General features: G+C 42.3%; 16 protein-coding genes, 2 long non-coding RNA genes and 1 pseudogene across 31 annotated transcripts; 9 read left to right on the top strand and 10 right to left on the bottom strand.

The window, feature by feature from the left end:
- Positions 1-1,286: 1,286 nt before the first annotated feature.
- LOC109902086 (uncharacterized) lies at positions 1,287-10,597 on the top strand. The gene is made up of 4 exons (XM_020498172.2): positions 1,287-1,444; positions 9,436-9,798; positions 9,915-10,187; positions 10,399-10,597. Exons 1-4 carry the CDS (start codon positions 1,369-1,371, stop codon positions 10,503-10,505), a joined length of 819 nt encoding a protein of 272 aa, XP_020353761.1. The 5' UTR covers positions 1,287-1,368; the 3' UTR covers positions 10,506-10,597.
- A 25,539-nt stretch (positions 10,598-36,136) lies between these two features.
- On the top strand, positions 36,137-43,524 carry LOC109903769 (sodium channel subunit beta-1-like). Its single transcript, XM_031801970.1, has 3 exons — positions 36,137-36,477; positions 39,363-39,600; positions 43,379-43,524. Exons 1-3 carry the CDS (start codon positions 36,271-36,273, stop codon positions 43,522-43,524), a joined length of 591 nt encoding a protein of 196 aa, XP_031657830.1. The 5' UTR covers positions 36,137-36,270.
- Positions 43,525-47,666: 4,142 nt separating this feature from the next.
- Positions 47,667-83,386, bottom strand: LOC109909218 (protein Aster-A). 5 transcript variants are annotated; one of them, XM_031790515.1, is made up of 23 exons: positions 83,145-83,386; positions 82,913-83,011; positions 82,425-82,615; positions 78,409-79,479; positions 70,433-70,649; positions 68,529-68,549; positions 66,009-66,093; positions 65,767-65,870; positions 65,387-65,482; positions 60,736-60,816; positions 60,028-60,146; positions 59,378-59,687; positions 58,660-58,816; positions 57,720-57,866; positions 56,066-56,187; positions 55,508-55,650; positions 55,100-55,203; positions 53,775-53,993; positions 53,379-53,457; positions 52,206-52,217; positions 51,757-51,864; positions 50,699-50,819; positions 47,667-50,547 (listed from the first exon to the last, which is right to left on the bottom strand). In XM_031790515.1, the coding sequence occupies exons 4-23, from the start codon at positions 78,879-78,881 to the stop codon at positions 50,446-50,448; spliced, it is 2,820 nt and encodes a 939-aa protein (XP_031646375.1). In that variant the 5' UTR covers positions 78,882-79,479; positions 82,425-82,615; positions 82,913-83,011; positions 83,145-83,386; the 3' UTR covers positions 47,667-50,445. The 5 variants fall into 5 exon arrangements, with proteins under 5 accessions (XP_031646375.1, XP_031646378.1, XP_031646391.1 ...); XM_031790518.1 differs by lacking the exon at positions 52,206-52,217 and having other exon boundaries at positions 83,145-83,384; XM_031790531.1 differs by lacking the exons at positions 78,409-79,479; positions 82,425-82,615; positions 82,913-83,011; positions 83,145-83,386 and adding an exon at positions 81,122-81,763.
- Positions 83,387-91,694: 8,308 nt separating this feature from the next.
- On the top strand, positions 91,695-105,908 carry LOC109909381 (uncharacterized). Its single transcript, XR_002257755.2, has 5 exons — positions 91,695-92,122; positions 92,435-92,651; positions 92,928-93,009; positions 102,876-102,930; positions 103,149-105,908. It is a non-coding gene; the product is annotated as an uncharacterized LOC109909381 (long non-coding RNA).
- A 1,996-nt stretch (positions 105,909-107,904) lies between these two features.
- LOC109909331 (dnaJ homolog subfamily C member 28-like) lies at positions 107,905-110,235 on the bottom strand (annotated as a pseudogene).
- A 1,907-nt stretch (positions 110,236-112,142) lies between these two features.
- Positions 112,143-114,005, bottom strand: LOC109909364 (apoptosis-associated speck-like protein containing a CARD). The gene is made up of 3 exons (XM_020508435.2): positions 113,599-114,005; positions 113,135-113,203; positions 112,143-112,543 (listed from the first exon to the last, which is right to left on the bottom strand). Exons 1-3 carry the CDS (start codon positions 113,861-113,863, stop codon positions 112,281-112,283), a joined length of 597 nt encoding a protein of 198 aa, XP_020364024.1. The 5' UTR covers positions 113,864-114,005; the 3' UTR covers positions 112,143-112,280.
- Positions 114,006-114,164: 159 nt separating this feature from the next.
- Positions 114,165-124,331, bottom strand: LOC109909313 (protein C-ets-2-like). Of its 2 annotated transcripts, none has more exons than XM_020508392.2 (8): positions 118,084-124,331; positions 117,790-117,871; positions 116,785-116,901; positions 116,538-116,612; positions 116,193-116,393; positions 115,654-115,926; positions 115,278-115,396; positions 114,165-115,137 (listed from the first exon to the last, which is right to left on the bottom strand). In XM_020508392.2, exons 2-8 carry the CDS (start codon positions 117,869-117,871, stop codon positions 114,856-114,858), a joined length of 1,149 nt encoding a protein of 382 aa, XP_020363981.1. In that variant the 5' UTR covers positions 118,084-124,331; the 3' UTR covers positions 114,165-114,855. The 2 variants fall into 2 exon arrangements, with proteins under 2 accessions (XP_020363981.1, XP_020363986.1); XM_020508397.2 differs by having other exon boundaries at positions 116,785-116,868; positions 118,084-120,419.
- On the top strand, positions 120,505-133,061 carry LOC109909270 (Friend leukemia integration 1 transcription factor). Of its 6 annotated transcripts, none has more exons than XM_020508367.2 (10): positions 120,505-120,592; positions 126,080-126,285; positions 126,776-126,945; positions 128,331-128,534; positions 128,650-128,724; positions 130,451-130,522; positions 130,741-130,803; positions 130,937-130,984; positions 131,310-131,393; positions 131,960-133,061. In XM_020508367.2, the coding sequence occupies exons 2-10, from the start codon at positions 126,146-126,148 to the stop codon at positions 132,481-132,483; spliced, it is 1,380 nt and encodes a 459-aa protein (XP_020363956.1). In that variant the 5' UTR covers positions 120,505-120,592; positions 126,080-126,145; the 3' UTR covers positions 132,484-133,061. The 6 variants fall into 6 exon arrangements, with proteins under 6 accessions (XP_020363956.1, XP_031646446.1, XP_020363932.1 ...); XM_020508343.2 differs by having other exon boundaries at positions 120,522-120,716; XM_020508359.2 differs by lacking the exon at positions 120,505-120,592 and adding an exon at positions 120,848-121,277.
- Positions 133,062-133,128: 67 nt separating this feature from the next.
- On the bottom strand, positions 133,129-136,226 carry zp3d.2 (zona pellucida glycoprotein 3d tandem duplicate 2). The gene is made up of 8 exons (XM_020508387.2): positions 135,502-136,226; positions 135,300-135,415; positions 135,020-135,120; positions 134,728-134,902; positions 134,230-134,341; positions 133,855-133,967; positions 133,652-133,725; positions 133,129-133,428 (listed from the first exon to the last, which is right to left on the bottom strand). The coding sequence occupies exons 1-8, from the start codon at positions 135,955-135,957 to the stop codon at positions 133,199-133,201; spliced, it is 1,377 nt and encodes a 458-aa protein (XP_020363976.1). The 5' UTR covers positions 135,958-136,226; the 3' UTR covers positions 133,129-133,198.
- A 4,666-nt stretch (positions 136,227-140,892) lies between these two features.
- tektl1 (tektin like 1) lies at positions 140,893-144,180 on the bottom strand. The gene is made up of 8 exons (XM_020508376.2): positions 143,800-144,180; positions 143,300-143,584; positions 143,006-143,110; positions 142,592-142,757; positions 142,075-142,241; positions 141,906-142,001; positions 141,590-141,703; positions 140,893-141,410 (listed from the first exon to the last, which is right to left on the bottom strand). Exons 1-8 carry the CDS (start codon positions 144,061-144,063, stop codon positions 141,213-141,215), a joined length of 1,395 nt encoding a protein of 464 aa, XP_020363965.1. The 5' UTR covers positions 144,064-144,180; the 3' UTR covers positions 140,893-141,212.
- Positions 144,181-144,611: 431 nt separating this feature from the next.
- LOC109909243 (probable myosin heavy chain ECU04_1000) lies at positions 144,612-166,104 on the bottom strand. 3 transcript variants are annotated; one of them, XM_020508323.2, is made up of 11 exons: positions 165,983-166,104; positions 164,762-164,988; positions 163,675-164,678; positions 163,126-163,278; positions 161,555-161,632; positions 159,190-159,306; positions 157,705-157,854; positions 157,320-157,487; positions 146,314-146,505; positions 145,898-146,077; positions 144,612-145,789 (listed from the first exon to the last, which is right to left on the bottom strand). In XM_020508323.2, exons 2-11 carry the CDS (start codon positions 164,931-164,933, stop codon positions 145,688-145,690), a joined length of 2,316 nt encoding a protein of 771 aa, XP_020363912.1. In that variant the 5' UTR covers positions 164,934-164,988; positions 165,983-166,104; the 3' UTR covers positions 144,612-145,687. The 3 variants fall into 3 exon arrangements, with proteins under 3 accessions (XP_020363912.1, XP_031646409.1, XP_031646400.1); XM_031790549.1 differs by having other exon boundaries at positions 163,126-164,678; positions 164,757-164,988; positions 165,983-166,009; XM_031790540.1 differs by lacking the exon at positions 165,983-166,104 and having other exon boundaries at positions 164,757-164,853.
- Positions 166,105-166,491: 387 nt separating this feature from the next.
- Positions 166,492-172,600, bottom strand: LOC109909354 (lysosomal thioesterase PPT2-A). Its single transcript, XM_020508420.2, has 8 exons — positions 171,999-172,600; positions 168,435-168,588; positions 168,247-168,342; positions 167,898-168,005; positions 167,677-167,760; positions 167,248-167,332; positions 167,032-167,086; positions 166,492-166,933 (listed from the first exon to the last, which is right to left on the bottom strand). The coding sequence occupies exons 1-8, from the start codon at positions 172,152-172,154 to the stop codon at positions 166,790-166,792; spliced, it is 882 nt and encodes a 293-aa protein (XP_020364009.1). The 5' UTR covers positions 172,155-172,600; the 3' UTR covers positions 166,492-166,789.
- Positions 172,601-172,619: 19 nt separating this feature from the next.
- Positions 172,620-189,934, top strand: dhx16 (DEAH (Asp-Glu-Ala-His) box polypeptide 16). Of its 2 annotated transcripts, none has more exons than XM_031790502.1 (21): positions 172,620-172,950; positions 173,727-173,930; positions 174,034-174,266; positions 174,610-174,790; positions 174,902-174,958; positions 175,115-175,369; positions 175,539-175,775; positions 176,045-176,236; positions 176,503-176,613; positions 176,728-176,843; positions 176,992-177,202; positions 177,601-177,699; positions 178,368-178,520; positions 182,617-182,757; positions 182,911-183,073; positions 183,302-183,420; positions 185,321-185,388; positions 185,615-185,777; positions 186,488-186,649; positions 187,777-187,950; positions 189,137-189,934. In XM_031790502.1, exons 2-21 carry the CDS (start codon positions 173,733-173,735, stop codon positions 189,263-189,265), a joined length of 3,162 nt encoding a protein of 1,053 aa, XP_031646362.1. In that variant the 5' UTR covers positions 172,620-172,950; positions 173,727-173,732; the 3' UTR covers positions 189,266-189,934. The 2 variants fall into 2 exon arrangements, with proteins under 2 accessions (XP_031646362.1, XP_031646365.1); XM_031790505.1 differs by having other exon boundaries at positions 172,690-172,950; positions 174,613-174,790.
- A 1,358-nt stretch (positions 189,935-191,292) lies between these two features.
- On the top strand, positions 191,293-196,335 carry rnf183 (ring finger protein 183). The gene is made up of 2 exons (XM_020508412.2): positions 191,293-191,506; positions 193,746-196,335. Exon 2 carries the CDS (start codon positions 193,851-193,853, stop codon positions 194,769-194,771), a length of 921 nt encoding a protein of 306 aa, XP_020364001.1. The 5' UTR covers positions 191,293-191,506; positions 193,746-193,850; the 3' UTR covers positions 194,772-196,335.
- Positions 196,336-201,382: 5,047 nt separating this feature from the next.
- Positions 201,383-204,380, top strand: mgat1a (alpha-1,3-mannosyl-glycoprotein 2-beta-N-acetylglucosaminyltransferase a). The gene is made up of 3 exons (XM_020508248.2): positions 201,383-201,637; positions 201,984-202,913; positions 203,056-204,380. Exons 2-3 carry the CDS (start codon positions 202,293-202,295, stop codon positions 203,752-203,754), a joined length of 1,320 nt encoding a protein of 439 aa, XP_020363837.1. The 5' UTR covers positions 201,383-201,637; positions 201,984-202,292; the 3' UTR covers positions 203,755-204,380.
- A 378-nt stretch (positions 204,381-204,758) lies between these two features.
- On the top strand, positions 204,759-215,046 carry LOC109909200 (SH3 domain-binding protein 5-like). Its single transcript, XM_020508234.2, has 6 exons — positions 204,759-205,805; positions 206,219-206,281; positions 206,485-206,613; positions 206,843-207,007; positions 209,225-209,398; positions 212,854-215,046. The coding sequence occupies exons 1-6, from the start codon at positions 205,557-205,559 to the stop codon at positions 213,427-213,429; spliced, it is 1,356 nt and encodes a 451-aa protein (XP_020363823.1). The 5' UTR covers positions 204,759-205,556; the 3' UTR covers positions 213,430-215,046.
- A 108-nt stretch (positions 215,047-215,154) lies between these two features.
- On the top strand, positions 215,155-260,489 carry LOC109909189 (gamma-aminobutyric acid type B receptor subunit 1-like). The gene is made up of 24 exons (XM_031790487.1): positions 215,155-216,052; positions 219,335-219,421; positions 219,676-219,740; positions 220,290-220,428; positions 224,960-225,145; positions 228,968-228,985; positions 233,424-233,584; positions 240,043-240,177; positions 241,927-242,097; positions 242,837-242,938; positions 243,219-243,284; positions 243,634-243,825; positions 244,474-244,719; positions 245,103-245,166; positions 245,943-246,020; positions 251,153-251,303; positions 251,795-251,927; positions 252,204-252,320; positions 253,696-253,803; positions 254,945-255,038; positions 255,680-255,807; positions 257,025-257,153; positions 257,452-257,595; positions 258,035-260,489. The coding sequence occupies exons 2-24, from the start codon at positions 219,343-219,345 to the stop codon at positions 258,323-258,325; spliced, it is 2,997 nt and encodes a 998-aa protein (XP_031646347.1). The 5' UTR covers positions 215,155-216,052; positions 219,335-219,342; the 3' UTR covers positions 258,326-260,489.
- Positions 256,652-258,090, bottom strand: LOC116353619 (uncharacterized). The gene is made up of 2 exons (XR_004203103.1): positions 257,986-258,090; positions 256,652-257,553 (listed from the first exon to the last, which is right to left on the bottom strand). It is a non-coding gene; the product is annotated as an uncharacterized LOC116353619 (long non-coding RNA).
- Positions 260,490-261,729: 1,240 nt separating the features above from the next.
- LOC109902079 (tumor necrosis factor-like) lies at positions 261,730-263,894 on the bottom strand. Its single transcript, XM_020498151.2, has 4 exons — positions 263,487-263,894; positions 263,349-263,397; positions 263,061-263,120; positions 261,730-262,671 (listed from the first exon to the last, which is right to left on the bottom strand). The coding sequence occupies exons 1-4, from the start codon at positions 263,703-263,705 to the stop codon at positions 262,232-262,234; spliced, it is 768 nt and encodes a 255-aa protein (XP_020353740.1). The 5' UTR covers positions 263,706-263,894; the 3' UTR covers positions 261,730-262,231.
- Positions 263,895-272,178: the final 8,284 nt, after the last annotated feature.

The raw sequence follows: 272,178 nt of genomic DNA, 5'->3' as shown, positions 1-272,178 counted from the left end.
TTTAACTTTGAGCAAGGCACACCTGTTAATTGAAATGCATTCCAGGTGACTACTTCATGAAGCTGGTTGAGAGAATGCCAAGAGTGTGCAAAGCTGTAATGAAGGCAAAGGGTGGCTACTTTGAAGAATCTCAAATATAAAATATATTTGGATTTGTTTAACACTTTTTTTGGTTACTACGTGATTCCATATGCGTTACTTCATAGTTTGATATCTTCACTATTATACTACAATGTGTAAAAATAAAAAATAAACAGGAATGAATAGGTGTGTCCAAGCTTTTGACTGGTACTATATAATAATATATATACATACACTCCGGACATTGTTGGTCCTAATATTTACATTTTGTAATTCCATTGTTTTACTTTTAGATTTGTGTGTATTATTGTGAATTGTTAGATATTACTGCGCTGTTGGAGCCAGGAACACAAACATTTAGCTACATCCGCGTTTGCTAAATATGTGTATATAACCAATAACATTTGATTTGACATTGATGGATGCCGTTGATTATTGTCAAGTAAAAGTTGAGTATGTGCTATGCTATCAGCTGCAGTGATTATGACAAAGTATGGCAAAATGTAGAAATGTTAGAAAGCACTAGTCATTACCGGTCATTTTGATTAACTCACATACACGCTTTTTTGGGAAGATGGGAAAATGGAGACTTAAACCAGTAGGGGGCTGTGTCTCTATGGAGGACAGAGACAGGAGAAATAGAACACAGTATAGTCATACTGTAAATACATACAAAGACTTTGTGGAGGCTAACCTGTTTTTATAGGTCTATAGTGAGCTTTAAGATTGTCTCACTTTGGTCTGAAATGCAGAGGGCAGAACAGTCCGCCCCAATACATTGTGTTTCAGGTTGGTGTATGTCCCATTGTGGTGTATGTGAGTGCACAGGCAGCGCAACTGAGGAAATTTCCATTTTGAAGTGGTCAATTTTCTTCTACTACTTCTATGAGTTGGTAGATAAACTGAAAGGGTGCATACTGCCACCTAGTTTTTACATCTCAGGTGTCCTCTGGAAACAAAGTTCACTATTAGGTGTAACTCTCTGAGGTTGCCTTAATGGTCAATTTCACTCAAAAACTATATATTTTTGGGACTGTATCAACAGTGGGTTAAATAGTTTTTGAGTGAAATGTCCCTTCAATCCTCTGACTGGAAAGATATCAGTGAGTCACAGATCAGCCCAACTCTTTCAGTGGGTGTGTTTCCTATGACGTTCTCTACAATAGATTACGAAACTTAACCATACAGACAGAGACAGGAAATTATCATTTTCAGCACAGCTTGTATTATCACTTTTGTCTGTGCTGATTAAAGTCTAATCAGGTAATTATTGTGGTAAAAAGGAAGATGTCAAAGGTTTTGATGACCTCAAATTCAAAGAGAGATTTGTGGAACATTTTAAGTATTGCCCTCATCGCTGCAGGTAAGATTTTTGAAGCTCCTTAAACTTTTACCACCTTTTAAATGTTTTGGAAAAATGGATTAAAGGTCCAATGCAGCTGTTTTTTTAACCTCAATATTAAATCATTTCTGGGTAACAATTAAGTAACTGACTTTTTTCAATCAAAATGTTATATATTTTTTTCAAAAAGTAACTCAATAACTTTGCTAGGAGTGGACTGAGTAGGAGGGGAGAACTGAAACCTAGCTGTTATTGGCAGAGGTTTGGATCTCTCTTTCTTATTAGTCTATTAACTAATTGACCGAATGGTGATGTCACCAGGCAGGCCAAAACTCCATCTGACCAAGACATTTTCAAGCAGCTCTTACACTAAAAGGGCATTATCATCATTTTCACAGTATTATTCCTACTTCATAGTGTGGAAATGTATATGAAACCATGTTTTTGACTGCACCTTTTAATGTTTTAAATAATTCTGACTCCTTAATTATTACTAAACCATTATAAGCACATAGCCCCAAACTGTATATTAAGAATAAACTATGTTAAGTCTGTCACAAATAAATATCATGGCTCGTTTCAGGTACAGTCACATCTGAAAATATTGGCACCCTTGATAAAGATCAGCAAAAAAAAGACTATCAAATAAATAATACAAATACTGAGCTACAGTGCCTTGCGAAAGTATTCGGCCCCCTTGAACTTTGCGACCTTTTGCCACATTTCAGGCTTCAAACATAAAGATATAAAACTGTATTTTTTTGTGAAGAATCAACAACAAGTGGGACACAATCATGAAGTGGAACGACATTTATTGGATATTTCAAACTTTTTTAACAAATCAAAAACTGAAGAATTGGGCGTGCAAAATTATTCAGCCCCCTTAAGTTAATACTTTGTAGCGCCACCTTTTGCTGCGATTACAGCTTTAAGTCGCTTGGGGTATGTCTCTATCAGTTTTGCACATCGAGAGACTGAAATTTCTTCCCATTCCTCCTTGCAAAACAGCTCAAGCTCAGTGAGGTTGGATGGAGAGCATTTGTGAACAGCAGTTTTCAGTTCTTTCCACAGATTCTCGATTGGATTCAGGTCTGGACTTTGACTTGGCCATTCTAACACCTGGATATGTTTATTTTTGAACCATTCCATTGTAGATTTTGCTTTATGTTTTGGATCATTGTCTTGTTGGAAGACAAATCTCCGTCCCAGTCTCAGGTCTTTTGCAGACTCCATCAGGTTTTCTTCCAGAATGGTCCTGTATTTGGCTCCATCCATCTTCCCATCAATTTTAACCATCTTCCCTGTCCCTGCTGAAGAAAAGCAGGCCCAAACCATGATGCTGCCACCACCATGTTTGACAGTGCGGATGGTGTGTTCAGGGTGAAGAGTTGTGTTGCTTTTACGCCAAACATAACGTTTTGCATTGATGCCAAAAAGTTCAATTTTGGTTTCATCTGACCAGAGCACCTTCTTCCACATGTTTGGTGTGTCTCCCAGGTGGCTTGTGGCAAACTTTAAACAACACTTTTTATGGATATCTTTAAGAAATGGCTTTCTTCTTGCAACTCTTCCATAAAGGCCAGATTTGTGCAATATACGACTGATTGTTGTCCTATGGACAGAGTCTCCCACCTCAGCTGTAGATCTCTGCAGTTCATCCTGAGTGATCATGGGCCTCTTGGCTGCATCTCTGATCAGTCTTCTCCTCGTATGAGCTGAAAGTTTAGAGGGACGGCCAGGTCTTGGTAGATTTGCAGTGGTCTGATACTCCTTCCATTTCAATATTATCGCTTGCACAGTGCTCCTTGGGATGTTTAAAGCTTGGGAAATCTTTTTGTATCCAAATCCGGCTTTAAACTTCTTCACAACAGTATCTCGGACCTGCCTGCTGTGTTCCTTGTTCTTCATGATGCTCTCTGCGCTTTTAACGGACCTCTGAGACTATCACAGTGCAGGTGCATTTATACGGAGACTTGATTACACACAGGTGGATTGTATTTATCATCATTAGTCATTTAGGTCAACATTGGATCATTCGGAGATCCTCACTGAACTTCTGGAGAGAGTTTGCTGCACTGAAAGTAAAGGGGCTGAATAATTTTGCACGCCCAATTTTTCAGTTTTTGATTTGTTAAAAAAGTTTGAAATATCCAATAAATGTCGTTCCACTTCATGATTGTGTCCCACTTGTTGTTGATTCTTCACAAAAAAATACAGTTTTATATCTTTATGTTTGAAGCCTGAAATGTGGCAAAAGGTCGCAAAGTTCAAGGGGGCCGAATACTTTCGCAAGGCACTGTATATACACTGAGTATACAAAACATTAAGAACATGACATATACTGACCAGGTGAAAGCTATGATCCCTGTTTGATGTCACTTGTTAACTCCACTTCAATCAGTGTACATTAAGGGGAGGAAACAGGTTAAAGAAGGATTTTTAAGCCTTGAGACAATTCAAACCAAATTTAAAATCAATTCAAATTTTATTTGTCACATGAAATGCTAACTTACAAGCCCTTAACCAACAATGCAGTTCAAGAAATAGAGGTAAGAAAATATTTGCTAGATAAACTAAAGTAAAACATTTAATAAAGTAACACAATAAGATTACATAACAATAACGAGGCTATATAAAATGGGTACCGGTACTGAGTCAATGCGCAAGGGTACAGGTTAGTCAAGGTAATTCATACATGTAGGTAGGGGTAAAGTGACTATGCATTGATAATAAACAGCGAGTAGCAGCAGTGTAAAAACAAGGGCGGGGGGGGGGTTCATGTAAATAGTCCAGGTGGCCATTTGATTAATTGTTCGGCAGTCTTATGGCTTGGGAGTAGAAGCTGTTAAGTAGCCTTTTGGACCGCTTGGCTTAGAGAGAAGTCTAAGCCTTGGTGACTGGAGATTGACATTTTTGGCATTTTCCTCTGACACCGCCTAGTATATAGGTCCTGGAGGGCAGGAAGCTTGGTCCCAGTGATGTATTGGGCCGTACGCACTACCCTTTGTAGCGCCTTACGGATGCCAAGCATTTGCCATACCAGGCGGTGATGTACTCTCGATGGTGCAGCTGTAGAACGTTTTTAAGATCTGGGGACCCATGCCAAATATTTTCAGTCTCCTGAAGGGGAAAAGGTGTTGTCGTGCCCTCTTCACGACTGTCTCGGTGTGTTTGGACCATGATAGTTTGTTGGTGATGTGGACACCAAAGAACTTGAAACCCCTGACTCGCTCCACTATAGCCCTGTCAATACTAATGGGGGCCTGTTCGGCCCTCCTTTTCTTGTAGTCCATGATCATCTCCTTTGTCTTGTTCACATTGAGGGAGAGGTTGTTGTCTTGGCACTACACTGCCAGGTAGCTGACCTCCTCCTTTTAGGATGTCTCAGCGTTGTGTCGTCAGAAAACGTAATGATGGTGTTGAAGTCGTGCTTGGCCGTGAGTGAACAGGGAGTACAGGAGGGGACTAAACACGCACCCCTGAGGGTCCCCGGTAGTGAGGATCAGCGTGGCAGATGTGTTGTTGCCCACCCTTACCACCTGGGGGCGGCCCGTAAGGAAGTTCAGGATCCAGTTGCAGATGGAGGTGTTTAGTCCCGGGTCCTTAACTTCGTGATGAGCTTTGGGCACTATGGTGTTGAACGCTGAGCTGTATTCAATGAACAGCATTCTCACATACATGTTCCTTTTGTTCAGGTGGGAAAGGGCAGTGTGGAGTGCGATTGAGATTGTGTCATCTGTGAATCTGTTGGGGCGGTATGCGAATTGGAGTGGGTCTAGCGTTTCTGTGGGTTAGGGTTTTTCTAACTCTCTGTGGTCACTAAAGATCCAATGGCACTTTTCGTACGGGTAGGGGTGTTAACCCTGGTGTCCTGGCTTAAATTCTCAATCTGGCCCTCATACCATCATGGTCACCTAACAATCCCCAGTTTACAATTGGCTCATAAATGGGAATGTGTTCTCAGTCAACTTACCTGGTAAAATACAAAAATGTAAGGAGTGCTACGGGCAGTAGTGATTTAGGCAGGTTACCTTTGCATTCTTGTGCACAGGGACTATGGTGGTCTGCTTGCAATATGTAGCTATTACAGACTGTCAGGGAGAGGTTGAGAATATCGGTGAAGACCGTTGGTCTGCGCATGCTTTGAGGACACACCCTGGTAATCTGTCTTCCCCTTCAGTCTTGTGAATGTTGACCTGTTTTAAGGTCTTGCTCACGTCGGCTACGGAAAGTGTGATCACACAGTTGTCTGGAACAGCTGGTGCTCTCATACATGCTTCAGTGTTGCTTGCCTCAAAGCGAACACAGAAGGCATTTAGCTCATCTGGTAGGCTTGCGTCACTAGGCAGCTTGCGTCTGGGTTACCCTTTGTAGTTCGTAATAGTTTGCAAGCCCTGCCACATCCAACTAGCGCCGGTGTAGTAGGATTCAATCTTAATCCTGTATCGAATCTTTGCTTGTGTGATGGTTCGTCTGAGGGCATAGCGGGATTTCTTGTAGGCGTCTGGATTAGTGTCCCACTCCTTGATAATCGGCAGCTCTAGCCTTTAGCTCGAATCGGATGTTGCCTGTAATCCATGGCTTCTGGTTGGAATATGTACGTATGGTCACTGTGGGGACAACGTCCTCAATGCACTTATTGATGAAGCCGGTGACTGAGGTGGTATGCTCCTCAATGCCATTGGATGAATCATGGAACATATTCCTGTCTGTACTAGCAAAACAGTCCGGTAGGGTAGCATCGGCATCATCAATGGCATCCGTGCAACTCAATATTAGGAAGGTGTTCCTAATGTTTGGTATACTCAGTGTATATAGTGGTCCTTTGCTCAGTTGGTAGAGCATGGCGCTTATAACTCCAGCGTATTGTGTTTGATTCCCGGGAACACCCATAAAATGTATGCACGCATGACTGTAAGTTGCTTTGTATAAAGCATCTGCTAAATAGCGTAATTATTATATTGTATGCTCCTAAAAAAATGTAATTGTTATTTTATAGTAATACAATTTCTCAGAGAAAGAGATTTTGTTTACCAAAATGTTATCTATATTAACATCAGACTTTAAAACATAATTGATCTCAGTTTAAAGTGAATTGGACAGCGTTTTAACTACTTTGCAAACTATATACGAAGGAGAAGTGTCACGCTGTATGATGCAAATGGTGGGCACATTAGATACTGACTGGTTTTCTGATCCATGGGAAAAAGGCATATGTGACCAACAAATGATTGTTGTTCACAAAATCTCAGAATATCTGCATTCCCAGTCATGTGAAATCCATAGATTAGGGCCTAATGAATGTATTGACTGATTTCTATATAAAATCTTTGAAATTGTTGTATGTCACGTTTATATTTTTGTTCAGTATAATTCACCAATACATTTCTTGGTAGTCCAAAAAATATTGCTATCAGGTTGTAAATCACAACTGGCTTGGTACATTGTTTGCTGCCTCCAAATGTTCGGGATGCACTGTTTCAGTTTCAATTACTCAAATCTTTTGAACAAAAACGGACAACTGTAATTAAGGCTGGGAATGTCAATATAATCAAACGAGGAAGGGCAATGAAGTCAGTCAAAAGGTGGCTAATAGGCTAGCGCACGTGTCAAACAAGGCCCACAGGCTGAATAGGACACACAAACGAGTATGAGTGAGTTAACAGTTGAGTTATCTACTTTATGAAATGACTGCCAGATGCGGATGCATTGGTAAATTCACAGCGCAGCGTGCAGAGGGAAAGTTTACAGACACATGCCACAATCCTAGCTAGGCTACTTGTCATGTTCGTCGTAAAGAGGAGACCAAGGCACAGCGCGATGAGAATACATTCCTCTTTATTAAACGACGAATACTTAAACTAACAAAACAACCATGATGCTATAAACACTAGTGCTGACACAGGCAACTATACATAGACAATAACCCACAAAACCAACATGGAAAATGTCAACCTAAATAGGATCCCCAATCAGAGACAATGATAAACAGCTGTCTCTGATTGGGAACCAATTCAGGCCATAGACCTACATTTACCTAGACATACCAAAACCCCATAGATATACAAAAAACCCTAGACAGGGTAAAACACATACCACCCTAATCACACCCTGACCTAACCAAAATAATAAAGAAAAACAAAGATAACTAAGGTCAGGGTGTGACACTACTAAAATGTTGCAGTCTGGTTTCTTGGTTTTTAAAGCTTGATATTGAATACCTAAAAAACAAAACACCATGCAAAGTTGTATCATGTAGGCCTATTACAGCAACATTTGAGCAGTAACCTAGGCTGGCTACTAAACTACAATACATTGAGTGCACCATACAGAAATGCTGCATTATAGCAAAACACTATACGCACAAATTATTTTACACGACTTTTTTTTAGATAGTTTTTATTACTTGTTAAAACTTGTTATGGCTGCAATCCCAATACCGGGATCGATATGACAACTACCAGTGAAAATAGAGGGCGCCAAATTCAAACCACAGAAATCTCATAATTACAATTCCTAAAACATACATGTGTCTTATATCATTTTAAAGGTAATCTTGTTGTTAATCCCACCAAAGTGTCCGATTTCAAATAGGCCTTTCAGCGAAAGTACTACAAACGATTATGTTAGGTCTCCACTAAACCACAATAAGCACGGCCATTTTCCAGCGAAATATAGCATTCACAAAAAGCAGAAATAAAGATAAAATTAATCACTAACCTTGAATTATCTTCATCAGATGACACTCATAGGACTTCATGTTACACAATACATGCATGTTTTGTTTGATAAAGTTCATATTTATATAAATAAATCTGGAGTTTACATTGGTTTATTAGATTCACTAGTTCCAAAAACATCAAGTGATTTTGCTTAGCCACATCGTTTCAACAGAAATACTCATCATAAATGTAGATGATAATACAAGTTATACACATGGAATTATAGATATACCTCTCCTTAATGCAACCGCTGTGTCAGATTTTTTAAAAAGTTTACGGAAAAAGCAACACATGCAATAATCTGAGACAGCGCTCAGAACAGAAGAAAATTAGCCGCCATGTTGGAGTCAACAGAAACCATAAAATACATGATAAATGTTTCCTTTGATGAACTTCATCAGAATGCAGTCCTAGCAATCCCAGGTCCACAATAAATGCTTGATTTGTTAGAAAATGTCCGTTATTTGTCCAATTAGCTTCTTTGGTTAGCGCGTTTGGTAAACAATTCCAAAGTCACATAGCGCGTCCACAATAACGTGACGAAATGTCCAAAAGTTCCGTAACAGTCAGTAGAAACATGTCAAACGATGTACTGAATCAATCTTTAGAATGTTGTTTACATATATCTTGAATAACGTTCCAACCGGAGAATTAGAATGACTTCAGATGACCGGTGGAACGCAGGTCCTTCCCCTGTGAACGCGCATAGTGAATGCATGGTCAACTCGTGTCAGTGGTGACTATTTCCTGTCTCATTTGACCCCCCTTCACATTAGTCACCAGACAAAGTTCTATTGACATCTAGTGGAAGGCGTAGGAAGTGACAACTCATATCTCGCTGTAATTTCAATGAGAGCTTGGTTGAAAATCTGACACCCCCAGAAAAAAACGAACAATAAGTGGAATTTCAGGTTTTTGCCTGCTATATGAGTTCTGTTATACTCACAGACATAATTCAAACAATTTTAGAAACTTCAGAGTGTTTTCTATCCAATACTAATATTAAAATATTAGCAACTATGACTGTGGAGCAGGCCGTTGAATACGGGCACCTCTGTGCACCTTTCATCCAAGCTTCTCAATACTGCCCCTGCAGCCATAAGAAGTTAAATAAAATATTTTTCTCTGAGAAATTGTATTAGCATGACATAATATAATTTCCCATTTTTTTGGAGCATACAATAAATCTCAATATTTGTATGAACATTTATTCTTTTTTGCTCATCTTTATCAAGGCTTCCAATAATTTCAGACTCATCATAGAGCCTCCATATACACTTTCTTTCTCAGGAGCCTGGGCCCAGACAGTTACCCAGAAACCTGATGAGGTTGTGTATAAACTGGCTCAGAATGCCTCAATGGACTGCCAGTTCATCCACACTCCAGACCAGCAGGTGGCAAATAATCCCATTCTCTACTGGCATAAAATTACAAGTTTGACCCAAATGACAAGACTGTGGCCTGACCCAGAGTCACCGTACAAGGGTCGTGTGGAGGTTCTGGACAGTGACCGCAACTCACCGAACAGATCTGTACTTCTGAAGAATGTCCAGTGGGAGGATAGCAGTGGAAAGTATGAGTGTAAACTGTCTTATAGGGCCGCCAAACAAGATAAGAGGACGAAAGGGAGCGGCGTTAAGCTGTTCATACATGGTAATGATACAATTTCTATGCTTTTGTCATGTTGTCCACTAATTGCCGCTTTTCATTTCCTATACCAGACCATGTTATGATACAAATGTGTGTGTCTTTCTGTGTGTCTAAAACAGATTCGATGTTCTTTGGGCTTGACCCTGAGAATAAGACCCAACTCATGTGTGCTGTGAATGTTTCCCGGGATGATGGGTTTTTCTTATCCTTGCTACAAGACGGATCTAAAGTATTCCAAAAGACCATTGATCCTCTTCACCCTAGCATGTCACTGTCTGTTACCCTGTCTGTGATCCTCCCCTTGGAGAAGGGAAAGAATTATGAGTGTCAAATCCACCTGGGCTCCACTATGATAATGAGCCAGCCCTTCGAACAGCCGCTTGAGACGCCAGGTAGTGTTTTCTCATTACGTACACAGACCTTACAGTTACAGTGTGTCACATCTACTGAAGACTGCCAAGTCGACTTATATCCAGGTTTATCATACAGTATACAGCGATTTGGGTCGGTGCATAGCAATGAAATGTAGCTCTCTCTCCGTATCTGCAATACCACTCAATGACTGACGCCACCCCTGTCTGTTCCTCTTGTGTTTTTCAACAGTAGAGAAGGTGCTTCCTGAACCAGTTTTCCTGTTCGTGGCCATCCTCCTGGTCCCCATCACCGTGCTTCTGACTCTGCTCACAGCCCTTCTTGTTCTAAGCAGATAAGACAGGAGATAGTAAGACTGACAATGCCAGATATACAGTGCATTCAGAACGTTTTTATTTTATTTCACCTTTATTTAACCAGGTAGGCTAGTTGAGAACAAGTTCTCATTTGCATCTGTGACCTGGCCAAGATAAAGCATAGCAATTCGACACATAAAACAACACAGAGTTACGCATGGAATAAACAAAACATACAGTAAATAATACAGTATAAATAAATAAAAGAAAAAGTCTATATACAGTGAGTGCAAATGAGGTAAGATAAAGGAGTTAAGGTAATAAATAGGCCATGGTGGCGAAGTAATTACAATATATAAATTAAACACTGGAATGGTAGATGTGCAGAAGATGAATGTGCAAGTAGTGATACTGGGGCGCAAAGGAGCAAGATAAATAAATAAATACAGTATGGGGATGAGGTAGATAGATGGGCTGTTTACAGATGGGCTATGTACAGGTGCAGTGATCTGTAAGCTGCTCTGACATCTGGTGCTAAAGCAAGTGAGGGAGATGTGAGTCTCCAGCTTCAGTGATTTTTGCAGTTCATTCCAGTCATTAACAACAGAGAACTGGAAGGAAAGGTGACCAAAGGAGGAATTGGCTTTGGGGGTGACCAGTGAGATATACCTGCTGGAGCGCATGCTACGAGTGGGTGCTGCTATGGTGACCAGTGAGCTGAGATAAGGTGGGGCTTTACCTAGCAGAGACTTGTAGATGACCTGTAGCCAGTGTGTTTGGCGACGAGTATGAAGCGAGGGCCAACCTACAAGCGTACAGGTCGCAGTGGTGGGTAGTATATGGGGCTTTGGTGACAAAACAGATGGCACTGTGATGGACTGCATCCAATTTGTTGAGTAGGGTGTTGGAGGCTATTTTATAGATGACATTGCCAAAGTCGAGGATCGGTAGGATGGTCAGTTTTACGAGGGTATGTTTGGCAGCATGAGTGAAGGATGCTTTGTTGCGACATAGGAAGCCAATTCTAGATTTAATTTTGGATTGGTGAAAGTGAAAACAGTTTTTTTGGTGCAAATGTATTAAAAATAAAAAAAACTGAATATTGCATTTACATAAGAATTCAGACCCTTTACTCAGTACTTTGTTGAGCACCTTTGGCAATGATTTGGCAGCGATTACAGCCTCGAGTCTTCTAGGGTATGAAGCTACAAACTTAGGGAGTTTCTCCCATTCTTCTCTGCAGACCCTCTCAAGCTCTGTCAGGTTAGATGGGGAGCGTCACTGCTCAGCTATTTTCAGGTCTCTCCAGAGAAGTTTGTTCGGGTTCAAGTCCGGGCTCTGGCTGGGCAACTCAAGGACATTCAGAGACTTGTCCCGAAGCCACTCCTGCATTATCTTGGCTGTGTGATTAGGGTCATTGTCTTGTTGGAAGGTGAACCTTCAACCCAGTCTGAGGTCCTGAGCAATCTGGAGCAGGTTTTCATCAAGGATCTCTCTGTACTTTGTTCTATTCATCTTTCCCTTGATCCTGACTAGTCTCCCAGTCCCTGCCGCTGGAAAACTTCCCCACAGAATGATGCTGCCAGCACCATGCTTCCCCTTAGGGATGGTGCCAGGTTTCCTCCAGACGTGACGCTTGGCATTCAGGCCAAAGAGTTCAATCTTGGTTTCATCAGACCACAGAATCTTGTTTCTCATGGTCTGAGAGTCCTTTAGATGCCTTTTGGAAAACTCCAAGCGGGCTGTCATGTGTCTTTTACTGAGAAGTGGCTTTTGTCTTGCCACTCTACCATAAAGGCCTGAAGGTTCTTCCTTCTGGAAGGTTCTCCCATCTCCACAGAGGAACTCTGTCAGAGTGACCATCAGGTTCTTGGTCACATCTCTGACCAAGGCTCTTCTCCCCCGATTGCTTGGTTTGGCCGAGTGGCCAGCTCTAGGAGAAGTCTTGGTGGGTCCAAATTTCTTCAATTTAATAATGATGGAGGCCACTGTGTTCTTGGGGACCTTCAATGCTGCAGACATGTTTTGGTACCCTTCCCCAGATCTGTGGCTCGAAACAGTCCTGTCTTGGAGCTCTACGGACAATTATTTTGAACTAATGGCTTGGTTTTTGCTCTGACATGCACTATCAACTGTGGGACTTTATATGGACAGGTGTGTGCCTTTCCAAATCATGTCCAATCAATTGAATTTACCACAGGTGGAGTCCAATCAAGTTGTAGAAACATCTCAAGGATGATCAATGGAAACAGGATGCACCTGAGCTCAATTTCGAGTCTCAGAGCAACGGGTTTGAATACTTATGTACATTTTTAAATACATTTGCAAAAAAAAACTTTTGTTCACTGTCATTATGGGGTATTGTGTGTAGACTGATGAGTACATTTCTTTATTAAATCCATTTTAGAATAAGGCTGTGACGTAACAAAATGTGGAAAATATCAAGGAGTCTGAATACTTTCCGAATGCACTGGAGTTGCTTACCAAGAAGATATTAAATGTTTCCGAGTAGCCTAGTTAAAGTTTTAACTTAAATGGACATGAAAATCTATGGCAAGACTTGAAAATGACTGGCTAGCAATGATCAACACCCAACTTGATAGATCTTTAAGAATAACATTTAAAAAATGTGCAAATATTGTACAATCCAGGTGTGCAAAGCTCTTAAAGACTTACCCAATTAGACTCACAGCTGTAATCACTACCAAAGGTGATTCTAACATTTATTGACACATGGGTTGAATAGCTATGTAATCAAGATATTAGTATTTTATTTTTCATAACATTTAACATTTGTTAAATTTGTTAAATGTTAGAAACAGAAAAAGATAGACAGAATTAGCATTACAGATCATACAGTCTCATTAAAAGTTAGAATGCAGCATGTGTTGATTGGATAACTATTTGATCTACTGTATGTTGGAGGCAGCTACATCATCATCTTGACACTGGCAGCCAGTGGGAACAAGCTATGAGCTTGCTAGATGTTGTATACTGACAACACTGACACTCAATATATTTTGTTCAATTCTCAGCCATATTCACAATTTCAATGTTTTAAATTAGTATATTTTACTGTTAGCTTATGACATACAATTGAAGTCGGAAGTTTACATGCACCTTAGCCAAATACATTTAAACTCAGTTTTTCACAATTACTGACATTTAATCCTAGTAAAAGGGCAGAAATTTGACTAACTAAACTGTTGGAAAGGTGGCATCCTATGACAGTGTCAAGTTGAAAGTCACTAAGCTCTTCAGTAAGGCCATTCTTCTGCCAATGTTTGGCTATGTAGATTGCATGGCTGTGTACTCGATTTTATACACCTGTCAGCAACGGGTGTGGCTGAATTTTTTAATTTTTTTATTGCAGTTTGACACATTCAACGAAACAATTTCCATCTGCAACAACCAAATGACTCAGAAGTCTCACAACCTATAACACCACCTCTCAGGTTTCCAAATAATGTGTTGGCTTTTTTCCACAGCAAGTTATAGTGTAACGTGTAACTTAGGTGTTTTGATGAACTACACTTGTGTGATTTGTAAGAAAGACAATGTATGTTTATTGTCATGTGCTACACTTGACAGGATTTCAATTGTTGCGCAACTCCTTTATTTTGAAAGATAAATGTAAAAATTTTCAAACCCAAATGAACAATACAATAGACAGACACACACAAACATCGATGACATCACACGTGCTCAGACCGACGTGTTCCCACTGTTTCAATTTCCAGTGCTTGTAAGACTATACCAGTGGTCACCAACCGGTCGATCGCGATCAACTGGTCAATCTCCAAGGCATTCCTAATCGATCGCCAAACATTTCTGTAAAAAACAACAACTATAAAGCCTTGTTTCTATTTTGTTTTATTCGTCTTGGGCTGTGAAGGTACAAACTCTGCCTTCCCAGCGGGCCCAGAGAGCAAATCAAGTGCCCAATAGGCCTACCACTGGCCAATCGGATGGCTCAAATTACTGTGTCGGCAGTAACGTAGCAGGCATAAAAGAAAGCTACAGCAAAGTTGATACTGTGAGATTTCAAAACATTCAAAACCATGACTATATCAGAAGGCCTGCCATATAGTTTATGTTATACTCACATTATTTTAACAGTTTTGGAAAATTTAGAGTGCTTTCTATCCAAATCTACTACATCTATTATATGCATATCCTAGCTTCTGGGCCTGAGTAACAGGCAGTTTACTTTGGGAACGCTTCTCATCCAGACGTCAAAATACTGCCCGCAAGCCATAAGAAGAAATGTTTTTCAACAGAATCCACGGAATGAATACATCCCTGATCAGGCATAAACAGAGTTCACTCTCATAACAGCCACGTTGTAGTCCTTCTATTCCCTTCGCTTGTGGACTTCAATGCACAACAAATCAGCTGTATGTGACCAGGTGAGAGAACCTGTCCAAGCCAAACCTTTACAAACAGCCTACATAGTTGTCACCATATTAGCTAAAGTAATGTCATAGGCAGCATAGCTAATATAACTAATGTGTTAATAAACCCGCTAGAATCATGCAGTAATGTTACAGTGTATAGTCAGTAAGCAGTTACACCGGTGGCATTAAATTGATAATACCAAAAGCTTACCTTGACTTGGAAGAGTTTCAGTGTTGAGTTGGAAAGTCATAGCATTACCTCTGTTTGAGCAGGGTGTTTCAGTAGGCTAAACTAGCTAGCTGTATTTGTTAGCTAAGTAAGTGAAACTAAGTGAATTTGACATTTTTTTGAAAAAAATAGATTTTTTCAAAACTGTTCAACTATTGTCAACTACTCACCACATTTTATGCATTGCAGTGCTAGCTAGCTGCAGCTTGTGCTTTCAATACTATATTAATTCTCTGATCCTTTGATTGGGTGGACAACATGTCAGTTCATGCTGCAAAAGCTCTGATAAGCTGAAGGACATCCTCCGGAAGTTGTCATAATTACTGTGTAAGTCTATGGAAGGGGGTGAGAACCATGAGCTTCCTAGATTTTGTATTGAAGTCAATGTTCCAAGAGGAGGATGGAAGCTAGCTGACCTCTCGCTACACTATGGTGCTACCCTACAGAGTTCTGTTGAGGCTACTGTAGACCTTCTTTGCAAAATAGTGAGTTTTAATCACTTATTTGGTGACGTGATTATATTTAGTATAGTTTTATCTAAAAAGGTTAACTTACAATTTTTTTTTTAATGAAATTCACTGAGGATGGTCCTCTCCTTCCTCCTCTGAGAAGCCTCCACTGTTCCACTTAGCTCTACAACAAGCAGTGCAGCTGTAATGAATGAGTAGGAAAGTGTATCTATAGGCTTGCGTTGTTGTTATTATTAGTGGCTTGGGTCATTTCTAAATGTTTCACTTTCTCAGTTCATAGGAGTAACAACATGAATTTGTGCATGAGGAAGAAATAATGTGGTGCGACTCGATTTTCCCAATCAGCTGGAAGATGGTGTCCCATTTTGTCAATGGAGGAAAGGGAGAGAAGGAATGTTGAGAGGCGGACCCTCATTCTCTTCTCTTCCGTCCTCTGAGACTGACCATCAGATGCAAGCACCATCAGCCCAGTAAAATAAAAATACAAAGAAACTATTTAAATGTATGCTCACTCAGCTGTGCCTCACAAGTAATACAACAACGGAACTATTACCGGTGTGATCATCATATAGCCTACCTCAAATTAAAAATGTCATGAACAACAATGCATTGGCAAGGCAATTCAAACAAAGCCAATATATGATGATAATGTATTGGGCCTATAGCTTACTGAACAAACCTCATTGCTACGGTACTGTTTTTTATTGGTTAATGTTGCATAGGCTCACGAATTGCAGTGTTATGTTTCTCTATGTAGCCCATATTTTTTCAATATTTAAATAATGTGTTTTATTCATCCACTGTCTTAACGATGGAGGCTCATTTGATTTCCAATTTTTAAGCAAATGTTTATTTAAAAGGATTGACGAGAAAAGTACAGTCCAACCCATTGGGTATCTCACCGAGCACTCTCATATGCCATGTCTTGAAATATGCGTATAGACGTATTAAAAGTACATTTATATTGTAAATCTTCTGACAGCGAACCTTCTAATTCCACCCAAAACTTTTGGACTTTATAGCACTCCCACAAGCCATGAATCATTGAGTCACTGTTAGTTTTACACTTAAGACATGACTCTGCCATTGTGCTATCGAATTTGTGATTTTTTTCTTTTCACGTACATTAGTTTATACTGGAATAAGCATTAATTTTTGTTTACTGTAATTTAATGTCTTGTGCCAATATCAGTTATTTTTAGGGCTTGGTTCTAATAATTTATATATTTTTTCTAAGAGAATGTCAGTTATATAGGCTTTCTGCAAGGTTTTGTATATCTTACCTATTATATGAGTATCCTTTTCTGACTCAAATAAAATTCCCTCAACATTGCTCTCGAAATGTCATTTATATAAGACTTTTAAATTGGTCAGTCCAAAATTGCTTTTTAATTCTGTCATGGAAATCATTGTATTCCATATTACAAATGTACAGTTTCTATGCCTTTAATTTTCCATGTGTGCCAATTTATTGGTGAATTCTGAAAAGCTAACCAAAGATTGTTACATCGAGGTGTGTTATTGGTTCTTGTAGAAAACGCTTCATTTTCTTCCATATTGTTATATTGTTCGTAGCTATGAAGTTGTTAATGTTCTTAGATTCATCCTTTCAAAACAGACACGTGAAAGGATTCTGGGGATGAACACGTGCAGCTTCAATATGTACCCATTGTTCCTCTTTAGTGTATTTAACTATGTCACAAGTAAAGGCGAGTTGATACAATTCCAAGTCTGGAAGGCTAAAACAACCCTCAGACTTCAGGACATGTAAAACTTTCCTATTTATTCTATGAGTTGTATTTGCCTATAATAAGTCTGTAATTGCCAAGTATCCTTTTTTAAAGAGTGTCTTCGGTGGGGTGATTGGTATTACCAAAAACAAATATAAAAATGTTGGTAGCCATGCCATTCTAAATAGGTTTATTCTACCTGTAAGATTTATGGGTAGATTGCTCCATTTTAATTTCATCTGCTTTCATATTGTTGAGTAATGGGATAAAGTTACCTTTTTAAATATTTGTTGTTGCTCTTTAAGCATCCTAAGTGTTTATTATTTTTGTGGTCCACTTAGAGGATTGCTGTGGAGTATGAGTCCTGTCTAATGCTTTCTGTAAGAGGTTCAAATGCCAGTGCAAACAGGAGAGGGGAGAGAGGACATCCCAGTCTCATTCCCCTTTCTAAAGACATTTCATCAGATGTATTATTTGTGTATATTTCTGCTTTAGGATATTTATATAATATTTTTATTAAATGTAGTATTTCAGCTGGAAAGTTCAAGGCTTCCAAAGTTTGAATAGAAAAAGCCAACTTTGTCAAATCACTTGCACAACTCATATGCCAAAGTTAAATTGAAAGGGGTGAATTATTCACAGACAAAAAAAGAACAGTTTCCATTCTATTAAAAAACAGGTGGTGTGTTTCGTATAAAGTTCTCTAGATTACGTAGCATAACCATACAATAGATACAGGACATTATACCTATAGACTCATAAAATTATCCAGAGACCTGATCCTGAGACCTGATGAGATTGTAAAACTGGCTCAGAATATCACATTGAACTATTACTTCATTCACATTCCAGACTAGCAAGTAGCAACGAGTCCCATTCTCTACTGGCATAAAATTACAAGTTTGACCCAAATGACAAGACTGTGGCCTCAACCAGAGTCACCGTACAAGGATCGTGTGAATGTTCTGGACAGTGATCGCAACTCACCAAATCTGTACTTCTGAAGAATGTCCAGTGGGAGGATAGCAGTGGAAAGTATGAGTGTAAACTGTCTTATAGGGCCGCCAAACAAGATAAGAGGACGAAAGGGAGCGGTGTTAAGCTGTTGATACATAGTAATGATACAATTTCTATGCTTTTGTCATGTTGTCCACTAAAGTGCCGTTTTTAAATTCCTATACCAGACCATGTTATGATACAAATGTGTGTTTGTGTGTGTGTGTGCGTGTCATTCTATATGTCTAATCCAAATTCCATGAGAATAAGACCCAAATCATGTGTGCTGTGAATGTTTCCTGGGACTATCAGTTTGTCTTATCCTTGCTACAAGACGGACACACCATTCATCCTCTTCACCCCAACATGCCACTGTCTGTTACCTTGTCTGTGATCCTCCCCTTGGAGAAGGGAAAGAATTATGAGTGTCAAATCCACCTGGGCTCCACTATGATAATGAGCCAGCCCTTCGAACAGCCACTTGAGACGCCAGGTAGTGTTTTCTCATTACGTACACAGACCTTACAGTTACAGTGTGTCACATCTACTGAGGACATCTAGTCCTATGCAGGTCAGACGGTAAGACTGACGGCTCCATTGGCTCATTCTACAACACATTGAAAGCCATTCATGAAAGCGGTGGATGTTATTATCTGTATTATTTTTTATTTGATCAAATCAAGTTTTTCACCACATTCGTGTGAGGATAGATTTTTGTTATAAAATTAACTTTACTGCGTGACGAGGGGAATTCTAACTCTTTTGCTTCCTCACTGTTGTTTCCACATCCATGTTTCAGTATCTTTTTTCTTATGCTCAAACGGGGGAAAAAACATGGAAGTTCTAAAAGTGGGAATTTGTGCTCCTACAGTTGAAGTCGGAAGTTTACATACACTTAGGTTGGAGTCATTAAAACTTGTTTTTCAACCACTCCACAAATTCCTTGTTAACAAACTATAGTTTTGGCAAGTCGTTAGGACATTTACTTTGTGCAAGGCCATAGGTCATTTTTCCAACAATTGTTTACAGATTATTTCACTCATTGTATCACAATTCCAGTGTGTCAGACGTTTACATACACTAATAGAAAGAGGAGGAAGGGAAACACTACTAAGGTCCATTTGCTGTCATCTAGTGGACATTTTGCTCAATTGCCCTCAACCATGTTTAGACGGTTGTTGTTCATGTTTTGCTGGGTTCTAGTGTACCATGGAATATATTGCTTTCTTATTCTTGATACTTCTCCCAGTCATATTTAAGGTTAGAACTACCTTTCTAAAGTGTTCTGATACCTCTAGCTTGGAGTTGTATTTTTCTGATAACATAGCTACAGTAGTACATGAGTATAAACACCATGGGACCAGAGGACATTTCTCCAAAAAGTACGATCTTGGTCCCCATGTGCAGTTGCAAACCGTAGTCTGGCTTTTTTATGGCGGTTTTGGAGCAGTGGCTTCTTCCTTGCTGAGCGGCCTTTCAGGTTATGTCGATATAGGACTCATTTTACTATGGATATAGATACTTTTGTACCTGTTTCCTCCAGCATCTTCACAAGGTCCTTTGCTGCTGTTCTGGGATTGATTTTCACTTTTCGCACCAAAGTACGTTCATCTCTAGGAGACAGAACGCGTCTCCTTCCTGAGCGGTATCACGGCTGCGTGCTCCCATGGTGTTTATACTTGCATACTATTGTTTGTATAGATGAACATGGTACCTTCAGGTGTTTGGAAATTGCTCCCAAGGATGAACCAGACTTGTGGAGTTCTACACAAAAAAAATTCATTAGATTTTCCCATGATGTCAAGCAAAGAGGCACTGAGTTTGAAGGTAGACCTTGGAATACATCCACAGGTACACCTCCAATTGACTCAAATTATGTCAATTAGCCTATCAGAAGCTTCTAAAGCCATGACATCATTTTCTGGAATTTTCCAAGCTGTTTAAAGGCACAGTCAACTTAGTTTATGTAAACTGGAATTGTGATACAGTGAATTATAAGTTAAATAATCTGTCTGTCAACAATTGTTGGAAAGATTCCTTGTGTCATGCACAAAGTTGATGTCCTAACCGACTTGCCAAAACGATAGTTTGTTCACAAGAAATTTGTGAAGTGGTTGAAAAATGAGTTTTAATGACTCCAACCTAAGTGTATGTAAACCTCCGACTTCAACTGTATGTGTCTTTAATATGGTCATACATTTGACAGTAAGTTATTAAATGCAGCTCAGTTTCTACCTCATTTTGTGGGCAGTGTGCACATAGACTGTGTCTCCTCTTGAGAGCCAGGTCTGCCTACAGCGGCCGTTCTCCATAGCAAGGCTATGCTCACTGAGTCACATAGTCAATTCTTTCCTTAAGTTTGGGTCAGTCACGGTGGTCAGGTATTCTGCCACTGTGTCCTCTCTGTTTAGGGTCAAAAAGCATTCTAGTTTGCTACGTTTTTTTGTTAATGTGTCAAGTAATAATCTTTATGTTTTCTCACGATATGGTTGGGTCTAATTGTGTTGCTGTCCTTAAGGTCTGTTTATGAACAGAGCCCCGGGACCAGCTTGCTTGGGGGACTCTTCTCCAGGGTCATCTCTCTGTAGGTGATGGCTTTGTTATGAAGGTTTGGGAATCGCTTCCTTTTTTTTAGGTGGTTGTAGTGGCCTAATTCTGCTCTGCATGCATTATTTAGTGTTGTACATTGTACACAGAGGAAATTGTTACAGAATTCTGCATGCAGAGTCTAAATTTGATGTTTGTCCGATTTTGTGAACAACCATAAATGGCAATGGGTTCTCTAACTGATTCAAGTATTTTTAACCAGACAACATAATTGATATGTTGAATTTTATGTTCCTTTTGATTGCATAGAAGGCCCTTCTTGCCTCGTCTCTCAGCACGTTCACAGCTTTGTGGAAGTTACCTGTGGCGCAGGTGTTTAGGCCGAGGTATGTATAGTTTTTGTGTGCTCTAGTGCAGTAGTTCCCAAACTTCTTATAGTCCCTTACCCCTTCAAAACATTCATCCTCCAGCTCCGTACCCCCTCTAGCACCAGGGGCAGCGCACTGAAAAGTAGTTTGTTGCCATCATTGTAAGCCTGCCACACACACACTATACAGTATATTTATTCAACACAACCATGAGGTGAGTTTTTGTCACAACCCGGCTCATGGGAAGTGACAAAGAGCTCTTATAGGACCAGGGCACAAATAATAACAATCAATAATCTAAATAATCTTTATTTAGCCATTTTACATATAAAACTTATATGTTCATCAAAATTGTGAATAACAAAATTGTGAATGACAACTAATGACACCTTTCTCTGATTGAGAACCATACTAGGCCGAAACATACAAATCCCCAAATCATAGAAAAACAAACATAGACTGCCCACCCCAACTCACACCCTGACCATACTAAATAAATACAAAACAAAGGAAATAAAGGTCAGAACGTGACACTCAGTCCTCTCTTTTTATACCACAGCCCTCTCTTTATATATCTCAGCCCTGTCTTTTTATATCTCAGCCCTCTCTTTTTATACCTCAGCCCTCTCTTTAAATATCTCAGCCCTCTCTTTTTCTATATAGGCTTTCTTTTTTCCTATCTTAGACTACTTTTTTCTTCAACTGTTCCTCATTATCCTCCAACCACCATTTCTCTTCCTGGATCTAGTGCATCTACACTCATGCATGGTCTTGAAGTTTATCCCTTATTTCTGACCATATCCTTCCACTCTTTCTCTCTTTTCTTTCTCCATTTCTCTGTCATCTCTTCTTCTCTGTCCATCTTCAACTTCCAAATCCAAACTTTGCTCTCTCAATCCTTTCATTATCCAGTCTCAACTCTTACTCTTCTTCTTCGTTCCTCTTTCTGTCTTCTCTTCCCCTCCTACTATTTCTCCTTGAAACATGCCTTTCCATTTCTCTCTCCATCTTCTCTCTCCTTTTCCTTCTGTCTTTCCTTCCACGCTCCCTGAATGTCCCTCTGCTCTCTCTTTACCGCCATCTCTGTTTTCCCCCGCCTGTCCCTCTAGGTCTCCTTTTGGCCATGCCCATAGTCTCCCCTCTCATATCGTGCCTAACTCAATTTCTCTGTCCATTCTATTCATTCTGTCCACCTTGGACTTGCTTTCCACCTTATACTTTTGTGTGATCAATCCACTGACCTCATATAAACTGCTTGGCGTAAGCAAAAAATGTCATCTCTGTCTTATCCAAAGAATGCAATTTATTGTTGTCATGGTAATGGTGATTGTCTCAAGTTCAAGAATTACCAAGTAAATGCCAATATTCTGAATGATGTAGCCATACTGTGCCACTTATACGGCTTTCATATATAATTACGGGATTTTGCCTGTATAAATAAATGGGCAATGTTTATATAATGACCCCCTTACCAACAGGCCCACTTTTACCACATTCTTGCCTGCATACAACTTTTACACCTCTCTGTACATGCCGGCATGCCGGGGACAAGTGTTAGTAGTGGTGTGCGGATGTGGGTGGGTGTTTATTTGAATAAATCCCATTATTCATTTGTTTAGGCATGTCCTAAGAAGCGTTAATCGACTAATAAAATGCATTTTCAAAAGAAGAGAATAGCATATTTTGAGTTTAATTAGGTTTGTGTTTCAGGTGCTGCCATGCGCCATCTACATGAAATCAATAGTTTGTTATTTTGTTAATTAAACAGACAAGACACACCTACCCGATCACATTCAACACACATATTCACCGAGTTTATAAAACATTTCCGTGCATTTTTCATGACATAGACTGACCAGGTGAATCCAGGTGAAAGCTATAATCCCTTAAGGATCAGACCCTTTTATTCAAGTTTTGCATAAAATGACATACCCAAATATAACTGCCTGTAGCTCAGGACCTGATGGAAGGAAATGCATATTCTTGCTACCATTTGAAAGGAAACACCTTGAAGTTTGTGGAAATGTGAAATGAGTATATGAGAATATAACACATTAGATCTGGTAAAAGATACTACAAAAGAAGAATACATGCACGGGCTCAAGCTGTAGAACCCAGTTCATACATTTGAATATAAAATGGATTTTATCAAACAAAACGGTGTTACATTTTATCTCTGGGACCCTCAGGATGACAAATCAGAGCCAGATTACTTAATGTAAGCACATCATTTACCTTCAAAGGTGAATGTATCAAACCAGTTGCCTTGATAAAAGTGTTTTGTTTTGTTGTGCACTCTCCTTATAAACAATAGCATGGTATTGTTTCACTGCAATAGCTACTCTATATGCATATCCTTGCTTCAGGTCCTGAGCTACAGGCAGTTAGATTAGGGTATATCATTTTATGCAAAAATTGACCAAAGGGTCTGATCCTCAAGTTAAAAGCATAGTGCTTGCCAAACCCGCCTCAGCGTTATGCTACGGCGCCGTTTCATAGGCCTATAGGCTCGGATTTGCCCATTTTACACTTCTAATAGGCCTATACAGTATGTTCAAGAAACATACGTGGGTTTTGCATGGGATGGAAACAATACATGAAATAATCGATGCCATCACATCCACATACCTCTCCTATCATCCCTCTCCATTCCACTGCTGCAATACACTACTCCTCCCCTCCTCCCATTCACCTCCCTCCCCAACCTCTCTTTGCGCTCCCTGTCCCAAAGAGTGATATAGCCTAGATAGCCTTGCGAAGGCCATGTCATTTCGCAGGCTCATCCGTTTTTTCCCCTCGGCGCTCTGGTCACCTATTCAATAGCAAATTATGTTGAAAAATAGCCGGTTCGTATGCCTACTGTGGATACTATTTGAAAGTGCCTAGAATGAGAATCTTCGCGTATTTTTGCTGAACTGTGCCACGCTTTCCGCGCAGCGGCAGGTTTCTCTCAAAGGCACCGAATTGCCTGGAAGGCAACAGTCGACACAAAACCTTGGAGTAAACGCAATGGAGAATTTAATCTAAAGAGGGACCATACGGGGACCATACCATTTCCCCATACCACACATGGGGAAAGACACAAAGGAATAAGAGGGACCATACGTAAGGACAGATATTGCTCATAAACGCAGCATATCTTTTTCAAATGTGAAGTGGCCAGATGTGGAGAAAATCACGAATTTAAATCGGTTTTTAATTAGGCATTTTTATTTATTAATTCGGTGGGTTTGTATAGTCATATCCAAAAATATATCGGAATGTAGCTTAGTATGGTATCTATACGACCACTGCTATAATAACAAATGGTACAAAGTTAGATCGGTCAATAGGCCTGCTGTAAAGTTATTTATACATGCCTTCTTGGCCACAATCACTCTTAATTGTTTTCTATGGAATAACCTGTTATCCTGACCTGTAGGGACCAGTGTTACCAACAACAAAACAATAATAATAAAAACATGCACCGGTTTATTGCTATGAACAAGAACAATAATGTAAATAGGGATACTGCAAGTTCTCTGGATAAGCGCATCTGCTAAATGACTCAAATATAAATGTAAAACATCAATTATCATAAGTGTTGTGGAAGGATTTGTTGATGGACCTGCATCTTTATTTTTTGCAAATATAACACTTTTTTACATTGAATAGTGCATTACATCACCCAAACTCATTACACAATTATCTGTCTTCCATGATATGCACAAATTCCATCAGACACACTAATGTTGTTTTCTACTTTCTGAGCCTAAACTCAACATGTCTTCCTGAAAAATCTCATCGCAAAGAATCACTGACCATATCAGCTGCTAGTCCATTTACCACATGTTGCTTTTTTCTGTGTGCAGTCACATTGCCAACCATTGCGTCCAGATTATAAATAGTTGAATAAAAGCTTTAAATGAACAACCAGGTTTACTGAAACCTGAGGCGCAGGGCATTATTTCTTCATCATTGGTAACGGGAGTGTGGAGACTGTGGACTCTGTACAGGCTGCACATGCACGAGTCTGATTTAGTACGGAGGCCGGTGAGGTAAGGAGGAGGCTGTATATTCCTGACACTAACGGGGCACTGACAAGGACGTAGCCTAGAGCTGACCCCTCCCCCCCCCCCCCCCCCCCTCCTCCCCCCACAGAGGGATGCCCCCCCAGGCCGAGCAGCAGCTGAAGAGGAGGACAAAAAGGTTACTCTGACTGCGCCTCACCAGAAGAGGTCCTGCCTCAGATCTCCTCTCTCAGACTGGTTGGGACGCTCCAGTTGTGTTTTGTCACTTTTCTCTTGAGTTTTCTTTCACTCATCCTCACCGGAGTGAGAGAGTGAAGACCTTTTGAAGACCCAGAGGTTTTTACTGTGGGAGCACATTTATTTGGAGTAGCTGCTAATAGACGGAGACCTACAGTCTTGCTTTGTCTTTCCCTGTCTGTGGGGTGTGTGTGTGTGAGAGTGCTTGTGGGTTGGCACCGGTGAGAGCGTCTCCCTTCCCAAAGCCAGGATGTCTGCAGTTCAGCTGCTGCTGGTCCCGCTGGCGCTGTGGGTTCTGCAAGGTGAGTGGGCAGTGGGTGGTTGTCACGGCCACAGTCCAGTCTTCACTCTTTGTTTGTTCTTATAGGGGCCAAGAAGCATAGAGGCCCAGTACTGTGGGATGATCAGAGTGGCCGTGCTGTGTGCATGGTCAGCTTTTGAGAGGAGAAGGGTGTGTGAATCTTTGTTGGTTTAGCCTTAGTTACAGGGACTCTGACTGTTATAGTAACACTGATTGTTAAATAATAGAGATACAGTATATTGAATGTCCTGTGCACTGTTTAACCAAGTGTTCCTTCCCATTGACTGCAATAAACAAGACCCGTGTGTACTTCTCTGTATATATGTGTGTGTGTGTGTATGTGTTTCCCTCATTTTGCCGGAATGCTCACTAAAAGCTTAAACCAGCTGTTCTTGTTTTCAGAGCGAATAACGCGATGAGATGAGGCCATGCGTTGGAGTTAAAATGGAGGGCTCATTAGCGGCAGCATGGAACAGTCTAGAACAGTGTAGATTAGTACCTGTACTCACTGTTGCTTAATCTGCCACACAACCCCGCTGTGTCTACCCCCCTAGCATCGGGGAGAACAGAATGGACTGTGCTGTGAGGTGTGCTTCACTATGGTATGCATACAACAATTCTATTACAGTATGCACAAATGCGTTCTGAATCCATATTACATGTACAGTGCTGTGAAAAAATAATTTGCCCCCTTTCAAATTCTCTCCGTTTGCATATTTTTGATACTGAATGTTATCAGATCTTCGACCAAAACCTAATATTAAATAAAGGGAACCTGAGAGAACAAATGACACAACAATTATATACTTATATAATTTATTTCATAAACAAATTATGCCACACCCATTGCTGACAGTCGGAAGTTTATATAAACTAGTTTTAATGACTCCAACCTAAGTGTTTCAACCACTCCACAAATTACTTGTTAACAACTATAGTTTTGGCAAGTCAGTTAGGATATCTACTTCATGCATGACACAAGTAATTTTTACAACAATTGTTACAGACAGATTATTTCAATTATAATGCACTGTATCACAATTCCAGTGGGAGTTTACATACACTAAGTTGACTGTGCCTTTAAACAGCTTGGAAAATTCCAGAAAAATGATGTCATGTCTTTAGAAGCTTCTGATAGGGTAATTTACATCACTTGGGTCAATTGGAGGTGTACCTGTGGATATATTTCAAGGCCGACCTTCAAACTCAGTGCCTCTTTGCTTGACATCATGGGAAAATCAAAAGAATTCAGCCAAGACCTCAAAAAGAAAATTGTAGACCTCCACAAGTCTGGTTCATCCTTGGGAGAAATTTCCAAATGCCTGAAGGTACCACGTTCATCTGTACAAGCAATAGTACGCAAGTATAAACACCATGGGACCACGCAGCCGTTATACCACTCAAGAAGGAGACGCGTTCTGTCTCCAAGAGATGAACGTACTTTGGTGCAAAAAGTGCAAATCAATCCCAGAACAACAGCAAAGGACCTTGTGAAGATGCTGGAGGAAACAGGTACAAAAGTATCTATATCCACAGTAAAACGAGTCCTATATTGACATAACCTGAAAGGCCGCTCAGCAAGAAAGAAGCCACTGCTCCAAAACTGCCATAAAAAAGCCAGGCTACGGTTTGCAACTGCACATGGGGACAAAAATCGTACCTTTTGGAGAAATGTCCTCTGGTCTGATGAAACAAAAATAGAACTGTTTGGCCATAATGACCATCGTTATGTTTGGAGGAAAAAGGGGGAGGCTTGCAAGCCAAAGAACACCATCCCAAACGTGAAGTGGGTGTGGCAGCATCATGTTGTGGGGGTGCTTTGCTGCAGAAGGGACTGGTGCACTTCACAAAATAGATGGCATCATGAGGTAGGAAAATTATGGGGATATATTGAAGCAACATTTCAAGACATCAGTCACGAAGTGAAAGCTTGGTCCCAAATGAGTCTTCCAAATGGACAATGACCCCAAGCATACTTCCAAAGTTGTGGCAAAATGTCTTAAGGACAACAAAGTCAAGGTATTGGAGTGGCCATCACAAAGCCCTAACCTCAATCCCATAGAACATTTGTGGGCAGAACTGAAAAAGTGTGTGCAAGCAAGGAAGCCTACAAACCTGACTCAGTTACACCAGCTCTGTCAGGAGGAATGGGGCAAAATTCACCCAACTTATTGTGGAAGGCTACCCGAAACATTTGACCCAAGTTAAACAATTTAAAGCCAATGCTACCAAATACTAATTGAGTGCATGTAAACTTCTGACCCACTGGGAATGTGATGAAAGAAATAAAAGCTGAAAGAAATCGTGGTGGTGATCTTAACTGACCTAAGACAGGGAATTTTTACTAGGATCAAATGTCAGGAATTGTGAAAAACTGAGGTGTATGTAAACTCCCGACTTCAAATGTGTATAAGATTGAGCACACAGCCATGCAATCCCCATAAACAACCATTGACAGTAGAATGGCCTTACTGAAGAGCCCAGTGACTTTCAAAGTGGCACCGTCATAGGATGCCACCTTTCCAACAAGTCAGTTCGTCAAATGTATGCCCTGCTAGAGCTGCCCCGGTCAATTGTAAATGCTGTTATTGTGAAGTGGAAATGTCTAGGAGCAACAACGTCTCAGCCACGAAGTGGTAAGCCACACAAGCTCACAGAACGAGTGCTGAAGTGTGCAGCGCGTTTAAACCGTCTATCCTCGGTTGCAACTACAGAGTTCCAAACTGCTTCTGGAAGCAACGTCAGCACAAGAACTGTTCATCAGGATCTTCATGAAATGGGTTTCCATGGCCGAGCAGCTGCACACAAGCCTAAGATCACCATGCGCAATGCGAAGCGTCGGCTGGAGTGGTGTAAAGTTCATCGCCACTGGACTCTGGAGCAGTGGAAACGCGTTCTCTGGAGTGAATCAAGCTTCACCATCTGGCAATCCGAGTTTGGGGAGTGCCCTTTCCTGTTTCAGCATGACAATTCCCCCGTGTATGAAGCGAGATCCATACAGAAATGGTTTGTCAAGATCGGTGTGGAAGAACTTGACCGACCTGCACAGAGCCCTAACCTCAACTCCATCGCACACAGTTGGGATGAATTGGAATGTAGACTGCGAGCCAGGTCTAATTGCCCAACATCAGCGCTCAACCTCACTAATGCTCTTGTGGCTGAATGGAAGCAAGTCCCTGCAGCAATGTTCCAACATCTAGGGGAAAGCCTTCCCAGAAGAGTGGAGTTATAGCAGCTAAGGGCGGACCAACTCCATATTAAGGCTGATGGTTTTGGAATGAGATGTTCGACGAGCAGGTTTCCACATACTTTTGGTCATGTAGTGTATCTGTTTGGGCTTCTTGTAGTCAATTTGCTGTCTTCAAATTATTTGTAATAACGGTCCCATCCCCCGACCATTTGCTGAAGAACAAAATTGTCACCATGCGGAATCTAGATAATGATCCCAACTCTGTGTGAAAAACCTGCATGTTTCTAGTTGAATGGATGTACACACATTGCCTGGCTACCCAAACTCCTTGCTCCGGCCAAATGCTACACCACGACCACGGACGTTAGTTTCTTCTCCGCAATTAGTCTGGATCTGAGTACCTCCCAGACGATTTCTAGAACGCTAATGAATTCTTACCATTCTGATGTGGGTAAAGCAGCATTTGGAGAATTCGTCATTGGCTTTGTTACTCGGATTGGTTAGAGATGATCCAATCGCTGATGACTTTTGTACACCACCCCTTATTTTGACGTCACCACAAACGACTTCAATGATTGCAGTCAGACTGAAGTGTGTAGTGAACAGAACAGCGGAAGAATTCAGAGGCGTCAGGTAATTACGCACACGTGGCCCTAACTATTACAGAGTGGTGGTGAAAGCACAAATCAGACAGAAGGTTTTCTGATGCATGGTCTGATCTATGAGAGTACAGTGTATACTGTATGTGTGTATTTATGTATAAGTACGTGCTGTGTGGTTTTGCTTCCGTGTCGCATGCTTTGTTTATGCTGAGGCTCTGAATACAAAAAAGGAAGCATTTCCTTAAATGGGAGATTTAGGGGGAGCTTATCTCCCCCAGCCAAACTCTGTCCCCCTCTCACCCTGCCCCTGTAAACGAAACAACCGCTGCCACCACTTGTTGTCCCAAATGTAGGACACACAGTATGCCCCACCATGTCCCCATCTAAACCTGCCCCCGTTAGTAGTACCCTCAGGACACACAGTTTACCCTCGCTGGCAGCACTACAGCCAAATCTCTTAAAATGATGTCAGTGCAGCAAAAGAATGGGGGGGTGGAGAGAATGGAGAGTTGCTGCACAAAGAGAGCTGCAGAGTGATGGAGGACAATGAGACCAGGTTGAAAAAAATAGTTTTTGAGAAAAAGGGAGGGGGGGAAGGAAGAGAGAGAGAGAGAGAGAGAAGGAGGAGGAGGAGGAGGAAGAGAGAGGTTGGGGTGGAGGTATGAGTGTTATAAAGCATCCTGTCTGTCTGCTGGACCGGCCAAGTGAGGGCAGCCCAAAGAGAGACAGGGTCTGGTGTGCTGTGCACATCTGTACCCATTCAGGGAGAGAAGATGAGAGAGGACAGACAGGGAGACAGACAATGGGTGATGATAAGGACAGACAGACAGAATCCTCAAATAAGTCTGGTCTTCAAATATATGAGAGTGAGACAGGTAGATGAGAGTTGGACAGGCAGATGAGAGTTGGACAAGCAGATGATTGAGACAAGTACATGGGAGTGAGACAAGAAGACCAAAATGGGCCGACCTCGTTTTTCCCCAATATGACAAAACTGTATTATTAATACAAAACTGTATTATTCGACCATGCTGGTCATTTATGAACATTGAACATCTTGACCATGTTCTGTTATAATCTCCACCCGGCACAGCCAGAAGAGGACTGGCCACCCCACATAGCCTGGTTCCTCTCTAGGTTTCTTCCTAGGTATTGGCCTTTCTAGGGAGTTTTTCCTAGCCACCGTGCTTCTCCACCTGCATTGCTTGCTGTTTGGGGTTTTAGGCTGGGTTTCTGTACAGCACTTTGAGATATCAGCTGATGTACGAAGGGCTATATAAATACATTTGATTTGATTTGATTTGATTTGTATACTACCTTGCCTCGTTTGTCCTTGCTGTTGACAAGTGTAAAACATAAAAGACATATCAACTCTAAAGACGGGCAGCCTTGAGGAATCCTCGCTGTTAGAGAGACCAGCACAGGCCCATAGACCCATATCCTGTCAAATGGACGAGCAGGAATTGCTAGAGGACGAGGTTAATGTTAGTGGAATACTGGAAGTGGCAAGCCTCTCCAAACATCTCAAGCACTTTGGATGAGATCAATTAAATAGTTCATAGCTTCAATTAAGATTAACGTAATTTCTTCACTTGCCCATTTCAAATAGCCCTCCCAAAGGCTATCCTGATTGATGGACTGAAATTGTGTGTGCTAACATCTGGGATAGGAAGACTGAAAATGGAAATGCAGCAGCCATTTCACTGATAAGATCATTCATATACTTGCAGTTGTGATCTGGTTAAAGCTTCTCCTAGGTGTTCAGAATAGCCTCAAAATAAAATAAATTATTCAAATCTGTAAATTTGATGGAAGGTGTAATCTACCCATTTAATATAATCCGCTAATCTGGACCATGACTAAATGTTCTAATTGAGCACACACACACACACACACACACACTTGATAGATAAACTGATTGTTGGTCATAGAGCCTCTATTCTTGGCGCTCTGTTCCTAGTCAGTCTAGACAGGCAGGCACCACTGATGCGGGGTCCTCCGTAAGAGGGGACATGGCCGCTTCTCTCCCTCTCTCTCTCTGCGTCTGCCCATGAGTCAAAGCAGTTCAGCCTCAGGTTGAAGCAGTTTACACACACAAAAATCTCCACACACACACACACACACACACACACACACACACACACACACACAGCCAGTGTATTGGGCCTGGAGACATGGAGAGGGGAGGATAGTGCTCCAAAGTCATTTCCTGATGGGTGTCTCACGACAACACACACACATCTGAGTGTGTGTGTGTCAGAGACCGAGACAGAGTGAGATAGGCAGCACGAGAGAGATATGGAGTTGAGCAAGGGCAGACAAGGATAAATGATCACTAGTGGGTTTGGTATCCATTAAGCAGGGAGGTAGTGATTTACGGGAGAGCAATTAGTTCATCAATATACTTTAGTCTGTTACAAAGTTGGATAAATGGCCCTACTAGATAGATATTAGACAATAAACACTGCAGGCTGTGTCCCAATCGACAAGATGCTGCCTTTTGAGCATTTAAAGGCAGGATGGTGTTTCTATAGATGTGTCTTTTAGGGCATGTGACATGCTCTCTTTGCCTGAACTGATAGAAGTCCCCAGACTACACTTCAATGTACAGTACTATGGACAACTCCTTCCCTGGAGATTCTAATTCAAATATAGAAAAAGCCTAGGGGAGTGTCAATAGGCCATTTTCAGCACAGATCCAAGAATTCTTCAGGCATCCTCAAATGCAGTCACTTCACTAGCTGCCAGCGACACTGGTCTAGATGTGTCAATTCCTCTGAGAAAATGAATGCAACAAACAGTACATTACACTTATTTGTTCCTATGGAAAGTTCCTTTCTTGGTTAGTGTCCAGGGACATGTCATGGATGTGTGCTATTTCCCCAGGCCGAGGGTGTGTATGCATCTCCACTGTGAATGGGTGATAACCTTGTCATGGAAACTGACGTGATCTGCTTCCCTTCTGTCTCTCTCCCTCTTTCCTTCGTTCAATAGATCCCTCTTACATTCTCTCAATTTATCTCTCTCCCTCCTTCACTCTACTGTAGATCACTCTCTTTTGTATGTTCTCTCTGCTTTTTCCTTCTATCTCCTCTCTGGCTCAGAGAATGACCTCCATCCATCCTCTTGCAATCCCTTCCGTTCCTAACAGTTGATTTACCAACATCAGTCTGTAGGGACTGACAGATAGACAGCCTTTTCAGGGACTGAACTATAACTCACCATTTTGTATTGTTGCATTCAGACTGAGGGCATTCAGTAAATTGATATCAACGGCTAATCCCCGCACTGGCTCCTCCTAATCTAATCTGCAGTTTCTGGAATATTAGTTGCATAAGGCAAATCTCTGCCCAACTGTCAACAGATTACGCAACGGATTTGGATATTGTGCTCTGTGTCTGTCACATTACCGGAAATTAGTTTGCAGAAGGTTGATGATACAGTTGAAGTCGGAAGTTTACATACACTTAGGTTGAAGTCATTAAAACTCGTTTTTCAACCACAAATGTCTTGTTAACAAACTATATTTTGGGCAAGTCGGTTAGGACATCTACTTTGTGCATGACACAAATCATTTTTCCAACAATTGTTACAGACAGATTATTTCACTTATAACTCACAATTCCCGTGGGTCAGAAGTTTACATACACTAAGTTGACTGTGCCTTTAAACAGCATGGAAAATTCCAGAAAATGATGTCATGGCTTTAGAAGCTTCTGATAGGCTAATAGACATAATTTGAGTCAATTGGAGGTGTACCTGTGGATGTATTTCAAGGCCTACCTTCAAACTCACTGCCTCTTTGCTTGACATCTTGGGAAAAACAAATGAAATCAGCCAAGACCTCAGAATTTTTCTTTTAGACCTCGACAAGTCTGGTTCATTCTTGGGAGCAATTTCCAAATGCCTGAAGGTACCACGTTCATCTGTACAAACAATAGTACGCAAGTATAAACACGATGGGATCTGTCATACCGCTCAGGAAGGAGACGCGTTCTGTCTCCTAGAGATTAACATACTTTGGTGTGAAAAGTGCAAATCAATCCCAGAACAATAGTAAAGGACCTTGTGAAGATGCTGGAGGAAACCGGTACAAAAGTATCTATATCCACAGTAAAACGTGTCCTATATCGACATAACCCGAAAGGCCACTCAGCAAGGAAGAAGCCACTGCTCCAAAACCGCCATAAAAAAGCCAGACTACGGTTTGCAACTGCACACGGGGACAAAGATCGTACTTTTTGGAGAAAGGTCCTCTGGTCTGATGAAACAAAAATAGAACTGTTTGGCCATAATGACCATCATTATGTATGGAGGGAAAAGGGGGAGGCTTGCAAGCTGAAGAACACCATCCCAACCGTGAAGCACGGGGGTGGCAGCATCATGTTGTGGGGGTGCTTTGCTGCAGGAGGGACTGGTGCACTTCACAAAATAGATGGCATCATGAGGTAGGAAAATTATGTGGATATATTGACGCAAGTGAAAGCTTGGTCGCTAATGAGTCTTCCAAATGGACAATGACCCCAAGCATACTTCCAAAGTTGTGACAAAGTGGCTTAAGGACAACAAACTCAAGGTATTGGAGTGGCCATCTCAAAGCCCTGACCTCAAGCCTATAGAACTGAAAAAGCATGTGCGAGCAAGGAGGCCTACAAACCTGACTCAGCTACACCAGCTCTGTCAGGAGGAATGGGGCAAGGCTACCCAAAATGTTTGACCCAAAAACCATTTAAAGGCAATGCTACCAAATACTAATTGAGTGTATGTAAACTTCTGACCCACTGGGAATGTGATGAAAGAAATAAAAGCTGAAATAAATCACTCTCCACTATTATTCTGACATTTCACATTCTTAAAATAAAGTGGTGATCCTAACTGACCTAAAACAGGGAATTTTTACTAGGATTAAATGTCAGGAATTGTGAAAAACTGAGTTTAAATGTACTTGGCTAAGGTGTATGTAAACTTCCGACTTCAACTGTAGGTCACTGAGTCTGCACTTTGTTTGGATGAGTCTACCCACTCTGCGTGTTCTGTTCCTCTCCTGCCCTCTCCTCTTGCTGTCTCTGCTATCAACAGCCGGCAGCAGCATCCACTCCTCCCCACTGTGCCTCTCTCCTCTCCTCTCTTCACTCCTCTTCAAACAACGGCCTGCCACTGTTTGTGTGTCAGCATTATTTCCAGTCTTGTGACCTCCCCCATCCCCCTTCCAACTCTCTAATTTGCTGGATGATATGGTGGTCGTGTGAAGTGTTATGGGTCCTCATGTCTGTGTTTCTTCCAGGTCCTTTCCTTTCTGAGCAGTCAAATCTTGCCATCCCAGTCCCCTTTCTACATGTCTGTCTGCATGGGCTGTCTCCCGATCCCCCCCCCGTGTAGAAGTAGCTGATGTGATTAAACTGTTGTGATGTTAACTTTCTCTCATCCTCCCCCTCTCCTCTGCAGTGAATTAGCAGGAATTACACCTGTGCCCTCCTCTGCCTCTCCTAGAAATGGCTGTTAACTCTCTCTCTCTCTCTTTCTCTCTTTCCTCCCACCTTCTTTTCCTCCCTCTTTCCTTCCCCTTTCTCTGCAGTATTCTCTAGCACTGTCTCTCTCTCTCTGTCTTCATCTGTATCAGCATTCAGTGTTGCAATATTTCTTTCAGAGAGTTCTCACGTTGGTGCATATCAGGTACTGTAGTATATTATGAATGGTGACTATGAAATTCAACCAAACTATGCATTGGTTTATTTTTCAAGTCACTTTTCATCTGCCAGCCTGTGCAATGTGTATCCTGTCCCCTCATCTCATTACGGTTGAACAAATCACATCGCCAGAGGTCAAAGCTGAAAATAGCCCGAGATCATGGGTTGAGAGCGATGCAGGTGCAGATGCCTTTGTGGAAACTGCAGGGTGCAGTGTGAGAAAGAAACACTTGCAGTTACAGGTGTGTTGCTCTCGGCTGATGTACAGTATGTGACATTATGGCATATATAGACTTATGCGTCTATATATGCAAGTAGCTTACTTATATATACCTCGCCGACAGGCTGCAAGGAGACTAGCATCGCTCACTGCAATCTGTTTATTTCCCCTCAATTTGTACATCCAGGTCACCCTTAGCCATTGTAGCTTGTTTGGCTAATTCGTCAATAGACTATATGAATCTGAAAACCCCCCCACAATTAACCAAAACGACAACCAAACGTATATCGAAATTATGAGTGGAAATAAATAAAAAATGCAAGAATTTATGCTCTGATATTGAAAAAAAGACAAGCATGCTATGAGCGATAGGAGCAAGCACGCAGAACAAAAACTCTTACTTATATCATTACCATATCATTATCACATTATCTGCCAATTCAATTGACAAGCATTAGGAGACAGTTTGCCTGCAACGTATTGAGATAATACCACTAGAGCGTTGGTCTTGTGTCAGCCTGTTCTCAAGCCATGGATCAATGAACAAGGATCATCACCCATGATGGCTCTCAGGCTTACTTCAGATTTAATCGTACACTGCACCCCATTTTAAGTAAACGTGGTTATAGTGACCAACCGTTTATAGTGATCAAATTATCGTGCTGCACAGATGTGACCACTGTAAAAGAGGAGTGCACTCCCACTGGGCATGGACGTCAATTCAACGTCTATGCCACGTTGGGTCAACGTCATTTCAATGAAATGACGTGGAAACAACGTTGATTCACCCAGTGTGCCCAGTGGGCTGTAAAGCCAAATATCTATGGCTAACTGTATGTTTGTTGTACTTTCTCTCGCCTCAGCGTCTCTATGCCATGGAGCCTGTGTGGAGGTGGACTCTGACACTGACGCAGTGGTCAGCGAAGGCTTTAAGCTGGGCTGTATCTCCTGTAAGATGAGAGGCGAGGTGCCCGCCGAGGCCACTGTTGAATGGTCCTTCATGCCCAAAGGGGAGAGCGAGTTCACAAAAGTGAGTAGACACGGATCAATAGGGACAGTAGTGGGATATATCCCAATAATCTCTCCTCCTCGCAAAATGTGCACCTGTTCACTTCCCGTCATTGATTTAAAAGGAAATGACTGGTAGAATAAGTATGGGGACTCCCACTAGCCTGACTGCAGTGCTTTTACATTTGTGGGAAGTAGTGAATGAGTGCACACTTCAGGGGAAAATACTTATTGTTGAGACACACCTTTGATTCTCCACATTTCTCCTAAACTAAAAAACACTATTGGTTGACCTAGCTAACTATGGCTAGGCTACTCGTGATGTACTGCTTGTTTGTTTTTTGCTTTTGACACAGCTTTGAGATGATGAAAACCGCTATGAAGAACATAATAAAGAAATAATTAAACTGTGCACTCGCGCACTCACCGACATGAATTTAAAGGATTGGATTGGTGTTAACATTGGCTAGAGGGCGTTTCCACAGCCATTAAATCCATGACAGGGAGTGTGCAAGTGCACAATAAGTGATCCCTCCCAGCAGAGTTTAAAAAGTATCCCCATTCATTCTGTGGGGATCGACCCCACGGAGAGTCAGTGAGGTAGCTAAGCAGGTTGACTTTTCTGTTGTATCAGCAACAAAGACAGGCCTTTTAGTTTCAATTTGGAAACAAGGTTTCATACGCAATTCATGAATGTTAGAGCCCCACTGAACACAATGACTACCAAGTCATCACACCAATGGGTGCTGTACAATGGAGACACATCAAGATCGATCATTTTAACTCATTCACTAAAAAGACAAAACACATCAATCAAAACAAGCATGGTTACATTTCATACGCAATTTCTATGTCAGCAAAACAAGTACTCTCTTCTCCAGTGAAATGGGAGCTATCATTTATCATGAGAAAGAGCATCACAGCCATGCATTTTTCACGACAGGCTCTTTTCCTCAGTGTCAGATGTAAACATACACAACTTTCCCTACAAGGAAGGAGTCTGTTCCAACATCAATACAGGGTAGCCATTAGCTATTAAATCCCCCCAGCACATAACAGCATACATGAGGAGAGAGATCCCATTAGCTCTGTTTGTTTCTAAACAGCTAATGCATCAGGAAGTGATGCAGGCAGGCCGTGACTAAGACGGCCTCAACAAGGGCTCCTGCTGGGAGTGGCCGCAGCCAGTTGCCTGGTTTGACACTACAATATTTGGAAACTGTGAAACAAAAGTTTGGATGTTAAGTGGTGAATCCGTTTTAGACCAGTGTGCATAACTAAAACAATCTCTTATTGATAGCAATGCATGATTTACAAGAGTTTTTGTGCATACATATCCATACAAGTTAGGATTCAGCCCGCAGTTACTACAACATGCTGAGCATAATGCTGAAAGCATATACTCAAAAACAATAAAGGCCCTAAACTATTATGCATCAATAGCCGCTAGTAGGGGCCTCGTATTCCATCCAGTAACTTCAAACAAAAGAAAGCTCAGATTGATCTCGTGAAACCGAACCCCAAGGAGAGGTCAGGGCTGGAGGACAAGAGCAGAGTGACCGGGGTTAGACCTCTGACCATGCTATTCAGCCTGTTGTTTCATAGGGGTCAAGGGGCAGAGTCAGAAGACCTTTAGGTCTGTAGACCAGTCACTTCACCTGTCACTGTAGGTGGTCTTGTGTGGCTCATTTGGTAAGAGTGTGGCACTAGTAACCTCAGGGTTGTTGTTCGATTCCTTCTGGGGTCACATATTCTAAAATGTATGCATTGTCTCATACAAATCTCTTTGGATTAAAATGTATACACTAAATGACATATTATTATTATTATATTGTTTTACTGTAAAAATAAGAATCCCTGTTATAGACATGCATGCTGGACCAGGAAAAACACTGCACATGATACTTATACTCGTTGATGTAAATTACTTAAGTAAAAATACTTGATGTTTTTTTTACTCCTGACACCTAAAAGTACTCGTTACATTTTTTGAATGCTTAACAGGACAGGAAAATTGTCTAATTCACACTCTCATCAGGATAACATCTCTGCCTCTGATCTGGCAGACTCACTAAACATATGCTTAGTTTGTAAATTATGTATGAGGGTTGGAGAGTGCCCCTGGCTAGCCGTACACTTTAATAAAATAAGAAAATGGTGGAGTCTGGTTTGTTTAATATAAGGAATTTGAAATCATTTATACATTTTCTTTTGATACTTAAGTATATTTAAAAGCAAATACATTCAGACTTTTACTCAAGTAGGATTTTACTGGGTGACTTTCACATTTACTTGAGTTATTTTCTCTTAAGGTATCTTTACTTTTACTCAAGTGTGAGAATTGTGTGCTTTTTTCAACACTGCTTATACTGTACTTACCAAACTGCTTTAGAAATGACTTAATCTTTTTTTGAAATCACTCCATAATAAAATCATAACAGAACCAAAGTACCTGATTGAGCACTTAGTCCAGAGATATGAGCCCTTGTTAACCCAGAGATACGAGCCCTTGTTGATGCAGAACATTGGTGCTTTGATTAAAGTGCTGCACAGATTTCATCCAGTAATGTAAAAATCCTAATATGATCTGCCCAGCATGAGTGTGTTGGCTCACCAAACCCTGTCTCATATAACCTAGAATCGAAACAAAATAATCTTGTCCAAGCCAGAATAGCAGGATCCTCGATGTACACCCCTGGACAGGATGCTAGTCTATTGCAAGGCCTTTCCCCAAATGCAGTCTTTGGTATGACATGACCAAGGTTCAAACGGCCTACCTTCCAATCTCAGGGCATACGCTCTAACCACAAGGCCAATCCAAACTGATATGCTCCATTTAACGGGGAAACAGCATATTAGTTTGGATTGCAAGCTCACACCCCCCCATCCCATTGTGTTCTCCGATAGATCTACAGCTACGAGGATCTAATGAGCGACATCCCGGACGAGCGCTTCTACGAGCGTCTGGACTGGAACGGCAGCAAGAAGACCAAGGACCTGCAGGACGGCTCCATCTACATCCTGAACGTGACGTGGAACGACACGGGCACCTACCGCTGCATCTTCAACCGCACCCTCACCTTCACCTCCTACGGGTTCCACACTGACGTCACCAAGATCGTCCACCTCAACGTGGTGCCAAGACGTAAGGCTTTGGCTTTAGGGTTCACAGGGTTAGGTCTAGGTCTAGACACAAACAAACACACACACAAACAGTATAGTAGACACACACCCTCATCTGGGGATAGGGGAGAGGGAGAGCGGAGGGGAGGGTGGAAGAGAGGGAAATACTGTAGTACACTCAGATCACCCTTGTGAAAGTAGTGCCATGACATAGGCGTACTTACACCCTGCATGGAGAGGGTGAAGAGTTGGAGGGGAGAGAGGGTGGTGGGGTAGCGGGGTAGAGGGAGGGAAGGAAGGAAGGGAAGAGAGGACAGGAGTTGACCGACACTCAATGTCCATGCCTGAATTGACAAAAGTGGCAATATTGTCCAAGCGGATGATGAACAAGGTGCATGAGTTATATGATTTTGATTTAGGGTCAGGGTTAGATGGCCCATGTTGGACCATGTTCCAAAATGGCAGCATTGATATCAAAATCAAGGACATATGACAGAGGGGCGAACAGGAAACAGTCATACATCTCATTATCTACACAGCTGTTGATGGATGGTAAGTAGTAGCCCCGTCACAGAAGCGGCCACAGCTGTCATTAAGTCTCATAACTTACAATCCAAAGGCTCAGCCACAGCCACGCCAATGATTATCCAACAGATCACTGTCAATGACAGCTGACCATTAAGTAGATACTGTATCAAAAAAGACATACAGTAGAGACATAGATACAGTGCCTTCATGTATTGTATTGTATGTATTCACACCCCTTGTGTTTTTTTGGCCCTGGCCTACACACAATACCCCATAATGTCAAAATAGAATCATGTTTTTTTTTAAACTTTTTTTTAAATATACAAAAATGAAAAGCTGAAATGTTTTGAGTTAATAAGTATTCAACCCCTTTTTTATGGCAAGTTATGCCCTAAATAAGTTCAATAAACATTTGCTTACTAAGTCATGTAATACATTTCATGGACTCACTCTGTGTGCAAAAATAGTATTTAACATTTTTATTTAACCAGGTAGGCCAGTGGAGAACAAGGTCTCATTTACAACTGCGACCTGGCCAAGATAAAGCAAAGCAGTGACAAAAAACAACAGAGTTACACATAGGATAAACAAAAGTACAGTCGATAACACAATAGAAAAATCTATATACTGTGTGTGCAAATGGAGTAAGGAGGTAAGGCAATAAATAGGCAATAGTAGCAAAGTAATTACAATTTAGCAAATTATCACTGAAGTAATAGATGTGCAAGTAGAAATACTGGTGTGTAAACGAGCAAAAAAGTAAATAAAACAATATGGGGATGAGGTGGTTGGGTGGGTTATTTACAGATGGGCTGTGTACAGGTGCAGAGATCGGTAAGCTGCTCTGACAGCTGATGCTTAAAGTTAGTGAGGGAGATAGAAGTCTCCAACTTCTGCAATACGTTCCAGTCATTGGCAGCAGAACTGGAAGGAAAGGCAGCCAAAGTGGGTGTTGGCTTTGGGGATGACCAGTGAGATATACCTTCTGGAGCGAGTGCTACAGGTGGGTGTTGTTATGGTGACTAGTGAGCTAAGATAAGGCGGGGCTTCACCTAGCAAAGACTTATAGATGACCTGGAGCCAGTGGGTCTGGCAACGAATATGTAGCGAGGGCCAGCCAACGAGAGCATACAGGTCACAGTGGTGGGTGGTATATGGGGCTTTGGTGACAAAACGGATGGCATGGTGATTTTGTAAATGACATCGCCGAAGTCGAGGATCGGTAGGATAGTCAGTTTTACGAGGGTATGTTTGGCAGCGTGAGTGAAGGAGGCTTTGTTGCGAAATAGGAAGCCGATTCTAGATTTAATTTGGATTGGAGATGTTTAATATGAGTCTGGAAGGAGAGTTTACAGCCTAGCCAGACACCTAGGTATTTGTAGCTGTCCACATATTCTAAGTCAGAACCGTTCAGAGTAGTGATGCTAGTCGGGCGGGCGGGTGCAGGCAGCAATCTGTTGAAGAGCATGCATTTAGTTTTACTAGCATTTAAGAACAGAGTCCACGGAAGGAGAGTTGTATGGCATTGAAGCTCGTTTGGAGGTTTGTTAACAGTGTCCAAAGAAGGGCCAGATGTATACCGAATGGTGTCATCTGCGTAGATGTGTATCAAGGAATCATCTGCAGCAAGAGCGACATTATTTTTGATTAATTACCACATCTCTGTATGCCACATAGAGATAATTGTAAGGCCCCTCAGTTGAGCAGTGAATTTCACACACAAATTCAACCACAAAGACCAGGGTGGTTTTCCAATGCCTCGCAAAGAAGGGCACCTATTGAAGGGAAAAAAGCAGACATTGAATATCCCTTTGAGCATGGTGAAGTTATTAATTACACCCTGGATGGTGTATCCCAGTCACTACAAAGATACAGGCGCCCTTTCTAACTCAGTTGCCAGAGAGGAAGGAAACCGCTCAGGGATTTCACCATGAGGCCAATAGTGACTTTAAAACAGTTAGAGTTTAATGGCTGTGATAGGAAAAAACTGAGGGATGGATCAACAACATTGTTACTCCATAATACTAACCTAAATTCAGAGTGAAAAGAAGGAAGCCTGTACAGTATAACAAATATTCCAAAACATGCATCCTGTTTGCGATAAGGCACGAAAGTAAAACTGACAAAAAATGTAGCAAAGGAATGAACCTTTTTATGTCCTGAATAGAATTATGTTTGGGGCAAATCCAACACAACACATCACTGAGTACCACTCTTCATATTTAAGCATAGTGGTGGCTGCATCATGTTATGGGTATGATTATCCCCGGAAAGGACTAACAATTTTTTTTCTCGGATAAACAGAAACGTAATAGAGCTAAAAAAGAATTCCCTTTTCAGCAGGACAATAACCTAAAACAAGGCCAAATATACACTGTAGTTGCTTACCAAGACGTCATTGAATATTCCTGTTGGGGCGTGGTCACATTTTTTACTTAAATCGGCTTGAAAATCTATAGCAATACTTGAAAATGGCTTTCTAGCAATGATCAACAACCAATTTGACAGAGCTTGAAGAATTTAAAAAATATTAATGGGAAATGATTGTACATTCCAGGTGTGCAAAGCTCTTAGAGACTTCCCCAGAAAGACTCACAGCTGTAACCGCTGCCAAAGGTGTATTGACTCAGGGGTGTGAATACATATGGACATGTAAATTAGCCATTTCTGTATTTCATTTTCAATAAATTTGCAAACAGTTCTAAAAACAAGTTTTCACTTTGTCATTATCGTGTATTGTGTCAATGGGTGAGACATTTAAAAAGATAAATGTAATCCAAATTTGAATTCAGGCTGTAACACAACAAAATGTGGAATAAGTCAAGGGGCATGAATACTTTTCTGAAGGCACTGTACACACACAGAGACCTACTGTACTGCTTTAATGGACCTGCATTCGGATTAAGGATTTTTCTCAAGAGAGGAGCGGTCAAAGACTTCCAAGAGCTAAATTGCTTTCATAATCCTACGTAATATTTTAAAAGCTCCCACAAAAGGTCGATGCAGTGTCTCTAGAGTATTGGGTTTAGCAGCAAGCTTAGTCAACTCACCCACAACTTGAAGTCATTCCAACAGTTTTAGTTGAGATGAATGTTGACCTTGAAAAACTGGTCCATTTCCAGTGAAACACTGAACCCTTGTGGATGTCTGGGGATAATTGGTTCATCATGTTTTATGAGGCATCAGAAATTCAGGAACCTGTATATTTTCATTGAAATAGCTTCTAATTAATTAAGGCGGTCTCCTTCTTAACTCCTAATCTCTTTCTCTAGTGACCAGGGGGATAGCGTCCATCTTGTCCGAGGTGATGATGTATGTCACCATCGTTGGGCTGCAGGTATGGCTGGTGGTGGAGATGATTTACTGCTACAGGAAGATATCAGCGCAAGGCGAGGAAGCATTGAGAGAGAGCGCGTAAGTAAACACACACACACTGGTCCAATTCATCACAGACACACATCACACACACACACACGAGCACACACTTACACACTTTTTCCTTCCTCTGAAAATATTTTCTTGCTATGTAATTTCCTAGCCAAAACTGTTACTTTCTAACTGCCTCTCTCTATACTCTTTCCAACTGCCTCTCTCTATACTCTTTCCAACTGCCTCTCTCTATACTCTTTCCAACTGCCTCTCTCTATACTCTTTCCAACTGCCTCTCTCTATACTCTTTCCAACTGCCTCTCTCTATACTCTTTCCAACTGCCTCTCTCTATACTCTTTCCAACTGCCTCTCTCTATACTCTTTCCAACTGCCTCTCTCTATACTCTTTCCAACTGCCTCTCTCTATACTCTTTCCAACTGCCTCTCTCTATACTCTTTCCAACTGCCTCTCTCTATACTCTTTCCAACTGCCTCTCTCTATACTCTTTCCAACTGCCTCTCTCTATACTCTTTCCAACTGCCTCTCTCTATACTCTTTCCAACTGCCTCTCTCTATACTCTTTCCAACTGCCTCTCTGCCCCCCTCTCCTATTCCTCACTCTCAGGGCGGATTACTTAGCTATAGCTTCGGAGAGTAAAGAAAATTGTGCAATGGTGGCAGTGACCGAATAGCACTGGTAGGTTTCCCCTCCTACTAATCCATAACTGGACTCTTGGCTGTTCATTGTCTGTTCTTTCCTTTCCTCTTGTTCTGTCACTGATGGGAAGGAACTCATATCAGCACCCAGAACCAAATCATCAACATTTGAATGTTAAAGGAGAAGTTCAGGATTTTACAACTTGATATTAGATGGTTTCTCACCGTAAAATATAACTTCTCCTTTAATAGTGGATTCATGGCATCTATGTTGTCTTAAAAGTTTTGTTTTCATTTCAGGTTAAATAATGGCTCGAAACGACAAATAGCTCTCGATAGCCCTTCAACACTTCACCCCTTCTTCCAGACTTCCATTATGACACCATCTCATTACCCCATCCAGGAGGAGCAGCCAAGAGGCTTGTCCAGAGAACAGATGGATGACAGCCGATGGAAAAAAAAGACATTACTGTATTTAAATGCAAATATACAGCATGAGTGTACTATCGAGCAGTACTATAATATCAAAGAGAGTTGTATATACAGTACGTATCCTTAATTATGCAATCCAAATCTTCATTGTAATACTCCTACATTATATTAAGTTAGTTCATACATAGTAGTGATACATCATAACCATTGGCATTAATATGTTTCTAAAGGTCAATTTCAGGATTCTAAAGTGTGCTTGTATCAAAGCAATTAGAGATCAGAACTCAACTGCAATCTTACTTGGCTTCAGTAGCGGGTCTTGATCAGACCTTCAATGGCTATTATGCGCAGATCCAGACTAGCCTACCGGTATATTCAAAAGCATCCCAGTAAAACCTTAAGAAAGTTATGCATTCAGGTTAATGAAATGAGTACCCTGGGGAGTAGTAGCCTAACACACGGTTGACTAGCTGGGAGTAATGGATTGTACACATCCAGAGCAACTATTTCTGTTTGACAACATCTGTCTACCTGTTAAAAGGTTAAAGCATTAATGTTCTAGTAATGTTACCAATAGGATAACTCTCTCAAGCTCAAAAAGTACATTAGGATCAGGGCAAATTCACTATTCAGTGGCTAGAGTAGGACTCATGCCTGTACATACTGTAAATCGAGAAGGACTGTAGCTAACTATTTATCAATGCAATGGAATTATTTTCACATAACCGGTAGGTCTTATTGAGATGTTCGCGAGAGAAACGGACGGTTGTGATTAGATGGACATTCATTTGGACATCAGCTTGTGAGGGTTGCTTATGTCAGACGACTTAAGGTAATGAACATGGTCAATTCCTCAAAGCTATAATTATCCACCAATGTATCCTTCTAGAAAGTGTCACATTATAGCAGTGCCATTTTTAAATGTTGAGACGATCATTCTACCGTTGTGACTGGAAACCTCCACACATTATACATATATTTATTGCAGTATAATTTGCATTCTCTCCATATTTCATTAATGCTTCATTTGCAAGAATTTCCTGACCATATTTACAACAACCAAGGGCATGTGATATTAGCTACCATTTTACTACCGTGGGAAACTACCACAATTTGCCCAGTGTGTCTGGAGCAGGAATGTCTGTGACTGCTCGAAGACCTGAAATGGTTTAAACAAGACGCTAAACTGGTTTAAAACAAGTTATTTAATGAAGCTACCCAATGTGAGCAGAAACTATACTATATACATAGTGTTGGCTTAGTGCTCATATCGATCAGTCCCTATGGAGCAGAGTACAGTGAGCTGCTATTGAAAACTGACATCCCTGTCCTTCCTATTTGGCAGTCAATTCTGAATTATACCTCCAGGGGCAGCAGAACACTGCCTAATGTGGACTGCCATGTTGCATGCATACTTTCTTGTGGAATGTCATTGGGATCTGGGTTTGCTACATTTGAAGTACAGAAAAGTGAAAGAATAATAGGATTGTTATCGCATGATAACTGCAACGCGTGAACAAATGATCATTCATTAGAATTCATGTTCAAGATTTTGAATTATTCAAAATTCCTTAACAAAAAACAAAAAACCTCACGCCGATTTGGTCAGGTTAGAGTTTCTATTCACCTTTCACAGAACTTCAACATTAAATAGCGGAATATATGTTGGAAAAAACAACAGGCTTAAAACAGGGAATAATCTACTTCTGCTGTAATTCAAAATGTTCACTGAAGAGAGCTTTTCCAGTTCAGAAATGTTGCTTGTCAAAACAGTCAGCTTTATACCATAATACAATTGTCATGTGAGAATGGAGTAGGCTTTATGTCTGGTTGATTAAATCTAAACAATCTCTACCGTGTCAGATTTGTATATTTGGGGAAATGTTTGTGGGAACTTTTCAGTCCCCTTCGCACGCAGAGAGAGACAGCGTGTAATGATATCATCTAAAGAGCATAGGAGCTACTGAAGTGTGGGACAGAAATGGCCTGTTGTACTGGCATGCAGTCACATGTTGTATGGCTGTCAATGTGCTGTGGCTAACCTCATGATACAGTACCTGACTGGAAACTGGTGATGTCACAGTGATGTAACATTTCCAGGAAATTGACGGGCTCACTGGGAGTCAGGAGGGTCAGATAGCAGATAGTGTAGTCTGTTGACCATGGCGTCAACCATGACAGACTTCAGCAGTGGTCAAACACAAACGTTCCCTTATGACCTTTTAAAACCGCTCTTATTTAAATGACAATTCCCAAATATACTTTAACATAATGGACAAGGTGCCTGAGGGTGGCCTTTCAGTTAAGGGCGCTGCACATATACGTTCTCCCCCCATTCTAGCTTTGACTCGACTGATAGCTACGTTGAGGAAAAAAAGTGTACTTTCTATGCCTCTATGTGGCTGTCCCACCTAGCTATCTGAAGACAAATGCACTAAGTTGCTCTGGATAAGAGCATCTGCTAAATGACTAAAATGTTAATTGTACGTATCCTGGCAACTACACCGCATCTCCCTTCTCTAAGTCGCCCCTTTATTAACAGAGAAGGTATGAAATTAACACAAAAACAAAAAAAACAGGAGAGTTCAAGTTCTTCTTTTTAAAAAAAACAACAAGGTTTGAAGTTCCCCATTAACTAACGTGTCCTCTGAAGCGCAGTTGGTACAGCATGGCGCTTGCATTGCCGGAACAGTGTGTTCGATTCCTGGGACCACTCGTAGGTATAACAAATGACTGCGTTGCTTTCGGTGAAAGCATCTACTAAATGACAGATATTATTATGATATATTATCTAATACGGTAAGCAGTATGACCACCCTTCAACCTAGAAAGATAGCAGGCCAGATCAATTCCTGTGACAATGTCCTGTGACATAGATTGCAACAGTGTCTCCTGCTCCTTGGTAATGATGTAGGCCAGTAGGTCAACTGTGTTTGTAGGTCAATCAACAGTATCGATCTACATGGACTTTGTCTGCAGTCGCTGTGATTGGCAGACATCTAAAAATCAATGAAATGCTTTGCCTCAACAGGTCAAAGCAACAGAGAAGTTTGAATTTGGACAAGTTGGGAAGTCAGAAAGATGACATAATTACACCGACTGTTTTGAAAGACCTTTTAGTTCAACTTTTTATGAAAATGCTTAAAATGACACACACACTTTTAAAAAATAAGACTCCGATGAGTTGTTGCATATTTTAGAGCTTTTCATTTCTCTCCAGGGCATTGTGTACAATCAAATCTTTTACAGTACATTTGCACCCCGCGACCCCCCCCCCCCCAACCCTAATAAATATAGTACATCCTTTGATCACTCACTGTTTGGCCGTGCACAGCAAGGCTCACACACTTGCACAGGCGAGAGACTGAAGGAGAGAGGGGGGCAGGGAGCACAACGAGGAAAGAGAGAGAGGAAGAGTGAAAGACAATAGGAAGGGGGATGAATAGGAAAACAATGAGGAAAAGAGAAATGGTTTATGATAGACAGTGAGGGGGGAATCAGATGGGGGGGGGCAGAAAATAAAATGAGATGACCTTACGACAAACAAAAACAAGAAAACAGGATAGACTACAAAATGAAGATATAAAATGAAAATGAATAACATATCAATTTGAACTCACAAACACAGTACTGCAATAGATTCCCTTGATCTTTTTCCGGGCCTAGACTTCTGGTTGGTCCTTTTTTAAATCCAGTCCAGTTTACACTAGAAAGTCACTAGTTTATTGCATCTCTCTGTTTACCTGGTCTACGGCGTCTGCGTCCCAAAACGGCACATCCTTTCCTATGTAGTGCACCACACTATAAAGGGAATGGGGTGCTATTTGGTACGCAGACTGGTCTACAGAGTAGCCGGTAACCCTGAAACACTTCAAGTCCGATCCAAATAATACAATTAGAAGTTGACCGAGTGCGGAAAAACAAACAAAGTCATAATCATACTAATCTTAATAATACCAAATGTAACAGTGACGATGTGACGATGAGGACACTTCTTTCTAATACATAGACTTCTCCGTCTTCTTCTCCAACTCCAGATCTTTGCTTGCTCGTCTCATTTTGCCCTAAACACACTTTAGTGACATACTACTTTTTACACATTCAAAAGGTAGTATAAATCAACAAATATCATTATTGCTATGACCAGGAAATATAAAATATTAACTTTATAGCTCTTTCTTGGTCCGTGCTGAAGTATTAACACAGAGCATATAGAAGGGGAAAAGAATTCACTCGCTTTGAGAGCGGGACAGGACTTTTCGAAATCAAAGTCGTGTAAAATAAATACTGTAATGGTCTGGCGCACACAATCATCCTTCGCTCTCTCTCTCAATTCCCAAAACGACCCAGTCACCCTCAAAAAGACAGCTAATGATAAACATGAGCTCGTAGAGGGTTTAGGAGTCTTTTTGTATTATTCACGTCTGGTTTTGAAATGACTCTCCCAGAGGACGGACTGCCTTTGTCAGAGATCAAGCCTTTAAGATGGAAGCTGCTGATCCCAGATGGATGGAGAGAAAGAGAGAAAGGAAGAACGACTAAATGGTTGGATTACAGAAAGTCTCATGTATCTATCCCCTCTCTCGTCCCGCTCTCCTCATGTGTCCCTCATTTCCGGAGGCTCAAGGGGGACTTAGCTGAGCGGACCCCTCACACCGAGGCACATAAGTCCCCTTGGCTGGCTTCAGCTGGGAACAGAGCCATAGCTGTTTCTCAGGGCTGGGAAAGCTCCCAATTTGCATCCATTTTGAAACACAAAGTTAATCCAGGTTGGCCCATTTTGAGAAATGCAGTCTCACCAAGTCAAGACAATCCATTTTGAAATGCGTTGGACCCGAGTCTATCCATTTGAAATGCGTTGGACCCGAGTCTATCCATTTGAAATGCGTTGGACCCGAGTCTATCCATTTGAAATGCGTTGGACCCGAGTCTATCCATTTGAAATGCGTTGGACCCGAGTCTATCCATTTGAAATGCGTTGGACCCGAGTCTATCCATTTGAAATGCGTTGGACCCGAGTCTATCCATTTGAAGTGCGTTGGACCCGAGTCTATCCATTTGAAATGCGTTGGACCCGAGTCTATCCATTTGAAGTGCGTTGGACCCAGAGTCTATCCATTTGAAATGCGTTGGACCCGAGTCTATCCATTTGAAATGCGTTGGACCCGAGTCTATCCATTTGAAATGCGTTGGACCCGAGTCTATCCATTTGAAATGTGTTGGACCCGAGTCTATCCATTTGAAATGCATTGGACCCGAGTCTGTCCATTTGAAATGCATTGGACCCGAGTCTGTCCATTTGAAATGCAGCAGCAGGGCTGCATATGCTGAAATGCAGTCGATGATCTGTCTTGAAAATGTCTCTTGGCTGCTCAGGCAGGGGAGATGGTTCAGGGAGAGCAGCATGGTTGGTTGCATGTGAGGAGCGGATGGTACTATACAAATTGGCCAGCCTTTAGCCCTGACTGTGGGAGATATGGTAATGTAATGACTATGTTATTGCTGTAGTCCTGAAGACATTCCCAGTCTAACTGTCTGGACGTGAGAGGTGGTGGTGACTATGGAAGGTGGAACTTGGACTGAGGTGTGGGGAATTATGGGTAGTGTAGTCCCCCCAAAGGTCTCTCACCCCCCAACCCCATTGCAGGTTGCTCAAACTGAGGCGTGGGGAGTTATGGGTAGTGAAGGTCCCCTTACAGGTAATTCCCACTCCCCCCACATCTCTTCCTGTCTGTTTTGAGTAGAGAAGCAGGAGTGGAGCTTCGGGGTCGGGTGAGAGTGAGTCACTCTCCCTGATTGGCCCAGCCGGACCCTCCCCCTCTGGCTACCTCCCCCGTGGTCTATTCATACCCACTTGAGGGCTGGTGATGGCTGGAGGATCAGTGCTCAGTGAGAGACTCTGAAGTGGGGTTCGAGGGGGGATCCTGCTGGACTTCTGGAGTGACGACGCCACGGTGGAGCTTTTCCAACGACTGTTTCATCTGAGGGAGAGAGAGAAGACAGAGGAGGAGGCTAATGTCATTACAACAGCCATGATGACTCACTCATGAATAACAGTGAAGCCGTTTGTAAGCCTTGTGTACGCTTTGTAAATGACGTGCGCACATAGAAAGTAAACACACACACACACACCTGGTCTAGCAGAGTGACTGAGGATTGGAGGATCTGTTGCCATTTGCCCAGCTGGGCCTGGTGGAACTGTCTCTGGAGCTGCAACACCTGGGCCCACTCTCCTGCAGACTGGGGTAGAGGACTGGATGGAGAGAAGAGAGGAGAAGAATGAGAGGGAGGGAGAGAGAGAGAGAGCAAGTGAAGAGGAGTTAGTTCACATGCTAGAAATGCTCTACTCTACTCAACAAATTGGATGCAGTCTATCACAGTGCCATCCGTTTAGTCACCACAGCCCCATACACTACCCACCATTGCGACCTGTACGCTCTCGTTGGTTGGCCCTCGCTTCATACTCACTGCCAAACCCACTGGCTACAGGTCATCTACAAGACTCTGCTAGGTTAAGCCCCGCCTTAGCTCAGCTCACTGGTCACCATAGTAGCACGCGCTCCAGTAGGTATATCTTACTGGTCACCCCCAAAGCCAATTCCTCCTTTGGTCGTCTTTCCTTCCAGTTCTCTGCTACCAATGACTGGAACGAACTGCAAAAATCTCTGAAGCTGGAGACTCATATCTCCCTCACTAGCGTTAAGCACCAGCTGTCAGAGCAACTCACAGATCACTGCACCTGTACATAGCCCATCTGTAAACAGCCCATCTACCTCATCCCCATACTGTATTTATTTATTTATCTTGCTCCTTTGCACCCCAGTATCTCAACTTGCACATTCATCTTCTGCACATCTACCATTCCAGTGTTTAATGGCTATATAGTAATTACTTCGCCACCATGGCCTATTTATTGCCTTAACTCTCGTATCTTACCTCATTTGCACTGACTGTACATAGACTTTTTGTTTTCTTTGTTCTACTGTATTATTGACTGTATGTTTTTTTTTATTCCAATGCGTAACTCTGTGTTGTTGTACTGTGTCGAATTGCTACGCTTTATCTTGGCCAGGTCGCAGTTGCAAATGAGAACTTGTTCTCAACTAGCTGGTTAAATAAAAAGGTGAAATAAACCTCTGATGGGTAAGTAGTAATGACTATAATATAAAGATGTATCCTGGCTTGGTTACCTGTCAGACAGAGAGAAGGAGTGCCACGTCTCCAGTGTGTGTGCAGCTCTCTCCAGAGAATACAACTTGTAAAACAAGAGCATGTTGAGGGCCACCAACACCACCAGACTAGAGGAGAGAGAGAAAGAGAGAGAGAGAGAGAGAGAGAGAAAGAAAAGAGAAGAGAGTTGAGAGAACCAAAAAAAGCAGAGAAAGAGAGGTGGTAAATGTATTGACATAAGTATGGGCCAAAAACAGAGGGAGCGAGACTAGGTTATGAATAAAAGGGGACAACATTCAGGAATGAGAACTCCAGAAGGAATGGGAAAAGTGGTTGTACAACTCAAACTGTATACACACACACACACGTTTTTGGAGAACAAATCAATCATACTACATCAAATGACAGAGCAGACTTCACAACACTGAACATGTCATTCGGCAAGACATTGACGATTATTATACGGTACCTGACACAGATCCTATGTACATGTAGCGAGAGAAAGAGAGAGAGAAAGAGAGAAAGAGAGGCAGCGGGAGGCTGTTAGTAAGCAGAGGAGATATTCATTTCATTGAAACCCTCCCCACAAACACTTTGACGACATGGATTACAGAAAAAGACAAAAACAAGCATTCAGACATTTGTACACTAGTGGAACTCACATACTGTGGTGGTTACGGTAATGCTACAGGGATGAGAGGCCCCGAAAACACTTTCACAATCACTCACAAACAGTCCAATCCCAACTTGAGTTAAGTGTAGGTTATGTATTGACGTCAAATGGGAGAATTGTGTGAAATGTGTGTACCGTAATTTCTGGACTATTAAGCGTACCTGAATATAAGCCACACCCACTGAATTATTAAAAAAAATATGTAATTTGTACATAAATAAGCCGCACGTCTATAAGCCGCAGGTGCCTACCGGTACATTGAAACAAATTAACTTTACACAGCCTTTAAACGAAACACGGCTTGTAACAAATATTTAAAAAATAGCAGTAAACAGTAGCCTACCAAGAAAGTCATTGGTCACTATCTTCCTCCTCCTGTGCACTGAAACCACTGAAGTCATCTCATTCGGTGTCGGAGTTGAATAGCCTCAGAATTGCTTCATCCGATGTTGGATCGCTGCCCTCTTCAACACGCAGCAGTCCAGCCTTTCGAAACCCGTTGATGATAGTGGATTTTTTGACAATGCTCCACGCTGTCAGCAGCTCTCTTTCCTTTTCCAACAGATCGATCGCCTTCAACTTGAAAGCTGCATCATATGCATTTCTCCGTGTCTTTGCCATGATGAGGGTGACAAAATGACTACCGTAATCAGAATGATGGGAAGTTTGAGAGCGCTCGATTTACGTCACATTATGTGACGGTGCTCAGTTTTTTGTGAAAGTGGGAAAAATCCATAAATTAGCCGTGTATAAACCGCAAGGTTCAAAGCGTGGGAAAAAAGTAGCGGCTTATAGTCCGGAGATTACGGTACCTCAAGTATGGATTCATCCTAAAGCTCTCTGATAAGCTCATAAACTGGACAAGATCAGGCAATTGATCATTCCCTTGGTTTACTCCTACTAAGGGACAGGGGAAACGATCAACAATCAGAGTTTCTTTTCACGGCACGCCGAGAGGTCGGTACTCACATGAAGCTGACTATGAGCAGTATGGTAGAGATGCTGCTGCCTCCGCCACGCCACCGCTCTCCGTACTTGTACTGACCACCTGGTCAAAAGGGAAACAAGTGACTTATTGCCAGAAGAGCCTGGATGCAGTTCCAAATCACACCACCAGATGTCAGTGTATAATGCAAAGCAGAGCACCACTGGCATCTGACATTTAGTTGTATGAATTATCATAAACCTGGAGACATAAGTTTGATTGACAAGAGGTGAACATTGAACTCTCTTCTTGACAATCTTTTATATGGGTCTTATTTATTAGGCATCAAACGGAAGAATATTTACTGAAAAAGGGAGGGACTACGTTTCAGTGTGCCCTAATCAATATGAGCTGACACCACCACGACCCTGTTGACTCACCCGCTTCTCTCCGTTCCTCTCCCATCCCTCTGTCCCCACGCTCTCCACCTCCCGCACCCCCTCCCTCTCTCTCCCGGTCCCCCGGGCGCCGGGAGCAGGTGCGTTTGCGTCGCCGCAGGGCCGGGGGTGTCTTGGCAGAGTCTGCCCCCACCACATCCCCAGAGGTCACCACTGACACCTCAGACTGGAGCAGAGTCTCCAGCTTACACACCTCACTCTCTGATAGGGAGGGAGAGAGACAGAGAAAGAAGGAGGGAGCGAGAGAGAGGGGGGAGCGATAGACAGAGAGAGAGAGGGAGGGAGAGAGAGAGAGAGACAGAGGGACAGAGAGAGAGAGGGAGGGAGACAGAGAGAGGGAGGGATAGACAGAGAGGGGGGGAGAGAGGGATGGACAGAGAGAGGGATAGACAGAGAGACAGAGAGGGAGGGAGAGAGAGAGAGGGAGGGATAGAGAGAGACAGGGAGGGAGAGAGAGACAGAGGGAGAGAGACAGAGACAGAGAGGGAGGGAGAGAGAGACAGAGGGGGAGAGAGAGACAGAGAGGGAGGGAGAGAGACAGAGAGGGAGGGAGAGAGACAGAGAGGGAGGGAGAGAGACAGAGAGGGAGGGAGAGAGACAGAGAGGGAGGGAGAGAGACAGAGAGGGAGGGAGGGAGAGAGACAGAGAGGGAGGGAGAGACAGAGAGGGAGGGAGAGAGACAGAGAGGGAGGGAGGGAGAGACAGAGAGGGAGGGAGAGACAGAGAGGGAGGGAGAGACAGAGAAGGGAGGGAGAGACAGAGAAGGGAGGGAGAGACAGAGAAGGGAGGGAGAGACAGAGAGGGAGGGAGAGACAGAGAGGGAGGGAGAGACAGAGAGGGAGGGAGAGACAGAGAGGGAGGGAGAGACAGAGAGGGAGGGAGAGACAGAGAGGGACGGAGAGACAGAGAGGGACGGAGAGACAGAGAGGGACGGAGAGACAGAGAGGGACGGAGAGACAGAGAGGGAGGGAGAGACAGAGAGGGAGACAGAGAGGGAGACAGAGAGGGAGACAGAGAGGGAGACAGAGAGGGAGACAGAGAGGGAGACAGAGAGGGAGGGAGGGAGGGAGGGAGGGAGGGAGGGAGGGAGGGAGGGAGGGAGGGAGGGAGGGAGGGAGGGAGGGAGGGAGGGAGGGAGGGAGGGAGGGAGGGAGGGAGGGAGGGAGGGAGGGAGGGAGGGAGGGAGGGAGGGACAGAGAGGGAGGGAGGGAGAGACATAACCAGAAAGAGAGGTGGTAAGCAATAAGAACACAGACACTGCTTTATCCTGAGTAGGAGAACAAGACCACAATGTAAGTCAGTCTCACCCATGTGTCTGTAGTACTCCTCGATGCCACTCCAGGTGTTCTTCTCGATGAGCGCCTTCACCAGGCTCCACGGCTGCTTCTTGTAGCAGATATCTGACGACACCCTGCAGACACACAGGCAGATACAACTCACGAGTCCATCACACTGTAACCAGTAACATCAGGTTGAGTTCACTGCACCTTTAGAACAGTTTAAAAAGAACCCTTCATCCATATCGGGTGTATTTTATGTGAAGTAAGAACATAAACTCTCGGTTTCTAAGGCAGTGAGTTCACCTGATACACACAACATTTAGTAGGTGAGCACTCAAAAAGTCGATTCAAACAACTAAAACCCCCCCGATATCTGATCTGCTCAGGCAACTCATACACAAACTACTAGTCAAAAGCTGGTGGAAGTAGGTATACCGGAGTCTGCTCTTGTTCTTGTTGATGGAGGTGAGGCAGTAGCGGTGCACGGTGTAGAAGTAGTCCTGGTAGGGGATGCCCGAGGTAATCACCTCCGAGTCCACCACGTAACACTCGCCCGGGGCACTGTTCTTATACAGTGTCTGGAGGGAGCGAGGGAAAGTGGTTAGCGTGAGTGAATGACCTAGGAGGTGTGTCCCAATCCTCAGAAGGCAAGTCAAGTCTTGTTCTCCAACTCAGTGGAGACTCCGACTCTCAACGTTTCCTGTGCCGTGCCCTAGAATTCATAGTTTTTTTTGTTTGTTGGCGAACCGGATATTCAAACCAGAACATGGAGGACAATGGAGGCTGGTGTCACTTTAAAAACGGGAGGACAGGTTCATTGTAATGGCTGGAATGAAATGAATAGAACGGCATCAAACACATCAAATCCATATGTTTGACCCGGTTCCATTCATTTCAAACGAGCCTGTCGTCTGATTTAACACGACACCAGCCTCCACTCATGTCGACCAAATGTTGTTTAAACTATGAAATCCAACGTGCTGACTGACTGACCTGCGTCTCCACTACGGGGGCGGTCTTGGGGCCCAAGGGGTTGTTGATGGCGATGGTGTAACTCAGGATCCGGTTGGTGTTCCCACTGCTGCCGTCCTGCTGCCACTCACGAACTGACAGGTCTGACGGAGGGACAGAGAGAGAGAGAGGGAGGACGAGGAAAAGAATGAGGGAGGGAGTGTATGTGTGAGAGAGAGAGAGAGACGTTAAGTGAGAGAAATAGAAAGTAGGACTGAGAGAGGACAGAATGAGAGGAAGGCAGAGGGAGAAAAGTGAGAGGGACACAGCACCGCTTCACAGAGGGAAACGCACTAATTAAAGCCACACAGTGTCCTCAAAGCTGGCAGGGGCACAAACCAGGGAGGCCAACAACCAACCAACTCCACCCCTCTATGGCAGCATCTAATAAATGACAACTTTAGGGGACTGTGCTAAGAACAAGGAATACGCAGAGCCCTGTACTGCTTCTCTCAAAACAGACAATAGCATATGAGGTGTTGAAGAGGAGAGAGAGAGAGATGGAGGAAGGTTAACACAGCGTAAACAAATACTGTGGACTGCTCATTAGAGCTACAATACACTGGCCTATGTCTGAGAAGAGAGAACGGAATGGGGGGGGGGGGGGGGGGGGCTGACTATCCCAAATGGAACCCTATTATTCACGTAGGGAATAGGCCATGGTGCCAATATTTGGGACAGCTCCTGTCTAAGCACTAGGACGACAATAAGAATCATTCCATCCCCATACATGACACCAGCCATACTGTGTGGCGCAGCAGAGACGTCCTGCAGACGAGCACCAGCGCATCAGGAGATAGACGGTGGAGTGGAAGGGGTGGCAACGAGCATCTCGCGCACTAATACTCCCAGACCGCGTCCCAAATGGCACCCCATTCCCTACCTATTTCACTACGTTGGACCAGTCCAATGTAGCGCACTACATAGGGAATAGGGTGCCCATCTTGGACAGAGCTCTAAAGCTTACTGTACAAGCCCTGGCGGAGTAGACTTTAGGAAGGGCCGATCAGCCACATAGAATGAACTAAACATTTTTCATCCTATCGTGTTGTAGCCTACAGTGGGGCAAAAAGGTATTTAGTCAGCCACCAGTTGTGCAAGTTCTCCAACTTAAAAAGTTGAGAGAGGCCTGTAATTTATCATAGGTACACTTTAACTATGACAGACAAAATGAGAAGAAAAAAAATCCTGAAAATCACATTGTAGGATTTTTTATGAATTTGCAAATGATGGTGGAAAATAAGTATTTGGTCACCTACAAACAAGCAAGATTTTTAAGTGGGAGAACTTGCACAATTGGTGGCTGACTAAATACTTTTTTGCCCCACTGTATCCATGTTTCTAGGCAGACTATCACTAGTACTGGGAAACAGTGGTGTGTACTGGAATGTACTCTACGAACAATATTTATACTTTAAGAGATTTAAGGAGATATTTGGAAAGGTAATGAAAACAGAATGAGCAGAGGGATCAAGAGGAAGAAAAACGAGAGCGTTGCCAATGCCAACCACGTGTAAGATCAACAAAATGTGTGTGTGTGTGTCTCTGCGCGTGTATGTGAAGAGCAGGTGCGCTAGTGTGCACACATGGGTGCGTGCGGTTCCTGAGCGTGTGCGCGCACTTGCGCTGTACGGACCTGTGAAGTGGCGCTGGGAGAAGAGATGCTGGATGAAGTGTGTGTCTGCGGAGAAGAGCAGGTCGTGCAACTTGTCCACGCTCATGCGCACCACCATGTTGATGTGCAGCCGGCCAGCCAGGTCCGCACAGAACGACTCCACCTCGTCTGGACGGGGACAGAGTTACACACCAGTCACAACTATAGTAACGCACCCGTTAGCAGAGATACCACAGTTGAGATAGACTATCATCAGAATTTCTATGATATTTAAAAACCATTTGTTTGTATATATCCCCCAGGATTCGTCGCAATAATGGAGGGATAATGTGCTTTTTGTTGACGGGACACAGTTTAACACCGTTCTGTTTGAGCAGAAGAGAAGTGTAAGAGTCCTCACTTTAGGTTGCTAGTAAAGTAACACTAGTACAGTTTAGACTTCTGGAACGTGAACCTGGCACTTTAAAATCGGTCAAGTCAGTCACTAAAACATCCTTATTTTCAGAAAAGTGAATGCAGACGTCTCAAGTTTCTCTGGAGTTTTTTCCTTTAATGCAGCAAGTCACAGTCTGTTCTCAGGAGAGTCAATGACTAATGTAATGTAGGTCCTACTAGACTACTAGTATGGGATCAATAGGAAGGGTGTGTATGCAGCAGTTTCAACTGGCTCTCTTCTGCATCTGCATGGATCGGAGAAGAAAGGAGAGCTGAAAGCAGCAGGGTGGAAATTGTTTTTACCTGTCCCGTTGTTTCAGATTAGTTGGAATGAAGGAAAGGAGATGAGGAGAGAAAACCACCTTACGGTTTGTTAGAATTTGACCTCTGTAAAAACTGTCTACAATCCCATCTTTCCCTCTCAAATCTCCCATGTCTGCATCAGATGAAAATGTATTTTCTATGTTTGCCGAAATGTAAAATGTTTTCCCATGAAACTATGCTCCAGTGGGCTCCAAGAACTCACCCTCTTCCTGTGTGTCTGAGGAGTTGCTGGGGTCGGTGGGCAGCTCGTCGTCGTTGGTGAGCTGGTCCAATGAGGAGAGGTTTCCCAGGCTGGTGGCAGACAGGGGCACCATATGATTGGCCGACTCCAACAAGCTGTCCCCGCCCTCCTCCACATACTAGGAAATGGCATGTGAGGGGAGAGAAAAGGGTGGTTAGTTACCACCCGCCGTGAGGTCATTAAGGCAGAAACACACACACACACACACATGACTGATGAGCCTTAGCGGACAGATATGACCTCAAAGCCTCTACTCTGCCCGGGTCAGACAACAACACTGGCTCTTTTAGGCATAGCATGCGATGCGTCCCAAATAACACCCTATTCCCTATATAGTGCACGACCTTTGACCAGGGGGGTCATGGTACCCTATTCCCTGTAGTACACTATAAAGGGAAGAGGGTGCCATTTGGAACACACCCATTAGCATTACATCCGAGACGGATGGCCGTTTAGAGCCAACAAGCGTCTCTTTGATCTACTGGGGTATGACTGGGGTATATTTATCCTATCAAGATAAACAATGGAACAGTCATAATTATAAACTATCTCTATAGCCAGTTCAAAGTTAAACCCCCCCCTAACTAACGATGCCCTTAGCTTAGGGTGAAACGTATCAAAACGCTGTCTAATGAATATGACCCTGTATTTCCCTGGCATGAAATCAAACAAAACTCACGAAAGAGGCAGCAGCCGAGACGGGGGCGGACAAGGAGGCGGTGTGTGTGGAGTGTGTGGTTGAGGGCAGGGAGATCTGGGAGCTGGGCGGGCTGGGGTCCGGGGGGTCCAGGGAGGTTCTGCCGGGGATGTCTATGGGCAGACAGGTGGATGAGGAGGGGGGAGATGAGCCCAGACCACCACTGGCTAGGAGGGGGCCACTGGGGAACAAGGCTGCCATGGAGGAGGGGGGCGAGCTACCAAGAGAAGCTATGGCCCCCAAGGAGCTGAGGTCCAACAGGTCAGAGACAGAGACTGACTCATCCACTGGCCTGAGATGTGGGGGGTTGGAAGGAGAGGTTGAATGATAGAGACAGAAAGAGAGAGACAGAGAGAGATGAAGGGGACAGAAAAAGGGCAGTATGGGGGGGGGGGGGGATTAGACAGAATGAAGGAAGACATAGGAGGAAAAGGAGGAAGAACAGCATGATTAAAAATTCACAATCAGGTAGTAGCTTTTAATTGAAGGGATCGATAATCCAGAGGAGTTGAAGTTCATCAAAGCTAATGGACGACAGTTCTAATTTAATGGACAATGCCAAACTAAATGGTTGCACGCGCGCACGTCAACAGAATCTCTCTCACACACACACAGCGAACATGTACACTCACAGTAGACCGTTAATGTGCTCGCCGGTGGGGGAGACATAGTCATCGTCTTCACTGGTGAGGCCCAGCTCAGTGCCGTAACACTGATGGACGATGTGCCACAGCTCCTTTGGGGACAGAGGCTGAGAGGAAACAGACATTAACCTTCTCAATGTCTCACTAACTTCTTGGAATTTCCTCTTGTAGGACATTAAAACGTCAATCAGTAATTCAATCAATCAGTAACCGATAGTTTTGTTCAGTGTTAGATGCATTTTGGGTCCTGTTACATTTTGTTATGTTATATTTCATCACTGAATAGTCATATTATCCAATAAAAAGTTTTCAGCTGTGCTAACATAATTGCAAAAGGGTTTTCTAATGATCAATTAGCCTTTTAAAATGATAAACTTGGATTAGCTAACACAACGTGCCATTGGAACACAGGAGTGATGGTTGCTGATAATGGGCCTCTGTACGCCTATGTAGATATTCCATTAAAATAAATCAGCCGTTTCCAGCTACAATAGTCATTTACAACATTAACAATGTCTACACTGTATTTCTGATCAATTAGATGTTATTTTAATGGACAAAAAACATGCTTTTCTTTAAAAAACAAGGACATTTCTAAGTGACCCTAAACTTTTGAACAGTAGTATATTCCCAATTCACTTCACACTGGCAGGAGTGTGAGAGCTGGAGATAGGAGGAGGGAGAGGAGGTGGGTACCTTGTCCATCAGTGCGTTCTGCCACAGTCTGAAAATCATCATGTAGCTGCGATCCCTCGCCCCGAAAGACGTGAAGAAGTGCTGGATGAAACGACCGAGAGAGAGCAAGCACAGAGGAAAACAAATTGAGTGAATGATGGAATGACGGCTAGTGGTCATTGCTATTGATTCGGCTTTGGCTTGTCAAAAACAATGACAGAAATAGCCTATTTTGCCATGATAAAATATATTTGTCAAGCATTGGGAGCATCTAAGCCAGTGGTTCTCAACTGGTTTTGCCTGGGGACCCAAATTTGACAGTGACAATTGAGACGCGACCCAATATTATGGAAGGTTGATGATTCCATTTTGTAATGTTGTATTGCAGCTTCCTTCTTGGGTAGGCTTCACTTACTAAATAGACTCTGTCTCAATTGTGGTAGTAAAGAAAGTCATTACACAGCCATATTAACTGATAAAACATGTACCAATTGAAGAGAATAAGACATTTTAATTAAGCGACCAGTTCAGGAGTGGGGTGTAATAAATTATCACACAGAACACGACATCATAAACAAACAGTCTAATAATGTTAAATGAACAGTAACACATACCAGTGTTTACGATAAAAAACTAATCATTAGGAATTCTTAATCAATTACAAATGTCAATAGTTTCACAACCTTGACATTTTAGTTTAAAGGTGTACATTTTTAACTAGATCCAATAAAAGGTCATATGAATGTCAGAATTAATTAACATAGGTTCATGAGTTATTGTTCACTGTGTGTGTCCTATCAGTGGGAAAGCTGGGGGTGTTTAGTTTGATACGTTTATGTATTATTGAAGTCTGGGGTGCTGGTTGACAGGGCAACTCGGAGGTCATGCTGGCTGTCCAGTTTGTTTCTGCTTTTAGTTTTCAGCACGGCCATAGCAGAGAAGCCACTTTCACACAGATAGGTAGTGCTGAACGGCAGCATGATTCTGATTGCATGACAGGCGAGAGCAGGATATTCTCCCACTACGCTGCACCAGAACTGTGGCAGTGTCATTTCCGGGAAGCGCATGCTCAGTCTATGATCAAATGACAGTTCCACCAGCTGATCCTCTTCGTTGCTTGGCAACGCCTCCCATCTCCACTTATCCAGTCGTCTTGTCTCCTGTTCTCCTCTGGGAATTAGTCGCAAAACTTTCCCTGCAGCTTGACAAGATGCTGTCTAATGTTTTTTTTTCAGTGTGTCGCCGTGCGCTTTGTTGATCAGATTATGAATCTCTAAATCAGCATTAGGAAACATGTCAATACTCACGTTAGAAACATGATTTGCCCAAACGGTAAGCTTCATCTTGAAGGCATCCATTTCGTCCCTCTGTAGAAATCGATTGTGCCCCCTCCATTGCATTGACACATTGAGAGAATTCAAACGATCACAAATATCCACCAGGTAGGCAACCTGTGCGAGTCATTCCGCACGATCGAAATGTTCGGCCAGAGGTGACTTCTTTTCCGAAGGAAACGCAGCAATCTCCGCTCGGAGTTCATAAAAGCGACCCAACACTTTACCCCTGGAAAGCCAGCAGACCTCTGCACGATAAAGCACCTGCTGGTACTCGCTCCTCATATGGTACTCGCTCCTCATATCCACACAGAAAGCCTGGAAACACCTGCTTTTTGTGGAACTCTTTTTGATATAGTTGACACACTTGATCACATCCTGAAGAGTGGTGTGGAGCTCAGGCACCATGTCCTTCGCTGCCAATGCCTCCCTGTGTAGAAAGCAGTGGTTCCACGTCGCACTTTGTGCTCTCTCCAGGATCCGCTTTACTATCCTGGAGTGCTTTCCCATCATGGCAGCTGCCTCATTGTGTTAAAGACAGGCTTTGCAGTGTTGGTGGTGGGAAAATCACCACTTATTATCCCAGACGTGTCTGACATAGACCATTAGAATCGCATGGTGAGCTACATCTGTAGATTCATCAAGCTGCTGTGCGTAATGGCCATTTGCACTGATGTGCTCTGATGTTAGGCACGTTATGTCCTCAGACATGTCCTGGATTCTCCTCATGGTGTCATTGGATAGGGGTATAGTTTTAAGTTTGTTGGCGGCTGACTTTCCCAAGATTTCAGTTCACATATCAATCGCAGCAGGGAGTATGAGATCCTCTGCGCTGGTGTGGGATTTTTGCACTTAGCAATGCGCTGGGCCACAAGGTATGATGCAAAGTGCCTTTTCTTCAATGAATCTTGTGAGGCCTCCAGATATTGACATTTTACTCATTTTAAGTCAGCTGTCTTATCTTTGTGTCTTGGATGCTTGGTGTCCAGATCCCTTTTCATTTGAGGGGTTTTATGCTGTCGTTCGCTAACAGCTCATTGCATAGGACGCACTGCGTCCACACTCACTGTCTTATATGTGAAACCATATTTGACAAACTCGGGGTCGTGTTTTCTCCTCTCAACAGGGACCGGATTGTCTGCCTTATTGTTGACATTGGAAGCAGCAGTAGATGAAGAGGGAGCGGCACGTTTTAAAAACTTTAAATGACAGTTAACTATCCACATGTGCAACGCCTGTAGAACACAACTGCGTAGTTAGCTGTCAATCAAGCTAGCTGTCAGAAGATCTGATTGGACGTGTCACATTTAAAATAAAATAGTGTTGAGGAATTACATTTATATTGGTTTAGTGTGTCGAGAAATCTCTCATTTCATTGGATCAGTGTGTGTGTTTGGGGCAAGAACGTTATTGTATTGGTCAGTGAGTGAGTGCAGAGTGAAAACCCGAACATAGCTAGCCATTTGACCACTGCAATCGCACGGCACGTGTAAATTCAGCAACAGTAAGCGCTGCAGCGGTATCCTTTCAAAGTACACTTCCCACGACGTCGCCCCCCCCAGTTGACAATCACTGATCTAAACAATATATATACACACATACTGTCTACTAGAGGTCGACAGATTAATCGGAATGGCCGATTTAATTCAACCCGATTTAAAGTTTTCATAACAATCGGAAATCTGTATTTTTGGACACCGATTTGGCTGATCTTTTGTTTTTTAACACCTTTATTTAACTAGGCAAGTCAGTTAAGAACACATTCTCATTTTCAATGACGGCCTAGGAATAGTTCAGGGGCAGAACGACAGATTTTTACCTTGTCAGCTCGGGGATTCAATCTTGCAACCTACAGTTAACTAGTCCAACGCTCAAACCACCTGCCTCTCATTGCACTCCACGAGAAGCCTGCCTGTTACGCGAATGCAGTAAGAAGCCAAGGTAAGTTGCTAGCTAGCATTAAGCTTATCCTATTAAAAAAAATCATAACTAGTTAACTACACATGGTTGATGATATTACTAGTTTATCTAAAGTGTCCTGCGTTGCATATAATCGATGAGGTGGCATTCGTGGAAAAAGGACTGTCGTTGCTCCAACGTGTACCTAACCATAAACACCAATGCCTTTCTTAAAATCAATACACCGAAGTATATATTTTTAAACCTGCATATTTAGCTAAAAGAAATCCAGGTTAGCAGGCAATATTAACCAGGTGAAATTGTGTCACTTCTCTTGCGTTCTTTGCAGGCAGAGTCAGGGTATATGCGAAAATAATAAACGTTTTGTTTTCTAAATTATAGTTTCCGGATTCTACCATATTAATGTCCAAAGGCTCGTATTTCTGTGTGTTATTATGTTATAATTAAGTCTATGATTTGATATTTGATCGAGCAGTCTGACTGAGCGGTGGTAGGCAGCAGCAGGCTCGTAAGCATTCATTCAAACTGCACTTTTGTGCGTTTTGCCAGCAGCTCTTCGCTGTGCTTCAAGCATTGAGCTGTTTATGACTTAAAGCCTATCAACTCCCGAGATTAGACTGGTGTAACCGATGTGAAATGGCTAGCTAGTTAGCAGGGAGCGTGCTAATAGCGTTTCAAACGTCACTCGCTCTGAGACTTGGAGTGGTTGTTCCCCTTGCTCTGCATGGGTAACGCTGCTTCGAGGGTGGCTTTTATCGATGTGTTCCTGGTTCGAGCCCAGGGAGGAGCGAGGAGAGGGACGGAAGCTATACTGTTACACTGGCAATACTAAAGTGCCTATAAGAACATCCAATAGTCAAAGGTATATGGAATACATATGGTATAGAGAGAAATAGTCCTATAAATAACTACAACCTAAAACCTCTTACCTTGGAAAATTAAAGTCTCATGTTAAAAGGAACTACCAGCTTTCATATGTTCTCATGTTCTGAGCAAGGAACTGAAACATTAGCTTTCTTACATGGCACATATTGCACTTTTACTTTCTTCTCCAAAACTTTGTTTTTGCATTATTTAAACCAAATTGAACATGCTTCATTATTTATTTGAGGCTAAATAGATTTTTATTGATGTTATTATATTACGCTAAAATAAGTGTTCATTCAGTAATTGTTGTATTTGTCATTATTACATATAGTTTTTAAAGAATTGCCCGTTTAATCGGTATTGGCTTTTTTTGGTCCTCCAATAATCGGTATCGAAAAAGCATAATCGGTCAACCTCTACTGTCTACAACAATCTATAATAAAAGTTATTTTCCTTTACATGTCATTGATACACCTGTTACCTACTGTTCTTCCACTACTCTGAACCGCCATAGTAGGCTGTGTGACTGAATATCGAGCCCCTTGGCTCACCTTGTCGTGGTCAGTGCTGATCTGAATGGCATTGGGGATGACCTTGGCAGTCTTCTCCTTGGTCAGGGTGGTCACATCTTTCAGCAGGATTGTGATCTGAACAGAACAGGAGGGTTAGTGTTTGTGTGTGTGTGGGGGGGTTTGTTCTATCCTTGTGGGGACCTAAAATTCCCCAAAGGATAGTAAAACTTGGAAAATTCCACATCCCCATGAGGATGAAGGCTATTTAAAGCTCAGATGTTAGGTTTAGGGTTGCAATTAGGGTAAGGAGTTACATTTAGGGTTTGGGTTTAGAATTTTATTTTATTTTATTGGGATTCAAATTTAGCTCCCGACGAAGATAGAAGAACAAAACGTGTGTGTGCGTGTCTATAACTTACAGTGGTTTCCCAGCGGAAGATATTGCTATAGAAGCAGAGCCAGTTCTCTGACAGATAGAGTCTCCCCTGGAGTAGGATGTCTTTCTGCAGCGCACATGAGTAGTCTGGGGAGGAGAGGAAGAGGAGGTTGGAGGAGAGACATCAGGCTGACAAAGCAACAGTGTCGGCCCTTCACTTCCACAGTGTCAGCACAGAGATGCAATCTCGCACACAAAGTACGTGTGTGTGTGTGTACCACTCACCCACTATGAGGCGTTCTGTGTCTGGCAGCTTCTTGAAGAGTTTACGGAAATCCTCATTGCGCTGTTTATAAGTGGGACTGAGAACCTGAGAGAGAAAGATTACTTTGTTGCTGTTCTATGCTTTATTAAATATAATCTTGCAGAACCAGTCGTGTCTATGAATATTGTATATACAGTGGGGAGAACAAGTATTTGATACACTGCCGATTTTGCAGGTTTTCCTACTTACAAAGCATGTAGAGGTCTGTAATTTTTATCATAGGTACACTTCAACTGTGAGAGAATGAATCTAAAGCAAAAATCCAGAAAATCACATTGTATGATTTTTAAGTAATTAATTTGCATTTTATTGCAGGACATAAGCATTTGATCACCTACCAACCAGTAAGAATTCCGACTCTCACAGACCTGTTAGTTTTTATTTAAGAATCCCTCCTGTTCTCCACTCATTACCTGTATTAACTGCACCTGTTTGAACTCGTTACCTGTATAAAAGACACCTGTCCACACACTCAATCAAACAGACTCCAACCTCTCCATAATGGCCAAGACCAGTGAGCTGTGTAAGGACATCAGGGTTAAAATTGTAGACCTGCACAAGGCTGGGATGGGCTACAGGACAATAGGCAAGCAGCTTGGTGAGAAGGCAACAACTGTTGGCGCAATTATTGGAAAATGGAAGAAGTTTAAGATGACGGTCAATCACCCTTGGTCTGGGGCTCCATGCAAGATCTCACCTCGTGGGGCATCAATGATCATGAGGAAGGTGAGGGATCAGCCCAGAACAACACGGCAGGACCTGGTCAATGACCTGAAGAGAGCTGGGACCACAGTCTCAAAGAAAACCTTTAGTAGCACACTACGCCATCATGGATTAAAATCCTGCAGCGCACGCAAGGTCCCCCTGCTCAAGCCAGCGCATGTCCAGGCCCGTCTGAAGTTTGCCAATGACCATCTGGATGATCCAGAGGTGGAATGGGAGAAGGTCATGTGGTCTGATGAGACAAAAATAGAGCTTTCTGGTCTAAACTCCACTCGCCATGTTTGGAGGAAGAAGGAGGATGAGTACAACCCCAAGAGCACCATCCCAACCGTGAAGCATGGAGGTGGAAACATCATTCTTTGGGGATGCTTTTCTGCAAAGGGGACAGGACGACTGCACCGTATTGAGGGGAGGATGGATGGGGCCATGTATCGCGATATCTTGGTCAACAACCTCCTTCCCTCAGTAAGAGCATTGAAGATGGGTCGTGGCTGGGTCTTCCAGCATGACAACGACCCGAAACACACAGCCAGGGCAACTAAGGAGCGGCTCCGTAAGAAGCATCTCAAGGTCCTGGAGTGGCCTAGCCAGTCTCCAGACCTGAACCCAATAGAAAATCTTTGGAGGGAGCTGAAAGTCCGTATTGCCCAGCGACAGCCCCGAAACCTGAAGGATCTGGAGGTCTGTATAGAGGAGTGGGCCAAAATCCCTGCTGCAGTGTGTGCAAACCTGGTCAAGAACTACAGGAAACGTATGATCTCTGTAATTGCAAACAAATGTTTCTGTACCAAATATTAAGTTCTTCTTTTCTGATGTATCAAATACTTATGTCATGCAATAAAATTAATTACTTAAAAATCATCCAATGTGATTTTCTGGAATTTTGCTTTAGATTCCGTCTCTCACAGTTGAAGTGTACCTATAATAAAAAATTACAGACCTCTACATGCTTTGTAAGTAGGAAAACCTGCAAAATCGGCAGTGTATCAAATACTTGTTCTCCCCACTGTACATTGTTACTGTCCAAATACTTTTGGAACTCAATGTGTTGTTTTGGCTCTGTACTCCAGCACTTTGGATTTGAAATCATACAATGACTGAGGTTAAAACGTGGACTGACTTGTCAGCTTTAATTTGAGGGTATCTTCATCCATATCGGGTGAACCCCCCCCCCAAAAAATTGAAAATAGACCCCCCCTTATTTTAGGGAACCAAAAGTATTTGGACAAATTCACTAATAGGTGTATTAAAGTAGTCAAAAGTGCAGTATTGGTTCCCATATTCCTAGCACGCAATAACAACATCAAGCTTGTGACTCACAACAAGACTGCTGACAATCTGCACTTTAACCTCCTAGTCAGTCATTGTATCATTTCAAAATTATATGAGCCAAAACACCAAAAAATGTGTCACTGTCCAAATACCTTTGGACCCCACTGTACATCTGCCATGTGAGATTACATCAGATACTATGTCCCTGAGGTAAAAACAACAGACTGAGAAGGTAAATGAGAAGAACACTAAGGTGAATGCACAGTTAAATCACCTAAAGTTCAAAGCTTAGTGAAATGGTTAAACGAGGGGGTGGCAATTTAACAGAAACCGCTTTCGGCATCGATTGGTGCCATTTCACTGTAAAGTGCTATTTCATACTGTACTGTGCACTCCACCGAGGAAACACTGTAGCTACCGTCAGCAGAATAAAGTGCACTGGAGTGTGAACCCTTAATGAACAGTTCCTTAAAGTGCATACTTACATTGTACCAGCTCTGCATTTTCTGCAAGGGAAAGAAAGAACAGCACACAATCAGTGATGAACAGCATCCAAAAGGCACCTCCATCCTTAAACAGTAAATGTAGAGTCTTATCTATTTTGACATTCATGTAGTTGGGGAATAGGTTAAAATGGGACACTGCGGAAAAACTAGCCATTAGGCCTGTACGACGTTCCTTGATGTTCTGGTCATTTATCAAGCTTGCTGTGTGCGTTTCTATCATCTCTGACTGTTATGTGTGTAAAAAGGTCTAATAAAGCTGTTTTTATCTTAATATTAAATAATTTTTGTGGTTGTGTAAAAATGAAGTACCTTACTGTGATTAAAAACAATCAAAATGGTCAAAAATAAACAAAAAAGCTTCTTAGCAAAAAGCTATTCCTTAAGCAAGATTTTTGCTAAGACTGTCTGGGAGTGGGGAGGGAAAAACTGAAAACTAGCTGTTATTGTTAGGTTTGGAACTCCATCCCACCAAATAAGGTTGAAATGCCAGGTGGTATTTTCAAACAGCTCTTACACTAAAATGACATTATCATCATTTTCTAAATGTCACAATATTTTTCCAAAACTCATGTTTTTGACTGCACTGGGCCTTTAACGTTTGGCTTGTAGCCCATGATTCATGCATTGACAATCTGCCCACAGTCAATCTATTCCAAATCCATTTAACACTGGCCGTGTCCAAAATCTGGCTCGTCTACTACTTAAGGCTTCCGCCTGCTTCCCAGCCGAAACAGTTCGCAAGAGTTCCTGCATATATTATGACAACATTCTGTGACGTTTTTTGTTCGTTTTGGAATTCGTGAGTTATTTTTCGGGGGACTTCGTCTGGTCGGGCACACAACATTTTTTCTGAAGGCAAGGCGAAATTCGTATCCCAAGTCTACGCCCCTTCGCCGGTGATTGGTCAACAGTAGGGATTCTTCAATAAAGTCAGTCATTCAATGACATTTGGTGCACATTTTTTCATTAAGAAATACTGCACCAAACATTTTAGTTAGACGTCAAAGTGTGCGACAGATCTCCTCTGCAAAGAGAAAAAATGTATTACAGATTTCTTGAGTTATTTTAGATTAATTCAGACTACTTTGAGGAAGTTTATACTGGCTATGGTGTGTCAAAATGGACAAACAGTACTATTGCAGCTTTTTCTAGTTTTTCCAGCAAGCACCCTCGTTCGGTTTGACGAGTTCCGCTAGGCGCCAGCTGAACTAAAGCATGCTGACGCCATTACTTAAACTGTGTACTAATCGTACCACATACTATATAGAACGTACTGATTCATGAAAACAAAATGCAGTAAGCAACAAATATCAGCATACTAGGCATCCTACGGAGAATGTATCATCTAATGGCAATTGCTTTTACTCCCTTCATTCATTCAATTTTGGTGCAGCGCGTCCCATCAGCAGTTGTCACACACACGTGGGTCTCGAAAGACTATTCTCTTCCACGCGTGTTCAGCGAATTCTATTTGATTAAATGTCGAAATGAGTATGACATCCTGACATTTAAAGCACCACATTTCACATACTATTAAAAAAAGTTTCTTTTTTCACCTACCCAAAATGGCTACTATTTACAACACAAGTATGGGTATTCTCACACGACCAATGACTACTGACTGCCTGGCTGTGCCCCTGTGTTGTCATGTGTGTCCTTATCTCTACATTAAGCAGGGCTGTGTTCAGCAGGGCACATCGTTGTGGAACGTTCAGATAGAAATATAGTATAGAAATACACAAATGCCTCTGACATGTAGACAAAGGTATCACGTCATGACATTTCTATCTGCAACACGCCACCTCCTTTTCCAACTGAATATGGCCCCGGTATATTGTTGACATAACAAAATGAGAGAGTGGCATGAGACGGGGCACCCTTACCTTGGCATTGCGGCTGAAATGGCGCGAGGCGATTGGGTAAGCGGAGGCGGAGGAGGAGAGCAGGGGGCTGTCCGAACCCCTCCTTTCCCCGCTGCGCTCCCCTGGGCCACCCTCCGCGTCGCTGGTCCTGCTTCCACCCCCACCACTAACCCCCAGCACCCGGCGGCGCAGAGAGGGGGAGCTGCCAGGGGTGCTGCGCGGAGAGTTACTGGCAGTACTGAAGAGAGAGACAGAAGAGGAGAGATTAGTGGTAGGCTAAGGGAAAGAGTACAGACATTCATATTCATGTCATCCTCAAGATTTCACAGTGGCCAAAGATGTAAGTAGTTAAGGCCATCTGGCCATGCTGGAAAGGATGGAAGTACTGTGCTTTTATATTTAGCTAAAAACACACTAAATCAACAACCACTAACTCTAACCTTTCTCCCAACTGATTGGTGGCGATTACAGCGGTCAGACACTGTCCATTACTATATAGCCTAGATATACTACCTGTGGTATGCACTGGTATGAACCTTGTGGATCCTTCCTCTACCATCAACATAAATGGAAAAAAAGCACTGCTTGGTAATAGTACAGTAGGTCGTGGCTGTTTCTCAATTGATCTTATTTCCAAGGCACTGGAGCAAGAATGAATATGCCTAAATGAGAAATGCATTAGGGCAGAAAATATTCAATGGAGATTTTTATTAAGAGCACTTTTATCAAGTTAGCATGGTTGTGTAAGCATACTACACACCTGTTGTCTTCCCTCTAGTGAAAGCAGACATTATGAACTCAAAGACAAGGTCAAACCTATATTGCTGTCATAATATGTGCATCTCATGTTCAGAGTTCAGGTCATGGCCCCGTAAAAATGGTTATATTGATGCCATCATAAACGTTTCCATGGTTGCAGCCTTGCGCTTCATTTGCAGTTCGGTGAAAACTAACAACCGCCTTCTGTTTTGACTCTCAGAAACATATCGTACTAACGAGCTATTAATACACAAAAACAAACAGTCGATTTCAACAGACACTACGGTCTACTTGTGTGAGCTCATTTGATCATTTTGTTCATCTCGAACAATAACTAATACCCCACACACAGACACGGAGTAATCACTCCACTGTATACAGCCACAAGCATTTATACACTACCATCAACCTCTAAATCAAATTGGTCACCCCTTCCTCTCTCTCGCTCTCTTCCGGCAACTTCTGTTTCTCTTTTCTTTTCTCAGTGTGTCCCCCCCCCCCCAGTGTTTTTTCTATCCATAGCCCCAGCTCAGTCAGCTTCCCCTTCTCCCTTGCAGCCTCCCTTCCCTTTCCTCGGCCCTGTCCTCCAACTCTTCTCTCATTACTGCCAAAGTGCATTGAAACAACACTGGTCCAATTGCCGGTTGTCATGGTGACCGGGGGGTGGGGGGGCGACTAGGGGTTAATATCAGCATTATCGCCAAGGTAACAACCCCCTTGTGAAGAAGAAACCCAATAGTAGCTGTGATTTTGAATAATGAAATCATAGGAATGAGCCAACACTTGGGGTGATGCCTGCTCAAAAGCACTTTATCCATGTACAGTACAGTTTGCGGAAACTCGGTCCTGGGGCCCACCCTGGGTGCACATTTTGGTTTTTGCCCTAGCACTACACAGCTAATTCAAATAACCACATCATCAAGCGTTGATTATTTGAATCAGCAGTGTAGGGTTGGGGGGGGGGGGGACTCTGCAGTACAGGTGGGTGAGGATTCAGTAACGTCATTGCAACTAAATTGTGTGCACGGTCAAAGTACAGTAGGACTAATTATATCCGCATACAGGCCTACCCACCTACTCTAATAGGCTTGTTGTTGTGTTCAGTCTGGAACAGTGTCCCATAGAGATCCTATTAAATTACTAGAGGAGATATGTAATTGAACACAAAGTTCCAGAATGGAAAATGGCAGCCATATTGGTCAGGGAGAATTCCAAACCAGTCTAATTGGAATTAATTGCAGTAGAGGTATAATCCTAATTTTCCTTATGCAGGAAAATAAAAAGGTATGTGATATCAGAAATTGTGTGAGAATTATTGTCAATCTAAAATATTGTCATATAATTATAGTTTAAAAGTTTTATGCACATTTTTGGTATAAATAGCCTATAAAATATATACAAACAGACCATAAAATGTAGAAATGTGTGTTTTCCTGAGAGTGATATTATATGATACAATATCAGTAGGCCGACTTGTTACATTTACAACTTGTCTAAATCCTATCATCAACTGATTTCAGACCGTGTATGGCTGTGGATATGTTACAATATTGGCAGTTGACTTGACAAATGAATGGAATCATTCCTCTAAAAAAAGCTGACTGGCTGGCTAGCTAACATACAGTGCAGATCAACTCTTCAAATTCCTTATTTTAAATAATATCTTATCACGGAAATGGCAAGCCATGGTTGACTCAACTCCCTGACCAAAATAGTTTAAGTTTATCCTATCATAAAGAAGGTTCATGTCCTTTCTAGTATTCTAATTATATGGGGTGTGACCCTTCAAAATGTCACTGGTGTGAACAAACCGGACAGTATCGTGCTCGTGTCAATCTGTCAGTGAGTTTACAAACTAAATCACACATCATGCAATGTAGAGATGCAAACGACTGTCAAATATTGCATATATTTTGTTTTGAGCCGTTTTTAGAAAATTACTTTCATCCAAGCACAGCCTACTGTACGCTAGCACCATTCATAGCGCCTGTCAGACAACAGAATGTAAACAACGACATGGTTAGAATGTAACTCCGTGAAATCGCACTGTCTAGGGAAGTATGAGTTATACAAGCACAATAACAGATGCTGTCAGAAATTAGCCAAATTAGGTCGCGGATTTCAGACCGCTATAGACGCACAAGTACAGCAGACACGGGTGCCCGAAATGGCCATTCGAATCAAACGACGTTCATTTCCTTTCTACCAGCCCATCATTCAATAGGCAATAACTGACCCTCCCAGTTTCCAAACCACATGGATACGAGTGTAGCCTATACCTTTATGAAATGCATTTCAATACGAGGACAAACAGGCGAAATATTTCCATTTGGAGGGCAGACAACTCCATTACGTAAACAATCATTTTGCCACTTACTCCAACATGTCATGAGGTGTTTTAAATTTGGATGTGATGTCCACACGCTGCTTCATAGTATCACTAGGGCACCGGTCCTGTGTGCACTGCGCCGAGCCAGCCGACGCTACACTGTCCATCCCGATGTCTGTTTTGTCGGATATAAAAACGCACAGGAGTCCCCGAATAGAAACGAGCACTTCATGTGCGACCTGTTTCACTTCCCCATCACCAACATCCTTCCCTCGCATCCAGGCAGGTAGCGCGACCTCAACCAGTCTCCTATTCCGTGTCTGGGCAAACTAGCGTTGACAAACTGCGCCCATAAGTAATCCGTACTGAACACACAGGCAGCAGAGAGAGGGGGAGGTGGAGGCACAAGAGAGGCCATGCACGGATGTACAGTAGCAGTGCACTCTTAGAAAAAAAAATAACTAGGTGCCATCTAGAACCTAAAAGGGTTCTTCAGAGAACCCTTTTAGGTATAACTATTTTGGTTCCATGTAGAACCCTTCCCACAGAGGATTCTACATGGAACCCAAAAGAGTTTTACCTGGACAGCCAAAGAACCCTTTTGGAACCCTTTTTTTCCTAAGAGTGTAGAGTTGAACTGGGAGATTCAAATAAAATAGGTTTTTAGAGGACTTATTTATTATTGTTATTTTAAAATCAATAAAGACAGTACTGGGAAAGGTTATGAAAGAGTAAATGCAGACATGAATTAGGGCCAGTTTTAGACAGATTATATATAGGCCTAACATGGTGTAATAAAATATCAAAGCCATTTGCTAACATGGTTTATCACACTGACTGTAATTATCCCACACTAAACAGTGCTGCCCGCAGTGTCCACCTGACCGAAGCCCACCCAGTCGTTCAACCCACAATCGCTCTGTCCATCTCTGGATTAGAGACCCACTGAGTAGGATACATCATAATCCATGCTGTGTAGATCCCTCCTTCTCTTGCTCACTCCCTCCCTCTCTCTTAATCTGCTTTTCTGAGGTACAGGAGTGCCTACTGTAATCTCTTCCATTCATAGGGCAGGCGGGGATGAAGAAGGGAGCAAGAGAAAGAACATGTTTAGACAGAGAGAGAAAAATAAAGAGTGGAGGGGGCAAAGAAGAATCTGGTCCCTAGCACATTCAACAGAAAGTCACTTATTACCAAAGAGCAGTGGTTGCACAACGGCAGTGGGGAGAGATCAATGTTCTTTGGGCTAATTAGTTGAGTGGTGTTTTAGGCCTGTGCTCAGCACATTTTCAGGTGAGGCCCCGTTCCAAACTATCTAGCAGAATAAATGTCTGAGGCAGCCTTCTGCTGAGTGGGAGACCTGAACCAAAACTCAATTAGTCAAAGTTAATCCAAACATAAATATGATGAACTGGGGGCGACGCCTCAAACATAGGCTACAGAGAGACAATGGCTTGGCCTGTAGACAATTGATCTGCAGTTGTTTTTGTGTGTCAGTGGATTATCACATGGGATTATGTGGCCAGCAGAGAGGTGAATTGGAGGGGGGGTGGGGGGGGCAACGCCAATTACTCAATTAGATATCCATCTGCCAAGCAGGTCAGGCCTAAACAGACAGGGAGATGTATCAGCTAGTAGTTTTCCCTTCACCTCAGTTAACTTAACCCCAGTCTGCAAGTAATGTTTGACGACTTGTTCACAAAAAACAGCCCAAGGGTAAAGAACATATGCCTAACCTACTTTTTAAATGTGATGCTTTTAGTTATTCAGCACCAAGTGTGCATTCAACAGTGGTGGAGCTGGAGAAAATATGAACCCCTCCCCCACGCACCATATTACGGTCATCCATCCTCTGTTACCTAACAGATTATGGAGGAATGTTACAAGTCATGTTTGTCTTACATTAACACTTTGTTAAACCGCCAAAGGAAGTGCAATCTTTAAGATGTTTACTGATTTCATGACTGGTGTTGAGACCTGATAGCCAACAGTTCTGTGTTAGGCTATTTACTAGGCCATTTACTAGCCTTATATTGGAAGATGTTGCCGCGCCGTCGCTCAGACTATCGCCACAATTCTGCTACTGCTTAGACAGTTGTGCAGTCAGTGTTGCGCAAGTGACTGAGGTTTCATCACCACGGAAAAGTGCTTTTAAACCACTGAGGAATCCAACTTGGTCTCTGATAGATAAAACACACAACACAGCTGTCCCCAACCAACAAAGTGTTGGAGTCAGCCAAAAGGAGCCTATAGACTATGTAGCCTCTCTGAGGTTTAAGGTAGAGGTAATATCACATTAGGATAAATATTAGCCTTAGTCTACTAACTACCAAGTCTCTACAATAGAATGACTGGGAGATGTGGCTACACAGCCTCTTGTAGGAACATGCCTCGCATAACATATCTCGCATTTCTCCACGTCAGACTGTTTCGCACACGAGTTGTTGGCCTCTGATTCAAATCAACTGCCGCCCCCACTAAACACCCCAGAATACTTGACTGTATTAAAACTCATTATTTGCATTAGAATCCTTCCATGTTCTTCCAATGCAAATCGTTATTCAGATCCCCATGGAAATTAGCCGTCTGTTGAGACCACCACAGCGGCCACGCAGAAGTCATTAGCCTAACCATAACTAAAACGCCTTCATTGGCCTTAATCATCCGTTCCCGTCAGGGTGTGGCTGTCAAATGGTCAATGATTCTCATCTACACTGTGGGTTTATTTCATGCAACAGGACAAAAACAATGGTAACCAAAGACATGAAATGAACTGGCTAGTGTTTTAATGATATAAGAATACTGTGCCTCATTGTATTAATGCGTCCAGGCTAAATGGGAATGAGTCCAAATAGTCTCAGGCCTAATAATTTCACGTGTCCTCTCAAACATCAGAGACGACCGGCTAGTGTTACAAAACACCGGAATGAAAGAGAAAATGCCTGGATTTCACAACAACTTGATCAATGAAGTGTTGATGACACGATTACTTTATCATTCATAGCCATGGCCTTTTCTGTTTTATATATGAATACCACCAGCACTCCCATTTCTCACTGTATTACCTGCATGATGCTCTGACTGCATCTAGAAAAGGATTCACTCAGAACCTAATGTATTGTCAAACAGTGGTATATCATTTGACAATGGCAACATTCAGATAACAACAGGAGTAGGAGATGTGCATAGATCAGTATGAGGTGTGTACTGTAGTTAAACAAAGCCCTTGCTTTTAGATGATGCATGTAGCCTAAACAAACAACACTCGTGTGTTTGCAGTGAACGGGTGTTGTTCATACTAACAATAGGGGTGCACTGTTTTCATTTAGGCCTGCACACTTGCATTTTATTTTTTCCTATAGTGCACTGTAACATTTCGGGTTTCAGTCTTACGAACTCCCAACTGTAAATCCTTCATTTTTAAAACTAGAATCCTTGGTTGCTACATCAATTTTTTAAACTTAATTTCTGAATGAATGATTCAATGATCAATGAAATCATTGATTAAGCATTGAATTAATTATATATAGCCATTGATTCTTGACGATGACAATTTAATGAGCTTAGTTCATCTGGCGTACCACATTTTTTATACTGTAAACAATGTAAAAGCAAAAACGATTATTTTGACAGCATTGATGGTCAGTCCTTATATCCATAGCTCGGTCTATGAATTTGAAAGTGGTTACATTTATCCAGGCTCATATCCCTTCTCTATTTTGGTAAAAAGCTGCGGGGTGACCGCTTTGTTATCGTTTCAACGAATTAATATAGATTTAACCACCTTACATAGAAAATACAGGCAGTATCATTAAGGAGCTGTAAAATAATGTCAGAGGTCTATCTAAGTAATGTGTTTCATTAAACAAAACAAAAACTGGGTCAATAAAACTGGTTGGTAAATGAACAGGACAAGGGCACAGCTGTTCATTTGGAGCGGAGAGAGGAACACCCTCTGCCTGCCTGGATGGCCCTTTAATAGGCCCACCGAGGACACTGCTGGCAATGCAGCACCCCCTCCCATTGGACGGAGGTGACATCATCAGACGAAGCGTGGGCTCCTATTGGCTGGCGGTGATGTCTAAGCAGGATGAGCGGCGCACACAAACCCACCTCCCTGCTCCTTGTGACTGACCAAGTAGAGGTATCTCTCTCTCTCTCTCTCTCTCTCTCTCAGCTACAACAGATAGACCTCTCGTTTTCCCTAACATTTCATTTAGCCTACTCTCTTTTCAGCCTCATGCCTTTGTCTTCATATGCTTATTTCTCTCCCTCAAAATGTTACAATTTCTCTAGAATAGAATTTAAGATGCAGGCTTACTTCAATTATGGCGAAGTAGCACCTTTAATATTGTGACATGGGCTAATGGTTTTGTTCTCTGAAATACTATAAGAGCATGATAAACATGTTCCTCTGCCTGCCTGACCATATCAAACTGTGATATAACCCAGCTTGGAGTTCACCAGGACTTTAACAGCATAATCTGCCCTCTGTGGTTTTAGTGCTTAACCAATAAGCCCGGTCTGCTGTGCCTTTTCCAAATAGTTGGCTTGTGGTGTGCCATTACAGAAAACTCCACTCCGGTTGCTGTCAAACAACAGTGACATCTTTTATCTGTGACAACATAGTCTCCTCATCTTATCTAATGTAATATCAGTGAAGTATGTAGCATGTGAATGATCATTTAGCCTAATGCTTAGACATAAAATGCACTAAGTGCCTTAAGTTAGTTTCCTGATTCAGTACATGACAAGGCCATGAACCAAAGTCCTGCAGCTAGCAGATAACTGAGCCCATCCCTAGAAGGGAGGGCCTTGAGGGGGTTCTGAAGTGAGTCTGCAGGGAACCTGAGGCCTCTGGCTGCCTGCCTGTCCTAGAGAGAAGAGAGAGAGAGAGCAGAGCACTGACCTGCAGCTGTCCCCGTCAGACTCCCTGCTGAGCAGACTCCTGAGGGACCAGCGTGAACGCCGGCCGGGAGACGAGCTACGTGACCAGGAGGTGCGAGACGACGGGGGTAGCAAGAGGTCCGAGGAAGGGCCCAGGACCGCGTCCTCCACGTTGGGTGGCAAGAGGGGTGAAGGGAGACGTGAGGGGCTTCTTTGAGCAGCGCTCCCCTTCACCCTCCCGTCCTCCTCAGTGCCGTCCCACCGGGGTTTGAGTGACTCCTCTTGTTCTCCATCGCTCCTCTTCTTGGTCCAGGCTCTGCTCCGGGGGGGGCGGGAGCACCGGTGGCGGCGGGGAGGCCGGGGGCTGGGAGAGCGAGACCAGGCATCGGTGTCTGAGGACGGGGGGAGGATGTTCAGCGTGGGGATGGGGACGAGCTGCGTCATGGAGCCGCTGCTTTCTGGTCCGGTGGTGGCCAGCACAGACATGGTCATCATTCTCAGAGCTTCTTCAGACCAATTGTTTTACTTCAAAACACCCAGATGAATGATGCAGACACAAGTCAGGATGTTGAGGAAGTCGGTCTGAGATCCGATCACAGCTTTTTGGTACAAATCAATTGTGGACTGGTCCTAGACCAGCTAGGCTAACATTTGTGAATGTACCTCATGTTTCCAGTGACATCCAGATGGTGCAGTATGAAAGATCCCATTATGGAAGGCAGGTTTTATTCTCCATGGTAATGTAGAGCATGACACTAGGTTACAGCCGTTTAGCTTCACCCGCTAATTTTTGTCAATAATGTCGCAACCAGGGTGGGGCCCTCATTTAATTTAATACAATGCAATCTTCTCTTTTCCAACTCTCCACCTCATGCTCTGTGCGTAGGGCTTCTTTGCATCTTTTTGTCAGTCTGTAGTTTTGTTCCTCACTTCCTCCTCTTCTTCTGCAACTCTCCCTCTATCCAATGTCCCCGTCTCTCCTTCGATGCGCCTGCTCTCCCTTTTACCTTGAGCCAAGTTCACAGGGCGTGCAGTTTCACAGTTGAACTTGCAGTGAGAGAGATAACGATCTATGTCCGGCTGTAGCAGGGGGCTGAGAAGAGAGACTGTAGTATTGGCTAACAGTCTAATTCTGCCTTAATAAACAGAAAAAAACTAACATGGTAGAAAATCAGTTTTCTGGACAAAAGATGATCCCAGTTACTTTGATACATGTTGCTGTCTATTTCTATTGGTTTTGTGATCTGACCTCAAATGGTATCAGGAAGTACAGCATGACACAGATGGCTTGTGAATTATTGATCATCAGAGAGACAGATCGATGGAAGTTATGTATTCCGTGTCCAATATCAGTGGTGTCTGATTGCTTTTGATGCATTGTTTGGTTGGAAATTGCTGTTAGACAGATTTTGCTGGTTTGCTCCCTTCTGGTATTAAGTCAGTAAAAGTGATTATAGCGCGCACTTGGGAGTCAAATGGAGAGATTATTTCTATTCAAGCACTTTTAAAAAACAAAAAACATATACAATGCGTACAACAATCCTTTATCTCATCTCCAAGATCAGCTCAAACACCCCAACATCTCCCCTCCTTCAAATCTCAAGGTCCAGCTCAACCACATGAACATCCCCTCTTTTCATTCTTAAAGCTGCAATATGTAACTTTTTGGGCGACCAGACAGAAATCACATAGGATGTCTAAGAAACGGTAGATCTGTTCTGTGTGTGCTATTTCTATGCTTCCCGTTTTACTTTCGGTTTTGTATACCAGCTTCAAAACAGCTGAAAATACAACATTTTTGATAATGGAAAAAAAATATTTCACAGAGGTTTAGATGGTACAATGATTCTCTACACTATAAATCGCTTGTTTTGTCACAAACTGAAATGAGACAACCTGGAAATGGTGGAGCGATTTTAATCGACATAGCCAAATCAACTATCTCAGCCAGTCAGTCATGGCCAGCACTGATGATGCCGAACATACATTATATTGTCAGACATACATAATGTGTGTGTATATATATGTCTAGCTGCTTTTGACCAATTCAATGCAGGCACCTGTTGCCCCACAGTGTATTTGCTCATCTGTTTGCGCAAGATAAATCTTGGCATGCTCTTGTTTGCTCAGAGTAATCAATGGTAATACTCGTGTGACCCTCTCCATCTTTACTTCATACACAGCCATATCTTGTAAACTAGCAATAAACACACCAGAGACTCAGGTGGGCATTAAACAGAAAGGACTTCCCCAAATCATGCTTCCGTAGGTGCAATACTAACGTGGCTCCAGTCTTAAAAGTCATGATGACAAATTCATGGATAAAATAGAATCGTGGCATTGATGACAACAATTCTGTTCAGGCAGGGCCAAGAAGTTACTGGGTAACAGTTGGGTTGCTAATATTCACAACTTCAAACGGGTTTCAATACAGTAACGGTATCCAGTCTGTATTCAATTACAGTCTGTCTAGTTAGCTAACTAGTCTTTGGTCGGTACAATAAAAATACATTAGTATTGTAACTAGTTAGCTAAAATTAGCCTAGCTAACTGGCTTGCCAAGCTTTCATTATCTTCAGAGCCTCTGAGGAAGTTGCCAACAACGTGCTTCTATATTTGATTTGCTTGTTGTTTGGGGGTTTAGGCATCTGCTGATGCAAAAAGGGCTTTGTAAATACATTTGATTGATTGCACAACACAAATTTTAAACGGTTAACCGTTGCATTCAGTCCTACCTCCCATTTGATGAATTTCCCCCATTTCGATTATCTTGCTCGGCTTCGAAGACAAGCCGAGCGACAGTGCGAGGAGCGATATTAAAATCCACTTTTTCACAGGATCCCATTAGCAGCATCCTTTTGAGAAGTAAAACCCTCCACTCCTGCTGCCAACACAGCAGGCAGCTCGCCGACAGAGACCTGACTGACAAGATAGCTAACGTTAGTTAGCTAACCAAACTTCCTGGCTAAATATTCACGTAGCTAGCTACTGGTGGAACATAGAAGCAGTCAGTGTATTGTTTATTCTGACATTTGCCTAGTTGAAGCGAGCTAACTGTTGGCTAGCTAACAACAACACCCTTAACTAGTTATACTAACGCCGTCGCAAGCCAGCTAGCTAAACACCGGGTAACGCGGTTCGTTGTCTGCTAGCTGATGGTCTGACGTTAACTGGCTTGCTAACGCTACCTACATTGCTTTCTGGTATTTCTTGTGCTTTTATCTTGTTGGCTTAAACATCGATAATGAGTCTTATATGGGAAACTTTAATGTTTCCCATTTTTGTGTCAAGCACTTAAGTTGTTGGCTAAATAACTTCTGCAAGACAGAAATCGATCGAACCCGAAAAACGGAATCTCAACAGAGCCAAACAAAAACTTTGAAGAGGGGGGCATCAACAGTCATATATATTGATATATTTCCTGACTACTTCTAAAATGTAACATTATGTTCCGAAGCAACAAACATATCTAACTGTGGGTTGATGTTTCTCTAAATGCTTTAAAATATTGCTAAAATTGTTACATAATACCTTTGAATTATAACCCAAACCTCAAAACTTGTGGTACAGTCTGGTTATAAGAACGCTGGAGGACAAATAACGGGTTCTCATGATGATGGGAAGCACTTTAAGCGAATCAGACGAAGCTATATCCTAGTAGGGAGGGCTTAAAACTGTGAAACTTTATTCAGCCACAGGTGACTGAATCAACACCATCTCAACGATCAACACTAGAATACAAATTGCATTGGAAGCGCCCACAACAATCTGTCAATCTGTAATGCCTCTCAATTAATGACTTAATACCATGGGAGTCCAATAATGCATATAGAAATGTATAGAAGGGCAGGAATAGACTTGTTGCGCCCTCTTGTGATTCAAATATGTGCAGTCACAATGATGTTACGCAAAATGATGGATTTAACCACGCTTGAAACTTCACACAGGAAAAGTACAACTAAATACACAAATATTTAAATTACTATGAAACAACCTTGGTATTATGGATTAATATATGTTTATTAGTCCGGATCTCACCTTTATGAGGTAGGTCACACTGGCCCACCATTGCTGCAACGATTGCGTGTGTGTGCTGCTATCGGCTAGTCTCTCTGAGCTGTAACTGATTCATTTCGGGCGAAGCTGAGAGATACTTTATCCATATAGTCGAATACTTCGCGGCTGCAGGCGCCTGGGCGAAGGACAGGTTACCTTGTTCTGGAAGAAGACTGAAAGCAAGAAGGGGATATTGACAAGGAACAAGAGCATTTGGTTGCACCACTTGGACATTAAATCAGAGAGACAACAGACACAATACAGTTACCTATTTTATACTAATAATACATAATAATAACAATAATAATTAATAATAATCATTTTAGTAGCCGAAAATGATATAAAGGTATATTTCGTTTACTATGAAAGAGTCATATGCTCTCTCGCTCACCCTCGTTTCTGTGGAGGCCTATATTATATAAGTACATGTGTAACTAGGCTATAACGTGACAAGTAAGTCATGCTGTTACCTCAAAAACTTGTGATAGACGTTTTTGAAGAATTAGACTGCTCAGTCTAAAGTTTGTCTACGTCATGATTGATACTTCAGGGACAGGTGGGCTACAGGGCTGTATGTAAAATGCATAGAAAGATCAAATCAATAGTCTAATCAATAAAATACGTTGGTATGTTTGTTTGCTATATTTAATATGATATATAAAACAAATTAAACAAATGTATCACACTATTATATGTCCATACCTGAATAATGTTGCTGCTCCTCTCACAGGTGGTTATTAGTTTCACTCAAGCTTCAGTTTATCAGCCTATTTCACAAGACAATTATCCCGGAGAATAGCCAATACTGGTCGCAATTACTTAGCATTTTCAGAATTCCCTGTTTGGTTAAAAATTTTGCGCTTCGTGGTAATTACATCCTATTATAAACACTTGGACAGCTCCAGTTCCATGGTGCCAACGACTCAACGAGAATCTGAGTTTATGCCTGCGCCAACCACTTCACGTCACAGAGAGATGTGTTGCTGAACGCTTCCCTTCGCAGAATGGGGAGCTAGAAACCCGATCTGGGCTAAAAATAAAAAAACACCAGCATGTGTGGTTTGGAATAAATAGAGGGGAGGTGTGTGTGTCCTATGCAGGAGTGGTGAAAGCAACATAACAAATGGACCCCCCCCCCCCCTACATCAACAGGCATCAGTTTCATACACAACTGTAACTGTGTTTATCATGAGTCAATATTTGTGTTAAAGCGTTAAAGTTGTCAACCCTCAAGGCCTAAGTATACCTGTGTGTGTGTGTGTGTGTGTGTGTGTGTGTGTGTGTGTGTGTGTGTGTGTGTGTGTGTGTGTGTGTGTGTGTGTGTGTGTGTGTGTGTGTGGTTACGTCACATGAGAATGTCCTAGACATACAAACAAGACCTAGACATTCCCTGACAGAGATTAATTGCATCTCTTGTTATTGCGCATATCAAATTACTGTACATCAGTAGAGCACATTTCATTAACCGGCTGAGATTTCACCACATAACAAATACATTTGAAAACATGTGAGGTAGACATGTGTACATACAGACAAGGTAAAGAGGTGATGAACGGCATGTTATTAGATCCTCGTAGGCTATCTGTTCCTTGTGTCTTTTTGTCATTACGTTGTCCTTCAGTCATCTGTTTGGTTGACCTTGCCTTCTATTGCAATAGCCTTGTGTTTCCAAGTAATTTGGCATTGAATGAGCTTCAGAATCCTGATAAAAAGATATCTGAGGACATCTGATACATCTTGTTGATGCTGAGTCAACCCTTCCTGTGCATCAGACTGACAGTTGAAAAAAAGTTAGCTTTGCCAAGGGAGTTATTAGAAATAGAATAGAATACAATAGAATATAATAACTTCATTTTCCATCCCACTTCTGACACGAATAGGAAAGGCCAACAATGACAAATACATTAATGGATTGTTTGATATACTGGAACATTATAGAGTTGTGCATCATGTGTGTCCTATAAGCAAACTATACACAGACACACATTTGAATACACATACGCATGTCTGTATCTTGCCTCATTTGCTTAACAAATTTGATATTATTTCACCTTTCCTGGTCAGTGATATTAAACTGAATACTTTTTTTTCTCTACATTTAGAGTGTGGACAACATGTTTATCAAAATAATCATCCTTCATAACCAAACTGTTAATTGGACAATGTGCATTACAACTGCAATTTTATTATTGCCTATAGGGTCCATCTATTATCCGAGATTAAAACCATCATTGACAGGCCATTCAATCAAAACATTAGGCCTCTGAAAGAATCCAAACAAATAAAAATGTAATTGATGGATAAAATAAGAATCGTTTGCTCGTTAAATACCTCATAAGGATCAAACCCTTTTTTTCAATTTTCGCACAAAATAACATACACAAATCTAACTGCCTATAGCTCGGGACCTGAAGCAAGGCTATGCTAATTCTGGATACGATTTGAAAGGGAACAATTTGAAGTTTGTGGGAATGTGAAATTAATTTAGAATTAATTGAGAATATAAAACATTAGATCCGGTAAAAGATAATACCAAGAAAAAAACATGTATTTTTGTACCATCATCTTTGAAATTAATTTAAGCTTCCTGCCCATATCAGATACTGTCACGAACCGTGCCGAAGACGGTGCCTCTTCCTGTTCGGGCGGTGCTTGGCGGTCGTCGTCGCCGGCCTATTAGCTGCCATCGATTCCCTTTCCGTTTGTTTTTGGTTATTGGGTAATTGGGTACACCTGTTTTGTATTAGGGTTTGTTTGTAGGGTATTTAAGGGCACTAGGCCCGCTGGGTATTTGTGCGGGCTTGTTTGTGTTACTCTGTGTTTGATGGTGTGAGTTATTCGTATATTTATTCTCCGGACTATTTTGTCCTGTTGTTTGGACCGGCAACTTATTATACGCCCTGTGTGTTGGCGTGACTGTTTTGTTGCGCTGGGGAATACATTTGAAAGAAAGACTGAACCCTGCTCTCTGCGCCTGATTCCACCCACCACCACTCCTAGTTGATCGTAACAGAAGCCCGCACCCTCAGAAATGGAATCAGCAGGAGCAGCGACCACCCCTCTCCCCACTATGGAGGAGCGCGTCCACCACCACACAGTGGTCCTCCATCGGATTGGTACCGCGATGGACCAGATGATGGAGAGGATGGATCGATGGGAGAGGAGTGGCCTACCGACGTCTACCCCAGCTCCCCCACTGCCGACATCACCTACTCCACCTACGTCGTCCTCTGGGTCCGGCGCACTGCGTCTCTCCCCCCCGAGGGAGTACGATGGAGCGGCGGCTGGGTGCCAGGGATTTTTGCTCCAGCTAGAGCTCTACCTGGCTACCGTGCGTCCGGCTCCCTTGGGTGAGGAGAGTGTGAGCCTCCTCGTCTCCTGTTTAACGGGCAGGGCCCTGGACTGGGCTAACGCGGTCTGGAACAGTCCAGACTCGGCTCGGGACAACTACCTGGAGTTCACCCGCCGTTTCCGAGCTGTGTTCGATCATCCACCAGAGGGTAAAGCAGCGGGTGAGCGACTGTTCCACCTCAGACAGGAGACGAGGAGCGCACAGGACTTCGCGTTGGAGTTTAGGACCCTAGCTGCTGGTGCTGGGTGGAATGACAGGGCCCTGATGAACCATTACCGGTGTAGTCTCCGGGAGGACGTCCGCCGGGAGCTAGCTTGCAGGGACACAACTCTCTCCCTGGATGAACTAATAGACATGTCTATTTGATTGGACAACCTGCTAGCTGCCCGCGGGCGTTCAGAAGGCATCCTGTTAATTCCACCTTCCAGCTCTCCCACTCCCACTCCGATGGAGTTGGGAGGAGCTGCATCTAGGGGGATCAGAGGGGGCTCCTCCTGCTCCTATTGTGGACGGAGAGGACACACTTCGGACCGGTGTTGGAGGAGTCCCTCTGGGAGTCGAGAGGGTCGGCGGAACACTCCTCGGCCACCCCAGGTGAGTAAGCACCAAACTCACCCAGAGCTCCCTGTTGGTCACATGTTTTTGTAAAAAAAAAATCCTGTGTTTTCCCCCTCTCTTCAGCATAAGGCGCTAGTCGATTCAGGCGCAGCTGGGAGTTTTATGGATCGTGGACTTGCCCGTAAATTGGGTATTCCGACCCACCTGTCCCCGTGCACTCCTTAGATAGCCGACCGTTAGGGTCAGGGTTGGTCAGGGAGGCCACGATTCCGCTGGACATGGTAACACAGGGGAATCATAGGGAGAGGATCAGTTTCTACCTTATTGATTCACCTGGGTTTCCGGTGGTGTTGGGGGTTCCCTGGCTGGCTATTCACAATCCCCTTATTTCCTGGAAACAGGGGGCTCTTAAGGGGTGGTCAGACGAGTGTTCAGAGAGGTGTATAGGAGTTTCCATCAGTGCCACGACGGTGGAGAGTCCAGACCAGGTTTCCACCGTGCGACCAAATTACCACCCCATCGACGGTGGGATTGCGTGATAAACCTCCAGGAGAACGCTGCACTTCCCCGGAGTCATGTGTACCCGCTGTCACAGGAGGAGACGCTGGCTTTGGAAACATATGTCACGGAAGCTCTGAGACAGGGGTACATTCGGCCCTCCATGTCACCCGTCTCCTCAAGTTTCTTTTTTGTGAGGAAAAAGGAGGGAGGTCTGCGTCCGTGCATTGATTATCGAGGTCTCAATTCGATCACAGTGGGTTTTAGTTATCCGCTACCTCTCATCGCTACGGCGGTGGAATCATTCCACGGAGCGCGTTTCTTCACAAAACTGGACCTCAGGAGCGCGTATAATCTGGTGCGTATTCGGGGAGGAGACGAGTGGAAAACAGCGTTTAGTACCACATCAGGCCACTATGAGTACCTCGTCATGCCGTATGGGTTGAAGAATGCTCCAGCCTTCTTCCAATCCTTTGTAGATGAGATTCTCAGGGACTTGCACGGGCAGGGTGTGGTAGTATATATTGATGACATCTTGATTTATTCTACCACATGCGCCGCGCATGTTTCCCTGGTGCGCAGGGTTCTTGGGCGACTGCTGGAGCATGACCTATACGTCAAGGCTGAGAAATGTGTGTTCTCCAAACCAGCCGTTTCCTTCCTGGGTTATCGCATTTCCAGCTCGGGGATGATGATGGAGTGTGACCGCGTTAACGCCGTGCGTAATTGGCCGACTCCGACCACGGTAAAGGAGGTGCAGCGATTTTTAGGGTTTGCCAATTACTACCGGAGGTTTATCCGGGGTTTTGGCCAAGTAGCGGCGCCCATTACCTCACTGCTGAAGGGGGGGCCGGTGCGTCTGCAGTGGTCAGCAGAGGCTGATGGAGCCTTCAACCAGTCGAAGGCACTGTTCACTGGGGCTCCCGTGTTGGCGCATCCGGACCCTTCGTTAGCATTCATAGTGGAGGTGGATGCGTCCGAGGCTGGGGTTGGAGCCGTGCTGTCTCAGCGCTCGGGTACGCCACCGAAGCTCCGTCCCTGCGCTTTCTTTTCTAAGAAGCTGGGTCCGGCGGAGCGGAACTATGATGTGGGGGACCGGGAGTTACTAGCTATGGTAAAAGCCCTGAAGGTGTGGAGACACTGGCTAGAGGGGGCTAAACACCCTTTTCTCATCTGGACTGACCACCGTAATCTGGAGTATATTCGAGCAGCGAGGAGACTGAATCCGCGTCAGGCTAGGTGGGCCATGTTCTTTACACGTTTTAGATTTACGGTCTCTTACAGACCAGGTTCCCTCAACACTAAGGCCGACGCGCTGTCCCGTCTCTATGACACCGAGGACCGGTCCATCGAACCCACTCCCATCCTTCCAGCCTCTCGGCTGGTGGCCCCAGTGGTATGGGAGGTGGACGCGGACATCGAGCGGGCGTTGAGGGTTGAACCTGCGCCTACACAGTGTCCGACTGGTAGAAGTTACGTATCGCTTGGTGTCCGTGATAAGTTGATTCGGTGGGCTCACACACTACCGTCTGCGGGTCATCCGGGGATTGATAGGACAGTGCGGGGTCTTAGGGGGAAATACTGGTGGCCCAGACGGGATGTGAGGGATGTGAGGCTCTATGTCTCTTCCTGTTCGGTATGCGCCCAGAGTAAGGCTCCTAGGCACCTTCCTAGAGGGAAGTTACAGCCCCTCCCGGTTCCACAACGGCCATGGTCCCATCTCTCGGTAGATTTCCTTACTGATCTTCCCACATCTCAGGGGAACACTACCGTTCTGGTCGTTGTGGATCGGTTCTCTAAGTCCTGCCGTCTCCTCCCATTGCCTGGTCTCCCTACGGCCCTACAGACTGCAGAGGCTCTATTTACCCACGTCTTCCGGCACTATGGGGTTCCAGAGGATATCGTCTCCGATCGGGGTCCCCAGTTCACGTCTCGGGTTTGGAAGGCATTTATGGAGCGTCTGGGGATCTCGGTCAGCCTTACCTCTGGTTATCACCCCGAAAGTAATGGGCAGGTAGAGAGAGTAAACCAGGAAGTGGGCAGGTTTCTGAGGTCGTATTACCAGGACCGGCCAGGAGAATGGGCGAGGTACGTCCCGTGGGCAGAGTTAGCCCAGAACTCTCTTCGGCATTCGTCCACGAATATGTCGCCATTCGAATGCGTACTGGGCTACCAGCCGGTCCTGGCTCCGTGGCATCAGAGTCAGACCGAGGCTCCTGCGGTGGAGGAGTGGGTACAGCGCTCTAGAGAGACCTGGCGGGCAGTCCAGGATTCTCTCAGGCAGGCCAGTGAACGGCAGAAGAGAGACGCTGACCGCCACCGCAGCGAGGCCCCGGTGTTCGCACCAGGGGACAGGGTCTGGCTCTCGAGCCGAAACCTGCCCCTCCGCCTGCCCTGCCAGAAGCTGGGGCTGCAGTGTGTGGGGCCATTTAATGTCCTGAGGAGGATAAACGAGGTGTGTTATAGATTGCAACTTCCCTCTTATTATCGTATTAACCTCTCGTTTCATGTGTCTCTCCTCAGGCCGGTGGTAGCTGGTCCCCTACAAGACATTGAGGTACCGGAGGTCCCTCCACCCCCTCTGGACATCGAGGGGTCCCCGGCGTACACAGTACGAGCTATTCTGGACTCGAGACGCCGGGTGAGGGGCCTGCAGTACCTCGTGGACTGGGAGGGGTACGGTCCGGAGGAGAGGTGCTGGGTACCGGGGAGGGACATTTTAGATCCTTCCCTCTTGAGGGATTTCCATCGCCTCCACCCGGATCGCCCTACGCCTCGTCCTCTGGGTCGTCCTCGAGGCCGGGGTCGGCGCGCTGCGGGAGCCGCGCGTCAGGGGGGGGGGGGGGGGGTACTGTCACGAACCGTGCCGAAGACGGTGCCTCTTCCTGTTCGGGCGGTGCTCGGCGGTCGTCGTCGCCGGCCTATTAGCTGCCATCGATTCCCTTTCCGTTTGTTTTTGGTTATTGGTTAATTGGGTACACCTGTTTTGTATTAGGGTTTGTTTGTAGGGTATTTAAGGGCACTAGGCCCGCTGGGTATTTGTATGTCTGTATGTCTATGTCCTGGGAAATGTTTTTGTTACTTACCTTAGTTACATCATGTTAATCACATTAGCCTACCTGAGCATTAAAACAAAGCTTAAATGGTGCGTGCAAAAAAAAACAGCACCATATGGTAATCAGTTGGGTATGATTTGCATTAAAAGGTTTGGATGACTTGGCTATCATGCAATAGTACAGTTGTGGCCAAAAGTTTTGGGAATGACACAAATATGCATTTTCACAAAGTCTGCTGCCTCAGTTTGTATGATGGAAATTTGCATATACTCCAGACTGTTATGAAGAGTGATCAGATGAATTACAATTAATTGCAAAGTTCCTCTTTGCCATGCAAATGAACTGCCACAAAAGGACCAGCTGACATTATGTTTCTTTCGTTAACACAGGTGTGAGTGTTGACGAGGACAAGGCTGGAGATCACTCTGTCATGCTGATTGAGTTCGAATAACAGACTGGAAGCTTCAAAAGGAGGGTCGTGCTTCGAATCATTGTTCTTCCTCTGTCAGCCATGGTTACCTGCACGAAAACACATGCCGTCATCATTGCTTTGCACAAAAAGGGCTTCACAGGCAAGGATATTGCTGCCAGTAAGATTGCACCTAAATCAACCATTTATTGGATCAACAAGAACTTCAAAGAGAGCGGTTAAATTGTTGTGAAGATGGCTTCAGGGAGCCCAACAAAGTCCAGCAAGCACCAGGACAGTCTCCTAAAGTTGATTCAGCTGCGGGATCTGGGCACCACCAGTACAGAGATTGCTCAGGAATGGCAGCAGGCAGGTGTGAGTGCATCTGCACACACAGTGAGGCGAAGACTTTTGGAGGATGGCCTGGTGTCAAGAAGGGCAGCAAAGAAGCCACTTCTCTCCAGGTAAAACATCAGGGACAGACTGATATTCCTCAAAAGGTACAGGGATTGGACTGCTGAGGACTGGGGTGAAGTCTATTTCTCTGATGAATCCCCTTTCCGATTGTTTGGGACATCCGGAAAAAAATCTTGTCCGGAGAAGACAAGGTGAGCATTACCATCAGTCCTGTGTCATGCCAACAGTAAAGCATCCTGAGACCATTCATGTGTGGGGTTGCTTCTCAGCCAAGAGAGTGGGCTCACTCACAATTTTGCATAAGAACACAGCCATGAATTAAGAATGGTACCAACACATCCTCCGAGAGCAACTTCTCCCAACCATCCAGGAACAGTTTGGTGATGAACAATGCCTTTTCCAGCACATTGCCATAAGGCAAATGTGATAACTAAGTGGCTCAGGGAAAAAAACATCAATATTTTGGGTCCATGGCCAGGAAACACCCCAGACCTTAATCCCATTGAGAACTTGTGGTCAATCCTTAAGAGACGGGTGGGCAAACAAAAACCCACAAATTCTGACAAACTCCAAGCATTGATTATGCAAGAATGGGCTGCCAGCAGTCAGGATGTGGCCCAGAAGTTAATTGACAGCATGCAGGGCGGATTGCAGAGGTCTTGAAAAATAAGGGTCAACACTGCAAATATGGACTCTTTGCCTCAACGTCATGTAATTGTCAATAAAATCCTTTGACACTTATGAAATGCTTGTAATTATACTTCAGTATTCCATAGTGACATCTGACAAAAAATATCTAAAGACACTGAAGCAGCAAACTTTGTGAAAATTAATATTTGTGTCATTCTCAAAACTTTTGGCCATGACTGTACAATGATTTCAACTTCTTATCTTTCGCCTTGGCGGCTAAAACTGTTGGACATTCAAGACAGGCATGAATTCACACGGTCTAAAAATAGCATTGTAAATATGAACTCATACTGTGTAGACTAGAGTGTAGGCTGAAAACGGCATCGATAGCTTCTGTATTTTTATCATTTGCGTAGTTTGAAGCAAATGAATAGGTAATGGACACCGATTAATTGATAGAGATCATACATGAACTTCATTCCGTTTTTATCTGAACAGTTATCAATTGGAAATGTCAAACCAACTCTGATTAAGCAGAGATCAGAACTTGCCAGAAGAAGGTTGAGAAAGTCTTGATTAACAATGGCGAAGTTAACAACATAGCAACCTATTGGAAATTAGTTCACTCCGTTTCATGTCAGAAGAAACTCGTGGGGAGTAAAGCAAGAAAAAAAAAAGGTGCATTTTATTCTATTAATTTGCTGGCAAGAGTTCTGGAAGAAAAATGATAAAGCAGTTATAGCCACTCCTGGTCTTTGTGGTAAGTTTTCCCTTAAAACATTTGAGACCAAAAAGATAACAGATCAGCCTGCATAACATATTATAAGGTTATGGCCTAATGCAAAAGTCAAGTATGTACTGTTGTTATAATATGATATGTAGCCTACAAAAATTGCAATATTAGCTTGGTTATTATATTATACATGATTATAATTATCAATTCAATGTATTGTTCCTGATCATGTTAGTGATGTTGTTATTTATAACCCCATTGATATTGGGCGAGGACTTCGTATTCATGTCAAACTGCTGTCTAATTCCTTGCTCTTCTCTCTTCTGACCCCAACTCCAGCTCCTCTTACTCTGCCTCTGGCACCATGATCCCCTGGTTACCCGAGTGCTACATTGTCATGGGGGCTGTGCCGAGGTGGACTCCATGACAGAGGCGGTGGCCGGGGAGAGCTTCCTCATGGACTGAATCTCCTGTAAGAGGAGAGAGGAGGTCCAGGCCCATACCACGGTTGACTGGCACTTCAGAGCCACAGGAGAGGAGGAGTACATCCGCATAAGTAGGCCTACTACATAGTACTAGCTGTACTATATATTGTATATTATTTAGTGTGTATTATGTAAGTGTATAATGTTTTTGTAAAGTGTAATGAGACTTGTTAAATGCACTGTAAATAAAATGTGACTTGACTACCAAGACAGTAGAAAGGCTAAACATGACAATATGGAACAATTTGGTATAGAGGAATGAATGTGTAATACCATGGTTGAAATATTACATAATTTATACTCTGGGAGCGTATAAACACTGTGTGGGTGTTCTACTTTCTTTTTAGAGACTTCACTATGACCACCCACATCCCAACACCCTCCATGAGGACTTTAATGACCGGCTGGAGTGGCAGGGAACAATGAGGAGTAAGGACGTACAGATAGGAGCCGTCTTCATTCACAATGTCACGTTTAACGACACGGGCACCTACCACTGCACCTTCCAGTGCACCGTCTACCTCAAATCAAATCACATTTTATTTGTCACATACTCGTGGTTAGCAGATGTTAATGCGAGTGTAGCGAAATGCTTGTGCTCCTCATTCCAACCATGCAGTAATATCTAACAAGTAATCTAACCAAACAATTTCACAACAACTACCTTATACACACAAGTGTAAAAGAACAAATAAGAATATGTGCAGAAAAATATCTGAATGAGCGATGGCCGAACGGCATAGGCAAGATGCAGTAGATGGTATAGAGTACAGTATATACAGTGGGGCAAAAAAGTATTTAGTCAGCCACCAATTGTGCAAGTTCTCCCACTTAAAAAGATGAGAGAGGCCAGTAATTTAGGTACACTTCAACTATGACAGACAAAATTTTTAAAAAATCTCCAGAAATCACATTGTAGGATTTTTAATTAATTAATTTGCAAATTATGGTGGAAAATAAGTATTTGGTCACCTACAAACAAGCAAGATGTCTGGCTCTCACAGACCTGTAACTTCTTCTTTAAGTGGGAGAACTTGTACAATTGGTGGCTGACTAAATACTTTTTTGCCCCACTGTACATATGAGATGAGTAATGTAGGGTATGTAAACATTATTAGAGAGATTAAAGTAGACGGCACGCGTCAAAGTGATTGATTGATGACCCTGCGTCATGATGATGTGTGCATGTCTAAATATGGGGCTCCGCACTCGTCCCTCCTGTTCCTGTGGTCACGTGTTAGAGGGTGTGTGTTATTTTATATCTATATGGCATCCTTTGAAGTAGTCATGGTGATTGATGTCTAGGGGCCTGGTTGAACTGGGGGGGTTTGAGTGTTTGAACTTTTGGAACATGTATGTCCCCCACCCCCAGTTTTATTGCCCTTACGGTTGCTATCTATGAAGCAGGAATGTGTGTGTGTGTGTGTGTGTGTGTGTGTGTGTGTGTGTGTGTGTGTGGGTGTTAGAAACAAGGAATGTGTGTGTGTGTTAGAAACAAGGTCCCTTGGCATTGTGTCCATTTCAGGCTTTAAACAACAATTAAACAGCCATTTAAATAATATTTCTCAGTCTAGTTTCCTGTCTAGTTCTCTTTATATGTACAGGCACAGAGCTTCCAGATGGCTCCAGCTTAAGGATTTTCAGTGCATGTACACATGGGGAGATTAGAACCCCAAAGAAAAGATCCTAAAGGTAATTTCAGGTTTATCATGACAGCCACTTTATGAAAGGCCTTTACTTATGGCTAAACAGCTTCTACACAGCTTATTAATTAATGCTGTGGGATGAAATTAGGTGTTTCTAGGAGGGCTTAAACAAATCTACAGTGAAACAAACATATACACTTTACACACATATTTACTGACATTTAAAAAGACCACAGTAACATGACAGAATTTGTGCAAATGCGACAAAATCTGCTAGTGGATATTAAATGTACAACAGTAGTATTAGGTAACAAGCAATACGTGTTAAACATGTGGCACAGGCAATCATGACATCCTCTTTATGAAAGGCCTTTAACTATGGCTAAACAGTTTTCTACACATCTTATTAATTAATGATGTGGGCATACCCAGAATTTACAGGCAGGAACGATTGATCTACACATGGCGGGAAAACTTACGGAGTTTTGATGGAGCAGGCAAGCGTCTTTGAGTTGATGAATTCGAAAAGGATAATGGTCGGGGCTAACCGGACCCTCTATCTGAAAGAAATAATAAACATTTTGGAATTATAACATGAGTTAAAATGTAGGTACTAAATATTTTGAATTAAATCACTGGTTTTAAAAATGTATCTCACGCTTTAACGATAGGGGAAGAGGTCATTTCATATTTCGGCCAACACATCAAGATCTAACAGGGTTGAGTGGGGATTCATAGTACAACAGGAGGCTTCTGTAACCTGCAATACGTGTTAAATATGTTTTACATATATCCACGACTGAATGGTTTCACAAACTACATTTAAAGGTTTTGTCAGAAAGTTGTAACAGGCCTCATTCAAAAGTCTAGAGATGAACCTAGAGACACCAAACACATCACCGCTTAGAGCAGCTTGGAGATTATTAGCCATGTAAGTAGGGAGCAAAAGAGCGGATTTAACCAACTCTGTACAAACCCCGACACGGGGTATGATAACTCTGACGCGTACGTCTAATGATTATTGTAGATGTTTACAACTGAGGGAGTTGACAGTAGGTCAATGAGATGTATAAAGGCAAATTGACATAACGGACCTCAAAGACCAACAGCCTACTTAATAATATAGAATGCAGAGGTGTGTACTGAAAATGTAACCATTATAAAAATACAAAAAATACAAAAAATGTATCGAAACACCCCCTAGTTAGGGACAGAACGGGGACAGAACGTGGAGCATATACTTTAACACTATGTTACCACAGCTTTAGCGCAAACACACAGGCCCGAATATTTCGCTGCCAGGACAGATTAAAAAAGAGATGTGAATAAGTGAATCCCTCCTAATGGCTATTTCTGAAGGCTACTGGACATAAGTTATTGGGAAGCGACTGTTAGACGTAGATTCTCAGAAGCAAACTGCGCCCTGTCCTTTACGTAGCCCTTCACGATCACACATTTTTTAGGCGTAAATCCAAATAATCACATACCCAAGAATATTTATATATTAAAAAAAGAAAAGTGTGCACTCTGAACGACTTCGTAAGACAACAGGCAGCAGTCCCAGAACAGATAACATAGTCTGTGAAGCCCTCCTAATGGATATTTCGGGAGCTGAGTAAGTGAAGAATATATTTTAAGTTTTGTTTGAATATTATCGTGATATTATTGTAATATTAAACACGAGTTAATTGTGTTTTAAACAGTGGGGACAACGATGTATTTATTTATTTTATTTTATTTTATTAGGTATGATGGACATCGGACACATAGGGTGACATGGATGCATTAGGGACTCTGAACGACATCGGAGGAATCAAATCAAATCAAATGTATTTATATAGCCCTTCGTACATCAGCTGATATCTCAAAGTGCTGTACAGAAACCCAGCCTAAAACCCCAAACAGCAAGCAATGCATGTGTAGAAGCACGGTGGCTAGGAAAAACTCCCTAGAAAGGCCAATACCTAGGAAGAAACCTAGAGAGGAACCAGGCTATGTGGGGTGGCCAGTCCTCTTCTGGCTGTGCCGGGTGGAGATTATAACAGAACATGGCCAAGATGTTCAAATGTTCATAAATGACCAGCATGGTCGAATAATAATAAGGCAGAACAGTTGAAACTGGAGCAGCAGCGCAGTCAGGTGGAAGTTGAAACTGGAGCAGCAGCATGGCCAGGTGGACTGGGGACAGCAAGGAGTCATCATGTCAGGTAGTCCTGGGGCATGGTCCTAGGGCTCAGGTCAGTTGAAACTGGAACAGCAGCATGGCCAGGTGGACTGGGGACAGCAAGGAGTCATCATGTCAGGTAGTCCTGGGGCATGGTCCTAGGGCTCAGGTCCTCCGAGAGAGAGAAAGAAAGAGAGAAACAGACAGTATTATGTATTTTTGTATGAAAGGTCTTACGAACGTTGGAACATCTACAACTATTGAAGATGCAAAAAGGGGTTTTCAGAAATACATTGGGTTTGCAGATATGTATTATTATAAAAATAATATAACATTATTATCATAATCTAAAACACTTTAAAGGAGCTCTATTTCAAACATGCAAGGATATATATATATATATATATATATATATATATATATATATATATATATATATATATGATTACCCACTTTAAAACTGTTGCTGCAATATCACTTCTCAATGTGTGTACATTTCAAGCTTTCAACAGCAATAAACCAACCAGCTCAATAATGTTTCTCAGACTTACACACTGTTGAGTTTTCCTAGTTAGTAAAGAAACAACCACTAAGCAAAAACACAAAAAGTTGTAATATAATATGCATACAAGTCATTCTATACGGAAAACAGGTACATTTTGATTGATCAAGAATTCCCAATAGGTTTGTGTCACGCCCGGACCATAGTTTGCTAGGTATGTTTATAGGTTTTGTTTGGTATGGGTGTGATCTGAGTGGGCATTCGATGCTGTATGTCTAGTTTGTATTTTTCTGTGTTGGGCCTGATATGGTTTTCCCCATCAGAGGCCGGTGTTAGTCGTTGTCTCTGATGGGGAACCATATTTAGGTAGCCTGTGTTGTCATTGTTGGGTGATTGTCTATGTTAGGTGCTTGTGTCAGCACATTTGATATATAGCGTCACGGTCGTTGTTCATTTATTGGCTTGTTCAGTTTACTTTGTGTTTTCGTCATCCATTAAAACGATGCATTCACACCACGCAACGCTTTGGTCCGCTTCTTATTAACCATGACGATCGTGACAGCTTGATCTGATCCTCAACCCTATTATGACAGCATATAATGCACAGTCATATGCAAAACCATAAAACTCTGACAATAAAACAATGAAAACCTTAACACGACTACACGCATTGCCATTATTTTAGTTAACAGCCACCCATGGTGGAATTTGGTACTTTTTTCTTTGTACGTGCACCAAGCCGCCTAGGGGGGTGACAACCGTATTCACAATGAGAAATATAGTCTAATAAAACAAATGTCTGCATAATGAAAGACATGAAAACTGTATCCAACAATGTATTTCGATCAGTTTTAAACGGGGATATTGTCAGTAAGGTCACGGAGACTAACAATAGTTATTGTGGGAGGTTTAGGGTTAAAATATATGGGAAGGATCAGGAATGTTAGAGATTTGGTCACTGGGGGCGATTTTGAAAGAGGGAGATTAGAACCACAAAGTAATAGGGTGGTAAGAGATCCTAAAGGTAATTTCATATTTCGGTTTAGGTGTTATTAACTTTAGGGAAAACAATATTCAAACTATGTGGATTATTCAAGATCTAACAGGGATGAGTGGGGATTCATAGTACAACAGGAGTCTTCTGTAACATGCAATACGTGTTAAATATGTTTTACATACATCCATGATTGAATGGTTTCACAAACTCCCTTTAAAGGTTTTGTAAGAAAGTTGTAACAGGCCTCATTCACCAGTTTAGAGATGAACCTAGAGACACCAAAAACATCAACGTTTAGAGCAGCTTGGAGATTATTACCCAACATAGTCTAGAACCAGTAAGAACATAGATTGAATGATCGGCTTTGTGCTATTGAGCAAGAGGCCTGACCCATTTCTATGTAAGAAGCCACACTTTTTATATTCAGCTTCTGAATTAACTAACTCATAAATATGTTTTTAAGTCAGCTTAACGTATATACAAGTACAACATACTAGGTACATACACTTCAATCATTAGAATATAATTTGCATAATGTAGTTCAGATAGAGCACGATCAGCAGGGCGGGCGATAGAGTACACAACTGTATCAACGGCTTGAATTTCTGACAAAATATTATCGATGTATACAATATATTTGTTTATTAGACCTACCAACATAGAAGACAATAGTGTATATCATTGGTAACTGTTACGGCTTTCTTCGTTGAAGGAGAGTCGGACCAAAATGCAGCGTGGTTAATTCGATACATGTTTAATGAAGACAAAACACGATCAATACAAAAACAATAAACAGAACGTGAAAACCTATACAGCCTATTTGGTGAAATACAAAACACTGAGACAGGAACAATCACCCACCAACACACAGTGAAACCCAGGCTACCTAAATATGGTTCCCAATCAGAGACAACGAGAATCACCTGACTCTGATTGAGAACCTCCGCAGCCATAGACTATGCTAGACACCCCTACTCAGCCACAATCCCAATACCTACTAAAACCCCCAATACCACAACACAACACAAAATAACCCCATGTCACACCCTGGCCTGACCAAATAAATATATAAACACAAAATACTAAGACCAGGGCTTGACAGTAACTCCCGTTTTCATGGTTAATTGATAGGTGTTCCATTCTGTGGACTGAGAATCCAAAATATTTTGCACAACATATACGATTTATTAGACCTACCAACATAGAACACAATAGTGTATATCATGGGTAACGCCCGTTTTCATGGTTAATTGATAGGTGTTCCATTCTGTGGACTGAGAATCTGTCCTGGCCGCTAAATATTCGGGGCTGTGGGTTTGCGCTAAAGCTGTGGTAACATAGTGTTAAAGTATATGCTCCACGTTCTGTCCCCGTTCTGTCCCTAACTAGGGGGTGTTTCGATACATTTTTTTATTTTTTTAATGTTTTATAATGGTTACATGTTCAGTACACACCCCTGCATTCTATATTATTAAGTAGGCTGTTGGTCTTTGAGGTCCGTTATGTCAATTTGCCTTTATACATCTCATTGACCTACTGTCAACTCCCTCAGTTGTAAACATCTACAATAATCATTAGACGTACGCGTCAGAGTTATCATACCCCGTGTCGGGGTTTGTACAGAGTTGGTTAAATCCGCTCTTTTGCTCCCCACTTACATGGCTAATAATCTCCAAGCTGCTCTAAACGGTGATGTTTTGGTGTCTCTAGGTTCATCTCTAGACTTTTGAATGAGGCCTGTTACAACTTTCTGACAAAACCTTTAAATGTAGTTTGTGAAACCATTCAGTCGTGGATATATGTAAAACATATTTAACACGTATTGCAGGTTACAGAAGCCTCCTGTTGTACTATGAATCCCCACTCAACCCTGTTAGATCTTGATGTGTTGGCCGAAATATGAAATGACCTCTTCCCCTATCGTTAAAGCGTGAGATACATTTTTAAACCCAGTGATTTAATTCAAAATATTTAGTACCTACATTTTAACACATGTTATAATTCTAAAATGTTTACTATTTCTTACAGATAGAAGGTCCGGTTAGCCCCGACCATTATCCGTTTCGAATTCATCAACTCAAAGACGCTTGCCTGCTCCATCAAAACTCCGTAAATTTTCCCGCCATGTGTAGATCAATCGTTCCTGCCTGTAAATTCTGGGTATGCCCACATCATTAATTAATGAGATGTGTAGAAAACTGTTTAGCCATAGTTAAAGGCTTTTCATAAAGAGGCTGTCATGATTGCCTGTGCCACATGTTTAACACTCTTCTTCCGAAGAGGAGAGGCGAAAAGGATCAGAGGACCAATATGCGGCGTGGTAAGTGTCCATGGTTCTTTTAATACGTAAGGTACACATGAACAACTGATTACAAAAACAAGAAACGTGTGAAACCCTAAACAGCCCTATCTGGTGCAAAACACAGAGACAGGAACAATCACCCACAAACACACAGTGACACCCAGGCTACCTAAGTATGATTCTCAATCAGAGACAACTAATGACACCTGCCTCTGATTGAGAACCATACTAGGCCGAAACATAGAAATCCCCAAATCATAGAAAAACAAACATAGACTGCCCACCCAACTCACGCCCTGACCATACTAAATAAATACAAAACAAAGGAAATAAAGGTCAGAACGTGACAAGAATACTACTGTTGTACATTTAATATCCCCTAGCAGATTTCGTTGCATTTGCACAAATTCTGTCATGTTACTGTGGTCTTTTTAAAAGTCAATAAATATGTGTGTAAAGTGTACATGTCTGTTTCACTGTAGATTTGTTTAAGCCCTCCTAGAAACACCTAATTTCATCCCACAGCATTAATTAATAAGCTGTGTAGAAGCTGTTTAGCCATAAGTAAAGGCCTTTCATAAAGAGGCTGTCATGATAAACCTGAAATTACCTTTAGGATCTTTTCTTTGGGGTTCTAATCTCCCCATGTGTACATGCACTGAAAATCCTTAAGCTGGAGCCATCTGGAAGCTCTGTGCCTGTACATATAAAGAGAACTAGACAGGAAACTAGGCTGAGAAATATTATTTAAATGGCTGTTTAATTGTTGTTTAAAGCCTGAAATGGACACAATGCCAAGGGACCTTGTTTCTAACACACATACATAACACACATACACACACACACACACACACACACACACACACACACACACACACACACACACACACACACACACACACACACACATTCCTTGTTTCTAACACCCACACACACACACACACACACACACACACACACACACACACACACACACATTCCTGCTTCATAGATAGCAACCATAAGGGCAATAAAACTGGGGGTGGGGGACATACATGTTCTAAAAGTTCAAACACTCAAACCCCCCCAGTTCAACCAGGCCCCTAGACATCAATCACCATGACTACTTCAAAGGATGCCATATAGATATAAAATAACACACACCCTCTAACACGTGACCACAGGAACAGGAGGGACGGGGCGGAGCCCCATATTTAGACCTGCACACGTCATCATGACGCAGGGTCATCAATCAATCACTTTGACGCGTGCCGTCTACTTTAATCTCTCTATTATATAAAGTGGCATTGTGTAAAGTGGCTAGTGATACATTTTTTACATCAATTTTAGAGATGAGTCAGTATGTTGGCAGCAGCCACTCAATATTAGTGATGGCTGTTTAACAGTCTGATGGCCTTGAGATAGAAGCTGTTTTTCAGTCTCTCGGTCCCCGCTTTGATGCACCTGTACTGACCTCGCCTTCTGTATGATAACGGGGTAAACAGGCAGTGGCTCGGGTGGTTGTTGTCCCTGAAGATCTTTTTGGCCTTCCTGTGACATCAAGTGGTGTAGGTGTCCTGGAGGGCAGGTAGTTTGCCCCCGGTGAAGCGTTGTGCAGACCTCACTACCCTCTGGAGAGCCTTACGGTTGTGGGCAGAGCAGTTGCCGTACCAGGCGGTGATACAGCCCGACAGGATGCTCTCGATTGTGCATCTGTAAAGGTTTGGTGTTTTTTTCACCCTCCTTAGGGTGAATAGGTGTTGCTGTGCCTTCTTCGCCACGCTGTCTGTGTGGGTGGACCATTTCAGTTTGTCCGTGATGTGTACGCTGAGGTACTTAACACTTTCCACCTTCTCCACTACTGTTCCATCCATGTGGATAGGGGGCTGCTCCCTCTGCTGTTTCCTGAAGTCCACGATCATACCTCCCATTGGATAATGAATATATCACAGGGGAAAAGGAGGTGGAGCTTGCTTTTAAGTCAATCTCTCTTTAATGGTCTTTGTTGTGTATGTGACAAAGTCCTGAAGTTCTTCCCTTTAGTTTTTCAGTCAATCTGACCAATCTGACTCTTTTCCCTCTTAGTAAAAAAAATGTATCTTATGTAACACACATTTATGTGACAATAGGATGAATCCCAAAATACTGTTAAATATCCACATTTCCTTTTCTTACTTCCTCATCCCTACCAATTTAAAAATGAGGCCATTAACCAGCAACTTAAAATAATTCAGATTCACCTTGAACTCTACATGTGCTCTATAGAAATTAAATGAATGTATACAGTAAAGTACACATGATCTCTGCATAGCGCTCCCTTCTCCTCTTCCTATCCAATCGGTGGTGTCAGAGATCATGATGTACGTGCTGATCATGGTATCTGCAGCTGTGGATGTTTGTGGTGCTGATCCACTGCGACAACAAGATCTGGGCTGAACACGAGGCGTGGGACGCACGCAAAACCTTGAGGGCCCAAGAACTGGCCCTAATAAACGAGTGAGAGCCAGTCTTAACAATCTGCTAATGTATACTTCATACTGTGCAAATGTACACACCACAGAGATTATTTGTGAATTAAAGGTATTCTCCATTCTACTCTATACCAGACACTAACTTCACTTTCTATGTCATGTTTTCTCTCTCTTCATCCCTCTGTCTCTTTTACTTCCTGACCATTAACTCAGTCTATCTTTTGACATTTACAGACCTTTAGACTCAAAGGACAATTGTGATGGAGTGCTTCTGGAGTGACTTGTTATGGTGAGTTTGTTTTGAAATCCTCTCACATGATTGAAAGTGTGATTTTATAGGCTTGATTGTACCATAGATTTAACTGTAGACCGCTGACTGTAGAGAATAAGTTGAATTACTTTCACTATACTAAATTAGAACACATTTTACTGCAATCAAAAGCTTTTTTGCATTGCTTTTCTTAAAGCAGATGTTCGATCTTGATGTATTTTGTTTGTATCTAACAGGTAAACATCAAAGGTGGAGAACTCTGTCACAAGCAATTGATGTTGAGTGAGAGGTTGTTTTCCTGACACCACACTCTGAGCGCCCTAACCTCCTCCCTGTAGGCTCTCGTCGTTGTTGGTAATCAAGCCCACTACTGTTGTGTCGTCTGCAAACTTGATGATTGAGTTGGAGGCGTGCATGGCCACGCAGTCATGAGTGAACAGGGAGTACAGGAGGGGGCTAAGCACGCACCCTTGTGGGACCCCAGTGTTGAGGATCAGCAAAGTAGAAATGTTGTTTCCTACCTTCACCACCTGGGAGCGGACCATCAGAAAGTTCAGGACCCAATTGCACAGGGCGGGGTTGAGACCCAGGTCCTCAAGCTTAATGATGAGCTGTAGTCGATGAACAGCATTCTTACATAGGTATTCCTCTTGTCCAGATGGGATAGGGCAGTGTGCAGTGTGACGGTGATTGCATTGTCTGTGGACCTATTGGGGCGGTATGCAAATTTAAGTGGGTCTAGGGTGGCAGGTAAGGTGGTGATGAGATCCTTGACTTCACTTCACTTCATGATGACAGAAGTGAGAGCTACAGGCAATATTCATTTAGTTCAGTTATCTTTGCCTTTTTGGGTACAGGAACAATGGTGGCCATCTTGAAGCATTTGGGGACAGCAGACTGGGATATGGAGAGATTGAATATGTCCGTAAACAAACAAGCCAGCTGGTCTGCGCATTCTCTGAGGACGCGGCTAGAGATGCCGCCTGGACCGTCAACCTTGCGAGGGTTAACACGTTTAAATGTCTTAATCACGTCGGCCATGGAGAGGGAGGGCCCGCAGTCCTTGGCAGCGTGTCGCATTGGTGACACTGTATTATCCTCAAAGCAGGCAAAGAAGGTGTTTAGTTTGTCTGGAAGCAAGACGTTGGTGTCTGTGACCCTGCCACATATGTCTTGTGTCTGAGCCTTTGAAATTGCGATTCCACTTTGTTCCTATACCGACATTTTGCTTGTTAAATTGCCTAGGGAATAAGTACACTGTTTATATTCGGCCATATTCCCAGTCATCTTTCCATGGTTAAATGCAGTGGTTCGCGCCTTCAGTTTTGCGCGAATGCCGCCATCCATTCATGGTTTCTGGTTAGGGTCGGTTTAATAGTCACAGTGGGTACAACATGTTCAAATCACTTACACGGAACCATAACCGGCTGCGTGCGTGCTCCATCGTGCGCTATCGTGCATGAATTTATTTTGTCCCCCTACACCAAACGCGATCACGACACGCAGGTTAAAATATCAAAACAAACTCTGAACCAATTACATTAATTTGGAGACAGGTCGAAAAGCATTAAACATGTATTTAGCTAGTTAGCTTGCACTTGCTAGCTAATTTGTCCTATTTAGCTAGATTGCTGTTGCTAGCTAATTTGTCCTGGGATATAAACATTGAGTTGGTATTTTACCTGAACTGTACAAGGTCCTCTACTCCGACAAATTAATCCACACATAAAACGGCCAACCGAATCATTTCTAGTCATCTCTCCTCCTTCCAGGCTTTTTCATCGTTGAACTTATATGGTGATCGCATCTAAACTTTCATATTATTAATTACCACGACTACCGGCAAAACAGTTTGTCTTTCAATCACCCACGTGGGAATAACCAATGAGAAGATGGCACGTGGATACCTGCTTCTATAAACCAATGAGGAGATGGGAGAGGCAGGACTTTCAGCGCAATCTGCATCAGAAATAGGAATGACTTCTATTTTAGCCCTTGCCATCGCAGACGCTCGTTGGCGCGTGAGCAGTGTGGGTGCAATAATTGAATAACATAAATTTCGAAATTTATTTTGCGATGCTCGCAACGTGTCCGGTCTGGTCAGCATGTTAGGATTGAGGTCAGGGCTTTGTGATGGCCACTCCAATACCTTGACTTTGTTGTCCTTAAGCCATTTTGCCACAACTTTTGAAGTATGCTTGGGGTCATTGTCCATTTGGAAGACCCATTTGCGACCAAGCTTTAACTTCATGACTGATGTATCCTGCTCCATGTTGAAAGAAATTGCAAGTGTTGACACGCACCCTTTTATATGGTGACCACTTGTGGTTAACACTATGTGAAATCAATTAGCAATAATGACAATAACATTTTTAAATAAACTGCCTTTTTGATGATCTTTTTTGAGTCATGTAGTTAGAGTTGTGAAATTTCATCACATACTTGTGAAAATAGTACCAAAGCGATGAAAAAAAACTATTTGACATGATCAACCGATACTTTCGCTTGCCTAAGCATGTTTTAGGAATGTAATGACTGTTGTTTTGCAGGTGGGAGTGTTGAGTGTGATCGTCTAGACCTGCCACTATATTTCTTCGTAGTGTTTGTAAGCAGAATTTGAACTGTCATATATGGAGCAAGGCAAAATCTAATCAAATGTGCTCACTAACTCGGGACTTTTCCTTTTGTGTATGAAGGATGTTGTCACGCCCTGACCATAGAGAGCTTTTTATTCTCTATGTTGGTTAGGTCTGGGTGTGACTAGGGTGGGTCATCTAGGTATTTATATGTCTATGTTGGCCTGTTATGGGTCCCAATCAGAGGCAGCTGTTTATCGTTGTCTCTGATTGGGGTTCATATTTAGGCAGCCATTTCCCCTTTGTGCCTTGTGGGATCTTGTTTTTGTGTGGCTGCCTGTGAGCAGTCCAGTACGGTTCGTTTGTGCTTGTTTTGTTTGGTGAGGTGAGTTTCTATTTATTAAAATATGTGGAACTCTACGCACGCTGCGCCTTGGTCCATTCCTTATGACGAACGTGACAGATATATCTGTCTTGAACATTTGCAACATAGCCAGTGGTCCTCTGTCACAAACTAATCCAAAATGACCAGCAGGTGGCAAACTCTGCTATCGGAGGAGAATTTAGACCACACAACGTTGCAGTCAGTAAGGATAAATTATCCAGTTATTCCAGAGGTCACAGAAAAACATACAATGGGATTATAGGATATTGCTTTTGTATAGGCTTACACCAAACATCTAAAGGCACAGTCAAACAATATTTTATCTGCAAATTATGAGATTATCCCAAGGACTCCTTAGGTGCAGAATGCCTGGAGTCTACTAACTGGGATATGTTTATCATGCAGAATGGAGTTTTGACACAATTATATGTTGTTCATTCCGTCTGCAATGCTGAATGTTCACTCCACCGCTTAGGCCCCTGAAGGTGAGTCTCCAGGTAACACATGCATGCACGCATGCCCACACATGGAAAAGCAGTAGGATAGCTAGGACGTTTGGAGGTAATTTGTGATTTGCTCCTGTTGTAAACGTAATCTCGCCACTCTCCCTCCTGTCTGAATGCTGCTTTGTTCTACAGCCTAGCTCCATCTCAACCACGCATGAACATACACTGACTATACAGATATGACAATACAGACGTGACCACAAACTGACCATACACCTTACAGCACTGAAGCATGTTGACCAGGTGATCATAGCTATGGAGACAACTGTAACAGAGTTATTACCACACAGGTTTAACAGTACTGAAGTGTCCGGAACTGAACCACGATGTCCTGCGGTCATAAGAGTAAATCACACAGCACCACTACCATACCATGGGGAGGTTCTGACCTTTACCTCTGACCTGACATCTATGTCTCAATAAACGTGTTGACGTGGTTAAGGCTCTTTGTCTGCCACAGTGTGTGTGTATGTGTGGGAGCGAGAGAGAGAGAGAGAAGTCTTGGAGAGGAAGAGTAGGTGGAACCAGATTACCTTACAGTTTATACCCTTATGAGATATGATGACCTCGAAATCAACAGAGTACTCTATTTAAAAGGTCACCATCATCATCTTCTACTGGCGCCTTTGTGAGCAACAATAGCTTGAGCTTCCAAAGGTATTTGCACTCTTCATTTGACATATTTCTTCTATGATTGCTAATTTGTCCTACACTTATGTCTCAGATGTGTAACACCAAGTTCTCTCAGGCAGGTCAACAGAAACTGAAGCAGAAGCCATACGAGTAACTAAAAGCTACAATTACATTGATCTACAGCAAGAGAACAGAGAAGTGAGGTCCACAGCATTCGTGTGTGTGTTCATGTCGAATTGGCTGTGGTGTGTCTGTGTTAGACTTTCTACAATGTGTGTTTTTATGTGTGCCTCATTGGGCGAGTGTACTGACCAAGACTCTCCTCCCTTATCAGTTGACAGAGCAGCAGTACCCTTCCACAGCAGAGGTCAGCAATGCTGCACTTAAACGGCACAGAGCTGCAGACTCTCCTGCTATCCTTCCTACAGCAATGTCTGAATGGCACAGGTTTACTGGTCCCAGTACTCTCTCAGAACTACACTACCCAGCAGGCCATTCTCCCAGTGGGCGGAGCTATGCCTAAGGCTCAAACTCAGGGATTTGTGTACGTTCTACTGATGGTAGGTATGTTTAGTTTCTTCACGTTTGGTATCATGCTGAGCTACATCCGCTCCAAGAAGCTAGAGAGCTCCCACGATCCGTATCACCAGTACATTGCCCACGACTGGACCAAAGGACTCACCCTCCCACGGGCCGTCACACAGGCACTGCACGGGGCAGACACACGTATTGGAGACAACGGGAAGAAGCCCATGGTCATTTTCAACCCTGCTGCCATTGGAGCAGCTCCCAGGATAGATTGGGATGGATCGTGAGGAGATAATAGTGTTGATGTTCTCAATCCTAATATAACATATTATAGTCACGATGACAAGTGAGAAAGAGATTGAGTTACAGTACCTATTTTATTGCAATGCAATCATGGGCAGAATCTACCGCACACCCATTATCGACTAGTGAAGTTGCGGGAGGCAAAATGCAAAACTGGAAAAAGTCACCGAACACTTCCACTCATAGTAGTTTAGCATTCGGTCAATCGACTCTTGATGAAGGTCGACTAACCCGAAAGCTTACCTCCTATTTCAATATTTTTTCACCTGACTGGAAGTGTACGAAAAAATCTTCAGAGGTTTCTGTTTCCCTGTATTTGAGTACGTAGTTTCAGTCAACTGCTCATTCATAACGAACATCGAGTATTCTATGCTTTCATTCCTTCATTCAGCAAAGAAGCCAATCAATGTAATTAGAATCACTTAGCTTATAAACATAGACAAAAAGTATTTCATTAAATTGATTATTGTAGTCTAATACCATTACCATTGTGTCCTCAGGTCCAGACACTGACACGGTGTAGCATTAATGTAAAGCACAGTTGAGTTACAGTAAGGTCACGTAACCGTGTTGTGGTAGTGGCTTGTTCTAGTTTTCTGTGTGTTATAACACGCTACTGTAATCAACCCAATGTAGCAAAAACACTCCAAATGGCATAATAGACAAATGATTCAACACCTCCGTCTTATCCTCTTCAAAGTGTGTTGACACCTGTGTAAATGGATTATAGATAAAAGTTTGATTTGAAATATCCTTTTTTATCTAATTTTGCCTTCATGGTCCATTGTTCATTTGAGTAAATGCTGCATCCATGCCAGCAGGCCACCTTGCTAAGATGTGTTTTAATCTTATCTTCTACCGATCCCTTCTCTTTCTCTTCTCTGCTTCTCCCACTCTCTCACTCTCCCTCTTCCTCTCCTGTCTGCCTTGAATGGCTGCTTTCTCTGCGTGGTCGATCTCGTGCTCCAAACTGAAGTGGGTCATTTGCATGGTAAGCATGGGCGCAAATCCGGTTGAAGTTATCCAACATCTAACTTGAGTTTCTTAAGGTCCTCCGCCACCGCCCCACACAGTTGCTGCCACTGGGCATGCTCCCTGGGACCCGTGGGGTCGGTGAGCCGCGCCCAGCTCTACAGCAGTCTATCTCGGATCGGAGCGATGTCCTCTCTGATGTCATGCTGCATGACAATCCAGGGTGGCTGGTAGCCGTTGTCGATGAGGATGTGGTTGAGGGTAATTAGGTCATCGTACTGGTTGTGCTCAAACTTGTTGAGGGGCTTCCCGGCGTCACTCAAGTTGCGGAAGTCTCCCCGGGACATGGATTCCTGAATGAGGTCTTCCACCAGCCTCTCCACTGCCTGCGTGACCTTGATCTGCCGGCTGAGCTGGCGGGCGTCGCACTCCACCAGCGCCCCCTCGGCTGCAGCCGCTGTCTCAAGCTCCTTCTGGAGGTCTCAAGCTCCTTCTGGAGGTAGTCGAGGACCTGCTCCACTGCCCAATCCACTTGGAACTGCCGGTATTGGTGTTCGCGCTGGCTAGGCATCCCTGAGCCCACGCCCTCATAGCTCAGGTCGTGGCAGTGCTGAGGAGCCACATCTTTCACCTTCTCCTTATCTTCCACCAAACCCCCACAGCTCTGAAGCCGGGACTGGTGCGCCAGCAGACCCGCGCAAACAGTACCTCGTCTGCCGTAGCAACGGATGATACAGCGTGGCCATGCGCAGGTAGGCTTCTTTCACCTGCGCAGGGCTACTCTCACCCTCATCCAGAAGCTCAAGCTGTAGCAGCTGGTAGCTCTCCCGAAGGCTGCAGCTCACACAGGGACCAGAACTCAGTTTGCGGAGAAGGAACCGGGGGGCCAGGGGGAGCAGCATTAATCCCCACCGTAAATCAACAGCTGTATGGCGTAACTCATCTCTGCTGGTGACACACAGAGGCACACACCTGCCCAACAGTGACAAGAAACACGATGATGCCTGTTGTACTTGTTCCCACACTTAATTGTTAGCATGGGGATGTAAAACATGCATTTGAAAAGGTCACAGGATGCTTTTGATCCATTGTTTACATTTTGTTGGTAGCGGTCTAGCCTGAAATCCAGAACCTCTTTTGCTAACATGCCCCTCCTTGTACTCCATGTCATTGCCAGGGATTGGTAAGGAGTGGAATGATATTATAAACAGATTGGTGGTACCCACGCTGGTAGTAGTCCACTTTTTGATGGAATTATGCACTTCTTCATTTGACACGTACTGTCACATGCATTAAAGATACAGCATGTAACCTCACAGATATGTAATCGGTGACTACAGTAACTATGCCCGTGTTATGAAAGAACACCAGTAGCTAGCTGTCATCTTTATTACCCCGGTAGCTAGAAGCTAAATCGTGCTGAACTTCACGGCTAACTGCATCGTTCTTCGCGAGTTTTGGGTAAACAAAGTATCTAGCTAATGTTGGATTCTGTATTTTACATTATAGCCATTAGCATATATATGATTAAATATTATCTGATGTTGGTTGTGTGAGGTGTCTGCATTTGTGCACTGGAGCATCATTATGAGATTAAACAACTGCTTGCTACTTGCCTGTTTGTGTGTGACAAGAACTGAGTAACATGGTGTGACCTGCATGTTGCAAAACTGTAGATAACAGCCCAGCAGATGCTTTGTGTTTGTATGTAACAATATTGAGAACATGGTATGACTTGCTGTATCTTACAAAGTTGTGATAGGGAGGGGTGGTCATCACGAGGTTTAACTGAAATGGAAAAATACTGAACAACACAATAGCAGGAACTGAGCAACTGTTATAACTAGGGGGTGATACCAGAACAGTAGGAATCTATACATCGACGGAGGGAGGACTCCAAGAAGCGCCAAGAGGCGGGGACCCGCCTGAGCGCTTGCGATAGGCTGGGCAAGTTTAAACCACGCCCAGCCTCTACTGTGATAGGCCAACAGACGGGTTGGGACAATGTCTATCACAGTATAAGAACACTGTTTACATACATCTTGTCAGTTCTCTGTTCTGCCCTGCGTGGCATTACAGTGAGCCCGTATATACGAAAGTTGCATTTGCCATTTATTACTTAGCTAATATAAAATACATAGTATATGTTTTTTAAACTACAGATAGACACTGAAGACAAAAAGCTAATGTGAACAAATGTGGCTTTTGAATATGCTAGCAGCATGGTCTGTTGATTTTGTTTTATTACGTTTTATTTCTAATACATTGAGTTGACTGTTCAATATTAATTTGTTTTGTTTAAACGAAGCATTGTCACACAAGCCTACTAGATGACATTTTGTGCAAGTGGCCTGCATTTTTAAACAGATGATGTGTGTTATGGGTGTAAGATGGCACAGTGATGCCATCTGTTGGTAAATGTTCATTACTGCTTGAGATACCCGGATGTAATTGTGACGTACCTGAACAAGACTGGTTACTCGCATCAAAGCCTCTGTCTCGTCATTTAACATTCAAACAATGTGTCCTCCCCAAAAAGAAAAAAGACACTGTATTGTACATGCAACTAAAGGCAGAATTCATTGGAACGTTTAAAAACAGGCTAATGCCGCGTTTATGTGTTGGTCGGAACTAGGAAAAGGCATTTACGACTTGGAACGTTTAAAAACTGGCTAATGCTGCGTTTGTGTGTTGGTCGGAACTAGGAAATGGCATTTCCGACTTGCTAACTTGTTGAATGCAGCACGTGTATAACTACAACCAGCAAGGAAGTCGGAAATGTCAATTTCCTAGTTCAGACTAGCTCAACCTAACCTGTTCGTAAGTCGAAAATGCAGTTTCCTTTTTCCAACTAGCACATGAACGCGGCATTATGCCATTTACGTTTACAGACAGCCATATATGGATGTTAGCCTATAATCACTAGCTAGCAACCAAAATAAACCAAACAGAAGACTGATGCAAACAAAGCAGAAAGAACGAAACGGAGGGACCTACCTGAATGTGTCCAATGGAAACTCTAATGAGACTAAAAAATACACTCCTGGTTACCAGTCTGTTTGTGCCATCGTCATGCCAGTCCTTGCCGCAACTTATGCAAAGAATAACAACTAATTGACCAGACAGAACAAACAGGTCTGGGACCAGGCTGTCAATGGCTCTCTTACGTTAAGCAGACGTTAATTGTTCACTAATTTGTATAGGTTGCATAACACTATGTTACTACATGTATTCCTATGTTTTCTATTGTTGAGTTTTTAAAAAGCTGGATGATCAGAATTCACCACACAGTATATGCTAATGAAAAGAAAAACACAGAGGCCAATATAAAATGTATTAATTTATTGCAAACTTTGGAGACAATTCATTTGCCCAATTTAAGAATGTACTGTAAAACAGAGGGCATTATTATCATCACATTTTTGTCGCTTGCCTTAAAAAAAAAGTGAATGGCCCCTATCTCCATTATTCCCCCTTCAGGTCACTGATTAGGAATGGCTCCAGCTCCATCAGGATATCTAAGAATATATCTTTGCCTTTAGGCCCACATGCTTTCAGAGGGCCATCGTAGAGCTCCCTCATCCTGTTCTGGGTGGTTCTGTTAGCCTTCACGTCACTGTAGGTGTTTGGGGTGATGATTCCCCTCTCCAGGAGTCTATCCAGTAGGGGTTCCACCTGGCTCACTCTGTCGATCAGGGCCGTCCGGTGATGGTCCACAAAGTGTTTATCTGAGGTAGAGACAGGACATGGCTTGGGACTTTTGGCAGGGATGTTAATGTTGCGTGTGTGTGTGTGCGTGCGTGTAGGGTGTGAAAATTCGAGGATAGGTGTGAGGCACTTTTTCTAATTCATACAGGATTAAATAGGCTATGGGGAGTGAAAAAATGCTGTTGAAGATTCTAGAGGGCAGCAGTAGCACCTACAGAATGTTGGAGAAGAAATTAAAAGGAAGGACTTTTGTGATTGTTCATCAAGATAAATACTTTGGGTATTGAATGTTTCCCCATAAACCATCACTAATTACAGTAAACATACGCTACCATTCAAAAGTTTGGGGTCACTTAGAAATGTCCTTGTTTATGAAAGGAAAGCAAATTTCTTGTCCATTAAAATAACAACAAATTGATCATAAATACAGTGTAGACATTGTTAATGTTGTAATTGATTATTGTAGCTTGAAACTGCTGATTTGTAATGGAATACATCGGAGTACAGAGGCCCATTTCTAAGTGACCCCAAACTTTTGAACGGTAGTGTACATTTTAATAACGTCATCCTATTTGAGACATTAGGCTATATAACACCTGGTTAGGGCTTACCTTGGTTCATCTTCGTTGGTCCAGTTGCACTTTCCATTCTATCACCAGATGTTACGCAAGATCCCGGAGCTGTAAAATAGACTTCATGAGACGCCACCAATCGAATAAAAATATTGAATAGTAGGCCTAAAGATAAATCAGCAAGCAATCTAAATGTGTTTATTGCAGAATGTATTAGGCCTACCTTTAGTTGAAAATGAATATATACTACTGTATGCTATCATTCTGGTCAGAAGAGCAAAATAGAATGCTCGCATAAGTGAAAGTAAAACTGTCAACTTCCTTATAGTTTTCCATCCCTACGTTATGGACATTTCAATGTAATTTATTTAGGCCCTAGATCAAATAAAGTTTTGTTCTAGCCTACTTTTGGGTTAACTGAAGTGTTTTTAAACCTTTCAAATATATGAAATTAAATATTTTTAAATGTCCAATGGACGGGCCTCCTACTTTATTCGACTTACATTTCTTGAATTCCATCAGTTCCTTTGCGACATCTTGGCAGTTAATTGCAGTCAAGACCTCTATAGCCACATTCACAGCCCCGTCTTCAGTGAAGGTACGAGTCAGAATGTCAACCAAGTCCACTGGGTCCGCTTTTTCAACAATGCCCCTGCGAACTTTTGGCTCCTGCTCGCGGTCACAGAGTTTACGTCTGAACTTCTTCAATTCAGTCTCTCCCAAGTCATCCAGGACTCCAATTAATATATCGCCAACGGTTTTCGACATTTTTTATGCCAAACTGTAATTTAAACAAGGTTTTGTAACATTAGGCTCCGTGCCTTCTATTCTGTTGTCTAATAGGCTACTGACTGTATTATCTTCAAGATACTGTACAATTCGCACCGTCACACGTCATAAGCCGAGGGGAGGTCCAACAGCAGACTCCAGCCGAAACAAAACAGCCTAATCCATTCCATTTTTACAAAAATGTCATATAGAATTTATCTTAACGAATCTATTATATTATTTGTATATATTTTTGCCTGCTCATTTTAGTTTTATACCTTTCGAAATAATACAGAAAATGTCAATAGTATTTTCAGGTTATGTACAGTTTATTTACAATCATTTTACAAACATTGTTCCCTAAATCATGTAAATCACACATTATATTCAACAGAACAAGCATTGTCCCTCTTAGCTTTATTTTGTCAGCAATAAAAGAGGTAGATATGTAAGAGTATAAAAATAGACAGATCCTCACAGTCAAAGTTAATGTCAAACATTGTTCAACAGCATGGGTGCTAAGCAGGGGTGTCATGCACCCATTATTTTAGAGGGGGCAAGAAGTACTTGAGGATGGAGGAGGATTGTTCATCACTAACCATGTCATTACCATAAAGAACATCAGTATTGGAGACAGCTGGGCTTACCGTTTCATTGAGCTCTTATTCTGCTGATGTTAATAGGAGGTAAGTCATACACTAAAACCTAATCAAATTGAAGGCTACTACATACTTTTTAGTAGTGCTGCAGCAACCTCAATACGCCTACTTCCCACAGCTATGGCTCCTACTGTATCACTTGGTAATAAAAGTGTTACACCGAACATTGTCTAATGTTGCAGATAGAAATCCCATGAATAGAGCCGATGTTATTCCTTTTCTACATGTCAAAGAGGCATGCTTGTGCTACATAGCATATTTCTAGTGATGTAGCCATAACACTATCAAGAGACAATAGCACCAATGAGAACCAGTGCTGCTGGTACACTCCCTCTACTGCGACGCCCATGCTTCGCTGGACACTGGTGATGATACTGGTGCCCCCTGGCCTTGCCAGGAGGACTCTGTCCCCGTGGGTAAAATGTTCAGGCTGGCCAGGACCTCCTGTGCCGTCTTTCCCAGCATCCCCTGCACGTCCAAGACGAAGCGGTAGACGTAGCGCTTGCCCGTCGTTTTGTGGATGATGTTCTTGTGGTAGTAGTAGCGCAGGCCACGGCTCAGCTTCTCGTAGTTCATCTTGGGCTTGTTCTTACACTGGCCCCAGCGCTTGGCCACCTGGATGAAACACAAAGGGGGTGATTGTTAAAAAATAACCACTAACACATGATAGCATATTCCCATTGCTCAATCCTATGCTGGTTTCCAACTCCTCGTGCGAGTGGTTAAAATCTCTCACAATCAGTAGAGAAACTCACCTCTGCTGGGTCGGACATCTTGAACTCCCAACCGTCTCCTGTCCAGCAGATGAAGGTACAGCAGGCGGAGTCTAGAAGCAGCTCCAGTAAGAACTGCCACAATTGGATGGGCCCTGATCCTGAATAGAGAGAAAATGCATATGAAAAAAATCTGAATTGTATTATCTTTAGCCCTAGACTGCAAACAAAAGTTGTTTTTGCCTGCTACTCTTAAGATATACTATGAATTTGTTTCAATTTAAAAGAAGACACAGTAATGAAAAAAGCACATTCTCGTGCAAACCCACAATCAGGCTCACACACTACCCACACACACTACCCACGCTCACACACACACACTTGTATAACAGTAGTAATGATAAGAGACTAGTCTCACCTGGATAAACTGACATTCCCATCACTTGTCCTCTTTCCCTCTCGTGTCTTTGAGAGTGTGTACTTTTGCGTTTGGCCACACGGGGGCAGTATTGCACTGAAGGCTGCTGTGGTCCAGGGGTTGAGGAACAAGATGGAGGGTGGTGAGGGGGCAGCAGGGATGCGCTGTAGCTGGGAGAGGGGTAGTCTGGCCAGAAGGAGGGTGACGTCTTCTGTGCTTCTGAGTCGTACAGTTGTTCACCTGAGTTACGGGTGTAGCTTTGTTCAGCTTCACCTATGGAAGAGGAGGAGTTAGACATTGCATATATTATCCATGTATACATAGCCTATGGATTTTTCTGTGTGGTTATTTTTACAAGTTAAATAAACAAAGAAGAGCTGGTAATAACAGACAGCTTGAAAAATGATTTGAATTAGACATTACACAGCCTACAAAAAAACAACTGCCAATGTGTTTCTAAACACAAATATGCCTAATGGTCATGCATTGGTTAATTTCATTTTTTTTGCATTATGTCTCAAATGTGTGGTCTTTCTTACTGAGGTGGTCCAGGCTGACAGTGCTGGGGGACCCGCTCTGGCTCGTTCCTTTTCCAGGGAGGAAGGAGTTGCTGGTGCTGGCATCCTCCATGCCCGGGCTGAACTGTCCACTCTGGGCTGGAGAACACAGGGGCACAAGGCTGTGGTACGTCTGGGTGGAATCCTGGAACCCCGCTTGAGACTGGTCCAAAGTCAGCCCATCTAGTAATGGACAGAGAGAGAAAAAGGAATGAACAATCGTGAATAATATTCATTCATTTCTAATACTACAACAGGTGTTGATAATAGAATCATTCTCAAAATGATAGAAACATATGGATTGGAGAACAGGGGACTGACACTCACCACTTGGGTATGATGCCCAACAGTTAAACTCTGGGTATGAATCCAGGTTGAACAGGACAGAGTCACTGGAGGTTACTGGGAAAAAAAAGAATGAAAGACGTCAACAATAAAACACGTGAGCAACATTGGAAGTTAGTCAATGGTCACTGACAGGCCTCTCTCGTGATTTTTTCCCCCAGAATGCTTATCAGAGTGGTCAAATAAAGTGGTTGTTAAACAGCCTCTAGAAGAGTCTTCATATGCATACCTTTGTTGTCATACGGACATGGATTCTTCTGGAGCTCTCCATAACTCTCTGGATACTGCTGCTGCTGCCCGGGTCCTTTACTGTCTAATAGAAAAGACAGGTCTTCATCACTGTAGTCTGGAGGTCACGGAGATAGAAGAGAAGGATCGGGATGAGTCAAAAGACATAAAGATCTAAACAGAACTCAAAATGGAATAGAAATAGAATTGGTTTAGAATGTAATAAGTTATATTGATATGAAGGGGTTACAAGCTTCTCTAAAAACTGTCTAACTGCTATTCTTGAAGCAATAATAATGTTATACTACTATTACTCATTATTCTTATTTACGTTTAATAATAGTAACAATAACACATCAAAAGATCTATTTAACAAGTATTCTGAGGCACCCAGAACAAAATCTCAACCATACCCATTTTAGTTGAATGGAGGGAGAAAGGGAAACAGAGGGAAAGAGGAGAAAACGCCAGTGGAGGGAGCGTGACAGAGTAGTGATGAAGGGGGAGGAGAGGGGCTCTAAATCTGTTGGAGAAGGAAGTCTGGAGGAAAGGATTAGGGAAAGAGAGCGGGAGGGTCTTTAACCCGACCACCCTGTCTCGCTCTACCTCCCTCAGTCAGACTGACATTCCTACAAACAGTGCATGGACACACACCCCAGCACCCCTTTTCCTGACACAGCCCTCGGTTGGGTAGAAGAAGCAGATGTCAAGGTCTCACTTTGAGTTTCTGACAGGGCTGATGAGATACTAACAATGCAAAAAAACATTTCCGTTGTCCTTCAACTACTACACAGAGCTACAGGAAACATAGCTCAAAATCTTATCATAGAAACATGTGGACACTGAAAGTTATTTTCAGAGTGTACAATGATAACTAATAAAGTTGATGATTAATCATAATTCTAGTGGCGTTGGTGGCAGTTATTTGCTTTGGGGTGTAGTTCAATCTGAACTGATGCATTGATCAGTGTTTATCAATAAGTGATCCAACGAGAACATGACATACCATATGATGCAAAGTCCAAACCAGCAGGGACTTCCTGTGTCCTGAAATCTTCCATATAATATCCAGCTTGGTACATATCCATCTGTGTGGAAAAAGTGGAATACATATGTCATGCCCATTTTATTGTGGAACATCTTTTTCATACAATTTTACATCTTTGTATAACATATATATATAATCGGATTTCTTTAAAATGGTCTCTGAAAATGTAAATATATATTGCATTCTTAATCATTTTAAGTGTTCTTGCAGGCTGCATACATAAACTTAAATTCGCAGGAGGCAAAATCCTACCTTTATTTTAGAGTCTCTGGTGTCTATGTTTCTCTCGTTGGATTTCAGGATGGTATCCCAGTACGTATTTGACGGGAACAGTTGCTTCCACTTGGAGTTCAGAGTTACAGTTGTGTTGTCTCCCTCTGCCCGGCCCAGTCCCGTTATAAAGCAGCGGAGCTTTGAGGGGCGTGCCTGCTCCCCGGTGCAAAGGAATGTGTCCTCTTGCTTCGTGACTCCCCGGTCCCAAAAAACTGCTGTTTAACTGGCCGTGACGTCAGCCACGACTCACGAACACAGATTTGGCAGCCAGACACACACCCATTCACAAAAATGTATCATTAAATGGTCAATTGAGCGCCCAAAATCTAATTAACATTGCATGCCCAATTGGCTATCTTACTCCCATGATAAATTGACAACCCATTCATGATCATATAATGTATGGAGAGTTTATTAGTATATTCATAGATATATTTTATAGGAATACAACTTGATCTACAAATTATTTTATTTAAATTAGGCCAATATAAAACTAGCCAATGTACTGAGAAAATGTTTTCCCCCAATTAGGTCAATAGCGACCTAATAGGCTACACCAAAACGCCTGTATGCCTATCAATTGGCTATTGACTTGTTCATTAAAAAAATCTATGGAAATCATTACCTTTTTCTATTCTTGGCAACATCGACTAAGCATAAACCCATGCCAGCCAGGGCGGAGGACAGATAGGGTGTTTTAAAAATCTGAACTTGCAAGTTGCTTATAATGAGGTGGGAGGCCATGAGCATATCTTTAGAAGCCATTCGACAGAACAATAGCCCGTAAACTACATGCTGAAGCTCTGAAATCACGGTGTGAGTGGCCTGAGCAGATAAGGCCCACACAAGCGCCTTGTATAAACAAACACCGCAATTTTCCCCAGCAGAGAAAAAAATACATCTGGAAAAGTGAGCTGCCAAGTCGTGCACGGTGTGGGAGACAACACGAATCGTGATTAGGACCCCCCCGTCTCCAAACAAGGACACAAGGGGTTTCGAGTTACACAACCTCCTGGCCGGCCTAATGATGAAGAGTCCATCATCAAGTCAACTGGTTTACCAACTGAATGACACAATGAAAAACTCCAGAATATTACAAAGCTGAACAATGCTATAACCTTAATCAAAATGTCTCATAGATTACCTTAATACATAAAAATGGGCCTAAACATTGTTCAGTGGACTGAAGGGACAGTTCAAATATATTTCGTTATTTCCTTCCACAAATGAGGAAACATTTAAATGTATAAGACAGAAAATGCATACTAAATCTAGGCATACTAGTAGGCTATTAATGCTGTGCCTTGTAAAGGGCTTGGGATCATCTCAGCTGGGATATTTATTTAGTTGAATTTATTTTGACATAAAAGGCCAAAGAAAGTTTCGATTTTCTGAACATATTATGGTGATAGACAAACTAAAGTAGGTTACTCCATGCATGCGTTAAAGCCAGATTGAGACATAAGCAATGTGTGGTAGCTTTCATGATAAACCCATGGAAATTGATCATTAAAAGACACTTTTCTAATGAAGTACAGAAACTCACATCTTCTATTGTCTAACTTTGCACACTATTAAATAATAAAACAATGTTTTATGAATTTGTTTAAAGTCACCTTTTACATTCAACCTCACGGAAGTGCATTTGGGTCTATCATATTATAGCCATATCTATAGTCACCATCTATAGGCCGACTTGCAGACTAAGAAAGTAAAGGTCTTAAAATATGCCCTTTCCTACATTGACGATAGATGGTTATTTGTCAGAGAACGTTTGATGATTCGTTTGCTAAGGGGAACACGGTCTTACTTTGTAACCTACTTTGTGATGAGGTTCTTTTTATCACAGTGTGCAAGTTTGCGGTCAGAGATTTTTTTTTGACATCAGTTGCAATTTCCGGAGTCATATTTAGAAAAAACTACAGGAAGGGTATACAATGTTCATTACCACTATGGTTATTATGGTGAGGCTATTCAAGTTTAAGTTTAGAAAGTTGCAAGCAACAGGCTTTTGAATGACAAGCGAATGTATTCATCTCAACAATGCCCAATAACAAATTAGAAATAGGCCTACATTCATTTGTAAATTACATGTTGCTTGGAACACACATTATGTAATGTGTTTGTGCACCTCAAAATGCATAATATTTCTCAAAACATTGCTGAATGATAACACTCGGAGCAAAGCCTATAGAAGCCCAAACATATCTGCACCTTTATTGCTCTATGTCCAATCATCAGCCTCATCAACTTTTAGGCACAGTCAGATTAGGAAGATTGTCATCGTTGATTTGTAGGGTAATCAGCAGGTTTGTGTGTGCAATGTTCTAAGAAATTAAAAAGGACTTCGTTTCACCAGTAGGGACCCAGCCCTAATGCGTTGTTAGAGTGACTTCACTTCCCAATTTAGAGTGAGAGAGAGAGAAAAAAGCTGCCATCCGGTTATGGACTAAGCAAGAATTGTTGCTGCAATGGTTTGCGCCAAAGGGTAAATGCGCTTGTGTATGGGTTGATGCGATTCAGTCAGGCTATCCAGACTAGTTATAACGTGTTTAAATGACTAAATGAGAATCAACGACTGAGTGACTGCTACAATGGACTGTACGATAAAGGTAGGCGATTGAACTGGTTTTTATGTCGCTTGTGAAAACGATACGCAGCCACCCACTGAGTTGTTTAGCACGTCTCTGTTTGCTGAGTGAGAGAGGCAAAGCGGTGATGCGAGGTCCCCACTCTTTCCTTCTTGTACAAAAGTTCCTCTTCCTTCCCGTTCGTGGTTGTATGTCGGCTCTTTAATAACACAAGTAACCACTACATCTTTACACACCGATAAAAACGAAATGGTGTCCAGCACTGCACGCGTAAAAAGGGGCGCGCAAAACTCGCTATTTTAATTGTTTCGTTTAATCAAGTTTAATGCAGACGTTTCTGGGTTAAAAGCACATATGCTAGTTTAAAGAAAGTTCAAGGTGATTTAAAAATAAGTGATGTACCTGTCCCAATTGATGATAAAGACGACACCTTTGAGGCACATTACACAGCATACAAGCAATCTTGATCAGTACAAGTTTATTGGAGCGCGCTCGTGGCAGGTGTCTTGGCGCCATGGAACGTATTTGGAGTAGAAGGCTACTTTCCATAGAGTTGGAGGATCGAAATCCATGAGATGACTGGTATTTCATATTTTACATTTCTTTCGACATTAAATCATAATTACCACAACATATGAATAACTGTTAGGATTATTTTATCCAATTAACAAAAGAACTTCAGGAAATGACTCTTCTTTAATCGAATTATTAAAATGGGGGTAATGTAGGGACGATCTCAAGCTTATCGAAATTGATGAGAATAACTAGGCTACTAGATTTGGAATGAATAAAATATTGACTTATCTAATGGTTCTGAAACGCATTTTTGTCATGAAGGTGGGGCAAAAACCCTGACCAAGACAACCGAACAGCATCAATTACAAATATAAGGTATTGAGGTATTCCTTGTTATAGCAATACCGATTATTATTTTAACTTAAGAGTGAATTTAACCAAACAGTTAACGAATAGTTCGACAAAATATGTAGCGCCCGATTAAATAGCGTGTCCTGTAAAGCAACAAGGACCTTCAACTTTGAGAAAAAAAGGCACTAACACAACTAATGGAAATTCTGCCAAGGTTATAAACATCACGATCAATTCAGCCTATTTGCAGAACGAAACACATCAATTGAGGCTAATAATGAAACGAAATAAACGATTTAACATGTTTTGAAATTGGTTCCATGTTGATGATATTTTGAAGTAGCTAAGGCATTGGAATAAGCCATTTACATTAACATGTTATTAAACTTGATTAAAATGTATACGTTTTGGACCAACAACTTTAGCCTACTTTCACGCATTGCAGGTGTCCACTGAAATCAAATCACTTCCAGAAACGTACAACGAAATGATTATTACTTTTCTTCATACCCTATAGCTATTACAACATATAGGACTAACATACTTAGGCTACTATTCAGATAATCTGAGGGAGGGAATAAATAGGCTACTTCTGGTTACTGAAAATGGATGTTAATACAGTGACATAGAGAGCGTAATTTTGGAGCACGCACGTACACACACACACACACACACACTTTTAAAACGTAAATATGATGGCCCATCTACTGAAACATGGATATTTTCTAAAACATCCAGATAAAGTCAGTTGTTTTTGTCACAAAGTTATTTAAAGAATATAGAGGCCTGAACTGCAAACAGGAGCGCTTGTCAGGTGTCGTTATCTGAGCTCTGCAGGCTTCCTGTCTCAAACCTCAGACTTTCCGCACACATTTCCGCTCCATCCACACGAAAAAGGCAACAGAGTCTTTGCAAAACAGAATCAAGTCACTGGATGTGTCGAGGCACTGCAATGTTTTAGATGTGAATACATTAACTCTGAATATAACTAAGACGACCGTGCTCATACTCCATGTGTATCCTTTATTAGTGGCAGCTACAGTACATGCTTTATGTTCCTACTGTCTAAAAGCCATGTAACAGAAGCTATGATGTCGCCATATCAAAAGTTGTGAAAACCACATGTTTTTGCATGTTGAAGGAGCAGCTGCTGCAGGCCTTTGCAAAATCAGCTCGATTCAACCTCTACTTCTGCTTTCTTGGCTTCTACACCATATTGAGGACAGAGTTGGTCACATGTTACATGGATCACCGTAGTGAATTAGTGATCAACTGCATACAATAAGCAAAACAAACAGTTTCTTGATATATGGCTATGGTTTCAATGGGCAGTTATTTATTCATTTAAATTGTGATAAACAATAGCATAATGAACTTTCTTTTAGATGTACAGTTTTTATTCATTGACTTTTTAAAATCATAGACGATTGAATATTTAGCGGAGTCAATCTTTTCTTGTTTGGCAATGAACATTCACCTTGGTAGACACACTCTTTGCAATGCGAGGCCTCTGTGGAAAGGCACCATAAGCACAGATCAAAGCTAAAATACATTCACAACATGAATCAACTTCAGCAATGATATGGAACAAAAGTTAATCTAACCATAGTTATGCATTGCAGTCTACAAGCCTTTGATTTAGATTAGTAATCAGTATCTCTTGTGAATCAAAGATATACAGTTGAAGTCGGAAGTTTACATATACCTTAGCCAAATACATTTAAACTCAGTTTTTCACAATTCCTGACATTTAATCTCTAGGAGACAGAACGCGTCTCCTTCCAGAGCGGTATGACGGCTACGTTGGCCAATGGTGTTTATACTTGCGTGCTATTGTTTGTACAGATGAATGTGGTACCTTCAGATGTTTGGAAATTGCTCCCAAGGATGAACCAGACTTGTGGAGGTCTACCATTGTCTACCATTGTTTTCCTGAGTTCTTGGCTGATTTCTTTTGATTTCCCCATGATGTCAAGCAAAGAGGCACTGAGTTTGACGTTAGGCCTTGAAATACATCCACAGGTACACCTTCAATTGACGCAAATTATGACAATTAGCCTTCTATAGCCATGACATTTTCTGTAATTTTCCCAAGCTGTTTAAAGGCACAGTCAATTTAGTGTATGTAACCTTCTGACCCACTGGAATTGTGATAGATTATTTCACTTATAATTCACTGTGTCTGTAAACAATTGTTGGAAAAATTACTTGTGTCCTAACCAACTTGCCAAAACTATAGTTTGTTAACAATACATTTGTGGAGTGGTTGGAAAACTAGTTTTGTAAACTTCCGACTTCAACTGTATCTAGGAACTGTAAGAGAGATTAGGTGGGAAGCAGGTGTTGGACAAGTAAATATTTGTTTGCTTTTGCACTGTGTTTGAGTTCCAATAGAGGTTATTAAGCTAGAGTTCTGTTGTGAATTTAAGGATGTTTCACAACAGTTGGTAGTATGGTTGTGGTACAAGGATGTGTCACTATTGGTGAACTGTGTGAGCACCACCCTATGCGGATGATTCATAAGATGATTATCTGATGTGCTGCTAACCATCAACCATTTAAGAAGCTGAACCTGAGACAACAGACTTCTAACTTACAGTCCTACATGTTCTGCCTGTGTATGGTTCTGTTGGCTTTTGTATTTTGTTCAACAGCCCGTTTTATGGCAGTATCTAGTATTAGCCTTAGGTGGGCCTAGTACATTCGGTACAAACCTTTCAATAGATAGAAATGGCCTAAGTGTGATAATGCACAAATATAATGAACCAAAAAAAGAATTTCACTTTGACAGCAGAACTGACAGAACTTTAAAATGTGTGTATGCCGTGTGTGCAGACAAAATTGTTTTCAAAACTATTTTGTGTCCCTCAGCAACAGGGCCTAGCATCTATGAAACTCATTGAACAGGAAGTCAGTTGTGGCATTGGCAGTCAGGCCACATTCGGTATATTTGTGTCAGTTTGCAAGCTATAGAGGGAGAGGGAGTGGGGGGGGGGGGAGAAAGGTGTATGAGCTTGGGGCTGTGAATGCACAAACACGCCATTGAATCAATGAATGAACCTAATGAAAGATAAGAAGTTCAACAATTGATCACTCCAATGCATAACATTACAATATGAGAATGGTGCTCATGACACTTTCCATGAATCATTGCTGCTCAGCCTCAACCTCTTCTCAGCTCAGCCCTTAGTTTCACTTCTGCTGTCAGGACCTCTGCACAACATGAGAAGAGGAGGGAGACAGACAGGGAGAAGAAAGAGAGAAGCGAGAGGAAAGAGACAAAGAAAGGAGAGAGAGAGGGTAACGGTCAGGGAGGAAAGTGTGGTAGACCTGTGATGTGTTGTTCCTCTACCACTGAAAACAAACATCACATGTACTAACATTTCAGTATTGTAGTACTGAAATAATGTCAGTTTGATATATTAATGTCATTCAATTAAGCTTCAATGTTGCTATAGCTAACAGTCCTGTCACTGTTAGTCTAACGAAGGAAATGCCACTAAATGTGTACAATGCATGAAACACTTTACAATGCTCAGGTAACACAATGGAAGTGTGGCACTTTGAACTTCAATCAAGGTTGTGTATTCTGGATGTCCGACGTACCCAATCCTCCCCTACCTTCATCAACCCTAGGTTGTTTTCCAGTTTAAAAATGAGCCACATCTTTACACAGTGGCCCCCCTCTGTTTCCTTTCCCTTGGCCTGTGCCAAAAGGTTTCTCTGCACATGGGGGCCAGATTTCCTGTGGGCCACCGAAAAAGCCCGGCACTGACGTACGAGCCACAAAGACAATAGTGAAGTCCTCTAAACACACACGCACTTAGACCTACACATATATACTTACCCACACAAAGACTCAAAAACAAGGCCTATCCTTACCCACTGTATAGACACAACACTCCCTCGCAGACAAACACACACACACACACACACACACACACACACACACACACACACACACACACACACACACACACACACACACAGTGCCATCTTGAAGAATGGTTTGGAGTTTGGGGGCCATTGTCAGCGTTAAACACAGGAAGCAGCACAAAGAAAGCGTCTCAAATCTTGATCTGACTCCACCAAGCTCCCCCCCACCATCACCCCAATCCCAACGAATTAAAACTGTGACAAAGATCACGGAAGCTCTCATTTCTCCAAACGTCGATGCCAGTGTTCCGCAAGTAACTGCAATCAAACATTACGATAAAGCTAAATTGATCAATAATGACAGTGATTTATAAACTTCATGCCACAATCCTCTATTTTCCATGTCACCAATCACATATTCTAAAGACATCTGGAATATGACAAAGTTAGAAACGTGAATTAATCCTTCCTCAATAGAACAAGACTCATTAGGGTATAACATTTCATCATGCGTGTTCCATTCAACGTAGTGTGGAAAAACCTCAGAGGTGTGAGCAGTTTCCTGGCTACCATCATCACATGACTGGTTGTGGCCCATACTTACCGTAACCGCTGACTCCACTGTTTGTCCATGCCGGCAGGAAGCACTGTCCGTGGTGAGCGAGGACCAGTCCATTTTCGAGTCGCCCTTCCCTGCCGCCACGACCATGCACATGAAGGGCGAGATGACGTCACCGGGAAGCTTCAGCCAGGCCTCCGAAGAGAGCCAAGAACCCACCGAGCCGGAGTGGGCCGGGCCGGGAGCACAGAACCCTGGGAAGAGAGGAGAGCACATCAACGGAACCAGGTGAGGGAGGGTGCATCACAATTAGCAGTCTTTGAGAGAAGTTATACTACTTATTTAGTGTTTTATTTACCACATTCCCACTTATTTAGTGTTATATATACCACATTCCCACTTAGTGTTATATATACCACATTCCCACTTATTTAGTGTTATATATACCACATTCCCACTTATTTAGTGTTATATATACCACATTCCCACTTATTTAGTGTTATATATACACACACCACATTCCCACTTATTTAGTGTTATATATACCACATTCCCACTTATTTAGTGTTATATATATACCACATTTCCACTTATTTAGTGTTATATATACACACCACATTCCCACTTATTTAGTGTCATATATAACACATTCCCACTTATTTAGTGTTTTATATTTTTTTACATTCAAGAGAGTTTACTGTCACCATAATAAATACTGCAACAGGATCACACAGAATCATACCAGAATATTACTCATCTCCCCATTCTCTCTCAACAGTCGTGAGTCCCCTGTGGACTGCAGTGTGACCAAACGCTCCAGACACATGAGCAGCAACGAAGGGGGTCAGCTGGCCTACCAGGCCTCATACCCTGAGCCCCGCGCCAGCCCCCAGACCGCCACCACGCCCAACAGCACCACAGAGGAGAAGAGAGTCATAGTGCCCGCAGGTGAGGTGCCAACACACTCAGCGGAGGGGTGCCCAGATCCTAAGGCACACAAGGATCTGCGAAGAGAATAGGCTAGGATGGTGTTCCCATCATATTGCCTTCACTTGTTAAATGATCTTCCATCATTTGGGAGTCAGCCATTAAGAGCAGATTTTAGGGACTGGGAAGGGAGCACATTTATGGAATGGAATCCAGCCAGTGAGTCATTGTTGGGAGATTCCACCTAAGATGACATTCCAAACATGAGACATTAAATCTATACAATTAATAGACAAGACTACAAGGTTTGATTCTTAGCCTGAGTCACACAGGCCAAGCTATTCTAGTGGCCTTGATAATACGGATATTACATCACAGCTGTGTTAAACAAGGACAATGAAGACCCTAGGGCAGGGCCCCATCCCCCCCCCAAATTCTGAACACAAAAACAACATTGATAATTGTATTTTTTATTTTGGGACATACATTTTTTTATAAAAACATCAGCAAATCAGCTACAAGTGATTTACATTTTGGAAATCTGTTAAAAGTATTCCCACACATAATAGATAAGATTCAAAAATGTAAGCAAGGTTTGAAATTATGTTTTAATCAAATATCCGTTTGGGCATCGAGGTCAATTTGCAGTCAACAAATGATTTGTAATTATGTTCCAGCCCCTTGACCATCCGCTCAAGAAAAAGAAAAGTTGATGATGGTCAGGACCCACTTCTGGGACACTGGATGAAAACGCTTTCAGTGTAAACTTAAACCAAATAGAAAGTATGTAGAAAACATAAAGGACCTATTTATTTCTCAATAATAGCCTATAATCTTTGAATGTTAACAATAAACTAAATAAAAGCTAGACAATCAGCCCCCATTGATTTTGTAATGTTTGAGCATAAGAACACAGCATTAGCCATGTCAAAATGCATAGAATTGTAGGAAATGTAGGAGATTAGCTATAAAACTGCAACATTTTCTCTCCGCTGCCAAGATATGTTTTACTTATTATTTGGTCTGTGTCTCTTTTTTTTCACCACTCAACCCTTATGGTGGGTCTCGACTCAAAAAGGACAACTCAATTGGTGGGTCACAAAGCAAACAGTTTGGGAACCCCTGCCCTAGGGTACAGATAGAGGCTAGGCGTCTACAAACTGTCTGATATTTTGGGGTATTCATGAGGTTCATACGTCATTTTTTGGGTTCTTACTGTACATTTAAAAACACCTTAAGTTTCATTTGAGGAGAAGAAAGCATTTACATTGAACTAGTTTTTTTTACTCAAAAGAGTAACTTCTCAACTTGATGAGATGATGGGTCTGTGAGTTACAACAACCTCCTGTTACCACGACCAATCTCTCTTCCTTCTCTCCCTGTCCTCCTCTTCCTCCTGGTCCCAGACCCTGAGGTGTGGACCCAGGACCATGTGCGCCAGTGGCTGGACTGGGCCATCAAGGAGTACAGCCTGGAGGAGGTGGACATCAGGCACTTCCACACACTGGAGGGCAAGGCCCTCTGCAAGATGACCAAGGAGGATATGATGCGCCTCACGTCCGCCTACAACACTGACATCCTGCTCGGCCACCTCAATTACCTCCGACAAAGTAAGGATTACGGCCTGGGACTCGTAGAAACTTTTCATATGACTATTTTCATACTCCACGAGGACATAATTGATCCATGTATCCATTTTGTAACCTTCTTTGAATCTCTTTTTAGGCAGCCCTACTTTCTCCTACCCCACAACTCCAACCAACAACACACAGCAACAACCCAGACTACAGGTTAAATCAGGTAAGACAATTAACTTCACAACTCATTACCAAGAACACAGTGACAGTGTAAAATCCTTAAACTGCATGCATAAAGAACCTGGAGCTAGCGAGCATTGAGATAAACAGCCTTAAAATGAGAAGGGGATTAAAATGGAGGGGTTTTGTGGCAGGAATAATTTATTCAAACCTCTGAGGCAGATCAAATACTTCAAAATTAAGTGTTGAGTTGCCTTTTCAGATTACATAGTTTAGAGCGCTTTAAAGTCTTTTGCCCTGAGTTGATAACTATTTGACGAGTCCACGTCTCAAGTCAGTTTCAGATAGGAAACAGCTGCACCGGCAGACCGGCAGAGAAATGGGCGAGTATGGGTCCCACTTTGGGACACAATTGACAATCTAGTGGCAACAGAGGTGGCCCGGGCAAAAGGACACTCACCCCAAGGAATACTGGACCATCTTCAGCTCTCCGTTTTCTTCTGGCTGCCTCAAATCACTCTTTTAAGTCTCAGATTTTGGGCTTCCTTCCATAGACTGTAAAAAAAATATGGACGAAGCCATCGATGACGATACCCCATTGTTTTCTATGGGAATGCTCAGTGGTGCATTTGATGATCAGGGAGTATCTTGCTACATGGGAGGAATTTTTGGAAACATTGCATGCGCAGTTTGAGCTACTCTGGGAAATTACATTGCAGGCTAGGTCAGTGTTGAACCCTCTCATGTAGTATGTCAAGTTGAAGGCCCTCCGAGGTACCGCAGGCTGACATTACAACTAAATTATCCTTATAACTTAGTCTGTCCAAGTACTCTGACGTGCAACTGGTGAAATAGAAGCAATTATTGATACCATGATTGTGTTTGGAAAAAAATCCTTCCGTCTATGGCTGCTGGGTAAATACACTTGATTTCAATCACTTTTGATTTGAATGAAACATTCCAGACATATTTGCCCATTGTAGAAGTTCTCACTAAGTTACTTTTTGGACCCAAATGCAAAAACATTCAAGAGATAAAAGGTGCTCAAAGTTGACCTATTTTACAAACCCCACCATACCGAGACAGTTATGTCTTCATCACTGGAACAGATAAACAGTTGAGCTTGCTATCATTTAAAAGCTTACAAACAGTGTTGTCAAACTATTTTATACTTTCTTGAAAATAAAAATGTAATTTCACCTGAAACAAATCAATAAAACGCTGAAACTCAGATTTGTTTCATATTCAAATATAGGTCCATTCTATTTCTATGATTGACACCCACCCTGTATTCAAGAGCATGTTGTGTCTCAACCAATGGCGGGCACAACACAAAAACCTCAGATGATGTAAAGTAGGGTCTAATCTACAACACATGCATATATGAAGAAAGAGTTTACACGTTTTTAAATAATTAACGTTAAAAAGGTCTAAAAGTAAATTAATTAAAAAAAATCTCATAATTGATTTGAAAAACCTTTTAACTGATATCATATTCAACTGTTTATACTTTCCGGTGATGTAGACATGGATGTCTCATGGTATGGTATGCAAAAATGGGTCAACTTTGAGCACCTTTATCTCCTAAATGTTTTGGTATTCAAGTCCAAAATGTAACCTTCTGACATGTACAAACATTATGGAAGGTTTTGTTTAAATCAAAAGGGATGCTGTCAAAAAGTGATGGAATTCAAATGGATTCACCCTGCTACCCGTCTGAACTTTCTTCCTGTGGATGCCTCGTCTCACCCTCCGTTCTTTTTGAGCAGAGAACAGCTATGAGGAGATAGGCAGAAGGAACAGCTGGTCATCGAACCCCATGCTGCCTGCAGTAACCAAAGGTACAATAACCGACGTCACATCTCATTCTCAGTGCTTTACATTTCTTGTGAGCACTAAGGCAGATTCATACTTATAGTTGTATCAGATTAGTTCTAGAAATTATTAATACGGTGTTTCACAGTGGAGGCAGAATAAATTCATTAAGTCAAGAATTTTGTAGTTCAAGATGGAATAATAATGAGAGAAAACTGATAAATACATAATGTTTATGATTTAGGTTCTCCCATGGAGCACCAACACAGCACCAGAGTCACAGAGCCTCCGCCGAGAATTGTGCAAGGTGTGCATCTGTACTGCTTTCTCGTTTCCTGACCCTAGTTTGTTGTAATACTGGTATAACCGTTGTACCATAGTCAAGCCAACAATGTCTTAACAGAACAATCTAACCTTTCCAACCCTTAATTTCCTTGCAGACCCATACCAAGCATTAGGTCCCATCAGCAGTCGTCTAGCCAACCCAGGTGAGAGCATATCCCATAATGCACCATGTTAAACTGGTGAACCAAAAAGGTGGTGACAAATGTGGCCTTTACACTGTCTGCTTTGGTGTCATGAACTGTAACACTCCAAAATAGATTGAATAGGAGAACAGAGGGCAGAGGTATTCCTTAAAAAGAGAACAATTAAGTCGTACCTCCCCGGGATGGCACATTGACAAAAATGTCCACCTAGACGATAGCATTATACATTCGCCCTCAGCAAAACTAGGCTGAAACATTTTAATTATTGTCTCCCGTTAACCAGAATGACCCTGTTTGACAGAATTAATTCTGTATCTCCTCACAGAAGGCCAGGCCCTCCACTCCAAGAAACGAACAGGCAAACACAGTTCATACAGGCTGCCTGACCCCAGCGCTCACAGGCCTGTGGGTAGGTTTCTGCCTGGTCCACCCACGTTCTGTCTCTCTCCATGACACACAGTGAAAAAGGTCACATTTGCTGAAGTAGTTCAAACTTGAAAGTGTATTTAGAATCCTGGTGGTATCTCTTATGCAAGTTATATTCTCAGACACAGACACCCATGGGACATAGATTGATATGACAACAGCAAAATAGTCCACGAGAAGGAGATATCAATGGTGCATGTGAATAAATGTAATTGTATCAAATTGCCAGTTGGCAACCTATCCCTTAAGGGATTCATTGACAAATAAAAATGACAATGATTCACAGTGATAATTCTTACGGTGTTCTGTGCAGTGCACATCACATAAAGAATTAAATGGAAATCAATACACAATAGTAGATAAGGATATTCAAGCAAAAAAACGACTTACAAATACAGAAAAATGGTGTGTATGGATAAAACTATACTAATCTATAAACAATCCTACCCTTAAGAGAAGCATTTCAGAAACAGATCTTACTCGCTTTAACAGAATCCAGCCCTTTGATGCATCCATTCCCCTCACCCCCTGTCCCGTTTCTCTTCCAAGGCTCTGGACAGATCCAGCTGTGGCAGTTCCTGCTGGAGTTGCTGTCGGACAGCAACAACTCCAGCATCATCACCTGGGAGGGCAACAATGGCGAGTTCAAGATGACTGACCCAGACGAGGTGGCCAAGCGTTGGGGCGAGCGCAAGAGCAAACCCAACATGAACTATGACAAGCTGAGCCGCGCCCTGCGCTACTATTACGACAAGAACATCATGACCAAGGTGCACGGCAAGCGCTACGCCTACAAGTTTGACTTCCAGGGCATCTCACAGGCCCACCAGAGCCACGGCGGAGAAGGGGGCATTGTGAAGTACCAGACTGAGGTATCTTATGCCCAGCCCTACCACAGCCACCAGCCAAAAATTAACTTCATGAACACGCATGCCGCCCCTATGCCCGTGTCCCCTGGGAACTTTTTCGGGCCGTCTACAACTTACTGGAACTCAACAACCAGCCCCATGTATCCGGGGTCTCCCATGCCAAGGCACCCGGGGACTCACTCCCACCTAAGCTCATACTATTGAGGTATGGGTGTCTTGCACTAGACTGGATGGCAGAGCTTCCTGAAACAGACTGATAAAGATAACATCCACAATGTATCTGGTCTTTAACATCTAAGTTACATTGTAACGCTATGCGAGTTGTTAGTACAGAATGTAAAATGGACAATAACGCTCACGTCAAATCTTCAAGCAGAGGCACCATAAGATAGGCAAAAGTAAGAGGGTAAACAATGTGAAGAAGCATTGATGACGAGTAGAGACCAAGAGATAGCCATGAAGGTTCTGCCTTTTTGAATTTCTCAACTATGGAGGCTGAGAATTTGTTCATATTATAGCCTGTGATTCAGTTGTTTGAAAACCACGTTTTTCAATTAGGTAAGTATTTTGTTTAAAAATGTCATTGAGGTCATTGAAGGACTTTAAGGGGAAAGTCACTGAGTGTGGGAAGTGCTAAAACTGTTATGAGGTCTTGATCACAATTACTATATTCATCGATCTAACATTTGTAAAAGTATCATTGTACAGAATGTGTCATACAATTGTAGCAATAAAACATTTACCCCTGTAGTAATGCTAATAAAAGGAACTTGTATATTTGAGTTGATCTCCTTTCTTTTCTCCAAACCATTGAAGATTTTAACTTACAAAAAGATTAACTAGATGGTGTATCAGTAATTTGTTTTATTGCCAAAATGAATTATCGACATGAACATCGGGCAGTGACCACACTTGCTGTCTATTTGTCCACACCAAAGAACTCTTCGAATATTCTGTGTGGTTCAGAGACCTGCTCCACTTCCACAACAGCAAATCCCTTCACAGGCCTCTCTTTAAGTCTCTCCACCTGCCTCACACCTAACTGCCCCGCCACAACGGTCTCGGGCTGTGAGGTTGTGGTCAACTCCTGGGCAGGCTTTGTGCTGTATTCCACCGACCACGACTTGCTGGTGACCATCTTGGTGGTAGCTAGAGTACACAGAGCGAGTTAGATGCCAAACATCCTCACCGACAGACTGAATAAATGGATACTTATTGATGGTGACAGGCTAAGCCTTGTGTAAATGTTTGAAAATGTACATATCATAATGAGGCCATCTTTACAAATGCAAAAAAAGTACTCGACCAAAACCATCTCACAAAACCCAACAGTAATTCAATGCAAAGATACACTTGTAGGCACAGTACTCACCAGAGGGGACAGCAGAGCTACATGTGGACTCACAACAGGAGCAGACTGAAGAAGCTCCATAAAGCTCCTTCCATCTGATAGGACCAGACCAAGATGTGTCAGAGCAACATGAGTCTTTTTTCTATTATTCATGGTTTTCTATCATCTTTTGCAGGGCCTATATGGATAAAGTATCAGACAGCTTCAGTATTATCAGGGCTTACCCTCCTGCTGCGGAATCGTAAGTGCAGGCCTTCGCAGTTGAAGAGGGGACAGACCTCCCCACAGACATAGCACAGTACATGTAGAGCTGCTGTGGCTGAAGCGGCGGCTTGAGCTGATTCAAATGTGGCACAGAATCTACAGTTTGCATACTTATGTACATACTTCTTCCAATGCAATGTAGTGTCAGAGGACCTCAGTCAAATGAATTGCATAGACAAGGGAAAGAAAAATATTAAGCTCAGTAGTTATAATGCTTGATGGAGGCCATGTATTGCATAGGAAATCTAATGAGGTCATAGCACTCAAGTTCAACTACTGGTCAGTTGACTATAGTTACTGTTGCATATTACGAACGGAGTGCATCCTTAACATACCTGCCCTGCTGTCATTCCCTGAAACAGAAAGGCTTCCATGGTAAACCTCACAACATTCCTTTTATATGGGATGAATCTGGAGCCACTGTTGTTTTTGCTCTCAACCATGCACCTGAGCAGAAAATAGTTTACTGTTAAATCCAAGAAGTTCCTTGAAAAAAACGAAAAAGGTCAATCTCCAATTGCTACATTCATTTTTGGATTAATAAATTATATATTATATGTACCCATATATTCTTGAAGAATATAACTGTGGTACAACATCCGAAACCAAAACTATCATTTTGATGTCATAGATGGGCAGTACTTGCATCTATTGCTCGCTCTATGAATTTGAGAGTGGTTACATTTCTCAAGCCCCATCCCTCAGATTTTTGCCAAAACATGGGCAGGGGTTTTCTTTGTTATTGTTTCAGCTACCGATTGCCTCTTTAAAAGCAAAGTACTGTGCAAATGATACTGATAGAAGTGATCTGGCATACTGTATGTCTACATTACCCAAAATTGTCAATGACAGTGAACTGAGGCGTAGAGGAGTGTGACTGCTTAATGGTCACATTACATGAGTGGACATAGAGACGTCCATCTTTAGACATGGAAGGCACTTCAACCTGAAAGTACATGGGCTTTCCCATAGAGTACCCATCGGATGGGGCAAGTCTCTCCCATTGAGCTGAGGGAGAGAGAATGAGTAGTCAGATCTTTCGATTACCTGAGGGCTCATTTAAGTACATTTTATAACATGAGGACTACTCATTTACTGTAGATCAATTACTCATCTATACCCTACCATTACGTGCAGTGAGCATGGAACGGGTTCTGTTCTTCATTGGTTTAGAGACCTTGTGTACCACGTTCAGCATGTAGCCTATTTTGTAGGAGTAATGATATCTGGAAAGAAATAAGCAAATGTAAATAATTGGCATTGACTATAAATCAACTTTTAAAATGTTGTGCCAACCTGCTATCATTTATGTCCTTTTCTTTGTATGGAATGATAACTCCTCCAGTGACATGAACTCAAGGTAAACATCAATCCATCACAAAATAGTGTAAATACTGCAAGTCACCTGTTGAAGTGGCAGACAACTCGCAATGTGAATGGCGCAGCTCGTCTGATAGGCCCTTGGAGCTTCGGGGGATCATATCGGAGAGTGTTGGAGTAGGCCACACGATTATTTACTAACTGTTTATTGAAAATAAGAAGACCTATGTCAATATCAGCAAGTTATTTCTGGGAAATGTAGGCCTATGAATGCTGACAAACCTTACCGAGCGCTTGCTCCCACAGAGGCCGAGGTCGTATTCGAAGATGAGGGAAACTTTTGTAGATTTATTGGCTTGGCATGTTCCGAGTGTCAGTTGAGACAGTGAACTCCCGGTGCCCAAAATGTTTTTCTTTACCTGCACGAACATCTTGTTGATGTTACAAAGTGTTATCACTTCGCGGGCTTGACTTTTTGTACCAGAGGGCTTCTGTGTTGGGTACACCGGGACCAGTATTTTCCTAACTTTATCCGGTAATTGTTCGTGTCCAGTTCCACGGACTGGAGAGAAATGCTCCTTGTCTACCAGCGGCACCCTTGAGTGCTGGAACACAGGTAGTTCGAGGTAAGATGGTGAGTCTTCGGCGAATACCTTCACAGAAGACTGGCGTGCATTTGAGCCTCCCTCTGCTCTTAGAGAATGCAAAAGAAACAAAAACGCCAAGTTGAAAATATAAAACATATCTATATTCCTGTACCAAAATGGTACAATAACTCGAGCAAAATCAGGCCCTGCGTCAATACATATCCATAGGTATGCTGCGTTCAAATACTAGTCGGAACTAGGAAGTTCAGACATTTCCGACTTGCTAATTCGTTGATCACCGCACGTGTACAACCAGTTGGCTAGTCGAATTTTTCCGAGTTTCCTAGTTCCAACTAGAATGTGAACGCGCAATATTCCTTGTAGAATGAGCCAGAATCAAAAACAGCTGTTGGAGATCTAGTCGCACAACGCTCGTGCCACCGAGGACATTTGAACTGCAGGGAAAATATTAGATACATTGGATTAAAATATTATAATAGATGATTATGCCTGCCTATTAGTTTTGATAGACTAGACAAAAATACAAATAGACAATTATAGATTATATCCAGACAAGTTATTATCCATACAGTGAATGCTTTGTATGTTGTTAGCTCTCATTTTCAACTTTCATGACTGATAAATGTGGGATATTGTTAATTATATGCCTAGGTCTAAAGAAGTGTTAAGCACATTATTTTTTACATTACTTGAGCAAAAACCATGTGTGTGTTTGCTCATCTCTAGAAAATGGTCAGTTCAATGGAAAATATCTTTAATGTACAAGAAGCACACATATTTGTGTTAAACACCTGGGCCACATTCAACAGAATACAACGTGTTGGAAAGGACAGATAGAAATACGGTATGTATAACAAACATGCCTCTCCGACAATTAGAACAAGGAATCATGCCAGCTCTATTCATCACATTTATATCTGAAACGTTTCGACGACGCAAGCCAACTGAATGTGGTCATGGTTTCCTTATGAATTTAGCAGCAGTGGCATTATATTTAAAGATGGGTAAATCACAGTGAGAGTGAATGAGAGGAGAGTTAGAGCAGAGCCAGTCCAGTAGAAGGCAGAGGGGGCTGTGGCTCCATTACACAGGTGGGTGGAACAGCATTCATTGGTAAAGGTGAAGTTGAGGCCCATGGCTTACTTCTCACCAGTCAGGCCACACAGGGCGGAGAGGACACAGCTCTTCTCATACAGCGTCACACTGAATTCTCCTGTAGATTAAAGGTGTTTATGGCTGAGTTCGGTTTACATTAATGGTGTTATTTGTACAAATCTAATTTATTTATATAGCCCTTCGTACATCAGCTGATATCTCAAAGTGCTGTACAGAAACCCAGCCTAAAACCCCAAACAGCAAGCAATGCAGGTGTTGAAGCACGTTGGCTAGGGAAAACTACCTAGGAAGAAACCTAGAGAGGACTGGGTGGCCAGTCCTCTTCTGGCTGTGCCAGGTGGAGATTATAACAGACCATGGCCAAGATGTTCAAATGTTCATAAATTACCAGCATTGTCAAATAATAGGTCTGGGACAGGTAGCACGTCCAGGTGAACAGGTCAGGATTCCATAGCCAAAGGCAGAACAGTTGAAACTGAAGCAGCAGCACGGCCAGGTGGACTGGGGACAGCAAGGAGTCATCATGCCAGGTAGTCCTGAGGCATGGTCCTATGGCTCAGGTCCTCCGAGAGAGAGAAAGAAAGAGAGAATTAGAGAGAGCATACTTAAATTCACACAGGACACCGGATAAGACAGGAGAAGTACTCCAGATATAACAAACGGACCCTAGCCCCCCGACACATAAACTACTGCAGCATAAATACTGGAGGCTGAGACAGGAGGGGTCAGGAGACACTGTGGCCCCATCCGATGATACCCACGGACAGGGCCAAACAGGAAGGATAGAACCCCACCCACTTTGCCAAAGCATAGCCCCCACACAACTAGAGGGATAGCTTCAACCACCAACTTACCATCCTGAGACAAGGCCGAGTATAGCCCACAAAGATCTCCACCACGGCACAACCCAAGGGGGGCGCCAACCCAGACAGGAAGATCACATCAGTGACTCAACCCACTCAAGTGACGCACCCCTCCTAGGGACGGTATGAAATAGCACCAGTAAGCCAGTGACTCAGCCCCTGTAATAGGGTTAGAGGCAGAGAATCACAGTGGAAAGAGGGGAACCGGCCAGGCAGCAAGGGTGGTTCGTTGCTCCAGAGCCTTTCCGTTCACCTTCACACTCCTGGGCCAGACTACACTCAATCATATGACCCACTGAAGAGATGAGTCTTCAGTAAAGACTTAAAGGTTGAGACCGAGTTTGAGTCTCTCACATGGGTAGGCAGACCATTCCATAAAAATGGAGCTCTATAGGAGAAAGCCCTGCCTCCAGCTGTTTGCTTAGAAAATCTAGGGACAATTAGGAGGTCTGCGTCTTGTGACCGTAGCGTACGTGTAGGTATGTACGGCAGGACCAAATCAGAGAGATAGGTAGGAGCAAGCCCATGCAATGCTTTGTAGGTTAGCAGTAAAACCTTGAACTCAGCCCTTGCCTTGACAGGAAGCCAGTGTAGGGAGGCTAGCACTGGAGTAATATGATCAATATTTGTTGGTTCTAGTCAGGATTCTAGCAGCCGTATTTAGCACTAACTGAAGTTTATTTAGTGCTTTATCCGGGTAGCCGAAAAGTAGAGCATTGCAGTAGTCTAACCTAGAAGTAACAAAAGCATGGATTAATTTTTCTGCATCATTTTTGGACAGAAAGTTTCTGATTTTTGCAATGTTACGTAGATGGAAAAAAGCTGTCTTTGAAACAGTCTTGATATGTTCGTCAAAAGAGAGATCAGGGTCCAGAGTAATGCCGAGGTCCTTCACAGTTTTATTTGAGACGACTGTACAACCATTAAGAGTAATTGTCAGATTCAACAGAAGATCTCTTGGTCCTAAAATGGAACCTTGAGGAACACCAAAATTTACAGTTGATTTGTCAGAGGACAAACCATTCACAGAGACAAACTGAGATCTTTCTGACAGATAAGATCTAAACCAGGCCAGAATTTGTCCGTGTAGACCAATTTGGGTTTCCAATCTCTCCAAAAAAATGTGGTGATCGATGGTATCAAAAGCAGCACTAAGGTCTAGGAGCACGAGAACAGATGCAGAGCCTCGGTCTGATGCCATTAAAAGGTCATTTACCACCTTCACAAGTCCAGTCTCAGTGCTATGATGTGGTCTAAAACCAGACTGAAGCATTTCGTATACATTGTTTGTCTTCAGGAAGGGAGTGAGTTGATGCGCAACAGCCTTTTCAAAAAGTTTTGAGAGGAATGGAAGACTCGATATAGGCCGATAGTTTTTTATATTTTCTGGGTCAAGGTTTGCCTTTTTCAAGAGAGGCTTTATTACTGCCACTTTTAGTGAGTTTGGTACACATCCGGTGTATAGAGAGCCAATTATTATGTTCAACATAGGAGGGCCAAGCACAGGAAGCAGCTCTTTCAGTAGTTTAGTTGGAATAGGGTCCAGTATGCAGCTTGAAGGTTTAGAGCCATGATTATTTTCATCATTGTGTCAAGAGATATAGTACTAAAACACTTGAGTGTCTCTCTTGATCCTAGGTCCTGGCAGAGTTGTGCAGACTCAGGACAACTGAGCTTTACACACTCAGGTGGACATACTCAAGCAGAAACATGCGGGCACACAAACACAATCTATGTATCTAAAGGAGCTCTCACCGTGCTCCCCCACATCTTTGCTGGACAGACATAGCTGACCTGGAGGACACTTCTGAGGGAACTTGATACAGTCCAGTGGGGAGATGGCAGGGAAGACACAGGTGAAGCAAAACAGAGGAACTGAAAGAGAAAGATATTGATTACACTAAGAACAAAGTAAAATGAAAGTTTGGCGCAGGGACTGAAGGATAGTAGAGATTTTTGATTGATAATCTTCACTGACAATATTACCTAAGGAAGGAGCTACAGTCTTATGATGGAAATGGGTGGGAGTGGCTTAAACAATGCTGTTAATGTAATAATGCACAAGTCAATATACAAAGCTAAACATCAATTAGCTTCTCCCATAAACACTACATGCATGCACACACAAACACAGTATATGATACATTGCAATATAAGCATTCAATTTCTAACTCCTTTCTCTTCCACTTACCCAGATGGCATAGAAGCTGCAACATCACTTGTTTTTTTTGTCTCTCTCCAAACGAAGACAATATCCTGTATTCCCTTTGATTTGACTGCTTTCCCAGCTCCTCAAGACCTTTCTGTCTTCTCATTATCTAGATCATCTAAACAACAATAACTTGTTGCAACCTTCTCTTATCCAGTCAAATGTGTTGATGTAGTCCTTTTGGGGGATGAGTCTGTACAAACTTATGGTATTATGCCAGTACTTTTAGTCTTCTCTCTCTTCATGCATCGTCTGCTCAGTTCTGAAGATAGTATCTAGGAAAACGAGAGGCTACCTTAATTATCTCCCCACCCCAACACATCTGATTCAATGAGGACATTATCCGCCCAGTGATAAGACTGAAGTCACTCCTCCGCCATGGCTGATTGTAAAGTGTACACTGGAATCTGCACAAATACTAAAGTAGAAACAAACTATCTGAGTATTCAGTTAAATAGTGAGTATTGCAAGGAAGATACAGAAATGTATTGCCGAAATCTATAGTACTGCTTTGACGTGTATAGAGGACCTTTATACAAGTATTCTGTAACCACTCACTAAAGAAGAGGCTTATTGAATCATCCCATAGTTTAGAGGCAGGACTGTCAAGTGACTTGCCGTCTTATGACTCGGACTGAAGAGGAGGGTGCGATGGAGATTGGACTTTAACAGTATACTTATATTCACAGGTGACGTTGAGCATAAACAGTACAGCAAACTGTTTGTGATTCTAATGCAGTCTATGCTGAACATATTAAATTTGCAATATAGATGCCAAGCTGTACAAAATGGCAGTATGACAAGGAGATCAAGTACATGCCAATGAAACCCATGCACATTTCTGCTCTAAGGGACTCCCAAACAATAAGCAATGGGGCTGAGTTTGCAGTGAAATACTGTTTGTTTATTTCAAGTACACATTAATGGTGTAATGCAGAAATGTGGTTAATCGAGGTCTGGGATGCCACACATGACTAGGTTAAAAAACACACCTTCCTAATATCTTGTTTAAATGGTCCCCTTGTCAGCACATTGGTCCATCTTTCACTTCATATCCAGGAGAAAACACACATGCCGTTTGTATACAACCATAGATTCGGGCTCTTCTCTTTCATTGATTCCTCTCATCTACTTCTCAAAATGCATTGGAGGAGAAGAAACATTGTGGAAAGATGAATTGAGTCATGCACTACATAATGAGTTTAGTACAACCCCTGTTGGAGGAAAGTGGGCATTGCTCGTCTGTCGACGAGCTGCCGCCGCAGCCTGATCACAGCAGAGTCCACCTGCTCTGCAGCCCTCTTGCCGTGCAGGTTGGCCACCAGCTGCAGACACGTGCCCTGCAGCCTGGAGAGCTCCTCTTCAGAGGACAGCAGGCAGTGTCTCAACACAGAACTACCCTGAGAAAAAACACAAGACTCAGAGGGCTGAATTCAAACATGAGAGCAAGCACTTAACTCGACAATTGCATAAATCATGCATTGATGTCAATGGAAGACTTACACAGAAATGTGAGTCTACTACAGTAAAGTCTACTACAGTCATTCATGTTCATTTTTAGAGGAAGGTCATTAGTTACCTGTATGAGATGAGCAGCCTCAGGTAACTGGGTCCCAGGGTGTCTATGGTAAACTTTTACTATAGGCCTGTTCAGTTTCTCTCTGGAAAGTATATCCCCGCTGTACTCAGGGCCCTGGAAAACACATGACAACATAGGAAGATAGGGGTGGAGTAGTGAAGTCACCCACTATCAACATTATTACAACCAACCAACCAACCATTACACCAATGTTAGTGGCTCTTTCTTTACCAAATCAGCACAGATACAGACACTATCTCCAATGCACATGCTTATCCATGACAAAGCTTACAGACAGTTCCACTCACATACTGACCAGTGCTCTGTCATGGCTATGACGAATGCAGTTCAGCTGCCTCTGTTTGCGGAAAATGGCCTGCCTGGCGGCTGCAGACATAATTGTAAGATTTTGCTGTGTGAGAGAATGAGAGTTTTACTATTTTTACTTTTAAATGTTAAATACTATCGTATGTCCCCTGCTGTACCTTCAGAGTGACTGTCTCAGCTATTTTCTTCACCAGAGCTTCATTGACAGTACGGTGGGCAGCTTTTTGCCTGGCGATGGCATTGCCAATCATCTGCCTGATGTTTTCTCGTAGCAGCTGTGATTGGTTCACAGCCAGAGTGGAAGACTCCAGAACCTGCTTACATTCTGAGAAGGGAAAGATGTGGGTAATTCTTTATTTTTCAGACCTGTTTCAGCTGATATTTGCCTAGTATCCACTAAGAGGGTATAGTAGAAATGGGCAATTTGTGGGGCTAACTAGCAAATGATAAGCCTACAGCTGCTGGTTTAAATAAATCCCAAATAAATAAATGAGTGGCTATTATGTAACTATTATGTAATTACACTGTCACCATGTCGTGTCTAAGACAAAAACTAGGTGAATCACTGACAATAAAACAAAGTGTAACCACAATAGGCACTATATGGGACAAGGTGACGTCAATGCAGTGCCATAAACTGTGTTACATTAGTACAGTATGTTATTGACATAGCACCTGGAGTGAAGGGGCCGATTGGCTCTGGTAGTTTTATGAGGCCTTGGGAGGGAGTTCCCTGTCCCCCTGTGGAGAGAGAGCCAGAGCCAGTGTGTGGTAGAAGCTCTAGAACACGCGCTCTCTCACTGGCACAGTCCAACAGCTGCCTACTGCACTGACCCAGGGTCTATACACGGCAAGGAGAGAGAGAGAGAAATACGTTTTTTTTTTACGGGTATATCAATAGCAAATCAAGGGATATCTCAACAACTTTCTTGAATAGGCATAATCATAACCCTAGGCACCTGTATCCATTGAAAACCACAAAAAGAGAGAATGAGACCAATCACATTTGTTTTATAAAGCCCTGTGTACATTAGCATTTGTCATAGTGTTTTTACAGTAACCCGGCCTCTAGCAGTTAGATGTCATCACCTGTAGTTGGGCTAGTGTGCTCCTCAGAGTGCTCTCCATCTCCTGTTTCAGCTCAGTGAGTTCTCTCTTTTCACACTCCAGCAAATGGTCTGCTCCGTCTCTGCCCTGGAAACAGAACAATCATCTGAAGTGTTTTTTTTTCTTCTCATAGCCATACAGTAGATTGGAATACATATTGGCCTAATGTAGTCCAGCAAAGCAATACTAGGCAGAATAACTTGGGGTCAGGTGGAAATATGAAATTAACACAAATAAATTAAGTTGTGACTCATGCACTGCACACACTGAACTCACAGTCTCAGTAGAAGCTGGTCTTGTGGTCCTTCCCTCCACACTCTTCTTGTTGATCAGCATTTCACACCTCAGGCTCCTCAGCATCCTCTCCAGGAGGCCTCTCTCCCGCTCCAGTTTAACGCATTCATGTGCCACCCGGCCAGCTTGTCTACGTATCTCGCCCTCCATTTCCCTCACACTGCGCATGTACTCCCTTGCTACCCCGACACTGGCCTCTGCACATTGCTCTCGGAAGCAGGGAGGGGGAAACGGGACCACAAATGTGGTGGTGGTAGCATATGGGAACTAAACATGACATAAGATAATGACATTGAAGTCTACATATACAACAATATATAACTTATTTTCATTAACTGTGATTGCATTATTTCGCAAAACAGCAATTACCACCAACATACATTTTAGGCTAAAGCTTATATAGCCCACATGATTCAAAATAGTGCACATTCATTCACTATTAATTTAATTCATATCATAACTTTAAAATATTATGCTCTCACCATTGTGCCTGTGTTTTGGGGTCTGAGTTTATTCTTGCACAAAGCATCATGAGTATCTCCACTTCCAACCTCTTCAATTGTGTCTGTGCGCCTCCGGGTAAACGCGGTGGCGCTACAGCTCCGCGCACGGCTGATAGACCCCGGCCGTCCTGCGTGGGTTTGCCGCACCAAGTGTTCCGCTAACCGTATAGAGTGCATCGTATCATCTCGCCAAGACTGCGGTCCAATCGTCACAGAGGCTAGGGGAACTGACTGAACAGGCATTTTCTATTTACTCAAGCCTCTTTAAAAATATATATATATATTTAACTACCAAGTCTCTTTTGATTAGGCGACTAATTACGAAAAGTTCCCCTCAACCTGCCGAGGGTCAAATAAACTAGAGTTGAAATATCATCTCCAAAGCAACAGTTTCCAAGTAACCAGAAACCATGGTCCTGCTTGTGATTGGACAATAGGCCAGTCAGTTGTGGGGGGCGGTCATGTCTAAATGGAATCCAGCTTTTGTCAAAATTCCGTCAAAAGTTTTTTTATTTTTTAAACTAACCCTAACCCTTTTCCTGACCTTATCCTAATTCTCAACTGCCACGTTAATTATAACCTACTGCGTAAATGTTCCTAAGCCGGCTACAAAAAGTACATTCTGACAAACGCTGGATCCCTTCTAGCCATGACCGTTTACTGGGGATCATATTCCGAGTGTGAAGTACATACGTACATAGCATATGAGACACCCGCGGGTCATGAAAGTCCCTTTGATCATCCATGACATAGGCAGCAAAATACATGCAATGAAAACAGACTACATTCAATCATTTTGATCAAAAAGTGAGGTTTATTTCTCAATCTCACAAAGACTTAAAATGAAAACATGGCAGCAAAACCCCAAAAGACAGGCAGTAGGTCTAATACAAAATGGGAAAAAAGGAAACAGAACATTAAAAGACAGAACATAAAAACAAGAGACATGAAATTAGAAACCTTTTCCAAAAATAAATGTATCAAACCATTCTGTAGTAAAATTAAACCCCCCAAAAAGTCAAAATAAATATTTTGGGGTAAAAAATATTAACCCCTTCATGACAATCAAAATACCAAGCAGTATGATGTAAGCTAATGTGTAAAGAAAATGGCAGAATGAATAAAATAACCAAAATGGCACATTCAGAAAAATAATAATACAGAGACCAATAAAGAAAGCTTTTGGGAAACTGCAACTTCAAACGGTCCAAATCCAACACAATAATAATCCCCCTTCTGACAGCATTTATCAATTAGGTTGCACTACACTATGCCCTGAAGGATACATGAACAAATCTCATGACACATTTCCCTATGTCCCATGCTAGTAGTTAGTCCCTATGTCCCATGCTAGTAGTTAGTCAATGTCTGACATGGACCAAAGTGTATTTTGAATTTGCATAAATAGTACTCTCAGTCAATGAAAGGATTTGATTGAACCGTCTGTATTGATATATTTCATTGACAGAGTACCATTTAAGCAAATTCAACATATACTTTGGTCCATGTCAGACATGAACTACTAGCATACTTCATCAATTAATTCAGTGAATATGAATACACAAATAAGAATGATGCCAAAATGGAGCAATAACATTATCATTATTGACAAAAATCCAGTCAGGAGTTTTGTAAAGGACATAAATTATTTTAACACAAAAACCAAGGCTTGCCTGCCAAGGGAAGATCAACTACTGCAAATGTGCAAAACACAACCTTTTCAATAGGCCTACATATAATTATAGTTAGTAGTAAACTACCTGTGGTGCAAGAAAGTACTGGTTCATGCAACTCATCTATATAAAATGTGCATTGTACCTTCATGGTTCCACATTTTTTTGCTCTCTCACTATTTTCTTTGTCTTTTTCATGTGTGTTTGACAGCAATCATGGGTTCAAATTTGTTCAGCAGGTTCTGTTGAAGTTCTTTGAGTAGATGATCCCGTTCCTCGGAATCCAGGAGAACTTGCTAAATAAAACAGGTTAACAAATCAAAATATTCCGTGTTAATTTGGTCCACTCTTTAGTGCTTTTCTAAGATCAAGTATGGACATATCTCGCTCATGTACGGACATACCTCAATGAGTTCGTCTCTCTTCTCCAGGCTCTCCCTCAATTTCCTCTCCTCCCGCTCTTTGTCCTCCTTTTCGCTCCGCCAGGCTCGCTGTGCCTCCTTGTTCTCCTTCCCGCTCTCCCTCAGGTCGTTGAGTTGCTTTGACAGCGAAGACACCGTCTGACTATGATTCTGCTGTTGCTCCTTGAGAAGGGGGGAAGAGGGGAAAGGTATGGGTTCAAATGACCAAACTATATTATAGGCTTGGTATTTTAGGTACCTCACTGAAGATGACCTGAATTGTGTAAAAGACAATGGAAGACACAACACATCTCAGTATATAGAGGGAGCATCTTACTAGTCTTAAATGGCTTCCTCTTCACTGATATGAAAGACAGGGATTGGTGAAAGCATCCACTACCATCCTCATTTGCACTCACCTGCACTATGCCCTGATAGTCCTGAAGGGCGGTGGTGAGTTTGGAGACCTCCCGGCACATGGTGGCGCTGTGCTCCTCTCTGTCCTGAAGCCAGGCTATCACCAGGCTCTCCTTCTCCTCCAGCTGAGAGGCCAGTGCCCCCACTGCCCCGCCTCCTGACACCCCTTGGCTAATCACAGAGTCCGACAGCGCCTGGGGGAAAGGATAACAAATAATGAGGAGGAAAGTCTACCCGAAGAGCAACATGTAGAATATTTGCATTGTAATTTCAGAAAAAGTCCATAAAGTAGCTGCAGTAATAGTGGGTGAAAAATATATATTTTGGGCCAATACAAAATCGCATTCTAAAATGCAGACTTTCTACTTGACAACAAAAGCCAGATAAGTTTCTGTAATCAATATGGGGGAAAAAACTAGAGCTGGGACAACAGACATTGCATTACTCCTACCGAAGCATTTTGTGTACGTCGGTAATATTCTATGATTTTGCTATACAACATTCCTGTAGATTGTTCTAAAACTATTATTTGGTTAACAGTAATAGCCTATGCATTATGTTGATTCCTGCTTTAAAAGTATCTGCCTGTCCCCGTTTCATGGTCGGCTGCTATGTGAGTGAGCCACTCCCACTCCCTCTCCCCACATTGTGCAAGGAGAAATGGAACAATACAGACATTTCACATTTGGAGCAACTTTGAAATTTGGAGTAAAGTATTGGTCCCATGTTGCATAAGCTGAAATAAGATCCCATATTTACAAATAGCTTATTTCTCTCAAATGTTGTGCACAAATGTGTTTATATCCCTGTTAGTGAGAATTTCTGTCAGGTGTAGCATATCAAGAAGCCTATTTAAAAAGCATGATCATTACACAGACAATAAAAGGCCACACTGAAATGTGCATTTGTCACAAAATAATGCCACAGAGGTCTCAAGTTCAGGGAGTGTGCAATTGGCATGCTGACCTGCACTAGAGCCGTTGCCAGAGAATTTAATGTTCATTTCTCTACCATAAGCCGCCTCCAACATCGTTTTAGGGAATTTGACAGTACGTCCAACTGGCCTCACAACCGCACACCACCTGTTTGGCAACGTGTTGGCAAGCGGTTTGCTGATGTCAACACTGTGAACACAGTGCTCCATGGTGGCGGTGGATTTATGGTATGGGCAGGCATAAGCTACGGACAATGAACACAATTGCATTTTATCGATGGCAAATTGAATGCACAGAGATACCTTGATGAGATCCTGAGGCCCATTGTCGTGCCATTCAGCCGACACCCTCACTTCATGTTTCAGAATGATACTGTCCGGGCTCATGTAGCAAAGATCTGTACACAATTCCTGGAAGTTGTACATGTGCCAGCTCTTCAATGGCCTGTGTACTCACCAGACATATCACCCATTGAGCACATTTGGGATGCTCCGGATCGACATGTACAACAGCGTGTTCCAGTTCCCACAACTTCGCACAGCCATTGAAGAGGAGTGGGACAACATTCCACAATCAACAGCCTGACCAACTCTATGCGAAGGAGATGTGTTGTGCTGCATGAGATAAATGGTGGTCATACCAGATACTGACTGATTTCTGATCCACGCCCCTACTTTTTTTTAAAGGTATCTGTGACCAACAGATGCATATCTGTATTCCCAGTCATGTGAAATCAATAGATTAGGGCCTATTTAATTTATAAAAATCTTTGAAATTGTTGCATTTATATTTTTGTTCCGTAAACATAAAGTAGCCGAGTCCCATCAATTAGCCAACATTGCTAACTCTGATATTGTTGGTATATAGCCATCTAGCCAAGTGTTTTGAGTCCCCACTTCCTCAGTGACTAATATAGTCTACAGGGCAATATGCTGGCAAAAGAAAATCTCTCATATATATAAAACACATACACACACAGTACCAGTCAAAAGTTGACACACCTACTCATTCAAGGGTTTCTTTATTTTTACAATTTTCTACATTGTTGAATAATAGTGAGGAATTCAAAACTATGAAATAACACATATAGAATCATGTAGTAACCAAAAAAGTTTGCATATTTTAGATTCTTCAGCCACCCTTTGCCTTGATAACAGGCTTGCACACTCTAGGCATTCTCTCAACCAGCTCCATGAGGTAGTCGCCTGGAATGCATTTCAATTAACAGGTGTGCCTTGTTAAAAGTTCATTTCTGGAATTTCTTTCCTTCTTAATGCGTTTGAGCCAATCAGTTGTGTTGTGACAAGGTAGGGGTGGTATACAGAAGATAGCCCTATTTGGTAAAAGGGCAAGTCCATATTATGTCTAACTGCTCAAAAAAGCAAAGAGAAATGACAGTCCATCATTACTTTCGGAATGAAGGTCAGTCAATGTGGAACATTTCAAGAACAAGTTTCTTGTTTCAAGTGCAGTCGCAAAAACCATCAAGCGCTATGTTGAAACAGGCTCTTGTGAGGACCGCCACAGGAAAGGAAGACCCAGAGTTATCTCTGCTGCAGAGGACAAATTCATTAGAGTTACCAGCCACAGAAATTGCAGCCAAATAAATGTTTCAGAGTTTTAAGTAGCAGACATCTGCTTTGGCCCTGTCCGGGGGTGTCCACAGTGTCTCCTGACCCCTCCTGTCTCAGCCTCCAGTATTAATGCTGCAGTAGTTTATGTGTCAGGGGGCTAGGGTCAGTTTGTTATATCTGGAGTACTTCTCCTGTCCTATTCGGTGTCCTATGTGAATCTAAGTGTGCGTTCTCTAATTCTCTCCTTCTCTCTCTCTCGGAGGACCTGAGCCCTAGGACCATGCCCCAGGATTACCTGACATGATGACTCCTTGCTGTCCCCAGTCCACCTGGCCGTGCTGCTGCTCCAGTTTCAACTGTTCTGCCTTCTTATTATTCGAACATGCTGATAATTTATGAACATTTGAACATCTTGGCCATGTTCTGTTTTAATCTCCACCCGGCACAGCCAGAAGAGGACTGGCCACCCCACATATGCTCTCTCTAATTCTCTTTTTTTTTCTCTCTCTCTAGGAGGACCTGAGCCCTAGGACCATGCCCCAGGACTACCTGACATGATGACTCCTTGCTGTCCCCAGTCAATCTGACTGTGCTGCTGCTCCAGTTCCAACTGTTCTGCCTTATTATTATACGACCATGCTGGTCATTTATGAACATTTGAACATCTTGGTCATGTTCTGTTATAATCTCCACCCGGCACAGCCAGAAGAGGACTGGCCACCCCACATAGCCTGGTTCCTCTCTAGGTTTCTTCCTAGGTTTTGGCCTTTCTAGGGAGTTTTTCCTAGCCACCGTGCTTCTACACCTGCATTGCTTGCTGTTTGGGGTTTTAGGCTGGGTTTCTGTACAGCACTTTGAGATATCAGCTGATGTACGAAGGGCTATATAAATAAATTTGATTTGATCAACATCAACTGTTCAGAGGAGACTGTGAATCAGGCCTTCATGGACAAATTGCTGCAAATAAACCAGTACTAAATAACACCAATAAGAAGAAGAGACTTGCTTGGTCCAAGAAACATGAGCAATGGACATTAGACTGTTGGAAATCTGTCCTTTGGCTTGATGATTCCAAATTTGAGATGTTTGGTTCCAACCGCCGTGTCTATGTGAGATGCAGAGTAGATGAACGGATGATCTCTGCATATGTGGTTCCCACCGTGAAGCATGGAGGTGGTGGTGTAGCGGTGCTTTGCTGGTGACACGGTCTGTAATTTATTTAGAATTCAAGGCACACTTAATCAGCATGGCTACCACAGCATTCTGCAGTGATACGCCATCACATCTGGTTTGCGCTTAGTGGGACTATCATTTATTTTTCAACAGGACAATGATCACACACCTCTAGGCTGTGTAAGGGCTATTTTACCAAGAAGGAGAGTGATGGACTGCTGCATCAGATGACCTGGCCTCCACAATAATCCAACCTCAACCCAATTGAGGTGGCTTGGGATGAGTTGGACCACAGAGTGAAGGAAACTCCTTCAAGACTGTTGGAAAGGCATTCCAGGTGAAGCTGGTTGAAAGGCATTCCAGGTGAAGCTGGTTGAGAGAATGCCAAGTGTGCAAAGTAGTCAAGGCAAACAGTGGCTACTTTGACAAATCTAAAATATATTATGATTTGTTTAACACTTTTTTAGTTACTACATGTGTGTTATTTCATAGTTTTGATGTCTTCACTACTATTCTTCAATGTAGAAAATAGTAAAAAATAAAGAAAAACTCTGGAATGAGTAAGTGTGTCCAAACTTTTGACTGGTACTGTATATGCACAAAGAGCCAAAACATAAAACTGATCATTCTGGATCCTATTTTGACAGGTTGCACATCAAAATATCAATCATGCATTCCCTGAATATGTTAGATAAATAGCTTACTTTTTAAATAATAGGCTACCATCTCAGTTGACTTACATAGCACTGTAAAACTGTGTCTAGAGCCCTGGCGCTAATGCGAAGTAACTGTACATTAAAACAATTTTTTATTGTTGAAGCAATGTTCCCGCAATTTTTTTGGGGCACTGAGCAAATGTTTGGTCTTGTGAGAGGAAACTTGAACCGTGTGAGAATTTTGTGCAACTTCTGGTACACATTTACAGTGAACACAGACTGTCCCCTTACAGTTTTAGACAGTAGCCAATAGGCTATAGTGGCTATTTGAGCATAACGTAGGCACACCAACAAAACAGTGTGAATCACATAAAATGTTCACATGGAAATAGCTTTTGATTTCTATGAATAGCCTACAGTAGCCTATATTTGCTGTTCATGCCTACTTTGCATGAGACTTAAAACCTTTTTACATTATGAAGGGCTTGACATTAATTCATAACTTTTTACCGGGCCTGTAACATTGGTCAAATAGGTGACTGTACATTGCATTTTAATGTGTTGTATGATGCAAGAAACCACTTTACAAAATAAAATGTATTATTATTACCATATAGAGAATTAGACAATGTGGGCTACCCCTCTGTCTATTAGCTTATTTGCATATTCAAGCTCGTCTTAAAATACAGCAATGCCCCTTTAGACATACGCTTTTTACCAAGACAGCTTGAAATGTGGCCAACATGTTTTGTGTTCTTGTTGGAAGCAGTAACTCCCCATTGCTGACCTATACTTGTCTATAACTGGGCTAATAACTAGCAAAGAATATCAACAAATGTGCATATGCGCTCTGTGGTCTGATCTGAACTGAAAAGCTCAAGACCGCTGATGTGCGACACCCGCCTATATAATTCTATTCCGTTGGGCAAAATCAGAGACTCAATCTTGCAAAGTTACATTTGTTTTGGTTTGTTGCATTGAAAATGGATTGATATAATGTTGATTCGATCACAGAAAAAATTATCTAAAAAGTACAAACTAATGGGGCGAACTCCGTTAAGTGCGTCTGTGCGGCATTGGTATTTATTCTGCGCGTCAGTCCCGTTGGAGGTGTGTGGCTGCACACACGCGCAGCTTAGAACGAACATTGCGTTGTAATCTATTTATTGTTATCAAGCAAAATAGTTATTCGTCACATTGTGACTTTTTGTCCATATCGCCCAGCTCTAGAACCCTCTTCCACCGCTAATAGGAGTGGTCATCTCCTCCTCAAGCACAAGGCGGCCAACGTAGAAATCGCTCTGTCATTTCCTGGTTGCTAAAATTCTACACTCTTCGAACTATTTCAGTTTATGTGAGAAAACATGCACCGAATAGTTCATTATCATTAGTATCATTGTACCATCTACATCGCAGTGAAATATCTACGACTGTTTGAAGTTGGTGGACGAAACTGAAAGTAAAATAGTCGCCACCATGGTCCATGCTATCCGGGATCCTTTGATGTCGGATAGCGCTAACCTCTCCACCGTATTGCAGGGAACTGGTATGCGTGGGAGTGGGGAAGTTGTTTATATTCAGCCTAAGTGTTGTTGCAATTCGCCTAGCTCCCACATCGGTGAGACAATCGACATGTAGTACCTTTAACTTGAATAACAGAGGTCAGTGCATGCAGCACTGGTGAATGCAGCACCTGACACAAACAATTGTGGGCACACTAAAAAGAGATATACCTGGAATCAATTATATTTATATCAGGAATGGTCAAACGAAGAATTATTCAAATGACTCAAAACACTATATTTCAAGACATCTGGGTCTGTATTCACAAAGCCTCTCAGAGTAGGAGTCCTGATCTAAATCCTACAGCACGTGCACCGAATACAAAAAGTGTAGACTTTATCGTGAAATGCTTACTTACAAGCCCTTAACCAACAGTGCAGTTCAAGAATAAGACAATATTTACCAAGTGGGCTAAAATAAAAAGAAACAATAAGAATAACAAGGCTATATACAGGGGGCACCAGTACCGAGTCAGTGTGCAGGGGGTACTGATAGATCATTGGTGATGAGGACACCAAGGAACTAGAAACTCGACCTGCTCCACTACAATGTTAATGGGGGCCTGTTCGGCCCGCCTTTTCCTGTAGTCCAAGATCAGCTCCTTTGTCTTGCTCACATTGAGGGAGAGGTTGTTGTTCTGGCACCACACTGCCAGTTCTCGAACCTCCTGCCTATAGGCCGTCTCATCGTTGTCGGTGATCAGGCCTACCACTGTTGTGTCGTCAGAAAACTTAATGATGGTGTTGGAGTTGTGTACAGGAGGGGACTAAGTACACACCCCTGAAGGGCCCCAGAGTTAAGGATCAGTGTGGCAGACAATGTTGTTGCCTACTCTTACCACCTGGGGACGGTCTGTCAGGAAGTCCAGGATCCAGTTGCAGAGGGAGGTGTTTAGTCCCAGAGTCCTTAGCTTAGTGATGAGCTTCATGGGCACTATGATGTTGAATGCTGAGCTGTAGTCAATGATCAGCATTCTCACATATGTGTTCCTTTTGTCCAGGTGAGAAAGGGCAGTGTGGAGTGCGATTGAGATTGCGTCATCTGTGGATCTGTTGGGGCGGTATGCAAATTGGAGTGGGTCTGACTCCTTGCTGTCCCCAGTCCACCTGGCCATGCTGCTGTTCCAGTTTCAACTGACCTGAGCCCTAGGACCATGCCCCAGGACTACCTGACATGATGACTCCTTGCTGTCCCCAGTCTACCTGGCCATGCTGCTGCTCCAGTTTCAACTTCCACCTGACTGTGCTGCTGCTCTAGTTTCAACTGTTCTGCCTTATTATTATTCGACCATGCTGGTCATTTATGAACATTGAACATCTTGACCATGTTCTGTTATAATCTCCACCCGGCACAGCCAGAAGAGGACTGGCCACCCCACATAGCCTGGTTCCTCTCTAGGTTTCTTCCTAGGTATTGGCCTTTCTAGGGAGTTTTTCCTAGCCACCGTGCTTCTACACCTGCATTGCTTGCTGTTTGGGGTTTTAGGCTGGGTTTCTGTACAGCACTTTGGGATATCAGCTGATGTACGAAGGGCTATATAAATACATTTGATTTGATTTGATTTGTCTAGGGTAGAGGTCGACCGATTAATCAGAATGGCCGATTAATTAGGGCCGATTTCACGTTTTCACAACAGTCGGTAATCGGTTATTTTTGGCCGATTTTTACAAATATTTTTTATACCTATATTTAACTAGGCAAGTCAGTTAAGAACACATTCTTATTTTCAATGACGACCTAGGAACGGTGGGTTAACTGCCTTATTCAGGGGCAGAACGACAGATTTTCATCTTGTCAGATCGGGGGATCCAATCTTGCAACCTTACAGTTACCTAGTCCAACGCTATAACCACCTGCTTCTCGTTGCACTCCACGAGGAGACTGCCTGTTACGCGAATGCAGTAAGCCAAGGTAAGTTGCTAGCTAGCATTAAACTTATCTTATAAAAATCAAATCATAATCACTAGTTATAACTACACATGGTTGATGATATTACTAGTTTATCTAGCGTGTCCTACGTTGCATATAATCGATGCAACGCTGGGGGAAGATTTAACAAAAGCGCATTTGCGAAAAAAGCACAATGGTTGGACGACTGTACCTAACCATAAACACCAATGCCTTTCTTAAAATCAATACACAGAAGTATATATTTTTAAACCTGCATATTTAGCTAAAATAAATCCATATTAGCAGGCAATATTAACCAGGTGAAATTGTGTCACTTCTCTTGCGTTCATTGCACGCAGAGTCAGGGTATATGCAACAGTTGGGCAGCCTGGCTCGTTGCGAACTAATTTGCCAGAATTGCACGTAATTATGACAACATTGAAGGTTGTGCAATGTAACAAAAAGATTTAGACTTACGGATGCCACCCGTTAGATGAAATACCGAACGGTTCCGTATTTCACTGAAATAATAAACGTTTTGTTTTCGAAATGATAGTTTCCGGATTCAACCATATTAATGACCAAAGGCCCGTATTTCTGTGTTATGTTATAATTAAGTCTATGATTTGATAGAGCAGTCTGACTGAGCAATGGTAGGCAGCAGGAGGCTCGTAAGCATTCATTCAAACAGCACTTTCGTGCGTTTTGCCATCAGCTCTTCGCAAGCACAGCGCTGTTTATGACTTCATGCCTATCAGCCTAATGGCTGGTATAACCGATGTGAAATGGCTAGCTAGTTAGCGGGGTGCGATAGAGCGAGTGACGTTTGAAACGCTGAGACTTGGAGTAGTTATTCCCCTTGCTCTGCAAGGGCTGCGGCTTTTGTGGAGCTGCTTCGAGTGTGGCTGTTGTTGATGTGTTCCTGGTTTGAGCCCAGGTAGGGGCAAGGAGAGGGACGGAAGCTTTACTGTTACACTGGCAATACTATAGTGCCTATAAGAACATCAAATAGTCAAAGGTATATGAAATACAAATGGTATACAGAGAAATAGTCCTATAAATACTATATTAACTACAACCTAAAACCTCTTACCTTGGAATGTTGAAGTCTCATGTTAAAAGGAACCACCAACTTTGATATGTTCTCATGTTCTGAGCAAGGAACTTAAACATGAGCTTTTTTAGATGGCACATATTGCACTTTTACTTTCTTCTCCAACACTTTGTTTTTGCATTATTTAAACCAAATTGAACATGTTTCATTATTTATTTGAGGCTAAATAGATTTTTATTTATGTATTATATTAAGTTAAAATAAGTGTTCATTCAGTATTGTTGTAATTGTCATTATTACAAATAAATAAAATGTAAATGTTTTTTATTTTATTTTTATTAAATAGGCCGATTAATCGGTATTGGCTTTTTTTGGTCCTCCAATAAACGGTATCGGCATTGAAAAATCATAATCGGTCGACCTCTAGTCTAGGGTATCCGGGAGGATGCTGTTGATGTGAGCCATGACCAGCCTTTCAAAGCACTTCATGGCTACAGATGTGAGTGCCACGGGGCAGTAATCATTTAGGCAGGTTACCTTCGCTTCCTTGGGCACAGGGACTATGGTGGTCTGCTTGAAACATGTAGGTATTTCAGACTCGGTCAGGGACGGGTTGAAAATGTCAGTGAAGACACTTGACCGTTGGTCTGTGCATGCTTTGAGTACACGTCCTGGTAATCAGTCTAGCCCATAGCTTCGTGAATGTTGTTAACCTGTTTAAAGGTTTTGTTCACATCGGCTACCGAGAGCGTTGTCACAGTTACCCAGAACAGCTGGTGCTCTAGTGCATGCTTCAGTGTTGCTTGCCTCGAAGTGAGCATAAAAGGCATTTAGCTCATCTGGTTGGCTCGCGTCACTGGGCGGCTCGTGTCTGGGTTTCCCTTTCTAGTCCGTAATAGTTTGAGCCTTGCCACATCCGACGAGCGTCAGAGCTGGTGTAGTAAGATTCAATCTTAATCCTGTATTGACGCCCTGCTTGTTTGATGGTTCGTCTGAGGGCATAGCGGGATTTCTTATAAGCGTCCGGATTGGTCTCCTACTCCTTGAAAGCGGCAGCTCTAGCCTTTAGCTCGATGCAGATGTTGACTGTAATCCATGGCCTCTGGTTGGGATATGTATGTACAGTCACTGTGGGGACAACGTCATCGATGCACTTATTGATGAAGCTTATGACTGAGGTGGTGTACTCCTCAATGCCATTAGACGAATCCTGGAACATATTCCAGTCTGTGCTAGCAAAACAGTCCTGTAGTGTAACATCCACGTCATCTGACCACTTCCGTATTAAGAGACTGGTACTTCCTGCTTTAGTTTTTGCTTGTAAGCCGTAATCAGAATTATGGTCAGATTTGCCAAATGTAGGGTGGGGGAGAGCTTTGCATGCATCTCTGTGTGTGGAGTAAAGGTGGTCCAGGATCCCCCCCCCCCCCCCTGGTTGCACACGACACGCTGGTAAAAATTTGGTAAAACTGATTTAAGTTTGCCTGAATTAAAGTCCCCGGCCACTAGGAGCGCCACTTCTGGGTGAGCATTTTCTTCTTTGTTTATAGCCTTATAGAGTTGGTTGAGAGCGGTCTTAGTGCCAGCTTCGTTTTGTGGTGGTAAATAGACGGCTATGAATAATACAGATGAGAACTCTCTTCAAAGATAATGTGGTCTGCAGCTTATCATATGGTACTCAACCTCAGGCGAGCAATACCTCGAGACTTCTTTAATATTAGACATCACGCACCAGCTGTTATTGACAAAAAGACACACCCCCCCCCCCACCCCTCATCTTACCAGAGGTAGCGTCTCTGTTCTGCCGTTGCATGGAAAATCCCGCTAGCTCTATATTGTCTGTATCTTCATTCAGCCACGTCTCGGTGAAACATAAGATGTTACAGTTTTTAATGTCCCGTTGGTAGGATAATCTTAATAGTAGGTCACCAATTTTATTTTCCAATGATTGTACATTAGCAAGAAGAATGGAAGGCATTGGGAGTTGACTCGCTCGCCTCCGGATTCTTAGAAGGATCCCCGATCTGCATCCCCATTTCCGGTGTCTTTTCTTCACGCAAAAGGTGTGGATCTGGGCCTGTTCCAGTGAAAGCAGGATATCCTTCTCGTCGGACCCAATTTAATTCAACGTAGAGATACTGTATGTTGATGTGATCCCCTCACCTGCATGTCTTTCTGAGAGCTCTCTAGCGCCTCCTTCAGGCAGAGGAGAAGTGACTCTTTCTCCTGTAGGACTGCTTTGAGGGCCAGGTCCCGCTGTCTCCACACTTCCTTCTCCTTCTGCCCTTCCCGCTGCACTTGCTCCTTCTCAACCAGCTCCACTCTCAGTTCCTGGGGGTTAGAAAACAAAAACAAAGCCCTTATGTGAGAAATTACTAGTAACACCTTTGACTGAGTGACTATAGTGTATCTAGCACAATGTTGCCTTTGTTAATCAAAGTGAATGAATACATCTGAGTGTGTGTGTGTACTTGTTCTACAGCAACTGCCATACACTGGTAACACAGCAATCACGTGTGTGTGTGTGTGTGTTCAACTTCAGACTCACATTGATGATGTACTGGTTACATTGGAGTACAGTGTTGAGTGTGGAGAGGTCTTTCTCCCGGTCTCTCCCAGCCTTCTGCAGTGCCTCCAGCTCGCTCTCCATCCTCTTCTCCTTCTCACTCATCTCTGAGCGCAGAGCCTCCAGGGCTTGCTAAAGAGGAGGTAGAACATAAGACATCAGCAAAATAACCCTGTACAGAAATGCTCTATATCCCAAATTATACAACGGGTGGGTCTAATCCTGAATACTGATTGCTTAAGACTGCATACCAGCCGGTGTCTATTCCACAAATTGCCACCAGCTAAATATATGATGTTAAAATGCCTATATACTCTGTTCCATCTGACTGCGCAATCCACTGTCTCATCAACCCAGTCAGGCAACTTATAAACTTGATTTCCACTATAAAAAGCATCTAGACATTATCTCAGATTTATTTTTAGCCTAACAATTTGTTTTCAACAGCAGAGATTTGTATAAACCTTGCAGTCTGTCTTGCGACATTTTCAAAATTGTTTCAATATTGAAATACGATATCCAGCTGACCCATAGTAATTAGCCATTTCTCTGCCAGTCGAAATCATGAAATCAGCTGGAGCCATTTTTATGGATATATATAAGAAATGTCAATTGAAAAAGTTAAAACGAATGGCAAATTTGCAGTCTTTCCAGCTTCAGTTTGAAGTGATTTTGTTACAGTAGCTGTGCAGTTGGCTAGCTCCCCTGAACAATAGTGTCCTGACAAGTGAGCACATTTTCTATGCCAAGGGAAATCACACCTAATTAGCTCATTGTTATGGATGTATCCAACTAAATGTCACTAGAAAACAGCTTAAACAAATGCAGCTATTTTGCTGTTATTCTGGCTGAACTTGACTGTAAGTTAGCCGTAGTTGGCTAGCAAGCAAGCAAGGGATAAGAACGTTGCCAGCCAGTATGGCAATGGAACATTTATAACGAATGACTGGGTCGCATCCATAGATACAGAACAAGCAGAGTGAACGACTGGGTCGCGTCTCTAGCAACCCTAGATGTGTGTCGGGACTATATCTTGTGGAAGGATGAAATTAATCAAAATAACGTTTAATGAAAATATGTCAATCATTATTTTAATATGTTGGTAACCCATTGTATAATGTGTAATAAACTTGTGTAGTCTGTCAAAGCATGGACAATTAATGTGTGTGAATATTTCCTTTTTTAATATGACATTACTTAAGTGATAATGCCAGAGAAGCTAGTGTTTGGAGGATATATTGGCACGGTTTGTCAGAGATGTCATCTCGGGCCCAACAACACCCATACCAATATATCCTCCAAACACCGGCTTCTCTGGCATTATCACTTAAGTAATGTCATATTAAAAAAGGAAATATTCACACATATTAATTGTCCATGCTTTGACAGTCTACACAAGTTTATTTATTATGTTAAACCATTAGCTTATTCAAATCATAATCAAATGGGATCAATCTGAGCCCTCACCTTATTGTCGGAGAGAGTTTGTTTCAGATTGTCAGCGAGTGTCTGTGTTAGTCTGTCAGCCACGTCTGTCCCTGTCCCCACCTCAACACACATCTTCCTGATCAGACACATGCACTCCTGAGACAGACAGGGAGACAGGAAATGAATGTCTGATCATGGAATAACACACGGCTTGTCCCAGAGATGGCTTCAGAAAAGGACTTGATGTAATATATGGAAAAAGAGATTTAATGATATCAATTACACCAGAATACAAAAACTGCATTTAAACAAATGTCGCAATGATAAATATTGAGACAATGATAGTTTAAGAAAACAGGGTTTGCCACAACCACTCAGTTGGATTGCTGTTACAGTGCAATTTGGGTTGAGAATTGGATTTGTTCCGACATTTCTTTTTTTTCTTTTAAATGGATTATTTGTGTACCTGTTTGACATTTTACTGCATTGTTAGGAGCTAGTAATATAAGCATTTCACTGCACCCGCTATAACATTAGCTAAACTGTGTACACACCCAAATAAATGTGACAATAAAAACATTAAAATATATATATATATGTCAGTACCAGTCAAAAGTTTGGACAACTACTTACAAGGGTTTTAATGTATTTTTTTTACCATTTTCTACATTGTAGAATAATAGTGAAGACATCAAAACTATGAAAAAACACATATGGAATAATGTAATAACTAAGTGTTAAAGGTTAGGTTCTTCAAAGTAGCCACCTTTTGCCTTAATGCCAAGAGTGTGCAAAGCTGTTATCCTCTCAACCAGCTTCATGAGGTAGTCAACTTCAATTATTTTCCAAAAGTCTTGAAGGAGTTCCGTACAAATGCTGAGCAATTGGCTGCTTTTCCTTCACTCCGTGGTCCAACTCATCCCTTACCATCTGAATTGGGTTGAGGTCGGGTGATTGTGGAGGACAGGTCATCTGATGCAGAACTCCATCACTCTCCTTCTTGGTCAAATAGGCCTTACACAGCCTGGAGGTGTGTTGGGTCATCATCCTGTTGAAAAACAAACGAGTCCCACCAAGCGCAAACAAGATGGGATGGCGTATTGCTGCAGAATGATGTGGTAGCCATGCTGGTTAAGTGTGCCTTGAATTCTAAATAAATCACAGACAGTGTCATTAGCAAATCACCCCCACACCACCACCTCCATGCTTCACGGTGGGAACCACACATGCAGAGATCATCATTTCACCTACTCCGCGTCTCACAAAGACATGGCGGTTAGTACTAAAAATCTCAAATTTGGACTCATCAGACCAAAAGGACAGATTTCCACCGGTCAAATATCCATTGCTCATGTTTCTTGGCCCAAGCAAGTCTCTTCTTATTATTGGTGTCCCTTAGTAGTAGTTTCTTTGCAGCAATTCGACCACGAAAGCCTGATTCATGCAGTCTCCTCTGAACAGTTGATGTTGAGAGGTGTCTGTTACTTGAACTCTGTGAAGCATTTATTTGGGCTGCAATCTGAGGTGCAGTTAATTGCCAATTTCTGAGGCTGACAACTCTAATGAACATATCCTCAGCAGCAGAGGTAACTCTGGGTATTCCTTTCCTGTGGCGGTCCTCAAAAGAACCAGTTTCATCATAGCGCTTGATGGATTTTGCGACTGCACTCGAACAAACTTTCAATGTTCTTGAAAATGTTCCACATTGACTGACCTTCATTCTTAAAGTAATGAGGGACTGTCATTTCTTTATTTGGTCTTTTACCAAATAGTGCTTTCTTCTGTATACCACCCCTACCTTGTCACAACACAAGTGATTGGATCAAGTGCATTAAGAAGGAAAGAAATTAATTAAAGAAATTAACTTTTAACAAGGCTTGCCTGTTAATTGAAATGCATTCCAGGTGACTACCTCATGAAGCTGGTCGAGAGAATGCCAAGAGTGTGCAAACCTGTCAAGGAAAAGGGTGGCAACTTTGAAGAATCTAAAATATACCATATATTTTAATTTGTTGACATTTTTTGGTTACTACATGATTCCATGTGCCTTATTTCATAGTTGTGATATATTCACTATTATTCTACAATGTAGAAAATAGTGCAAATAAAGAATAACCCTGGAATGAGTAGGTGTGTCCAAACTTTTGACTGGTACTCTATATTAAACCGATTTGATTTATCTATTTGGCTATGTTAAGCTAAGGAAGTTTGCTCACCCATATAAACTTTAGTGCTGAAAATTGCTAATACCACTATATCTTAAGTTTAAGAGCGTGGGGTGTCCATGTTGTGATGGCAACATTCCACTAGCTCAGCCAGTGTCTCATTCCTGAGTGAAGTGGATCCCTGTGTTTTCAGCATGACTGCATTGTCTCCCCTCATAGAATCACTATGAATCACTCACCTGGATAACTCGGTCTCTGCTGTGCAGCGAATGCCCCAAACTCTGCAGAAGCAAGTTTCCACCGTCCTTCTGCGACAACTGAAAAAGCCATAATCACAACATACACAGCACTTAATGAAGGTTGTTAAGTCAACAGGGGGCTGGCATTGTTACAGCGATATTAGAGCAGACTAGCCTGGTCCTAGATCCATTTGTGTTGTCTTTCAAACTGATGACAATGACCACAGGCATTGCCAAGACAGCACAAACAGATACGGGACCAGGCTGGAGCAGCAGACCTCTCCATTTTGAAGCCAGTGTCTTGTGGGTGATATATGCCACTATGTTCCAGCTGATGCTTTCAAAGAATGCAGGCAATCAGTTTGTATTCTTGCAATAGATTTAGAAAACACATTATAAGCCTATAATCTGCCCTGCAAGTGCCAAGTGTGAAAGTTCCCCACCACAAAAGCTTGATATACTGTAAGACCTCACACAGTGCATACAAATACTTAATCCCAACGATTGACTTATTTGAACTTTTCTAGGATTGGGTGGAGCTAATGCCAGATTCCAGGCAAATTAAAATATTTCCTTGTATAGAGCTGGCTGTGGTGATCTTAATCGTCAAAGCTCTTTGTGGATTTACAGCTCCCATTCCCAGACTGAACTTGCTAATAGGGCTTCCTAAAATATCCCTAAAACTGGAACTCAAGCCAGACCTAAATCTCAGACGTGAATCTCATGAAATGAGAATCAGTTTAGGTAAGATGCCTTAACAGCTGGGGGTGAGGCCCAGACATGCTAGAACCATAGGTAGGTGCCGGGTTGAATAACTTGAGTCTACTGTAAGGAGAGAAGGTTAACAGACGCCACTAAGCAGCTGAGTAGCATGTTAATGATCTCTTTATGAAAAGCCATCCTGAGCTGCTCCTCTAGTTGGGGAAGATTCCAGGGAGATGTGTGGTTGTGTGTGTGTGTGTGGTTATATGAACGCACCTGCATTAAGGAAAGAGGACACTCCCTGGTCCAGAGACCAAACAAACTGTAACACACCCACCTGCATTAAGGAAAGAGGACACTCCCTGGTCCAGAGACCAAACAAACTGTAACACACCCATCATTCCTTGCATAATGCTTTATTTGTGCTTAGTCAATACAAGCCGGGCTTAAAGACATTGCTATCCAAGTGATTCTGAAGACGTGTGTGTGCGCAAGCAAGTACATGCAGAAGAAGCATGTTAGGGAAACTATGTTCAGGCCATTATATGGCTGTGCACCGGCTGACTAGGCCTATACCTGTTTATCGTGTATAAAATGTCAGGGAGTGTCAAACTTAGTTGTGTGTACGCAACCAAATTATCATGACACTTCCATTCCGCTCACCAATTTAAACTGTTTTCTTTCTCAATTGAGTTACTATAAATACTATGGACCGGTTTCCCAGAGACTGCCTAGTCCTGGAGAATCTCCATTGAGAATGTTTTTTAGTCCATGACTGGGCTTCATTTGTGTCTGGGAATGCAGCTGAAAATGTCTAAACATGGGGGAATCAAGTAGAGTGAAAAATCAATAAACTACTCAGTGCTTACCTTAATCCAATCCTTTGGTCCACTGACATTGGTATCTGGTTTGGTTTTGGTCCCGTGTTTAAGCTCAGTTTCGAGGGTCTTGATGCGTGCCATAGCTTGATCAAGCTGTCCTCTCAACTGTCTGACTGCAAGGTGCACTCGGCCTGTATTGCTCTGAAATAAAAAATAAGAAAACTGCATTTTGTGAAAGACATAAATTGTCACTTATTTCTGTTGAAGTCCTATTCCTGTATTTATAAGTAAGAAAAGATTCAGAGTTGGACCTTTGTACTGGCTACAGACATGATAGATCCTAGATGATTTTGACAGACCACTAAGTAAATATTTATACTCCGTGATCGACGGAGTGATCCACAGACTACAGGCAAGGCAACCTGTTGGAAAATCGTCATTTAGGGCAGAGATATTTTCCTGACCAGGGAATGGCTCATTTATAGGCTATGGGAACCCAAAGTGTTGTCGTCAGGAAACAATCCTGGTCCAACTCATAATAACTTCCTGTCGTTATTTGGTATGCTGGATTTTGATAGAATACAAGAGAAATCTCACCTCTCTGTGTAGTGGAATAAACTCGTCCCTCAATTCAGTCAAAACGTCATTGGACTCTCCAGCAACTTCCTCTCCTCCATTCTCCCGCTCTCCAAAATTCAGCACCCTTGTTACCTCAGGGGGGGATGTCTTACCTACCTCTCCTGAATATCGCCCTTCCCTCTTTCCCAAAACGGGAATCTTACTCCCCGAAGGTGAATTGACAGGCTTTCCTTCAATACCCTTCAACTCTCTGAGGACCAGGAGTGACAAATCACCTGGAAAATCAAATGGATCACAGCAATCCAGTGAATCCAGTGATTGGATGGACTCAGTGCGAGAGGACGCTCGTAAGGAGAGAGTGGATCCAGCCAATGATGCTGGGCTAGAACTTAGCGACGGCACTCTTGACCAATGAAGAGGCATGCTCTGCGACTTGTTCCTCGATAGGGCCAAGGGGGGAAAGGGTTGGAAGGGTAGGCGGCGGGGAACCCCACAAACTGACTCATAGGCGGAGTCGGACACCCTCAGAGAATCACATCCTTCACAATTTTTCCCCTTTGTGCATCTTTTCCCCGTTCTCCTGAAGTATGGACATGCGTCCCATTTCTCAGACCAGCACTCATACTCTGACAAGGCCATGTTCTCCTTCAACATTTCGTTGTAACCCTCTCTGTCTCCCATTCCCTCACCATCCTCCTCACTAGTATTGTTCCTCATCCTGAAATCCCGAGGGTGTCGCTGGCGGTAAGCGCTACGTACCCACTGCCTGACCTTGTCCCTCTCCTGGATCAACTTCTGAAGCCTCTCGGAGGATAAGACCCTCACTCTGGAAATGACAGAGTCAAACTTGAAAACCCGCTCTAGAACTGAAACGCATTTGCCACACAAGAACTCCCCCCGCCCACTGCCCCGTGGTACGGGCTGGCCTAGTATGTGTGTCAGCACAGAGAGAAGGTCCATTGCTTTAGCGGGTGAGGACAGTGAGGAGAGAGACGTTGTGGAGCCAAGGGACATGGTGCTACCTTCAAAGTGGGAAAAGAAAACATTAGAACTGACATACACCCACATACAGGCACAGAAGTGCACACACACACACACACCTCACCCCAGGGGCTGCTTTGAGAAGACCTGGAGAGACTTCCTCTACCCGGTGAGTCTGATGGGGTCTGAGGCTGACCATCTTTCTTGTTCTGACCCCCAAAGAGCCATCGCCGTTGGTTACCGTGCAGGTCACCCCCACACACCAGACACCCCTCACCTTTGCCTCTGGAGGACATAGTAGACGGAAGGGCTAGAAAATCCCCTGATGTCCACAGAACGATCTTCAATATTCTGTTGGAATAAAGCAGAAAAGATTATTGGCTGCAGTCTTAACTAAATGTATTCTAAACTTTTTGATCATGCTGTAGAGAATGGTTGGATATCTAATCTTAGAATTACATTCTGTATAATTGCACTTGCTGGCAGTGACATTCAAAGTAGTTTTTCCAAGTCAGAACTGGGTTTTCAAAAGTTGGCTTCACATTTGGCCCACTTATAAAAGTTATCTGCTCTCACTAGTTTGCTGCTTAAGAGCTTCGATTTTTGCTTGCCTGTCAGTGTGCTTTAATATTATAGTGTGGATGTTTTGCTCAATGCGTTGGCTCTTTTAGCACACAGTAGAAAACCACAGCCGCCTACACGTCGACATTGAGCCACGCTGACAGTACATTTCTGATACTGTCAAAGCGAAAAACAAGTATCAAACGTCCACGCTCTCTCCGCCATTCGTCTCACTGCTCGCTTGTACCGATCATTATGAACTGTAGGCTGCTGTTGTTTATTCCTATACAATATCAAAAGTTGACGGTTGTTGATTTATGTTGCCCGTGATACACAACGTATAGCCAAGACGAATTACCTGTCTATGCAATCCTATTTTAAGCAACATAGGTGTGTAAATAAGTTTCATTCCGACACGAAGTCCGTGACCACGAAAGTTATAGGCTACATGTTCACAGTTTGAATCAAGCAGTATAACTTTACCAAAATAATTTCGTCCTTTAGAGTTTGCCAAAATCACAGATTTGTTTTCTGTATCTCCACTTTTAGACCATCTGCAAGCATAAAGCGTTTGGATGAGTACGGTTTATCTGTCTCTAGAAGCTAAATCTGGTTTCGCGCTCTAAACCCGATAAAGTTGGGAAGTATTAAACGCAAACTTAAAACCCGGTGACATCCTCGGTGAAGTTAACCGGGTCCCATCTAAATGTTGTAAAACCATTCATGACTTTACCAATGACCACATGGTTAAAAATAAATACTATATATTTTTTAAGTGTCTTACAATGTCAACCAGGAACTCGAGCGCACTGCAGTAGCCTACACCGGAAAGGAGCTGTGAGTGTGCGCTACCTTGCTGACGTCATTGCTCATACCTGGGGTGTATTCATTACGATGATTCTGTTGCGAAACGTTTCGTAAACGAAACGGAGAGGGACCTACCTTAATTTGTCCAATAGAAAATCTCTGTTTGGACTAATGCTTACACCCGTTTTGAGAAGTGAATGTCCGTATGTCAGCAGTCTATTTTATTATTTTCATAGGCACACTTTTCATTGGTAATGTACAGTGTCAGAGCTCCTCCCTCAACTAATAGCGACAATGGAATGGAATTCAAGTTTATGCAACATTATAGATTACATTTGATTCTGATGGCAATCATTTCCAGAATATCCCCCCCCCCCCCCCCCCCCCCTCCTTGTGTAACTAGGAAATGCGCATGTTTGGGCGATTGTGTACCCACATGGTAGTCCGATATTCTGTAATCAATCATTTTGAAGATTCAGTCAAATATAAAGATTATACACTATCACACAGATTTATTCAAAGAGAGAAACAAGTCTGATTCACCAGGAGAAGAGTGGAAGCATTGGGCAAGAACACACCATGTGAAATTTAGTTAAATTCAGTGTATTTCCTATTACTGCACAAAAAACACTTGATTTCGCTGTTTCATAATCACAGACAAACAATAATGTATAAAAATATAAAATAGGCACTACATACAACTATGAGATGTCAATCAAAGACAATTTGCAGAACCTTTTCTGTGAACATTATATTTAGTGTGTATGTGTGAACGTGAGCATGTTCATGTCAGCCACTCCTCTATGCAATCTCTGAACACCGTCTCATTCGAATGCCAATAGCTGTGCTTCACTCCTGAGAGCACAAACACAGCCAGGTCTCCACGAGCATGCAGTGTCTTCAGCCCAAACGAATCCCTACCGTACCACTATTCAAATGAGAGAGACAGAGAAGCACATAGTTATCCATCACATTAGGACATGAACATTATCAATGATGGTAGATGGTACCATTAAAGTAACTTACTTCCTGGTTCTTCATCTCAACAATGGTTTCGTTAATGTCATAAAATCCAAAGTGACTGATTGGAGAGAACAGACATGGTTAGTCCAATAGGTATAGAGTCACTAGTGTTGAGCCCACGTCTCAGAGATGCAACCAATGTGTGTGTAAGAATGCAGGATATACAACAGGGCAATTAATTTAGTATAAAATAATGGTGGTGATGGTGACCAAGGATACCTGGACTCCCATGGTGTAATCACGCCATCATCTGGTCCTCCAATCAACACCAGCTTGTTGATACGCAGGAAGTTCTTCCTCCACTCTGATGATTAGAGAGAGAGAGACATTTATTTGTTCTGAGATGGAGAATAACTATGTCTCTCCACATTTTATAGAATTAAAACTACTTAGGCCAACAGTGTCAGTAGGGCCAGACTAAATCTGCAGTTTTATCAAATATATATTGAGAAAGAAATTTAAGCCAAACATAATATGTTGCTACAAAATGTAGTTTTGTCCATTATGCAGACATGTCAGTGTGAAAGGAGAAGTAAAGGAACTTTGCTGGAGATTTTGTCTGGCCCATATCAATCAATGGTGACTAATCTAATCTAGATTTTCAGTTTTGGATACTGAAATATCTGCTGTAGGAATGAATTTCAGTACCTGTAATTTCCCTGTGTGGTCTCTCTCCATTCAGCAGGGCCAGATAATTGCTGCTCTTCAGGAAGCGTTCTCTTTGGTGTGGGTCTGGTAGGACAAAACATTTTGGTGCAAGCACAAAGGAGCCTCTTTACTGTACTCAGATACACATCTACAAACGAATGTTCTGGTTCTCTATTTGTTCGACACCGAAGTTCCCCTTTAACTACTCAATTCTCTCTTACCATTCCAGAAGTTGCAGATGGACCATTTCTGTCCTACTGAAGAGTAACACACGTGAAAAACACGGGCCTTTAGATAGTGAGGAAAAACCATTTTCAGAATATCTGTGTCTGTGGGAGAAGCACAACGAAAAGGCTAGTAAAATGTGTGTGGTGTGTGGAACATACAGTATGTGTTTCAAATTTACACACGGCTTGCAAATGTTCTCTTTTTATTTGAAATGTGAGACATGAATATAATTTGTTTTACTTTGTTGTATGACAAAAATCAAAACTTCATTGTGTTAGAAAGAGCTATACCTAGGCCTGATTTTAAAAAATGACTTAGGAGAAGAAAGTGACCATCACTGACCTCCATACTGGCCAGCCTGTGGTGATGACAGGGAGATGAAGGACTGGACATTATGGTCAGGAAGTGTAGAAAGAAGTCCTCGACATATCAGACCACCTAAGAGAAGCAGGGGAAGACAGCATTAAGCGGAAAGCGCTATATCGCTACGTCTTGTTCCAAAAAATGCTAAATAACTGAGATAGAGAGACCTTGTGAGAAGCAGATAAGATGGATGCCATTCTCTGCCTCCTGCATGATTGGATAGAGCAACTTTTTGAAGCCCTGCACCTGCTCCCACAGTGGCTTCAAGCTGGCCATGTTATCATACAGATCTATCACTGACACGTTGGTACCTGGATGGGCCTGTCAAAAGAATACATCAGCTTATATTGCAAGTTACAAGAAAAAAACGATGTACCTGAAACATGTTATCCTATCATATTATATTAAAAATAAAGAGAGTCGCACACTCCATATATAAACTCCCAGTAATTTATTGGGTATTTACTAACATTTCTGCATCACTGTGCCTTCTTCAGGATAATGTCATGATTACTTGAACCAGGTTATGTAGGCAACCAATGACAATAGTGAGTGAAACTGTTAAAAAAAACAATCCTATCATATTATAACATACATTATAAACTGGGTGGTTCGAGCCCTGAATGCTGATTGGCTGAACGCTGTGGTATATCAGACCGTATACCACGGGAATGAAAAAACATGTATTTTTACTGCTCTAATTATGTTGGTAACCAGTTTATTATAACAATAAGGCACTACGGATGTTTGTGGTATATTTCCAATACACCACAGCTAAGGGCTGCTCTAAGGGCTGTATCCAGGCACTCCACGTCATGCATAAGAACACCCCTTAGCCGTGGTATATTGGCCATATACCACACCCCGCCTCCCGGGAATTATTGCTTAAATATACCACAGGTATGATGCACATTTACTTGTTTACTGTTCCAATTATGTTGGTAACCAGTTTAGAATAGCAATAAGACACCTCAGGGGTTTGTGGTATGTTGCCAATAAAGCACGGGTAAGGGCTGTATCCAGGCACTCCACATTGCGTTGTTATGTACGACATACATTTGTGTCATAGGTGCACTAAAACAGGATCTTCTAAAATTCTCACTTCACGTGAAACTGAAGTGGATGCTTTTTTTGCCTTCTTAGTGCTTTTATTTGTGGATACAAGTTTTGATATTTCTACTTATTATTTATGAGTTACTAGGTGTAAAACATTGCCCCAAAAAACATTTTATCGCTCACACACTGTATAAAGTACTCTCACTTTCTTTTTTTCCGCACTTAAGTATCCATGGAAACAGTTTCACATGAAGTGAGAATTTGATCAGATCCTGTTTTAGTGCACCTGTGATAGAAATGTATATCATACATAACATTCTATTCCTCTAAAAACCTGTGGCCATTGTCCTGTTAAACATTCTCCAGAGAGAAAAAAGCAGATGGTCAAGTCATCCAGTCATAATTTCCCCAATACCAAGAGCAAACACAATGTTTTCCACCTGTAATATTGGCCCATCATATCATTATACTGAGGCCCAAGAGGGTGTGGTATATGGATAATATATACAGTGGGGAGAACAAGTATTTGATAACCTGCAAAATTTGCAGTGTTTCCTACTTACAAAGCATGTAGAGGTCTGTAATTTTTATCATAGGTACACTTCAACTGTGAGAGATGGAATCTAAAACAAAAATCCTGAAAATCACATTGTATGATTCTTAACAACTGTAGACCTATACAATGCTGGGATGGGCTACAGGACAATAGGCAAGCAGCTTGGTGAGAAGGCAACAACTGTTGGCGTAATTATTAGAAAATGGAAGAAGTTCAAGATGACGGTCAATCACCCTCAGTCTGGGGCTCCATGCAAGATCTCACCTCGTGGGGCATCAATGATCATCAGGAAGGTGAGGGATCAGCCCAGAACTACATGGCAGGACCTGGTCAATGACCTGAAGAGAGCTGGGACCACAGTCTCAAAGAAAACCATTAGTAACACACTACGCCGTCATGGATTAAAATCCTGCAGCGCACGCATGGTCCCCCTGCTCAAGCCAGCGCATGTCCAGGCCCGTCTGAAGTTTGCCAATGACCATCTGGATGATCCAGAGGAGGAATGGGAGAAGGTCATGTGGTCTGATAGAGCTTTTTGGTCTAAACTCCACTTGTCGTGTTTAGAGGAAGAAGAAGGATGAGTACAACCCCAAGAACACCATCCCAACCATGAAGCATGGAGGTGGAAACATCATTCTTTGGGGATGCTTTTTTGCAAAGGGGACAGGACGACTGCACCATATTGAGGGGAGGATGGATGGGGCCATGTATCGCAAGATCTTGGCCAACAACCTCCTTCCCTCAGTAAGAGCATTGAAGATGGGTCGTGGCTGGGTCTTCCAGCATGACAACGACCCGAAACACACAGCCAGGGCAACTAAGGAGTGGCTCCGTAAGAAGCATCTCAAGGTCCTGGAGTGGCCTAGCCTGTCTCCAGACCTGAACCCAATAGAAAATCTTTGGAGGGAGCTGAAAGTCCGTATTGCCCAGCGACATCCCCGAAACCTGAAGGATCTGGAGAAGGTCTGTATGGAGGAGTGGGCCAAAATCCCTGCTGCAGTGTGTGCAAACCTAGTCAAGAACTACAGGAAACGTATGATCTCTGTAATTGCAAACAAAGGTTTCTGTACCAAATATTAAGTTCTGCTTTTCTGATGTATCAAATACTTATGTCATGCAATAAAATGCAAATTAATTACTTAAAAATCATACAATGTGATTTTCTGGATTTTTGATTTAGATTCCGTCTCTCACAGTTGAAGTGTACCTATGATAAAAAATTACAGACTTCTACATGCTTTGTAAGTAGGAAACACTGCCGATTTAGCAGGTTATCAAATACTTGTTCTCCCTACTGTATATTGGCTATATACCACACCCTCTTGGGCCTCAGTATAATGATATGATGGGCCAATATTACAGGCTGAAAAACGTGCAAAATCGGCAGTGTATCAAATACTTGTTCTCACCACTGTACCATGGCTAAGCAGCCCTTAGCCGTGGTGTATTGGCAATATACCACAAATATCCGAGGTGCCTTACTGTTATTATAAACTGGTTACCAACATAATTAGGGCAGTAAAAATACATGTTTTTTCATACCCGTGGTATACAGTCTGATATACCACGGCTTTCAGCCAATCAGCATACACTGCTCAAACCACCCAGTTTTGAAGAATCTCAAATATAAAATATATTTTGATTTATTGAACACTTTTTTTGGTTATTACATGATTCCTAATATGTTGTCACCACTATTATTCTACAATGTAGAAAATAGTAAAAAAGAAAGAAAAACCCTTGAATGTCCAAACTTTTGACTGGTACTGTACACCTCAATGATCTAATCAGTCTCAATTTCTTTGAGGTCATTAAAGATCCCATGGAACTTATCGTAAGAGTAGGGGTGTTAACCCCGGTGTCCTGGCTAAATTCCCAATCTGGCCCTCAAACCATCACGGTCACCTAATAATCCCCAGTTTACAATTGACTCATTCATCCCCCTCTCCACTGTAACTATTCCCCAGGTCGTTGCTGCAAATGAGAACGTGTTCTCAGTCAATTTACCTGGTGAAATAACGGGTAAGTTAAAAAAACATAATTGTTTTCTTTTCTGTTTTAATAAGTATATAATTATGGTTAAATGTGTGTTGTAGAGGCCAAGCCTCTACAAACGTACCTCTTGTATCAAACGACTCATCATAAGGAATTGTTTAGGACCGTCAAAGAGGCCGTGAACAATGATGACAGGCTTGTACCCAAGTGTGCCGGCCAGGTTAACGCCACATAAGAGCAGCAGAAGTCCATTGACATTGATGTCCAACGACGTTCTCATTTTCAATTAAACCACCGATGAATACAGTTTGATTCCTTCAGCGTGCAGGATAGAACAATTGGTTGCATCACCCTTGCATAAATGGACATTTAGGTTCCAGTTTATTTACTATGTTTACCTACTTTCATTATTACACATCTGTTGTGGTGTTCGCGGAAGAAGACACTCCTTCTTCCTCTTTTATCATCTTAATTCAATGTCAGGCGCATGCTAACCTCGCTCGACATTGAGTGTTTGGTGCCATCAATTTAATTCACTATGCTTCAATGGTCACTACACGCACTTTAAGGGAGGTTTACTTTTTCCAGTCTGTGGATAAATTCCACTCACAAAAAGTATTTAACCATTGAGTGTAATGCAAAATGCCTCATAAACGTATGGTATTAATGACGACCGATGTCAGTAGCAGATGTGCCATCATTTGGACAAACAAAATGCGCAGTGCACACTTGTTCTGATTGAGTTGTTCTGTACACCAGGGGGCAGAATGCGACCAGAGACTTATTCAAATACGTGATTCCACTTCCGGTTGTCGCACCATGGATGGAGTGGGCAGCTAGCAAGAAGTTGTGGATAAGTTTAGCTTAACAAGTGTAATTGAAACCAACATGATTGTTGTTAGTATTGAGAGAGGTCATTTTAACTTCGCTCGTTAGTTAAACGTCCACGTATTAGCCAGGCGTGAAGCAAATTCATCTAAACTGAGCTCGCTTTTTGCTAAGCTTGCTAGCTGCTGCATGTTGTGCTGTTTTCATAGATCACCCCCATGTTCATTGCGTGAAGGTTTCAAAACAAGGTAAGGTGGTTAGCTAGCTACCTATCAATGTAATGCATAGTTCTCTTCAGATCTTCAAAGAGCAAATAAAGGAGGTAAAGAAAAGCTGGAGGGCTTTCTTTTCGATAGTTCCTACTTAAGATCATGCAGCGGATCTATTTCGTTATCTAATTAAGCAGCAAGGCAACTCCACATGAGGCTGTTCTCCTGCACGACACAACGCGCCCCCGTGGTGCCTTATTGCTATAAACTGGTTACCAACGTACTTAGAGTAGTTAAAATGCATGTTTTGTCATACCCGTGGTATATTGTCTAATATATTGTCAAAAATATTTTTTACTGATCTAATTACATTTGGTAACCAGTTTATAATACCTTTAAGGCCCCTTGGGGGTTTGTGGTATATGGACAATATACCATGGGTAAGAGCTGTATCAAGCCACTTCACGTTGCTTCGTGCCTAAGAACAGCCCGTAGCCATATACCACACCCCCCCCTGCCTTATTGCTTCAATATACCCTTGTGTAGCATGTGAATCTTGCTGTGCCAGCCATTCCCTGCTACATCATCACCATTGCTACAGAAGTTTCCTATTCATATGACATTTTATATACCTAGCACAGGAGGTTGGTGGCACCTTAATTGAGGAGAACTGGCTCGTGGTAAAGACTGGAGCAGGATAAGCAATTATTATGAGCTGTTTTCCCCTCAGCAGCCTCCTGTGATACCTAGTACAATACAACTCTCTGTCTACATCTACTGTATACCGTAGCTAACTGATTTTGTCTCCCAATTAGGCAAAAATGGCAAACCTAGAACAATGGGTGAGTGACAGTCTGCATGACATCCTTGGCCTTAGTGACAGATATGTCGCCCAGTTCATGATCGGCTCCGCGCGTAAATCATCGAGCTCTCAAGACTTTGTCGCCCACCTCAAGTCGACGGGCACCATCGACATTAATCAGAGAGTGATCGCCTTTGCACAGGAACTGTATGAAAAGGTCAAATGATTTGCTTTCTTTGTGTTTTAACGGCGTGCTTGTTTCTTATTTTCACTGTGGATATTATGAGCATCTAGAAATTACTTGCATCTATGTGTTTCAGATTCCTCGTAAGCAAGTGGTTGAAAAGCCAGCCAGAGCGATAGAGCGACACGTCATGGAGATTGAGAGGAAGAATCGGACTTACACCCTACTGTCAGACAGCGAGAGTGACGGAGAGGCAGTGAGAGAGAGGGAGAAGGAGAAGAAGAAAAGTAAAGACCGAGGCGATAAGAGGAAGCACCTCAGGAAAAGGGAGGAGAGTCAATCATCTAGTGAAGAGGAGACCCCTAAAAGGTAATCAACCTTGAAAGGGGTTTCATGTTGCTTGCTTGTGACACGTTCTACCTGCTTTCCTCTCTTTTGTTGCTTTTTAGCTAAATGTTGACAGCTGTATTTGACTTGTATGGACTTCAGGGAGACAGGATGCAGCTTCAGGGGTCTATGGTCTCATTAACTGAATTGCAACCATAAATACATTACAACAATGAAGCCAGTTACCCTAGAATATTTTGATTGTTTTCATGCTGTGTAGTCTCTATTTTTCAGCTGCTACTCCTCTGTGGCTTCAATGCCTGCTTGAACAAGCCTCCACTTAGATTGTGATTTGAGTTTCTAAAAGGCCCGTTCTCTTTCTCAGTAGTAAGCTGGGCCATGGCGACCAGAAGTCCAGTAAGAAGGATGAAGAGGAGGAGGAGGAGTGGGAGAAGGAAGAGAGAGAACGCGTACTGGATCTGGAAGAGAGGGATGCTTTTGCTGAACGAATGAAACTGAAGGATAAAGACAAGACGAGGAACATCATGGAGAGAACGGACAAGAAGGTGGGATTGACAATCAATGATGGAACCCAACCCAGTCCATTTGACTTACTAGTGTACTTGTAGGTGTGTTTTGATTTTTGGCTAAATGTTTTTCCATGACCTTTTCACCAGGGCTACGAGGAGGCTCAGAAAAGACTAAAGATGGCAGAGGAGGATCACAAGAAAATCGTGAGCACATTATTCAAATTCCCAGTAACTTATCGTATAATAGACTATCGTCTAAGTATGAAAAAAAACACAGTAGAAATAGAATTACTAGAACAGGGAGAGCCCCTCAGATTCATTATATGTCTATGGTCACCTATCTTCTCCTCTTTTCTATAGCTTCCAGAGTTGCGGAAGGAGTCTCGCAGGAACTACCTGTCAAAGAGAGAGGCTGAGAAGCTGGAGGACCTGGAGGCGGAGATCGCCGACGAGGAGTACCTGTTCTCCACGGACGCGCTGACTGAGAGGGAGCGGAAGGAGCTGGAGTACAAGCGCAACCTCCGAGACCTGGCCAAGGACTACAAGAAAGCCGGCGCCAAGGAGAAAGAGGAGAGGAAGAACAGATACTACATGCCGGAGGAGAAGAGGAGTAAAGTAAGGAGGAGATAGTTGGCTGGTAATGGTCCTGCCATGGATAGCCAGTACTCTTGTTGAAATGGTGTAAAACACTAGGATCCGGGGCTTGATTATATACATCTCGCTCACTCTATTTCCCTGTTCCTCCCTCTATCTCCGCCCTCTCTCTCTCTCTCCATCTCTCCAGGATATTCCTCAGAGGGACATGGAGCTGGAGTTGGAGATGCCCATGGAGGGTGGAGGAGAGCAGGGTCGCTGGGAGGAGGAGAGGTTGAAGACCGCCTCGCTCATCTTCGGGGCCAAGAAGGAGAGGGAGAAAGGGTTGAAGGCAGAAAGAGAGAAGTACCAGCTGATCCTGGAGGAGGACGAGATGATCAACTTTGTCAGCAGTGCCGTCATCATGAAGGGAACCCAGGATGAGAAGGTGGGTTGTTAAACGTTAAAGCGTTTATCTGTGATAGATTGCAAGGAATAAATAAAGCTATAGTTATGGATATTAGTCTAACAAAATATTGTCATAATTCAAATTCAGAAAATATTTTACATTCCATACATATTCAATAGCGATCAACAAATACACACCTGAGCTTCTGGAGTATTTCTAACTGTGCCAAGGACAAATCTCCATGTGACAATGAACAATACAGTGCAATTGTAATGTTGTCTTCATCTCTGTATGCTGTGTGTCTCCAGGAGCAGGAGCAGGCAGCCCTGTCCCAGGCGGAGGTCCAGAAGCAGTCCATCCAAGAGGTGAGACGCAGCCTGCCCGTGTTCCCCTACAGAGAGGACCTGCTCCTGGCCATCCAGCAGCACCAGATCCTGGTCATCGAGGGAGAGACGGGCTCCGGCAAGACCACCCAGATCCCCCAGTTCCTCATGGAGTCGGTGGGTACACATTATTCAAGGGGCCATGTCCATAAACATTATTATGGACACATATCAAAGAGGTTAGAGAAAAGCAGAGGACACGTTTCCATTGGACATTGTGTGTACGTTTGACAAAGTCGTCTTGAATCTTCAGTGTTTTGTCACTATTTTCACTAACATTTTTTAAAACAAATTGTAGTCTTCCACCCTGATCCATTTGTGGCATGATGATTTTCTGTGTATGTTACCTTTGTTGACCTGTTGTCTGGGTTTACATCTCCTAGGGCTACAATGATGGAGGCATGAAGATTGGGTGTACCCAGCCCCGTAGAGTGGCAGCCATGTCTGTAGCAGCCAGGGTGGCACAAGAAGTGGGCGTCAAGCTGGGCAACGAGGTGAAAATGGCACAACCGCTCTCTGTCACTCCGATGAAGCATAAATAATTCCTACTGTTTATGGTAGAAAACATAAACTCATCGTATTTGTCCAACTACCCCTTTCTTCATCAGGTAGGCTACAGTATCCGTTTTGAGGACTGTACGTCAGAGAGGACAGTACTCAAATACATGACTGACGGAATGTTGCTCAGGGAGTTCCTGACAGAGCCTGATCTGGCCAGCTACAGGTACCACTATATGTTTTCCATATGTGGAGGTTTATGTTTAAAAGTGGTATATTGTGTTTTAGAAAAATAATAAATAAAATAATTCCCTGCCATATTGTTTTAGTCAGTATGACAGTATAACAATAAATGATCCCTTCCTCTCTCTCAGTGTGGTCATCATTGATGAGGCCCACGAGCGGACGCTGCACACAGACATCCTGTTTGGTCTGATCAAGGACATTGCCCGGTTCCGTCCGGACCTGAAGGTGCTGGTGGCCAGCGCCACCTTGGACACAGAGCGCTTCTCCTGCTTCTTTGACGATGCGCCGGTATTCAGAATCCCCGGCAGGAGGTTCCCTGTGGACATCTTCTACACTAAGGTACCTCTGCTGACCATCTGTATAGTAAAATGGCCTCAGGACAAAAGATTGCATCCCCATTCTCCACCGTTCTCCTGAAGTGTGCACTTGCGCATTTCCCACGATGGATTTAACATGAAAACTCCCTCCGGGCAATGTTTAAACCAATATAGAGCCTTTTAAATGTGCGACAGGAAGTGATCAAGTGCGCTCTTTGAGAGAAGGTGGAAGAAACGGAATGCAGCCATAGGCATAACTTTGAATGACTGTAAATACCCTTTTCACCCGTGAGAAGTGCTGGATGACACTAATGTAAGTCAAAGATGGATGTCAATTATCTGTTCTATTGTTGTACTCTTTTCTCTCTGGTATTGTTTACTATTTCGCTCGCTCTCTCTCGCTCGCTCTCGCTCTCTCAGGCTCCTGAGGCAGACTACCTGGAGGCCTGTGTTGTGTCGGTGCTACAGATCCACGTCACACAGCCCCCCGGAGACTGTCTGGTCTTCCTCACTGGACAGGTCTGGCACACTCGCACCTTGACCCCTCACCTCAACGCTGACATTCACATTACATCAGCTACTACATCATCTACCTCGGCTACTTACGTCACATTACATCTGCTCTCACTCAACATCAGATCCTACATCAGTCACTACACATTAGCTAGGCCTACTACAAATCACACTTCATCTGGTGCATCACACTTCATCTGGTGAATCACACTTCATCTGGTGAATCACACTTCATCTGGTGAATCACACTTCATCTGGTGAATCACACTTCATCTGGTGAATCACACTTCATCTGGTGAATCACACTACATCAGCAACCATCTTAAGTCTATTCATTCTATATGTGTCTCTTTAATGTGTAGGGTACCGTCTTTCGGGATGGGACGTTAAATGGTTGTCCTGACTCTCTGTGGTCTCTAAAAGATCCCCTGGCACTTATCGTAAGAGTTGGGGTGTTAACCCCGGTGTCCTGGCTAAATCTAGCCCTCATACCACCTAATCATCCCCAGCTTCCAATTGGCTCATTCATCTCTCCTCCCCTGTAACTATTCCCCAGGTCGTTGCTGTAAATGAGAATGTGTTCTCAGTCAACTTACCAGGTCAAATAAATAAATGACACACAGATTTCTGCCACGGTGTCTGTCCTTACCGCTCTCCTGTCTCTATTTCCACAGGAGGAGATTGAGACTTGCTGTGAGCTGCTGCAGGAGAGATGCAGGCGTCTGGGTTCTAAGATATCGGAGCTCCTGGTGCTTCCCATCTACGCCAACCTACCTTCAGACATGCAGGCCAAGATCTTCAGCCCCACACCCCCTGGCTCACGCAAGGTGAGAGGACCTCTTCTGTTTAAACTTGTGCCACTAGGGGTTGCTCAAGGACCACTTTGGAAATATGTTTTATCCTCTGTGATCAAATGATGTAACAAAAATATGTATGCATTATTTTCTTTACCCAAATGGAAATCCAACCCAACCTAGGTTATTGTAGATTTCATGCTGCACTTATGTCAATGTAGTAGATTCTATTCTACTATGTCATTTGGCGCATTTTACGCTAATGGCGCCGAAGGAGTATGCTGCCGTTTTATGATCCTGTAACCAATTGTGCTATTGTGTATGTTTTTTCACATTATTTGTAACTTATTTTGTACATAATGTTTCTACCACCATGTCTTATGACCGAAAAGAGCTTCTCGATATCAGGGCAGCGATTACTCACCCCGTACTGGAGGAATCCTTCTTCAACGAGTCGGACAGGAAGGATTTACTACAGACACCCGACAAGACCCTCATCCCCGTCATTCGCAGGAGTGAAAAGACGGAGATATCTCGGACGATGGTCCGTCACCTTTACCATCGCTCCTATTAGACAACGTACAATCAATCGATTAATAAAATAGATGAACTACGAGCACTTATATCCTACCAACGAGACATTAACCTGTCGTTCCGCTAGCGGAACCCCTCGCCAACAGCCAATGCAATTGCAGGGCGCCAAATACAAATCAACAGAAATCTCATAAATCAAATTTCTCAAACATACAAGTATTAGGCACCATTTTAAAGATACAATTCTCGTTAATCCAGCCACAGTGTCTGATTTTCAAAAATGCTTTACAGCAAAAGCTCCACAAATGATTATGTTAGGTCACCACCAAGTCACAGAAAAACCCAGCCATTTTTCCAGCCAAAGAGAGGAGTCACAAAAAGCACAAATAGAGAGAAAATTAATCACTAACCTTTGATCTTCATCAGATGACACTCATAGGACTTATTTTACATTGGCGTGTTATGTTCAGTAGTTCTAAAACATGCTGTGATTTTGCAGAGAGCCACATCAATTTACAGAAATACTCATTATAAATGTTGATGAAAATACATGTGTTATGCATGGAACTTTATCTAAACTTCTCCTTAATGTAACCGCTGTGTCAGATTTCAAAAGAACTTTACGGAAAAAGCATACCATGCAATAATCTGAGTACGGAGCTCAGGTCTCAAACCAGCCAAAATAAATATCCGCCATGTTGCGCAATCAACATTAGTCAGAAATAGGATTATAAATATTCACTTACCTTTGATCTTCATCAGAATGCACTCCCAGGAATCCCAGTTCCACAATAAATGTTTGATTTGTTTGATAAAGTTCAGAATTTATGTCCATATACCTCCTTTTGGAGGTAAACCAATCGAAACGCGCGTGCAACTTCCAGCGGAAAGGTCGGACGAAAATGCCAAAAAGTTATATTACTGGTCGTAGAAACATATCAAACGATGTATAGAATCAATCTTTAGGATGTTTTTATCATAAATGTTCAATAATGTTCCAACCGGAGAATTCCATTGTCTGTAGAAAAGCAAAGGAACCGGAGCTACCTCTCATGTGAATGCGCGTGACTGAGCTCGTGGCTGCTGGCAGACCTCTGACTCATTCCCCTCTCATTCAGCCCCACTTCATAGTAGAAGCATCAAACAAGGTTCTAAAGACGGTTGACATCTAGGGAAGTGCAACATAACCAATATCCCACTGTATCTTCAATAGGGGCTGAGGTGAAAAACTACAAACCTCAGATTTCCCACTTCCTTTTTTGATTTTTTTCTCTGGTTTTTGCCTGCCTTATGAGTTCTGTTATACTCAGACATCATTCAAACAGTTTTAGAAACTTCAGAGTGTTTTCTATCCAATACTACTAATAATATTAATAATAATAATATTAGCATCTGGGACTGAGTAGGAGGCAGTTGACTCTGGGCATGCTTTTCATCCAAAAGTGAAAATGCTGCCCCCTAGCCCAATGAAGTTAAAAACTGTAATATCTTATGTTTCACCGAGTCGTGGCTGAACGATGACATGATTAACATACAGTTGGCAGGTTTTAAGCTTTTTCGGCAGAATAGAACAGCGGTCGTAAGACAAGGGGTGGCGGCCTATGTATATTTGTAAACAACAGCTGGTGCATGAAATCTAAGGAAGTCTCGGTTTTGCTCGCCTGAGGTCGAGTCTCATGATAAGCTGTAGACCACACTATTTACCAAGAGAGTTTACATCTATAGTTTTCATAGCTGTCGACATATAAGCTGTAGACCACACTATTTACCAAGAGAGTTTACATCTATAGTTTTCATAGCTGTCGACATACCACTCCAGACCAATGCTGGCACTAAGACCGGACTCAATGAGCTGTATACGGCCATAAGCAAACAGGAAAACGCACATCCAGAGGCGGCGCTCCTAGTGGCCGGGGACTTGAATGCAGGGAAACTCAAATCAGTTTTACCTAATTTCTATCAGCATGTTAAATGTGCAACCAGAAGGGAAAAATACTCTAGAGCACCTTTACTCCACACACAGAGACCCGTACAAAGCTCTCCCTCACCCTCCATTTGGCAAATCTGACCATAATTCTGTCCTCCTGATTCCTGCTTACAAGCAAAAACTAAAGCAGGAAGCACCAGTGACTCGGTCAATAAGAAAGTGGTCAGATGAAGCAGATGCTAAGCTACAGGACTGTTTTGCTAGCACAGACTGGCATATGTTCCAGGATTCTTCCGATGGTATTGAGGGGTACACATCAGTCACTGGCTTCATCAATAAGTGCATCGACGATGTCGTCCCCACGGTGACCGTACATACAGTGGGGAGAACAAGTATTTGATACACTGCCGATTTTGCAGGTTTTCCTAATTACAAAGCATGTAGAGGTCTGTCATTTTTATCATAGGTACACTTCCACTGTGAGAGACGGAATCTAAAACAAAAATCCAGAAAATCACATTGTATGATTTTTAAGTAATTAATTAGCATTCTATTACATAACCACAACAGTGGTAGGCCTGATCAGCAACAACGATGAGACAGCCTATAGGGAGGAGGTCAGAGACCTGGCCGTGTGGTGCAAGGACAACGACCTCTCCCTCAATGTGATCAAGACAAAGGAGATGATTGTGGACTACAGGAAAAGGAGGACCAAGCACGCTCCCATTCTCATTGATGGGGCTGTAGTGAAGCTGGTGTCCACATCACCAACAAACTATCATGGTCCGAGCACACTAAGACAGTTGTGAAGAGGGTAAGACCAAGCCTATTTCCTCTCAGGAGACTGAAAAGATTTGGCATGGGTCCTCAGATCCTCAAAAGGTTCTACAGCTGCACCACCGAGAGCATCCTGACTGGTTGGATCACTGCCTGGTATGGCAACTGCTCGGCCTCCGACCGCAAAGCACCACAGAGGGTAGTGCGTATGGCCCAGTACATCACTGTCCCCAAGCTTCCTGCCATCCAGGACCTCTATACCAGGCGGTGTCAGAGGAAGGCCCTAAAAATGGTCAAAGACGCCAGCCACCTTAGTCATGGACGGTTCTCTCTGCTACCGCACGGCAAGCGGTACCGGAGTGACAAGTTGAGTTCCAAATAGCTTCTTAACAGCTTCTACCCCCCAAGCCATAAGACTCCTGTTCAGCTAATCAAAGGGCTACCCAGACCCCTCATTTATGCTGCTGCTACTCTGTTTATAATCTATGCATAGTCACTTTAACTCTACCTACATGTCCATATTTCCTCGACTAACCGTTGCCCCTGCACATTGACTCTGTACCGGCACCCCTGTATATAGCCTTGCTTGTTATTTTACTGCTGTGGTTTAATTATTTGTTTGTTTTATTTTCTGTTTTCTACTGATCCATTTTTTACTTAACACTTAAAAAAAAAAAATTTTAAAGCATTGTTGGTTAAGGGCTTGTAAGTAAGTATTTCACAGTAAGGTGTACACCTGTTGTATTTGGCGCATGTGACAAATAACATTTGATTTGACCACTTAAGACATCATTCTTCAGATTCCTGCCTCCATGTTTCTCGTTCTCTTCTGGTGTTGTGTACAAACACATTATCTGATGTACAAAGTGTCCTCACTCTGTGTGTCCTTAGGTGGTTGTGGCCACTAACATTGCGGAGACCTCTCTAACCATCGATGGGATCATATACGTCATAGATCCAGGTTTCTGCAAGCAGAAGAGCTATAACGCCCGCACCGGGATGGAGTCTCTGATCGTCACGCCTTGCTCACGGGTAACACGCTAGCTTTGGTTTTCAAATGAGCCATTTTGTTGTCATTGTCAGAGAAAGTGTAATTCATGTGGCTCTTATTAGGGCTGTAGATTTAGTTCTCTGGACAACATTCTGACCGTTTGCTGATTCCATCTGTGTTTTGATCCACCACAGGCCTCAGCCAATCAGCGAGCAGGTCGTGCAGGCAGAGTGGCGGCTGGGAAGTGTTTCCGTCTCTACACTGCGTGGGCTTTTAAACACGAGATGGAGGAGTCCACCGTGCCCGAGATCCAGCGAACTAACCTGGGCAACGTGGTGCTGCTGCTCAAGAGCTTGGGTACGGAACAAACACTTTATAAGTCATGTCACAGTGCTAAATGAGAGAACACGTTTTAAAATGCACAGAGGTCCTCTTGAAGTAATCCACTGAAGTATAGTCTGTAGTTCACTATTATGAGTTCGACTTACTTGACTTAGTGGAGCAAAGGGCCTCAGTATGAGCATCTCAAACCCATGTGTCGATTTGTTTTACATTGGAGTGGCATATATTTTTTTTCCTCGACAGGAATTAATGACCTCATCCACTTTGATTTCATGGACCCACCCCCTCACGAGACCCTGGTGCTAGCTCTGGAGCAGCTGTACGCACTGGGTGCACTCAACCACCTCGGAGAGCTCACCAAGGTAACTTACGCCTGACTGTCTATCAAAACCACGGCACCATTCCAATACTTTTCAATCGCATTGGCACCGTTCCCTCCTCCCTTGTTAAATCAGTTGAATAAGAAAAAGGCTTCTTACGGCTATCCCATCTCAATTTATTGTTGGAAATAAGACCTGTAATGATCCAAATAACTTTTTTGCGAATGTTGGTTCCTCTCTGTCAACGAAAATCAAAAACATTGATGGAAATCCCTTGGGTTACATTAAGGGACATTTTCCTCCTCTGCTTTAGTTTTATCCACCTGATGTAATATAGGTGATTGGTTACTTAAAGAAATCAGCAGCAAGTCATGATGAGGTGCCTTTTTGGTGAAATCATTGCCTCTAACGTACATCTTCACCAAAATCAATGCAAACTGGAGTGGTTCCTAAAGATTTGAAAATTGCCAAAGTTATCCCCCTCTATATATCTGGGGATCCAATATCTTTTACAAATTATTGCACAGTATCTGTACTACTGTGTTTTTCTAAAATCCTAGAGAAACTGTTGTATGAAAGAATGTTGAAACATTTAAACCAACACTATTCTATATGACCACAAATATGTTTTTTGTAAAAACTAATCCACAGATGAATAAAAAATAATCCTTTGTTATTACTTATCTATATCAATGACCTTGCTGCTGTGTCTTCTACCATACTTCCCATTATTTTTGCCGAGGATACCAACTTGGATTTATCACACAATAATTTTGATTCACTAATCAACGAAGCCAACTCCGTTTTCTGAATTTCCATATAAACAAATTATCCTTTTAATGTAATAAAAAAATCCAACTTTGTTGTATTTACTGGTAAGAATCAGATATATTTTTTAAAAGAGCCAGAATCTCAATTGTTGGGAATTAAATGAACCAGGTTTAATCTACTACATTCCTCGGCGTTCTAGTTGATGAAAAGTTGTCCTGTAAAGATCATATTCAGTTGGTCTGCAGCAAAGTGTTGAAGTCCTTTGGTATCATCAGAAAGATTAGTGGTTTGAGTCATCAGGCTTGCTTCCTGACACTATACTACAGCTTAATTTACCCATATATTATTTACTGCAATATTGTCTGGGCCGGTACATATGCTTTCTACCTACACAAATGACTCATCACACAAAATAAACATACAAGACTAGCCACCTCCTCTAACTACTTGGCTCCAGCTGTCCCTCCGTTTAAGAAACTCAATATATTGTCTTTCTACAACATTAATATACTCAAATTATGCACCTTCATCTACAAATACACATGCCTCCCAGACAATCCACCTAAACCCTTCAATGGTTAATTCCCAAATCCATGCATACACAAGACACCTTCACCCTTCCCACTGCCGCACCTCACATAGTCAATTCTCTAGCAGATACAGAGGGTTCGTACTCTGGAATTCCTATCTTCATATTGCCAAAACATCATCATCCCTCAATAACTTCAAGTATAGATTAGGGGTCAGCCCGATGACCCAAACTACCTCCATGTAGCCTAACTCTCTCTCTCACACACATATACACACACACATAATCAAACATGATTTTTCTTGTATACTGAGTATGTCATGTACAGTTATAATTAGTACGCTTTGTTTAACTGATTGAACAAACTGTATTTGTACTTCTATTTGTGTATTGTTTTGTTTGGGTGTGGTTGCTTGTTTAATTTTTATCTGTACTGTTTTGTCTTTCCCTTTTTTATTCTTTGGTGAGAATAAAAAAATAAAAAAAAAAGTACAAATGACCTCTGGGAATGCAGGGGAGGATATATAATAGGGCACATCGATTCCATCACCATTAGGCAGGTGAATGAACATATTGGCTTCTAATACCTTAGATGTGTGACTATTTGATGTGAAAGGTCATGTAATGAGTGTTGTGTTCCAGTTGGGCCGCAGGATGGCTGAGCTGCCGGTGGACCCTATGCTGAGCAAGATGATCCTGGCCTCAGAACAGTGAGTCTCTATGGCAATCCTGGCACTGGCCTGGAATGAATGTAGTTGTATTATTCTGTTACCTTGCTCATCATTCCCCTTTCTCTCTTTTTTTTTTTCTCAACCCCCCCACTCAATAATGTATTTTATTCTTATTACAAAAGTGCTTTATTGACAATTATTCAACAGGACATGAAACCCCTTAATGTATTTCACTAAACTTTCCCATCTTCCTCTGTCTCTCCAGGTATAAGTGTTCTGAGGAGGTGTTGACCATCGCGGCCATGCTGTCTGTGAACAACTCCATCTTCTACCGACCCAAAGACAAGGTGGTTCACGCCGACAACGCCAGGCAGAACTTTGTGGTCCCCGGGGGAGACCATATGGTGCTGCTCAACGTCTACACACAGGTCAGGAGGATTGGGTTTGATAGTTAAGATAAAGATGTGATACTACCCCACTTTGTTTCCACTTGTCTCATACAAGGTATCAGTTCTGGGTCATATTCATTTGGCACCAACTGTAAAAATAAAATAAAAAGAGAAACATGGAGGATCTATCTGAACTTCATCTTCGTTTTTCTGTTGCAAACCATTTAGCCATGGTAATGCCCTAATGCAGGGGAAGGCGACTATGTTCAGCAGCGGGCTGATTTTTGTCGGAGCGGATGGTCTGGGTGCCGGAACATAATTATTTGTACACTGCAAATTGAACAGACCTAAGCCCAAAAAGAGGTTGTATTTGAAAATAATAATAATTTAATTCCTTGATTGCACTGAAATTTTTCGTGGGAATATTTTGGGACATATTTTCTATATTTAACTTATTCTATTTATTTCTTTTTTGAATCCCTGGTGATTTTAGTATTTTTTGGGGCCAAGTTCTAAAATCCAAAAAATAACTTTAAATATTTGTGGGGCCGAACCCCCCCCCCCCCTGACTGAAGCACTACACAGCTGATTCAAGTAATCATCAAGCTTTCACCAATTGAATCAGCTGTGTAGCGTTAGGGCAAAAAACAAAACGTGCACCTCTTGGGATCCCTAGGACAGGGTTTGGGAAATGCTGTTCTATGTTTTGTTTTCAGTCTGTGATATTGACTGCTTCATTTGTCCCTCAGTGGCTGGAGAGTGGCTACTCCACCCAGTGGTGCTATGAGAACTTCATCCAGTTCCGCTCCATGAAGCGGGCGCGGGATGTCAGGGAGCAGCTGGAGGGCCTGATGGACAGGATCGAGGTGGAGGTGTGCAGCTCAGGCGGAGACATTGTGCCCATCCGCAAGGTCAGTGTGACTGTGAACGCACCCTAACCTCATGACCATGAACACACCTTAAAACCGCTTAACCATGAACTTACCTTAAAACAGCTTGACCGTGAACACAAAATACAACCGTTTCTTCTAGTTAACCATGTTTTTTTTTTTTTACACCCTCCTAGAGTGTAGACCCGTGTTTCTCAACCCCAGTCCTCGGGTACCCCCAAACAGCACACCTGATTCAACTTGTCATCTAAACGTCAAGCTCTCCATGTTGAATCAGGTGTTTTTATCTGGGGCTACAACTAAAAGTGTGCTGTTGGGGTTACAGGATGACCGGAGCTGGGAAACACTGGCATAGACCACTTTGTTCCACTTCTAATTTTCTGTGCGAACACTTACCTGACACCAAACTCTTTGTTACATGTGTAGCCAATGTGTGAATATGCTTCACACTACATCTGTGTGCTTAAACCACTGACTGCAGATTTAGAAAGCACTGCTCTAGTGTCACTATTCACTGGAGATACAAGCCTATCACTTCACACCAGGTCTGGGGGACTGAGGGGACCCCTTTTATAGGAGATGGGATTAGTTTTTGTCTGCTCATGAAAACCGTTCTTAAATCATGCTGGGTGTTAAGCCGGCCACTCCGTCGGAGAGGCAGGTTGAGTTCACTTAATATGCCTCTGAATGGACGCTCCGTGCTTTCCCAATTCCCAACTTCATCATCATCACAGTCCATTCTCTAGTAAAACTGCTACACAAGGACTCCCCAAAAGGCAGTCCCTGGGTGTTTTTATTTGGCCCCCAAGTCCTAAAAAAATCCACAATCAGCTCAAAGTGATTTTAATTTAGGACATCTCTTCCCAAGTATTCCCACGCATAAATAGAGAAGCATATGTGATCGTATGAAATCAAGGTTTGAAAGGACTCTGTTTTTGTCAAATACTATATCTGTTTGGGATTTCTGCGGTCAATTTTCACCATCTCAGTAACATGATCACTCTTACTCTCTCACAGCGTTCACACATACAGTCACTCATACATCCTCTCTTTTGTCTTTCTCTCTCACTGATACTTCATTTAAAAATATGTATTTTGACCTCAAATGGACAACCATGTCAAATAAAAATGTTCTCTCCCTCTCTCAGGCAGTGACGGCGGGGTATTTCTACCACACGGCGCGGCTTAGCAAGGGGGGCTACAAGACGGTGAAGCACCAGCAGACAGTCTACGTCCACCCCAACAGCTCCCTGTTCGAGGAGCAGCCCCGTTGGCTCATCTACCACGAGCTGGTCTTCACCACCAAGGAGTTCATGAGACAGGTCTGGCATCAGTACTAGTAGACTTGTGGTCATGTTTGTGTGTATGTTTCTCCGTGTGAGGCAGATCTGGAAGCAATCCACCACCGTGAAGGGCAAAGTAAAACTTTAGGGGAGAGTTGTTGCTGTCTTGTTGTAATATCAAGTGGCTCCAGGTAGCATTGTCTTTGTATACAGTATTATATACAGTACCTTCGGAAAGTATTCAGACTCCTTGACTTTTTCCACATTTTGTTACATTACAGCCTTATTCTAAAATGAATTAAATAAATACAAATTCTCAGAAATCTACACACAATAACCCATAATGACAAAACAAAAACAGGTTTTTAGGAATTTTTGCAAATATATTAAAATAAACAACATAAATATCTTATTTGCGTAAGTATTCAGACCCTTTGATATGAGACTCGAAATTGAGATTGGATGCATCCTGTTTCCATTGATCATCCTTGAGATGTTTCTTCAACTTGATTGGAGTCCACCTGTGGTAAATTCAATCGATTGGACATGATTTGAAAAGACACACACCTGTCTGTATAAGGTCCTACAGTTGACAGTGCATGTCAGAGCAAAACCCAAGCCGTGAGGTCGAAGGAACAAGGCACACCTGTTAATTGAAATGCATTCCAGGTGACTACCTCGTCAAGCTGGTTGAAAGAATGCCAAGAGTGTGCAAAGCTGTCATCAAGGCAAAGAAAGGGTGGCTATTTGAAGAATCTCAAATCTTAAATATATTTAATTTAACTCTTTTTTGGTTACTACTTAATTCCATGTGTGTTATTTCATAGTTTTGATGTCTTCACTATTATTCTACAATGTAGAAAATAGTAAAAGTAAAGAAAAACCCTGGAATGAGTAGGTGTGTCCAAACTTTTGACTGGTACTGTATATTAGCAAACATTTCTAAACTTGGTTTTGCTTTATCCTTATGGGGTATTGGGTGTAGATTGAGAGGGGAAATTTGTATTTATTTAATCAATTTTAGAATAAGGCTGCCTAATGTGGAAAAAGTCAAGGGGTCTGAATACTTTCCAAATGCACTGTACATACTGTATGTTGAGATTTAAGCTGCATGGGACAGAATGAATACGATTTTAAGGGGACGGAAGGTGCTGTTCTTACATTACTTTGAATTTATGTAAATATATTTTCCCCCTTTAATTTGAACCTCTTTCTCTGCCTCAAGGTGATTGAGATAGACAGCAGCTGGCTGCTGGAGGTGGCTCCCCACTACTACAAGAACAAGGAGCTGGAGGACAGCAGCAGTAAGAAGATGCCTCGCAAACAGGGCAAGGCCAAGGAAGAGCTGGGCTAAGGACAGGAACTAGAAAAGACAGAGGCTTTCTCCCCTCAGAGATAGACAGCCAAGCAGGGCTGCCATAAGGAATTGTGATATAAAAAATGTAAAAAACTTTGGGGCCCTTGAGCCAAAAATAAAAGAAACGGGATAAAAACTTGTATGGTAATGGGCTTATTTATGATGAACCACCTATCGGAGCTAGAGGAGCTTGATGAAAAGGAAATGTTATGCACTTGGACTGTCAGTTTCCTGTGTCTGGTATGATGCAGGGTCCGGGGTGAAGTTTCCCCTAAGTACAGATCTAGGATCCGCTTCCCCTCCCCATGTCCTAACCATTAGGCCTGAAATGTAAAACTGACCCAACATCAGTGTATAGGGGTAACTTCACCCTACTCACTGATGCAGAAACAGCAGCAAGACAGATCAAAACAAATGACTACTCCAAATGACAGGGCTACTGCTTTGTACGTAATGGCCGATGACTACCAGAGATTTTGCCTATTTACTTTCCCTAAATAGTTCACTTTTGTTGCCCAATGTCTAGGTGTTGTTGGGGTTGTAAATGTCTTTTCTTGTCCCAATTACACCTACCAGACTGAAAGAAAACAATGCTGTGTGTTTGACTTCAGTGTGGTTCCGCTGTCTCCTCTTTCTTTTTCTATTGGAATAAACTTTTTACAGGCACTTGCTTTGTCCTGTGACTTCCTTAGGCGCTAAGTGTTTGTTTTTGTTAACATGGGAGTGTCTGACCGTTTACATAGTTGTTAACATGAACATTTGTCAATGCCTGTCCCCATTATTCATTAACCCTATGATAGGCCATACATAGAATTAGCTACTTCTTCCGGTCTTTGATTTACTTGTATGAGGAAGTCCAGAGTATCAGGGCTATATTTAGGTTGCTGCTTTGCCTGTTTGAATGGCACAGGATAATGTTTTTCTACCAGTAACATGTAAATCCTGGGATCACAGTTTGTTAGTTGAAGTATGTTTTTTGGGTTAAGATTTTCTGGGATTAGCCCATTTCAAACAACTGAAGCGTGATGGGATTTTAGGATTATGTACACATTAGTTTGACTGTAGTGGCTTCGAGAATGTTTTCAACTGAATGAAATGATTTAGAAGGGTAACATTCTGGCTGATGTGCATTGGACTTTTAAACGTAATGTCATAGAAACCGCAGAAGATTCTTCTGTTGTAGTTAGTGGGTTGTTTGTATTTTTCTGTGAGGTTTGTGAAATGAAATGAGAAATCAGGATTACATGCACTTCTATGGCTGATTTTTCAACCCTTTAAACATTAGTTTACCTAAAAGGGCTTAGTGAATGAAATTATTTACACATTTTTCGTTCTGGGTGAGGTTCAATGGACCTCAATGTTTTCATATAAAGTGCATAATGGGGTTGCTGAACCATTGCAGATAGCCTTGAGTGCTTTTGGGTGAATCCTGTTTACCTTGTCATTATGGTAAACCTGCATGTGAAGCTTTAGTCTAATACGTAAGCATCATGACATGAGTTGCAGTGCATTGGACAGGTCGGTGCTCTGCTTCAAGAGCCTTGTGGAGTTTTCCATGCAGCCGATCACTTCCCTGTCCAACAGCAGACAAGGAAACGAACACATTCCACATTCTAGTCTGTAGAATGTCAAATGTTCATTTGGAATGTGGGATTTAAAGGTAGATGATAAACAACTGTAGTGGCCATTAGAAATAAATGAGCATTAAGGACATTTGAATACCGTTTATGTGAAGATTGACATGTCATGAAAGCTTCAAATGTTTACACACGCAGACATGGAAAACATTATCTGACAGCGGTACCCAGACTACCCACATTACAGTTCTACAGGTTCCAGGAACGATGTACAAATACACACAGAGATACAAAAACACCCGTGATAACAGTTTAACCTCAAATTTCACAGACGCACACAAACTTGAGGCAGTGGTTTACTGCCAAATAAACTGGTACAACTGGTCAGACGAGAGGGAGCGAGACACCGCAGATGTAAAAGGGAGGGATGAAGGAGGAATATAAAGAGGAAATACCATACACAGATTGACAGAGAGAGAAGGGAAAGGAGAGAAATGAACAGAGGGGGATACTGGAGGGGTAAGGTCCACTTAGCATGTTAGTGTCTCGGTGTGTCTCAATGGAGATGCAAGAGACTCATTGAATGGGATATTCTCCACTGGGAAAGTACTCTCTGAAGGACCATCTCTGACAGACTGGTATATGTCAGCTACCGCCACAGGTAAGTGTTCCCCATCATGATGAACTTGTCATTGTGAGAACTGAATGTACAATACTCTCTCAAATATAGGCGCTATATTGAATCATTGAAAATTGTATTACTATTTGCACATAGTTTACAATGTTGATGACCTTTACAACTAATGCAACTTTTGTTGTAACTGATACAAAATACTGATACAAAACTGATACAAAATATAGTGACTTACTCTACTAGATAGTGTTAAAGTATGTGAATTTAACATTTGAGTAGCTAAGCATTTTCAGCTCCACAGTTCAGAACACCAAGACTGTTTTGAACGTGTTCCTGGTCAATAAGCTCATGTCTTGTTTGTCGATGGCTCATCCATATTCACACGCGAACTGAGGGCATGAAACCTAGCATGACATCTCAAAAATAGCATTGGCTTGTGTAAATGGAATTCTAGTCAATAGATTATATGGCAAATAATGAGTTATGATATATTCATAGACTAAACTACAGTTGAAGTCGGAGGTTTACATACACCTTAGCCAAATACATTTAAACTCAGTTTTTCACAATTCCTGACATTGAATCCTAATAAAAAAGTCCCTGTCTTAGGTCAGTTAGGATCACCACTTTATTTTAAGAATGTGAAATGTCAGAATAATAGAAGAGAGAATGATTTATTTCAGCTTTTATGTCTTTCATCGCATTCCCAGTGGGTCAGAAGTTTACATACACTCAATTTGTATTTGGTAGCATTGCCTTTAAATTGTTCAACTTGGGTCAATCGTTTCAGGTAGCCTTCCACAAGCTTCCCACAATAAGTTGGGTGAATTTTGGCCCATTCCTCCTGACAGAGCTGGTGTAACTGTGTCAGGTTTCTAGGCCTCCTTGCTCGCACATGCTTTTTCAGGTCTGCCCACAAATGTTCTATGGGATTGAGGTCAGGGCTTTGTGATGGCCACTCCAATACCTTAACTTTGTTGTCCTTAAGCCATTTTGCCACAACTTTGGAAGTATGCTTGGGGTCATTGTCCATTTAGAAGACCCATTTGCGACCAAGCTTCAACTTCCTGACTGATGTCTTGAGATGTTGCTTCAATATATTCACATAATTGTCCTTCCACATGATGCCATTTATTTTGTTAAGTGCACTAGTCTCTCCTGAAGCAAAGCACCCCCACAGCATGATGCTGCCACTCCCGTGCTTTACGGTTGGGATGGTGTTCTTCGGCTTGCAAGCCTCCCCCTTTTTCATCATTCATATTTTTGTTTCATCAGACCAGAGGACAGTTCTCCAAAAAGTACAATCTTTGTCCCCATGTGCAGTTGCAAACCGTAGTGTGGCTTTTTTTTATGGCGGTTTTGGAGCAGTGGCTTCTTCCTTGCTGAGCAACCTTTCAGGTTATGTCGACAAAATACTTGTTTTTACTGTGGATATAGATACTTTTGTACTCGTTTCTTCCAGCATCTTCACAAGGTCCTTTGCTGTTGTTCTGGAATTGATTTGCACTTTTCGCACCAAATTACATTAATCTCTAGGACACAGAACGCGTCTCCTTCCTGAGCGGTATCACGGCTGCGTGGTCCCATGGTGTTTATACTTGCGTACTGTTGTTTGTACAGATGAACGTGGTACCTTCAGCCGTTTGGAAATTGCTCCCAAGGATGAACCAGACTTGTGGTCTACCATTTTTTTTCTGAGTTCTTGGCTGATTTCTTTTGATTTTCCCATGATGTCAAGCAAAGAAGCACTGAGTTTGAAGGTAGGCCTTGAAATACATCCACAGGTACACCTCCAATTGACTCAAATGATGTCAATTAGCCTATCAGAAGCTTCAAAAGCCATGACATAATTTTTTAGAATTTTCCCCAAGCTGATTAAAGGCACAGTCAACTTAGTGTATGTAAACTTCTGACCCACTGGAATTGTGATATAAGTTAAATAATCCTTCTGTAAACAATTGTTGGAAAAATTACTTGTGTCATGCACAAAGTAGATGTCCTAACCGACTTGCCAAAACTATAGTTTGTTAATAAGAAATTTGTGGAGTGGTTGAAAAACAAGTTTTAATTACTCCAACCTAAGTGTATGTAAACTTCTGCTTTCAACTGTATATTTCCCTGTCTTTACCTATTTGAGATAGACAAGGTACTTTTTGTTGTCATTGCTAGAAATGCACTCCCTATGCTCTTTATGTTGCCTGAACTAAATTAGCTCTCTGTGACAAACCAATCGCCTTGTCTCACCGACAATCACATTCCTCCACAGCTCCTCTGGAGAGACGTGAGAAACCAGAACCTCACGTCACTCTCCATCTGATTCCAGCCATCACAGTTACGTCTACCACAGCACCACCACCTGCCTCTATCCACCATGAGTGACGACAGGGAAAGACAGGGTGCCGATGGAGGCTACGGGGTCGAACAGCCGCCCAACGTCAAACCCAAACCTGACAGCATCAAGAAGGAGAAAAAGGAGAAATCCACCAAGGTGCGTAGGTCCATGAGCACTGACTCCGTGAGAGGAGAGGGATCTGGGAGAAGGAGGGAGAGAAAGAGAGACAAAGGGTTGAGGAGGGAGCGTGGTAGAAGTGAGGAGAACAGGAGGCAAGACAGGGCTGGAGATGACAGCAACCGGAAGGAGTCTGACCCCCAGGAAAACGACATGGAGGACACTGAGTGCGTGGTTTGCTTTTGCGAATACGACAACGTCTTTAAAACCCCCAAGCTGCTCTCCTGCGGGCACACGTTCTGTCTGGAGTGCCTGGCCCGGATCAACGTCACCTCCTTAGAGCTCAAGTCTCTTTCCTGCCCTGTGTGTCGAGAGCTCACCAACCTGCCCCACGGCCGCAACCTGCCCCAGCTGGGCAACAACCAGGACATCTTCCGCAAACTCCCTCCAGAGATGCAGAGGGCGCTGTCCGTGCGCTTCAAGCGCAGCAAGGGCAAGCTGGTCCTCAAGAAGCCCCCTCCTGGTACTACCAGCCTGGCCATGTCCAGCCTCACCCTGCCCACTCTCAAGAAGCAGGACCGGCAGGCCTCCAGCAACCTCCAGCTGGGCACCATAGATCAGGGCCTCGCCACTGTCGTGGACGTGGGTCGCCCCCCTAGCAGGGTCAGAGGTCGCCTGCGCAGGATGTTCCGCTCGGACCAGTGCTACTACACCGTGATGGCATCCATCGTCACCATCACCGTGGTGCTGATGCTGATGGGCATCCTGGCCTTCATGGTCATGCCCAATGTGGTCCTCCACAACGGCAGCCAACCCAACCAGGGGAATTCCAGCCAACCATGACCAGGTGGTCAAATACCCTGAGGAAAAGACGGGATAGTGGTGGGATGAAGGGAAGAATACCAGAGGAGAGAATCACTCAGATATTTTCAGAGGATTAATATTGTCAGGGATCCTAATATCTGCCATTTCATTTTCTTTACTAATACTCAGTTATGAAGAAAATGTGAATTAACTGAAAAGAAAGGTGACCCCGAAAGCACGAGTGCACACTCAACTGGGGTCAACACATAACAAGGACCATGTTGTTAATGAAGGACTGATGCACAAGAAGTACTAATGGGAAAAGTGTCGCAAGAGTTATTTTTTATCCACCATTTTGTCTTCCTTCCTGCAGTATAAAGATCATGAACATGGAACATTTACCCAAATGTGAACGGGACAGCTATTGCGGTGAAGTCAGAGAGGACAATTAATGTTGTCTGGGGAATGTAATTCATTATAAAGTTGTGTACTATGTAATTGCACTGAAGTCTGCCATGGAGAATTATTACAAGTAAGAGATTATTTGATTACACTGAGCATTATCTTATTCTTTACATTGCAAAGTAAACATGTTCAGCTCAAGATTTTGTTTTACATTCATTGATGTCTAACTAATGTATATTTACATACAAAATATGAATATACATATAGAGTTCAAATAAGAATGATACATTTGTAAAAAAACAACAACATAAAAACAACGGAATAGGTCTCTCTTGTCATAGCAGAGTCTCTCTTGTCCTACCACACTGAAATGAATGACATTTCCAATAGACCCAGTGCCATGTTACATGCACGTTGCACGTACATACACGTTGCCTTACAGTAAAACCAAATGTGCTGATTTGATTTCTGATAAGATCTTTGCCTATCGGTACCTTGGTTGCACCTTCCTCTTTTAGTCCCATTAGAGAATAATTTTCTTTTTGTTTATATACTATTTCCTGACAGGTTCTGTGTGTGTGTGTGTGTGTGTGTGTGTGTGTGTGTGTACTGTTTAAACATTTTACTGAAAGCTACACTATACAAAACATTAACAACACCTGCTCTTTCAATTACATATACTTACCAGGTGAATTCAAGTGAAATCTATGATCCCTTAATGATGTCACTTGTTAAATCCACTTCAATCAGTTTCGATAAGGGGAAGAGACGGGTTAAAGAAGGGTTTTGAAGCCTTGAGACATGGATTGTGTATGTGTGCCATTCAGAGGGTGAATGGGCAAGACAAAGGATTTAAGTGCCTTTGAACTGGGTATGGTAGTAGGTGCCAGGCGCACCGGGGTGCAACTCAATATTAGGAAGATGTTCCTAATGTTTGGTATACTTAGTGTATGTATCAGTGAAACAGTGTCACTCATGACTAGTTGTAGTTGTAGTAGCTATGTTTTCCATTCTATGGTTGTCAGTGTGACAGAAAAACCTCTCACAAGGCACCTTGCATGCAAATATTTCATAATGGAAAGGAGGCAGTGACATTTGACAGCATGACTAAGTGTATGTGTTGTGTAACATGCAAGCGTTTTATTAATTGTTTAAGGAATATGCTCTTAATCATTAAAATATAAAATTCGAATGGTTACCTAACAGTTAATATTGTGGTGAGTGCAGAAACAAGACTCATTTTGTAAACAACAAAACACTTTGCTGATGCTCGGGCCACCAGTTGACCTAATCTGGCTATGCGAGTATGTCTTTGTCTTTTCTACACACAGGTGTTGACATAGACATACGTCTATTTCAACCACTGTTAAACAGAACACCCTGTATTTAATTTGATGTTCTTATGGTAAATTCATTATGGTAAGCAATTCTTATGGTTAATACATTCATTATTTGTTCCCACTTTATAGGCCTATTTAGTGATGCTAAAGCAAGTAATTCTATGCACATACAATAGGCAGGTACATTGTAATTACATAGCATTGTTGTCTCTCTTTCTCTCTCTCTGTGTGTGTGTGTGTGTGTGTGTGTGTGTGTGTGTGTGTGTGTGTGTGTGTGTGTGTGTGTGTGTGTGTGTGTGTGTGGGTGTGTGTGTGTGTGTGTTTATAGAGGGACATACAATAGGGCAAACAATTTCAGATAAGCTGTTTATATCTCTCCAGAAATCTATCACAACAGTCATTATTAATGTATTTTCAAATATTTGAAATTGTGACTTTATATCAATTGTCCATAGGCTATTCTATTTTAATTCATTTAAACCAGTTTTATGCAATCTATTTCAACTTTGTGCGGGGACCAAACCTCGTTCGCCATTCCTCTCAAAAAAGTTTGTAGCCTATGCATTTTCTGCACATTGATCCACCCTCGTTGACAAAGTCTACTCACGACCCCGGCCCGGGCGGAGCTTCTGCTTGGGTGAACCAGACCCCGGTCCAGAAAGACCTTGACGCTAATTGGATATTGGCCTAACTGTGCGAGTGTTCGGGTTGAATAGCTAACGGTATGTCATCAAACATGGATAAGTTTTCCTCTTGAATTACAGTGCTTGCATACATTTATGGTAGATGTGTGACAATAGAATTAACGTTGCGGACAGTCACCACTAGAATATCGAGAATGGTGGCTTCTACCCCTTCTGCTTCTGCTTTGTTGGCTATTCTACGGTGTTGTGGGAATATCCTTGCCAGGAATCAAGCAAAGAAGAAGCGGCCTGCTACCTCGGGATACAGCCTCGGACTGACTTGCGGAGCGGTATGCGACTCCGTGCTGCCAAAACGAACTCTCTCAGTATGGAAGTCATTTTTTCAAGGACATCGACTTGAGTTTGGAAATGGAGTGTCTGTGGAATATAAACCTGAGTCGAACAGCAAAACGAGAGATTATGAGTCAGGAAATTATACCTGTCAAGCAAAGATTACAGAGCCAATAATTTGCTCGCCAGGGGCCCCGAGCTCCTTGAATGTGCCAAATGCCCAAAATGAAAAATGACATTACTCGTAGGAACTATAAGAACATTTTTGGGGGGGACAAAATTATAGAAACCTCCCCTGCCATTTTGAATGTGTCCATAACTTGGCACAATAAGGAAATAGAGGAAAATATGATCGCTGCTTTTATCCTAAATGGTTGGTCTACTCTGAAAAACAGGTGCTTATTTTTAACCCTGTTTGTGTCTGAAATCATGCATGTCAAACTGGGAGTGTTCTTGCGGGTCCAGGCCAAATGATGTAGGTGAAGCTGCCATGGAGGGACAGACCACACACCTGATCAGAGGAAAAAACACCTCTGTCAGAAGTATTGTTCAACAGGTGAGTGAAGAACATTGAGATTTCATAATTAAGCCTCTGCCATGGTCTACTGTGCCTGAACCCCTGAACATGTGTGTGCTATACCCAATGAAAACCATACCCCAATGTAATGACAAATATGTCCAAAACAATATGCTTCACATTGTAGCCTATTTTTGTTCCATTTTGCAGGGTGAGTCATTGAATGGACAAAGTGGAAGTCCCTTTGATGAACAGCCTTTGATTGACACCTCCCAGTCCCCTGAAGAAAGGACCTCAGAGGGCAGGCACAACTAAGGGCCTGAACACCAGTACACACCCATACACACACACAAAATATGCATAAGCGACTCTCCCAGGCCTCAGGGTGGAATGTCCAAAGCACTTTGTACAGGGAACTGACTTCCAGAAAGGCATTGAATAGTGTCATGTCGTTGGCCTCTTTAGGTATAGCAAGCCCATCCCCCTCTCCCTGCCTCCCCCTTGCCTCCTTCAACTAGGCTGCTGTGGTCAGATGTCGTAAATTCCTGAGAAGACCTCATGGACACACAGTTATAGAGAGTAGTTTTTCATGGAGAACAAAGGAAATCTTTCCACCTCACAGAACTTGAGGTACAAACAAATTTCATGTTCCGGAGAAAGTATTAAAGATCGGTGAAGAATCCAGCTACGAACTGGTCCGTTTGTTACAACTTGGGGAAGCTCATGGGAGACAGTGTGGCCACATTACCATAACGCTGTTTATATAATAGCCTCAGATATGAGGTTTACATCTAATTGTTGAATAAGATGAATGAGTGAGTATTATACAGTTTGTATAATTGTGTAATATGATTGTGGACTGTTTAATGAAGAAAAATACAATTCCCTTTTGATTTGAACTAAATCAGAGGACCGCCCCTGATCCCAGTTAGGGTCAGGCATCCTGGGACAGCCCTCTTCGGCCCTTCCGAATAAAACCCCACTCGGGTTTTCGATCAGCAGACCGAGCTTACCTCAATTACGAGATGGCTAAAAGTTGCAGACCACCAGCGATCAAGACGACACACTGAGCGTAAATATATATATTGATTACAATTGTTCCCAAATGAGTGAGCGTTCATGTGTAAAGGATTAGCATTTCAATTGTGAGAATTATTAACTCTGTAGTGACTTCTTAGTCGACCCCCACTTCCCCTTTTTGTCTAACAAGCCGCAAACCGGTTTAGTCCACTAGGGCACATTTTCCTATCATTACATTTACCTTGTTTGTTTGTTTATGCATTTCAGTGAATTACTTAGTTAGTAATAAATAAATGATTTAAGGCAATTGATGTATGGATGACTCATAGTGAAGACTGGGTTCGTGCAGATAACCAACAATTTACGACGTTTGGAATGAGACTAACTTGAGGTAAAGTAAATAATTCATTAATAAGAAGACTAATTGATCAGATAAAATATCTGAAAAGTTATTTTAGGAAATGATAACTTTGTAATCTGAATATTTTTCCTTGGTGCCCCGACTTCCTAGTTAATTAGTTACGTGATTATTCAGTTGACCGCACAGTAACTAATTACAGAGAATCTTTGATAAAAACGTATCAGTCTTCAGTTAATGATAGTAAAGACACTACAACAGTAAGCACCTGACTTTGAGACATGCTGCACGATGACATGTTTTATTATCAGTTGATAAGTCACTCAGTTGTTTTGACAATCACTTTGTTGTATGAAAGCCAAATATCACTGTTAGCTCTGAGGATTGTTAGAAATAAACAACAAATCTGACAGATTTAAAAAACATTGTTCAGGGAATAATCATGCTATAAACTCCATCAAATCAATCTAACGCCCTTTTGATTTCACTGGACACTCTAAATTGTTTGTAGACTTTTATTGATCTGCAGGTTGCATTGCATGTACACTGAGTGTACAAAATACTAAGAACGCCTTCTTAATATTGAGTTGCAAGGACTACAAGGTGTCGAAAGCATTCCACAGTGATGCTGGTCCATGTTGACTCCAATGCTTCCCACAGTTGTGTCAAGTTGGCTGGTTGTCCTTTGGGTGGTGGACCATTCTTGATACACACAGAAAACTGCTGAGCATGACAAACCCAGCAGCATTGGAGTTCTTGACACACTCAAACTGGTGTGCCTGGCACCACCATACCCTTTTCAAAGGCACTTAAATATTTTGTCTTGCCCATTCACCCTCTGAATGGCACACATACACAATCCATGTCTCAATTGTCTCAAAACTTAAAAATCCTTCTTTAACCTGTCTCCTCCCCTTCATCTACACTGATCGAAGTGGATTTAACAGGTGACATCAATAAGGGATCAAAGCTTTCACCTGGATTCACCTGGTCAGTCTATGTCAGGGATGGACAACTTTGAGGGGGTAGGGACCAGAAAACATTTGACCATTCCTATTACAAGTTTAAGATAGCTGGCCGCTAGACTAACTTACTAATCTAAATAAAATGGCTGACATGGGCTAATTGAGTGACCGCTGATGCACAACCAAATTTCGAAATTGCACCGTGTGTATTCTAACTCAACAGTAAGTTGAGACCCCGACTGAGTTCAGCGGGCCTACAAAAGGGGCGCCACGGGCCGCATGCGCCAGTTGCCCATCCCTGGTCCATGTCATGGAAAGAGCAGGTGCTTCAAATGTTTTGTACACTCAGTGTATAATTTCACCCCTTGTGAAACACAAAATGTTCCATGTATTGTCATGAACACAAAGGAGTTAGGAATCTAGTATCACACGAGTAAAGGTGCACACACATGGGTGTGTGATTGGCTATATAAGCCTATCCTGTTGTATAATGATGCCATATTACCTTACTAGAATGAGATATAGGCCCAGGGCCAACTTTGTTCTGTTGATTCTCGACAGGTGTCAACTGTGATTGTATAGTAACATGATATTTATCTTTATTGGGCTGAAGCCAAATTTGGCCTTTTTGATGAATAACCAAGAACAATGACATATTTTGTGGTCTGGAAGATAATAGCCTATGCAAAATGTGATTATCCTGAAATGTTTGCCCATTGATTGCTTCTGGTTTCCATTAGTTACTGGAAATGCAATGGTAAGTAGGCCTATGATCAATAAAGGCCTACAGCCCTTGTGCTGAATGCAGTATTTTTGCATTTGTAAACATGAAAAACTCTTATTTATTATTATTTTTACCATGTAAGACATTCATGAAATATGAACATATCTGGAATATTAATATTTATTGGAAAATAGAAGAACATTAAGAACATGACAAAAAAACGCTCTCCAAAAGACATGCATCTAAGATAGGTATGTTTAAGACTAGTACACAGGATGATACAGTTTAATGACTATGAATCGTACTGGATTTGCTCAGCCCTATTTGGTGCAGTTGGGTAAATGACGGTTAAGGCAGAACTTCCGGTAAAAATTAGCTATCCGGAAGTCTGCACTCTTGTGTCTTGAGAAAACAAATGGCAGGAATGAAACTGTCGAAATGAAGTTCGTTTGATAATAAAAAACAATCAAAATTAAAGTGTGACGACGATACATTATTTCATCTTCACTTGCTTATTGATCCTGCATATTGTCATCGAAGAGGTTAGTGAAACGAAGGAAGAAATGGCTACAGAGACCGAATTCTACGTTATGAAACTGGAGGTAAGTGCTAATTTCTGGGAATTAAATGTTCTGTCTAAAATTAGCTGCCTAGCAATTCGGTCGAAAGATTACCAAGGTCCAATATAGTTATCAAACAATGTGTGAATTACTCCGATAATAAAGTAAATCTGTCGCATTCCGGGGGTGCGTGGCGAGAGCTAGCTACAGGTGATAGAAAAATCGATTAGCCTATGAATGCCACCTTTCCAATATGGCTTTCCCTCCAACTATCTACAGTGGGTTTATAGTTCATACTTTTGTACTCGATTAATGTAAGTGACAGTGACTTTGTCAATTGACTAGCTTTGAACCCTGTGTTTTATCTATATCAATTTTATAATTTCAGATTGACAGGGAAAGTATGAACTGAAGACCAGCGTTTTCATCCCCTGACCAGCTCACCTACCTCCTGTCAAAGATGAATCCAGCTCTCCCTCAATTTTTCCCTCATACCTTATACATATTCCTTGTCTTTTTTTGACTCAAGCTTTACCTAATTATGTTAACCTGTTTATGTTTTCATTACTTTAATACAATATTTAAACTAACCAATTAACCTCTCCACATGTCCTTCTTGTCTTCTGCATTCCTTTGTCACAACTTATTTACAAACCCAGTCTTCCTAACTTCCTTTCCCTTGTAAGTTGTTTGGGCCATGCTCCGTAAGAGAGGTTCTGCTATTCTCTGTGGTGCTTTTCTCTTTGTCGCCTGGAATGCCGTTGTGGTCCTCTATCTGTGGGGCCGACCCCTGTCTGGTCGAGAGGAGAGGGAGATAGATGGAGGACGAGGAGGAGGGGCTGATTTGGCTGGGGATGTGATCCACATGGCAGAAGCCTTTGAGGCAGAGCTTGAAATGCAGAGAAAAATCCTGCTTCAGATACAGGGTCATCGGTCACTATGGGAACAACCCAATGAGAATGGTGCCAGCAGAGGTGGCCCCCCTCAGGTGGTCATTCCCATCTTGGTTATAGCCTGCAACAGAGTTACTGTTAAACGCTGCCTGGACAAACTCATAGAGTACCGCCCCTCAGCTGAACTCTACCCAATTATAGTCAGCCAGGACTGTGGGCATGCGGAGACTGCACAGGTGATTGGTTCTTATGGCAGTCAGGTAACTCACCTGAAACAACCAGACCTGTCAGATATTGCCGTGAAACCAGAACACAAGAAGTTCCAGGGCTACTACAAAATCTCCAGGCACTATCGCTGGGCTCTCAACCAGGTGTTCAACTCTCTTTCACATTCCTCTGTTGTTATTGTGGAAGATGATTTGGAGGTAATCATTTTCTCTACTCAGACTTGAAATATGCATTGAAGTGAAATGTTGAATTCATTTGTTTTGTGCTCGTCATTGTTTACATCCTCTCTAGTTGCCAGTTGATCAACTAAAAAAACATTGTTTTCCATTCTCTCACTAGGTGGCACCAGATTTCTTTGAGTACTTCAGATCCCTTCACCCAATCCTGAAATCTGACCCGTCTCTGTGGTGTGTGTCTGCCTGGAATGACAATGGTCGGGACGGCTACGTCGACCCTGGTAAAGCAGACCTCCTGTACAGGACAGACTTCTTCCCTGGGCTGGGCTGGATGTTGATCAAGGAACTCTGGATAGAGCTGGAGCCCAAGTGGCCTGGTGCATTCTGGGATGACTGGATGCGTCAGCCAGATCAGCGCAGAGATCGAGCCTGTATTCGACCCGAAATATCCAGAACTTTAACCTTTGGACGGAAAGGTGTGAGCCTAGGCCAATTTTATGACAAATACCTACGCTACATTAAACTGAATAGTGAATTTGTGCCTTTCACCAAGCTGGATCTGGCTTACTTGAAGGAGGAGAAATACAAGGAGATCTTTGAGAAGCAGGTTTACAGTGCGCCTTTGGTCAAATATGAAGAGGTCCAACGGGGACAGTTAAAAGGAGCGGGTCCATTTTGTCTACACTACTCAAGCAAAGATGGTTTCAAAGTGTTGGCCAAAAACCTGGGTGTGATGGAGGACTTAAAGTCAGGGGTCCCACGGACAGGGTATCGGGGAGTGGTCAGTTTCCTGTCCAGGGGAAGAAGAATCTTCCTGGCACCCCCTCCGGGATGGAGCAAGTATGACCCAACCTGGAGTTGATGACAAACAAAGGACTGAAGAGGAAAGGGCTCTGCACATTACAGTTAGTACTATGGCAACATAAGTGAGTCCAATGAATGACAGATGTGGACCTGGCTTTAAGCTATAGTGAGATTATGAGATGCCTATCCTCTCACTTCCATTTCTGATGTTTGATTTTTCTCCCCATACTCTCAGGATTTTTCATACTCAAATAAATATATTTTTGCAATGTGGAGTTGGGATAGTAGGGTAGGTACCGATGTCATTATTTTCAGAGATTTATTTTTTATATACTCTAATCATGCACATGAAATTCAATGCAACATCCACTGTGATTATTCTCAGTCTTGTAAGCAATTTCTGGGAGACTATCTTTTACTAATCTATGTCAGATGAAAAATATTATCTGTGGTGTGTTCAATAATGGTGGTGATCAACTAGTGATTGGTCCTAAAGTATTGCTTCACAATATTTAGTTAATCTTTTGGAGAACTGTTTTGACTATTTTAACCTGGTTATAATAATGCTTAATGTTTTTCCCAAAGAGACGGCTACTGAAGTGTGTATTTATTTAAATGCAAGATACACATCACAAATGCTGTATGTTATGTACTTAAGGAATTAAATTCTACCAATCGACTGCCGTTTATGACATTTGTTTCTGCCTTGGTTCCTTTGCCATATTAATTACCAATTGACTGCCCTTTATGACATTTGTTTCTGCCTTGGTTCCTTTGCCATATTAATATACAGTATATACACATTAAGGACACCTGCTTTTTCCATGACATAGACTGACCATTTCGCTACACCCGCAATAACATCTGATGTGTATGTGACCAGGTGAAATCTATAATCCCATTTAGCAGGTGAATGGGCAAGACAAAATATTTAAATGCCTTTGAATGGGGTATGATAGTAGGTGGCAGGTACACCAGTTTGTGTCAAGAACTGCAAAGCTGCTGGGTTTTTCATGCTCAACAGTTTCCTGTGTGTATCATGAATGTTCCACCAGCCAACTTGACACCAATGTGGGAAGGGGGTGCGCAACTCAATATTAGGAGTGTTAGGTATACTCGGTGTATATATTTTTATATTTAATGATCTCCACCTCACATAAGGCTACTAAATATTGAACAATTTAAACAATTGACCCGCTCCCCAAAAAGTGTAAATAATGGACTATAAATTGTGCCTAACTGTATTATACTTATCCTAAAAGTATAATACTTAGCCATTTACTTTGGTCGTATTCTTATCTTCTATTATTGTCGAGAAGGAACGTGCAAGTAAGACGAGGCATGGCTACGGAACCAGTAAGAGTTCAAACCAAAAGTCGAGGTAAGCGTTCTCTATTTACCTTTTGTTTTGCTAGGTAAGAACATAGCTAGCAAGCAAGCGGTGGACGGAACGCTAGGTGGGAGAGATGGGGGAGAGACTACTGGTGATGAAAAAATATCATTTTATTGACTATATTTCATTTTAATGTCCGTTATTTGAAGTCAATTTCTTTTAAAATAATGTTTTGTTTTAATGCAATGTGCTAATGGTAGCTAGCTGTAGAGCTAGCGTTAGCTACTGTACTGGTAGTGTCGTCACGTTAGCCTCCAGTGGCTAAACTAGCGGGATTGAATGATGCACTGAATCATCAGTATGGCTTTGCTGTCTGTCAAAATAGTTTTTTCCCTATGGTCCTAATCAAATTCTCACACATACAAAACGCTGTTAGTAACTGGCTAGAACACAGCTAGTTGGCTAAAAAGAAAAGCAAAGCTACCGTTATTTGGTTAGCTAACGTTAGCTTGCTAACTGGGCCTGGAATGGAGCCAGGAGATTTGCGTGTGAGCCCAGCCGGCTCAGGAGACCCCGAAGTGGGCGAATGGAGGCAAGAGACCCCTGGTGGGGATGCTGAGGTGAAGGGTGGGGAACCAAATGACAAAGAAATTAATGGAGATACAGCTGAATCGGTGCTCAAAGAGAAAGACACCTTCGAGGGAGAAGAGTGTAAAGAGAAGAACGAAGGTGAACTGCACAGCCCATATGAAGAGGAATTGGATCCCAGAATTCAGGTGGGGAAATGTTGACTGAACCCTTATAATATATTTTGATCTCAATGGGATTTCCTTGTCTATGCTACATAGCTAAAGCTTTACAAAATGAGTTGCATGCATGAGTAGATTCACTGCAGTCTGTGGTATTGAATGATCTATTAGCCTACTGATGACAATTCAACAGTGGAGTGATGTTTTGCTCAGTCCACGAGGGCTAATTCAGGAGGATGAAATAAATGTTTGTGCACATGCCACTCTTTCTGATATTATGTGATTAATCTATGTTAATCCAGGTTGAAATCAACAGGGTTTATCCACCAAATGTAACAGTGGTTCCAAGAGAGCTAATATTAACTGATTGTGTTGTTACAAACCAACGAATCAAAGTATCTGCTTCCTCCTGTGCTTCCTCATATATTTTCTGTTTCCAGGAGGAGTTGGAACACCTCAACGAGGCCAGTGTAGAGATCAACCAACTAGAACTGCACTTGGATGTAAGTTGATATCATCACCTCTCCCATGATACATCTGGCCCCATACATCACCCCTTTCCGTACTGATCAGGTTTTTCCAAAGAATCAATCGTCAGTTCATTTTCAATTCCCATAACTTGCTGTAAACCCATTGTTAATCTGGAATGAGCAGAAATGCCCATTACAATGAAATCTGATAAGGAATTCCTTTTGTGTATGTGTAGGATGCCAGATCAGGTTACAGGAAGATCCTCACAGACTCAGCCAGAAAACTGAACGCCCACAGCTCCCAGCTTGGTACCTGCATCGAGAAGGCCAGGCCCTACTATGAGGCTCGTCGACTTGCCAAGGAGGTACTGTTGTACATGCACTGTGTGGGATTTTGTTGCATTTGCAACAACAAATTTCAAGAGTTCTTTATCACTGAATCAAAATATGGGTCACGATGCAGTATTTGCCATTCACCTGCTTGTCCCACTTCTCAAATCTCAACAACAGTTTAATCGTTTGTCCCACGTGATTGGTTGCTGTGCAACTGCATGCCCTGTTTTCTCAGTATCTGATTGGCTGTCCCTCTCACAGGCTCAGCAGGAGACCCAGAAGGCAGCGCTGAGCTATGAACGGGCCGTCTCCATGCACACGGCTGCCAGGGAGATGGTGTACGTGGCAGAGCAGGGCCTTATGGCTGACGGCAGGAACACCCTGGACCCCACCTGGCAGGAGATGCTCAACCATGCTACCTCCAAGGTAACAAGGCAAACCCCAGCTACTGCTATAACTGCATCAATATAAAATTATAAATGTGTTCATCAGTATGTGAGCGAGCTCATTTGGTATTCATTTAATCAGTATTTCCCTTACAATTCCCACCCCACCGCCAAGTAGCTACAGTTGTAGTCGGAAGTTTACATACACTTAGGTTGGAGTCATTAAAACTCGTTTTTCAACCACTCCACAAATTTCTTGCTAACCAACTATAGTTTTGGCAAGTCGGTTAGGACATCTACTTTGTGCATGACACAAGGAATTTTTCCAACAATTGTTTACAGACAGATTATTTCACTTATAATTAACTATCACAATTCCAGTGGGTCAGATGAGGCCGCTCAGCAATGAAGAAGCCACTGCTCCAAAACCACCATTAAAAAAAACAGACTACAGTTTGAAACAGCACATGGGGACAAAGATCGTACTTTTTGGAGAAATGTCCTCTGGTCTGATGAAACAAAAATAGAACTGCTTGGCCGTAATGACCATCGTTATGTTTGGAGGAAAAGGGGGAGGCTTGCAAGCCAAACAACACCATCCCAACCGTGAAACACAGGGGTGGCAGCATCATGTTGTGGGGGTGCTTCACAAAATAGATGGCTTCAATAAAATAAGGAATAAAACTTTGTGGATATATTGAAGCAACATTTCAAGACAACAGTCAGGAAGTTGAAGCTTGGTCGCAAATGGGTCTTCCAAATGGACAATGACCCCAAGCATACTTTAAAGTTGTGGCAAAATGGCTTAAGGACAACAAAGTCAAGGTATTGGAGTGACCATCACAAAGCCCTGACCTCAATCCTACAGAAAATTTGTGGGCAGAACTGAAAAAGCTTGTTCGAGCAAGGAGGCCTACAAACCTTACTCAGTTACACCAGCTCTGTCAGGAGGAATGGGCTTGAAATGCACCCAATTTATTGTGGGAAGCTTGTTGAAAGGCTACCCAAAACGTTTGACCCAAGTTAAACAATTTAAAGGCAATGCTACCAAATACAAATTGTGTGTATGTAAACTTCTGACCCACTGGGAATGTGATGAAAGAATTAAAAGCTGAAATAAATCATTCTCTCTACTATTATTCTGACATTTCACATTCTTAAAATAAAGTGGTGATCCTAACTGACCTAAAACAGGGAATTTTTACTTGGATTAAATGTCAGGAATTGTGAAAAACGGAGTTTAAATGTATTTGGCTAAGGTATATGTAAACTTCTGACTTCAACTGTATGTTCCCCCATGACTAAAACTGGTTTAAAATTAGTTTGGCAGGATATTGGTCAACTATGCTACTTCCAAGGCAACATGGGGAAACCCCAGCTACCAGTGTAAGCAGTATTCCAGTTTACAGTGGGGCAAAAAAGTATTTAGTCAGCCACCAATTGAGCAAGTTCTCCCACTTAAAAAGATGAGAGGCCTGTAATTTTCATCATAGGTACACTTCAACTATGACAGACAGAATTAGAAAAATAATCCAGGAGCCATGTATCGTAAGATTTTGAGTGAAAACCTCCTTCCATCAGCAAGGACATTGTAGATGAAACATGGCTGGGTCTTTCAGCATGACAATGATCCCAAACACACCGCCTGGGCAACGAAGGAGTGGCTTCGTAAGAAGCATTTCAAGGTCCTGGAGTGGCCTAGCCAGTCTCCAGATCTCAACCCCATAGAAAATCTTTGGAGGGAGTTGAAAGTCCGTGTTGTCCAGCTACAGCCCCAAAACATCACTGCTCTAGAGGAGATCTGCATGGAGGAATGGGCCAAAATACCAGAAACAATGTGTGAAAACCTTGTGAAGACTTACAGAAAACGTTTGACCTCTGTCATTGCCAACAAAGGGTAGATAACAAAGTATTGAGATAAACTTTTGTTATTGACCAAATACTTATTTTCCACCATAATTTGCAAATAAATTCATTAAAAATCCTACAATGTGATTTTCTGGATTTTTTCTCTCTCATTTTGTCTGTCATAGCTGAATTGTACCTATGATGAAAATTACAGGCCTCTCATCTTTTTAAGTGGGAGAACTTGCACAATTGGTGGCTGACTAAATACTGTTTTCTCCTATGCCTAAACTGTTTTTAATTGGATTGGTTTATATTAGTTAGGAAGTTTGTTTTGTTAGGTTGGTTGGGGGTTAGGATACTGATTGGGGTGTTTCCCCATCTTAACATTTTGTGTGGTTGTGTGCTCAAGGTGAACGAGGCAGAGGAGGAGCGCCTACGCAGCGAACGGGAGCACATGCGTGTCACCCACTCTTGTCAGACGGCAGAGGCTCGAGTCCAGACCCTGCAGAAATCTCTCAAGAGGGCCATCATTAAGTCCAAGCCTTATTTCGAGCTCAAGGCCCAGTTCAACTACATACTTGAGGTACATACATACAGTGCCTTGCGAAAGTATTCGGCCCCCTTGAACTTTGCGAACTTTTGCCACATTTCAGGCTTCAAACATAAAGATATAAAACTGTATTTTTTTGTGAAGAATCAACAACAAGTGGGACACAATCATGAAGTGGAACGACATTTATTGGATATTTCAAACTTTTTTTAACAAATCAAAAACTGAAAAATTGGCCGTGCAAAATTATTCAGCCCCTTTACTTTCAGTGCAGCAAACTCTCTCCAGAAGTTCAGTGAGGATCTCTGAATGATCCAATGTTGACCTAAATGACTAATGATGATAAATACAATCCACCTGTGTGTAATCAAGTCTCCGTATAAATGCACCTGCACTGTGATAGTCTCAGAGGTCCGTTAAAAGTGCAGAGAGCATCATGAAGAACAAGGAACACACCAGGCAGGTCCGAGATACTGTTGTGAAGAAGTTTAAAGCCGGATTTGGATACAAAAAGATTTCCCAAGCTTTAAACATCCCAAGGAGCACTGTGCAAGCGATAATATTGAAATGGAAGGAGTATCAGACCACTGCAAATCTACCAAGACCTGGCCGTCCCTCTAAACTTTCAGCTCATACAAGGAGAAGACTGATCAGAGATGCAGCCAAGAGGCCCATGATCACTCTGGATGAACTGCAGAGATCTACAGCTGAGGTGGGAGACTCTGTCCATAGGACAACAATCAGTCGTATATTGCACAAATATGGCCTTTATGGAAGAGTGGCAAGAAGAAAGCCATTTCTTAAAGATATCCATAAAAAGTGTTGTTTAAAGTTTGCCACAAGCCACCTGGGAGACACCAAACATGTGGAAGAAGGTGCTCTGGTCAGATGAAACCAAAATTGAACTTTTTGGCAACAATGCAAAACGTTATGTTTGGCGTAAAAGCAACACAGCACATCACCCTGAACACACCATCCCCACTGTCAAACATGGTGGTGGCAGCATCATGGTTTGGGCCTGCTTTTCTTCAGGAGGGACAGGGAAGATGGTTCAAATAGATGGGAAGATGGATGGAGCCAAATACAGGACCCTTCTGGAAGAAAACCTGATGGAGTCTGCAAAAGACCTGAGACTGGGACGGAGATTTGTCTTCCAACAAGACAATGATCCAAAACATAAAGCAAAATCTACAATGGAATGGTTCAAAAATAAACATATCCAGGTGTTAGAATGGCCAAGTCAAAGTCCAGACCTGAATCCAATCGAGAATCTGTGGAAAGAACTGAAAACTGCTGTTCACAAATGCTCTCCATCCAACCTCACTGAGCTCGAGCTGTTTTGCAAGGAGGAATGGGAAAACATTTCAGTCTCTCGATGTGCAAAACTGATAGAGACATACCCCAAGCGACTTACAGCTGTAATCGCAGCAAAAGGTGGCGCTACAAAGTATTAACTTAAGGGGGCTGAATAATTTAGCACTGACAATTTTTCGGTTTTTGATTTGTTAAAAAAGTTTGAAATATCCAATGTCTTTCCACTTCATGATTGTGTCCCACTTGTTGTTGATTCTTCACAAAAAATACAGTTTTAGATCTTTATGTTTGAAGCCTGAAATGTGGCAAAAGGTCGCAAAGTTCAAGGGGGCCGAATACTTTCGCAAGGCACTGTATATCATTTACAGTGCAATCGGGAAAGTATGCAGACCCCTTGACTTTTCCCACATTTTGTTACAGCCTTATTATAACATTTATTAAATTCATTAATTATACACACAATACCCCATAATGACAAAGTGAAAACAGGTTTTTAGACAGTTTTGTACATTTCAAAAAACAAAGATAGGCACACACTTGTCTATATAAGGTCCAACAGTTGACAGTGCATGTCTGAGCAAAAACCAAGCCATGAGGTCAAAGGAATTGTCAGTAGAGCTCCGAGACAGAATTGTGTCGAGGTACAGATCTGGGGAAGAGTACCAAAAAAGGTCTGCAGCATTGAAGGTCCCCAAGAACACAGTGGCCTCCATCAATCTTAAATGGAAGTAGTTTGGAACCACCAAGACTCTTCCTCGAACTGGCTACCCGGCCAAATTGAGCAATCTGGGGAGAAGGGCCTTGGTCAGGGAAGATACCAAGAGCATGATGGTCACTCTGACAGAGCTCCAGAGTACCTCTGTAAAGATGGGAGAACCATCCAGGACAACCATCTCTGCAGCACTCCACCAATTAGGCCTTTATGGTAGAGTGGCCAGACGGAAGCCACTCATCAGTAAAAGGCACATGACAGCCTGCTTGGAGTTTGCCAAAAGCCACCTAAAGGACTCTAATTCCATGAGAAACAAGATTTTCTGGTCTGATGAAACCAAGATTGAACTCTTTGGCCTGAATGCCAAGTGTTACATCTGGAGGAAACCTGGCACCATCGCTACGGTGAAGCATGGGAGTGGCAGCAGCAGAATGCTGTGGGGGTGTTTTTCAGGTGCAGGGACTGGGAGACTAGTTAGGATCGAGAGAAAGATGTATGGAGCAAAGTACTGAGATCCTTGATGAAAACCTGCTCCAGAGTGCTCAGGACCTTAGACTGGGGTGAAGGTTCACCTTCCAACAGGACAATGTCCTTAAGCGCAGGAGTGGCTTCGGTATAAGTCTCTGAATGTCCTTGAGTGGCCCAGCCAGAGCCCGGACTTGAACATGATTGAGCATATCTGTAGTGACCTGAAAATAGCTGTGCAGTGACGCTCCCCATCCAACCTGACAGAGCTTGAGAGGATTTGCAGAGAATAATGGGACAAACTTCTCAAATACAGGTGTGCCAAGCTTGTAGCGTCATACCCAAAAAGACTCGAGGCTGTAAACGCTGCCAAAGGTGCTTCAACTTAGTACTGAGTAAAGGGTCTGAATACTTATGTAAATGTTATATTTATGTTTTTTTATTGGTAACACATTTGCAGAAATGTCTAAACCTGTTTTTGCTTTGTCATAATGAGGTATAGTGTGTTGATTGATGAGGGGGGGGGGGGAACTATTTTATCCTTTTTAGATTAAGGCTGTAATGATATAAAATGTGGAAAAAGTCAAGGGTTTCGAATACTTTCCGAATGCACTGTATTTGATATATAACATTGGAGGCTGCTGAGGGGAGTATGGCTCATAATAATGTCTGGAATGGGGGAAATGGAATGCCATCAAACACATGGAAACCATGTGTTTGGTGTATTTGATACTGTTCCACTTATTCCAATCCAGCCACTACCACGAGCCCATCCTCCCCAATCAAGGTGCCTGTTATATATAATATATGTTGCAATTAATATTATATGTAATTTCAAGCTGTTATTGTTAGAAATGGTTGATACAGAGCTGTCATGTCCATCCATGATCGCTCCTGTTGGTTATTGTTCCCTTTTTGGCCTCAAACCAAGGAGGAATTAATGTTGTATGTTGCTCTGTCCTTTATCTCCATCATATTGGGTTTTCTGTGACTTCAGGAGCACAAAACCAAAGTGATGCAGCTGGAGGAGCATGTGACCAAAGTGAAAAACCGCTACTCTGTCGCCCTGCACAAACTGGAGCAAATCAGCGAGGCCATTCACGCTCAGAGGGGACGGGACCATATGGAAGATGGACAAACCATGGCCTGTGGTGGGCGGAGTCCCCCTATTGGGGCGGAGTCGGACAGTGTGGTGTGTGGTGCCGAGGGCGGGGCATGTGGAGGAGGGGCAATAGAGACTGACAGGGTGGACAGAAGCGGAGTGGTGGATAAGAAAATTGGGCTGGTGGAGAAATACAGGGAGAACGGGCGAGAGAGGCCCGAGACACATGGAGAGAGAGCAGGGTCAGATTCCCTCTCCGTCTTCAGTCTGCAGACCATCGCTTCTGACCTGGAGAAATGCGATTCCATCGAACACCTCGGGGAATTTAGCGATGTGGGCAGTCTGCCTGGGGAGGATGGAGAGATTGAGAGGGAGGAGAGCGGGGGAGGGAGGGAAAGAGAAAGAAAGGAAGGACAAATGCAGCGCCAACAGCAGTTCCTGAAGCAACATCACAGGAGCTTCAGCTTGTGAGACCTGTCCTCGCTTATAGTTTATCAATTGAAAAGAAAATAAGTGTCCGGTCTAGCTAGCTCATTATCCTGGCAAAGAGGAAAATCAGATCTGCTCTATCTAAAGTAACCCATTTAAACGGGTGTATGATACTACGTAGTAACGAAGAACAGGTACGCTGACAAGTAAGACCTGACATTATAAGGAGCCTGACAGGTTTTGCATCGTATTACAACACTACTGAAACTCCTAAACCGTACATGCCTCTGAGATTAGCTGCTTTACTTCCCTTATTCTGGCAATAAGGAAACCTTAGACAGGTATGTCCTAGTGCATGAAGGAACAATCCAAGTAAGAGACTACAATAAACGTGACAAATGGGGTCCCTATTCAATCTAAATGACGTAACTGAATTTCTGGTGTAAGTTAAAAACAATGTTCTCGTGGAACAAAAAAGTATGTGTGAATTCATATGCACGTCGAATCTAGATTTTTGTTTCACACTGTCAATATTGTTTATTTTAGTACATAAATTCAAACGTGTATTGCAAAAAGTGCTCGAAGAATTTGTTTTTTAATATATTATTATAATAATTTTTAAATGTTTTTCATATTCTGGAAACCTGGTTTCAGGGTTCGAATCAAAAGGACCCCAAAACACACTAAAGAGGGTTACAAACTCCATTCTGACAACTTGTTTGATGACAGAAAGCACTCCGGACTATTTATTTGGACTATTTATTTGGACTTTTGTTATATGTATATGAGTATTCAGGGCTAACTAAAAAATGGAATAAATTGTTCATAAAAGATCACGCTGACATAATATTATATTTTACTATTTTAAGCCCATCATTTTAAGATCCTATTGTTTAGTATTTTTTTAAATAAAATAATTTCCCAATATATTGTTTATTTAGAGCCACCTGGGTCGTAAACTGAAATGTGCCTTGCCTTTGACACAGTACGACGCAAACAAAGACAGCATAGCACTGGCTGCAACAGCATACTGTTCAAATTTGTGTATACAGTATTAAACTGTGGTCAACAGTTGAGAAATACTCCCATGAAGGACATGCTTTTGACAATATGATTAATTTGAATAATCTACGAGTCATCCTAACACTGTTTTGTCTAGACTTGTTCTATTTTTTTACTTTATTAATTTGAATATGTTGTCTGTGTACTGCTTTGACAAAGTGGAGGGTACAAGAAATACATTTAATCTATTGAATACAAGTTTGTGTATAATTACAACATTATAGAGAAACTAATGAAATGTACAAATGTATTTGAATGTCCTTGAATAGTTATTTTAAAGGGATCTTTATTTTAAAGGGATCTTATTTAATGCTGGTTATCTGCTGTATTCCTGATTTGACCTCCGTCTGTCCCGCTCTTTACATACTTCCAATATATCCATATCTTCCCCTCATTCTCTCAGCCATAGAAATAGAATGACTAGTAATTGTATTTCTGTGCTTTCAACCCTTCAATCATTGTCCATTTGATATCTTCCTCTTTATTTATTCATAAAGTGGTGCAGTAGTGTCACCCAGCTATATAGTACAGTTCACTGTTGTTATTTACATGTATGCAATATCAAACAGTTAAAGAATAAAATAAGAGGAATCTTGATTTATGTTGTTGCTATTTTTAGACCCAATATTGTATTTTGCAATATGTCTTCTACTTCATACTGTACTTCAACACTATCTAAGGATGAGGATGTGATACTAAATTTCTGATTTAGAAGAGGAGAAAAATGTGGGTTTTGCAGAAAAAAGCGAGAGTTGGGAGGAGACAGGAAAAGAGATGAGTTATCTTTTATCCCCCTGCTTCAATTATTCAACAGGACATAAATATGAAGGAGTCGGGTGCTCTCAGAATAGATGTCAGGAGAGGAGGGCGAGGGAGATGGGTACCAAAGCCTGTGTTATAAGAACATCTCTGGTTTTACTAATGCTGGAAATAGAGGTCAATGTTGTAAAAATGACTTATTCCTGCTTTATTGACATAGGATCTGAAGGCTTTACAAAGGCTTAATACTGGCTCAAATTGCACATTTTGGGAATCTTCCATGTTGCTTATTGCCTATAAATACTTACCGATTAGGATAACTCCATAACGCTTATCATAAAATTAAAGCTCTTAGATTTGCCATGATCACGATTTGCTGGCGTGGGCCAATACCTCAACATGCATCTTGGATAAGGAGATGTGTGCGTGAGAAAATTACGGTAGGCTTACCTACGTACGTCTCTCCATCATGACGTCGTGAATTAGCTGGAGATTGTATTGAGAGAGAAAAAAGGGAGGGAGTGTAAGGATTCGGTGTTTCGTCGTACATGGGGAAGCGATTGTATATAGTGCGTGTATTTTATATGTACATTATTCGTTTCTGACTTTTCACCATACGAAATTTAAGTAGATGGCAATAGACTGATTAATACGGTTGCTTTTGACATTCAATGTATAGCCTATGCATGGGGACCGGATTGTACATTTGTAGCCATAAAAACATAGCCATACAATACGTTGCAAAGAAGCACATTTGACCAAATAATTCGACATTTGGGTGTTCCCAAACGAGTCGCAACCGACGGACATACGGTCATCTTGATTGAGCGCGTTGAAAGTATTTGTAAGTACACATGATTACATGCTACAATCTCTTACTCAGTATGCAACCTAAACAATCGTGCATTATTCTAAGGAATCAAGCTTGCATAGATTTGACTGTATTATATTTGTATCCAGATGACAGGTCTACTCTAGCCTATGTCATTTGTATTCTCGTAAATGACAGGTTTCGCCAAGCAGGAACGACTTTACATGTTTTTTACATTTTTATCGTAGCATAATATAACACACAGTCCTACCTATTAAATGACGTGAGTTTATCTTTAGATATATTTTGCACATGTTCAGTTAATGTGTTTAGGCTATGGGAATGAATGGCATGCTAGAATTGACATGAAATCCGAACTTCTCAAATCTGAATTCTGCAAACGGATATAGGGCTGGCCTTCTTCGATAGGCCGTCAAGGTTTCCCGGCCGTGTCAACACGGACCAGCAATTACCAGTAGCCTACAGTTGGTAGCACCCTAAGAGCGACCCTCATTAAAGCGTTTGTAGGCGATATCAGTCCAGTGAACGTGTCTCGAAGTTTAAATCCACCTGCACACCATTGTAAACATATGGCTATGTTTCAATTGCTTTAGCATGTTTCTAATAGCATATCAGATGTGGCTTGCTTAATAAATAAACTACATCTCTTGGATGAAATGTTGTGTGTCGCCGTTTTGGTCTCTGGCTTAGATACGTATCTGTGATGCCGTGGATGCTGTCCATGGTCCTGAAATATCTGTTTCTCTATGCTCGTCCCAGTTGGAATCTTTTGTTCAGATACATCCGCTGTCCATGGTGCTGCAATTAATTTTGCTGCACCTAAAGCTACAGCACAGCTTGTTGATTTAATATAGGCCACTGACATTAACATAATATTTATGAAGCTGGCTAGCTTGATATATTTTAAGCTGTCTGATCCATACCACGCTCACACAGTTTGCTTTTATGTATCTCAGTATGTGAGGAGTGTCTCCCACTGTGTTGTCCCTCTCTCGCTCGCTCTCGCTCTCTCTCTGTGTCTCTGTCTCACACACTTTTCATTGCATTTCCCACCTTTTCTCTCTTTCTCTCCGTGTCTGTCTCCTCCTGCATGCTCTTGTTAGTGCTCTATAAATTCACCATAATGCTAATGAAGTATCCAACAGTGTCTGTCTGTCTTCCTCCACTACCCTTCCCTTCCTTCCCACCATCTGTCTCACTGTGGAGCTTTGCTCCTCTCTCTATCTCTCCCTCTTTCTCTCTCTCTCTCTCTCTCTCTCTCTCTCCATCTCTCTGTGTGACAACATGATGAAGTTGCATTCATTATTCAGCACTTCAAACAAGTGGCTATATTTAGGTGTATTTATACTTTAGTATACACTCGTATGGCTGGTGTGTCGGCTGTGTTAGCACTGAAAACACACTGTTGGAATGAGTGAGCGGTCTTGACCTACCCCACTCCATTATGCAAAGGGTTATGGCAGAGTGAGTTCTGCTCTCATACTGTCTCATTATAGCGCATGGAGCGAGTACATATTAGTAACAACTAACACACTGGTCTTTAGTGGTAGGAGTACTACTCACTAAACTGCTGTAGGTGAGGTTTTTGTTACTAGATGAATAGTGTACATATGAAGGTTGGTGTATGCTTTTGTTTGGTCACTGGTTTAGATGATCATCTGGGTTGTCCTTGTCAATGGTTATGAATTACACTACCGGTCAAAAGTTTTAGAACACCTACTCATTCATTTAAAAAAAACTTTTTTCTTTTTTTCTTTTTCTTTTCATTGTAGAATAATAGTGAAGACATCAAAACTATGAAAAAAACACATGGAATCATGTAGTAACCAAAAAAGTGTTCAACAAGTCAAAATATATTTTATATTTGAGATTCTTCAAAGTAGCCACCATTTTCCTTGATGACAGATTTGCACACTCTTGGCATTCTCTCAACCAGCTTCATGAGGTAGTCACCTGGAATGCATTTCAATTAACAGGTGTGCCTTCTTAAAAGTTAATTTGTGGAATTTCTTTCCTTCTTAATGCATTTGAGGCAATCAGTTGTGTTGTGACAAGGGGGGGGGGGTATACAGAAGATAGCCCTATTTGATAAAAGACCAAGTCCATATTATGGCAAGAACCGCTCAAATAAACAAAGAGAAACAACAGTCCATCCTGACTGGACACATCTCAACATCAACTGTTCAGAGGAGACTGTGTGAATCAGGCCTTCATGGTTGAATTGCCGCAAAGAAACCACTACTAAAGGACACCAATAATAAGAAGAGACTTGCTTGGGCCAAGAAATACGAGCAATGGACATTAGACTGGTGGAAATTTGTCCTTTGGTCTGGAGTCCAAATTGTAGATTTTTGGTTCCAATCACCATGTCTTTGTGAGACACGGTGTGGGTGAATGGATGATCTCTGCATGTGTGGTTCCCACCGTGAAGCATGGAGGTGGTGGTGTAATGGTGTGGGGGTGCTTTGCTGATGACACTGTCTGTGATTGATTTAGAATTCAAGGCACACTTAACCAGCATAGCTACCACAGCATTCTGCAGCGATACACCATCCCATCTGGTTTGGGTTTAGTGGGACTATCATTTGTTTTTCAACAGGACAATGACCCAACACACCTCCAGGCTGTGTAAGGCCTATTTTTACCGAGAAGGAGAGTGATGGAGTGCTGCATCAGATGACCTGGCCACCACAATCCCCTGACATCAACCAAATTGAGATGGTTTGGGATGAGTCGGACAGCAGAATGAAGGGAAAGCAGCCAACAAGCATATGTGGGAACTCCTTCAAGACTGTTGGAAAAGCATTCCAGGTGAAGCTGGTTGAGAGTGTGCAAAGCTGTCGTCAATCAAATGTATTTATAAAGCCCTTTTTACATCAGCCGATGTGAAGGCAAAGGGTGGCTATTTGAAGAATCTCAAACACAAAATATATTTTGATTTGTTCAACACTTTTTGGGTTACTACATGATTCCATATGTGTTATTTCATAGTTGTGATGTCTTTCTACAATGCAGAAAATAGTACAAATAAAGAAAAACCCCTGAATGAGTCGGTGTTCTAAAATGTTTAACCTGTAGTGTATGTGTTTGATAAGACTGTCCCATTATGAATGTTGTTTCCTCCAATGAACTTGAGGTTTTTGTTACAATATAATGACTGTACTACTGTGTAAAGGCTGTTTAAAACTACCTTCCCTCTCTGTCGCTTAATTTCATTATCTTCTTATTTAATCCTTTAGTCTCTCTCTCACTCACTCTCTCTCTTTCTCTCTCTCTCTCTCTTTCTCTCTCCAGATTCAGAAATGGCACAGCTATTGTTTCTTATAATTCTGTATGCTCTGCCATCTCTTGTTGTGGCCATGCATAATTCAACAACTGGAGGTAATTATTGTGTTTGTGTGTGTACATGTGCGTGCAACTTGTGTTTGTGTAAGTGTGTTAGCAGTTAGAAAAACCGTGGAGATTGCAAAATGACCTAAATGGAGCATCCTCACAATGTTGTTGAATGAATGGAGGAAGGCATTAGATGAAGTGATGATTATAATTGAAGTGTAATATATCTCATGACTGTAATGTAGACTACTGTAAGTGATTATTCTTCCACTCATCATGTCTTTCTCTTGTCTCCTGTTTAGGCTGTGCCATCATCCGTCCTCCCAGAGATGGAGGCATCCGCTACAGAGGCCTGACACAAGAACAGGTACAGTACTCTCAATACCATCACAATTTGAAAAAAAGATGCTATCTAGAACCTAAAAGGGTTCTTCGGCTGTCCCTATAGGAGAACCCTTTGAAGAACACTTTTTGGTGCCAGGTAAAACTATTTCCACAGGGGTTTCGACAAGGAAACCAAAAGAGTTATACCTGGAACCAAAAAGGGCTCTTCTGTGGGGACAACCGAGGAACCTGTTTGGAACCCTTTTTTCTAAGAGTGTACTACCACTGTTATCACAGTACTATCACTACTATCACAGTACTATCACTATTATCACAGTACTATCAGTTCTACCTTTAATCATATCCAACCCTAGATAAAGTAGAAATAGCTCATATATTTTCTTGTCAATTCTGACGTAATCGCCCCTTTGGTTCTCTCTAGCATGGCCATATTTAGTGTCTACTATGTTGTTGTTGTCCTAATCATAGCAACGCATTGAAGCCTATAGGAAAAATGACTCATTAGTCAGGTGATGTACATATTTAAAGACATAGCTAAACATCAATCTATGTCATCTATTTATGTGTGTAGATCCGCAATGTGCAGATCCTACCAGTGGACTACGAGATAGAGTACATCTGCAGGGGGAACAGGGTCATAGTGGGCCCTAAGGTCAGGAAGTGCCTTCCCAACGGCACATGGACCGACATCACACTGCACAGCAGATGTTGTAAGTACTCTCTACTTTATTTACAGCCTACCCGCTTGACTTCAGTGTCACTCTAAGGGTAAATCTAAGGGTAAATTCCCTCTTCAATGCCTGTCAGAGGGAATCCCTGGATTGACTGGACTATATTACTGCTACCACTTAAGGATATCTTTGATGTATCATTGATTATTGTGCGCCACTCTGCTCTGTAACTTAGTGCTCATTTCATCAACAATAACTATGACAAAATATTTGTCAACAACCTATTTTTCCTGATGAAAACTAATGACGATAACGAGAAGACATAAAAAAAACTACTGAAAATGGTAACAAATTAGTTTTCATTTCAGTTGATGAAAATGTAACGATATGAGAATTCCACATGAGACAAATGCACATTCAAATTGACATGAAGCTCCTTTTCGTCTGTTCTTTCCAATCATACATATGCATGCCTTTGCAGAATATGTAATGCAATCCTCTCTTTGGCAGAATGAACGTCTTTCAGTTGCATGGTTTGATTGAGCTGATCTGCCCAGCTCTCCCACACGTCACTTCAGTCACCCATCATTTTTTTTAAACTGATGCATAGCCAGCAGGCCAGGACACTTCAATTGTAACTAACCTTTACTAGAAACAATCATGTTTAATCTCTCTTATTTCAATGTAGACTATTTTTGCTTTGATCACATCAGATTGAGAGCTCTATTTTCCCATGTCGCCTTCTTCATCTGTGTTGATCCTCTCATTGTCAGCAAATGTGAGCGCAGTGTATTTCAGATTGGAAATATTAATGCTATTTGCTGAGTATTAGTAGTATTAGCCGACCGCCTGGCTTTCTTTCTGTTGAACCATCTGGTTTCCGAACGCCTCAGAACGGGACTTGACAGGAAGCCTATGGCAGGAGCAGATGAAACAACCACTGGTTTTAATTGGCTGATCTCTCAGCCCATCACCATCTAGCGCAACCCTTAGAACCTCTCTCTAAGTGTGCTGCATTCGGGGGCAACAAAGAGAACTCGATTAGCTCGTGCAATATGGATATTCCAGAGTCTGCTATATCTGAAGTGTATAAACAGCATTCAGTGACATCGTGTTACAGGACAGCTAGCAGAGTTACGTTGGCTAGCTATTAGCATGAACGGCGATATGTGATGCACCATAACAAAACTTTTCTGCCTCGATTTGGAGCCACTCCTCATAGTCGTGTGATTTGCTCAGAATTTGAATTGATTATCATGTCACTCAGCAAATCCCAAACGGTCCCCACTGTTACCAGGCTCTATGCATCAGCAATTGGAGCCTGGAGACAAGGTTAGTAGTACAGTAATAATTCTGGCATTGTTGGAAAGCTCAGATTCTTCCCCTTTTAAAGGAATCACTGGTATTTACCCCCATCCAATGGTTATGATTGGGAGAAAAGAGCTGTATAGCTCATTTGTTTAACCTCTAGCCAAGGCTTCGTAGCTTACAGTGGGGCAAAAAAGTATTAAGTCAGCTACCAATTGTGCAAGTTCTCCCACTTAAAAAGATGAGAGAGGCCTGTAATTTTCATCATAGGTACACTTCAACTATGACAGACAAAATGAGAAGAAAGAAATCCAGAAAATCATATTGTAGGATTTTTTCTGAATTTATTTGCAAATTATGGTGGAAAATAAGTATTTGGTCACCTACAAACAAGCAAGATGTCTGGCTCTCACAGACCTGTAACTTCTTCTTTAAGAGGCTCCTCTGTCCTCCACTTGTTACCTGTATTAATGGCACCTGTTTGAACTTGTTATCAGTATAAAAGACACCTGTCCACAACATCAAACAGTCACACTCCAAACTCCACTATGGCCAAGACCAAAGAGCTGTCAAAGGACACCAGAAACAAAATTGTAGACCTGCACCAGGCTGGGAAGACTGAATCTGCAATAGGTAAGCAGCTTGGTTTGAAGAAATCAACTGTGGGAGCAATTATTAGGAAATGGAAGACATACAAGACCACTGATAATCTCCCTCGATTTGGGGCTCCACGCAAGACCTCACCCCGTGGGGTCAAAATGATCACAAGAACGGTGAGCAAAAATCCCAGAACCACACAGGGGGACCTAGTGAATGACCTGAGAGCTGGGACCAAAGTAACAAAGCCTACCATCAGTAACACACTACGCCGCCAGGGACTCAAATCCTGCAGTGCCAGACGTGTCCCCTGCTTAAGCCAGTACATGTCCAGGCCCGTCTGAAGTTTGCTAGAGAGCATTTGGATGATCCAGAAGAAGATTGGGAGAATGTCATATGGTCAGATTAAAACAAAATATAACTTTTTGGTAAAAACTCAACTCGTCGTGTTTGGAGGACAAAGAATGCTGAGTTGCATCCAAAGAACACCATACCTACTGTGAAGCATGGGGGTGGAAACATCATGCTTTGGGGCTGTTTTTCTGCAAATGGACCAGGACGACTGATCCGTGTAAAGGAAAGAATGAATGGGGCCATGTATCGTGAGATTTTGAGTGAAAACCTCCTTCCATCAGCAAGGGCATTGAAGATGAAACGTGGCTGGGTCTTTCAGCATGACAATGATCCCAAACACACCACCCGGGCAATGAAGGAGTGGCTTCGTAAGAAGCATTTCAAGGTCCTGGAGTGGCCTAGCCAGTCTCCAGATCTCAACCCCATAGAAAATCTTTGGAGGAAGTTGAAAGTCCGTGTTGCCCAGCAACAGTCCCAAAACATCTCTGCTCTAGAGGAGATCTGCATGGAGGAATGGGCCAAAATACCAGCAACAATGTGTGAAAACCTTGTGAAGACTTACAGAAAACGTTTGACCTCTGTCATTGCCAACAAAGGGTATATAACAAAGTATTGAGATAAACTTTTGTTATTGACCAAATACTTATTTTCCACCATAATTTGCAAATAAATTCATAAAAAAATCCTACAATGTGATTTTTCTGGATTTTCTTCTCATTTTGTCTGTCATAGTTGAAGTGTACCTATGATGAAAATTACAGGCCTCTCTCATCTTTTTAAGTGGGAGAACTTGCACAATTGGTGGCTGACTAAATACTTTTTTGCCCTATATATGGTAAATCATGGCTGACATTGGTTACAATTGGCCGCAATAGCAATGTGTCAGCTATATTCAGGGATAGTAGGCCTAGTTGGACAAGTCTAGCTGAATGTGCACATGATGGAAGTAAGAGGTAAATACATGATATATACAAAAGTATGTGGACACCCCTTCAAATGAGTGGATTCAGCTATTTCAGCCACACCCGTTGCTGACATTTGAATAAAATTGAGCACACAGCCATGCAATCTCCATAGACAAACATTGCCAGTAGAATGGCCTTGCTGAAGAGCTCAGCCAACCTTCCAACAACTCAGTTTGTCATATTTCTGCCCTGCTAGAGATGCCCTGGTCAGCTGTAAGTGCCGAGCAGCCGCACACAAGCCTGAGATCACCATGCGCAATGCCAAGCGTCGGCTGGAGTGGTGTAAAACTCGCCGCCATTGGACTTTGGAGCATTGGAAACGCATTCTCTGGAGTGATGAATCACACTTTACCATCTGGCAGTCTGACTGACTAATCTGGGTTTGGCGGATGCCAGGAGAACACTACCTGCCCGTATGGATAGTGCCAACTTTAAAGTTTGGTGCAGGAGGAATAATGGTCTCGGGCTGTTTTTCATGGTTTGGGCTAAACCCCTTAGTTCCAGGGAAGGAAAATCTGAACGCTACAGCATACAATGACATTCTAGATAATTCTATGCTTCCAACTTTGTGGCAACAGTTTGGGGAAGGCCCTTTCCTGTTTCAGCATGACAATACCCCCTGCGCACAAAGTGAGGTCCATACAGAAATGGTTTGTCGAGACTGATGTAGAAGAACTTGATTAGCCTGCACAGAGCCCTGATCTCAACCCCATCGAACACCTTTAAGGGATGAATTGGAACGCCGACTGCAAGCCAGGCCTAATCGCTCAAATTCAGTGCCCGACCTCAATAATGCTCCTGCGGCTGAATGGAAGCAAGTCCCCGCAGCAATGTTCCAACATCTAGTGGAAAGCCTTCCCAGAAAAGTGGAGGCTGTTATAGCAGCAAAGGGGGTACCAACTCCACATTAATGCCCATGATTTTGTAATGAGATGTTCGACGAGCACTTTGGCCATGTGGTATTAATTATTTAATTGGGAAAAAAATGCACAGACTAAAATGAATGTGACTAAAACGAAACAAAAATTGTCCAATTTTTTTGGGTCAACTGATAATAACTAAAACTAACGAAGAAGGAAATTACTAAAATGTGACTAAAATATTTTTGAAAACTAAAACTAAATAGAAAAAAGCTGCCAAAATGAACACTGGTACCATAGTAGCCTGGGTGCTAATCTGTTTTCTGCTCTCTTGCCAACTCCTTGTAGAATTGTCATGCCATATATGTTCCATAAGGAGTTGGCAAGAGAGCAGAAACACACTGGCAGTTAGTACATGTCTTGTAAATATGACTGCTGTCATTCCCGCTAACCTTCCTCCCACTACTCTGCCCATCTCTCTCCCAGTGCTGCTGTGCCCTCGTGTGTGGACGTCCCTGGAGAATGGGAGGGTGGCGCTGAAGCCCCCTGGGCCACCGGTGGAGGGCACCGTGCTGCACTACAGCTGCCATGCTGGCTTCATGCTGGAGGGCAGGAACATCACACACTGCACCAAGCTGGGCAAATGGGACTCACCCAAACCTGTCTGCCTCTGTAAGTGCGGAATAGAATCCCAATCTTTTCCTGTTATTAATTTGTGATGTTGGTGTTGATATTAAATGCTTTGGTTTAGCTTTGAAATGGAAAAACAACACATATACTCCATGGAAACATACATAGACAAACCAATATACGCTGAGTGTACAAAACATTAGGAACATCTTCCTAATATTGAGTTGCACCCTTTTTTCTCTCAGAACAGCCTCATTTTGTCGTGATATGGACTCTACAAGGTGTTGAAAGTGTTCCATAGGGATGCTGGGCCATTTTGGCTGGGTGTCCTTTGGGTGGTGGACCAATGTTGATACAAACTGTTGAGAGTGAAAAACCCAGCAGCGTTGAAGTTCTTGACACACTTAAACTGGTGCGCCTGGCACCTACTGCTATACCCCGTTCAAAGGCACTTAAATATTTTGTCTTGCTCATTCACCCATTGAATGGCACACACACACAATCCATGTCTCAATTGTCTCAAGGCTTAAAAATCCTTCTTTAACCTGACTCCCCTTCACCTACACTGATTGAAGTGGATTTAACAAGTGACATCAATAAGGGATCATAGCTTTCACCTGGATTCACCTGGTCAGTCTATGTCACGGAAACAGCAGGTGTTCCTAGTGTTTTGTACACTCAGTGTACATTGATATATTGTCATTATAGTTGTTTGTCCATGCATGTATTCTACAATGGTGTATATGCTTTGTTTTGTGTGCAAATCATAGGTGTGTATAGGTAGAAATGATAAGTATTCAGCTTCTTTGGATTAATGTCAATTGTATTTCCTTGACTCCTCGCATCCTCTCTCCTTGCCTCCTTCTCAAAACACAACGGCGGAGAAGAGCAGAGGTTCCTCACCTCGGTTCCTCTCCTCATTCTGAGAAGGAGACAAGAAGGGAGGATGCGAGAAATCCAAGAAATCCAAGAAATCCAATTGACATTCACCCCCGTTCTGTGCACTTGTCTTAAACAGGGAGTTGTAGTACTGCCACCTGGTGGACACAAGCCATATTTTATATCATAATTGTGAATGATTGTGTAATACCCAATGAAAGTGACATCAATTTTACATCTGTGTTCTCGTTTTGTAGGCTAAGAATGTTTTGTTCAAATGTATATGTATTTTGGTATGAATTTACTTCAACATATTTGACGCCGAAGAAGAAGCACGAAGCTGAGAATTTACAACCATCTCATTTGAACTACACACATGAACTACATCTCCCACCAATCAGCTGTATATTTCTCTATTTCGAAAGCTTGCAGGTCTCCATTTATTTTATATATTGTTTTCATTTTCAAAAAGTACTGGCTGGCAAAAAAAAAACGGTAATCTGAGATATAAAACATTAGACGGCCTGTAACTAACTGGTTCTTATCGTCCTTATCGCCAAGAGTGTGCAAAGCTGTCATCAAGGCAAAGGGTGGCTACTTTGAAGAATCTCAAATATAAAATATATTTTGATTTGTTTAACACTTTTTTGGTTAAAACATGATTCCATATGTGTTATTTCATCATTTTGATGTCTTCACTATTATTCTACATTGTAGAAAATAGAGAATGAGTCGGTGTGCCAAAACTTTTGACTGGAAGTGTATATATATTAAATGACCGCGTTTTCCTGAATTTTATGATATAATCTTGAAGCCCATTCAAGAGATTTTGGGACATGAGCTGCAAAACGTGGACCCGTACAAATCAGCTTGGTTATAGAATCTGGCCCCTCTCTTTCTAAAATTATCTGCCGCCAGTGTTGCAACCCCTTTGACTAGTCTGTTCAACCTCTCTTTCGTGTCGACTGAGATCCCTAAAGATTAGAAAGGTGCCGTGGTCATCCCCCTCTTCAAAGGGGGTGACACTCTAGACCCAAACTGTTACAGACCTATATCCATCCTGCCCTGCCTTTCTAAAGTCTTCGAAAGCCAAGTTAATAAACAGATCACTGACCATTTCTAATCCCACCGTACCTTCTCTGCTGTGCAATCCGGTTTCCAAGCTGGTCACGGGTGCACCTCAGCCACACTCAAGGTACTAAATGATATCATAATCGCCATCGATACAAGACCTGGCCAAGGCTTTTGACTCTGTCAATCACTGTATTCTTATCGGCAGACTTGGTTTCTCAAAAGACTGCCTGGCCTGGTTCACCAACTACTTCTCAGATAGAGTTCAGTGTGTCAAATCGGAGGGCCTGTTGTCCGCACCTCTGGCAGTCTCTATTGGGATACCACAGTGTTCAATTCTCAGGCCGTCTCATTTCTCTGCACATATCAAAGATGTTGCTCGTGCTGCGGGTGATTCCTTGATCCACCTCTACGCAGACGACACCATTCTGTATACATCTGGCCCTTCTTTGGATACTGTGTTAACAAACCTCTAAACAAGCGTCAAAGCCATACAACACTCCTTCTGTGGCCTCCAACTGCTCTTAAACGCTAGTAAAACTAAATGCATGCTCTTCAACCGATCTCTGCCCGCACCCGCCTGCCCGACTAGCATCACTACTCTGGACAGTTCTGACTTAGAATATGTGGACAACTATAAATACCTAGGTGTCTGGTTAGACTGTAAACTCTCCTTCCAGACCCATATTAAGCATCTCCATTCCAAAATTAAATCTAGAATCGGCCTATTTCGCAACATTTCCTATTTCGCAAAACAAAGCCTCCTTTACTCACGCTGCCAAACATACCCTCGTAAAACGGACTATCCTACCGATCCTCGACTTGGGCGATATCATTTACAATATAGCCTCCAACACTCTACTCAACAAACTGGATGCAGTCTATCACAGTGCCATCTGTTTTGTCACCAAAGCTCCATATACTACCCACCACTGCGACCTGTATGCTCTCGTCGGCTGACCTTCTCTACATATTCGTCAACCCACTGGCTCCAGGTCATCTATAAGTATTGGCTAGGTGAAGCCAAGCCTTATCTCAGCTCACTGGTCACCATAACAACACCCACCCGTAGCACTTGCTCCAGCAGGTATAGTTCACTGGTCATCCCCAAAGCCAACACCTCCTTTGGCTGCCTTTCCTTCCAGTTCTCTGCTGCCAATGACTGGAACGAATTTCAAAAATCGCTGAAGTTGGAGACATATCTCCCTCACTAATTTGAAGTGTCAGCTGTCAAAGCAGCTTACCGATCGCTGCAGCTGTACACAGCCCATCTGTAAATTGCCCATCTGTAAATTGCTCATCCAACTGCCTACCTCATCCCCATATTGTTTTTATTTACTTATTTTTGCTCTTTTGCACACCAGTACTTCTACTTGCACATCTATCACTCCAGTGTTCATTTTCTAAATTGTAATTACTTCGCTACTATTGGCCTTTTTATTGCCTTACCTCCTTACTCCATTTGCACACACAGTACATAGATTTTTCTATTGTGTTATTGACTGTACTTTTGTTTATCCCACATGTAACTCTGTGTTGTTGTTTTTTGTCGCACTGCTTTGCTTTATCTTGGCCAGGTCGCAGTTGTAAATGAGCACTTGTTCTCAACTGGCCTACCTGGTTAAATAACGGTGAAATAAATCAAAAAAAGAAAAGAAAAGCGGAAGTGGCCGTCACTTCCACAGGGTATACAGACAATACAGTAAAAGTAGCCCACATACTGATGTTAATTTAAGGAGCATGGAGTACTGTACATGTGTAGTGAGTAACACGTATAGTGCATCAATCCATGAAGAATGAAACAATTTACAAACATCACACAGTGATAGTGTTGCATTTACATACACTAGCAGTCACCAAATCATTTTGACTATTAACAAATGTAATTTTGCCTTTTCTATTTGCTTGCCATAGATGACAGAAACTACAAAGGTAAGAGAGATTGGTTTTGGTTGGGTTGTCTGTAAATGTCAAAGCTCAGTGAAACAAATGGTGCAAAAAAGTTGTAATGCTTCTGTTAAGCACAAGAGGGCAGTAGTACATCATTTCTGAGCAGGGTGCCTTATGCTGACCAGTAATTCTGCTGGTGAAGGATTTAAACTGATTAGAATTAGGGAAAGGGGGGTACCTAGTTATTTTTCCAAATGAATGTATTCAACTGAAATGTGTCTTCCACATTTAACCCAACCCCTCTGAACCAAAGAGGTGCGGGGGGCTGCCTTAATCGACATCCATGTATTCGGCGCCCGGGGAACATTGGGTTAACTGCCTTGCTCAGAGGCAGAAAGACAGATTTTTATCTCGTCAGCTCAGGGATTTGATCCAGCAACCTTCCTGTTACTGGCCCAACACTCTAACCACTAGGAGTAGAAATGACACACAGTATGCTATAGTTAAATTGTTGTCCTTGTGGCGTTGACAAGATGATTATTTGTTTGTCAGTTTTGTTAAAGATTATTGCTTCCTTAAAGAGGCTACCTGTTATGCCTGTCGTAAGATACTCAGAAAACTCAGATTTTCACTCAGATTTTCACTAATAATATTTTCATGATTATTATCAACCATTAACAACAACATTACGCACTCATTTCAACTTAGTCTTCTCCTCCGCCAACCTGTCCTATCAGTGCATAGAAAGCACATTTTCTTCCAAAATCTCCATGAAATGTGAACCAGACTTACTCTCTCCTTTTCTCTCTCATTCACTCTCTCTCTCATTCTCTCTCTCTCTCTTCATTCTACTTTTCACTCAGTGTGGTATCAACACCCACTTACAGTCTTCTTAGCTGGGTAAAGATTAATGCCCAGGCCTGTCTGTGTCTTTGTGGTGTGTGTGTAGGTGTGTGTGGAGGTGTGTGTGTTTGTGGGGAGGTGTGTGTGGAGGTGTGTGTGTGTTTGTGGGGGTGGGTGTGTGTGTGGAGGTGTGTGTGTGTGGGTGGGTGTGTGTGTGTGTGTGTGTGTGGGGGGGGGGGGGGTGTTAGCAGCAGTCAGAGGAAGTCAGAAAAATCTCTCTTCTGTGATCTTAAGCCCTGTGTTCTTATAGGTTAACCAGAATAGGGATGCCTGTACAACACTGGATTCCACCACTGATACAGCTGATATAATAGATAGCTCTGGGAGAGGTGTTGCGACAGTGTTTTGCTTCTAAGGCTGTGGGCGACATTTTAGTCACACATACGAGCATAGATCTGTACAAAAACAATCTGCACCGTAAAATTACAATCTGCAGCGTGATTTAATTTGAAGCTTTGCTTCAACGATGTGCCTTATAAGGAGGAGATTATTTAACCAGAGTTAAAGGGGCAATCTGTAGTTGCTACATCCACTTTTGGATTTATACAGGACGTGTATTATATTGATTATTGAAGAATATCACTTATAAAGGTCATACCACATCAGAACCCAAAATACAGTATAATCTTGTTTTACTCCAATATTTATAAACAATACAACTGTAAACAAACACTGTATAGCTTAAAAACATAAAACTATGATCGTACTATCATAGATAGTCAGTCCCTGCATTCATAGCTCTGTCTATGAATTTGAAAGTGGTTACATTTCTCCAGCCCCATCCCTCATATTTACCAAAACCAGTGGCGAGGTGACCACTTTGATTTTGTTTTTGTTTGAATTGCAGATTGCCCCTTTAAGTAAACTCTACCATGCACGCAATCCAATTGAGAGTTGCAGTATTTGGAACTAGCATTGTATTATTTGCCATACCGTCTATTCAAACCGGGTTTTTTTTGCACAGTGCTCTTGTCATGTCAAATGTCGACCCCATTATGTGCTGTTCAGTGTTTGCTGGCATATAGAAGGCCGCGTAATGGAATCACATTTAAATATCAGGTGTGAATAATACATGGCATGCTGCAAAGTTCAGACAGGAGAGAGAGAGAGGGGGGGGGGGGGGGGAGGGAGGGGGGAAAGGGAGAGAGAGAGAGGAGTACTACGTCATTGTGGGCTACAGATGGCTCAGCGGGTTAGAGGTTGGAACATGCATGGTGCTGAGTGGCAACACAAGGGCTGTGAGTTGAATTGCCACCTGTGCCAAGTATACTGAATAACAGTTAGTAGCTTTGGGTCTGCTATTGACTATTACTGTATTCAGATGCAATTCAGTAGTAAGTCCACTCCACTGTAATCGTATTGAGGTGGAGTAAGGAAGGTGGCTATTTCTCCATCACACAATCTATCCCAATGTGCACAATATGAGTATTTCTACAGTGATATTACATAGAGAACCTAAAGCCAGCCTAATTGTTCAGCAAAGGTGGAATGCATGTATAGCATTGGCTTTAATCTCTTGTCCCCAGAGTGCCAGTAGCTGTTGCCAATGAGTCAGGTGTTACATTTGAGCCGTGGAAGAGGTGGAGTCATGGGAGGGGAGCATTACTGACTAATTCTATCATTCTATTATAGCTGGTTCTAATTCTGTTATGGATATTGGCCTACTGGGGGTATGAGAGCCCTGTCTCAGAGCTGACAGTGAAACGGTGGGCTGCATCCCAAATTGCACCCTATTATTTATAGTACACTACTTTTGACCAGAGCTCTATTTCATAGGGAATAGGGAGGCATTTGGGACGCGGACAGTGCTGCATTGGCCGATTAAAGGGCAATGAGAGGAGGCTTTAAAGTGGACAGACGTTTCAAACAGCAGGTATGCTGTAGCCTGTACAGTAGCAGCCCTTGGCTATACATCACACAGACTGACTCCAGGTCAGCTTAGATGAAGGGAAAAGGAGAGCCGGGAGATTGATGCAATGACATGTCCACTGCTTTTGCTGATTTCTCAAAATAGCCCTTGAGGCATTTAATTGTCTTTCTTTCTATTGGCTTGTGGGCGTGTGAATGAATGTCCTTTCATTGGTTATTGAGACAGAACTGAGAAGCAAGTGAGGCATTGTTGTGGTTGAGAATCGATTTGGCTCACTGTCAATCTAAAGTCTATGTTGATTTGATATTCCAACATTTGATTTCTATCAGTTTATCCTCTATTTTCCCAGGTAAAGTTAACATAGTCATTATATATTGATTTGAATAATCAATTGCTAGCAAAAGATAAATTAGAGAGTGACAGATACCGAGAGTTTGCCAATATTATTTGATTGTAGAAACTAGGTGCTGCAAACTTCTTTGATTGTAGAATCTAGGTGTTGCGCACGCACGCATATACACGCACACACACACACAATTCAAAAATTGGTAAATAGGCGCGCGCGCGCGCGCGCACACACACACACACACACACACACAATTCAAAAGTTGGTAAATAGGCACTGCAGTTTACAGTGCCCCCCCCCCCCACTTGCTCTCTCGATGTCTCTACACATTCACCGACTAGCAAATATCATCAGTGTTGTCCTCGCTCATACACGCATGCACACGCACACACACACACACACACACACACACACACTCATAGCCTCTGCTGCAGTGGATGATGTACTTTTCGCGTCTCATTCCGTTTAATCCTCTACCATTGGAAATACGTGTCGTTGCACGGACAGATTATTTTAAAATCCTGAAATTACGCATAGTGCGATTTGCTTTTATTAACCAGAGAATAAGAACAATTCAAACGTTATTCGCAACCCGGAGCTCGTTTTCTGCCGTCGCGCACGCATACCTTTCGGTGCAAAATCATGGCGATTATGAATCATTAGAAATAACGAACTAGAATTATTTTAATGTCTGTCTAATATTCTCCATCGCGACGGAAGGGGAAACTATCCTGCCTCATTAGCTTTTACAGCACTTGAAGAAAACCTTTCAACTTATTTGCTGGACCCAATTAATTGGACACTTCATCTTAGGTTTTGGAATTATTGAACTCTGCCTGCTGAACGACAAAAAGAGGCAAACGTGGTTTCCAAACAAGTTATACCCTATTTATAAACCCAACATTCAATGTCGATAAAAAACATTAACTATTTGCGTTGTATATCATCCGCCTCTGCACTGACAAATTATCAGTCGAAACGATTAGTCAACTGAAATAATAAAAAGAGCAGGCGAGCTAGGCAATTTCTTATTGTTGACTAACAATCTTAAACTGTCTGTTAGCGAGGAGACCAAGTGAATCCACTTTTTGGAGAGCACAAAGTTCTTCAATGAAATGCTATTGCGATTCATTGCAAATTCACCTCAAGGCTCTCTAAACTTTAATTACAACACAATCTCCTATTATTCTAATACGAACCCAACTCCACTGCAACATTCGGATATTGCTCCAATTCAATTTACCTGACCATGGCGGCAATTGGAAAAAGTCTGCGGCAATTATCGAGTGTCGCGTCCGGCCATATTGCACTTCGAGCATCGCTCACCTTACTTTTCCTCTCCTGGCCGTGCCCATCCTTAGGCAAGAAGAAACTCTACATCGGAGCTCTCTTCCCAATGAGCGGCGGTTGGCCGGGCGGCCAAGCATGTCTCCCCTCTGCGCAGATGGCTTTGGATCTGGTGAACAACCGGACGGATATTCTGCCGGATTACGAACTGGAGTTGATATACTATGACAGTATGGTGAGTAGATGTTGGATCAAATAGATCCATTGTTGTGTTTAAAAAGTGGAAGTCACATAAGCAGAAGATAACGTTTTATTATCTTGGTTTTATACACGGCTCTAGACCAGTTGAAATGTAATTTATATATATGATATATGAAATACATGAACACTTCATTTCTATTTCAGTTACAGCCTTTCTTCTTTACATGTCTATACATTGTTAAAACTTGCCAACATGATTATTGATTTCCAGCAGGCATAGGCCTACTCCTTTGAATGCATTGCCTTTGTAGCAGGTGGGTGCAGTAATGTCACAACTCAGCAGCATACTTATTTAATATTGTCAAGGGAGTCAAAAGCCATATTATATTACACCTTTTAGAATTGTTGCACAGTTGCCAATTATATTTTTTAAAAATTAAACAAGGCAACGGTAAACATGTCATCCCCCACAAACAATGCAGCGCCCCCCTTGGGCCAATTGAGATATCACTCCCAACTAACACATTTCAGTTAATTACCATATCTCCAGCTTTAGGCCAATCAGTGTCATTTTGTAATTGCTGGATCTCTATGGCAAGATGCATCATTGGCCAAAATGTCGTCAAAATCGTGTGGCTAATGTACGAATGGACAGAGACCGATCCACAGTCCCCTCCCCGATTTCAGTGGTGGTGGACGATAAACTAAACTAATGCCAAGTCAGACACTGATATTGGCTTGCTGCAATTCAGCGTCAGTGCAGGTATAGGAAAAAGGGAACTTTCACGATGAAACTGGACAACCACAAAGCATCAGCTGGCTGCTAGGAGGTTATGTGTCTTAAAAATAAAAAAGACCAATGTCTGTATGTCAAGACCAATGTCTGTGTGTCAAGACCAATGTCTATGTGTCAAGACCAATGTCTATGTGTCAAGACCCATGTCTATGTGTCAAGACCCATGTCTATGTGTCAAGACCCATGTCTATGTGTCAAGACCAATGTCTATGTGTCAAGACCAATGTCTATGTGTCAAGACCAATGTCTGTGTCAAGACCAATGTCTGTGTCAAGACCAATGTCTATATGTCAAGACCAATGTCTATGTGTCAAGACCGATGTCTATGTGTCAAGACCCATGTCTATGTGTCAAGACCAATGTCTATGTGTCAAGACCAATGTCTATGTGTCAAGACCAATGTCTTGTCTATGTGTCAAGACCAATGTCTTGTCTATGTGTCAAGACCAATGTCTCTGTCAAGACCAATGTCTATGTGTCAAGACCAATGTCTATGTGTCAAGACCAATGTCTATGTGTCAAGACCAATGTCTATATGTCAAGACCAATGTCTGTGTCAAGACCAATGTCTGTGTCAAGAACAATGTCTGTGTCAAGACCAATGTCTTGTCTATGTGTCAAGACCAATGTCTATATGTCAAGACCAATGTCTATGTGTCAAGACCAATGTCTATGTGTCAAGACCAATGTCTATGTGTCAAGACCAATGTCTATGTGTCAAGACCAATGTCTATGTGTCAAAGCACAGGGGACATTTCTTCAGTGGACAGAATGCCACTGCAGAGGTCTCCTCGGCATAAGATGTCACATATAGCTGACTGTCACTGTCCCATTTGACCACTAGCTGACTGTCACTGACCGTCACTCTCCCATTTGACCACTAGCTGACCGTCACTGTCCCATTTGACTACTAGTTGACCACGAAGCACCAGTTACTAACCTGGAAATGATAGAGCCAAATATTTATGTTATTAAATGAACAAAACACCCCCTGCTTGTTTCCCATCAATCATTCATCATATAGGCATTTTCAAATGTCAGCACTCTTCACTCACTACGCGTCTATATGTCTCCCACTGTTTCTGGCCCAGTTTTTGCCTCCCACTTCATCATTAGCTTTAACACACAGCCATCCTTCCCACTGGGTTTCCATATCAATCATACTACAGGACAGATGCCTCCACTACACCCGGGCATACAGCACACAGGCATGAAACAGTTAACTGTGCTGTGACTGGTTAGGGAGCGGTGCTCACTTTGTTCCGATTGGTGTAAAAGGCTCTGCAATGGAATCCCATTGTAAAGAAGAGGGAAGAGCGGGGAGGAGAGGAAAGTTGGCATGGCAACACAGTTACCATTGAAACAAACAGGCTTCTTATTTTTCTCCTTTCAATTAGATAAGAATTTGGATGAATAGATATGGTAGATGTATGCGTGTTGAGATTCAGGGTTTGAAAATCATATACAGAACATACAGTTAGGCTGTGGACATATCAAATATACTGACTATACATATTATTTAACTTGAAACAGCTCTGTGAATCAATGGTACTGGCCATAGAATACAATATATTCTAAAATCTAGAATTCTGGAATTTATGGGATTAATCTCACCCATTGGTTGATTTATGGTTCTATTTTTGTTTTGACAAACCAATAGATTTACACCTTTGTGACAGACCAATACAGGACTAGAACAAAATCAATGTCACACGTCAGACAGTGACATTTTCTTGAAAGTAACCTGCAAGTGCGTGCTAGTGTACAGTTATTGCTAATTACAGTTGGGTTTGATGATCACTTTGACGATCAGTGGACTGTGAACGCTTCACACCAGGCTGAAATATTCATGAACAGTTTATGAGTGAAATTATGGGAGATGGAATTAAATACGGATACTTTTTTTACTGTAAGTTGTTATCCAATCAGCATCTTTTTTTGGTCAAGTACCAAATAGAACACAGGCAATCATAACTCACACTCTGTTGTGAGCATGAGATTTAGAAATAAGAATCAACATCATCCAATTGCTTGTCTTCTTAATTGCTTTATAATATCTGGGGTTGGGATATCAAATAAGAAGAAATGCTCATACAGTGGTCTTGGCTTGAATGTATAATGATGTTCAATAATAGAATGTGTTCATTTAAAGGTCACAATAGTTCAAGTGAAGCTTTTAAAGTGCGATCTGTTTGCCTTGGGAAAAGATGACTTGTCAAATATACCATGACATAATTAGACACTGAATACTGAAATATTAAGAAGACTTTACTGTAGATGAATTTCAACACTTACACCATTTATTTGTTATGCAGCATATCTCTTTATCTATCTACATGGGTAGATCGCTGCTTGTTTGCTTGTGTGGTAGGATAGGGAGAGAACATTAGACTGTTTACAGCACATTGAGATCTATACACAGACACACCACTCACCCTCTCTAGACCGTTGCCATGGTTATATCAAAGCAGAGATTGATAACTTTGATCAATTATTTACTGTGGTGGAGGGAGACAGAGGTAGAGAAATGGTGTGATGAGGTGCTCTCTGTGTAGAGGCGCCGTCTTTCGGATGGGACGTTAAACGGGTGTCCTGACTCTCTGTGGTCACTATAGATCCCATGGCACTTATCGTAAGAGTAGGGGTGTTAACCCCGGTGTCCTGGCTAAATACCCAATCTGGCCCTCACACCATTATGGCCACCTAATCATCCCCAGCTTCTTGTTGGCTCGTTCATCCCCCCTCCTCTCTCCTGTAACTATCCCCCAGGTTGTTGCTGTAAATGAGAGTGTGTTCTCAGTCAACTTACCTGGTAAAATAAGTCTTAAATAAAATAAACAAATCTCGCACTTCCCCCTTTAATTGGCGGCTGGAACATAATAGGACTCAATCAGGGACCAAAATGATTAATATGTCCACATGGTCCACACGCATGCCCGCACACACGTGTGTATCAAAATCATGTATGCACCATTTAACGCCATGACTCACGTGGTACTCCAGATTTAATTACTGGGAGGAGATTTAGAAATTCACAGTGACTTGAGATAAGACATAAGATCCCACTGGTCCTCTTATATATTCACACTTCTTTTATATTATTCAATGTGAAATGCAATTCAAGAGAATAAAGCAGATCAGCATATGTGGCTTCTTCTCCTACTCTTTCTGTGAGATTGGTTTCTCATCAAAGTCTCATGGGTGGATAGATTGGATGCTGGAGTATTATCGCAGTAATGCTAACTCCGACGCTAATATTGGGTTGCATCGTTTCAGCACCACGGACAGTGCATGTGTGTTTGTGGAAAAAGGGAGGGTTATACATACCACCCTTACAAAAAAAAGACATGGTTTTCAGACATGTGTGAAGTTTCACATGTCCATTTTTTCTCCCACGTGACATTCTTTTTCACATGTTCATTTTTCACCACTTCCAGCTACATCTGGTCTCCCATCCAGGAACGGACCCTGCTTAGCTTCAGAGGCCAAACAGCAGTAAAGTAGCTGTAATGGATTTGTCAAAATTTGCAACTGGAAAAAAGACAGGAAAAGCAAAGACCAGGGTAACATAACCAAAGACAGGGAAAATTGCAGGGAAGAGGGAGGCATTTTATTTAATTGCATTATCATAATTTTTGTTTTGCATTAACTTACAATTCATTGGCTCCCGCATTTAAAAATGATTTTGTTTTGCTATCATTAGTTTTGGGTTTATGTTTTGCATTCAATATCATTATTTTTGTTTAGAACACTAAGAATGTTGTTCTGGACTACAGAAGTTTTGCTTCATATTAATGGCACAAATGTAGCTCACTCACTAGAGCAGGGTAAGGAAACCCCAGTCCTGGAGGGCCGCAGGCGCTTCATGTTTTTCATTAAACCAACCTGGAAGACGAGGTGTGTTGAATGTAGGCAATCACTGAACTGATCAATTAGCTCAGTTGGTTATGTGTGGTGCCTAGTTGGGACAAAATCCTGCAGCACCTGCAGCACTCCAGGAACAGGGTTGCTTACCCCTGCACTAGAGGATTGCACCATATAACAATGCTGTTATTCAATTAGAAGTGTTTAAAGTGGCAGTCCTTTATTGAAACATTAACAAAGTTTTCTCCTTGCCACAGTTTTTGTAAACAGCTGAGGGATGGAGCTGGAGAAATGCAACCACTCTTATATCCATAGACCATGCTATGGATGCAAGTACTGACCAACCTTTATATCAAAATTATAGTTTTAACTATGTTTTTAGGCTACATTTACTTTGCTTACAAACATTGGAGTAAATGTGGAGTATTCTTACATGTGAAACTGCAAATTAGATTGTCTCTTTAGATGTGGAATGTTAAATGTTAAAATATTTTCAAATATGAAAATGAAAATGTGATTTCTACATGTTTTTCACACGTGGTTTTCTTACATGTGAAACAGCAAATGTGATTTTCACGTTGGAATGTTTTTCACATGTCAAACAACAAACTACAATAACATGAAACATGAAATAACATGAAACAAACATGATAACAAACTGCAATAACATGAAAACATGTTATTCTCCTCACATGTGAAAAGGTGGTGTTAACATGTGAACTCCGACATTTAAATCACGTGTAAATATGGTTTCACGTGAAATTTAAGCTCAACATGTGAAGACGGCTATTTTACATGTCAAACTGCAAATTTGACATCTATTTTTTGTTGTTGTAAGGGCAGGCATCTCCAGGAGTTCTCTGGGGCAGAGAAAAGGTTATGACCGCCTGACATGTTATCAGATGTGACAGGATAGCAAAACGCCACTTTCTCTTCCGGTGTGATCAATTGGACTTGGTGGTGTCATGATATCTAGATCACATCCTACAATCTAGTGACAGTAGCATTAGACAACAACGTTTTTAACAGTCAAACAACCACCCTTGAAATCAACAGGCCATTTTTGCATCCAACACATTTGCATCTTGAGTGCGCTATTTCCATCTCGGGAACAGACAAACCAACACACAAATCAGGGCCCATAATGTCCGTTGTTAAGTCATAGTTTTCCACAACCGGATTGCTTGTGACACTCAACTGCAATGCATGGGAGTTCTGTCTCCTCTCTCTCCCCCTCCACAGTAAATCACCATTAAACGTGTCAGGCTGATTTAGATCTGGCCCTACTGAGGACTGGAATGGGGATGGCTTATTCAAAACCTTGTTGACAGGCCTGTGGTGGATAATTTGTCCACCTCAAGCTTATTTTACATTCATTTGAGCTTTTGAATGTGCTTTGTTTGTGATATCTCCTTCTCTCCTTGTACATTTACATTTTCTTCCCATCTCTTTTTGGACAGCTTGGTCGATTTAACTCTCTCTGTGGCCATCTTTTTCCACTTTTATACTGACGCTCAATAAGGGTGAATATCGATCACTGTTCTGTTCTTCTCTTTCTGTTTCTGATCATCTTCTTTCTTCTCCCCACCCTTCTCTCCATCTCTCTCTACCCCTGTTCTCTACCCACCCCCTCACTTACTCTCCCACATCTCTCACCCCTCCCCTCTTCTTCTCCTCCCCCCCTATCTCTCCTAATCTTCCTCCTCTTTTTCCTCCCTCCCTTTCTCCATCTCCCCCTCTCTCCTCACATCTATCTCCCCTTTTATTTCCCTCCATCTCCTCCTCCCTCCATTTTTCCCCTCTCCCCCTCTCTCTCACTCTCTCTCTCTCAGTGTGACCCGGGTGAGTCCACCAAGTTGCTCTATGATCTGCTCTACACAGAGCCCATCAAGACTGTCCTGATGCCCGGCTGCAGCTCCGTATCCACACTGGTAGCAGAGGCTGCTCGCATGTGGAACCTCATAGTGGTGGGTAGCTATTGTGTGTGTGTCCCATGCTCTATATGTCTCTCTCTTGCTCTCTCTCCCTCTCTTTCTCTCTGCCTCTCTCCCTCTCTCTCTTCCTCTCTTTCTCTCTGCCTCTCTCCCTCTCTTTCTTCCTCTCTTTCTCTCTGCCTCTCTCCCTCTCTCTCTCCCTCTCTCTCTCTCTCTCTCTCTCTCTCTCTCTCTCTCTCTCTCTCCCTCTCTTTCTCTCTGCCTCTCTCTCTCTCTCTCTCTCTCTCTCTCTCTCTCTCTCTCTCTCTCTCTCCCTCTTTCTCTCTGCCTCTCTCCCTCTCTCTCTCTCTCTCTCTCTCTGCCTCTCTCCCTCTCTATCTCTCTCTCTCTCTCTGCCTCTCTCCCTCTCTCTCTCTCTCTCTCTCTCTCTCTCTGCCTCTCTCCCTCTCTCTATCTCTCTCTCTCTCTTTCTTTCTCTCGTAATCTCATAATCAACCTTAAACTTAAGTCAACCTTTTTAGCCAACTAATTAATAGAGAACAAATTAAATCTCCCTATCTATCCATCTCTCTCCTTCATTAAACACTCTATCTCTTTTAGCTTTTCCAATCTCCTCTTTACTCCCTCCACTTGCCAGCAACCAGTGCCTTGGGCCTGTCTGCTTGATTTCCTCTGTTCTCTTCCTCTCAGCCTCCTTGTTCCCACTCTAGCTGTCGACCCCCCCCCCCCCCCCCCCCCCCACACACACACAAAGGGTTCAGGCTCTTTAGTGAGTGTGTGAACACCACCACCAATCTCTACACACTTATTTCTGTCCCTGCTCAGCCCTTAGGAGGAGTAACTCTCTGCATGTCAAACAAGCCTATCAGAGAGCCAAGGATCAAACAGACCAGAATCAAGGGACTTCTTGGTGCTCCAATTGTAGGCTGTATTCGCATCTCCCAAAGCCTAGCGTAGCAACTCAGTCTACATTTAAAGCCAATCCCATTGACCCAATATAAGAAAAAAGTTCATACCGGCACATCCTGTGAAACATTTTAAAACATTCAGCAACGGAAAACATAAATGTGTCTTTCTTATTGGACAAATCCAGTTAATCCCTCCCAGTTTTAGTCCATTTGGGGCATAATGAACACGACCCTGAACCAACTCATTTTGAGGCTAGTGTTTGTTTCAGGTCGTGAACAAAAAGCACATGGTAGTACTTCTCTTCTGCTTCCTGCAAAGTGGTGTATTATGAGCCTCTCTGTGCCCCGCCGCTTTGCTCCATTTCCTTCTATTTCATTCTCCCGTGTGTGTGTGTGTGTGTGTGTCACCCCTGATGTTGGAGCTGTTTTCCACAGGCTGATACCATCATCCCCCTGACTGCACCCAATTGTGAGCTGGAAAACTCTATTCTACTCTACATGTCACTAGCTGTATTGTCTGCTGTCCATGTATTGATGGCTCCACTATGTCTAAATACACCAGGAGATTTGTTAACGGTGGGACTCGATATTGTACATAATGTTTGATGTTTATCATCAGGTCTCGTCCTTCTTCTTCTCTCATTCCCTGATGTCAGGGTGCCGATGCTCTGAACACCGAAACCAAAGTCATGATAGATGTAGAACATGAGACCCCCTTCGCCTCTTAATTCAACTGAAATCAGTGCAATAAGTTGCATTGGTACGGAATACATGAATACTGTATATTGCCTGGCTGTGTAGTGTTTTGATAGTTGTAGAATTTAAGAAAATACATGTTTATCTCCCTCCCTATCTCCCTCGCGCTCTTTCTCAGTTGTCCTATGGCTCCAGCTCTCCAGCCTTGTCCAACAGGAACCGTTTCCCCACCTTCTTCCGCACCCACCCCTCGGCCACCCTCCACAACCCCACCAGGGTACGCCTCTTCCAGAAGTGGAAGTGGACCAAGATCGCTACCATCCAGCAGACCACAGAGGTCTTCACTTCGGTCAGTACACTCTCTCCGTCTATCTCTTCTCTCTATGGCTCTTTCTCTCGCTCTCTTTCTACCGCTCTGTCTCTGTATCTCTCTCTGTCTCCCTTTCTTACACATCTTTCTTACACAGCCCCCTCTTCAGTGACTCTCCCACATCTTAATGAGCAAATGAGTGTGTGGGAGTGGGTGTGTGCGTACGTGTGACTTATATGTGGTATGATAGTCTTTTAAGTATTCAATCCCATGATTGATTGTGGATTTCCAAAGTAATTTGTTGGAATATTGGTGGTGAGAAATATTGATCAGGCGATACATCTCTCTGAGCAACCGGGTGGATAATGTGACTCTTGGGTTCTATCCTTTAACGGAAGTTAATGATCTCCCGCTTCCTTGATCTTTACTTTTCTCTATCTCTCCTCTTTCCTCTCTCTTTCCCTACGTCTATTCCTCTTTATCTTCTCCCCTTCTTTCTGCCACTCTTTTTCTCTCTTTTCCCACCTCTCTCTCTCTCTCTCTCAAATGTTCTTTCTCTTTCTCTCCTACTGTCCTTTATTATCTCTTTCCTATTTTACACTCACATTTCTTGTGCCTTTCCTCTCTCCTTTTCTCACCCCTTCCATCTTTCTTTCAATCTCTACCCCTCCCTTCTCTCTTTCTATCTTCCCCATCCCTTCTCTCGTTCGTCTTTCCTTCTCTGTTCTCCCTTCCTTCTCTGTTTCTATCTACCCCTCTCTCTTCTTCTCTCATATAGACTCTGGATGATCTGGAGCAGAGGGTGAAGGAGGCTGGGATTGAGATCAGTGTGAGACAGAGCTTCCTCACCGACCCGGCTGTCGCTGTCAAGAACCTCAAGGTGCTTTGATGAAATATTCAATGGGGGACTGCTGTTGCTCTCCCCTGCTCACAGTTGCGCCTGTTAGCGAAGTGAGGTGATTTAATACAGGAAATGAATGCAGAAGGCTAATTAGCACAGCCAACTGCCAGCCTGTGAAGTGCCGCGATAGCTAGCTAGCAGAGTTGTACCATAGAATTGGAATAGTCAAAGTGTAAAGGCTTGTATCATTATTATTGAGCTATGTGAATGTATTTTCATTACGGCGGCTTAAATCATTGCGCTTGCTGTCATTGAATAGCGTCAGGATGCCAGAATAATCGTGGGGCTCTTCTATGAGACGGAAGCCAGGAAAGTGTTTTGCGAGGTGAGTGTTTTAAATCTTTAAATCGTCGGGCTATTAAATCATCGAGCTATTTATAGCTATTGACCTCTATTGTATCTTGAACCTCTATCTGAACAAATTACAATTTTGATTGAATGAATTCTCATTTGTACTGTGGTGATGATGTAGCCTTGAGAAGCAAATAATATTTCTGTGTAATTAAGAATTATTTAACAGACAATTAAGTGTTTCATCTTCTTCTTTTCTGTCTATTTTCCAAATGTTTCTCTCTCTCTCTCTCTGCCCTTCTCTTTTTTCCTATTTTATCTCTCTTTCACTTTCTCTCCCCCCTCTCTCTCTCTTCCTCCAACTCTCTCCCTCTATCCTCCAGGTATTTAAGGAGAAACTGTATGGGAAGAAATATGTCTGGTTTCTGATTGGCTGGTATGCTGATAACTGGTTCAAGATCAAAGACCCGTCCATCAACTGCACCATCGAGAACATGACAGAGGCGGTGGAGGGCCACGTTACCACGGAGATCGTCATGCTCAACCCCGAGACCGTCCGCGGAGCCTCTAACCTGGTGAGAACATCGGGGCCGGATCTCATACTGATCCAGGATCAGGTCCCCCAAGTCCATGTAATGTTATTGATTATGATCCGCATTCCAACCTGGTGAGCAACATGTGTTCTCCATCTGGTCATCATCCCTTCAATTTCACACGCTGCCAGCTTAGCTGTTGATTAGTTTCATATACCTTCCTCTACCTGCAGAGCGGAGGCTTGATATGCTTCTGCAATAGTACACTCTAGGGGCCCTTTAGGCTTTTCCACACCGCATGTTCTTAGCCCAGGGCAGAGACACATATTTAGAAATATATATGAAATAAATGTCCCTGATCCAGGGCTATCCCTAGTAAATATTCAACTTAGGTGACAATGGAACTCTGTGATTGGTTAGCCCCAAAAAGCTGGCGTAAAAGCTGTCTTGGCCCCGAGCTAAGTACACTACTTTTTGAGTTCAAAGGCTAGTAATACGTAAACATTACACAGTGCTTGAGGCTCTAGTATTGCCTAAATCTAAGTTGACCCTAATGCAACTAATATAGTGATTTGAATTATATAAATGTCATACTAATGAGTTTGATGGACAATAGTTCAGATTGAAAGCCACACGAATGGTGACCCTCAATTATCAACTCCTCCCCTTCCCTATGTCTGGTCCAATCAGACCTCTCAGGAGTTCCTGGGGGCGTTGATGAACCGGCTGGGGGGTAAGAACCCGGAAGAGACGGGGGGCTTCCAGGAGGCCCCTCTGGCCTACGACGCTGTCTGGGCCCTGGCCCTGGCCCTCAACAAGACTGTGGCCCCTCTGAAGGCCAAAGGTCGCAGGCTGGAAGACTTCAACTATAACAACCATGACATCACAGCAGAGATCTACCGCGCCCTCAACACCAGCTCATTTGAAGGCGTGTCTGTGAGTACAGGAGGATGGGTCCTCCAGTAGAATATACTAGGGCCATGTTCATTAGGGCACAAAATGTTTGAAAACCTTTTGCAATGGAAAACGCAAATGAGTGTTTCTTATTATACAAGTCCAGGTAGTCCAACCCTGGTTGGAGGGTTAACACACCCGATTCAACTACTATACTTATCATCAAGCCCATGGTTAGTTGAATATGGTGTGTTGGGTTGGAGCAAAAGCCTGCATATCCTATTTGCCCCAGGACAGTATTGAAGAACACTGCACAGTAAATTACACATGTGTAATCTATGCATTGCCTCATTCAATAAGTCTACATGGACGACAGTAGATTTCTGACTTGATGTAGCACTTTTCTGTTTTTTTTTCTCCTTCAGGGTCATGTGGTGTTTGATGCCCAGGGTTCCAGGATGGCGATGACCCTTATTGAGCAACTGCAAGGTAAAGTCATCTATTACCATTCCAAGCACATTTCAGCCTTTCCTTGTTCTGGACATTCTACAGTAGTAAAAACAACAACAACAAACAACATAGGCATTTTTTATTGCTGTGCGACTGATTGTCAGTCAGTCCAGTCATTCGTCAAGATCAAGGCTGTCTGCTGACGCTTTTCTTTCTCCCCCCCCCCCCGTTCTCACTCGTGTTTATTTGAGAGACAAGCATTTTTAGGGGCGATTGCTGTGCAGTTTGTTTCATTGTCCTACAATTGCATGTGCAAAATGTGCTGGTTTATAAATGTGTTGAGTCAAGTCTTCTGTCTAATTGGATCAAAGCTAAAGGTGGCGGATTATTTTGTACCTTTGTTCTTTTTGGACCCCTAATGGATAAAAAAAAAAAAGATAATCCAAATGTTGTAGCCCTGCACTGGGTAGCATTTTGCGTGCCGCAGTGCTAGTGACGGGGTCGGCTAATCTGGTTAATACATTGAAAGCCTTGACTTGAATTTGTGAATTATTCTCTCTCTCTGTATCGTCTCTACTCTCTTCGTTCCAATTTCCTTCTTTTCACTTTCTCTCTATTTGTGGATTTGAAATGTTCTGCCCAGCACTTCCATAGCCTTTTTTTCATAATGATGTTTTGTCCCGTCGTTCATTTTCTAAGTGTTCTATTGTTTGTTGTCGTTTGAACCCATCATAACCCAAGGATATTATGTAGGCAGGAAATGAATATGATTTGAGAAGATATTAATTGGACCCTCTCTCCCTCTCGCTGTGTAGGAGGCAGTTACAAGAAGATTGGATACTACGACAGCTCTCAGAAGAATCTCTCCTGGTTCGGCAACGATGTGTGGATAGGTGCGGCAGAGTTGATCACATTGTCTTTGTCAGGCTTCCTGTGTATGTCTCTCTCTGTGTGTAGGTGGGTGGGTGTGTGTGTGACTGTCTCACGGTGAGTCATCTATGTAACTATCTATCTCGTTCCCCTCACATTAGACCTACTGTTACGCCTTCTCTTTCTCTAAGCCCGCGCTGCCTCCATCCTTCATTTCCATGTTAGACAAATCACCACTTCTGGCTTTAAAAGCAATCATTTGGGCCCTCATCCTCCTTCACCCAGAATTTGTTTACACCCACAGCTCAGTGGCCAGACAATGGCAGTCAGGAAAGCCTGACCCCACCCACACTTCTTCACTTTGGGAAAGTTAAGCATCCAACACAGTCTGCAGAGAAATTCTATTACTGTTGATTTGCTTCAGCCACACCAAGACAAATGTTGTAGTTCAGTTGTTTACTGGCCCAGCCCTCCCTTGAGAGGTGACACACTTGTGCCTGGGCTCAGAATTACTGCACCGCTAGTCAATCGTGCATGCTGGGAGGCCAGAGAGAGGGCACCGTTGTAGAATTTTAATGAAACGATTTGTTGCTAAGGCTTAGCTTAGCCTCCGAGGGGAGCAGAGCCAATGGTTCCAATCAGAGATGACTCTCTGTAGGGCTGAGTTTGGTGGTCTTACTGTTCTGTAGTGTGACAGGAGTGAGCTTGGTGTGATGTAGGTTTACAGAGGTGAGGATGGTTTGTTCCAGAGGTGATGGAGTGGAGTCTAGTTTTCTGGAGAGTGATAGAGGTTTGTTTGTTCCAGAGGTGATGGAGGGGAGTCTACTTTCTGGAGAGTGATAGAGGTTAGTTTGTTATAGAGGTGATGGAGTGGAGTCTAGTTTTCTGGAGAGTGATAGAGTTAGTTTGTTATAGAGGTGATGGAGTGGAGTCTAGTTTTCTGGAGAGTGATAGAGGTTAGTTTGTTATAGAGGTGATGGAGTGGAGTCTAGTTTTCTGGAGAGTGATAGAGGTTAGTTTGTTATAGAGGTGATGGAGTGGAGTCTAGTTTTCTGGAGAGTGATAGAGGTTAGTTTGTTATAGAGGTGATGGAGTGGAGTCTAGTTTTCTGGAGAGTGATAGAGGTTAGTTTGTTATAGAGGTGATGGAGTGGAGTCTAGTTTTCTGGAGAGTGATAGAGGTTAGTTTGTTATAGAGGTGATGGAGTGGAGTCTAGTTTTCTGGAGAGTGATAAAGGTTATTTTGCTAGAGGTGACAGTGTTAAGTTTAGAGGTGACAGTGATAGAGGTGACAGTGTTAAGTTTAGTTACCCTGCACACTCTTAGAAAAAGGGTGCCAAAGGGTTCTTCAGCTGTCCTTATAGTAGAACCCATTTAGGTTCCATGTAAAAACCCTTTTTGGTTTCAACCATTTTGGGTTCCATGTAGAACCCTCTGTGAACAGCCGAAGAACCCTTTTAGATTTTAAATAGCACCTTTTTTGTATAGTAACAGAGGTGTGTCTAGTTTGCTGGAGAGTCACAGCCCAATGGGCAAAACTGGTTGCCATGTCATTTTCCACGTAATTTCAACAACAACATCAAAAATGACGTTGAATCAAAAAGTCATCAACGTTTTTCCACCCAACTTTTAACCTAAATCCAATGGTGATTAAATCCATGTTGAATTCACGTTAGTTGACAACTCAATCAAATGTAAATGAAAACTACACATTGAACTGACATCTGTAACCAGTGGGAGAGGTACGAGGTTAGTTTGTTATAGAGGTGACAGAGTATAGTTTTTTGCTATAGACATGACGGATTTGATTTTAGTTTGTTCTAGAGTTAACAGAGGTGAGTTTAGTTTGTTCTACAGGTAATGAGGGTGAGTTTAGTTTGTTCTAGAGGTGACGAATGTGAGTTTAGTTTGTTCTAGAGGTAATGAATGTGAGTTTAGTTTGTTCTATAGGTAACGAAGGTTAGTTTAGTTTGTTCTAGAGTTAACAGAGGTGAGTTTAGTTTGTTCTATAGGTAACGCAGGTGAGTTTAATTTGTTATAGAGTTAACAGAGGTGAGTTTAGTTTGTTCTAGAGGTAATGAAGGTGAGTTTAGTTTGTTCTAGAGTTAACAGAGGTGAGTTTAGTTTGTTCTATAGGTAACGCAGGTGAGTTTAATTTGTTATAGAGTTAACAGAGGTGAGTTTAGTTTGTTCTAGAGGTAATGAAGGTGAGTTTAGTTTGTTCTAGAATTAACAGAGGTGAGTTTAGTTTGTTCTGTAGGTAATGAAGGTGAGTTTAGTTTGTTCTAGAGTTAACAGAGGTGAGTTTAGTTTGTTCTAGAGTTAACAGAGGTGAGTTTAGTTTGTTCTAGAGTTAACAGAGGTGAGTTTAGTTTGTTCTAGAGTTAACAGAGGTGAGTTTAGTTTGTTCTATAGGTAACGCAGGTGAGTTTAATTTGTTATAGAGTTAACAGAGGTGAGTTTAGTTTGTTCTAGAGGTAATGAAGGTGAGTTTAGTTTGTTCTAGAATTAACAGAGGTGAGTTTAGTTTGTTCTGTAGGTAATGAAGGTGAGTTTAGTTTGTTCTAGAGTTAACAGAGGTGAGTTTAGTTTGTTCTATAGGTAACGCAGGTGAGTTTACTTTGTTATAGAGTTAACAGAGGTGAGTTTAGTTTGTTCTATAGGTAACGCAGGTGAGTTTAATTTGTTATAGAGTTAACAGAGGTGAGTTTAGTTTGTTCTAGAGGTAATGAAGGTGAGTTTAGTTTGTTCTAGAATTAACAGAGGTGAGTTTAGTTTGTTCTGTAGGTAATGAAGGTGAGTTTAGTTTGTTCTAGAGTTAACAGAGGTGAGTTTAGTTTGTTCTATAGGTAACGCAGGTGAGTTTAATTTGTTATAGAGTTAACAGAGGTGAGTTTAGTTTGTTCTAGAGGTAATGAAGGTGAGTTTAGTTTGTTCTAGAATTAACAGAGGTGAGTTTAGTTTGTTCTGTAGGTAATGAAGGTGAGTTTAGTTTGTTCTAGATTTTTTCAGAGATGAGTTTAGTTTGTTCTATAGGTAACGCAGGTGAGTTTAATTTGTTATAGAGTTAACAGAGGTGAGTTTAGTTTGTTCTAGAGGTAACAAAGGTGAGTTTAGTTTGTTCTAGAGTTAACAGAGGTGTTTAGTTTGTTCTAGAGGTAATGGAGTTGAGTGTAGTTTGTTCTAGAGTTAACAGAGGTGAGTTTAGTTTGTTCTATAGGTAACAAAGGTTAGTTTAGTTTGTTCTAGATGTAATGAAGGTGAGTTTAGTTTGTTCTAGGGTTAACAGAGGTGAGTTTAGTTTGTTCTATAGGTAACGAAGGTGAGTTTAGTTTGTTCTAGAGTTAACAGAGGTGAGTTTAGTTTGTTCTAGAGGTAATGAAGGTGAGTTTAGTTTGTTCTAGAGGTTAATGAAGGTTAGTTTAGTTTGTTCTAGAGTTAACAGAGGTGAGTTTAGTTTGTTCTAGAGGTAATGAAGGTGAGTTTAGTTTGTTCTAGAGGTTAATGAAGGTTAGTTTAGTTTGTTCTAGAGTTAACAGAGGTGAGTTTAGTTTGTTCTATAGGTAACAAAGGTTAGTTTAGTTTGTTCTAGATGTAATGAAGGTGAGTTTAGTTTGTTCTAGGGTTAACAGAGGTGAGTTTAGTTTGTTCTATAGGTAACGAAGGTGAGTTTAGTTTGTTCTAGAGTTAACAGAGGTGAGTTTAGTTTGGTCTAGAGGTACTGAAGGTGAGTTTAGTTTTTTCTGCAGGTAATGAAAGTGAGTTTAGTTTGTTGTGATGTTAGAGCATTGGACTAGTAACCGAAAGGTTTGAAGATAAAATCCCCGAGCTGACAAGGAAATCCCCGAGCTGACAAGTAAAAAATCTGTTTTTCTGCTCCTGAACAAGGCAGTTAACCCACTGTTCCTAGGCCGTCATTGAAAATAAGAATCTGTTCTTAACTGACTTGCCTAGTTAAATAAAGGTAAAATATATATATATTTTTAAATGAACAGTGGCAGAGGCAAGTTGGGTCTGCTGTGGAGGTGATTATTGTCTTAACTCTCCTGTTCTCCATTCTGTTTACCCCTTGTCGAATTCCTCCCTCACTTTCTCGCTCTCTTCACTGTCGCCCCTAACAACCACTTTAGCTCAACTGTCTTCCTAATTGCCGTGGCAACCATTACAGAGCTTGGTCTCCATGGCAACACCCTGTCCTGATTCCTTGATCAAGGACGGAGGGAGGTTTAAACAGTGCAAACACTTCAGCTGACAGGACAATGCTCGTTCGCTCTTCAATGCACAGAAAAACACATATCTTCAAACAGTTGTCACTCTGTTCTCAGATAGCATGTCTCAGACGTCACTTCAGGCAAGTCAGTGGTGTGATATCGCTGAAACCGGCAAAACAAATGTGTGCGCCCTGGTATTGTGACACCCCTGGGGCTCGACACTGTGTCACCCTCTTCCTGACAAGGACACGTCCCCACACACTGACACAAGTCTATGTCACTGTCATCACCCTTATGTAAGGACACAGTGACACCCACACTCTGAGCAGCTGTCAGGATATGCAGTCAGGGCTGGATTAGACAGACAGGAGAGAAATCGGAGACAGATCAAATCAGTCAGCTGCACTTTCAACCATCTCCAACCTTGAAAGAACCAATGGCTATTTTTTTGGTTACTTTTTAGTTATGCACATGTTTTGAGATAATTAGGGTGAACACGTCCTGATTTCCACATCTATCCTCCTTTATTCTCAATTTCTGTACCTTGTTGGTCATTGAATTAAATCAGTGAGCGCAACACAATAATGTATACTGGTTACTGTGTAAATTGATTGTGCCAATTTCATTTGATCCTTTGGGTTAGTATCTGTAGAGGTTACTGAGCCTCGTGCACTCCCTGATTTTCAAATTTCGGATTTTGATCTTAATTCAAAACATAATTGTCCTTTTGCCCAGTTCTGTTCTGAGTGACATCAAGTACAGCACTGTAGACAGGCATAATCTGCCCTTAGCACTCTCTGTCTCTTTAAGGCATAGATGGACTAACCTCTGTCCTGCCTCTCTCTCTCTCTCTCTCTCTCTCTCTCTCTCTCTTGCTCTCTCTCTGCCTTTATTTCTCTCTGTCTCTCTCCCTCTCTCTCCTTCTCTCGCTCTCTCTCTGTTCAGGTGCCGGGCCCCCGGCTGACTCGACAATAGTCATTGAGGAGTTTAGGTACCTCTCTCAGAAGCTGTTTGCTGCTGTGTCTGTCTTTGCTGGTCTGGGCATCCTGCTGGGCATCGTCTGTCTGACCTTCAACATCTACAACGGCAACGTGCGGTGAGATTAGAACTTCATCTTGCACATTTAATCAACACCATCATTGTAGATAAGAATTTGTTCTTAACTGACTTGCCTAGTTAAATAAAAGTTCAATTCAAAAATATATTTAAAAAAACCAAACACTGGCTACAACAAGCAATTCATCAACAACTTCAATGGCAATCCCGCTGGGTCGAGTATGATTGTCCTCCTGGTGGGTCCTGCTTGTAGGTCTCCAGATGGCTGTGGGCAAGTCACATTCACGTTTATGTGGACATATGTCATAACACTTGGCGTAACTGTCTCCAATCCATGCAAAATGCCTCATCACTTTATATTCAGTGACAGACGATGTCATGTCTATGACATTATCTTGATGCTGTAAAGTGTTGCGGACAGTGCACGTGAAACAGTGCACGTGAAACAGTGCATGTGAAACAGTGCACGTGTGGGTTTTTGTCTATATTCTCTGGTCTTTCTTCATACCCTCTTTGTGTGTGTTGTGCCAGGTACATCCAGAACTCCCAGCCCTACCTGAACAACATGACGGCAGTGGGTTGTATGATGGCCCTGGCTGCTGTGTTTCCCCTGGGGATCGACGGACACCACATCCACAGGTCCCAGTTCCCTGTGGTCTGTCAGGTAACACAGCTAAAGCCGTGGGAATGGGTTGTTCTTCTGGTGCTAGAGTAGAGGGATGTGCTGCGATGGCTTGTCAGGAGAAATTCTTTCTCTCTCTGCCTCTCTCTATTTCTCATATTCCTTAGCTCTCTCCTCTCTCTCTCTCTCTCTCTCTCTCTCTCTCTCTCTCATTATCAATACAATTTTGCTTTATTGGCATAATAAAAATAGCATTTGTATTGCCAAAAAAGTAAAATATTGAATAATCAAAATCTCTCTCTTTCCCCCTCTGTCTAGTTCCGTCTGTGGCTGCTCGGCCTGGGCTTCAGTCTGGCCTATGGCAGCATGTTCACCAAGATTTGGTGGGTACACAATCTCTTCACAAAGAAGGAGGAGAAGAAGGAGAAGAGGAAGGTAAGCCTTTTAAGAGGGCCAGAGGAGGGAACAGGGAATCTCCAGAGTCTACAGTACTGAATGTGTGGTGCTGGCAGATAAACAATCTCCTTCAACTTTAGAGTAAGGTTACATAAGCCTCTGGGAGATGTGCTTTGCTCTGCATGTTAAAGTATCTCTGTATATTCTCTACTCTGGGATATACTGCAGTAGAATACAGTAGAGTACAGTAGAGTAGAGTACAGTAGAGTAGAGCAGAGTAGAATAGAGTACATTAGAGTAGAATAGAGTAGAATAGACAACAGAGTAGAATAGAGTACAGTGGAGTACAGTAGAGTACAGTAGAGTAGAATAGAATAGAGTAGAGTAGAATAGAATACAGTAGAGTACAGTACAGTACAGTAGAGTAGAATAGAGTACAGTAGAGTACAGTAGAGACAGAGACGGGAGTCACACAGACACACGTATGCACACACACACACACACACACACACACTCACTCACTCACTCACACGCATACAGAAAGATACCTACACACACACTCATACCCTTGATGTGCACACTATCAACTTGATTACGTATGCACGTGTGTGTCCTCTGTAAGATAGTGTGTCCTGAAGCTGGGAAAACACTGCGTGTGTGTGATGTGTTGTGGGAATTCTTCTAAGTCCTAATCAGAAGAATGAGAGATTAAGCCATTTATGGAGCATTTATGAATATGTATGAATATTAAAGTTCTAAGTGGAAATCCAACCTTCGAGGGCTTTATTAGTTGAGCCAATGCAAGACGAATCAGGTTGACTTTCAACTCTCTTTAATGGCCATGCAAGGGCAATTTGCCAAAGAGCTCTGTGAAAGTACTTTAAAAAAGTTTCCAAGTCAGAATATGGCAAAACTAGTGAAGGCAGTCAAATCATTTCATGCACCTGAAGAGAAGAGGTGACAAGGTCTATGTGACACGGTTTGGTTATGTCTGGGGTGAACGGTTGCAGGGCTAGAAGCAAGTCAGAATGAAGTGATGGAAAATGAAGAAGCATGTTGTTTATATTGCATACATCATTGTTGGACCCCATTTCTTCTTGATATGTTACTCATTCAAAAACCACTGTTGTGCATTTTGCATCCACTGCCTAGTAACTCCTCAATTTACACTTGGAATATTTCAACGTTATCGTCTAAATGCCAGTTAATTTATGTGTTCTTCATTTATTTAACCAGGGGAGCCCATTGACATATGAATCTCTTTTTAAAGGGAGCTCTGATAACTGATGTATTCTGTGCCTGATACACTTATACAATACTGTAATCTGTTTACATTTTATCTACTGGATGCTTGTGGACTCACTGCATTACCCTTGGTCCTTGGATTGTGATTGGTTCTCCTGTATCCCTGCAGCACCTGGAGCCATGGAAACTCTATGCAACAGTTGGAGTGTTACTAGCCATAGACGTCCTGTCACTCATGATTTGGCAGATTGTGGATCCATTACACATCACAGTAGAGGTACAATGACACTGTCACATCGGTCACACCCCTGGACCTTTTTCCTAATGTTGTTGTGTTACAGACTGGATTCAAAATATATATTTTTTTGTCAATACCCCAAAATGACAAAAATGAAAACATGTTTTTAGATTTTTCTGCAAATGTTTTGAACATTTTATACAGAAATATCACATTTACATAAGTATTCACACTCCTGAGTCAGCGTTTACAGCTGTGAGTCTTTGTGAGTACGTCTCTAAGAGCTTTCCACACTTGGATTGTGCAACATTGTTATTTTCCAAATTCTTCAACTCTGTCAAATTGGTTGTTGATCATTGCTAGACATCATTTTCAGGTCTTGCCATAGATTTTCAAGTAGCTGTAACTCGGCCACTCAGGAACATTCACTGTCTTCTTGGTAAGCAACTCCAGTATAGAGTTGGCCTTGTGTTTTGGGTTATTGTCCTGCTGAAAGATGAATTCATCTCCCAGTGTCTGGTGGACAAAAAGACTGAAACAGATTTTCCTCTAGGATTTTGCCTGTGCTTAAGCTCCATTTCTTTTTTTATTATGAAAAACTCCCAGTCCTTAATGATTACAAGCATACCCATAACATGATTCAGCCACCATTATGCTTGAAAATATGGAGAGTGGTATACAGTAATGTGTTGTATTGAATTTGCTCTAAACATAACACTTTGTATTCAGGACAAAAAATATAATTACTCTGTCTCCTGTTCTCTCTCACTTTCCCTCTCACTTCCTCTTTCATTTCCTCTCTCTCTCTCCCGCTCTCTCTCTGTCGCTCTCCCTGTCTCTCTCTCCCTCTTTCTTTGTTTCTCTCTCACTCTCTCTCTCTCTCTCTCTCTCTCTCCCACTTTCTCTCTCTCTCTCTCCCACTTTCTCTCTCTCTCCCACTTTCTCTCTCTCTCTCTCTCTCTCTCTCTCTCTCTCTCTCTCTCTCTCCCTCTCTCTCACACTTTCTCTCTCTCTCCCACTTTCTCTCTCTCTCTCCCACTTTCTCTCTCTCTCCCACTTTCTCTCTCTCTCTCTCTCTCTCTCTCTCTCTCTCTCTCTCTCTCTCTCTCTCTCTCTCTCTCTCTCTCTCTCTCTCTCTCTCTCACATACACTTCCTCCACCACCCTCTCTCTCTGAGTAGAAGTTCACTAGGGAGGCCCCTAAAGGAGACTTGGATGTCCTGATTCAGCCCCTCCTGGAGCACTGCACTTCAGAGAAGATGAACACATGGCTCGGTATCCCTCCTCTATTCCTTACTCCTTCTCTCTTATCTGTACTTCTCTCTCTCACTCCCTTGTTCCCTCTTTTTTTCCACTCTCTCACTTCCTCAATCCCCAGTCCATTCATTGTAAATGAAACACTCCTCGTATCTCAGCCCCCCACATTAGCTTTCTCTCTTTTTTTTTGTCTGACCCCACTTTTTCCTTCCCTCCTCTCATTCCTCTCACTCCTCTCCTCTCCCCTCCTCTCACTCACTCAAGACAGTCATTCCCTGCCTTTATCTTTCCCTCATATGCTTTTTATCTTCTCCTTTCATTTGTCTTTCTCTAACTATTGCCATACTGCCTCTCGTCCTGACAGTGGCAGCTCTTCTGAATGCATAATACTGTCAAATTCAATTAATATGAGTCACAAACTGTGCCATTGCCCCATAGCATTCCCTCTCTGTGCTATGCAAATATATTGTCACCCCACTGAGCGACCTAATGAAAGAACAATGGACACTTGGACAGAAGAAATAAAGGGGGAATATGCATTACCTTTAGTCAACTGCCTAACATCACTCCATCGTCTTCACTTTCCATCTCTCTCTCTCTCTCTCTCTCTCTCTCATTCTCTCTCTCTCTCCTACTTTGTCTCTCTCTCTCTCCACCAGGTGTAGTGTATGGCTACAAGGGACTGCTGCTGTTGCTGGGGATATTTCTGGCCTACGAGACCAAGTCTGTTTCCACGGAGAAGATCAATGACCATCGAGCCGTGGGGATGGCTATTTACAACGTGGCTGTGAGTCTCAACCATCACAGGGGTAGTGCTCTGGTTTCCGCTCTACATTTTAGGCAGTCCATTGAGCGAAGGAACTCAAAGCAACAATTAACTACTGGTAGAAAGGTAGCAGGGGCTAGGCATTGTCTCAGTGTGGACATGAGATTCAATGATTTATTAGTGCATAGTGATAACATACGGCTAAGGCTTGTTATTTCTGGTGGTAAGCATGTGCTCATAAATGTATTTTTGGAAGACATATTTTTGGCGCTAAATCAAAATGTTTGTGCTATACTTAAACAATCATTTGAATTTGATTTGAATCGGTGAAGGATCATCACCAGTAGAGGTATTTAAGCTTCACTTTAACTGATATAGCAGCGATAACATACAGCACCGTTGCACCATCTAAGTTTTGCAAACAAGTAGCCATAGCCATTCGGTAACCCTCACACAGGTGAGCAAATCCATTAAATGTCTGGTAATGTAGACTTTTGCTGGAACAAACCACTGCTCTTACACAGGCAACATTTTTTAAATAACTTTAGCTTTAGGCTGGGTTTCTATTTCGGCTCAACAATGTGCAAACATTTTAGTACTCTCTGAACAAGGATTTACATAATTGCCAGAACTTGCCCAGATTCCCATCTCAAAACAGCTTAATGAGGAACCGAAACACTTATGACTGAAAACCACCCACAGTTTTACTTCTTTTGACTGCGCATTTGCTGTGGGGCGGTTATGCAATTATGAAGTACATACAGTCATTTTTTTTTTTGCAAAGCAGAGGAAAGAACATTTAATTGATCAATCATTCATATAGCTTGATGAAATTGTTAAACACAGCTGCAGGTCCAGACAAATGGAAAGCTTAGATGTTGATTTCACCATTTTATTTAATTGTGTATATTTCATGGTGTAATACACAGAGATAAATGATACAATTCCCTACAACAATGGTGCCCCATATGAGGTCGAATCCTTTAAAATGTCAATATTTATTGTATCTGCAAAGGCCTCCTTGTTGGGAAGTAGAGAGCTTTTGGAAGGCTTGATATTGTGATAATGTGCCAGTATGGCCACTATGACTTTATAATGATGTTTTCATATGAGGAACCTCGTTGGAATGATAAGCAGCTGCCGACCGCTTTTTTAGATCTTATTTTCCTCTCTCACCTCTCTCTTGATATTTACCTCTTTGTTTCTTTCTCTCTCTCTCAATCCCCCCGTCTCTGCAGGTGTTGTGCATGATCACGGCTCCCGTCACTATGATCCTCACATCACAGCAGGATGCTTCCTTTGCCTTTGCCGCTCTGGCCATAGTGTTCTCTGTCTACATCACCCTGGTGGTGCTCTTCGTGCCCAAGGTACAGTATACTGTAAAGAACAGGGCTGTGTCCCAAACGGCACCCTATTCCCTTTATAGTGCGTTACTTTGGACCAGGGCTCTGCTCGAAAGTAGTGCACTGTATAAGGAAAAGGGTGCCATTTGGGACGTTGCCTAGGACTGAGTCATTTAGCAGCCGTGTTTAATGTACACTTGCATCAGCACTCAAAACAAAGTCTCAATACATTCTTCAATGTTAACATTTCCAAATTCACATATAGTATATGGTTCATCTCTGTCTCTCTGGCTGTGTAGAGTAAAACTCTATTCTATTCTAGATGCGCAGGCTGATTACACGTGGTGAGTGGCAGTCAGAGCAGCAGGACACGCTGAAGACGGGCTCGTCCACCAACAACAATGATGAGGAGAAGTCTCGCCAGCTGGAGAGAGAGAACCGTGAACTTCAGAAGATCATACAGGAGGTACAGTACACACTTTATGATGCACCTTAGCTGTCAACATAGAATCACAATACATCTAGATTGAAATATGTCTAATACGTATAATATACATCTGAATTATTGGAACTAGTAATCAATCATTCAGCCAATCTTTATCATACAGGTGTTACTATAATACACACTCACTTTGATACCTTAGATATCAAAGTATAATCAAAATGCATTTATTAAAATACATCTAATACGTCTAAATTATTTGACCTAGCAAACAACCAATCCATCTTTCCAATCATTCATTTTTATTATATTTTACGAAGAGATACATTTGGTTTGATTAATACATGATTAATACATTATAAATACATGTCTAATTCATGCTCAATTAATGCGTAATGAAGGATTCCTCTTTACCCATGAGTGTCCAGTATTAATAAGACCTCTTCCTCTTCCGTGCTCTCAGAAAGAGCAGAGGGTATCGGAGCTCCGCAACCAGCTGGTTGAGAGACAGGCCCTGCGCAACCGACGACGGCCCTCATCCGGCACCAACCAGAACCACAGCAACTCGTCCCCGCCCTCTTCCCAGCCAGACCCCAAGTCTCTCCTGCCCCCACCCGGTTACCCCAACCCCACGTCGGACAATCACTCCTCTTTACCGCCCTCCTTCTCCAACTCCTCCAACCTGTACCAGGCGGACAGCAAGATTAGTCGCAACCACTGTCACAACAGCCAGATCCCCCTGCTCTACAAGTGAAGGGGGTGGGGTGCTAGAAGAGCCCAGAGCGCACGGAGGAACGAACACACATGGAGGCACTGTGACTTTCACTTGTTATGGAAAAAGAGCACAAGCTACTGATATTGACAGAGTGAGTGGAGGCACACGACAACAGAGGGCTTTTCCATTCACTACAGGCTGCGGTGAGGCGAGTCACTCGGGGTAACACCAGTCTTTCTCACAGTCTATCTCACTGTGGGAACCTGAAGCACTTGTGACTAGTAATACGAGTTATTGAATAAGAGACAAGCACAGCCCAGAGTAACCCTCAGTCTACTTGTGGAGACAAAAAATGGACAGATCTCCCTTTTTCATTCCTCTTCTTTCCTCCTTCCCTCTGTTTGTTTCCTCGTTCTGTTGTGCAGATGTATCTAGGATCTCCGGGAGGACTTTGTGTACTGTGTGTGTTTGCTCCTTTTTGACTCCCGTCTCTGCCTATTTGTCTTCGGTTTGTTGAAATAGCGAAGCACATGGTAATTGATTAATATTGTTATTACATAATGTATGATATGTTATGTCATGGATTCAATGTTGTGCCCTATATTTAGTTCCCAGTGGATTCAATTGACTGGATTTCATATCAAAACGCCATCGAAACTCAAAGTGTAAAGTCATCCTAACTGAAGGTGAATTACCAACATCATTGCCATATACAGTAGAGGGTTTTGGAATGGACAAACCCTCCTTTTGGGACAATAGCAAGATTTTTGTGGATGTTTTGCTGTATACCTATTCAAGTACAGCTTTGTATCTTCAATCACATGTTTGCTGTTGTATCCGCTTGAATAGATGAAAGCCATTTGATAAGAAAACGGTGTCATGTGATATGTAACCTAATCCGTTTTCTATGTACCATCCTTTTGAACGTTTTCAATTGGACTTGAATGGATATGTTCCCGACATTTAGAATTTTCTTTGTCAATTAAAGTTTTTCCTTAAAGACAATCTGAATATAAATGTAAATGTACATGCCTGCCACCCGTTGGTCTTATATTTGACGTTTCTTCCGAATTTCCCCTCCCCGATTTTAGCTTTGTACAATCACGTCTGTGAACGTGACGACGAAGAATATATGTAACGGTTTTGTAAAGGATTCTGACATGCGTCTACGACAGTTAATATATACGTGCAATCCCATTCATTAGCAATTTGTCGTCAAAATGTATGAAGCAATGATATAACACAGCTTTGTCGGTAAGTAACGTACGAGACGTTACTTTTCCAAATAGGGTGATCTCATGTTGCACTATAGTTCCAAACAAAGTTTCAGGTCGGGATTGTGTTGCCGTTCTAATAACATACTGTAGCTCAGGGTATAGGAAAGTGAGATACACAACTTCTCCATAGGAAGTTATTGGATGAAATAGTCCATATGTATTAACTGTACATGGAGGACATTGGGTAATATTGTAATATATGTATGCCGAAGATTATTTAGAGAAATATACTCTTGCACATGTATGAATATACACTGAGTGTACAACACATTAGGAACACCTTCGTAATATTGAGTTGCAGCCCCTTTCTTTTTACCCTCAGAACTGCCTCAATTGGCCGGGAAATGGCCGTACAAGGTGTCGAAAGCGTTCCACAGGGATGCTGGCCCATGTTGACGCCAATGCTTCTCACAGTTGTGTCAAGTTGGCTGGATGTCCTTTGAGCGGCGGACAATTCTTTATTACACACGGGGAAACTGTGGTGAAAAATCCAGAGCGTTGCAGTTCTTGACACACTCAAACCGGTGCGCCTGGCACCTACTACCATACCCTGTTCAAAGGCTCTTCAGTCTTTTGTCTTGCCCAATCACCCTCTGACTGGCTCACATACACAGTCCATGTCTCAGTTGTCTCAAGGCTTAAAAATCCTCCTATAACCCGTCTCCTCCCCTTCATCTACACTGATTGAAGTGGATTTAACAGGTGACATCAATAAGGGATCATAGCTGTCACCTGGATTCACCTGGTCAGTCTGTCATGGAAAGAGCAGGTGTTCCTAATGTTTTGTACATGCATTGTATATAACTGGATTTGAAGATATTTGTATACACTATATTTACAATTTTAAATGTTGATACAATATCAGATTATATGCATTCAAATATATGTATAATCATAGTTAAATAAACCCATTGTTTTTCACTGAATGTATGTGTATCGTGTTATGTGTCAATTGGACTAATAAGGAACAGAATTGAATTTCTGAAATGTGACAAAACACTTCATTATAGGTTGAATAGGCATTTTATGACAGACAATATGTGGTATCATAACCATGTCCAAAGGGACAAGCATGTCACGCACAGCTGTTTTAACCACTAGATGTCACCATCAGTTAATGACACCCAAGGGATTCTGTTGTTTATTCATTTAGAATCTACATTCAAATTGAACGATAGCCCTCCCAGGATCAAAAGTCATTTCAGTCCCGTACAATCTGCTTCCACTTCATAATTGATTGACCTATTAACCAATGGGGATTGGTGTCATTTCTTATCAGAAGGCAATATGAACTCAAAGATTGAGATCGTAATATGAGCTGAAAGTGAAAGGGAGACATACATGTTACACAACAGCCAGCTGCAAAGGGTCATGGTAAATGACAACCTCATCTTGGAACAATATATATTTTTTACCTTTATTTAACTAGGCAAGTCAGTTAAGAACAAATTCTTATTTACAATAACGGCCTACCCCGGGCCAAACCCAAGACGACGCTGAGCCAATTGTGCGCCGCCCTATGGAACTCCCAATCACAGCCGGATGTGATACAGCCTGAGGATGTTTGTGGGACAAACACATTTTCTCATGCACAACTAGTATTTCAGCTCAGATGTTCACAGCCCGCCACCCATCCACCTGGCTGAAAACCTACGATGCTTTCGAGGAGGAGGAGGAATAAGGTCAGTGGGGGGAATCCCCAGACATGGCTTAAGGCAGATGTGGGCCCTCTCACTTGAGACAGCAGGAAATAAATAAGGGAATTTCCCTTGTTTTGGTCTGACATCATTGGGGATGCACGTTGTATTACAATTTCTGGTGCAAGCTGCTCAAGAACAGATGTAGGGCTTTAATTCAATCTGTATCGATGAAGTTGAGCGTTATGGAGTGATTGAAATGTAAAGGCAATGTTCCCACGTTAGTGGAGACAGCATTCACGGTGAACGCTGCACATGTGGGCTCAATCTGAAACGACCTTTACATTTCTATCGCGGAGTCTGTAACGCTTAAACTTTACAGAATGAATAGAGCCCTTAGTTTTAATGTACTGCTAAAGTCAAAACCTATTTACCCTCAACCACATAAGACAGTTGGATATGTCCAGACCCGCCCGGCCCCGCCCCCCTCCAAACTGCGTAATTAAATACAATCAAACTTTGAGTCTCCTAAAGTTGAGAACATTTGGAATTTATTACAGTTGATTAAAGCACTCTGAATAGGTGACAAATAAAATACACACAATCACATTTAAATAGACATAGTACATCAATACATTAAATAAAATAACTTAATAGTGTAGCAATGTATTCTGATAGGCCTAGTATAGGCTACTGCTAGATGTGAATCAAGATAACTTCTACTACAGTACTCAGTAGCCTACTGTATTTTCATATAAATAGTATAAAATCAAATAAAAAGTAAGTTACTATAAAAAAACCAAAGTCATAATATTATTTGGTGCAAAATCTACAATACAGAGAATGGACAATCATCATGTAAGGACAAACAATAATCATTTCTTAAACTTTTTCAGTTGACAAAATAACCATTAAGATTAGACCTATCTCCTTTGAGATTGCTCAGTTACCATAAAATTGCAACACTAAAATAAGAGTTTTAACATAAAACTTTTATAACAAATATTCACCTCTGGCCTGCCTCTCTCTCATCATAGTGCAAACACACCAAAGAAGTTCTTGCCCTGCTCTGGCTCCACGTCGGTCAGTCGATTGGTCTCAGTCCACAGTTTGTCCCCTTCATTCAGCTGAAACACTGCACTAAGGTAAACTGCATTATACCAACCTTCGCCAATATTGGACTCAGCATTACCGTAGTTTTGTTGACAAACTGACCGTACCCCGCTAAGTAGATTACCATTATCCCCGATGGAGTCCGAATAGCGCCAAATAACGTGACTCAGAGGAGTGGTACGCTCGCCCGGGCCATTGCACTTGACCCTAAACGAAGCCTGGCTGTAAACGAAGAAGAGCCCAGTGTGTGGGATGAGGATTTGGTTCCCTTGTAGCTTGAACCCGCCCTGGGAAAAGGCCTGGCCGACATCCTTTCTCCACTGCACTGTGTCAGTGGTAAGATTAGGATTGTATTCACCTGGCATTAGAGGGAAGAAAGGCCCATTGTTACAACTTTGAGGCCCCAGGGTCCAGCAGGTTTGTTCTTACAAAGCTCTTGTCAATTTACTCTGGAGGCAACAAGAGACAAGCTAATGATTAACCAACTTCCTTGCTTCCTTGTGTTGTGCTTTAATTTTTGTCAATGGAAATGTTTTTTAAAAATCCCAGGGCTTCCCCAATATAAATACTTACTAACCCACTAGACACTGTTTTAAACCTTAAACCTTATTTTTGAATGGGGATGTTTAAAAAGAATCCCCTAGCTTCTACAATGGAAAGACACTAAGACATACTAGCCCACTAGACATGTTTTAACCTTCAACAGACACAGTCCAGGCTGGCTGCATAAGGTTATAGGTCACTCACCCTCTAAATGGATGGCTGCTTTTGCATTGCTGGCAATCTGCTTCAATGTATTGTGGGTATCTGAGGGAGAGAAAAATATTAGTCCCGAATAACACCAGCAAAAGCCATGACGTTACCTACAACTGTAACCTTTAATTAAACGTTACCTACAACTGTAACCTTTAATTAAACGTTACCTACAACTGTAACCTTTAATTAAACGTTACCTACAACTGTAACCTTTAATTAAAGCAATTGCAGTGAGAAGAGATTCAACGAAAAAGGGGCATCTGTCAAACAAATAATCACCTTTTGCACCAATGAATATCTCCAGCTGAGGCTCCATTCCGTCCTGCATCTGTGAGAGAAACCAAGAGGATGTTAGTTGATTGTACGGTTCTCCATTTCAGAAATGTGGTAAATATTGGCCCCATTGGAGTTCCTTACCGTTGCCAGTCTTCCATGCTGACACCAGGCAAAGAGCAGGGCTGCTGCCGCACATAAAGCTGCTATTAAGAGAACGCCACACAGCCTCCATAGCCAACCTCTGGAGGCCTTTCTCTCAGCGACAGCTGTCACTGTTGTCTTGTACACAGGGCCACTGTCCACAAGGCTATTTTCAAGGCCCCTCTCCATGTCGCCAGTTGTCATCGCATACCCCTCCATACTTCTGTTGAATGAGGTTCAAACTCTTGACTCTTGGCTCTTGGTGGCAGTGGAAAAGTCTAGCAACTGAATAATTGCTTTGAATATCTCCTAAATATCTTCTTTGTTTTTACAGAGTTGTAGCTTGATAGGTGTCCTGTGTTTTGCTCGTTTGTTAGAATGGACTTCTGACAGAAGCCCTGTCGTTTTTATGCTCGGCCTGCTACTAGCACAAAAGGGGAAACTCCAGTGATGTCACCCAGTGAGTGACATAGCAGACATAGCAGAGTAGCAGCAGACTGTGGAGAGATGGTTATGGTTCAAAGTAAAATAAAATCCACAGAACAGCTCTGCCAAACTGGGATTCCAATGGGTAGGTGTGGTTGCAGGATAGGGTTAAGACAAAACAGGACGTTCAACTTGAAAGTTAATTCCTTGTGCAACAGTGTAGTTTTTCTATTTAGTAACCAGAATGTACAGTAACTTCTCAGCTATATACTGAAACTGCATTTACATAAAACAAGGAATTCTCAATAAGTCGCATGTGTATTTATTGTGTAATTACACAATGCAGGTGAATACCATTAAACTCCATGGTATCTTTGCTACTTAATGTAAAGTGTAGCAAAGCCACTTTTGACTTGAACTTTAGTTAGTGATTTTTATTCAGTCTTATACACCAGCTGTTTGTCTGGTAATAGTCATACATTTAAAATAGTAAACAATTATGATATTTATTGATTACATAGAACTTGCTGCACTGAAGTTGTTAATAACTGGATGTAAAATTAATACTTCTACACCTACACAATCACAATACATTCGAAGCTACACAAGGACAGGCTCAGGAGAAACAAAAGACTGTTGTAAATATCCCTCTTTTTTTGTTTCAGAACTGGTTTCGTACATAACCCTTTCCAAACCCCCAAACAGGTTTTTGACTTCTCTTTATTGACCCAATCTGGCTTCCGTATTTCGCTGCCCTCCCTGACTGGTTGTGCGAGTTTGGAGCATAACCCGGTTTATTTGTGGGATTTCCATCACCCATACACTACCTGAACTGAGTTTTATTTGCATATTGTTTCGTCATCTAATTTCTGTTTCTGTTAGTGATAAACAAGCACTGTATACCTTCAAAACATGGTTAAAACTATCATTTGGATAAAATATATGGAACAGCATCATAGCTCTGTCTATGAATTTGAGAGTGGTTATACTTAAGTTTGAATTCTCTGTTGTTTCTCACTTTCTTTTTTATTCCTTTTTTTTGGTCAAGTGTATTGAGGCTTTTGTTAAATGCACTTGAAATAAACTGTGATTTGATGATTTACATTTCCCCAGTCCTTGGCTGTCTACCAAAACAAGTAACTGGGGTGACCAGACCGAGCCGCAGACTGCAGCTTCAATGTAGTGTATAGGGCCAATGTATCACCGCTGGTAAAGGTAGTTTGGAGCCCTGTCACGTAACACTGTTTTACATGCACTGTGTCACTGTTTCCTTATGTATTCTTACGTGCAAATACAAGCACTATAGGTATGACCATGAGGGAAGCTAGGAGTATTGTCACAGTGTTTTATGTATTGTCATTCAGTCGTAATACCTGAGAACTGTTGCGTTGGTATAAAGGGTCGGGAGACAGGAGTACCACAAATAAATACACACGCGCACAATGATTAACACACTGGACGAGACCCGCAATCATCTACGCAATCCACAAGGGCATGAAAGCCAAAACACACAGTACAGGTACTCACATGCACCAATGGACATTGTAACAATAACCAACCCCCCAATGGAAACCAATATATACAAATACTAATCAGTGGGAATAGGGGACAGGTGGGTATGATGAAAGTTCCAGAGGGATCCGTGACAAGAACTGAGATCTCACCTCTGATTCATCTCTCATGTTAGTGTGTAGCAATGTTTCCAAGACTATGACTACCTGCAAATACACGCCAACCGCAATATCTAGGAAAGAGCAGGGAAGCATTAGGTAATACTTCAGGGGTCATCTGAAATATAATACAGGAACCTCTCATACTGAATTCTATTGAGGAAAGAAAGAGACCTTTTGATTGTGAGGAACACAAGTATTGTGATAAAGAGAGGAAACATCTACCTGAGACTTCATATCTCGATGCCCTTCCCTCTGCCCTATTAGCAATACCTTCACCTCAATCCTTCCACCCCTCTCTGTAGCAGGGCCGTGGTCCAACCCTTCCTCTCTCTGAAGTTTCAACATTACCCACCACTATCTCTGGCCCTCAAATACTTTGTGGTGGCAGGTAGGCTAGCAGTTAAGAGTGTTGGACCAATAAAAGAAAGGTTGTTGGTTTGAATCCCCGAGCAGACTAGGTGATACATCTGGTGATGTGCCCTTGAGCATGGCACTTAATGTCAGTTGCTCTTCATGAGCATGTATGCTAAATGACTAAAATATAAAAAGCCTCCCATCCCCCTTTAAGTAATGATGTAATTGGCCCTACTTTGGATTCACCTATCTGTGACTGAAAGCTGGGTCTCCTGCCAGAACAGTGTATTAGCCTAACTAGGTATTGGCTTGGGGTCTCATCAGTTTAGGTCTCATCAGGACTCATGACATGGACCTTGATCACAGAACCAACTGGATATTTCATGTCCATCCAAGTTACCTCAGGGATTACTTCTAGGAACAGAGAAGCAGGCTTTTTCTTACTATTCGATCTGTTTATGTACTAAGATGGTAGTGATACATATCCTTAGGGACGTCAGAGGGGTGATTCATTCTGTTTCCTCTCCCATTGGCTGAAAGAGCATTTGATAACAAAATTGTTATCATTGTTATCAACATTCTGAAAACATTTTTATTGTTAAATGCAGATTGTCTCATGAGGTAAGCAGAAGGAAAATAAATTGTGGCACACACACTCATATTCCAACATACTGTACAATGTCACCTTGTTGTGTACAGAAACAGTCAAACACACTGGCTAGTAGTTACACTATAACTACTTTACTGTGCTATGATAGGCAGGGTAAGGCAGGGTAAGTTGTGCTACTCTGTGATAATCTGTCAGGAAGTCTGTGTATAGGTGTATAGGAGTCAGGCACAGGACAGCAGATATGAGTAAATAAACATATTTTACTCAACATATAATAAATGCAATACAAAAACAGAGCCCACAATAACGGACCTTCCTACATAGAAACAATCACTCACAAACAAACAGGGGAACAGAGGGTTAAATAATGAACAGGTAATTGGGGAATTGAAACCAGGTGTGTAAGACAAAGACAAAACAAATGGAAAATGAAAAGTGGATGGCGATGGCTAGAAGGCCAGTGACGTCGACCGCAGAATGCCGCCCGAACAAGGAGAGGGACCGACTTCGGTGGAAGTCGTGACAGTATCTAATTTTTAACAAGCTGTTACGGAAAGCCAAATAAAAAAATATATTATATAAAAATTGACATTCTTTATTTAAATCTAATATTTTTTCTCAATGATTCTGGTTAGTTTTCTACTCAAAATGTGCTAAAACTACATCAAAACATCAGGAAAGGCGCCAGAGTATGCATGCCTTCCCATCCATTGAAATCCATTTTCACCCCAATTCCGTGATATCCAATTGGTAGTTACAGTCTTGTCCCATTGCTGCAACCCCTGTACGGACTCGGGAGAGGCGAAGGTCGAGAGCCATGCGTCATTTGTTGCATTGAGTGGATTTCATATTTTGCACATGCATATTGTCTAAGCATGTTGTGTGGGTAAGCCTGGGGTAAAATGTACACAACTCTATGTGTCTACATATTTTGGAGCTCGCATACGTTGAACTGAACAAATCTAGCTAGCAAGCAAAAACAACCTGACAAATGAACACCATACTCCACCTCAAACTATTTTCCAAGATGGATTTCTAAGAAAAACTTGGTCAAATTCAGAGAGGGAGACCAACATCTGCGGTCTTCTGCATCAGATGAAGAGACAAAGTCTTCAGATTGGGGCAAAGAAACGATGCTGATGGCCTCTGGATATGATACCTGGCTGTCAAGGAATCAACCGGCTTTCTGCTGTTGGTCTATGGGGAGATTTTCAGCTAAACTGAGGCACTCCTTTGTGTTCTGCAGAATAAAATAAATGAAAATGGGGTTCTGCTGCGCATGTATCAGGGAAACAAGGAAAGTTGTGGATGCCCAGGAACAAGAGTTTGACACTTTCTATGATCGGTTTGAGGAGAAATGCACCACACTTGGCCTGACAGACACAGCAAACCAGAGCAGACAGCCGATGAAAGGAGAGGAATGTTTTACAACATTTTGGACAATATCAGTATTCAAATGAAAGCCAGGTTTGATCATTTTGTCATCCTTGGCCCTCATGCCAATCGAGACTGAGAGCCTTTTCAAACTCCAAAAGAATAAAGAAGACTTCTACAATATTGTCACTGAGAGGTTTACCCTGAAGGACAGACGAATGGACTTCCTTTACAAGTAAAGGTAGGCTGAAATGCATTTTCCTTAGCAATTTGCAGGTTAGTCTACTGTTAAATGAACATGAAAACAGACCACATCCCTTTGACGCATTTGATTTATCAAGCAATTACGTTTTGATTAGACACATTCTTCAGTTATTTCGATTGTTGATATGGACATTTCGTGAGAACCTTATTTATTATATATATATGTGTAATAATATTTCACATAATATGATTATGTATTTGTGTTTGTTGCACGCGCCAGGCACAGTGCATTGGAAGAATTGTAAATCCATTACGAAAGGCTATGGGGTTTGCATTGCAAACTACTCGGACGAAATGTGTCCATATATTTTAGTGTCATCTATTGGTTGTAACCGTGGACGCTACATCGGTCTATGGACGAGCTGAGTTGAGCAGTGTGTCATTTTGTCGGATGATATGAAATATGCCGCCATCAGAGGCTATCACTTGTGTGTCTTGGTTACATTTGGTATTTACATTTGTCAATTTAGCCTATGTCCCTCTGGTTGTTGGAGCCATCTGTTGTTTAGTGGACTTGGCCTTCATCTAGGTTTATTTGTGAGTTAATCTGGCTTTGATAATAGCCAGTGCCTACCCAGCCACTGACCTCACCGCACATCACTATCCTGTGTCTCATGGCCCTCACATGACTGAAGGACAGGCTCATCTTCTGTATTTGTCATGTGGTTCATTCATATGATCTGTTTGTAGATAAATTAATTTCAACTACTCGGAATGTAACTGTACTTTAGGATGAACTGAAAAGCAGGAAGTAGGTCCTGAAAACAGGAGTCGAAAGAAAAAATGCTCAGGAAGGAAACCACAACAGTAAGGAAGTGATAATCAACTATAGCTTATTTCTCACGAAAGAAGGAGCAAATATCCCTGTATTGCAGATCAGCAAGGACATCACTTTGTTTCACCACCAAACCTGATTGAAATGATTACATCAATCAGGAGGGATGGAGGTAGATTCAGTTCATTTCAGACGATGGTGAGTATGGTCCCGTGCTTTAGGACATGAAAGGAGAGCTTTCCTAAAGGGAATGTTTTGAATGTTGTCAGAACGTCCTGTAGAAAATGTTTTCATACAGATCAGTAAGGGACTTAAAGACCATTGTAGTGGCAGTAGTCCAGACAGAAGATGGCAAGTGCCTGGATTAGGGCCTGTGCTGCTTCCTGTGTGAGGTAAAGTCATACTCTACTAATGCCGTAGAGCATGAACTTGCAGGAGCGAGTGACTGCAATGATGTTTACAGAGAACGACAGGGTGTTATCCAAGGTCACGCCAAGGTTCTTTGCATCCTGAGCGGGGGACACCATGAAGTTGTCAACCGTGATGGAGAGGCCCTGTAGCGGCCAGGCCTTCCCCGGGAGGAAGAGCAACTCCGTCTTGATGAGGTTGAGCTTGAGGTGGTGGGCTGACATCCAAGCTGAGATATCTGCCAGGCAGAGATGTGTGTCGACACCTGGGTGTCAGAAGGGGAAGAAAAATAGTTGAGTATCATCTACATAGCAGCGATGGGGTAAAATCACTGGGAAAGCCAGCCAGAAAATAATTAACATATTACAACCGATCTTTTGTGATAATTGTGTTGTTTGCTCTGTAACCTGTCAGGTTATATACTTTGCTACCGTGATATACAGTGCATTTGGAAAGTATTCAACACCCATGACTTTTTCTACATGTTACAACCTTATTCTAAAATGGATTAAATCGTTTTTTTTACCTCATCAATCTACACACAATACCCCATAATGACAAAGCATAAACAGTTTTTTCAAAAATGTTGCAAATGTATTACAAATAACAAACTGAAATATCACATTTACATAAGTATTCAGACCCTTTACTCAGTACTTTGTTGAAGCACCTTTGGCAGAGATTACTGCCTCGAGTCTTCTTGTGTATGACGCTACAAGCTTGGTTTCATCAGACCAGAGAATCTTATTTCTCATGGTCTGAGAGTCCTTTTAGTGCCTTTTGGCAAACTCCAAACTCCATGTGCCTTTTACTGAGGAGTGGCTTCCATCTGGCCACACAAGGCCTGATTGGTGGAGTGCTGCAGAGATGGTTGTCCTTCTGGAAGGTTCTCTCATTTCCAAAGAGGGTCTCTCGAGCTCTGTCAGAGTGACCAAAGGCCCTTCTCCCCCGATTGCTCAGTTTGGCCGGGCGACCATCTCTAGGAAGAGTCTTGGTGGTTCCAAACTTCTTCCATTTAAGAATGATGAGGACACTGTGCTCTTGGGGACCTTCAATGCTACAGACATTTTTTGGTACCCTCCCCTGTGCCTCGACAAAATCTTGTCTCTGAACTCTGCAGACAATTCCTTCAACCTCGTCAACTGTGGGACCTTATATAGACAGGTATGTGCCATTCCATATCATGTCCAATCAATTGAATTTACCACAGGTGGACTCCAAGTTGTAGAAACATCTCAAGGATGATCAATGGAAACAGGATGCACCTGAGGTCAATTTCGAGTCCCATAGCAAAGGATCTGAATACTTATGTAAATAAGTTCTGTTTTTAATTTTTAATAAATGTGCAAAAATGTCTATAAACCTGTTTTTTCTTTGTCATTATGGGGTGTTGTGTGTAGATTGATGTGGAAAACAATTAATTTAATAGATTTTAGACTAACGTGGAAAAATGGAAGGGGTCTGAATACTTTCCGAATGCACTGTATAGGCCTAAGGCCGAGACAAAAAGAAGAAACAGTGGCAGAATAAATTCAACCACACCTTTGTTTTAATCACAAAACCAGAGAACAACCTCTGTCCGGTGATGTCCAGAAAGCATATGACGTGGCTGTCCATGGTTCTGATTTCTGCGTGTACGTGTGTGTGTGTTCGTGCAAGTAGAAAAAACATGTTGACACCCTACTTGTAGAGAAACGCCAATGCCATCCTCCTCTCTTTCATGTTGACGAAACGGTCTGTCACTGTGTCATAGAGTACACGCTTTAAATTCTTGTTGTCCTTGGCTACCTGGCTAAAATGTTTGCTCGCTTGTCTAACTTCCTTTCATGGGCTACATATTTTATTTAACTAGGCAATCCGTTCAGAAAAAAATCTTATTTACAACGACGCTGGGCCAATTGTGCGCCACCCTATGGGACTCTCAATCACAACCGGTTGTGATACAGCCTGGAATTGAACCAGGGTCTGTAGTGACACCTCTGGCACTGAGATGCAGTGCCTTAGACCGGTGTGCCACTCGGAAGCCCCATAGCTACATATTTACACAGATCTTCTCCACATCACATGGTAAGAGCGGCCTGCCAGGTATTATGCAATCCAATAGTGTGCAGAGCCTGAGTCACCCAGCCCAGACAGAGTTAGAGGAGGTTGAACTCAGTAGCGGACATGTGAATACGTGTGTACAATTGCAGATTTCTGTGGAGAGATGATTAGAGGAATAGAAGCTATGACTAATCTGACACCGACAACTTGGTGGATTCCTGTTTTGAGTAGCTATCAATCGCTAGTTCCTGCTTGATTCTGTGTAATAGGGGCAACTAAAGCATCACTGCATTCCCACTGGACACTGACTTCAGTTCAATGTTAAGTTTTGATTTACATTTGGTTGAGTTGTCAACTATCCTGAATTCAATGTGAAATCAACATAACATTTCACCATGTTATTGGATTTAGGCTAAAAGTTTCCAACCATGTTAATGCCCAGTGGTTAGCTTTTGGCCAATGATAACTCAGCACTGACGTGTGTTTCTGTTACTTCAAATCTTCTAATGCTAATAGGTACTGGTGTTTTCAGACCTAGTTTGCATGTCTCTGAATAAGCTGAGTCTGTGATAGCAGTAGAATCCATCTCAAAAGTGACAGAGAAGGACATCTGCCACTGTAGTGAGGTGGCGCCACCATGTGGTAAGTGCTACCTCCTGTGAGGCTCAGTTGGTAGAGCTTGGTACTTGCAATGCCAGGGTTGTGGGTTAGATTCCCACAGTGGGGAAGAATGGGAGTCGCTCTGGATAAGAGCGACTGCTAAAT

This window comes from Oncorhynchus kisutch, linkage group LG2 (assembly GCF_002021735.2).
Source record: "Oncorhynchus kisutch isolate 150728-3 linkage group LG2, Okis_V2, whole genome shotgun sequence".
NCBI classification, from domain to species: Eukaryota; Metazoa; Chordata; class Actinopteri; order Salmoniformes; family Salmonidae; genus Oncorhynchus; species Oncorhynchus kisutch.
Note: the sequence above shows the minus strand (reverse complement) of the source record. Positions and strands in the feature narration are given on the sequence as shown.

Excerpts from the sequence above, each read along its gene's own strand:
- LOC109902086 (XM_020498172.2), top strand. The coding sequence starts at position 1,369 with ATGTCAAAGGTTTTGATGACCTCAAATTCAAAGAGAGATTTGTGGAAC. Across the intron at positions 9,799-9,914 it reads CGTTAAGCTGTTCATACATG|ATTCGATGTTCTTTGGGCTT; the intron begins GTAATGATACAA and ends TGTCTAAAACAG. Across the intron at positions 10,188-10,398 it reads ACAGCCGCTTGAGACGCCAG|TAGAGAAGGTGCTTCCTGAA; the intron begins GTAGTGTTTTCT and ends GTTTTTCAACAG.
- LOC109903769 (XM_031801970.1), top strand. The coding sequence starts at position 36,271 with ATGGCTAACTGTATGTTTGTTGTACTTTCTCTCGCCTCAGCGTCTCTA. Across the intron at positions 36,478-39,362 it reads GGGAGAGCGAGTTCACAAAA|ATCTACAGCTACGAGGATCT; the intron begins GTGAGTAGACAC and ends GTTCTCCGATAG. Across the intron at positions 39,601-43,378 it reads CCTCAACGTGGTGCCAAGAC|TGACCAGGGGGATAGCGTCC; the intron begins GTAAGGCTTTGG and ends CTCTTTCTCTAG.
- LOC109909218 (XM_031790515.1), bottom strand. The coding sequence starts at position 78,881 with ATGATGACCATGTCTGTGCTGGCCACCACCGGACCAGAAAGCAGCGGC. Across the intron at positions 53,994-55,099 it reads GGAGTACTACAGACACATGG|AGAGTGAGGTGTGTAAGCTG; the intron begins GTGAGACTGACT and ends CCTCCCTATCAG. Across the intron at positions 50,548-50,698 it reads CAGTCACTCTGCTAGACCAG|ATGAAACAGTCGTTGGAAAA; the intron begins GTGTGTGTGTGT and ends TCTCTCCCTCAG.
- LOC109909364 (XM_020508435.2), bottom strand. The coding sequence starts at position 113,863 with ATGTCGAAAACCGTTGGCGATATATTAATTGGAGTCCTGGATGACTTG. Across the intron at positions 113,204-113,598 it reads ACTGATGGAATTCAAGAAAT|CTCCGGGATCTTGCGTAACA; the intron begins GTAAGTCGAATA and ends TCTATTTTACAG. Across the intron at positions 112,544-113,134 it reads ACCAACGAAGATGAACCAAG|ATAAACACTTTGTGGACCAT; the intron begins GTAAGCCCTAAC and ends TCTCTACCTCAG.
- LOC109909313 (XM_020508392.2), bottom strand. The coding sequence starts at position 117,871 with ATGGATATGTACCAAGCTGGATATTATATGGAAGATTTCAGGACACAG. Across the intron at positions 116,613-116,784 it reads ATGTCCGTATGACAACAAAG|TAACCTCCAGTGACTCTGTC; the intron begins GTATGCATATGA and ends TTTTTTTCCCAG. Across the intron at positions 116,394-116,537 it reads TTGGGCATCATACCCAAGTG|ATGGGCTGACTTTGGACCAG; the intron begins GTGAGTGTCAGT and ends GTCCATTACTAG.
- LOC109909270 (XM_020508343.2), top strand. Across the intron at positions 130,804-130,936 it reads TCCGCCGAGAATTGTGCAAG|ACCCATACCAAGCATTAGGT; the intron begins GTGTGCATCTGT and ends ATTTCCTTGCAG. Across the intron at positions 130,985-131,309 it reads CAGTCGTCTAGCCAACCCAG|AAGGCCAGGCCCTCCACTCC; the intron begins GTGAGAGCATAT and ends ATCTCCTCACAG.
- zp3d.2 (XM_020508387.2), bottom strand. The coding sequence starts at position 135,957 with ATGTTTTATATTTTCAACTTGGCGTTTTTGTTTCTTTTGCATTCTCTA. Across the intron at positions 134,342-134,727 it reads ACTGTCATTGACAATTTTGG|GTGCATGGTTGAGAGCAAAA; the intron begins GTAATGTAGACA and ends TTTTCTGCTCAG. Across the intron at positions 133,968-134,229 it reads AGGGAATGACAGCAGGGCAG|CTCAAGCCGCCGCTTCAGCC; the intron begins GTATGTTAAGGA and ends CATTTGAATCAG.
- tektl1 (XM_020508376.2), bottom strand. The coding sequence starts at position 144,063 with ATGCCTGTTCAGTCAGTTCCCCTAGCCTCTGTGACGATTGGACCGCAG. Across the intron at positions 141,704-141,905 it reads ATAGCCATGACAGAGCACTG|GGCCCTGAGTACAGCGGGGA; the intron begins GTCAGTATGTGA and ends TGTGTTTTCCAG. Across the intron at positions 141,411-141,589 it reads AGGCTGCTCATCTCATACAG|GGTAGTTCTGTGTTGAGACA; the intron begins GTAACTAATGAC and ends GTTTTTTCTCAG.
- LOC109909243 (XM_020508323.2), bottom strand. The coding sequence starts at position 164,933 with ATGTCCTCCAGAGGCAAAGGTGAGGGGTGTCTGGTGTGTGGGGGTGAC. Across the intron at positions 164,679-164,761 it reads TTCTCAAAGCAGCCCCTGGG|GTAGCACCATGTCCCTTGGC; the intron begins GTGAGGTGTGTG and ends CCCACTTTGAAG. Across the intron at positions 157,488-157,704 it reads GTAACCAGTACATCATCAAT|GAACTGAGAGTGGAGCTGGT; the intron begins GTGAGTCTGAAG and ends TCTAACCCCCAG.
- LOC109909354 (XM_020508420.2), bottom strand. The coding sequence starts at position 172,154 with ATGAGAACGTCGTTGGACATCAATGTCAATGGACTTCTGCTGCTCTTA. Across the intron at positions 168,589-171,998 it reads TGAGTCGTTTGATACAAGAG|GCCCATCCAGGTACCAACGT; the intron begins GTACGTTTGTAG and ends TTCTTTTGACAG. Across the intron at positions 167,087-167,247 it reads ATTACACCATGGGAGTCCAG|TCACTTTGGATTTTATGACA; the intron begins GTATCCTTGGTC and ends CTCTCCAATCAG.
- dhx16 (XM_031790502.1), top strand. The coding sequence starts at position 173,733 with ATGGCAAACCTAGAACAATGGGTGAGTGACAGTCTGCATGACATCCTT. Across the intron at positions 182,758-182,910 it reads TCGTCACGCCTTGCTCACGG|GCCTCAGCCAATCAGCGAGC; the intron begins GTAACACGCTAG and ends GATCCACCACAG. Across the intron at positions 183,421-185,320 it reads ACCTCGGAGAGCTCACCAAG|TTGGGCCGCAGGATGGCTGA; the intron begins GTAACTTACGCC and ends GTTGTGTTCCAG.
- rnf183 (XM_020508412.2), top strand. The coding sequence starts at position 193,851 with ATGAGTGACGACAGGGAAAGACAGGGTGCCGATGGAGGCTACGGGGTC.
- mgat1a (XM_020508248.2), top strand. The coding sequence starts at position 202,293 with ATGCTCCGTAAGAGAGGTTCTGCTATTCTCTGTGGTGCTTTTCTCTTT. Across the intron at positions 202,914-203,055 it reads TTGTGGAAGATGATTTGGAG|GTGGCACCAGATTTCTTTGA; the intron begins GTAATCATTTTC and ends TTCTCTCACTAG.
- LOC109909200 (XM_020508234.2), top strand. The coding sequence starts at position 205,557 with ATGGAGCCAGGAGATTTGCGTGTGAGCCCAGCCGGCTCAGGAGACCCC. Across the intron at positions 205,806-206,218 it reads AATTGGATCCCAGAATTCAG|GAGGAGTTGGAACACCTCAA; the intron begins GTGGGGAAATGT and ends TTCTGTTTCCAG. Across the intron at positions 207,008-209,224 it reads TCAACCATGCTACCTCCAAG|GTGAACGAGGCAGAGGAGGA; the intron begins GTAACAAGGCAA and ends TGTGTGCTCAAG.
- LOC109909189 (XM_031790487.1), top strand. The coding sequence starts at position 219,343 with ATGGCACAGCTATTGTTTCTTATAATTCTGTATGCTCTGCCATCTCTT. Across the intron at positions 233,585-240,042 it reads TGATATACTATGACAGTATG|TGTGACCCGGGTGAGTCCAC; the intron begins GTGAGTAGATGT and ends TCTCTCTCTCAG. Across the intron at positions 257,154-257,451 it reads TGGTGCTCTTCGTGCCCAAG|ATGCGCAGGCTGATTACACG; the intron begins GTACAGTATACT and ends ATTCTATTCTAG.
- LOC109902079 (XM_020498151.2), bottom strand. The coding sequence starts at position 263,705 with ATGGAGGGGTATGCGATGACAACTGGCGACATGGAGAGGGGCCTTGAA. Across the intron at positions 263,398-263,486 it reads AGCATGGAAGACTGGCAACG|ATGCAGGACGGAATGGAGCC; the intron begins GTAAGGAACTCC and ends TTTCTCTCACAG. Across the intron at positions 262,672-263,060 it reads AGCAGCCATCCATTTAGAGG|GTGAATACAATCCTAATCTT; the intron begins GTGAGTGACCTA and ends CTCTAATGCCAG.